Genomic DNA, 288,358 nt, shown 5'->3' with positions numbered 1-288,358 from the left:
GACATTAAACTGCAGTGCGCTCCTCTACACCACATCCCGAACCTTTTATGCTGTATGTTTGGTTTGGTCTTGACAAGTTGTATACGTTTGCTGATGTGTTGCTGTTACTGTAACTACATTAGGATTTAACACTGGTTCTGCAATGAACCACTGTCTGAAAAAGGTAACGTCCAATGATATATTTAAATAAATTTAGATTCATCAGTGTTGCGGTTCTGCTATTCTGGGAACAGTGCTCCATGAAGCTTTTTCATCTGGGTGCTCTGTAGTACAGTCTGAAAAGCTGGTCTGTGAACTGGACACCAGTGAAGGAGGATGAGATAACCGAGTCTTCACCCAGAACATCTGTGTCTTGGTGCACATATTCATACTCATACTCATAATCTCCTTCCACTGTCATGACAATGGAGTTTGTCTCCACCTACATGATTCCAGTGCAACACACATGCTGGAGATAGTGCGATGTCTCTAGCATGGTAGGCAGCTCAATCGGATCTAGGAATTTGCTTGTTGAAGCTTCCAGACATTGCTGGCATACACTCAACTGCTGGTTAAGGGGCAGGGTTGGATTGTTTGGGGTGATGCGGTTTTCTGCTTGTTTTTGAAAGCTTTAATTTCAGCCATTTCCTGTTTACATTTATTTCTGGGTGACGCAGAACCATCACAGTGGCATAAATTATCACTTTAGCCGTTAGGAAACAAACGTGGATCTGATTTTCCTGTGCCTGGGCATTGTGGGGTCGACCTGACTTGACCCTGAGTTTTATTTCTGCAGTTGCCTCCAGGATAGAGGCTAGTTTATCTGCCGTTTTGGCCTGGCCCTCTTGTTCCTTATCATTCATTCCCAGGAGTAAGTCGATATAAAATGCACTTTGTGTAAATAAAACCCTGACTTGTCAATGCCAATTTGTCACTTTGCAGCAGTGAGAGTGCTAGTTTTCTCAAACTTGTTTCTCAAACTTCCCTTCACAATTGCTGGCCACAAGTCACTTTCCAACTAGCTTCCTCAAAATGTACGTGCTCCAGAACTGCTCCATTGTGTGTGTGTAGGGGAGGGGAGGGGGCACTGTACATGCTAAGTGTAAAGTCCACTCAATGTTTTAAAGGGAGAAAGCGCAGGTGATGAAGGATGGGGGTTATGACATTGATTGACACAGATGAAATGAAGAGTCAGGTGAATGGTTTGGCGTGCAGAGCAGGTAGGAAGGCATTGCAGTAGCCTAGGAGTGAATTATATAATATAATATAATATACACTGTAAAACTTCAGTGTTAAATGGTCCCTATTGGATTCATATGTACTTTGTTAGAGCTGAATTAATACTGGACATTTATTGTGTAGTATAATGGTTTAGTATAAAGGGAACTGCTCTTTCAGCTCTAAGGTTGTGTGTTTGATTCCCAGCCGGGACACTGTTGTTCTATGTCTGAGCAAGACGTTGAACCTGAATATCTGCAGTAAACTATGCAGCTGTGTGAATAGAAAGCATTTTTAAAAAACTGTGATCTGTGTATGCTGCTCTGAATAAGAATTCCTGCTAAATGTCAAAATGTAATCATGTCAGAAAGATAAGGCATGTGCAGCTTTGTTTCTTTTTCATCATCCGTATCAGCAAATGATAAAAATGCTTTGATTTCTGGCAATAGTTTGGAAGCGAAACATTGTTCAAATTAGCTCCTAAAACAAAAAGGTGCCGAAATGATGTACATGAGTCTGAAGTAAGAAAGAAGCTACTACAAAATATTCTTCCCATGTAATAACTGAGACAATATAGATCTGCTTAGTATTTACAAAGGTATATTGATGTGTGTGGTTCAACTAGACTGAATTGTTTTTCTCAGAATTTCATTCCAATGCCTATCTGCCACATTTCAAAGAAACACCCAAAAAATAAGCCTGGAAGTGCTAAAAGATTTGTGGAACAGTGAAGGTCAAATGGATTTTTAGACACAGGAACCTATCCCAAGAACATTAAAACTCTTGGTATGGGCTGGTCTATATTATTTCATGATGGATTGTGTTGACTGCATTGTGAATAACAGCAGTAGCAACCAGTGTACACTCTTAGCCTACGTGTGTTTTGCACTTGTAAAGTATAGCCTTTACATTTTATTAGCTATAAGTTAAACCTTTTATAGTTCTGAACTATAGCGAGAAAAGGCTTATGGCATTGTTTAGCTCTCTCTTTCTTTCTCTTTTACACACACATACACACACACACACACACACACACACACTCAGAAACTACCAAAATTAACTTGACAGAATGTGAATTTTCTACAGGGCTGCCGATATCCGTTCTATAACAAAAACAATTATGATAAAAGGAGCATTTTTATTGAACAAAATTACATCATGATATTTTTTTTTGCTAGGCTCTTTCAGGCCTTTATGACCCTATAAATCCATTGTCTGGTCTGTTTACTGAAGACAGTGAGCTATCATAACACCAGGCCATGAAATAATAACATTTTAAAAGATGAAACAGAATAGAATTAAACAGATCTTATATCCGTGCAAATTCCTCTGCAGTGAAACTGTCATATGAAATGTATGTGAAAAGACGTGGATACATTTCTTGGAAATATCTCCTAATCATGGACATGTGTGATTAACAAATCAAGTTCCAACTACAATGTTAATAATAAAAACCATTTGGAATCTTTTTGAATGCACCACACATCCTAACATGATTGGACCATGGCTACATGTTTAATTTAAGGACTGAAAAACGTGTGCTGGCTCACTAATTATTAATAGCATATTTTAAGATATGATGATGTCTGTGCATGTTATCAGGTGCAATGCTTCAACTGTTATCCACTAAGGGCTGATTAAGAGGCTGTACACAATTGCTGTTATATACTGTGATGACAGAAAGAAGTACATCTCCATTCAAATATACTGAGATAAATATATCTGTGAGGCCATTATATAACATCGGTATGCCATCCTGCTAAGTTACGGCTTAGTTAAAAGTACTGATATCAAAATGAAACATTGGGTAACATTGCTTTGGAATTGAGCTTGTTTCATTTGTGTGAGCTAAGATAGGCAATATTGTTCGCTGTCATTTTTAACGTTGATATCAAAATGAGGTTACATGACAACAAAACATATTGGCTATCTTAGCTCACAAAAATTAAACAAGCTCTGTTCCAAAGCAATGTTACCCAGTGTTTCATTTTGATATCAATACTTTTAATGGCAGGCCTAGAATTTGCCAATTTTAATAGATGACTTTGTACTGTATGCATGAGTAACTTAGAACCTTTGTACGTTGAAAATGTTTTTGAGATCACATAACTATAATAATATTTGGTAGGAGCAGAATGCAAGATAAGGTAACTCCAATTTATCCATTTGTTGGTATTCTTGTATGAAAGCGACACCTGTGAGAAAATGTTCTTGACAACAGTCTAAAGAAAAACCAATAGCAGAATAGGTTTAATATTCAAAGGCACTTTAATCGAGTGTAATTGTCACTATATTCATTCAATAGTACACAGTACCTAAAAACATTCAATTTTGCATTTTTTTTTCTGCAGTGTAGTTTGCATTGGGGTTTTCATCTATATTTGAAATATAAAAAATAAAAAAGTACACATGGACAAAAACTGCCCCTTCACATGAAGAAACATGTCTGGCAGTAAAATGCATATTGTAAAGGCGAGTAATTAATGAACATGACTGAATACCTGCCCTATTACTGTTAAAGGGTGTTTTCTGCAAGTCAATAATAAGTCAATATCAATATTGATTTGTTATATCAAAACCAAAAAGCATACATACTCAAGCCTTTTATTGGATTCATTCCAACATACAATGTATAAGTATTGCGTTTTGCAAGTTCAGAAAGTTTGAGAAGTATCGTGTATCTTGATAGTGTTCTTTGGCCTCTGAATGAATGGTAGCCTCATATACAGTGCAGTCTGTAAGTATTTGGATAGTAATACAATTTTATGTTCTTTTGGCTGGATACTCCAGTACATTGGATTTGAAATAAAACGGTGAATATGAGGATAATGTGAGGACTGTCAGCTTTAATTTGAGGGTATTTACATCCATATATACAGCACCCCCCCCCATTTTAGGACAGTGTGGACAATTGGCTGTTCAGCTGTTTTTTGGCTAGTTGTGTCTTTGTGTCATCAGTTCTTTTCACAAGAAAGCAAAAAAAAAGGTCTAGAGTTTATTCTAGGTGTGGCATTTGCTTTTGGAGTATTTTGCTGTTGTGTCTCAACATGAGGACCAAATAAGTGTCAGTAAGTCAGTAAATCAGGTCATCACGAGCCTGGAAAATCAGAATAAATCCATCATAAATCAATCAGAGACATGGAATATACTGTATATATTGAGGTTATTATACATTCAGAGGCTGAAGAGGATGTAGCCCTAGCAGGTTGCTCTCTACTTTCCGATGATAACATTTCGGTAGCCCTTGACGTGACCGAGCTTGCTGCTGTTGAAGCCCACCACCAGCTTCCTGAGCCCAAAGCGGCTGGGGGTGAAGTACACTTTCACTTTGGCTTCCTGTCCAGGCCCCACAGGAGAGCCCAACCTGAGGATGTAGTAAATTGCACAGTCAGCACATATACAGTACACATATAGAATAACCACAGAATTAAAACGTTAACAAAGAAAGAACTAATCTTATATGTCGAACCATTCAGCGTTCTGTAAATCTCCCAATCATAATCAGATGTCTTTATGCGGTTCAAAGGTTTGAGTGAGCTCTTGTGTAATACATGACATATGCTTTGGAATTTAAAAAACTAAAAACATCTGTTCAGGGGAAAATGAAAACAGTGGTAAAACTGAGTGAATTTTATGTATTTTTGTTCTGTGAGACAAGAATCAAAACGGTAGTACACCACACAGAGAAGCAGCCCACAGTGCACACTCACATTCTATCATGTTTAAGTGCTATAATGCTACTGTCATGTTTTCAATCCTTTGGTTTATATCAGAAACACTGGCACCCTTTTGGCCTGAGGTTATGCTCTGCTTAAGAACATATGACAGATTCTATAAGCATCTGTAGATGGCTTGTCATTCAGAAATATAAACAGTGCATATTAACATGGTGCTAGGACTAAACTAAAACAAACTATAATAACAAAGACAAAAGTAAGTAAAACAGAGCGACAACTACTTGAGTTCCACACTCTGTAGCAGGACTGCTTTGACGACAATGATGATGTTGAACCTGCCCCTGTGATTTGTTCTCTACCGGAATTGATATAGCTTATTTCATTGTACGGAGACAGATATTTCAGTAGTCCAGTTACTGTATTACTTCTATAAATCATTTGCAATGAAAGCAAATTGTTCCAGGAAATATAGAAAAAGAACATTTACTAATCATTCAACCCATCTCAACTGGCTCAGTGGATCCTTTTTGTCATTATTATTTTGAACCATTATTTCTCTGCAAAATTAAAAGTAATTCATTGTAAATGGCCATCAAGTTTCCGAAGAATGTTACCAAATTGGTTGCTCCACTTAAAAAACAGGTGTGAGCAAGACCAGCCTCTTGCTTTATTTGAGACACGTCAACACCTGTTTCTGAGTAATAAAAACAACTGTAAACAACTTTTCTTAGCGGATGGATACCCCTCTGTGTATTGCTGATCGCACCGCAGACGTACATTTCAGTGATGGTTTTCCCGTCCGTGAGGTTGGCTCCCTCCACACTGAAGCAGCAGTTGTCCAGAGGGTCTGGGAGAGGGTTCTGCAGTGTGATCTCCGCAGCCAGCTTGCGGTTCACTTTGGGTTCGCCCAGGATCTGTAGGAGGAAATGTTTCCATGGTAACGGTGGTTCTATGGTTACAGCTTAACTAAAATCGTAAATCCCACTTCCTGTACAATCATTCCAAACATTATACCCCAGAACTGACATTATACCCTATTAAAATAGAAAGGAAAAAAGAAAGTTAAAGAACTAGTTTGCAATGGAAAAAGGGTATAAAGGAAATTTATACTCTTTCTGCATTCAATTTGAGCATATTTCCCTCAGCCTAGCCAATGACACAAGCTATTAATGCACCCTGTAAACGACCATGGCAGCGTACCCTTATTTTGATTTCTGGGTCATCCAATACAATGTTCCTCACTGCGAGGTACATATCCTTGCTGCTGTAATCAGTGAGAAGAGCAGTCACCCGGATCAGGTTATCATCCATGACGTTCCCTCCGTACTTGCAATAGTTCAGTCTGAGAGGAACTTGTTTTTCTGAAAACCACAGATCAGGTCCAGACCGTACGTCATGCACCATATACCACAGAGAGCCAACATAGTGTGACATTCATATTTTCATAAATAAATACATTCATATTTACGTAAATAAATAAATATACACGAATGAAGTAAACAAGGACTATACATGAATTATTGTAGTGTTCAAGCAGCATGCAGGAAGAAAACCTCAACATAAAGGAAGGTACCGCACAGCACTAGCCTCCTTTGTTAGGTACTCTTGCAATCGTGTGACTTACACTGATCCACATAGTTTCCAACAGATGCACATGCAAGCCCCTAATTTGATTTATAAAAAGCAGCCGATTAACTAGCACGGCGGTTTATGAAACATATGGTGTGGCTGGTCATCCGTATCCGCTGCCTGAAATCTTTACGACAAACGACACATAGCGCCTCCTCACGGAGGGTCACGGACCTTCGCCGGACGCCACCTGCAGGTTGAGCAGGTCCTTGTAGCCGCAGTCTTTTCCCAGGATGCCGCTGTAAGAGGCGGCCCTCGAGCAGAACATGAGCCGGCACAGCTTGGTGGCGGGCGTGTTGTTGGCGACCACGACGAACACGTCGAAGTCGCAGCCTTTCCTCATCTCCGCGGGGACGGTGATCTTGACGCGCAGGCCGGAGCCGGGGGTGGGGCCGGGGCCCTGCTGCAGGAGCTTGTTTTGATGGTTGGCTTTCTTGAAGGTTTCCCTTTCCTCACTGGAACCTGCGAATGCAGGGCTTCGTAGATTTAATAAGAATCGACTCGCTTATTTACCCACTCACTGGCTTATGATCCTCACGGTAATATGGGCACATGAGATTTGACAGTATTTGAGGATTCATTTATTCGGTTAGGGATCTGGGATTATAACTGCATTGGTGCACAGTACCTAAAAACAATGAAAAATCAAATATTTGAATGCCGGGTGCTGCAGTGTCATTGTACTCTTGGGGGGAATTACGTAACCTGAAATGCTTTGCTGAAATAGTTTCAGTAAAAACACAGTACGATAAATACAAGCAATGTACAATAAATGCTATCTGTGTAATTCTTCCTGGATGGAGATGTTTGCATAGCGGTTACAAAACCGTTATAACATAACTGTTAAAGGAATTATGTGCAGTATATATGGCATTCTTTGGGTGTTGCCCACCTTCCGGGTACTTATAGAGGTGCGTGATGTCCTCTCTCCTGTCACTCCCCACGCTCTTGGTGCTGATTTGCTGGCCCACGTAAGTGGAGCCAATGATCTTCTCCACCCTGCCGTCCTTGTGCCTCATGTAGGTGAGCACGTCGGCGTTGACCTCGGCGAAGACGAACGGGGCGTCGTACTTGAAGGTGAGCTCGCCCTCCTTGATGGCTTTCAGGGGGATGGGACCGCAGCAGTAAACGCCTGGGGGCGGGAGACAGACGAGGGTGAGCGAGGACGTGTCACTGAAACGCCTTCCTCGCTTTAAAGGGGAACGCTGGACAAAACGTAAGACGCGCAGAGGAGACCGAATTCATTGCCATCCTGATTCTCGTCTGCCTGTTCCTTTAACTGAATCTGATTCCTTATCTAGATTTTTATCTTCTTGTGAAATTCTTCTCATGAACAGTGCTATATAACAACTTGCTATATATGAATAATTCATGTATATGACAGTTATGTGTCATCCAGTAGTCAGTAAACAGGCTTGTAATCTAAAGGCTGGCATAAGTATACAGGGACACATGCTCTCTCTCTCACGCACACACACACAAACACACACTCACCTTCACTCTTCTCTTGTGGTGTTGGGTCACTTGCCTGCCAGCCATCGTAGCCAGGCTGCAGGTCCGGACGAGTCATCCAGCTCTCCACCCAGCAGTGATAGTTCCTGAAACAGATCAGCCAAGCAGGAAGTGCAGTGTCATGTCTCTTCGCCTATAGCCCTACTTCCCCTTGCCACCAAATGAAATGAGCTATATCTTCCATAGCTCATGCCACGCCCTCACCATATCATGTCCCTGGACTTCTGCACTGGCTGCCCCTTGTCATCAACGTAGCGCTCGATCACCAGGTTGCTGTTGGTGTCGTGAGCGGAGTTATAGTTGGTTATCACACGACAGGGGATCCCCAGAGCTCTGGAAACTGGTAAACACAGAGAAAGACGTTAAACGATCCCGGAGGTTGCTAAGAAGAAAATGTTGGGCGAAAAACACTGATGGCTCTTCGAGCTGAACATCCAATGACAGTGAGAGGGATGCACTATTCAATCAAATGCATTTAATTCATTTCTCTTACAACATGCTTTTAGTATCTTGGGTGGTCCCATGTTATTCACTGTTTGCTTGGGAAGCACTTTGGAAAGAGATTGGTCTCTTGTTTTGCTATTTTACCATGTCTATGCACTTGCCTGTAAGGCACGTTTCAGTTGCTGATATAAATAAAATGTTATGATAACGATTAGAAAGTTTTTATTGGTTCATAATTATTTTCTCACCGGTGCAGGCCACAGCGGCAAAGACCCAGCACTGGCCGTAGCGAACGGGTTGACAGGAAGTGCTGTCCCACCTCCGCAAGATCTCCACGCTGCCTCTCCAGGACAGGGGGCTGACCCCGTCCTCGTAATCCTCCGTCCACCTCCCGAACAGGACCCCTCTGTCGTCGTTGCAGTTCACCTGAGGGAGGCGGGGGAAAAAGCCACTCAGGTTCTGAAACACAGCAGGCGCCCGGCAGGGTGGCGGCAGGGTGGCGGCAGGGTGGCGGCAGGGTGGCGGCACGTCGCCGTGCAAGCGAGCCGCCGGCTTTTCATCCCCTTTCGTTTGCCTCCGTCCCCGGCTGCGCCGCTCAACCGCACGCCACAACGCCCACACCCCGGCTGCCCCGCTCAACCACACGCCACAACGCCCACACCCCGGCTGCCCCGCTCAACCACACGCCACAACGCCCACACCTCGGCTGCCCCGCTCAACCACACGCCACAACGCCCACACCTCGGCTGCGCCACTCAACCACACGCCGCAACGCCCACACCCCGGAAGCGCTGCGGGCAAAGTGTGCCCACTCCTCCAGTGCCTTGACCTGCAGACAGGGGACCATTTTACAGTCCGCACCCTTAACCATTTAAGGTGTAAGATCACAAATACGTAATTATGATGTTTTTAACTGAACATTCCGGCGAGAATGTCCCAATCGCTAATGGTAATTGAAAGCAAATGGAGTTCTAGAACACTGACCTAGAATTCTGATAAAAATATTCCAAAAAACCTACTATTCAAGCCATGGTAATGTCAATCAGAGGATTGGTGAATCTCTCAATGAGGACTACAGGTAGTCTGCGGGTACCTGGCTTGTCAAGGGAAACCAATAGAGCAGCACCCCGTGGAACTCTGGCAGATTTAAATCCACCCTTTCCAGGACAACGTCAATTTTACCCCCCCAAAACCGACTCCCAGCTGCGGGTTCCAGTCTGGCACAGGGCTTTTTGAGGCCAGGTAACGCATCACTGAAGACTGGGATTTTGCTGAGAGCAGTTTGCTGCCGTAGCGTGTCCACACAAGTTTACGCCTGCCACCCGCTTCGACCGGCGTCGCGGATGAACGGTGCTCGGCGTGTGGGCGTCACAGCACTGTTTCGCGGCTCTCACCATCGCACTCAGCACCCGGGACACGTATATGGGGTTCCGCCTCCCCGAGCAGTCCTCATCAGGGCTCCGCATGTACTTGGGGTTCACGTCCAGAATCCGCAGACACGCGTCCAGGATCCCGTATTCAAACTGCAGGAAGTGAATGCATGGGATTCACACGAAGAACGTTGACACATTATACAACTCTCAGAGTTTAAGGAATGATGTACTGTAGGAATGTGTTGACCGCATTACGGTCTATTTTTGTATCTACACTGGATTTCAATCTTGTTGCATCCACTGTTTTACTTTTATAAACGCCATATCACAATAAACATGACACTGTCAAATCAATTCGTATGAATTATTTGCAGTTATCGGTCTAAAGTGCTTGAAAAAGTATGTTCCACAGATACCACATAGTATATCAATGCTTAATTATTCAGTGACCTTTAAATAAAATCCCCAAAGAGACCAAAAAATATACAGTATTTTTTGCAGCATACTGCAGTTTTGTAACATGAATCTAATTAATCACAGCCTGTAACTAGGTTATTCATACCACCATGCATCTAACACAAAACGTGTTTATATCGGGTCACCCATAAAAAATACAACAAAGGCAATGTTAATATTGTGTCAACTTTTCCAAGAGAGCAACTGTGATTCTCTGAGGGCGGGGGAAATTTAACAAATAGTATTTCTGTTGCTTCTGGCACCTGTCCAAAGTTCCATGGTGTGCCCATAGGGTATTTATAACTCCCTCTGAAGATAATCCCATCTTGAGATAGCACATACTCCCTCAGCTTCTCCTCGCTGTCCATGTACACCACATCTCCTGTTGCCAAGAAACAAATTATTTTGACAAGTGATTAATGAGGTCAGGACCTCAGCAATATTATCTTCTACTGTAGCTGGCATTAAACTAAACCTCTGTTGAAAAAAGAGGTGGATTTACTCACTTGGACACCAGGGGTTGAAGAGGAGCACAAATTCTCCCAGGCTGACTGCGTGGCCCTGGTCCAGGGTGAGAGAGTAGCGGCCGATGGGGGCGTCCGGGGGGGAGCAGACGGACAGGGAGACGGTGCGTCCGTCGGGACAGGACGCGGCGGCGCTCCAGCGCGTCTCGTCTACGGAACCGCTCAGACCGAACGCCGCTCTGGTGCCCGTTCCCTCAGAGGAGCATGGCCCTTTAAGAGAGAGGAACACATGGGAACAAGGTTACCTTCCACTGGTGGATAAAAAGCACTGTAAAAAAACACTCTAACTCTAAACTCATTCAGAATACATAGATTTACATTTATTTTTGTTTTGTTGTATTTTTTTTTTGTTTTTTTTGTTTGTTTTGTGTGTATGTGTGTGTGTGTGTGTGTGTGCACACGTGTGCACAACAGGAGAGCAAAACCATGTAATGACCTGCCTTAAAAAAAATTCTCCACCCAAAAGTGTCAATGCACTAAGAAGCTTGTTTTCAAAATGAGAGTATTGCCACCTACTGTACACTACCACTACATTACTGTTTGTCATAACACAAACCAATCAAAAAAAAGCCATGTATATGCATGAAGGTTGGGTCTCTTGTCTTTAAACTTAGCTGTGTATACATGGACTGGAAATGTTTGCTTGTTGTTGTAAACATATTTTTAATTGTAATGAATGTCAGTCGCATAAGTGTGGATGAATGTCTGTTTATAGGATCCTCAATTAAAGATAGTTTACAAATTACCACTAACTGATTATAGCCAGCCATTTCATTTGTAATTGATGTGATTGATTGCATGTGAGTGAGTGCAAATTCAATCACTAATTGCATAATGAGTACACCTGAGGCAATATAAAAATTAAGTCCAGGTGTGTGTGTGTCTTGAAAAGGGAGGCTGTACAAGTGTTTTCCCCCCAACGCATTGAGTTTGTTGCTGGGTTTTTGGTCATTATGAGGGCTGTTCTTTTATTTTATTTAAAGTGAATAGTATTTTTGTAGAAAGGCTCCAGTGTGGATTTATGAGTGGTGACCAGCACTAATACATGCTGTATTTAGGTCAACAATCAATCCACTTGCCTTGCTTAAAATTTAATGTGGAACTTAAGCACAAACAGCACATGCAAGTAATCTTGTTGTTTAGCATATTTTTCCGTAATTTAAGTGGTTGCATATTTTTCTTTAAATGAGAACTTCGCAAGTTACAAATTTGCAAAATCTCCATTTCCCTACAGTTCAATAACTTGACTGTTTCCACTGAACAAGCTTTATCAAACCAGCCCTAAGCTGACACATCCACACCCTAATTTGCCAGTCTTTGTCTTGCTCTTCATGGAATTTATGGTCTGGTGAAGTATGGCTGCAGATGTAGATCACTGTGAGGATTCACAGACTGGGATGCCGTTACATTTGCTCTGGTGCATTCCCAAGGGATCTGCCCCTTTGAACTTGACATTCTGTGGTATGGATGAGGCAAGAGGAATATTTTCTTAAGCCTTTGAGGGGGTGTGTGTCTAACTGCTCAAAACCCAAAACTTTAACCTTTTTGTTCTGCATGACGACTTCACATATTTCTGTTCTGGGGGCGGCAGTGTAGTATAATCTGTAAGGAACTGGTCTTGTAACCTGAAGGTTACAAGGTCGATTCCCGGGTGCGACACTGCCATTGTACCATTGTGCAAGGTACTTAACTTGCATTGTTTCAATGTATGTCCAGCTGTATAAATGGATGCAATGTAAATGCTATGTAGAATGTTTTGTAAGTCGCTCTGGATAATAGTGTCTGCTGAATGCCTTTAATATAATGTAATGTCATGATGTCAAGAACATGTTTTCCTGTTCAGAAAGATGGCTGTCATGTGTTAACGTTTTTAGCATTTTCCTAATGGATCCCCTTTAGCATTTCTTGAAAGTGTGTTTCTTGACATTTTCCTGGAAATGCACTTTAAAACTAAACATTCCCACAGTATCTACCCAAATGAACTGTTATTTTTAAACACTGCTAAAAGATAACTGAGTGTTTAAAAAAGGAAAGGCAAACGATGATATAAATATTTTTAAATGCCTTCAGTAGTATATACACAGTAGTGTATGATACTCATTTTCTTTTTGCAGTGTATGGCCTCCATCTAATTCATTAATCTTCCATATCAGATTTAAGACTAAAGCCGGGCATCTTAAGAAATTCGACATGCCTGAAGTCATTATTTTCTTTCTCCATGGAAAATAATCTATAAGATTGTAAATGGTAAATGGTAATGGCTTTGTAGCACTAATCCTTTGATAACAATTTAGTAATCAGTAATTAGTCTCCAAATCTTATGCAAAAACTACCAAAAAATCTAGTCATGCAATCAAATTATATTATTGTAAATACAGCATAATGCTGTGCCCATCATTTCATAAAAAATGTAGTATTTGGTTATTTAAAAATCTGATTTAAGGCTTGAGCGGTCACAGTGAAACTCGCAGGAAGGATACCTGTCTCAGCGATGAGAGTGAAAGCGTTGGCTCGCGGCTCAAAGGTGCCAGAGCGGAGGTGTAGGCTGATGGTGAACGGCTGCCCTCTGCGGACGATCAGGCGGTCCACCCCGTTTAGTTCAGTGCGGTGGTCTGTGTTGTTAAACTCGCACTCCAGATCCCATCTGCCAATGTCCAAAGCTGACGAAAGGGTGGAATGAACATACACACTCACAAACAGACATATAATATGACATGCGTAAATAACAGTACCTGTATGACGTAACGATGACTGTTTAATTGCTTGATTATGAATTTTAAGCTTCCAAACACGGAACAAAACCTATATGCGTTAAACTGACGTTTTTACTCAGAACATTTTGAAATCTTACACAGATGGATCTGCCCTGGGGGTGTGTTTCACAAAGCAGGATTAATGAGTTCGCTGAATAACTGCACTTATTAAAACCCAGAACAGCTCATTTTTCTTCAGTCCATGTTCCACATTTGGGAGGGTTCCGGATTTGACTAAATCCAGCTAAATCCTAATCCTGCTTTGTGAAACAGGGCCCTGGTCTGGATTTTAGTCATGGTTCGAGACAGGCTGTAGTTTGCATCACTGCAAGATTCAGTTTATTTCTGGTTTGTTTTGTTAGGGGTAGCCAACCAGTTTTTGAAGGATATCTGATAATCAGATTTTTATGACTACGACATTCAGTCAACATGTGCCAATAACTTATCTCGACTTGCAATGAAGTGTGATTGTTTTTTCTTTCACAGTTATTGAGTTTGGCCATGACTAAAGTTTACTTGCCAAACTGTATAAACAAATAAAACAGAACTTGCATTATTCATGATTCAAATCACATTAATTAATTAATAATGAATTAATTTGCATTTAATCATGAGTCAACGCTCAGGGAAAATGGCAGGTGAGCCCAGGCCAAAGTCTTGTCAACTCAGCGTGTAAAACAAAGCGAAGGTATTTAGTTGGTGTTTCAGTATTCAAGTTGACCGATACAGAAGCTTCATATACACCACCACCAGTGACAAAGCCAGGACTTTTTTCTCATTTTATTTTTTTAAATCCATTTACTTCTGGGTGGGGTTGCAATTTGTTTGAACACCACCTACCCATAGATTCCCTCCCCCTCTTCACCTTTTAGACATTAATGTTTTACACATTATGCTATCTCACAAATGGACAAAACTGTGCTTCCTTCTCTTAAATCACTTCTTTCCTTATCTTCTTCTTCCCCCCCTTTTCACAGAATTTTCTCTCTTATATTCACTGCAGCATTCAAACAGGCACCCATCCACACCTCTTATGAAACGTAGTTTTTTGTGGTTCAAATCTACCCCCTTTCTCCATAAAACTTTTCAGCGCGTGGCAATTTTTTCTCTTAAAGATCACACTCCTGGACCCTAAGCCATTTGTTTCAGTACGAGACACAACATGTAACCAATGTTCTCTGGTTCTCTGGCCTTATTTTTTATTTTTTTTTTTATTTTCTTTAAACATAAAACTTAATCTCTGCAAATGCTTGCAAACTTAACTAAATTCCACAAACTTGTGTAAAGCATGGACTTGTTTGTATATTCAACCCAGTTTTGATGTATCCAACTTTATCTTAATATCAGCACAACCAGTATAGCCACCGTGGCAATCTGTCAACCCACTGAAAAGTGGAATGTAGGCTGAAATGGAATACAAATGATTTTAACACATCTACTGTCAAACAAAGCTTGAGTTTTTCCAGAATTGCATGTAGAAACCCTGCATGTGTACAGATTGAGATTTTAAAAGTGCAGAACATTTACAACAGTTTGAACACACAAGGGAACCGTGCTTGGTTTTGCAGGGTGAGCAGTAGACATACCAAAACCTTAGCTTATCATAAAATCACTACTGCTGAAAACATCTTGCCAAACCTTATTTGACATGAAGAATGATGCAAGATATGGCTCAGCACACATGAAGACACATGAAGGAAATGCTGACCACTGGAGAACAGGTCATCCCAAACCCCAAGAAGAGAACCGGCAACAAGTTGGGGATTATCAGGATAGTAGGGATCAGGATAGTAGCATTTCTGCTATATGGTCACAGCGATTATTATAGGAACAGTGGCTTTAACTTGGTTTCATTTTACAGTTTGCTATAACACTGAGGCCAGTTTCACATTGGGTTTGTGTTAATTCCTTCTGAGCAGTGATGCTGGCAATTCTGTATGCACATTCTTGGTACTTCTGCGATATTTAATAAACAGTATTAATTATTCAATTATATGACAATATAATAGGAACCCTTTATTTAGCATTAAGCAATAAGGTATATATGCATGTATGACTTGCAAAAGCCATTGACAAAATAACTTCTTGTGGTCATTTGATGGTAAAATGGAAGCGCATGCAAATGGAGTGACGATGAATATGTAGATACAATGTAATATGCAGTGACCCTCACAACAATGATTTATGAAATAATGCTTTAATACTGAGAATACAGCCAAGCACCTTGCCTGGGTTAGTTTCTGCAGAGAGCCACCCAAGGTGCCATTTGAACCCACATATTTCCTTCCATTAGCAGGACAGGGTTGAATTGGCTGCATTCTGTCACTCCCTTGTGAGGGGCGAAAATACATTTCCTCCCCAGGACCTGGCTTGAGTCACAACATCCCACCCTCTGGTTCTATGTTTTTGTTTCTTATTTTGGAAGGAGAACTTTCAATTTCCTCACGACAGGTTGGGTTGCTCCATGGGATTTCAAAAAGGGAAAACACTCCCTTCCTGACAGAAATGGAGCTTTTCCAAAGCTTTTTCATCATTAAGCATCTTGAAATCAGTTCACACCATATGTCTTTACAGAAACATGGTGGCTTCCTAAAGTGCGTAACCCTTGCTGGTAAACGCACATATATGAGGGTCATTAACAGTACAAAGCATTATGCTGAAAGTTCTGAAATGTTTATGGAGTTCAAAGTAATGGCAAGCCTGATGGAGCTTGACCTCTGGTCAGGGGAATGTAGCATGTTGGCAGTTATTTTGAGCCTGTCAATCTGCACAAACAGTTGTTAGTGTGCTGCAGGGATATTCTTCTGAAACCATAAAAAGTTAATGACAAGTAAAAAGTTCAGACAGAAAACGATTGGCATAAATCCAAATTCTCTCACAAAGAAGGCTGTTGCTTGAAGCATTCTCTTAGCCCATGCCAAAGAATAATACATCTGTCTCTCCGTCTGCCTAGCTGCCCACTAGTAAAAATAAAAATCCATTTGGAGAAAATAAGACGTGTAGTTTAATAAAGGTCAGGCAACCGGGCTTGTAACCGGACATTGACAGTTAAAATCTCAGGTGAGGAGCTGCCGTTGTATTCCTGAAATAGGTGCTTCACTTGAACAGCTTTAGTATTCAGCAGTGTAAACACACGATATGTAAAAATGTAAATGGTAGATGCTGTCCCGAGTAAGGGCCTTTGCTAAGCAAATAAACAATAAATATAATGTTGATATTATGTAAAATAATAAATAAGCTTCAGTCAGTCTCACTGTAATATGTGGTCCACACATTGGAGTGAACATTCAAATCACTGTTACTACAAAATGGGTGGGACGTGACTCCTGTTCTCCTGCCTCTATGTCACGGCCTCCGGTCTTCTCCCTACTGTGGTTTATGTTTACCGTGGCAGCGCTACACAACTGCCCCGGTGTGCGCCCACCTTGCGGGCCACGCCCTCGCCGTGCCAACCGAGCCGGCCTGTCCTTGGTGTGGCTCGGAGGCTGCGGTGCCCGCAGTCAGCCCAAAGCAGACACACGACCGTCAGTCTCTCTTTAAAATTCTGCTTAGTTTACACAGTGTGTTTTACTAAGGAAGGCCTACCCATGTTACCATTTACACGGGCACGCTGCCAAACCACCAGGACATGCTCAGTTGCTGCTGCCTGTGCTTAAACAGATAAGAAAGGCTAAAAAAATGTCAGGCAATTGTCCTCCTTCCTTCCTTTCATTTTGTTTTCTTAAACGCTACAAATATGCAATGCTGTACATTAACTTTGTATTGAGGGCAAGTGGTTCACGTACTTACGACATCCACTGTGAATTCACTGTCCATGAATACTCCCTTTTCTGTTGGTAATGTGTACATATGTCTCTACCACACCTTAAACTGACGTTATATTGCACAAAATAACACACAAGTCTCCACAAGTTTCCTAGAAGACTCAGTGAAGGCCACAGGACTTCTCACCAGCTAACTGACTCTTACTGATTGCCATTAGAACTCTTAAGAGGCCCTTTATGTAGAAATATGCTATATAAGACACAGTCAGTATACCACTGCAAAGACTGGTACTGCTCAATGTTAGTTCTACAGAGCCAAGCAAGTTGTTAGGTCTCAGTTCATATATGCCAGTGAATTAATAAAGAACCTTTCGCACATTACTATAACGTTGTATGGTGGCAATTTAAACCAAACAGCTGTTTGATATCAGATACTTGCTGTTTGAAACTGAATGCAGAATTACTCAACATTCTTAAAGGCAGACATAAACAAATTTTTTATAGAAACCAGTGAAAGTGGCAAGCAATATCTGTTTTATTGATGTTTACATTGATCTTCCCTAAATTATCTAGTGGTTATGTATTTAGTGGCATGCAAGTATTACAGATGTTTGTGGATGTATTGTAACATGGATTACAGTTCCTGTACAAAAGCTTGTAATGGAGACGTCACACTCAAAAGCCATATTATTTCCTTTGGCCATAGCCAGATCGGGAGATGTGATGGAGCTGAAGGTCTCAAATCACTGCAAAGGCGAACCGCTTTTCCAATTAAGATGCACAACAGCTGTTGATCTGTGTCCTGCGGTCGCGGTCGCTCACTGCACAGGCAGCTTTCAACAGTGTTCATCACACAGAAACGAGTTACAGCAACATTTCTTTTCGGGATTAGGATGGTCTTTGCCTTATTTAAGAAAAGTTAAGATTTTTCTGCTGTGACATTCCGACATTCGCGCACAAATTTTTCCCACGGCATTCCGCTCGCAGACATTGTCACTGACTGATTGTAGTTACAGCTGGTGGTTTTTTGCGGCTATTAAAAGCCTAGCCCTGTCTCCCCTCCTAAAACAACTTTCTGTAGGCATACACTCAAGGGCAACACTGTTTCAAAGCATGGACAGAATGCCCTGCCTTTTTGTATAAGCCTCCAATTAATTTATAATGGCGCAAATATATTTATTTTTTATTAAACTTAATCTTGGTTAGGCTAGGCCGCTAAATTGGAGAGATAATAAAGATAGACATCAAATTGCTCTCCTCATGCAAACAGGGCATAAAAACCTTGTGTCTGTGTTTTACTTGGAGCAATGCAGATCGACAGTTCTGTTGTTTTGATTGGCTGGACACAAAGTCACACAATTCTTTCCCAAATAACTTTGTTCCCCACCTCCCTCCATCTTTTATTCCCTATTTGGAATCACTGAACATTACTAGAGTTACCACTGTGTTTACCCTTAATCAGGCCTGGGGCCAGATGCTATTTTCAACACTACAGACTACACAGTGCTACAGGAATGTTGTACCATGAATGGGTGTCTCAGATTGCAGGATGGGCTTATCACACACTTATGAAAGCTGCTGGTCTGAAGCATTGCAGGGGGCAGTAAGGTAATGGCAAACCCAGGAACCCTGACCAACCGAAACCCACTGTGCCCTCTGCAAGACAAACAAATGCATCTGAGCTGTTGTACCCTAATTACAACCAATTAGGAGCTGAGTCAGTAAAGCCATTTTCATGCAGTTTTATTATTTATTAATTCATTCATTTGTTTTTATTTTTTATTTTTATATTTTAATGCTTTTTAAAAAAATATTAAACTCAGTAATCAATATTACACTGATATAATATGGGCTCCTGCACGAGCTATACTGCAACCAAGTTAATTTGTATGACGCATGTTCATTTGTATTTTCTACATTATAGACTATTAAGAATTTTAAGTAAGGCAAATACAAAAATCTAAATCGCTATGAAATTACTTTCAAGTGTTCTTTAAAAGTGCATGCATTTATTTTACATGTTAATAAACATGGTGATAAAAGTCTGCAATAAACTTCCACATAAATATCTAATTTTAACATCTGTGTTGATAATGCTACACTGCTATTTAACTTCCAAAAAAGCAGCGTCAAAATAATTTAAAAGTGCAGGCTACTCTCCAACTGGATAATCACATTAAGCTCCAAAAAAAAAAACCTTATGCCAGGTCATCTGAGACAAAGTCACTGTAGCTTCCAGCACTTTGTTGACGAACTTCTTCGGCACAAGAGTCGTTAACTTCCAGAGTATTTACATTTCGCAGATTCGAATTATGTTTGAGAATTTTTTTTTTAAAGTTTCACAACCATAACGATTGAGAGGATTACGCTGTTCAGCAAAATATTTTATAATATGTTTTTAGCGCATCGTGTATTTTCTGGGGCGGTATAAATAATACAGTTATTCTGCCGTCCTATTTATGACATCGAAATTCTTTATATCTTACCTTGAGCCATTTAGGATGAGATGTTGATGCCAGCCTTCTGTGCAACGTACGCTTCGTCTTCACTTGCTTTCAGCCTCTTTGCTGTGGATGGGGATGAGCTGAAGTGCGGCTCTTATACCAGAGTGGGCAATAAGGCGTCACCGGAATTCTTCTGGCTTTTTGGGTGGCGAGTGTGCAACCCTACTATTAATAACTGGGTGTTTATTTTTCGTAATAAGTGAGAGTCATTTCTTCAGAAATATGGAAATTCTACGAGCGTAAGCACCACTATTGCGAAAACCTTTCTGTGAAAAAACAGTAACGACTTTACAAAAATTAATTCTAATTTAATAAAACAATCAAACAATTATATATATACATAATTTCTTAAACCGACGATATCTAAATTTGTAAGGAAATTGTTGAATAGCATCCTTTCACGCAAAGAGCATACCTGCAGCACAGCATAATTTAAATAGGAAACAAAAATAATTCGACAATATTTGGCTAAACCATATGTGATGGCGTCACTACTTCTTTGCAGACACTTATATTTAGATGACACCATATCAACAGAATGTTTAATACAGAATAACGGCAACTATGCTATAAAGTTGATTAAATACGTGTGTGTGCGTGTGTGTGCATGTGCGTGTGTTCATGCGCGCGTTCGTGTGAATATTATATCCATATATTCTAATTATGTGTGGCTTTATGAATATTATCATACAGTTTGCTGCAATACATGGACCATATCCAAACTAACAATTCAAATTGTATATTAAAAAATTCTAATTATAATAAATGACAATTAAGAGGCCATGAGAGGTTGTTTTTTCTTTTTATCTGACTAGTTTTGATGACTCTTGTTCTCATGAAAGTAGAATTTTTTTTTATTAATCCTGCCTAGTAGACTCTGTGTGGGCTGAAAATTCGTCGGTGAAAAGATGTGTTTTGAGTGCACCTAGAGGTAAGGTGATTGGTCTTTTGCCAAACACTTTTCTCTCCCTGCCTGACGTCTCTGTTCCCGTGGAGTCATGCTGCTTCAGCCTTTGATTAATGATATTGCAATCTGTCACACGATGTATCAACCATTGTGGAATTTTCCAGCCCAGCTATAATCTGCCCTAATTTTAAATAATCATAATTAAAACTGTTGAAGAACCGTATATCCTGTTTTCCACATGCAAAAACTCCCCTGTTCAATTAATAAAACCTCAAATCTTTAAAACATTAACTAAATCATTAAAGCCAGGCTGTCTCTCAGGGCTGGAGCTAAGGGGATGTAACAGGGAAAGCTTTCCCCCGCATAGGGGGTCCCAGGGCCCCCCAGCGGTGGGCTGTGTATGTATGTGCGTGCGTGTGTACTTCTGGATCCATCTGTGTCTCATTATTGTTTAAACACCACTGCTCATTTCAGGCAATTGCCAGTACAGTTAGAATATAACTTGCTGCAACTGAATAAAAAGTAACCCACAATGTATCTTTGTTTAAGCAATGGGGATATCTGCATTATCAGTTCAAAAAGAGAAGAGAAAATGCAATTAAACAATTATTTAAGTTCAGTTTGTTGAAGTCTGCTCCAGATATTATTCTTGTTATTCATAAATCAATGTTGTCAGTGGAATCCCCTTTTGCTTTTCAGCAAGCATTGTTGTGTTAGAATACACGAAAACAAGCATGGGCAGTGGCGGCATTACATCATGACATCGTGTTTCACAAGCACTTAATGGGACCCAGATCCCCACATATAAAGCTTCAGAACTTGGAAGAGCCAGTACTGAGAGAGATTCAGCATCTGTAAAGATTACTCTTCAACTGGGTTGATAACTTACATTGAAAAAAAGTGTGCTGGTGTGCCAAAAAAAGTGGACGCTTGGTTTGATTATGGTATAATCTACTGTTATCCCACAGTACACACAAGAGAGAAAAAAAAACACTTTTTCCATTGTTGATAATGGGCCTGGTTAACTAGTGTGTAAAACATCTCCTCTTGAAAGGCATGTGACTGCAGGGGGGAGGAATGCACTTGGTCCCCCTCGAAGCACGGGCCATGGATGCTTGAAAGGTGATGAGCGCAAGCCGCAGTGACTTATTCATAATCTCACTGTTGCTTCAGTTCCTTGGGCTGAATTAACTTAACATACAAGCCAGCAACAGATATGAGCTGAATGTGGATTCAACATACACGTTTCAGATTAAAAGGATGTTCAGGGGACCAAAATATGTCATCTGCTACTTTACCCCTTTAGTATTTATGCTGCAACACATCCCACCTGTTTTCAATCTGTGCTTTTTTTCCAATCTGTTAAGAACTCAAACATGCTTTTATTTGCTCAGTCCTCTAACTGGTCCAGATTACTCCAAAGTTTTTGGAGTAATTGCTCCAAAATTTTTAATATAAAGCATACTCATAATCAAGAAAGTCAAATCAAGAAAACAAGTAAGTTAACCTCTGTTTGGATTTAGGTTTTTCTGTCTACAAGAAACACACGCCAAACAACAAAGGTTTTTTCAATCACCGCATTTATCGCATTACAACATCGAACCAAACACAAATAAATCAGATTTAATAAATATAATGTAATGGGAAAAACAAGCCAGGGAAATAACCCACAAACAAAAGTAAAATCAAAATGATAACGCTTCCAATTTTGAAAGGCAAGGCAAGACCAAAGAAATAGTTTCCATGAAAGAAGCCATCTCATACAGAGCAATTATCTGACACACTGATAGTATTTTATGATTTGTTAGTGGATGTTGGACTATTCTTTCAAATCACTGATATTTATTGGTAAGCCGCCCTCAATGGAGCTCAATGTCCAGTTTTGTACTTATTTTTGTACTATATTTTTAACCAGCAAATCACCACTAAGACAAGGCTTATGTGATGGTACTTTCCTGATTTAGAGACATGGTTTGAGGGTGGCTCTGGTCCATTATAGAACTGGCTGTCAAATTAGTGTATTGCATGTTCCCATTTTCATGCAACACATTTCTCATCAGGGATTCATGTTCCATAGGTGCATGTCATATTTATAAGTAGTCAATGTACATTGCACCTTCTGATGAAAATAAAAAAATGGGTCAAAACCAGAGTGCAAATATTTCCACAGTGTTTCCTATTATCTTCACAGGCACATGATTAATAGTCTGCCATATGCCAAGCTAGATAAGTGTGTGGTCTGATGGGAACCCAACTGCCAACAACTCAAGACTTAAGTGTGACAGCATGTATGCATGTCATTATAGTCAATAGTCATTGCATTACATAAATCACTCTGTTGTTGTTTTCTTATATAAAGAATATTCCACAATGTTTAAAGAACCCCCGATACACTCATTGTACCAGGCAGAGAAAATAAAAGGAAATGGTCTTGAAATCACTAGCGCCTTTTCATGTTGCCAGAAATGGAAGTGGTGTTTCAACAGAGGTGAGATATTTTCAAATAATAAATGATCTGCAGGTGTGCAGCTGCCTTTATACTTGCATTGCCAAAAAAAGTAGATTCATCACATTTTAATGAATTTGTGATTTATTTTTTCATTTTTCTTTGAGAACACCCCTGCTCCCTTTGATTTCCACTGTGCTTTCATAGCACACGTGGCACATTTCCCCCCCTAAATAACAGAGATGCAAGAGTGATGATAAGTGTCAAATAATGATATTTCATTTTGATCACAATCTTGTTTCATGCATGTCTATAAATTACTTTTTTGGCATCAGAATCCTTGTTTGTCCGAGTTTAACTAAACACAGTTTAAATGACAATGAGATAACACATTCTGTGGTTACAAAAGTTCAGAAACTGCAAAAAACAAAACAAAAACTTGTTCCCTGGTGCCTGGTATAATTTAGGACAATTATAATGTTCAAAATGTTCAGAGTGAACAACCTCATATTAGGACGTATGATAAAGGATACAGACTACAGGACCATGGTGGTAACATTATTCCATTTCCAAGACAACTGAGAAAATGATATTCGTTGCATACATACAAAACAAAACTTGTACAGTACATGAAAAATCACTTTTTTTTCTTCATTTTTCTGGAAAGAAAACAAATTTCCCGGATAGACTACCGGATGCCATGTACTGCAAGTGGAAACCCAAATTTACATTAAGCCAGTTACTGTAAGCTTTCAATGTGAAGAATACTGAGGAGGCGGTTGGTTTACGGCGATAAAAATGACTGGGCGATCAAACGATTGTCCTTCCCTTTTTAGACAATCCCATTTGCGCAAGCCGTCTACAGCTCCAGTGTGCGTCACTGATCCTTCTCCACTGGGTGAGCGCGAAGGAAGGAAGTGGCATTCACCTGTGGCAGATGGCAGAAAGACACCGATAAATCCGTCTAATATTCAGAACAATGTAGTGATTGGATGTTTGCTTTTCAGTGGACTGTTGCAGTCTCCCACCTAAGATTCCAGCCTCATCTCAATTTTTTTGTATCCATGTGGTATGCTTAAAATTACAAAATTGAAAAAAAAAACCTAACCGCCATGCAATTTTTACTGTGAGTGAAAAATTCCAAAGAACTATTGCACCACTTTCTTTTCTAAGGAAAGGTTAATGGTAGATGGTGAGACCAGGAGAGGTAGGAATGCATTAAAACCTAATTCTTAGGTCAGCTGAAGGCTTAACTTGACATGACACGCTCACATGCAGGCAGCCCACTTCCACTGAAACAGGAACTGCCTTAGTCACCCTTCTCCCGCACTGGGGGGTCTGCCTCTTCCCGTAAGTACAAACACTGAGATGTGTGTTAAGCTGAAAGAGGAAGGCTTTATCACCTCAGCACAGGTTTTCGGGGTGTGTCCAACATGATATTTGTTATCCAAGTGAGGTTCACTCCAGCTTTTATCATTTGAGCTTTAATTATTGTTCACAACTTACCATGTTAAACCTCGGTGGATTTTCCAGCGGGGCCAGTTTCTTTAGCCTGCAGAAGAAAAGAGCCATGGTTCACACATCTTGTGAACTCGGGGAGATTATTAATGTAAACGTCTTTCCAGAGAGGTAACACTTACAGCGACAGCAGAAATAAAGCTATTTCAATTTTACACTTCGTTTTAAACAAAAAGGCCATCGGGTCAAACAGTCCTTTAAATTCAGTATGGGTGTCCTGCTAACCCACCTTTCCAGAACGCTTGCGGTTCATTTGAGCCCTCTGTGTGGGTAGAGCGAAAGACCACAGTCTGGATGGAGCTGGAGAAGCATGTATACGGAAATTTGGTGGGATTTGGTGGGCGTAGTGTTTCCCGGAGGAACGAGAGGAAGACACAGAGGATGTGTCTTCTGCGTCTCCACCAATCGCAGACAGACAAATTTGATCACAGCTGCTGAATCCACTCACACTCTCCCCTGAAGATTCTGAGCTGTCCACTGGAAAAATATAAATGACATGGAATGATTACATGTGCTGTGCTGCCATATTGCAAAATCTGTGCCACTGTTGAATTTCTTGCGTATACTGTTCACAGTCACTCACAAAGTAGATGAAAGCTCTCATTCTCATTGTCCAGGTCATCATCCTCCAAAGCTGTTGTGGCTGAATAGACACCATGGCCGTTGCCTGTCTGGGATTGGTCGCATAAATAGCCAATGGCGGACAGGGACCCTCGCCCAGAGGAGAAAGAGGAGCGACTTTCAGAAGATGATGCACTGCTGCCTGATCCAATCGAATTAGGCCGTGGCAAAATGAGAGCTCCCTGAGTCCCTGAAACCCCAGAGGAGGTTGACACCTTGGATTCTGGGAGGTAAAAAAAGAATCAGAAAGCTAATGAGACATATTTACTTTCATTTACAATTTTTAACAGGTGCCTTTGTCCAAAGTGAATTATAAAGACATAATTTCCTTACCCAGGCAACTTTTTTGAAGATTGAGACTAGCTGACAAATGTAGTTGCATGTGTATAACTTAATATCATAGAATTGAACAGTGTCAAATAAGCCAGACTGATATGTTTGACTCAACAAGTGACTCAGTGATTCAGAAACTGGCTCATTAGTCACTATTTGGTTCGAATAAATTGAGTTGTATACATTATGCAACTACGTTGTGCAACTTCCAGTTTTTACTTAGCTAGTATCAGCATTCAAACTGTCACACTGTCAGTCTTGGCTGGTTTGAGCAGCACCCCCCGGCCCCCCCACTTTTAGATTATCTGGGCTAACGTTTTTCCCTCCCTGACTTGTGAAGCCATTATGATGAACAACACCCTGAAAAAAATCTATTCCCAAGTCTGTCCTTATCACACCACATCACAGCACACAAGCAGGACAAGCTCACACACCCCTCTGATGCTCGTACTGCCAGCTGTTACTTTGTTTCACACTGCAGATTGCCGTTGGCACGGTCAGAATGCGATACAAACTGTGAGGCGCATTCACGTTTTTTTTTTTTTTCCAGCATCTTAGCGTTAACAGCCACCCAGACTGACTGATATTTGGTTGCAGTGTAGGATTTTAACTTGAGCAAAATGTTCAGAAATAAACAGTCCGCCCTGTCTGATAGTACCTCCTCCGGTCAGTACGCAGTTGACTGCTCGGTCACTGATCGCCGCGTCACTCGGCTTTATGTCTATGAAGGGTTTGTTGCCAATTCCCATGAACACCCGTTCCTGCATCCGGATCTCTACAATACACACAGATGACAAATGAAGGTTACTAACACTGACCATGAGGGAAATGAGGCAACTGAGAAGTCGTACTAATTCTCAGTAACTTTGCATTAGCCCTGACTGGCTCTGCTGGCACAGGCACTCACTTTGAGTGCATGCTGGGCTCTATGGCCTATGGTAAACTGGCAGGCTGCAACTGACCTGCCTTGCCCTACTAGAGGTGGGGAGGGTTCATTCTACATTAGTTCCCCCCCACAACATCCCATGGGAAAAAATATTATAATAAGCATACTTGATATAAACTTTAATTATACTTCAAGTATGCTTGAGTATAAAATAGTATGCTTCAGCATACTTTTTTTTTTTCACTTGGGCTAGCAGGAGCATGCAGGCTAGCAGTTTATATTAGGGACAGATACATCATTCCTCTGTTCAGCGGTAGCTCCCTCCTGTAGTCAAGTGTGCACTGCAGGGAGTGAAACAGGGACTGGCTTACAGGTGAGTGTCAGTGGAAGGTATGGTGAAATGTTCAGGTGCAATGTTCCTGGTGGTTGGGTATTGCCACTATGGTGGTCAGTCAAGAGGTCAAGTACTGATGTAGCTATGGTTGGGTGTCGACTCACTGACCTCTGTTGTGTGCGGCCTGCTCCCATAGAATCCGCTCCAGGTCGTTGGTCCAGGCCTTCTTCAGCTCCTCGTTCTCAGCCTGGAGAATGTAGGTGTCCTGGGACTTTCTCCGCCGAAACCAGATCTCAAAGCACAGCCCACTGCTCCCAGAATTATGTGTCATACCGATGTCAGAGGTCTACCCAGAAACAAGAAACAGACTCAGAAAAGTCAGACTATGGTGGCCATTTTGGACCAAACAAGCAAACGTGGACTATGGCGGCCATTTTGGACTACACATAAAGTGTAAAGGTGATTATAGCCAGGACCTTCAACCAAGGTTTATTTTAAAATATTGTTTTAATGGAAAAAAATAGCTTACACTCAGAAAAAGTGAAATATTCACTGGAGATTTGCAGACGTCCTTCTTTTCAAATAGGGTTTTAATAGAATTATTGTGACAGGCAACATTTTAATCTTTATATAATAAAGATAATTTTGGGATGAAAGCACAGAGTTTGGCATACAATATTATATTGAGTATAATAGCTCAACCCATATTGACAGCTACCTTGAAAGACTGCTTGTAGATGTACACATCATTTCCTACTTCAGTCTTCTTGGTTTTGCTGAAGAGGATGAGGTCTTGGAAGAGGAAGACATGACGGAAGCATTTCTTCTTCCTGAAGGACACCAGAAATTCGTCCTGACGGATCAGCTGACCCTGCTCTTTCAGGTTCACCTGTAGAGGGTGCAGACAGTGAGTGGAGGTGCCCTGACAGACACCATAGTCCCAGCTCCATCCTCACTCCTCAGGAGACTAGCCAACTCCTCAATTTCTTTTTCTATTCTCTCTACTTTCATTCTCTAGGACAGTGCAGGTGCTATCATTACAGTAGTTACTGGTGTTGTATATTCCTGAAGAGATATGTGCAAGGAAAACACATCCATTGCCAGGTATTGTCCTTGGCCAAAGCCCTTCATGAATATCCAGAAGATGCAGGAAATTGGAATGTTTCCCATTTGACAGTACAGAAATGTAAATTTCAATATTATCAACAGAGTTAAACCAAATATTAACCTGTGTACACATTCCATTGGCATTCACAGTTACTGTAAAATAAACACTGTACTAATTACATGTCCTGGATAAATTACAGTGTGCATATATAATGTATCAGTGTTTTTGTGGGAAATGTATCACAGTAAATGTTTTTGGGACATGTATTACAGTAAATGCATTCTGGAAATGCATCACAGTAAATGCATTTGGGAAATGTACAACAGTAAATGCGTTTGGGATATGTATTAGAGTAAAGGCATTTTGGAAATGCATCATAGTAAATGGATTTGGGAAATGTGCAACAGTAAATGCATTTGGCATATGTATTAGAGTAAATGCATTTTGGAAATGCATCACAGTAAATGCATTTGGGTTTTTGTGCTTCGTGCCAGCCCTCATCACTTACGTCGCAGTCTTGAATGTCGTCCATGGCCAAGAGGTCGTTGCCGTGACGCAGCTGGAAGCGGATGACCTGCAGGGCGGCCAGGAGCTCGGCTCTCTCGCGCGCTCGCTCGGGCCCGCACTCCCTCGCCATGTCCTGCAGCAGCAGGCTGTACTTGCTGATCCTCTGGACCGGCTTCAGCAGGTAAGACCACAGGTCCATCTTATCCCCCAGCTCGGCCTGTTTCTGCTGCCCTCGGACAAAAATAAGAGAGCCTCTATCAACAGACAGATTTCAAAAGACATTTGAAGATGAGTTCTGCCTGCTGAAATGGAAAAAGTGGAAAGAGCGAGTTGTAAATGCATGGAGAACTGTAGCTTGCCTGGTTACGTATTAGAGACTGAGAACTTGAGAGTGTACCAAACTACTGTAGGTCCGACACAGTGCTGGAAATTTTAGACAGCAGCCATGACAAGCCTAGATGAACTGAATAGCCTGCTATCATCATCATGAAACATACTTTATGTTCTTATGTAATTAATCATCAATGATTTTTGAGTAATTCTGAATTAGTCTGTGGTCCTGATCCTACCAACCATTTGTTATTTGACATTTTGACCGGAAAATAAATGTTTCGGTTTTTGAGTTCAGCGCACACACAAACTTTGCAAACTGTTTCTTAAGGAAAACAAATATTTTAAAGTCAGGTGAATTGTGACAGTGCCTGTCACAATTCACCTGAAAATAGGGTGTGACTTCTGGAAAGTTTTGGAAACTACAGCACATAGTTTGACAATTGTGGGTTATCAGATTCACAGCGGTGCATTGCAATAGCCTCAAGCTTTCCTGCACCCTGTGATGTTAAAACTGTTTTGTGAAAAGGTGAGGGAGGATCATCCCATTCTCTAAGGAAACCTTTTAAATAGTCAAAATGCTCCAAGGTTTTTGAGTCACCAAGTTAAAACACACTGGCGCACACTGTCATAGAATATCAGAATGAACCATAACTGTCTGCAATTTTAATCACCTGCGTTGTGTATTGTGGAACAAACACAATTAAATTCAATTTTATCTTATTTGGTTTTATTGCTGTATACACAGAGAAGCAGTCACGAAGACACTTCACAGGATAAACAACAGTGTTGTCCTTTTCTGTTTTCTATTTGCATACAGAACATAAATCTGTACTCATGCCGCTCTGTTGGAAATCCCTTTGGGGAAATTCTAATCCAATCTAATAACGTAAACACGAAATGAAGTGATGTGTTGGCTTCTCACCTTGAAGAAGGCGTGTCCATGCTGACTCAGCAGGATGTCTGATTGTGGTTTGTTCTTGCTGTAGAGTGCGTAAAGAGCAAAGCCTTCCTTCTGGATAGGGAAACCAAAACAACTCCACTGTAACCCTCCGGGAGAAACATCAAATTGTGTCATTCTCTTTAGTCAGTCATGACAGTTTCTGATGAAATCAAGAATTGGACCAATTAAATGAAGCACAACATCATGTATGTGCGTGACACACTGATTTTGCGCCTGAGGACGGAAGGTATATTATCATTCTTGCACAATTCCTGGTTATTAACATATGAAAGGAGTGGAAAATTCCAGGCCTGGGGGTTAACAGTCCATTCCTCCATCTCAGATCTCAGTTGCTTCAATTAAGTGACCATTTTGACAGGTCACCGCACCTGGTACTTTGGCATTTAATGATTTGTGAAAAAAAAAAAAACAGATCCAAAGTTGAAATAGTAACAGAATACAGCAATCTACATTCACCCAAGAAACACATTCATGGAAAAAAAAATGTTTGAATATGGGCTCTATTTTCCAGCTACCACATGAATCTAGTTGCAACACACCCACTGATAATTTATTTAGCATAGTCCAGCCCATTTTCCACCTGCATTGCACACTTTGAGCTGTACGCTCCTTGCCTCTGGTCACAAAATTACCAACATTCACTAGCCACGCCCAATGCACTGACTGTGTTGACTGCGCCCAAGCGCCGTGAGTCATTGATTCTGGAAAACAGAGCCCATAGCCACCTGAGGCCCAGCAGAAAGTGCATTAAAAACTTTTTGACTTACAAGTGTTGCATTTTCAAAAATGTTATTTATTTTAATTTTTATTGAACGCCGCTTGTACTGTAGGTTTCAGCATTGTAGAGCGTATAGTTGTTGAGATTAAGACTGGTGACTCTGACGGGGGGACGATACTGAATTGGCGGGTCGCAGGGAACACGTTTCCGCCGGTGGTCGCGGGAACGCGAGCGGGAGGGGCGGCGGGACTCACGTGTCTGAGGAAGCAGCGGCCGACCCGGCGCGGCTCCTGGGCGCAGGCCTCCAGCTCGGGCAGGAAGGCGTGGCGGTGGAAGCTGTGGAGCTTCTCCAGGTTGCCGAAGATGCAGCCGCGCTGGCCCCGGAGGCCCTGCGGCACGTCGGGCCGCTCCAGCTCGGGGATGTAGTGCGCCGCCACGTAGCCCAGCGAGCGCACGTACTCCCGCTCCGTCGCCGTCAGCTCCTCCGCGATCCGCCGCAGCTTCCTGCACGACACACACACGGCGCCCCGCGTCACCGCGGCGATTCGGGTCCTCGCACGAACGCCACACGGACAATGAGGAGCGAGCGCACCGCGCCTCAAACGCGCGCGCTACTTTTCGCATGTTTTACACACAGAATGTGTCAGTTTAAGATTCCCTATAATTATTCTTGTTGTTTTTCCTGCAATTACACCCCTGTATTACATAACCAGAATGATTCCCAACTGTTTGAGGAAAAGTTAATTGATCTAATTTGTTGAATCATCTGACCCATAAAATAAATTTAATGTTCGTATGTTTACAAAATAGGCAAAAACCGAAAAGAAGGGGCAATACCATACAATACAGCATGTTCATTAATCAGCATAACAGTGCATAACTGTACCTGTTTGACATCACAGCCAGCTTTGTAAAGGAGAGGAAGAGAAGGCATGAACAAAGTGGATATTCTCAGCACCAAATCTTGGTTAAGAATCTTATTAAGTGATGCAGCAGGCTGAAAATTGAGAAGTCGCACTAACTTACAAAACGTTGGTGCCGTTCTGCTCTGTGTTGGCCACGCCCGCCGGGGTCACGCCCTCGTGCCCGAGCGCGGCCGTGGTGGCGGACGCGGCGGTCTGAAGGGCGCCGGTCCCCGGGTCGCAGAGGTGGCAGGGGTCGTCGGCGCAGAAGCTGCCGTGTCGGGAGATCTGGTAGTGCTGCGCGGCCTTCAGTATTCGGCAGGAGGGCAGGCCGTGAGGGCGGGCGAGGCCGGCGGCGAGGGGGCCGGACGACTCCTGAGGCCCGGCTTGGGAGGGGCTCGCGCCGAAACCCTCGCTCAGCGACCTGCCCAGGGCCTGGTGGCACGGCGACCGCTCCTGCCCGTCGGCGGGGTCGCCTTCGCCAAAGCCCGCGTCGCTGTCGCGCTCCTCGCTAGTTGGGCCCGCCTCCTCCTCTTCTTTGGGGCCCAGTTTTGGGATCCCCGACCCGGAGTCCGTCGCTGGTTTGGTTCCGTTGCCTTCGGGTCTGATACTGATGTTGAAGCACGACACCCTGGCGCCGTCGTCCTCGCTGGCGCTCTCCGCCTCCCGTCGCGCGTCCGCGGGGCGGGAGGGAGCCGCTCGAGGGGAGGGCGGTGAAAGGCTTTCATCCTCCTTCACCTGACACCTCGGCTCCGCTACCCCGACCACGGGCTTCTGGGTTCTGTCGAGCTCCTGCAGTCTCTCCTCCAGCTGCTGCCTGGCTTCCTGGCACTTGAGCCAAGCCACATTCCATACCCTCAGTCCCCTGGAGCAAGCGCTAGCCCGAGCCTTAGCGTCCTTGAAACGCTCTGCAGAAAATTCACCGAATCGTTCCTGGAATCGCTTCAGCGCACATAGTTCAGTCTTTGTTGAATAGCATCCTGGCTGCGCGTGGTCCATATATTGTCTGCACTCGTTGGCAAGCTGAGTAGCCTGAAAGGAGAGACAAAGAACATTACGATCTTTCAAGGAGTCCTTAAGGGAGAGATTTTAAAGTGATTTAACAATTGAAACTACAGACTGTTAACTAACTAATGTCTGAATTCAATGAGCATTTGTTCTTGCCTTTTACTCAATTAAATTATTTTCCGGTTGCTATTTTTGTTGGTTGAATCAAGGCCAATCCCAGTGAACATTTTTCTGATGAAAAGTCTAAACATTCGGGTGAAAACCTGGCTATATTTGGTTGATAGGTGAAAGTTTTCTAGCTGACTAGAACATTGACAAGCTATAGCCGAGTAAAACATGACCTATATTGGGGTTAAACTAGCCCGTTTATGTCAAAATGTCTGTCAACCTAGATTTCCACCCCTGTAGACGTCTGCATTCCAGTTTTTGCTCACTGGGATCTGAAGCCTGTCGTCCACCAAACTGTCTCCAGACCCACCTTTTCGCAGAAGCGGTACAGGCCAGCCATGTTCTCCAGTTCCGCGCGACAGCGCTCAGCTCTCTGAGAGAAGGCCGCGAGGCTGGCCTTGAACGTGCGCACCATTGACCGGAACGCCTCCATCTCAGGATAGGACGCCCCCTCCATCTTCCCTGCTTCAGACATCAAAGCCACAGCCTGCTGGTTTTGCTCCTGAAATGAATGCCGAAACCGGTGAGACACAAAAATGCAGAATCTGTTGTTTTTGAGTTGCTCGTCCTCAATCTGTCTGCTGTCCGCCAGCAGTTGGATTTGGAGTTGAATGCAAGTCATTGAATAATTGTGCAGGATTCTTACTTTTTTTTTCATTTAAGAAAAAGTTTCCCATTCTTTGCACATGTATTGGAACGCATCGACCAGCATGCGGGCATTGCTCCTAATCTCTCATTTTTTTCACATTATAACTAATTCTGGCCAAATGTTAAATGCTGGTGAGCCACAGAGCCCTTGACTATAAGTTTCCACACCCACCCCACCACCAACCACCCATACCACTCTTATACAATTTTCAGGTCTGATTATTGACACAATGATACTGTGCTGACCATTGACTTTTCACAACCTAAGATGCAAAATGGGAATTTGTGTCTGTGCATTTGTATTGTAATTTCCCCTGCTGATGCTGCCATCTTGGATCACGTCTCTTTTGAGGGGTAGATTTTGTCTTGCTGAGATTACTTAGGGAAAACACAGGTTAAATAAAAGACAGGAACTCACGCTGGTCCGCGCGAGGAAGGCGCTGAAACGTTGACGGGACTGCTCCACCCTCTCCAGCGTGTCCAGAGCTGCATTCGCCTCCACAAGCTGCCATTCTCCTTCCTCAGCGAACCAGCCCATCACCTACACAAAGAGACCGCCCAGTCAGAAACAGCTGGAAAACGCTTTAGCTTTATCCTGGTAGATAAGATGCACCGATCTGGCCTTTTTCCCATCTTTGGATATTTATCCATTTAGACCATCTCTGACACAGGCTGATGCAAGAAAAAGTGATATCACTCTAGGGTAAGCTTTATCCCTGTGTCTTCTAAAAAAATAATACAGAACAGCTGCAACTTGGACAGAATGCAGGTAGAAGAAGTCTTCCAAATATCAAAAGGAGAGCTTATATTTTGCGACAATATATTGGTTACTGGTCAAAGTTTTTTTTTTTTTGGGAATTTATTTATCATGTTCTCTTGTGCTTGATGTCCTTTAGCACCAAAATCCATGTCCAACCATTTCATTTACTGTTGGCTAGGCAGAACTTTTGAGAGCTGGTTGTGGGTTCCAATGGTGAATTATGTATTAATAATCCACCTTTGGAATACACAAGCATACTTTTCTGAGTGAAAAAAAATTTCAAGGAACATATCACCACAGAAAAAAAGGCTATTCTTATTGGAGACAATGACCATTTTTGGTCAACAAATGTAAAATTATTTCTGTACAAGAGTGATTTTTAATGTGTGTAGTTTTCAATGGATTAATTGTAGAGCATGCTATTGAGCCAGGGATAATGCAGGATAAATCTGATTGAACAGGAAATGCATACTTCATTGCACTGTTACAACCATTTCTAATAAGGTAGCTAGCAATTTCTGCAGTTAGCTATGCTACTTGCTTTTCTGTCCTGTCCTATTGTCCTACAGATTTGACCGACTGCACACATGTAAAGGGTGGATTCCAGATGTCTAACGTCTTCTGTAGTCCACCTAAAACTCTTTAGCGTTTCTTTGAAGAAACAGTGCAAAATTATTTACACTGTCAGCTAAAATTTGATATAAAATATGCACCTCACCTGCCTAGTTATGCAATAACCCAAAAGGGATTTAAAAAACGTATGGCTGTCAACCGATACATGTATGACCCAAAAGAACAAGGGCAATCAATCACTTGTGTTTATGAATGCACAACCTTCATCTTACACCTTCACGTTTAGAGGGAATTCTTATTCAGGAGTGTCATGGCACACAAGATGACTGTATCCTCTTATAAATATGGACAAAGTTGTGCATTTATAAAAGCAAAAGATTACTTTCCCTCTTTCAGGTAGCCTGAGCCTCTCCTTCCGAAAGTTTCTCCTTGTGTCCTTGAGTGCTTTACCCTCTTGAATCTGTCCTCCAGACCCCTGAGATGAAGCAGGAACTCCAGATGCTGTAGACTCTCATTGGACTTCATGACCAGGGTGTGAACCTGCTCCTCCACATGATTATACAGGCTGGTCACTGAGTCCATGGCATCCCTGTATTGAGAGTCAATAACTGTCAGAGCCTTCTCCTCACATTTTTATCTTAACTTCATTTCCCATAGATCAACTGAGAATTATCATCTACAGTGATAACCTGGAGAATAAGATGACGAGGAATGCAAGTGATTGGGGAGTCAGTCAGACGTAAAGAGCGATTAGATGGTTAGATGTTTGTAGGTATGTAGATCGATGTAGGTCACCCCCTCCTCTTTAGAAAGGTGTCATGGGATCTTTAATAAAAACAGTGAGGAGTTAAGTACTTGGATTAATGTCTCCTCAGTAGGATGGAAAACTCTTTTGATGAATTGTTACTGATTAAATGCGACTTAATGCTACATTTTGAGAAGCACATTTGAGTAGGCCAAGCAAATGATAAGAGTGGTGAGAGCACTGGATGTTACATCCCCAGATTATGAGAAGTCATGTTTTCTATCATGAGCGGGAATACTTTGCCTGGATTGTCTACACTGTAGATGCTAAATAAGTGGTGGTGCTCAAAATGGCCTTCAGCCATATAACATATGTCTACAACTATTTCCACACGCATTACATCAGGCTTAGTTCTCTGAAACCGGTCCAATGAACAGCCGCTGGCTTTGTAAACGAATGTCCGCCCTCTCTCTCTACACCATAGTAAAAGCCATCTGGCGTTATTTACCGATAGTCCTCAGAATGCGGGAATCTGGTCTCCTCCTTCCTCAGCCTAGCCAGGGTGGCCCCGCCCTCCCTCTGCAGGGCCACCAATCTCGTGTCTTCCAGCACCTTCTTCATCAAAGCCTTCTGCTCCCTGATGCACTGCTGGACTTCCTGCCAAGGGCAAAACAGATGCTAGGGGATCAGAGCTGCCAGAAGCTGTAGGGCGTTTGAGGTAACAAGAGTGCGCCCAAGGTTTTTTTTTTTCTTCCCTAAATGAACTGCGTACCTGCACCGTGTCCGCTCCTCTGATGTCTGCGAGCCTCTCGATGGCCTTCTGAAGCAAGCTGGATGCCTCTCTCAAATCTGACAGGAAAGGATCCAGTTTCTGGAAGAAAGAGAGGTTCCAGTTGTCTGACAAAGGTGATTTCCCTCCATGCGCGTTCTAAAATAGGACTGTGAGTCTAAGCTGGAGCCAAAGCCAAACTCTGAACTGGAAGCTCGTCAAGCACTTGGAATGCTGACAGCCAATAATTAATTGCTTCAGTCTTTTGTTCTTCAATGCCATCCCTGGAATGCTTAATTTAGATTACCGTCATGTGTAATACCCAACTTTAATTTTTATATACCAGCTGCCAAAGCCGGGATTTGAATTATCAAAATTATAATTTATTAAAATGAATGCTACTTTTGGATGTCTTCATGCCATTTAAATACACTTTTTCAATACAGCTCAAATATTTGGAGAATACTGAGCCCCTAAAAGGCCCTGACTCCCCTAGGTTAAGGCATATATACAGTCTGCTGCACAAGTGTGTCGGTCCCACCTGATAGAGCTTCAGCCAGTCGCTGTGGTTGTACGGGAAGGTGCCGTCCAGCCGCTGTGTGAGCTGCTGTCCTTCCACTGACTTATGGAGTGCCTTCATCGAGGTCACAATGTCCATCTGAGCAAGGAGCACAGGGCATGATGGGGCATGGGGCGACATAACAAGCTAACACTGACATGGCAAACCCAAATCTTTTCTGAATGCATATTTTATGTTCCATAACACCCACAGCCCCCCCCCCCCCCCCCGCCCCTCCGCCCAACCACCAATGAATTTTTCTACTGGTTTATTCTTTTGATCTATCTAAATTTTTCTCTCTTACCAAGCTTGAAATGTGTTCATTCGTATTTACGAATGTGTACTTTGAATAAATAAATCCAGGCCCATAAATTTGTTTCATTTTTCTCTACATATTTTAAAGGCAATCTGCAAACAGTTGAGAACCATGTGAAATGGACTTTCATAAGTCGCTTTGACTGAAATTATGATTAAATTATGATTTTCATATTATAGAAACACTTGCTAAGCAATAAACTTGTTCAATCAGACATGATATCAATTGTCAAAAATTCTGTCATTGTCATCCATTCTATTTTGGCAATTATACAGAGCAACTAAACTTTTTATTTTGCATACAACCGATTTATATGGCTGGTATTTTCTGAAGGAAGGTTAGCTGCCTCGAGTGTACAAAAGCATTACCCCACCTTTGAATCTTACCCGCAGTCTCTGCGTTATGTTGTTCATAAGCCCAGTTCCCTAACCATATTACACACTTCCACAATGTCAAACACCTTTGTTCAGACAACTACAACTCTCTTTGCAGTCTTTTCCAGCACATACATATAAAAGCCTTTATTTGATGATGCAGGCATCAAAGACCGTAGACCCGGCTCCCGTACACTAACCTGTAGTCCGGGGTGGCGTTCTGGACGAGGGCTGGTCTCTTTGTCCACCAGCGTCAGGACGCAGTTGACGACGTGTGGGGTCTGCACCTGGGCCCAGGGGCACAAGCCACCGCTTCAGCACACGGAATATCGTCGGCCATTTTCAGAGTTTTCAAAAATAAGTTCATGCGTCATTTTGGATTTCTGATGTGCAGGGCTTAGAAAACCTCCCTTCCTTACGGGAAGTAATATAAAATCTGGTGGATACATCTATGTTATAGTTCCTTTCATGTTGTAATACTTCCATTGATTTATTTATTTATTTATTTATTTGTTTGTTTGTTCATTCATTCATTCAGGGAAATAAAAAATTCCCTGTAAGGGAAATATTAATAGCAACAAAAAAACTACATTAATTACAAGTTACCCTGATCCTGTAGCCTATGGAAGGGAAAACGGACTAATATGGGGTATGCTAAATTGATTTTCTCTCTTTTATAAATTAAATCACATACTGGAAAACAAATATGGAAAATGCTCAACTGGCTTAGCTGTATTTTGATTGAGGAGTTGTGTAAAAATTCTCTGATACTATACTGCACCCTGGTGGATATATGTAGTAGTACCTGTAGGTACAATCATATAAAAGAAAGAAAACTGACCTGAACCATTAGCAGAGCTTTGAATAGAGTTTCTGGGGGTGATATCTTCCTTGCATCTATCACCACTGTCATTCCTAGCTTTCGAACCTCCTTCCTAAAGGTTCAAGCACAAGAGCGTGAGAATGCATCCGAATACTCGTTTTGCACAGCAAAACATCCCATTCACACTTCTCCGTCTCTTCTTTCCCCTTATAGCAGTTGACCTCTCCCTACATAAAATCCCCCCTCAAACTTAACAGAGCGTCTGTGAAAGCCCCAATTGTGAGACCAAACAAAACACACTGGCCTGGTTTTTTTACGAGCGTGCATACCAGACAGGGGGCGGCTCCCAAAACGGGTGTTTTGAAACGTGCGCTACTCTGAAATACGGAAACAGAGCGATTTGTTTAACAAGCCTGCCAACAACTTTAACCTCAAAATCATCTGTTGAAGACGCATAAAAGCATTCAAAGCAGTGTAAGCCTCAAGGCTACGGGATGCATTGCAAATGTGAGGCGAGCGTAAAGTCTAGAGGCTTCCTCCCAAGGTGGATTAACGCAAAACACCATGTTTAAGCAGCATTAGGGTTCTGTTTTACTGAATCATTTCCTCGTGTTGCCGCAACAGTAGTGGATTAGTTTAACACAACGACTTGCTGCCCTCTTGTGGTAAAAAAATATATATGTATATACTAAACTATAAAACGTGATTGACGGTAACACCTCAGATACGTAAACATCAGGACAGGACAGGCCTGGCATGAGACTTGTAATACCACACATAATTATTCCTTATCAAGGTCTTTATGATCACTGATTCAAAAACGGCAATCATATAGAGGAAATGAGTCACACTTTCCATCAGTAGAATACTTGAAAGAGATGATTGACAGAATTAATAGAAATGGAAATGATTAAAAAAGGCATGTCTTAGCACTATTGCAAATGAACACAGTGTGGGAAAATCAAAAATGAAACAGTTTGCAAAAGAGACCAAATATAGCAGGGTGTGTCATTGAGTAAAATCAATGAATACAGAGATTCTGATTTCCATTGATTCTATAACTGGCTATTAGCTTAACCTCAGATGCAGAAGTACACAATGACAGTTATGCCTATTGGGAAAACAAGGCTGCAGTAATGGTAGTTTAGTTTTGGTGGAAGAGCCAATCATTCATAAATCAGCAATTTGAATCTAGATGGAATAGGAACATTAATACTCCCTTTTTCATTTTTAAATATTTATTTGGGAAATGTTCAAATGTTTTGTTCCAATTATGCTCGCACACATTTTGAAGGTACACTCTCTCCTAATTATTTTTCAGAGAACAGCTCTTGACCCCAGTCATAATTAGTCATCACAACATTATGCATAACGGTTGGCGTTGACATTTTCTAGAAGTCATTTGCTATAAAATTTCATGTTCTCATGTTCACACTCTGCTGTTGACGTATTGATTTCTGTCTGGGGAGATAAAAAAAACAAACATCTTCACGGCTGGCTGGAGGGACTTTAAACCTTTTCGCACGTCATTCTCAGAATTTATTAACCCTGGTGAGAGAATGAAAAGGTTCTCTCTCCTTTATCTATCTGACAGAAGGAAGCACATCATTAGAACAGTAGAGAAATTAATATGGTTGTTAAAGTTATCGCTACACCACAGGGGCAGCATGTTACCTGGGAATTGAGTGCAAGTGAAGCAGCAGATTGCATAGCTCCTGCTTGGACACCAGAGGTGACCTCCAGCCATGGTGGTCACCGTACACCTCCATCACGGCTCTGCCTGTCCTGTCTCTGCTTCCTGGGAGAGGGGGCATGATGAGAAATGTAGTCTTAGCATGGGGGCAATTGCAGTCAGAAAAAGCAAAGCACACCAAAAAAATACACTGGTAGTTTTGGAATAGAGTAGCCAGGTATTATGGGAAGTGTAGTCTTGGCATAGAGGCAGTTGCAGTTAGAAAAAAACAAACACAGACCAAAAAACTACTGCAAGGTGCTGGGTCACAGGAACATATAAAATAGGAAAAGATTATACTCGCTTGATGCTCCAAAAAACAAAAAACTGTATGTAGCCATTAGAATGGTTAACGTTTTGACAACATCAATCTTCATCAGAACATGGAGCCAAGCACAGAGAGAGTGAAATTAGAGAATATGTACTGTGCCACATCTCTACCCCCATTGAAAAGGTTTCTACCAAAACATTGCCTGTCCTTTGATGTGCTCATGGAGTGCCTTCAGAGGCTGATTGTTCGCATAAGATCAAAAAGTATGATGACAGAACGTACTAATAAGTGCCCTTTTCCTGCACAGATAACGGGCATGCTATGGAAATCGCTAGCCGGCACGGTGAGTGACTCCTAAATGTTCCGTAACTGTAACTGCTGTTGTATCTTTCCGCTCATATTAACCATGTAAGTACTACACCTGGCAGGCACACAACTCCCAGGTGGAGGAGACAGCTGCCGGATTCCGGAGAAGGTATGGGCAGTGGGCCGGAAGTCCGGGGGGAAGGGGGGTGGATTTGGGGGCCCGACTGCTTCTCTGCTGGGGGGGGCTGGAGCTCTCTCTCCTGTCCGTTTACAGGAGGCAGAGGGGACAGCACTTCAGCTTTAGAAGGCAGGGTGACATCTGGCGAGACAGAGGGAAAAAAAGCAAACGTCTTATTAATGATTTATGTTGTTCACAGAGCTCTGTGAAAGTAGCCTCAGATGTTCCACTTCCTCCAATATCTAAAAAAATTAAGGAATTACATGGAGAGACAAACAAGGAAAAAAATAGCGCACCTTAAAAAGGGACATTGACAGAGGACACAGAAAATACTGTTTACAAGCCGTAACCATGCATGTGTACTGTATATCTTTGTAAGCCAGATGCTGCAGCAGTAATTAGTAATTAAGGAACCACAGCCATATTTACATAACATTTTATGCAAGTCATAAGTTTAAATTTTGTTATTTAAAACCTGAAAAATTGAAAATACAAAAATATAAAATAGATTTTGAAGTTGGGTTTAAAGAATCAGAGACAGTAGTTTTGTCAGTTGGAGCTTCTGGGTTTTTTTTTCATACAAATAGTTTCACTCTTTGATCTTGGACCCCCCAGAGATGCCCTACTTTTATGATGACAGCTGGCAGCTTGATGATTGCTGGGCCTATTCACTCCAGCTGAGCCCTTGCCTAAATATAACCCTGCCCCATCAGAGAATTGCCAGTGCTCAGGATCTCTGGGGGTGCCTGAATGACACTGATTCAAGGGGGGGGGGCGAGGGGGGCTCAGAGGAGTTGTGAACTTGTACTGTGAGAAAGTTTAGCAGCAATACAAATTACAACTATTCCATCACTCGTCCTCCTAAAGTAACCCCCTATCGCCCCCCCCCCCCCCCCAAACAATAAAATGGTTCACAAACAGGGTTCAGATTACGCTCGGGCTTTCAGGAGGGGGGATCTGTGAGACTGCGACTGGGGGGATAGGGGTCGGAGGTATTTGCGAATGCAGACTGGGGGGGTTCAGGTCTATTTCGGGGGAGCTCAGGTCTCTTTCAGTGGTCTCAGCCCCCTCCGGCTCCCCCCTAATTCAAACCCCGTGGTACATTCTCTCTTATTAGCACATTAGCACAATTAATGTGCTAATGCAATGACTGAGTCAAGCTCAATGGTTAAAAAATGGTATGACCCATTGTAGGGCTGTTTACATCAGACAGGGCTGGGGAAACACTATTCATAACTAGGCTATTAGAATTATGCAAAGATTTTAGAAAGCCCTAACAGTTTATTTAACATCCTTCGTTGGAGTTCAAGTCTCAAATAGGGCCGTTATACCCCCAAACTCCCCCCACAATTTGCACCCTGTTTACATGGAATCGCTTCATCCAGCAGTATCTACGGACTGCAATGTAGTAGCACCTGTACATGGAAGCAGGTCTAAAGCCTGATGCCATTAAAGCATGGATCCATATATAAGTTAATAAGTAAATATTTTTATTTTCACGTATAAGCCAATATTTATATTTATATGAAAGACTAAGATAAACAACTTATGAGCTATAACCTATACAGTAAAATAAAAAATATATAAAGTCCATACAACACAATTTTAATAACAATGAACAAAAATTTAATTTATGAGATAAATATATTTTTTTATTTTGCTGAGCACCCCTGGGGTACTTCTGGGCCCCATTTTGGGCCCCCCTGCTCTCCTCAGTAAAGATCACTGTAGAATCACCATAGCTTGTGGTGATTAAATTCCTAAATTAAAATTACTGGGCCACTAAAACCACACGAGAAGGTCATTTGTTCAGTCACTGGGTTCATTTAGGCATTTATTGACTACAAGCCAATCAATGAAGTTGATCCACCATTGGCATCTTATTGTATACTGTCCATGTGCGAGATATTAAACTCCTAAAACACGTTTCAAATAAATTTAGAAATTATGGATATATTTCCACCAAAAGACAAAAAATATGAAACATCAAAGATAAAAAAGGAATTACAAAGATGCCTTGAACAATGATGACAACTCAAGATCAGAGCCTTAGGGCACTGATTTCAGCTGTAGAATTAGGCTCCCCTGAGGTGATACGGAATAAGCCTACACTCTACTCACAGTGTAGCATGACACTGTTTGACTTGACGCTCATCTCAGCTTTCCCACACTGTTTTGTCTCCTGGGCCCTGTCTGAGGGGATTTCTCCTTCCTGTTAAATGTCCTCGACCTCAAGGGGGAGTGTTGGAAAGGCTCCAGCCCTGTGAAGGCATTTGGGCTTTCTCCTTAAGGGGTATTCGCGCACCACCACAGCAGTACCGACCCTGCCAGTTCTCTTTCACACTTTCTACGAGATACACGCTGCCTCAAACTCTTTGGCTTTGCTTTGATCTCTAACATCCGAAATGAAGCACCCTGGTCCAACAGGAACTTTCACACGCAGCTCCCCCCTAATCTAACACGGCCCGCGCGCATCTGAGGAATTCGCGATGCGCCTCCGAGGGCTGAACTTTCCTTCCTCCGCGGCCGATGCCTCTCTCCGCTAAAGGAATGCGGCGTTTCAGCCCGGCCAATGAGCGCGGAGAACAGAGGGCTCTCAGTGCGTGTTGTCTGAGGATTCGGGTCCCCTTGAATGCCGTCATTCTAGAAGGAGGTCGCGCGTCGAGGGGGGATCCCTCGGGAATGTCAGAGGTCGTCTTTGGTCTAACTTTGGTCCGCGCCACAGTGGGGCTCTTATTAACTTCAGCCCTCGGAGCTGCGTTCAGACGGGTCTGCCTGCTGACTCCGTGTGTGGAGAAGTGGTTTTGGGGTCTCTACAGTTTTCGTTAGACTATCAGCTGTCTGAAGATGTGGAGCAGAATAAGAGCGCTGCACAAACATTTTTGAACACTTCTAACACTTCTCATACGACCCAGGAATTAACGAAATCAAGGTCGATATGTCGAAACCTGAAAGTGTGTATGTAACAGATGACAGGAATATGACAGGCAACTTCCCTTACCTTTTTTAGAGGATTTTCGTCTCTCCAATTTTGGAGAAACTAGTCCGAATGCCGTGGTCTTTATGCACTGCACAACTTGTATCCTGGGAATCATTTCAGGGCAGATGTCACTGTTGCTCCTTTTGCTCTGTCTTTGCGTCATGGGACATTTTCGGGAAGTTTCCGATACAGTGGAAGGGGAAGGAGAGAGGGGCTTTCCCACGTTTTTATGGGCCTTCTTAAAATTTTGTACGTCCGAGCGTCCCGAAGGATTAACGTTCCCTTCCCTGGCAGGGGACGTCTGGCAGGGGTGCCCAGAGTGACAGCAGTATCCACCAAGGACCTGGCCCGGAGCCTTGCTGTCAATCTCAGAGCCCAGCCCACCGCCACCGCTCACAGGGGGGGGCTCCTCCGGGATAGCCAGCATGCTCCTGGCCTCAAAACTGACCGGGTTCTGCAGCGCTGCCATGTAGGAGTCCCGATACCGGCACCTCAGCTCCTCCGGGTCCACATCCTCCCCCAGTTTCCTCCTCAGGCACGGGGTACAGGGCTCGTCCGAAAACCCAAGTGTCCGACCGCAGGGTGACTGGTCCCCACGGGGGGCAGGTGGGGCGGGGGGAGCCGGCCGGACGGGTATTACGCTCTGGAGTTTGGGTAGTGGAGCCTCAGTCCTGGCTTCTTTCTCCTTGGTGAACTCCACCAGGTCCACGTAGTCGCCCTCCAGGTCTCGAATGTGGCGACCGTCCCAGGTGCTGGGCGACACCCAGCCCACGGGCTTCCCGGCTGGAATGGCCCCGCCCACCTTGACCGACCCGGAGCGGACGCCCTCGACGAGGCACAGCGACACGGCGATCCCGTCTTTGGCCGGCTGGATCCTGGTCTCCAGGGAGAAAGGGGAGGGGCCAACTGGCAGTGGCAGCGGAGGATTGGGGGGAGTATCTGGGATGACTGAGGAGGGGGAGGCAGTTGCCATGGCTTTGGGTTTGTCCACAAACTCCGGGTTGGCTACCTGAGCCCAGGGTACCTTCACCACGCCCTGGTCCGTGGAGAGCAGGCAGCGGCGTAGCGGGGTACCATGGCGATCGCGGTTGACGTCACTCAGCCAGTCCTCGGTGAAGATGCAGGGGTAGGAGGTCTCGGAGACGGGCGTTTCCTCCACCTCCACCTGGTGCTCCTCCAGCAGGCTCTTGAGGACGATGCGGGCGGCCTGGTCGGCGAAGGGCGCCACCTGCAGGTAGAAGTCACCCGGACGCAGGAGCAGGGGGTTGAGGGAGGCCAGCTGGATCACCACCCGCTCACGTAGGCAGAGGGGCCAGCCCTCACACCTAAACAGCACATCAGAGTACGCTGCCTGCCAGGAATAAGGAGGAAACAAGTTATTACACTATTGCTTTCCTCACTGTGTACCATCATATCACTATGTACCACACTGCATCACATCACTATATATTATATGTGTATATATTTCCTAGGAAGTACACAATTACACTCAGGCTATAACCAAGCTAAACATTTTATAACTACAAGACTACAAGTCCCTTAAATTGATAGGTAATAGAGGAGGTGTTTCTAAGTATTTCAGTATTAATTTTTTAGCATTCACCCATTTTATGCACCCTGATTATGTGCTATTCTTACCACATATACCAAGTACTTAGGGAACTTTAAAAGGAAGCCTAATCAGGAAATATATCCATATGGTCCAGAGTGTAAGGCAATCCAATGTAATGCAGACATTTAAAAAGCATTGACTGCTCTAGGGCAATGCTGGCGTTTTCCATTACACAAATAGACTGTTGCTCAGTTTTGAATGTGATGAAACACGCTCTTCACAAGTTCACAAGCTGAAACAATCACTTTGCTTATTCTACCCATTCACAGTCATTGTTTGGGAAATGGCCATGGTTTTCACAGCTGGCTCAAATATGAAGAACCCCGTTGAGACCGGAGAGTAACTGACCGTTTAATGCTTGTGGGAAAAAAACGACACAAAGAGAAACCAAACCATCAGCACCTTTGTATTTCATGATTTGATGAAACAAAAAACGTAGGCAATGAAGACATCCAATCGCAATACTATGAGATGCCCTGAGAGGCTTCACGGTCTTTCGAAGGTATTTCCTGAGGTGGTCAATGAAGGAAACATTACCATTCCGTGCCTGAGCAAGCTCATGAAAGAGCCTCAGATACAGGCAAGGACAAGACATTTCCACAACCTCCCAAATGAGGAAAATGCCTGGAATGCTGTAGTCTTTTTTTTTTTTCACCGGTCTGTTCAGAGATGAAACAGAAGAATCCCCTCGCACCTCCAGCCCATCAGCATGGTTTCATGACTGGCTCTGGACACATCTTCACTGTCTGGGTTTTAGTACCTTATGAACAAAACCCTGCTTATTTTCCTCCAAGCGCAAAAAATCTATTCTGAGATACTCTGTGCTGTCAGCTTTCAGGAGACGTACTTCTCGTGTGTATTTAAATCTCCCAGTTGTTTTTACAACATTGTCAGAATCTGCACTGAATCTGGAAAGTGATTTCAGCATTTTTTGTTAAGCCCTATAGTTAGAAATGTTTTAAAAGAACAAAAATATAGAGCTAAAAACTGTTTTTTTGAACAGTTGTGACTGCTTGTTAAAAACACAAGCGGGATGTATTGTATTGCATGATATCAAAGTACTTTAGAATATGATTATGGTTAAAATCGAATAAAGCAAATGCGTAGACAGGAGAATTCACTTTGGCTATAAAGTAACTTGGTCTAATTCATTGGCAAGCCAGTTAAAGCTATGGGACATTTCCGTGCTCTGTGAAGCCCAGCGTTCTGTTTTAGTGCTCTTTTCGTGCAGAGCATGAGAGGAAACTCACGCATGCTGCTTGCTGCACGCTCTCGAGGATGCGCTTGGCGGGGATGAGGAAGTCCAGCAGGCACTGGAGTGCGTCGCCCTGGTAACGCTCCTCTATGACCCGGAAGAGCTGGCTGAGAACAGTAGGGGCGGTGGCATCGAAGGGAGGGTATAGAGCGGACAGGGCACTCTGGATGGACGAGTCCAGCGACTCTGGGTTCTGTAAAGGGCAAGAAGAACCGCAGCATCAGAACATGTCGCAGAACCAGGTGGAGAAGGCTAGTCGGTTTACTTTGAAAGTAAGACGGAAGGTTATCAGACCTGGATTCAATCAACAGTTGTTAACATTGACTAACAAATACATGCTAGCAAGACATTTTTTTCTTTGCAAATATGGCTGGTGAGTTAATTTTGGAAATTGTTGACTCCTCAAACTACGAAGAAAAAACCTGTTACATTTCAAGTAAAGGTCATAGGTTGAATTGAATCCAGGCCAAAATCATTACTTCAAGGAACTGACAATGAACTATTTTATCTTCCAAGAAGCATGTGGGATGACAGCAGCTACCACAACCATTCAACAACAAATATTTGCTTAATTAATTTTAAAAAATATTCTGACTCAAAAAAAGTGTTTTCTTACGTTTGCAAGTCAACACTCTGGACATTTGTTAGCTCCATCTGGCCTGTGCCCAGATGGAAGAAGTTGGAGGTTTATTTTCTGTAAAATGGCTAAATCTTAATCTCAGGGCAGTATTTGGCAACAATGTGAGATTTTCCCTTCCAAAAGACATCTGTGATGACAACATCTAAAAGTTTCCCTTTTCTCATATTCTTTTTAATTTTACATTTAGCCATTGTAAAATGAACCAGTAGTCTTTTTCCTGTACATTATTAAAAAGTGAATGATGAATTGTGAATTTTGACATTTAGAAGATTCTATGATCCAGAGAAATTGACGCAGCTTACATTCTTTTTACACAATTCTTGTATGCAGCTGTATGTTCCACAGTAGCACCCCAACTAGGAATCAAACCGGCAACCTTAGAGCCACAAGCCCAGTTCCCTATCCAATATAACTACACTTCCACCCAGTGCAATGCCATTTCAGTGCAATTTGTGTTTCGATGCCAGAATTGAGCTCCCGATGTTTAATAACTTAAATAGTTGCATGTCCTGTGAATTGCTGGGGAAGGCACATGCCAAAATGCCAATCATTCTAATCATTCTTCTTTTAGAAACAAATTATGAGCTGTTTTTTTGCATTTTATATTCTATATGAAAAAAAGCTGAAAACTAGAAAGTGAGTAACAAGTCACTGTGAAATATATATGGTCAAAAAGCCGACTGGTCCTCTTCCAGGGGCTCTTATCACATCTTGGCTGCAAGGTCGAAAGTGCTTTCCAGCCTGCCATCAAAGCTTCTGAAATATGTGGTTTGACGGTAGCTGCATATTGCACAGAAACTAATATTGCAAGCTTGGTTTCATTTTTTTCATTTCCTGTTCCTGTCGATGTGTAATACAATAGCAGATAAAAATGATGGATCGGTTGTTTATTAGTGATACACTCATTTAGAGTCAGAGTGTTTTGTTTTGGTTTCCTCCATTCCCTGTTTCCGTGTCTCTCTTTGTGCCAAAAGGCCTCTAACAGGGTGTGGCATCAGTACAGATGTACTGGCTTTCTGACAAGGCTCTAACCCTTCATTATTCAGCTTCTCGCCATGGATTTTCAGTATGTGGATTGACAGAGAATCTTCAGCTGACATGTTCGCCCAAAGACACCATCGGCTTTCACATCCAAACAGGCTAATTCATGCAAAGCAATACATTTGCACATACATTTATTTTTAAAGGTCGTTAAACAGATATTTCACATCTTGGCTTCCACAATAGAACAAGTACTCTTGCCTTGTCTGGCTGTAAGTAACAGAATAGTTAATTTAACAACAGGGATAACGTTGTGCTGTTTTTCAGTTGTTACAATGTGCTTAATTACACCTTCAGCAATGAAGCAAGAACTCATAAGGAATGTGAACAACTGTAACAGGCCTACAGCATACCACGGCAACAGCAAATGCTTTCACAGAAAATTACCATCTGGGTTGTTATCAGGGATTTCTCAGCGAAACTTGATAACCCATGACTAATGGATTTTTAAGACATCCACTTTTTTTTAAATCAATGTTTTTTGGGGAGTTTTTTAAAACATTTTTCTTATAAGAATGCACATTCTCACATGTTCAGGCCCATCTCCTACAGGTCACGTTTTTCGCGAATTCTTCCTGTCAGGACGCAGGCCATTTAGCATGTGCCACTGCGAGTAGGAGAAAAGCGGACTGTAATCGGACTGAGAAAGAAGGGAATGACAGACAGGATAAAGACATGTATGCCCTGTAGCACACTGGCATCTGGTAAGGAAGCTGTGTTAAATGACACTGATGTAAGCAGGAATTAAGCATGACAGGAATATTTACCGTACATGTCTGCTTCAGATAGTCAGGCTAATAAGAGAGACACTCACGGGTCAAGATACTCAGAGTCCTTCTCCTCGCTTTAGACCAGCTGAGGCCATATTTTTTTTAAATCACACACATGGAAGCAATTGAGTTTTTTTAATGGAGCTTTCACCTCATTTTGCAAGGAAATAAATAGAATAATCTATTTAATGTGGCTTGTTTTATTATAATTTTTTTCTGTTCTTCCACCAGCAGATATAAAGGCTTGGAGTCCAGATGTAATGATTCTGTCCTTTGTGTGTAAAGACTCAGATATATCAGGGATTCACTCTGTCACTGGGAGATAGGTGTGTTTCAAAAGAAAATAAAGGCTGCACACTATGCAAATGTCCAATCCAGTCTGTGTATGCAAATTAACGTTTTGGCAGCGAAATGTGCATGCAAATGAAATAATGTATCGCAGGATCATAAAAGGAGCGCCTGCATTTTATTAGCTTCTTTTCTTCACAAGTGTATTTTTAACCTGCTGCATAGTTTTGATGCGTATTAGACTGTGTTTTGCACAGGAAGTGAGAGCATATCAATACTCTGCGATTGTTGGCGCAGCTGTCCATGGGACATCCTGTGATGCAGCATTGTCCCACTTTACTTTTGCTCTCTGACCCTGTGGATGACTCCAGTTTTAGACCCTTCCTGAATTAGCCTGGCTTCCGTGCAAAGGCCAACAGTGGATCTGGGGCTCACCGGCTCCTGTGTCTGCGATTCAGGAGATCTACAGAAACATGCTGGGAGAGGTCGTCCCACTTTTCCGCTCTGTCACAAATCCATCGTGCCAGCTGTGAGTTGGGAATATTTAGGTGTCCAATCATAAACAACTTTTTTATTTCACCATCAACCCAGTTCTCTATTTTCTATCTGGAATGCCAAAATTTGAACTGGAGGCCCATCTCACTGCTGCAACGTCCCCCGTAAATCTGGGAGAGCGTAGATCAGCGCGAGTGTCCTTTGAGCCGTGTGCAGCCAGCCTCTGCTTTTATCCTCTGCAGTAAGCCAGCTGAGCTGCGCAGTATCTGCACTGGAGGAGTGCATCAGTGGGCAGCTAGAATGGATGGACTGCAGGCGCTCAACCAGCCAGAAGAGTTGTACTCCTCTGTTGATGCCGGGGCAACCCTGCTAACTGAAATCCTCCCTCCCTGGGTGACATTGAAGCCAACTATGTGGCTGGCTTCCATGGTGGCAAATAAATACCAGAGTCTTGGGTGCACTTGGAACGAGCCACCCAGTTTTGGGACCTTTTCTCTTTTAATAGGACACCATTACAAAAGTGTTATACAGTTGTTTCACAAAAGTTACAACCTTGAGAAAAGCCAATTAATGAGTCGTCACACCCAAACAAAGCTGCAGTCTGCTAAAATACAGCTCCATACTACAGCATCTATTAGCTGAATGTTCTCAGGAGAAAGCTATGCTTCTCACAACTAACAGCGCGAGTCTGCTCTAGCGCATAATGAGTTTATTTGAAGTGCAGAAATGTGACCACCATGATCGCTCGTTTGGATTTTAATGCCTCGCAGCTGCAGATGTGGAAGGGAGGGAGAGAGGAGATCTGGTGAATCTCTTCCCATTTTCACTGACTCGCCGCCTTCAGATGAGAGGCCAGTCTGCTTCTTGTCGATTACGAAGAAATGACAGGTTAAAAGCCTGTTCTCACAGCGGATCATGGGATCTTGGATGTGCATAGATAATACATGCGTAGACCCATGGCAGGTACCGTCCAACACGGCGGGAGCCTTCGGGGAACCTTGAACCGCCACCAGGGAACTGTTCCCAGTCCAGCTCTGATTACCTACTGCATAAAAAGGAGCAAAACCTTGTGCCAGGCTTTTAGTATTTGATTACACTTGATGCCCTGCCAGCGAGTTCTTCACAGTCCAAGGAGAGAATTGAAGAGTAGGTTCTGCACAGACGACAATAAAAGATTTCTTTTGATGGCAGATGTGACGGAATGTGAATAATCTGAAGAACATTTATAAATGTCCCTCCTTACCCTGAACTAGAACATGTGAGGGCTTGCATATTTAAAAATATTCACAAAGACCCATTGAAATTCTCACAGCTGCATGTGGTGATGAGCAGTTGATTGCCCAGCACCATGAATTTTCTTCCTAAAATAAAATCCAGGCTAAACTTTTTTAATGTTTTTCCCCACCATTTCCTCCGCAATTAAAATTGCCTAATCATTTATGGCCGATGCAAGACAGCATACACAAGGACACACTCTCCTCTGAGGCACATGATGCTAAGGGTTGCATCTTTTCCCGCTGCAGCCCTCAAGTCAAGCTTGCACAGACACAAGTGGGAGGAAGGTACCTCATTTACGGCTTTAGCAAGCAGATTGTGGATTCCTGGTCAACCAGCAGGAGACACTAGAGAACAACGAGGTGTGGATCTCTTCCGAGTGAACCCTAGCTAATCCCTACTTAACCTTTTTGATTTTACTGCAAATCATAACACATTGTGCTTCTGCCCTCAGGAGTTACAGTTGGCATTGGATAAGTCGGGATTCAGTCTCAAATTGTGGCCAACCCAACCATGCAAGAACAGTAGCTTAAAAGGATGAGCCACCAAGAAGCCCCTCCAGGCTAAAATTTGACAAATAGCATGACTAGTCCAGGTTGATGATGAATGGTATCGACAATAGTCACAGAAACTGTATGTGTGCTTAGTATGACAGCATGAATTAGCATTGACAAGCCGTCACAGTCACATTCCAGAAAGCACCCTTCATTAACACGAATGCACTTATTGTACATCACTTTGGATAAAAGCGTCTGCCACATAAATGTAATGAAAAAGTAATTAACAGTTTAATGCAATTTACACAAACATTTTCAGTGAAAAAAGTAAATGGTTTTCTTTTTGAAAATGAATGCGCTTAATAAGGCATTGACTACATTTTTGGGTTGCACATGTATTGTGCATAATAATTATACTGACTTATTTTGACAGGCATACAGTATATGCAACAAAAAGAAGATGATTCAAATATACCTAAATATGGAGATGAAATCAAAGGAAATGTTCTTTCATTTAAATCTGAAGATGAAAATTGTGGTTATCCTCCAACATCCAGAGGCGTGTTTATGTTCACGCACATTTCTGTCACTCTTTGTTGGAAAGAGAGAACTGATTTATCATTTGCTGGCCCCAAGGAAAAGAGTCAGTTATCTTTACAGTGTGCATCGTGCAGTGTGTTTATCAAGCTCTTCCAGCCAAATTCCACTGTAGGCTTTGAGGTTTTATACTTAGGAGCCTCCCGTGAGAATTTGGTCTGGATTAAATCAAGTTCCCCCCCCCCCCCAGTTCACTTTCTAATATCACCAAAATTAACACAGCAAACTGTTTTTGTGAAGAATGATCTATAAAAACCAACACTGTCAAAGACAAGGACGACTGAACCCAGGGCTTCGTCTCAATCCAAACTATGAGATGTATTCCACACTTTTACATAAATGGACTTGTGGCTGCACAACTGCTGGAACATGTTGATTAAACAGTTTAGTTTTTCAGTAGAAAGTGGCATCGGTTGGTGTGATCAGACCTTTTTTCTGTCAAAACATACTGAGGCCTAAAATCATGTTGAGGTGCATGTGTCGGTTGTAATTAATGTGGCTTTCTGTTGCCTTAGGGGAGACTGAATGAACCCCCCCCCCACCCCCCACCCCCCCCCAGCTCACCCCCACCCACCCTCCTTTATTTCACATACCAGTACAAGCACGCTGATGGACAGGCCTTGTTTATGTATACATTTTCTGGCCTGTCAAACAAGCAATTACCAAAAAGGTCAAAGGCCGCAGGCTTAAGAAACCTGATGACTATTTTTGTTCGAAATTACATCATAACCTAATGATGCGTCTGCTTTTGTGTGTGTGTGTATGTCCGCATGCGAGTCTTCCTTTAGTTGCCAATACTAATGAGGATATACTGTCACATAGGGGCTGTACATGGACCTTCTGCCAAAATGAATTACAGGTAACAAGTAAGTAAAACATTATTGACTAAAGTGGCCTAATTTCTGACTGGGAGAACTTACTGACAGAGATATTTGGAGATGCTTCAATGGAAGGGACAAACTGCCGGGAAAAAAGTTTGCTTTTCTAGAGATCCTGAGAGACGACCGTTCCCATAGCGACCCATGACCCTGTTCCCACCCACTTCTCATAGTGTCATGTCATCATGACACTTCTATCAGGACTTTAGATCCTACAAAGCTCCCTTTTTACCTCTCCCCCCCTTCCCCAGGCTGAGGCGGTCAGTTAGAAGCCCTCGGGCGCTAAGCGGGGAGCCCAAGCTCACCTTCGTTAAAATGAATGTCTGAGGACTGGGCTCAGAAACTAAAAGCGACAGCGGCTCACAAACATCTGCCAGCAACACACCAGCGACTCAGACGCCAGCGTCCCCAGATGAGTCTGGGAGCAGGTAGGACCCTAGGCCCGCATGCAAAACAAACTGGAGATTGAGCTGCCTTTTCTCCACATTTGGCAGGGGGGTGGGGGGGTTGGGGGTGTGTGGCACGGATGAATCGGCACCGCCGCGGTTCCTTCCATTCATTTTCATCGTCCTGGGGGCACGTACGGAGTGTCTGCCATTTAAACGAGGACCTAGACTGGCTGTGGCTGGATCTAGACAGCGCCAGGGGGACAACAAAGACTGAACATTTAATTTTGGGGGTCCCCAACCCGGGTCCTGGACAGCCACAGGTTTGTTTTCACTTTGAAATCAGAAACTGGTTCAGAACTGAGAAAGCAGGATGAGTTGAATGTGTTACCAGCTGCTTTAATTGATCAAGGAAGTGCTGAGTAATAACAAAAATCTGAAGATCCTGTAGATGTCCAGGATCAGTGTTCAGGGACCCCTGTATTAACACCAATAACGCAAGAGGAACCTTCCCTTTTCAAATTGTTTTGAGTGATATTGGTTTTTCTTGGCTAATATGAAGATGCAAACCAAATTTCCTGAGCAAATCGCACAACCCTTCAAGATATGCAAGCAGAGCAGATTGTTTCTTCAACAAGGTCTACTTGCAGGCAATATCCCACTATGCACTCGCCAAGGAACAGATAACAAACTGTTGAAAATGTGTAAAACGTCTGTGTTCAGCATAAAAAACTTTGCTCCCCCCTCACTTCCCATCATGCATTTCTTCACCTTTCTTCCTGTCTTTTTGCCCCTCTGTCTTTGAGGGGGGGGTGGGGTGGGGGTGCTCTCTTGTCACTGGGACAGTACCGCCTTTGTCTCCTCAGCTCTAATAAGCTCAGCTTAGGGGTTTGGCGAAATGCACACAATTCAAGCGGGCCATTCCAAATCCCCTTTTTCACTGTCGCTCAATAAAAAGGGGCTCTTGAAAGCGAGAGCGCTGCATCAGTTCCTTCCTTTTAACCCTTTTATCCCCACCGCTCCGTCGTTTCCACGCATGTACACACAAGCCCGCAAACGCTTTCGCTCAAACGGGCCAAATCTGCCACTGTTATCTGAGCTCAAACGGACACTCAGCAGCGCATCATGTTTCTGGCGTTTTACAGCCTTCAAAAACAAATGGTTGTGTTCCTTGAAGTAAAATCAAATCAGGGACTTTTTCCTCCACATGATGGATATTTATTTTTATGTAGTGATTGCAGGGGTAAGGTACAGCATTGCACACAAAGCCATAGGCCATTTGGAATGGCTTTGCTACAGTTCTCACTTTCTACGTGCTACTATGAGACACTTTCTTGGCTTTCAGCTTTGTGTAAACATACTCTCCTGCATTTGGCCTTAAAGTAAATCAGAGGGCATTTTACATCGTCACAGGGCTAAGGTTGCAGCACAACACAAATAGCAGAAATGAATTATTCTCATATTATGAGCAAATTATGTTTGGGAAAAGCCTGAGATGCTATTAGACAGAATCAAATTTTTGGCAGTGTTCTGGGCAATATATATGACAAAGGGACATTGAAAGTGACAGGAGACAGGGTATCAGAAAGGTATTCAAAGGTATTCCCTTTGTGCAAGTGGGGAAGCTGTAAGATCTGTTCATACCAATAACTGAGTTTGAGCTCAAAAGAACAATACTCATTATTAAGAGCTCTCTCAAAGAGGACTGCATACAAAATATTGAAGCATCAAGCCTTAAGTATCTTGCGATAGATTCAACACTTGAATATGTCCTTTTTTGCAAGGAGCATCAAATCCAGTTTTGTGTCCTTTACCTAAAAATAAATCTATTCCATTGATTTTTCTATATTTTCAATTGCAGCAATTGAATTCCAGCAAATATATGCATGCTCCAAATGAACCTTGGGAGCAATCATACAGTCTCATGACACCTTTTCAGTGATAATATATATAGCCTGAATGACTCCCCGTCAGTGACTGTTGATTGTAAACCATAGGAGAGCAAAACTACCTGTAATATCAGTGCTAAATCCATTTTTACCGCACTATGCATGACTTCAGAAAACACCAGTTCCCTGCTCCACTAACGCTGAACAGTGAGCTGAACGATGACAGAAGGGGTCGAAGGCAAGTCGAAAACACGACTGCGTCACCCGCACTTTAGCGGAATTACAGAGATTAGCTTAGCGCGCCGGGGCGCAGTGAGTCAGCGGAGCGCGACGTGACTGGACGCCCAGGTGGGCCACGCCCGCGGTTACCTCCGGCAGTCTCGGGCGCCGCGGGAGACACACAGCGCTGGAGGGAGGATGGGATTTGCGGCAAACTACCCGCCCGCTTTGACATGCAAAAACCCGACCTTCAATCTGTCAGCCGTCTGGGTGAAAAGAGCCCGCATGGCGCAGGACTGGTTTGTCTGTTCAGGCCTTTGAAAAGACGGCTCCTTTCATCATCGCCCTGCGCTGTGTCGCTTCGCGCCAGCTGAACTAGGGTTGAACTGAACTGCTGAAGTAAACTGTTACTGAAAAAAGCACCATTGTTTTCTTGCGAGTTAACTTCTGTCCACAGGATCAAGGCGGATATGTAGCGTCATGCTACATGCACTGCAGCAGCGCAGCCAGAGAAGTTTCGGCCTGTCTGACAACATCTTTGCTGCGTGGTGCGGCTTCCCTCTTTTTTTCGACACTTTTTGACGGTGGTCCTGGTCGAATTTGCTGCTTTTTCTCACGTAAGCCATCTTTGAACTCCCTAGTGGATAGAGGTTCCATTCATGTGCACATCCGTTTAAAAACTTCATCGTAACTTTTTCAAATATTATGCGGGTTAATTTCCGCTCCACTGGGGTACTCACAATTGAAATGCATATTGGCAGGCAGACTTCCAAATGCTGTATTGTTGCTAACAAATTAGCATGACAAAACCATTTATGTCCATTTTAATTCCCTCGCAGCTTTCAAAAGAGGCTTTTTGTTTAGTGTTTTTCTGGTAATATTGCTTCACTGGTGTTACAGTATTTGAATTTTAATTAATTCATTACATTTTTAAATTTATTTTTAGTGCATTTATTTATTTATTTGGGGGGGGGGTTACTATTATTAAATACTACTGACTGAAAGCAAATCATAGACAGCCCTGAGAAAAAAGTGAATCCAGGCTTTAGGTGACTATGCACATGGCTTGGCTTATACATGCATTTGTGCGTCCAAATGTGCACGCATGTGTGTGGGTCCGTGCGTGTGAGTGGTGTGAGCAGCTACTGTTTACTTCTTTCCACGCTCGTTATCTCCAGCATCTCTGAAGCCCCAGCGCTCTGAAAGGTGCTCCTGCATGCGGCATGGGGCGGGCATGTTGTGAGACCTGAGCTCGCGAGGATCTCTGGTGGAAAAACGAAAACCAACCAGCGCTGACACAGAGTCTGTTTCTCTCCTCTTTCACTATGCGCTCGTCGTTACTGCGCAAACTACACGGCTGCACTCAATGCAGACATGCTGAACTAAGACTCTGTTGCTGGTTCTGCACTTCAAAGAGAAACCATTCCGTCACTGTGTGTTAAACGTATACACTTCCACAGGAGCGAGACGAGCGTTTTGACGTTCAAGCAGTCCAGCGTCTGAAATGCATGACGCAGTAGGACTGAAAATGGCTGAAACAGCAAAATATCTGTCTCGCCCATGTTTCAATGGAATATATAATTATGACACATTTTGTCTTGTCCTTTCCGCCTGTGTGGGTTTAAAGGGCGGTCGAATGCTGCGAAAAACTACGGAGAACCGACAGGGACAAAGTCGATCGAAGTTTCAAGGTCACGGTCGGCCAACGGCAGTGCCCTGGCTCAAACCTGCAACGTCTCTCGACTGCATTGATGCAAAATGCCTCTCACCAGCTCAGTCAAATGGGAGCCAATTTAGCTGGGCTTGATTTGTCACAGCTGCACAGCACAAACCAGTTTTACAAGTGTACCTGTAATTACAGGCACTAGTTTACATAAACTTTAAATGGTCCAATTTTTCCCATGAAGAGGTTTTCTTTTTTTCATCACAAAGCTGAACATATAACAATTGACTGAATGCAAGTACAGTGTGCGCATGCTCATGCTTCTACCATAATTAAGCAGTATGTACAATATGCAGCCAATAAATGGCCTGCAGTGGTTTCTGGGTTTGTTCAAAAAAACAACCCTCAGCAACTCTCGTGAGCTAATAAATCCAGTTGATAAGATAATGATGCTCAGACAGTGGTAGTTTTTCAGGAAAATCTCCACAAGACCAGGGCCCACACATTTTCCCCTGGAGCAGTTTACAGTTTAAGATAAGCAGTTTAAGATAAGAAATGCCACTTGCACACAAGACACAAATGAGAAGAAGTGATTTGGGGGAAATATTAAGTTTTTTTTTTTTTAAAGCTGAGCAGTTCAATATTATTTCATGCAAAAGAGCGCAGAGATGTTCTCTGACTATTTAGACAATGGAAGGGTCACTCCTTTTGTATTTAAAGTGTATTGTATTTAAAACTCATCATCATGCACACTTCAGAATCAAAATCAATTAAGTCCTAATGGAAATATGCTGAAAAAAACAGCAGTATGGTTTCATGTTTGCTAGAGAGACACAGGCGTCCAGTAAATGTCATAATATTAAAAGTTCCCAAGCAGCACTGATCAAAGTTAATTTGCTTTGCTTAAATGTAATACACAGAAAAATTGCAGAAATACTCACAGCAAATCTAAAATTCGTACAATAATAAAACCTCAATCACTAATTATGCCATCATCTTTTGTTTAAGCAGCATTCTCTGGGGGAGTACAAGGTACCATGCAGACACAGAGAGGACTGGATTGACAATAAACAATAGTTTATGTATATGACCATTTTCTCTCAGTAAGACACATACACTTATTCAAATGCATATCTAGCTTTATGAGGTACTCGCCGAAGAGCAACAACACTGACAAGAACAGAGACACAAATCAAACCATACTCATGTGGCACTATGAAAAGTTGACAGGGCACAGACATGCAGTGAAGTAATGAGGTAAGTAGGTCATATTTACACAGACAAGCAGTGAAAAGAGAAGTAAAAAAAAAAGCAATGTAAAGGCGTTTAGTTACCATCTTTCCTAAAGTATCTTGGTATTCCCATTAAGAGTTGTCATGTTTCCCTCGGTATTCCCGTCTAGTAAAGTCCCCTTAGTTAGCCACACTAGCGCTGCTTCCCTCCTCCGTTCGTGCTGGTTAAAACCGAAGAGGCTCTCTGGGACGAAGGGGTCTCCGGACGCTTGTTAGCCCGTAAACAGGGGAGGCAAAGCAGGACAGTTCCCATTCTCCCCCGTTCTCCGGAAAAAAAGTCCCAAAGGAAGCACGCAGGACTCAGAGGCACCGAGAGAAGAGCCGGCTGTGGCTCCCGTCGGCTCTGCGCTCTCAGCTCTGTGTTATTTGACCGGAGTTAGCAAGGGGGCAGAGCATGCCAGCGAGTGAGTGAGTGTGACACACAGAGGGAGAGAGAGGGAGAGAGAGAGACGGGGGGGGGAGCGGGAGAGGAAAGCCTTTTCTTTCAGAGGAAATCTCCCTCAAGGCTTTTCAGAATTCTCTCAGCAGTAGCTTGAGACCATTCTCTCATGCACACACACACACACACACACACACACACGCTCACATTCATACGAACCCTCACTCTCACTCCTCTGTGTGAGTGTCAGTGCGGTGAAAGAATACACCCAGACCCTCCCCCCTATTGCCACTCCCATCTGTTCATTTACATGCTCCTTTCCTGTGAGAGCAAGTACAACAGTACCCTTCCTCTTATTTCCAAACTAGAACCCACACCCCCCACCCCCCAAACTCAGTACAAACTCACTCCCCATTACCACTGTCCTCCTGCTGCCCCCAATGTTAAAAAAATGGGAGTGACAAATTAGCAGCCATTTCGAAAGACTGCCACACATAACACTGGGAAGCTGAACCTACATGTGCTTTCTACTGTATCATTCCCAGAAAATAAACCAGGCAAAAACTGACCCCCTGCAAAACACAAACTGTTTGCACTAAACAAAATATTTCCTTAGTGCGATGTTTTGTCGAGTCTTTGCAGTAACTTTCTGGACAGAATTGAAGTGCAGCCTTTATTTACCTTTGCAAATTCACATAAAGGTTTTCAGGGGGAGTAAATGTTTCAGAGGGAGTAAAAGAGCAGACAGGTGTATTAATGGAAAAGATGAAGTTCAAAGCAGTTTGAACAGCCTCTTCAGGATCAAGTGCCATCGAAGCTGAAAGGTCAGCCAAGCATGAAGTTAGACGGACTCACTAGTTCACTCAAACCTCTTGTCAAGCCCGTCAGGGTTCCAGAATATAAAACTTTCTTGTGCCTCAAGAAGTAATACGTACAGCAAGCGATTTTATTTTTAAGAAAAGCTATCTAAAGACTCACATGGGAGGGAGTTATACCTTTGATGACACAGAGCATTTGATTTTCCTTTTCAGTCAAGCAAACCCTCAGTCAACCACCTTCGTCCCCCCCATTCCCTGACTTCACCCTGGTCCTCATTCTGTCTAAGACTGTCATTACAGAGAGGGGACGAAACCCTATTCCTCCTGGGTAATATCCTTTCTAGCGAGTGGCGGGCCCCCATAGGGTGAGGAGGATTTGCTGTGTGACTCGAGTGTAGATATCTGGCATTCTTCAACTTTACCCCCCTACTATGTTTAAACAGACAACCCCTCATCTGTTAAGCTCCACCCCCACCTGGCCCACACAGCATCCCACCCAGAATCCCACGCCGTGTTTGGATGAAAACAGTGGCGGCTAGCCTCTTTGACAGGCAAATAAACAACCCTACAGTGACGCCATGTATCTGTGTCTGCAATGCTTCTGGGCCCAGCCACCATGTGCCCTTACTCAGTTTCAACTTTCTGTGAGCACATGACCTAGAAAAGTGATGTAACTGTACACTGCCATGATTTATTTCCTGTTTTTTTTTTCTGCTGGTTTTGGTAGAAAACATTTCACAGTAAACACTGGCGCACAGCAACATCAATGGTCCTTTGTTATCGATAAACGTATAAAAGTATAAAAGTACACATTGGTATGTAAATGTTTGGGCACCTCTGGTCAAATTACATGTTTTATTGATTCTCTAAATGACACAGAAGCAAGGTACAGGCTTAAATATGACATATTCATGCAAATTGTCATGCACAGTTGCTATTTAATTGCTGAATTTAAAAGTTTAATAAAAAAAAATAAAACAATAATTTTTTGGCATGTGCAAAAGTGTTGGCACCGTTCCAGTTGACCCATTAATACTTCATATTTAAAACTTGATTGACTGGTTAGGCAACAAATTATTAATTCAGATAAGGACAATTCCAGGGCTTAATACATATGCTGGCTCTTCTAACCTCTCAGGGTGTTGTGCTTACTTTCAACAATCTCCTCTGTGCAGCTGAGGTCATGAAAATAAAAATAATTGCCTGTAAAATCAGGGGAGGATTTTAAGAACATATCGAAATACTTCCAGCTTGGAATTTGCACTGTCAGAAACACCACTAAGAAATTATAGTAAAGGAAACTGTTAAAACCACGATAAGTTCTACTTGTAGGCTGGTTAAGTACGCAAAGCATACCCCACACATCGCTACGAAGGACCCACAGAAAGGTTTTGTGACACGGGCGCAGTGGTGCACTGGTCTTACACGAAAATGATCTACAAGGAAGAGCTGTCAAAAGAAAACCTTCCCTGCAATCTCATCACAAAGCCAAGATCTGAAGTATGCAACAGAACACTTAGATAAGCCAGAGAGTTTTTGTAATAAAGTAGTGTGGGCTGCTGTGGCTGTATAAAACATCTCTGACTGGTAAGTCTCAATGAATAGATTTTTTTTTTCCCCTAGTTGCCTGGATAATTTGCAAAAGAGCAAGTGCGGTTGCATCATTCTGTGATAACCACAAGCCACACATAATAACCCAATAAACAGCTACTCATAAACCCAAATGGCCGTGACTCAGGCGTGACTGTTGAAGAACAGGTTAGCACAGACTCCATTAAAGGACAGCCAGCAATCTAAGTACAATATATTTGTATGATGAAGCAAGGCAATGGTGAAAGACCAGGGGAAAAAAAACCCTTTTACAAAGCTTGACCCATGGTTCAGCAGGATTCTCTTTTAAACGAGGATAAACAATGAGGACCTCTGCATGTTCCGCTGGGCTAAAACCAACAGGAGCCACTTGCCGTGGCAGCAGGGACTGAACAAACAAGTCGCTCTGTATGCAGAAGGCCCATAGATCACAGCTGAGGCCAGCCTGCCGATATGGAGACAAACACATTCTGGACGAGAGAACAAAGCTGAGGCCTAAAAAAAAAGATATGCTATCAGAGCAGGGTTAAGTGCGCTGGAACCTTTTCCACCTTTTCAATCAGAAGAGAATGGAAGATAAGTCTCATTCGCCCAAAGGGCTAAAGGTCAGTTTTGTCCAATTTGGTTCTGTGAGGTTTTAATATTGGCTGTGCATGACCAGGGCAAGAACAGCAAATAAGCTCGCCAGGATTCTTTTTATTGGTAATAATCAATGAAGTGCAGTTTCCATACTTAAAATTCCTTGACAAAAAAAAAAACAGGCTGTGACTTCTCTGTCTTTATAGTGTCCTTGTCCTACATGGATGATATTTACAATTGATTGGATTGGACTGATTGGATTGTTTAGACTTCTATTTGTTTTATCTGGACCATAAATTATGGGCATATGCGCAATCGGTGAGTAGACAGGAAGTCACCCTCGACAGCCCTCCCTGTGGAGTGGGGGAGTGGAGAGAATGACTGGAGTAATGAGCTCTCTTGTATCGTTGTGTCTGACTAGGCATAGCAAAAAATAAAGTGTCTCAATCCAAACTTCTGAAACTCAGATTAGTAACCAGACAAACAGTATACAGCAATAAAAATAAATTTAATGGATGATTAATTATACATTTTTCATACAAATGATGAAATGCAAATACATTTCTACTCTCCCAACAGTCACCATGAAATGATTTTCTGGTATAAAACTGAAGAAAAAGTTTTACTCAAATATTGAATAGTGTTGACTGAAAGTTCAGCACTCTTTGACACCCACCACAACTAAAATGAATTCCTCGTATATTGCTCCCAGCAATGCACTAGCATCAAAGGCGGCAGTATAGTATAATGGGTGGGGAGGAGCTGGCCTTGTAACCTAAAGGTCACAGGTTCAATTCCCAGGTAGGACACTTGAGCTCAGTACTTAGCCTGCATTGCTTCAGCATATATCCAGCTGTATAAATAGATGAAAATGTAAAATGCTATGTAAATAAGTTCTGGATAGTTCTGGATAAGAGCGTCGGCTAAATGCCTATAATGTAACACATTATCTAAGGATCCTCTGGAGGGCTGTGTGTTTCCAACTGCCTCCATCTGCTCTGCTCCACAGCACACAACACGTAACATACAACCTGCAACATGCAACCTGGTCACAGGCCATAGCAAGCTATGCATTTCCTTCCCATGCGTTCCATTGCGGTTGACTTCATGAACATGTTTTTAAAAGGGGGGGGAGTTTTGACTTACGACTCATCTCTAGTCTCAGACACTGTTTTGACTGAAGTACCCTTCCTCTTCTCCACCCACCACCTCTCCCTCCAAGTGGCTATGCTGATCACAGTTGATGGGTGAGTGAAAAAATAAGTAACCCAAACCATTTTTATCATGCACTAGGAAGACTCCACACTGACATTTGATAGTTCAGCTTAAAGGCATACTATCCAGGATTTGTACCATAAAAATATTATAAAATAACCATGCTATAACCAAGGCATATCTATCATCCACTGGCAATCTGTGGCTGCGGAGTTACAGTAGCAAGCGAAGTCCAGATACAGCAAAGACAAAAAGACAAGCCAACAGGGCTTCTTCAAGAACTAGAGTTAACCTTAGAATTGCTTTTCCTCGGTGGCATCAGTGGAAGTTACCCAAAGGGATTAAATGGATGTGGAGTTGGCTCATTTTCTGTTGGACCTGTAAGTAACATTTACGATAGTGTGCAGCTGGTGACAATAAGGACTTTTGCATGGGTCTTAAAATTTCTAATTTAAAGTTCAAACAATAAAACAACTATTATATTCCACATAATTAATTAAGCTAGAATCGAATCAGCCTTCTTACTGCCGCTCACGGTCGCTCATTTCATGGTACTAATGTTGCTAATGTACCTCTAGCTATCCAGCTAGCTATGTTAAGTGGGGTAACCTACTCTACGAAAGTGGGTGGAGTAGGCTACGAACTCCAGCATAGTATGCTTTTAACTGAACTATACATACCATACATCCTGTTGGCTCTTGCAAAAAAAAAAAATGTCCGTGACTTTGATACCAGTTGATGTGTTTTTCTCACCATGCAAAGCTTTCTGAATCAGCGATACCTTACAAAGCTAAACTTCAACCATCACTACTAGCTTCTAAACAGCATGAAGAAGGTGCTCCCAAGCAGAAGCCATGTACAGTAAGTCATTCATCTAATGATCAACCATGGAAGTTGCGAAATTTATGGAGGAGATTTCAAAGACAGCGTACTGCAGTAAAAAATGTCAATAAAAAATAAAGCTCAGTGCCAGGTTGAAATCTTAGCATTAATATCAAATATATAAAAGCCTCTTTGATCTGACAAAACGTTAATACACTACAGTACAATAGACGTCCTGTTGAAACTAATGCATTACCGGCCCACCCATGTGGAAATGATCTTCTGAAGCCTGCGTGAAAATTTGCCTAATTGCCTGAAAGATGCTTTAATGGGGCTGTGGAAGAGATACGTCGGTGGTTTTGTGGCCGGCCTCATAAATCCAGTCTCTCCGGAGGACTCTGCCTCCAATGGGCTCAGTGCTGGTAAATTACGAGAGACAGGCCTGGTATTTCAGGAGGGACCACATGCGTCCCATTCATTCTCAAAGGATTCCTGGGATTTGGGTGGTGGGATTGGGGGGGGGGTGCGTATCTGACCAGGTGGTGGGTTGCCCTAATGCAGCTCATACGAGTTCAGTCTCACAGCAATGGCTTTCCTCTATGTGACCTATAACTGGGCTGTTTTTTTTTGTTCCCTCCATACTGACATTAGTCAAGAATACCTTGGAGTCTATGCCACCGTGGCAAACTAGGCCAGCTCCTCGAATATCAGGTCCTCGCATACTATATGAAACAGGGGCTTTGTGCTGACTGCAGCTTGGTAAAATGAATGTTTATAGAAATATCCAAAGCTCTGTAGCGCTATGGTATTCCTTAACTAGTTTCATGACCTATTAAGGTTTAGTCCAGATTTCCAGTGTCTTTAATGGTGGAGGACGGACACCCCGCTCACTTCCCATTTTTAATTCAGCCTGTTCAGTTTTGTTAAATTTGCACTTTTTACAGCTGGTGAATGTGCCAGAGGAATCCCAAGGAAAACATCCCAATTTTCCCCCGGGGGCAAAGCCGTGAAACCCGAACCGCGACACTTATCTGCACAATCCATCCCCACGCCTCGGTCAAGTGTGACTCATTATTCATGGGACTGGCACAGAAATCCGGGGAATGCGAGTCACGCATATATCGTTCACGCGGCTTCCCGCCAATTACTCCGCGAAATTGTGCCAATTACGTCAAATTAGGTTTACGGCGCGCTCCTCGCCGAGTTTGAGGCAGCGAGTTTTCTCCAGGGAGCTTGGTGGGAAGCCCTTCCTCCCCCACGGTGTGGAACTGACAGTCCACAGACTCCGGAGTGTCAGAGCCCACACCAGAAGGGGCCGCTCCCGCTGGCCGGGGATCCGACAGCCTCCCACCCCACAATCGCGGCTGCCCGCTTTCAGACCGGGGAAGCTCCCAAAGGAGCCACCGTGAGAAGCTACCAAACGGCCTTTCTTCCGCACGGCGGTCGGGGGGCGGAGCCCCGAAGCCCGCGGCTGCTCGCACCTGCGGGTCCAGGGGGCCGCGACCTCGTTCGCGGCCGGGAATAAGACACCCAGGCGGTTGAAAGAGCCCCCTCCTCGTTTCGCGGGGCTGAAAAAGCAAAGCTGGAGACGACAGGCGTTTGTGAAAACAGGGCGAGGGGGGAGTTCCGCTGCACCAGGAGAGCGGGTCCCGACGCAAGCTGCGCGTGGCGGCCCCGCCGCTTGGGCTCCACAGCAGGTGCGGGAGGCCCGGGCCCCGCCGGCGCTCTTTTTGTTTCGTTTGATGGCTGCCCTTTTGAAGTCCCCGCGATACGCGGCGCGCTAGCTGTTTGGCAGGGATGCAAGTGGCCCTTCATCTCAGCAGCTGAAATGGCTGCTGGAGAGAGCTTCCGCAGCTCATTCACGCCGTGGATTTTATCACAGAGTCCTCTGCTGAATTCCACCGCGATGAACGACTATCAGCAAACTGATATCGCGTTTCCACAGCTGACAGGCTGAGGTTTAGTTCCACAAAAACACTAAGGCCTCTATGATTTTCATTTTCTCCTTGTCTCTGTCTTTGTCAGTTTTTTTAGTGCATATGTCCAATGATTGTTATACTGTGACAAACCCAATGGAAATGGGTCTCTCTCTCTGTCCTTCCCTCCCTCTCTCTCTCTGTCCTTCCCTCCCTCTCTCTCTCTGTCCTTCCCTCCCTCTCTCTCTCTGTCCTTCCCTCCCTCTCTCTCTCTGTCCCTCCCTCCCTCTCTCTCTCTCTGTCCCTCCTTCCCTCTCTCTCTCTGTCCCTCCTTCCCTCTCGCTCCTTTTCCTTCCTGTCACGTTTTCCTTCTTTCCTTCTCCATTCAACCCGTCATCCTCTCGCTCTCCGCGTCTCTTTGGCAAAGCCGCGGTGAAAGCGCGGTCAGCTGTGCAAAGCGGGGGGATCCAGAGGACAGTTGGCGCGGGGCTCGGCGGGTAAGGGGCTAATCCCTGCCAGATTTATCGCCCTTGGCTGGCACGCGGAGGTGCTAATCCTCAGCGGAGAGGCGACGCGGGGGTGTGAAGGCCGTTAGGCAGCGCCGTGCGTGGTTCGGGGTAAACAGACACCCCGGCTGGTCGAGGTGCCAGAGACGCCGCGGTCCGTCCGCTGTCGGAGGGCGAAGAAAAGAACACTCGAGGGTGGTCACGCGACAGCCAAAACAAAGACTGTTGTTTATTTCAAGAGGGATAAAGTCTACCACAGGAACAAACCAAAACAAAACAGGTAGTGGGTAACACTAGACTACCGAGCACACAATGGATCCACACAAAATTTCTCTCTCTCTCAGTCAAATACGTGCACACAAACACACACATGCACACAGATATACACAGACATTCATGCAAGAATGTCCTACCCTTTTCCTCAGAGATTAAGAATCGGGTCGAGGACAATCAAATTTGTGCTCACTAATTTAAATTTACATCTTGTGACATACCTGAGCTGATTTCTTAACTGGCAAAATTACCTTTGATACCTGTAAATTGCATGTACTTTACCACTGTCTACTACTGATTAGCTGCATCTCTGTATAATGCATTAGACTCAGCCCACAGAAATTTATGTTCAGATTATACATGGTCCCTGTCAGATAAATCAAGTAAATAAATAAACATGCTGCTCTGTAATACTGTGGTATGCGTGCAGGCCATTTTGATCGCATGGGGATGCTGAAAAAAGTGACCTTCTACCCACAGCCACTCTATGAAGAGAAAATGGAGAATTTTCTATTCAATTTACACAGCTGAGAGGCACGCCCAAGGCTTTTTATGCAAACAATTTTCCATAATCCGTTCACATGAAAGATTATGCGCGGCTAACAAAGAATGCTGCTCTTAAATGCCATACCTTATGATTGAATCAGCTCTTACTTTCATATTATTTGTCACAAATCAGAAAATGATTTTGCTTTGATTATACGCTCAATATTTACATATATGTTCACGGGTAAACATTACAGTCCAAGTGTTCGCAGTGTCCCATCTAGGATTTAAACCTACCACCACTTGGTTACAAGTTCAGATCTATATTTGTTCCTCCACACTTCTGCCTCAGGCTGTGATTTATTATGTCACTGGTAGGCCCTTTAATTTTTGCCATTGCTTGAGAAGAAAAGTAATTGAAGGTCTAGCCACAAGGGGGCGTAATATACCACTGAGGTATTATCCTTTGTTACGTACATGTATAGTGTTACACTGTTCAGGCGCTCTCAGGTTCAACCCTTTGAAACTGCCTGTGTGAGCACTCTTCTATATTCACTGCATTATATTACATCCGTTTAACAGACCCTCTTATCCATACTTATAAAATCCAGACTGATAAAATCTGATTTACTGCGTAAAGTAAAGTGCATGAGTGCATGACAAATGCATTTGCAGAATTATCGAAAATGAACACTCTTGACCTTTAATAGCTGTGCTGAGGTTCAGTGTTTCTTTCAAGGCATGAGCACATTTGATTGGCAGTTGATCTTCCATAATGAGAGTTTGTCTTAGCTAGCCATGATGGCAGATCTGAAACTCACAAGCCTTTCAGTTTCATTCCCTTTTATGATTTCCCTGCTCTGCTTGTCCGCCCGAGGCTAGTGTTTCTACAAGGCTTTTATGTCTAGTCACTTCATTTTGTGTGGTTAATATAAAAATTGAACTTGAACCTTACATGAGCTCGTTCACCGTTCCAGGCTCTTAACCACAGAGCGACCACAAATCACCACAAAGAGAAATGCAAGTGGTAATATGTGGAGCCTTAGGACCTCCACATATTTCATTTCCTGTTGACCCTCTTGTCTATTCTGACAATATGAAAACATGATCCGCAGTTAAGAAACTGGGCCTATCCTGCAAACCAACAGTACAGTATAACACAACAGACTGTCCACTGATAGGAACAGCACAAGTGTGTGAGCTGTCTGGAAGTGTGTGAGAGGTTTAAGGTTACGTTGATTAGAAAAAATTGGACTGTTTTACTGTTTATTGTTATCTTTTTGGTTGTAATGATCAGGGATTGCGTGGTCCTCACTGAAAAACCATTACACTGTTGTCCTCATCTTTCCTTGTTGTTTGTTTATCATGTCTAGACAGTGGAAGGCGTCCTTGGAAAAGTCATTTGTCCGTCGTACTAATCACAGTCCAGCAGTTATCTCTCACACACAGTTCAAAATCCCTATGTGTGTGTGCATGTGTGTGTGTGTATGTGTGTTTAACGTGTGTCTGTGTAATCTCAAATGTGTATTCATAATATTTATATTTCATATGTCAATGAAAGCTGTGTACACCTACATAATTATGAGTGTGAGCTTTATCTGCGGTAGAACTCCCGTCGCCAGTACAGGCTACTAAGGGAAGAAGCGACAGAAGAGTATAATGGTGGAACACGCTAAAAGGACTGGAATTTGGCCCTAAAGCCTTCAGCCCTACTGCTCCAGTCCTGCCCCCTGCCCCCCGCCCCCATCCCCCAGAAGAAACTGGCTCTGAAATCCAGGCACAACGTCCTCAGGGAAGCTCTGACCCCGTTGATGTGTGATCATGGCATGCCCATCTGAGAATAGCTGGTATAGAGTTCGGTCTGCAGCTCCATTTCTCAGGCACCCAGCTCTCCAGACTCAGATTCAACAATTTTCTTCCATTTTCAGCAAAGAACTTTTGTGAACTACAATTTCTACATCACACTTGCTGTTCCTTTCACTAACACGTGACTGTGATTTGTGCCAAGCTATCGCTTATCTTTTTTCTTCTCTATATTCTCTTGGCCATCCACTTCAGGTTTCTGATAAAGTGCAGTCAAACAGATGACAATAGCAAAAACTAGTGATTCACTATCTGTGAAATTCCAAATACAGGTGGAAGTGATTTTTTTCCACAGTTCCTCAATGAGCCGACAGCTGAAGCATTAAATTTTATCCATATGGTACATGGTAGTTGGAGGTGGCATTCATCACTGTAGCAAATCACTGCCTCTCTGTAAGCTAAGAGAGACAGGGTACTCCTTGTGATTTAATGCATTGGGGTAACAAAAGAAGGTGTAGTTTAATGCATGGGTGTGAGACAGCTGGCACTGATAGAAATCAGTACGGGAATGATCGAACAGCACAAGGCATAGAGCCAACCCTCAGATCAGATGCACTTCTTTTACTTTCTGAAAGCACTTTGGGCAGCAAACCATTATATAAATTGTTCTTGATAAATAAAATTATTATTATTATTATTATTATTATTATTATTATTATTATTATTATTATTATTTATGCTCATACGTTTCACCTTGTGCTCAAGATCACTGCTGTCTGTTGGATGCGAGTATCACGTTCCCTGACACAGTGGTTCAAGTTGCACGTAATTGTTGCAGCAGACCTATTCTGAAAGTCCTGTTTCGGTCATCTACTTCCTGAAGGCAGTCCCCTGACCCAGACTTCCAGAGGGCAGTCATTGGGGGCGGGCTATCGTAAATCAGCAACCCCATTGGCCGTTTTTAGCTTCGAGGGGCGGAGTGCGTCGGCGTCCCCGTCTTTAAAGTTCCGGCGAGGGCTTCGTTTCCAGCCGTTCTCCGTTTCCGGCGCGTCCGGTGAACGAGGGGACACGGAAGCCAAGTCGGAGCCATCCTCTGGCCGCTGGCATCCCCCACCCCCCCCTGCCGTGGAGACGAGGCGAGAGCCCGCCCAGACTTGTGGCCTGTGGGACACGACACAACAGGGAGACTCCCGTCGGTCAAAAGAGCCGGCCCCTGTTTGGATTTGTCTGCGGGTGGGCTCTAGAACGGCGACGGGTGTGAGGAGGTCCGCAGACACCCCGCTGAGAGGCCTGTGGAGAGGGCGGCTTCGAGGCTTCGAGCAGCGTGGGGCGTGGCCCCCGACCCGGCCGATGACCCCCGGCTGCTGAAACAACAGAGGGGCCATGCCCTGCCCGCTGGCGCTGCCTGGCTCAGTATTAATAGCCTGCCAGAGGCAGAGCGGTCCCTACATGGCGAAGCGGCGGATGCATTCATTCCCGAGCGCTCTTCCTTGAAGCGCGTGCGCATCACGTGCTCCTCGTTTCGCGTCCGCGTGGATCCGCTTATGCCTCGGAATCCGAGCCACCTGATCGCAATCAGAGCGTCGGCTCCGATACACGAGTTCACGATTCGCGAAATGAGTGACTGCATGGAGGTGAAATTGATCGTGGTTACGGTCTAATTGGGTTCTCTGGAGGCCAGCATGGTAACATTTAGCACCATCTGCTGGCCACGTAGTAAACAACAAGCGTGTTACTGTTCCGCAGTGTGTTTTGTAAAGTGTACTGTAAAAGGCAGAGTTTGCGGTTTCATTAAAGAAAACCTTTTGGTGATTCAGGCTGAGGCATGTTGAAACATGCACTTCATAATCCTTCTAAAAGTTAGGCATATTAAATGACCTTGGCTGTGGTTCTGACACAGACAAAAAGGTACTGGAAGGCAAAAGACAAAAGATTTTGGAGTGTGAGCTTCTCAAAGAATTCACACTCGCGTTTAACGTGAGCAAACATGTCTGACAGTATTCTTCCAAAAAGAAATCTTTTGAGAATTTTTCTGAGCTTGAACAAAAGGTATATATCAGACAATTCTATATACATACTAACTGATCATTAGATCTTTTCGAAATGTAAATATTACAGTTATGCTGTTTCTTAAAAGCAATAATGCAAATAAACCAGTGAGGAGAGTTGTACAAATCACTCCTGGTACCTGAAACAGCTGAAGATCTCCCATGACTACACATCAGCCCAAGAGTGTGCTTTGACATTACTGCAGATTACAGCTTCCCCTCTTTCCTAAGGGTGAGTGAGGAATTGAACAAGGAGCCAGTTAATGATTCTGACAGCAGTGCACTGGAGGTACTAAGAGAAGGGAGGTGCTGGGTTCGTTTTCTTATGTAATTTAAATTAAATCTGGCTCAGCTCCCGCTCGCTTTCTTCTTCCTCTTAGCTAGCTGCGAGCCTTACAGTATGCTACGCCGCTCCATACTGGGTACCCAAAGCCTCGATCTGTTCATTCCGCTCTACTGCAGTTCTTCATATTTCTCATCTCAGCCGATAGCTTCAAGACACAAAAGTTTTTCTAATTAATAAGGTCATTTAATTTTTAAAATGTTTCAGCAAAATTCATTTATTTACGACAGATTGCAGGCCGAATTTTTCCCCATGGCGATTAGCAAAATGAATTCACCCGATATTTAGCTTTAGAAACAATGCCCAGCCACATGTACGTCCCGTCACTTTAAAACTTGAAAACTTCCGACTCATCGCTTAGCCTCTAGAATGACTGTGAACTTCAGCAGAATCCAGCCACCTTTAAGGAATTCGCTAAATGGAGCAACGCACTATCCAGAAATCGCCAAAGTATGCGGCAGGTAATTATTCCAGCTGTCTGGGCTCATATTATGTAAGTTCTTACGATAAGGAATTGCTTTTTGAGCACCTAGCATTCGTTTGAAGCCAAACAGCTGCCGTGGAAGTCAGGGCCGGTCCTGGTGGAAGTTCCAGTTTTGATTTGATGCGATCACATTCACAACACGAGAAAGCAAATAGCAAGCAAACAACATGAGTTTTGGCAGAATTTTTGCACGCTCCATAAAAAGCATGCTACCAACCGCGTGGAAGAAACCACAAACGGGCTCATTACTCTCGCCTTGCTTTGATGCATATTCCAAGTCAAACTGTGCACCCAATGAACACATTATACCTTGGGTTTTCAACAGGGGCTTTGTGGACCCTTGGGGACCCTTAAAAAGTACTAGGGGATCCCTGGCCAGACTTGATATGCAATGACTACATATATTAATTCATTCCTTATCTATACCTGCTTATGGGAAGTCACAGGAAGCCTACATCAGAGCTTAGAGACGAGCTCTACACAATAAAATGTCGAGCGTTAATTCAACTCTAATAGAGCACAGATGAGTCCAATTGGGCTCATGTGTACTCTGTAAGAGTTGATTTAACACTGAGCATTTTACTGAGAATATGTTTTATTTACAGAGAAAATGTAATTCTGAGAGATAGTGACAGCACAGATATGATAAACACCTAACTGAAGTTATTCCAAGAGAAGTTATTCTGCAGTTGCATTTAGGATAAAAAAATACTGAATATGCCTACATATGCCTGTGTATTTCTGGCTTACTGCTGCTACGCTACATTTGACTTAGCATCCTTAGCCGGGATCAACTGAATTATTCATTAAATCACTTCAGATTTACTGGCTGCTGCGCAGAATTTTATCTCAAAACAAATGAATCTATTTTAGTAGCAATCAGAATGGTAGAGATGTAACCTCATGAGGTCTGGCAATTCATTTTCTATTAATATTCTACTATTCTAGCATTTTCTAACATTCTACTATGGTGAAACCTGCACTACAAAGAACATTCGATAAAAATAAAATAAAGAATATTTAAAAAAAAACATTTTCATTAGAATATGTTTTTGTTATCCAAAACACTTGAATTATGTCAAAAATGTAAATATTCAAACTGTGTTTCTGTCGGAACTCAGGAGGACACTCAAGTAGCTAGCAACTTTAGTACAATTAGCTATAGCCACTGGTTGTTTATTCATTGTCCATTCTTACAGTGCTGTTCTTTCATTCTTAAGGCCATATAGCAATAAACGGTTTATTTCCTCCTTGCTGTATTTATCACAGTTGAAATTGGCCGTGAAACAAGGCGGTTTGTTTAACACACCCCATTTTGATTGAGGAAGCTCTTTGACCTGATGCATTCTTCGTAAAGTATTAGAGTAACAGCACGTTCCCTTTTTTTTCTTTTGTCTTCCAAATCAAACAGATATTGTCCTTGGTTTTTACTTACAAATAAATGCGACTGTTAGTGGTTTTTTTTCTTCACACAAATAAATGGTGACTACATTTGGAGATGTCTGAATCTGCCAAATCCTGTTTGTGAAGAAATCCAATATTTATTGTCTTTGGTAGGTCAAAACTAAGGGTGAATAGTATCCAGGCCAGAGAGTATGGCATGGCCCCAGCAGGTGCATCTCAGAGGTCGCGACCCCTCATTGTCCAGAACACTACAGGCTCCACAGACAGGAACAAGGTGCATAGCCCCACAGATCGCATTAGAAACACTGCCAGCAGATGTTAGGAAAAACCCACAGCACTCAATTTAATTGACAAAACAGCATAGCGTGCAAGCCATTTTCTAAACTGCCCACTCTTAGTTAGGGTTGCAGGCGGGGTAGAGCCTACCCAGCAGTCACTGGTTGAGAACACACCTTGGACATTTTCAGGGCCCACACACGATTTACTCACGCATTCATACACCAAGAGCAATTTAGACTCTGCAGTTAACCCAGAGTACCCAGAGGAAACCCGCACAGGCACAGAGAGAACTCCACACAGTAGGCCCTCAGCTGGATTTGAATGCGACAGCATTACTCACTTCACCACCAAGCAAACCACCAACGGGAACAATACTAAAGCAGGTTATCATAAGCAGTTTAATATCCAGTAAAGTCATTTGTCAAGGGGTCCTTTCATCAAATCACATCGAATTAACTGGTTCTTCACTGTCTAATGAGTGCTCACCGTTGATCCGCACGCTTACATGCTGTCATGTGATATACTCAGCAAAATGAGGTGAGGAGTGCACTGTAACAGAATAATGAAGGAGAGGCAGGTATGGACCCATCCACTCACAGTAAAGAAGGATTATGGTCAGGAGCCTGCGTCATATTCTATTATACTCTACCGTACTGCAGTACGCACACGATACTGTGGACTCCGTGTCACACCCAAGTTTGTATTGGCCAATGTTGCCATTGTCAAAAGAGGAAACTGTTTTGAAAGACTAAAGGATGACATTTGCTTAATTCTAATAATTCTGATAACCTATTTCTAATCGAATGATATAATTCACCCTGGGTGATGTGTGACTCAGATCTGTTCACAGACAGCCTTTATACCAAATCACCACACGGTTATGGTGCAATCTGTCATTTCCTCTTGTATCCCCTACGGAGAACTTCACACACAATTGACACAGGATATTGTAGCGCTTCCTCAAAAGCATGTGAATCTGTGAATAAAGTAATGTGCTGATAATGCTAACGGCTTTGCTGCAAAGTAGTGTTTAGGGGAGTGATACGTATATGTACGTAATCACATGTGAGGAACAGGGGAGCGCTGTCTAACACGCGTACTTAAAATTTCTAGAACCCACAAATGACAAGGATCTCCTGGGTTCGGTTTTGCCCAGCTCTGCAAGCAAGCAGCAGCGTACGCCTCATACGGCATTCAAAATGCACCCAGTGGCGTAACCGGGGCTCTTATCTCCTTTCTGAATGATAGTAATTATGTCTGGGTAACACTGACTCACTTCCTTTCCAGCCGAGCCACCGTTCGGCGTCCTCGCTGCCTGTGATTCACGGTGCAGAGGTCACGCGCCGGGATTCAGACGAAAAGCCACACCGCGGCATTGCCAATGCCCGGGAGGAGGTGTGGCAACCGTGGGCGAATGCCAGGAGTGCCTCATCATGCATCCTTTCACATTGCGAAACGGTGCTGCCGACTCAAAACAGGATTCAGGTCGAGTCATCAAATGAACAGCTGAGCCTTCTAACACCTTGCTTTTTTTGGTTAAAAGATGCAAATAATGTTGGAAAAAAAATGTCTTTTATGATTGTGCATTTCATGCTCCAACCTCTCCTTTCACATTACTGTAAGGTATTACATGATCGTTAACACGTATAATTTTTACATTAAATAAATAGACAGTTTTTCCCATTGCTGTAAAACAGCAACAAAAATGGCCCTGAAATATGTGTGCCTTTATTTTGCTGCAAGCTGAATCTGACCTTGCAGCCTTACAGCAGCTGAGACTGCAGAGAGCGGAGGGACATCACAAAGCTTCCCTGCTATTATCACTGTCACTGAGATGAAGCTTCCTTCCTTTTGTCCTCATTCATTTTGCCCGTGATTGATTTTAAGGTAAGAGAAATCACTTCAAATGTGTTTTATGTTCCAAATTTGCATGGCATTTTACATCCCTCCCTACCTCATTTTGAAAGGTTGCTGAACGCAAATGAATATATGAATAATGTACTGTAATAATAATGACCACCTTCTGTGATGTTTGGGAGAAAAAGCAGACACTTTTAATTAGTTTTTTTATCAGTGCCTTTTTTCTATTTCTTAATGCAATCTAGTCCATGTAAACGCTAAGGATTCGAGGCATAATGACTAAACAAAAGTAATATAATTAAATAAATTACATTATAGAATGTGACGTAAGTACTAACACACGGCCCCCTGTCTCAATGAATTAGCAACTAATCAGAGGAACTAATCAACTCTGAGTGACATTCCTGGCCATGTTGAGGAGCTGTGCTGTAGAATGCTGGAGTACCACTTGTTTATCAAATTTCTGAGACCAAAACTTTTAGTTTCTCATTCTGAAATAATAACAGAGCGATTACTCAAAAATAGGCCTCACCTCTCATCTAAACATAAAACCCAGTCCATAATATTACATCTCATGTCAAAGGGTACAAGTCTGATTTACAAGGTTTTAGGTTACAAAACCTCTAGTGAAAGTCCGTTTTAATTACGTATTGTATAAATAGTGCACCTCCTGACTCTTGTTTAATTATATTAAAATATCTACACAAAGTTTACAAACAGCAAGCTATAACTTATTCATAATTTCATCATGCATATTATTCGTTTTTATTGAAGTAATTATAATATTCATGGTATTCACACTATAAAATACTACGTTTTTACTGGTACTACCAATTACCATCATGCACCTGATGTGGGGTCAAGTATTTGCAATTTCATTTCATTCACATGTGTAGTGGCTGAGTCTGATAAACTATGAAGTAAATGTCTGCTGTCTTACAGCCCAGTCTGCCCTGATGTTTGTTCTTCCCCTGGTTATTTGTTCAGGGAGTTATTTATCATAATGAGAAATTCCTTGTGAATCTTGGAACAATCCCCTTGGTGTCTGTTTCCTGAAATTTCTCACAAAGAAACTTACTCATGGCATCAGCTGCCTTGCTCAAATGAAAAACTTAAAAAGTGATTCCCAGTTGCCCATTTGAATGATATCCCTAAGGAAAAACATTCTGCTGTACCAAAGTAAATTGTGTGTTTATACAATATGGTTTATAGGACAACATATCAAAATATGAGCACAATAAGAAATTGTACCTTTAAGACATTCACATCTATACATTTCAGATTTCAATAACTGCATTATAATTTAGAACATCCTATATTGATTATAACAATACCAAGTTGCTGTTGGTACAATGTACAGTAAGAAAAATTACAGGGTCTTAAAGCAAGTGCATACAAGTTAAAAATGTGCACTTTAATTGCAAGTTTCTTAAAAAGTATTTGTGACCCAAATCTCAAAAATGCATCAAATATCATTCAGTTTCTTTGTGCAAACTCAGGAAAATCTGAGGCATCAAGGACATTTGCAACAACAAAATAATCCATGAGGTAGTGCCTGAATAATACTTACTGGTCAAACCGACTGAGACAGACTGGTGAACCACAAAATACCACACAATACAATTACAGTGCAGTTAGCTCATAACCACATTCTGTCTGGAAAAATGTTTTTAGATAAGCGGTTGAGGTTTCATGACTAAACTCCTGTATACTCCACAAAGGTGCAAGCATTTCAAGATCTAATCTGGTGCGAGAGCTATGGATGTTGCGTAGTAGAACTATGATCTATTGGATTTGGTTAAGGTAGCACACCCTTATGTAGTAGCTTATAATCGAAATTAAATGGTTTTCGTCTGAATAACCTCACCTGATTTGGTCACTTTTGGGCAGACTTGGGAGTGTAGCCTTAACTCTGAAATACACAATAGTGTTTGGTTTCATTTTTTTACGTGCTTAATTAAGGATAAACTGAAAGAGAGAAACAACGGGAAACGTCTCATATACAAAAGGCTTGCAGGAGCAATTTCACAGCTTCGTTATGGTGTCTAGTTCTGAAGCTTTAAGCGTTCCATGTAAGTGGAGAAAATTGCAACACAACACAGAACGACACCCGCGCTGTCAAATATTGCCATATATATATATATATTGCTTCCCTGTGTGCTTACCCATCAGAAGTAAAGAAGGGTGTAAGCACGAGTACATCTTTCAGCGCATTCGTTTACCAGCACCTGGTGGCTGTTCAACCCCAGAAAACGAGTAACACAGCACAAATCACCTGTCTGAAAAACCAACCGCCAACATCCTTTCGCTTTGTAGGCTACTTAAAGCATCCCCTGAACAGTGATTTGGCATGGCACTTATTGGCAGCACGCTAAGATTTCCTGTCTCATGTCTTCAAAGCGCTGCGAACTAAATTCCCTTTGCCGACAGAAACTGGTTGGATACTTAACCATACATACCCCGTGGTTAATTTAAGACTCGCTTCGCTGGAAGGTATCACAGAACCTCCAGATTGTCCGTTTAGATTTACGCAAAGCGAGCACTGCCTGGCCGTGAGACGGCATGACTGCAGAAAGGTGTGAGTTTAAAGGTCGTCGTCCAAACAGCTTTTTACAGTGAGTTTCTAGATTCTTTGAAATCCATTAGCCCCATACTTCACATTGTTAAATTACCCGGAGACTACCCCAAACAATTATCACCATCCAAGCAAGGTTTAGGTTCAGGTGGGTAGTTCAGTGGTTATTTCGTAAGAATTAAAATCCCTCAAGATCATCAGTTGAAGTACTGTAGCTTTTGCTTTCAGTTTTAGGCTGCTTTAGTCACAGTCTGACTTGTCCTCAAGCAGGATCACCATATTAATACAAACATATTTTAGGAGATTTATTTCTATTCCTCTAATCTGGTGTCTATAGGCTATATAAACGTAAAACAGCAGACTGGTTGTGTTTATAAAGTGGCCTGTGCACTTAAATGTAGATTATAAATCAGACAACAAAACTGCCTACCCTATATCCTATGAAAACATAGAGAACTCAATAAATGTGCTTTGTTAATAGACTACAGTATATTGAAAATCCAAATCAGTTCAAGATCAAGCTTAGCTTGTTGCCTATTTCAGTTGCAGTTTACAATGTGGCATGTACTAAGATAACATTTTGAAATTATTTTTAGCATACACTTTAAATTAAACGTACCTTTTGAACAGTGTCTTCTCCCAAATATCTTATTTGTCCAATAGTATCCGTCAAGGACAGTGAGCCAGTCGTCAAACCACTCTGTAACTGTCAATGTTTTCGTCCGCGTTGCGAACAGGACGGAACTCCGACACGGACTGAAGGCTACTGATTCAACGAACAGGTGGTTGCCTTGCTCAACTATTCCCTTTATCAGCAGAGAGCTGTCTACGACGTAACGCTTCCAGATTGTGTTTCAAAAGATACGCGCTTGAATGACAAGACCGGTCGTCGGGTCAAGTTGAGGAAGTCGTCCTGGTGCCATCGCGTCTCGAATTTGTCGGTGTCCTTCCTGGGCTTCCCAGTTGTAAAATAAGCGGTTTAGTCCAAGTAAACTCAGATTCACACAACAATTACCACGGTGTAGCCTATTTCTGAGTATACTACACGCATCTTCTTCGGTTCTGAACCACAGCTACAACGCGACTTAATTATACATATATATATTTTTAAATGCACTGAACACTGACGAAATTTTCACAAGGAGGTAGCCTAGGGCTATAACAATAGACTACATCGTATCCATTGCCTCACGCACGTATTGTTTAAACTATAAACTACATTTAATTAAATTTATGCAACCCATTTTAGGTTACATTCTAGTATATATTCACATAATCACGTTCCATAGGCTACTCGTTATAATTTTTTCAAGTTTGGTCTGATTTTTTTTTAATTGTTTGTTTGCAATTTCGGATGTGAAATTGTAAATTATTTGTACTAATTATAAACAGAGGCCCTTACAAAGAAGCCTGAGGCTGGCTGTGGCGCCACATATAGGCTACTTCTCTAATTACAGTGAAGTAGCCTAGGCTATGTATAAGTACTATTCTGACAGCCACATAAAGTTTACAAACATTTGCGAGCCGTTCATAATGGAGTGATCATCAGTGTGATGGGTGACATCACCAGAACCTTTTGTACAACATTAAAGGCATAATCCAGTATAAGATTGCTCAATATAATTATTCAAATGTTCACCAAATATGCTACATTCCCAAAACCCACAAAATATGATCAAATATATACATGGTTTGTTCATAATTCTATAATACAATCCCAGCTAAACATCCATTTTGGGATTTTGTGGCCCAATCATGTGACTTAGCTACTTGATGTGGGCCTATGCCACAGGTGTCAGAATCCAGTTCTGGAAGGCATGCTGTCTGCTGGTTTTCAGTGTATTTCTGATGCATTTACGTTGTTGATTACTTAAATAATCCATAAACATTGTTCCTAAGGCCTTAATTGGCTGCTGATTGAAGGGGAAAAAACTACATTCTGCAGGTCCTCTGTATCTCGAGGCATAGATCAGTAAGCATTAACACCAGGGGTCAGTGGATCTGCAGATTCAATGTACATCCGACCTAGTAGCACATGGGTGGCCATTTTTGGTCCTGCTGAGAGGCAATATGCCACTGTTTATTGTCATTCGGTACTTAATTGATCAATTAAAGTGCACAGTTATCTCACATAACCTAATTTCTTGAGTAAATTGGTTGCTAATTACAAGGTGAAATAAAAAACCAATGTACACTGCGGCTCTCCAGGACCAGGGTCTACCATTTTCGTCATATACTGTGACCATAGAGTCAGGATAGGAGCCAAGAGATGCAGGGGGTCGGGATTTTGGATTTTAATGTGGACTGTAGTTGGAAAAATACTGACTTCCTGAAGATGCAGGCCCCATTTATATCACAAACAGCACTGTATTTTATTTTTAAGTATTTTGTATTTTAAATCTGTGTTATCAAGGTAACTCAAATGTGTCCACATCTTCTTTAAACAGTTAATTGTAATAATCCCGGACTTGACTTGCAGTGTCATTGGACAGATAAAAAATTTGGTTTGTGATGAGAAGGTTGGGGGTAGGGGAAGGATTTATTTATTTATTTAGTTCTGAGGGAATGGAAGGGTAGGGCAAAATTCATTGGTTAATTCTAACTTGCTTTCCTCACGTTTAAAGTTGTGGCAGTCACATGATTTATGACCTGCTTATATACTCTACATTATCCAGACTACACCATTTTCATACAATATTCAAATATCTCACAGAAGAAATGACAATATATTTTTACACATATAAATCATTACACATAAATTATCAGTTGCTACTTTATATCCAATAATCACATATCTAATTGAGTACGAGATATGTGAAATAGCCCATTCTTCTTGTCCAGCGCTTCCAATAAAATTGCACAGAATCGTGACATTCAGGTTACGTCATTCCAGTTTGAACATTGAACATGGAACAAACGGAGCAGTCAACGGTTAGTAGCAACTCCTAACATTGCGTTTATTGAACGCGGTACGCTAAAATGAATCTATTTAATGTTTGAAACCAGATGCCTATGTTGAAGTTATTTGCGGTACATTATTGTGGTGAACAGATACAGTAGCGTAGTAGTGTTTGAGTTGACAAACTGGCCAACATTAATGGTGCGCACTACATTTATGAAAGGGTCATACTCGCGCTAAACAACCGATACCATAAGCAGATACACAGTTAAGACCCGATCGTTTAAGAAAACAGTTTCCTAGCATTCCTTGTATTAATCATAATTAATATTGAAAATCGCGTGATTGTAATATGAGCGAACAAGTTCAAATTCATGGTAGTCTTAACATGGTTTCACTCAGTGAAGCCACTGAACTTCATATAGTTCTGATGGATAACTTTATAGTTTCATACCTTTCACCTTTTCTGTAACCTTTGCTGAATGTGTGTGGAAACAAAGTTAATGCACAATGCATGTATGCGTGTCCCCATGAGATCATCTTTGAAGGGTACATTTTCCCATGACACAACATGTTACAGCCACATCTGTGTCTTAAAGAATCCTGTTTCAGCCTTTATTTTCTGAATGTTGGAGGTTTATGCCAGTGTTTTTTTAAGTCTCTATGTATTAGGAGTGCACAGTATTTGTGGATTTCCATTGATTACATTTGCAAGCGATGTGTGCCTTATGTATATACAGATTAATTTAACACAAGCAATGGAAACATCTGCACAAAATTAAACACTCTGGTTTTATTGAACTTTTCCTGATGCTGAAACGTTTGTGCCATTGTAACACATAAATCGCATCTTTTTACGAATAGCCCACAGGGGAATGAGTCCTTTAACTATGCTCATCATTTAGATATTGGCTTTCATAGATAATTTTACAAATATGAATACATAAGGACACCTACAATACAATATAAACAGATAAATACAGGTACATATAAAATTCCTGAAGAAGTGACTGACAGGAGAGAAGAATCATGTGGCTTTGCGATTCTATCACCTGGAATTCAGGTGACATAGCAGCAAGGACAGGGATCCGCTATGGTGTCATGGCGGTGAATGTCACCTGCAGTTGAGCTTTATGAATAAAAGTGGTTGTCATACGATGTTTCTGTACACAATTTGGTATTTACCACTTGACAAGTGCGTCCAATATCCTTCCTATACCTTTATCTTTGTTATGGGAATGCTGACTAATGGACTAGTATTATTATGCATCTAGAGCCATAATCATAATCAAGCTCAAAATTAACATTTATTTTGTACTGAGAGAGACAATGAATGGATTATCAGACAAATTAAATAATGACTGCTACAGATTTCCCGGTTTCATTTTTTTCGAAACACTTAATGTGAGGTCTTTTCATTTTCATTACCAATTTAGTCCATTTTTAGCTATTGGTATAATGCTTTTGATAATTGATAATGGATGTTGAAGCCCATCTGTATCTGAAGAGGATTAATTAGTACCTCTTTTGTAAACAGTTGTTTCATCTGATTTGGGAGAACAATGATTAATTCAGCAAATTGGGGATTGACCTACAGTAATTGACCATAATGCTTATGAAAATTGACGTGGTTCAAGTGACACAGCTTAAAAATGAAAGGTAATTAAATGATTAATTAATTTAGGCACATGCTGTCAGTTTGTATTATCTTTGGATAAGCCTCCCACAAAAAGGTTAATTTCCTACATGCAATAGGTCTGAAATGTAAAACAATTGTGTCAGTCGATTTTTAGGAGCAAGTTCCTACAAGCAATTTTAATCTTCCTTTGCGGAAGTTCTCCAGTATCTTCATTAGGGGGCGATATGGGGTTTGTTTTAGACAGGTGCATTTGCTTTGATGCCATTGTATAAGTGCAATGCCTGTCCTTTGTGATTTGCTTTACCCGTTTTGTGCGGATGTAAGACTAAAATGCCTGATTTGCATCCACAGCTTGTGGTTCACTTTATAAAAGGAAGCAGTGAAACTTCTTTGGCTAAAAAGAGGTTAATGACACAGTTCAATTCATGGTTCCTTGGAGATTCCTCTGGCCTTCTTCTGATCAGCTGGTATGAGGAGTTGGTGGAAGTGACCTCTTTTAAATAAATATAGCTCCTAAGTGTCGCGTGTGTGGTGCAGCATTCCCATTCAGTCTGGCTCTGCTCCCTCCACCTGTCGAGCAGAAAAGCTGTGGGCAGTATTTGGGTCATCAGTCCCAAGGTGATCTTAGAACAGCTTCTCTCTAAAAGAGCAGCTTTAATTAGCACTATACACCAGTTGTTCATCGTCTCTGTTGTTTAATTATCAGCATGTGTTTTTTGTGCTAGCGGTGGTGGCAGGGGTGAATTGTAACATGAATAGTAGCAGCACATTTTACATGTTTTGTGGACTGACGGAACTAAACCTGTGTGTGATCCAATTTAACAGGACACACAAATGACACAGAATGTCAACCTGAAGTGAAGGAAGGTGTTTAGATATTTACAGAGTGAAAAATAAGTGGAAAAAATATATTCTTAGATATTATTCATGAACAAAACATTTGGCACTAAATGGAAGCACATTAGCTCAGTTGTCTTACACAACAATGTTGTTTTAGTTCACAACATCCATCACACTCAACATCTAACCTCACACAGTGAAATAGCTCAGCACATAATGTACCAAATGGTAATAATCCCACCCCCCAATACACATTGCTGCAATGGCAACATTTACAATATTAGGGTAGGCAGCATGGGTCCAGGAAACAAAATAATGTATAAGTCAAGCGTGCACATGAGCACGACTTCACCCCAGGCACAACTATGGGCATCTTACAGAACGTGCACCCGCGGGCGCGCCCCCATGCAGAACAGCTCCATGGCTCCCTGGCGATGCAGTGCGTTCAGCCATTTTCGATTCTGCCTTCGTACTATGTAGTACAACAACACGTTTAGCTTTTAAATTCAATAAAACACAAGTACATTTTGGATCGAACGGGAAATCATTGCCAATGACGATTCTGTTATCAATGTATTTGAACTAATACATTTAAGCGTACAAACCGGACGACATGAAAAGAACCGGAGAAGGTATTGACACGTCTGCTCTAAAGGAAAAAAAAATATATAAAATATGTTAGGTTGCTATGGCGGATATAGAAGAAACAAGTGCACTTGACAAAAAAGGAAGTTCCGTTTAGTCCCTGACGAGTGTTTTCACGCTGTAATTAGTTTGGCTTCAGGCCATCATCACGTTGGGATGCACAGGTGTCGTAATCAGCTGGTTGTTTGGCCACAGAAAATTAAATTCAAAATGTGGGGCGTATCACCCCCGCTGAGAAATATGTTGGTGGATCAGTTTTGTTTTTTTGGGTCTGTTTCAATTCCCAGGGTCTGGTGTCCTTCTCAGAATTGGAAGTGGAAGATGAGTTCAAATGCAGACACCCTGACTTCTCTGTGTGGATCTCTCTCCTCCTGACTGCGGCGCCTGAATTTTCTGCACCCTCATCTGCAGCCTTATCAGATCTCAGCAACAACAGCGCAACCCTGGGACATAACACCATGTGACCCGGTTTAAATCCCATCATTTAATTTCTTATTAGGAGGGAAAGCTGCAGGTCATCATGTGTAAGGTACATGTGGTGTCAGGTCCTGCCTCTGTATCTGGCTCTGGATCAGAGCCAATCTTTCTCACCATGATTAAACCCAACATCTCACAGAGCTGACTCAAGCTGCTGCAGGGACTGGAGTTGCCATAGATTACGGGAGGGGAGGCGGGGAGGTCTTTAAATCTCTCTGGCATGATTATTTTTACCCATTGACTGCAAAGGGTGGTTTTGTAGAAAGAGCCAAAGGCAGTATTGAAGTGGCTTGTGTGTGTAGCCTGCCTCCCTTATGTAGGGCAGCTGTCACCTGACATTTCTTTACCTTACTTGCAAAACTTTATTTAATGTTAAAAAAAACAACAACAAAAAACATGCTCTCTTCTAATGAAATTTAGCTGTGGGGAAGTTGCTATTTCAGTATTTCTACACATGTAAGCAGTTAAAAAAAAAAAATATGACCTACATTTTATTCTTTTCACACCCATTTTTGGGATAGCCAGTCGCAGGCCTGCTCCACGGCTGCGGTTCAGGAGGGTGCTAGTGAGCACTCCCTCTGAAGCGCGCTCCCTGCCGACGGTTCTTTTTCGCCTGGCGGTCGGGACGGTGAATCACGGCGCTGAGAGAGCGGGCGCTTCAGTTCGATCCTCCGCCAGAGAACCGGGGTGTTTTATAGTCTGCGCTTGTAGCGATTCTTGTTACTGTGTGTTACACGGCAGCGCTGTCATTTCAAATTAAGGTGCCGCGGCGCCTTGGAGGATTCTGGGATCTGATAAAGCGGAGCCGATAATCCTCGGCGGCGCTGATGAGAAACGGAGGGCTCATCACTCATCGGGCGCCAGGTATTGACGGCGGCTCTGCTTCGCGCTCCTTTTAGCGAGGCCCGGCCCTTTCCGAATCCCCCCCCCCCTCCCCGAAGCCGTATTTGATTCGCTTTGCCGTCGCCCTGGCGACTTCGACGGCCAGAACTGACCTCCCGTACCTCCCGCTGATTTTCTTTGATTACTCGCGAACCTTGCGCGTGCTACGTTAAAGGAATGTTAAATATACAAAAGCGTGTTTGTGCTGATTGAGAAATTTGATTCTGTTTCCAGAAGGAGACACACAGTATGTTGCGAAATGGCATCTTTGGGATTTGGGAACAAGGTGCAAGGAGGGCCCCTGAATTGAATAAGAAACTAGAAATAATGAAAACTATTTTTAGTGTGTGTTTACATGGAAGAAACACTATAACAAAAACTACCCATGTGGCCTGAAGAAGCAAAAACAAAACTCGACTGCTTTATTTGGTACTAACAATATTTTCACCCGTACTTTCATTATGAGAATTTCACTGTCCCGTATGCATAACGCTGCATACATGTTAGGCTGGAGGAAAAACAATAGTTGTGATGAGACCACAAAACTACGTCATTTCTGCATTGCAACTTTGTTTGAGTATTGTTGGGTAAGATGGGGAATTGCAATTTGTTCCTCCAAACATAGGGCTTTAAATTGTTCTCGATTTTTTGTTTCTTAATATGAATTCTGCTGATTGCCCACCACTGAAAATGTATCTACTTCTACTACATGACTAATTATTTCAACTTCAATGATCGATAACAAGACTGATAATGCTTCTCATCTCTTTACATTCTGCACCTTAACCAAGGCCAAAATCACTGACTCATTCACACATGGGCAAATGGCTTACATGGCTAGTTAAAATCAGGTATGGCACCAAGAAGTGGATATGTAAGTCCTTGGGCCCATTTACACCTGATATTAAAATCCACCCATGATCAAATCTGCTGCCATCACTGACGCGATCCAAAGTTTAAGGGCAGCTGAAGCTGTACAAAAGACACATTTATTTCCGATCAACAAAACCACCTGCAGGTGAACAAGGACACATCGTGTCCATGTTTCCATGTTTTTATACATTTTGTAGAAATTACAGCACTTTGTATACATAGCCCCCCACTTCAGGGTGTCATAATAATTGGGAACAAATGGCGTCACAGGTTTCTGATTAGTTAGGTGCGTTTAATTACTTTCTCAGTGCAGGTATAAGAGAGCTTTCAGTCCATAGTTTGATTCTAGCCTTTTGATTACCTTTATGAGGCTTAGACATAGGCCAAACCTTTAGGCTAACAAAAATTAACTGTTTGGAACATTATTAAAAAGAGAGCACTGATAAGCTCAGAAATTACAGGGATATCTGTAGTGAGATATTGTGTCATACTGTGATTATTGCCAGGCCTAATCGCGTTGTTTCTCACAAATTTTTCTAGCCATGCCAATATTTATGATAAAATATGGGTTCTTGTTCCTTACTGCTCACATAATGCCTGTGAAACACGCCAAGACTGCTGTTCTGTCAGCACTGTAAAGGTGAGCTTTCCTGCAGTACCACTTAATTACAGACATATTGCAACCTGAAAAATGCATGTCATTGTTTTAGATTCAACATATAGAATTACTGAAAAGCTTTTCCTTTTTTTCATTTACAGGTTGGCTATGCAGCTGTAAACATAGGTGGCATTTCGAAATGAAACGCATTCATGTATCCTTGGTAACCAAACTTAGCATATGCGCTGATTTCTAAATATTTTTCCTCCTGTAGATCTCCCACGGTTAATTAGGTATTTCAAATACAATAGTGGCATTTGGCTCTCTAACATTTTGACTGTTGCCACATTTATCGGCGAACACAGTGGCATGGTAAATGTTGTGCAGAACAGCGTGAACACACATCCCCTTTTCAGAGAAGAGCCCTCCTCGAGCGGAAATGCACTGCTTGAATTTTTCCTTTTTGCGTGAGACACAATCAAACCTAGCCGGCACAGACAAACGGAGCTTAGTATTTTACATAAAATATTAATTCAGCTATGATCACGAATGGCCCACAAAATGTCATATTTCAATGTCCTTCAAATGGCTTCTTCAAACAATTTGAAGTCCAGAGTGGCTGCTTACATAGTGGCAGAATGTGCCGTACAAACCCAGTTATGAAAACAAATTAAACCTGTAATTTTGTTCAGACATGAGTCATAAATCCAAGGCAAATATTTCATTAGATGTCTCCATCTGGAATAACCCAAAGCCCCCCCTATCCCCACCCACCCCCCCACCCCAGTCCCCAGGAGATCAATAATAAGATGTCTCTTAATAGATCTCAGGAGCTCCTAGCTGAAATGCACCTGTTAGCGACCGGGAGAGCGTGGGGCTCAGATGTCCTGTGTGCTGTAGATGAGGTGAGTCATGGTCCAGTTCTGACGAGGCTGATAACAGGGCGAGGGCAGCGTGCGAACCGGCTGTTTTATTGGCAGAACTGGGAAAAGGGGGTTGTTCGGTCGTCGTGGTCGTGAACTTCATCGCCTCCCCCCTGAAAATAGCATTAATCAAACACGAGCCATCTCTTCTATTTTGAGCCCTATTTTTTTCCTCTGTGGTTCAGTCCCAGACTCTGCTTTCATCACGTCTGTAGCTTCAAATGCAGTTTGCTGCTTTTTCTTTCAGGTTACAGTTTGTTCCCGATCCGCCAGCTGTCTGTGCTTAGCATTAATTCAACCAAAAATATCTGCTTTTGGAGAGGTTCAGAAGCAATGTGTAGATGACACAAATAATTTCACATTATTATTCATTATTTACTTAGCATTCACGCAAGCAAACCTTCAATAGCTTCATTTCTTTTTTTAGACATATAATCAATTTAACATAGCTGGATATTTCCTGAAGCAGTCCAGGTTAAGTGCATTGCACTTGCACTTAAGCTGCAATGCCCCACCTGGCATTCAAACCTGCAATCTTTACAAACTGCAAGAAGTTACAAGCCAATTTCCTTGATATCCACACTACACTGTCACTCAGTTCTGTACTTGCACAAACAGTTGGATAAATGTGCAATGTATTCCTGCAGTAATGAGTGCTATTCTGAGCATCACTTTTAATCCTCTCGCCTGAAATGCTTGTCCTAATATTATATACCTTTAAACTCCAGAAGTGTTCAGCTTTTACAGGAGCTTGAAGTGGGCGGAGGTTAAAAACCTGCCTGAATCTGCTACAATTGAATGAGGTTTTAAATGTTTTGCATGATTAGCCTACTGTATCAGGTTCAAGGGGAAGGAATAGGTTCATTAATCATGTCATTATTATTATTATTATTCATAATAATAATAAAAGATTATTTGTTTTACAGAATTTACCAACAAGATTTACCTATTTACCCTGTTTATCGTCAACCCAAATGTCTTTGTTATAAAATGCATAAAAGATACTACCGTGGTTATATCCACTATGTTGGAAACACTGATCTATATCTTAAATTAAGTGACTCCAGTAAAGCAGATCTTCATACAATATTCAGCAGATTCACTGCCTGATCCGATGGAGGCACATTTGCTCAGTACAGCCTGGATTAATCCCAAACCTGGCAGAGCAGACTGGTGCCAGGTGCATAGATGGCTTTATCATCACTGGAGTATTTACTTCCCAGTTGTTGGATGTTGAATTGGAATCCCCCCACCCCCAGTATACATGTCATCATTACAGTACTGTACTTTGCACCTTTGACTGGCTCTGTGATTCAAGGCAAACCTTCAGGATGTATGGAATCTTGGAACTCTTGTCCAGCGATCTCCCATTGATTTCCGACTACTGGACTACATCGATCAATCGGGTCCCCAGATCCCCGCTGTCTTACATCTCTTACTTCAACATGGCAACAGTAACTATGAGGAGCACACTCCTGTGGATAGGTCAGGTCTACAGTGGTTGACTAGCAATATATGAATGATCTGCAGCAGAGAATGATCACGAATAGAAAGAATATAGCATCATTCTTATATTGCATCTTATATTCCAAATGACACGCTTAATTCTGACTATTCTTTTTGTATGCAAAATGTATTTGGTGCAGATTTCACAGCTGACGCAGTGGACCTCTGTTTTATGTGTGCATGTGGCTATTTTAAAGTCTAACTGTATATATGTGTGAGTGGTGGTAGGGCTGTATCCATAACTGTACCGTTTCATATAACAGACGGACTACTTCTACAATGTTGACTGACAGATGTGAGTGTTACTTGCTATGGAATGTAGCTGATGAGTCTGGTTACGGTTTTCATTCCTTGCATCTAATGGATATACAAGTAAAATGATAACCTGTGGGATGCTGGGTGCCTCACCCAGTTAAGGCACAGTTCAGGTACTTGGATGACCCCCATGGTCCCAGATTGAATACGGACCATTCCAGTGCCAACTTTGACCTGTAGCCCCAGGGGATGACATGCAGTTGGTGATAGGGTTCATTGCTCCCTCACGACCAAAGCTACAAATTAAATATCTTCTTTTAACTCACCTCCGTGCAAGCTCGGCTATGGGCTGTAGTGCGAAAGAAGCATCCTGGTGACACCATATGTATCCGAGCAGAATGTCTACAGCACATGTCTACAGTCTCTCAAAATGGCAGTGGGGATCGCCATATGAACACAGCTGTAAATAGCTATGTGGACCTTGCAAATTAGGGTGGGAGTTGGATATGTCAAATTAAAACTAAATGATATACAGTAACTACAGTTCACTTCGTCACACATTCTCAGTACTGCTCTATCCAAAAGTTTAAAAAGTTTTGTCTTTGCGCTTGTCAGTTTAAAGGGGAGTTCCGCATTGTGAGGTTGCTATCCCTTATTCTCCCAAGGTCACTTCCTGCTTTGCCAAATTGTGTATGTCCCACTCCTATTTCATACATGTATCAGACCTGCTAAATTAAAACCACTATGGCCTCCCTGGTGGAAAAAACCTCCCCATTTAGTTGCATATGCCTAATGTCTATATCCTTCCTGTCCTGTGTACCAAATTTTATTTTTCCCCACACATACAAGTCCAGGATCCACTTACATGAAGGTACCCAGTGTTATAAAACGTAAAAGACATATATATATATATATATATAAGTGTTTTTGTATGTATTGTGAAAATAAAAAAGTGAAAGAGAAAATCTTTTTCTTTAAAAATACAGATTATTTTTATTATTTGCTTGTGGTTCAGGGCATCTTCCATCAGCTTTAAAGACAGTATGCTCTGTCATTCAGATCACACTCTGATATTTTTAGAACGCATGTCCAATGCTTGCTATTCCTAGAGGAATTTCCTCTCTCTCTCCCTCCCTCTATTCTTCTCAGTGTTGTAACTACAACCTCTTCCCTTTGACAAAGCTACCAGAGTGTTTTCTGTCTTTGAATGTATCGAGTCGGAAGAAATAACATCCGTCTGTTCTTCAACTGAAAAAATAAAATGCGTTCTTCTAGAATCATGTGAAGCAAACACTTCCACAAGCGCTGCTCCACAGTACATTTTGCGGGGTCCATATCTCGCCAACAGCTCCTGGTCGATCAATAAAGGCATAACAAACGGGTAAACGATCCGTCTCTCAGAAAGCAGAGCGAGGAAGGCTCAAAATCCAATAAGTGCATTTCGAGAGAGGCCTTTGTCATGAAATGTCGCATGGTGCCATTTTAGCACCATGTCTCTTTGGCCCCTTTGTCTGACGTTGTAGAACACGTTTACCATTCAAATCTATTACAGGGACCCTGAGAGGATGAGAGGTGGAGAGAGTGAGAGAGAAACTCATTACCTGTGCAACAACTCTGCGTTTGATTGAAAATGCGAAGAAATCCATTTCAAAATAATGGGCCTAGCTTAAGAGTAAGGTTTCATTTGTAGGTGGACTGGTTACACTGGTCACGTTTGAACTGATTTTTATTCACGTGTAAATTTGTTTGTATAGAGGAAAGATCATTTATTTGTTTATTTATTTATCTGCATTTATGGCACAGTGTGCATCTGCAGAAATTATAATAGTGATGTAGATCATTTCTAATTAATGTATTTTTATTAAAACGGTGAATAAAAAGCATCAGGGACCGAATGCAGCCCCGGTTAAAAATAAATTCATAAAAAGATAGTAAATCAATAAATAAGTCAATAAATCGTCTCCACACAATCTTCCAAATTACATGGGATAAATAAATATATCACCTGCTGTGATGTAATTCATTCAGGCCATAAGAATGATATCCACTGAGTTGGATTGAGGCCAGCCGTATACTGGGTCATCTGCATGGCCTGGCCTTGGTACATTCAGGCATATATCTGGGGGTACTTGAATTTCCCAGCAATTCCTCACTTCAAGCATTTGTCAGGCACTTTGTAGTCTACTTGTTGTCCACTTACATTGGTTTCTGCAACATGGCTGCCTCTTCACACTGCAAAGGTACCTCACTAGCTCAGCGGTTGCGTTGGTTTGTCTGCGCTTCATCAACCAACTTGACAACACACCAGCTCTGATACAACTGTTCAGAACTGAGTTGTAATGAATGAACAATGGTGGCAGTGCAGTCAATGGAATGCTTTAGCTGTGAATGTTCTCCACCTCATAGCGGTTCACCAGCACGGATGTGTTAATTTAATTAGGTCTGTTCGCTAATTAGAGCACAGACCCTTAACATTTCTGCTGTGATTCCTAGTACTGTTTCCATTTATCAAATGTCTCTAAAATATTTTCTTTATCAAAAATGAGTATGTAAATAGAATAGCCACTGAAATGGAGGGATTGATATTTTTTCTGAATATATTCCATTCTATCAGCTTTTGTTTCTTTCATTTAACCAGGAAAGATAGGGGATTACCACCTTTCCCAAAAAAGACCTTGCAAAGTGACATAAGTTCTAACATAAGACATGCAATATGAAGATCCATTGCGGTCCAAGGTTTTTTGTTTAACAGAAAAAAGATAATCATAGTAGAGATACATTTATTGAATTAAATGTAGTCTCTATCTCTCACACTCACACACTTGCTCTCTCTCTCTCTTTCTGTCTCTGACACACACACGCAAGCTAAGTGCTAATTTTGCTGTGTTATTAATCAGAAGAAATGATGTTCAGAAAAGCGGTTGCCAATGGAATGTGAAGGTTCTCTTATATCGAGAAAAACTTGCAGCGTTAGAGAACATAAGTAAATTCTCCTGTGTTGTTTGAGCAAAATGGCTAGATATGGCATTCAAGACCAGCATATTGAATATCACTAAAGCACTCAAGCTAACCCTGACTTAGAACAGTAATTCTGAATGCATATAGATTACATTCATAGCAAACCCATAAGAACACATACTGTATACTGTATCCTGAAGTAGCACAAAATATGGGAGCGCGTTCTCCTGTAGCATCCAGACGGAAGGAGGGAGAGGTCTTGTATTGGGGAGACCTTTCTGCGAATTAGTCTTAGCCAAGTTGAGTATTAGTACACTTCTAGGAAGATCACTGGGACAAGACAATCCACCATCCAGGGATACTCAAATCTGGCTCTCAGGATTTGCTGGTTTTCTCTTCTGCCTGATATTCTAGTAGTCCGATACTGTCACTCACTGATTTGAATATCCACGTCCTGAAGGACAGTCTAGAAATGTAGGAATGAGTCAACTGAAGAGCTGGGCCTGAGATCCCGAGGATGGAGAGCAGGGGCGTGTGGTCTTCAGTGTTAAAAGCGGCGGAAAGGTCCGGAAGTATCATGACCAAAGAGAGACATGATGCTCCTGCTCACTGCCGGAGAGGAGGGCAATCTCAGCTGAGTATCCAGCCCTGAAACCAGAGCTGAAGGGGTCAAGAAGGTTATTCTGTGAGAATAAGTGGGACAGACATGATTTTATTTAAAGGAGAGCAGACGGTCCATCCTCCTCATGTATTTCTCTCAGTTTATTCAGACATGACAAAGCAGAGAGAGTTACAGATAGGGAAAGGATCACAGCACAGAAAGTGTCTGTTGAGAGCCAGCCACCCGACGGATTTCACAATATGGTCTCCTGGAAGTAAGAATTTAAGCCGCATTTCCACCGCAGGAACTTTCCCCAGGAACTAGGAACCTTTTGAGGAACTCAGTGCGTTTCCACCGCAGGAACCAGGTGGTCTAAATTAAGTTCCGGGGACTTTATTTTACCCCCAAAAAAGTCCCTGCTCGGGGGGTAGTACTTTCGAAAAGTACAGGAACTTTTGATGTGGGGCGCTGAACATTTCTGATTGGTCGAGTACTCGCAGCATTTTATTTCAACTGCCATTTTTAAAAATCTGCAGCCGCAAATAACTTGAATTCAGACATGTTATGCAGCGCAGTAGCCTACTTTTGGTTATAGCCTGCCAATGTCTACAGATAAGAAATTAAGATGAGGATTATTTTGTGTGCTCTTCTGTTCTTTTCTTGCTTTAGCATTAAGTCTGTTTTATAAAATATTAAGCGTTCGTGCTGGGACAGCATATTACGTACCAAAACATTCAAACGATTTAATTCGGTTGCTGAATATTTTCATCCGGATTTTTTTTGTTAGCCCGTTATAATTGACTCAAAATGCTTGACACAGTTATGTGAGGTATGTGGTAGTTCTGCGTAATTTGCGTTGGGGATACAGTAAAAGCAAACTGTAAAAAATCACCTTCCGCACTTTGTCAGGGTAAAATAACAGGTTAATTCTAGTAATTGTCCCTTTTGCTTTTTCAAACTGCCACAATTTTACTCTGCGATTGTTCAATTCCACAAAAAGACCAGGAAGACTAGACATACGGAATCTAATCTATAGTGCATGGTTCGCATCTGGAGGGCACGCTTCAAGTATTTAGCTGCTCCGCTAGCAGTAACTTTAAAAGATGAAAGCAAACGGTATTAATTTAAATTTTCACGCAAGTCCGAGTTTTCATTCTATTTATTCTTGTCATTTTGCGATTATATGGAAATGACGATGACAGTCGAATTAATCAATTCAACAGCCAATTGTTTACGACGTGTGCATGTTTTCTGCTATGTTGTTACCAGTTATTTGTGGAATGTGAATGCATTCTGTCACCTCGGATGTCAAGACATGAAAGTGAATGTTCGCATAAAAAACAAAATGTAATGAATGTGTTTGAGAGGGTATATAAAACAGTTACAATCTGTATATTAGTCTGTTATTTCCTGTTAGTTGCATAACAACGGTCCAAGTTGAAGTACCAACGAGAGTTTTGCTTGGTAAAATAATATGCACAAACGGCCGCAGAAAAATATTTCAATTTCAGGTGATAAGTCGATAAAAATAAATAAATAGCCTACTAAAGTAACCATATATAGTCATTATTGGTAACCCGTTGTATAAGTGGAATAAACCCCTCGGGCTGTTATTGGAAAATAGTACTTCTGTGGCAGTATGGAGTTACAGAAGAAATCATAGGACAGATGGACCGACGACGACCTCGCTTTTTCATACGTCAACGGACTAATTTGCCTAATCGTCGCGGGACTTTAGACCGCTGTGGAAATGCAGACAACAGTGGGTTGAAGGAACCTTTTAGTTCCTTGAAAAGTAGTTCCGGGTACTTTTGGTGGAAACACGGCTTTAGTTTAAGGTGCTCTGTTCTAAGCTTCAGTGGTTAATGGCGTGGGTGTGATTTTCCATATTATTTTTTTCTTTGTTTTTTTTTTTTGTTTTTTTGGATTGGGAATATAAATGAAATACCTATAATGAGAATAACATCAATGCATTATTTGGCACATCTTGCGATATGTAAATCCCATAAACATGGATGTCTTTGACTTAAAAAGGAACTCCTTGATGTTTTTGTTATTTAATCAGAAGCATGTATGGCTCTGTTTATGATTTGACTGAGGCACTATTGCGGTATGTTTATACCAAGCCTAAATTATTTAAACAATTTGGCTAGGCTGTGTGATTGTGAATATTTGATGAAAGAAGGTGATAATGAGATGCAGATGCGTTATCGCTTGAGCATATTTTCTGTCATCCCAGGAAGATGAATGGACTGAAAGCAAATAGCCGACTACAATTTTCACACAATATTTGAATCTCAGAAACTTGAAGCCTCCACCGCTGTTTCGACGATATTGGCTCCTGAGAAAGATGCCAATGGGTGATCATATGTAGCATGACTATTTGCAACTTGGACCCCACACACACACTCTCTCTCAAACACACACACACACACACACACACACTCTCTCAAACACACACACACAAATGAGCTAGTAAATGGCTGAATAAGAAGTGAATGCATATCACTTCCACTTGTTACCAAATCGAGGTCTAGTATTATCGATTTGGCATAATTTGAATTCCGTTCACAAAGGCGAAGGGTGGTCAAAATGTCTGATTAACATATCGCATGTTACCCTTCCTTTAATTTATCTGGAGACATTTGAAATTGGGAGTGCAACATTTTAATGAAAAGGGTTTTCTATTTTTCCCCTGTTCTAGGGAACAGAAATAACCTGTGTAAGCTCTTTATATGTGAGAAACCTCCGCCAGTGTTTCTCCTTCACTGACCCACCCTGAGTCTTAATTCTAAGGGTGTAGCCCATTCAGCCGAGTCTGCAACAGGGTCTGTCTGTGACACTAAAAGTCCAGACTGCTCCCCTTTATCCTGGGCCGGTGAGAGGCCACGCTAATTGAGTTCCTGTGTGGGTGCAGATACAGTTCTATTTATGGATTTCTTTCTTGAAATGAGAGCTGGAAGTGCCCCGCCCCCCCCACTCAAAGACTCACAGAGCATGACAACAAAACAGCTGTCACAAAAATGTGACATCTCCAGCTGAGCCACTGTGCAGTCTGAGCACTGTAAACTCCCCGTCATGTGACCTAGCCCCCCGTCACATGACCTGTGACTCAGAGCCTGTGGCTCTGCAGTACTTCAGTTAGACTCCTTCGATTTGTCAGTTTGCAAACATTTATAAGTCCCTATCTTACCTCATTTCCTTGGCGTAATTAACAAAATCTTTGACCTCTGCTTTCAGGAATTTGCACATGTTCCTTCACAGGTCAAGAATCCTTAGGAATGACAGAGCCCTTCAATGCATGATATGAATATCTGTCCTCCCAGGTATGCCAGAGAGAATCCGGGGAAATTCTGTGCGTATCTGCAGTGGCGGAAAACATTCAGAGTCCTCCAATGAGGCTCGTGTTGATACAAGGTGACCCTTTCATCAACGCCGGCATGGTCAGAATTCGACAGCAGACCAAGGTACATGTCCAGATATTGGAACGGTAGTTAACGTTCCTCTAGGTAGGAACTTATCTTGAAATAATTTGGATAGCCAATCCCATTCACTGAGCCAATCCCCATCGAATGAAGATCGGTGGATCAGCTTGCATCCTACGTGGCCCCTGCCCTGGCCAAGCCATGCCTCTCTCCCACTGGCTCTACTCCTGGTTGCCTAGGGCTCCAGTTAACAAAGGCACAGAAAGACACTGCATGGTGAAGAATGAGGGTGAAGAAGGAGACAATGCTCAATTATGAACATAATGGTGCCTAATGCAAGACTAGCCTGGCCTTCCCTCAACAGCTGGCTCTCAACAAGCTATTTCTCTATCTAAGAAATGTGCACCTCCTACTAACCACAATGATAATGTATCACTGCTTAAGCCATTTCTACAAAATGTAGAAAATCAAATGGTCATCAGTCTTTCATAACTAATGGTTATGCTATACAGAATTCTACAGCTCTGCTTTGCTGAAAAAAATATCATTGCTCAATATTTTATCATAATCCTTCAGTGTAGCAATTGCCATTAGAATCATATATGTGGACAGTAGCGCAGGTATGTTGAAATAGGGCAATGATTTATCGGTTTAAAGGTAATTTATTCTGCTAAATAGAGAGCTGTCTGCTATTGGTGCGCTCCTTGGTGCTGCAATGAATGAGGCCCGCAATCTTATTTTAATCAAATAAAAGCACACAGAAGAAAATGAGTAAAAAACAGATGTGTGTGAGGAGAGAACCTGGATGCTGCAATATATGTGTAGACGTGTGCCAGCTACTGGTAATCTATGTTTTCCACGGGAGATGAACCAGGGAAATGCAAAAAAATTAATAAATAAAATAAACGATAGATTTGCCCAGATGGCAGGATGGAGAGCAAGCAGGGAAAGGATTGCAGGAGCTGGAAGAGAGAGAGAATGACGGGGAGTCTGTCAACAGGCCAGGGAGCTGGAGAGCAAAGGGTGGAGATTAAAGCATATGCGCTTATGTAAAAGAATGCTTGACAAGCAGAGGTTCGCGTCATAGTGAGCGCGGAGCGTGGAACCTCTGTGAAGTCTATGGGGGGGGGGGGGGGCGGGAGCGGGGGGGGCCACGACGGTGCTGCGCAATCTGGCTTTGAGCGCTTTTCCACAGGCGTGCTTTTGACCTAATTAAAGCGCCCATCCCTTTCCCCCCTAAACGGAGCACGATGTGGCGGGGGAACAGAGAAGGGCGGGTAGCAATCCAGGCAGGTGTGGCAGCATTCCAATTGAGGGTGTCATGACTTTTGCCCCCCAATTCAACATTTGCTCCACACTGCCTTTCACTGTGTCTCATTTGAGGAGGCTCGGTCTGGCCCACAACAGCCCAGCTCTTGGTTACCAGAACAGTCCCGATGTTTTAGGGTAAACATTTCCCAATACACACCTCTGTCTGGTTTCCTGGAGGTCCCATAAACTTTATTTTTAATTCTGTAGAAATTGACTTGCTGTGTACTTTGGCATGTTGTTACTATTAAAAAATACTTTAAATTGGGGATCCACTTTCATTTTTATTCAAAAATTTAGTTTCAGTGGTATATCAGTGGAATGATATGAAAATATTATTGCCGTGTTTTATTTCTTGACAAATTCTTGTAAAGTTCCCACAATCGAATGTGAATCTAACTGAAATTTTGCCCAGTATTCATGGAACGCTCCTTGGGAGTACCATGATAAGACTAAGTCACAGCATTACAGCATCACTGGCAGTTCAAACTTGGAACTCATATTGTTTGAGTCACTTGAGGGTTCAGTTACTTGAAGGTTCTTTCAACAATCATAGAAGTCCCCTTCATTCCAGAAATATTGACTCTTCAGTCCCCTGGCTCGAGTATGATAGTGCTCTTATATATCTCTTTTAACATTCAGACCGCAAAGATTCTCTCAACTGCCACACGTAGACAAGCCCTCATGTATATGAACACTACCTGAATGAAAAAAGCATTAAAAAAATACACCGAGCACGAATGAATTTTGGCAATGCAATCGTGCAGGAGGTATGTCAGCAAGCCGTTGAGCGGTCATTGTTAGGGTTGGCCTCTTTTAACGACCGCCTCGGACATCTCGTGCAGTTAACCCTTCGCTGCCTGGGTCTCTGACCCCCGTTAGAAGCATTCTGCGCATCAGCGCGTTAAGCCCGAGGCCAGCGGGGAAGAGCCACAGATGGCTCTCTAATGCAGGCGCAAATGGCAAACCAGCAGAATTAATTAGAGAGAGAGAGAGAGAGAGAGAGAAAAAAGACTGAAAGTAAGTAGGAGTAACCAGGGACAGCATATCTGTACTGAGGAGGGCAGAGGAAAGGCCGATGGGGAGGTTGAAAAAAAATAAGTGGCACACAAATTTCGGGCCCGGCGAGAACTCCCCTTGGCATCGGCTCCAACGAAACGACAGGCGGCGGAAAACTTCTAAGAGGTTTTGTCGTTTTTGGTTGTAGAGGCAGAGGGCCGCCATTCCGGTCCCCGGCAAGGCCAGCGCAGGATTAGCTGAGGCTTTACGGGAGGATTAGAGAGGGGATTTTTGTTCTAGATAAGAGCCGCTCTGCTCTCTCTCTTCGTGTCCATTAACTAATTGCAAAGCGGTACCTCGGGGTGCGCATCTGACTGACAAAAATACAGCATGGCGGGCGAGGGCGGGCTACATCGGCCCCTTGGTTTGGTATGTCCGCCCGCTGGCTTTTCTGGATGGCAGGGTGGATGAAGTGAATGAACAAAATTCATCAGGTGAGCCCATTGGGAACCTAGCAATAGAAGAGTTAAAATAATTTTTTAGAGCATGCAGTTCTTAAGTAGGATTTACTCTTTTTTTCCCACTTTTTTTTTCCCATCTCTGACAGCTTAACAAGAAGCCATGCAGTGGTTCAGTCTCCTCACTGACTGATCAGCTGAATGCGATGTGGATGGTCTTAGCCCTCTGATGGGACACAGCAGCCCTGGGCTACATCCAGCTGACGTGCTGGGACGCGTTTGACAGAGTGGTCTGTCGCGATATAGGGGGATTGGTACGCACTTGGACGCGTTTGACAGAGTGGTCTGTCGCGATATAGGGGGATTGGTACGCACTTGGACGTGTTTGACAGAGTGGTCTGTCGCGATATAGGGGCTCAGTGGCACAGCCGGTTTGCTTTACCGTGGTCTGGGAGAAGCGTGGGCTCTGCGCTGGGCTGTCATCCCCCAGCACTGCACCCCCGTTGCAGCTAGAAGAGACCATTGCAGATTTTTGGAGTTCAGCAGTTCTCTTAGAAGAAGTTCTGTTTATTTCCATATTGGGTTTTTTTTTTTTTTTTAATCATAAATGTTTCTAATTATCAGAAACATATAAGGTGTAAGTCATTGAAATTTGATTGGTACAGATGATTAAGTTCCTTGATTGATTTATTGTTTGTCAATCAAATAAATTTAAATGACATTGGGCCTCATTCACAAAACTTTTCTTAAATTATTCTTCCTTTTTTTCTTAAAAATGTTCCCACTAAAAAAGAATATGAGATTCATGACACATGTGCAGACCTTTTTTTTGTGCATATCCCAGGTGTAAATCCCGTACACATTTTGTGAATGAGCAAAGCACGATTTCAGTGTTGTATGGATGTTGTGCGAACTCATGGGACAGAAGAGTCGGTGATCCACCAACTGAATATTTAACAAGAAGGGAGAGTGTGGGATTAAACTAATGTTTTTTTAAAAGGATTTGGAAGCAATAGGCTTTCCTAAGATGAGCCTTAATTAAACTTGGGAGATTTAGGAAAGTGAGCTTCCTGCTGTTAATAATGGGTTGATGATATTTGAAAAGTTAAAAGGAGGGGTCTCTGGCTGACAAATTCTTTAAATTTGGGTTAACAGTTGAAAATGAAAATCGGTTTGGCAGCATACAGTTTCATCTGTAGCCTACAACATATAAATATTTGCAACGGGCCGGCACAGAGCAAGCTTTCTTGCTTTTGTAGGAAGGCACGAACCAACAGTGCACGTGAAAGTGCCCTACGAAAGGTAATGTAAGCCCCTGGGTGCGTTAAATTCCTTTGGTGCCAAACTTTGTCTTCTAGCTTAGCAGGCTAATTGTATCTCTTGTGACGCACAGCTGGAAAGGCCTGTAGCTTGTGATTCACAGCTGACTCACAGAACACATTTGGGTCTAGTAAACATGTTGATTTTTGTGAAGACATAAAATGGTACTGAATTCATGTGCCTGGGGAGGGGTATGCAAAGGTTTGTGCTGCATGATGCTATGCAAGTTGTTTTACAGTATATGGCAAGTAGGATGTGATTTCATTGAAGAAAAGGCATTAGCTTCAACATTAAGACTGTTTACATGACACCACCTGAATGAGAAAACTGTATTGGGTGCGTGGTTTAATGTTGCTCCTCATTTTGAGTATCAATCAGCATTTAAACATGCATGAATTTCCTCCTGGACATTTCCTTACATCTGTTTTTGTTCATACTTTTATTCATATGGTTGTGTACCACACCTTAAAGTCTCACTTCAGACATCTACATTTTATGCTTTGATTGTCTTTCAACAATACAATGCCATGAAAATGTATTTGCCTCCTTTCTGATTGCCTCTATCTTTGTATATTTGTCACACTAGATGGTTTCAGATCCTTATAGAAAATATAATATCAGATGAAGGGAAATTCTTTTTTAATTTTTTAAATTATTACATTTATTTAATTTTAAAAAGTTATCCAACACCCATATCACCCACATGAAAAAGTAATTTCCCTCTATATTATTCCACTGATTGTACACAGCCAGGCTGTGCCAGGACCTGGGAAAAAAAACAGTTCATGCTCAAAAGCCTACCAGTTTGCCTGAATTTAAGCAGTTCTGCAAAGTGCAATGTTGAAAGAAGTGTTTTGTTGCAGTTACTGCTACTAAAGGTGGAACAACCAGTAATAAGCTTAAGGGGGCAATTACTTGTTCACTTGGGTGATATGGGTGTTTCATAACTTTTTTCATTAAATGAAATAATTTAAAAATGTTTCCGGGTTCCCTTTGTCTAATACTACATTTTGTCCAAATGTCTAATACTTCTCAGTGTGACAGAGGAAATAGAGGAAATCAGGAATACTTTTTCAAGGCAATTTATGTACATTATGTAAAGTATTATGTTTTTTTATTTTAGCCTAGATCTTGTGTGAATTAGGTGTATTTTTCACAAATGACATCATTTGCAAATGTGGGTCAGGGAGAGATTTGAAAATACAGGCACAGCTGTATTTTTTAGCCCGTTCTACCAATTTGTATTATATTGCAAACACAAAGAAATTTTTGGTGTGATGGAAGTAATAACATATCACAATTATTGCAATTCAATTTTATATGAGACAGTGATCCATTAAGGCAGCAAAAAAAAAAAAACTGAATTTTATTGGGTATTATATTTGTACCTTTTCAACAGCACTTTTTGGATGCCGTGAATACAGTGCAGTATCTGACAGGAAGCAGACAAAGCCATTTAGATTGAAATGGCAAAATCAATATTTTGCTAAATAGTACAAAAGAAAGACAGTGGCCCATTTCTCTGTTATTTTTATTTTTGATTTTTTGCTGCAGGCATGACAGGGAACACTACTCAGCAATACACTATGGGAGATTGTAATCTCAGGGACAGGAAGGAAGATTACTTTTTGTTAATTGTATCATGAATATTATATGGAAATACAATGGGCCTCATTCACAAAACCTTTCTTTTGTTCCTAATGTGTTTCTGAAAATGTTCCTCTGAAAAACCAGTATGGGATTCATGACACATATGCAGACCTTTGCTTGTGCATATCCCAGGTGTCTGAGATGATGAATGCTGACAGTTTTTTTACATTTTATGAGCAATTCTGTTCATGTGATTAGCGTAAGGAATGGATGATGGTGGTGGAGAGCGCTGTTGGGTTGAGAGTTGGTGACTGTGAAGGTCATAGCAAATGATTCATTATTCACATGATTTTCATACTCATCAAACCATTCAGTGACCCCTTGTACCCTGTGTGGGCGCATTTTCATCCTGGAAGAGACCACTCCCATCATTGTTTCATCATAGGATAAAGGTGATCACTCAGAATAACTTTGTATTGATTTGTAGTGCCAGGAAAATGCCCCCCACAGCATGACAGAGCCACCTGATCCCCTCACTGTAGGGGTCAAACATTCAGGCCTGTACCATTCTGTTCTTGTATGCCACACATGCACTTGCCCACTTGTAGAGGATATGGTGAAGGGGATGACTCATCTGACCATATCACTTTTTTCCACATCTCTGTAGACTATGTTTTTTACACCACTGAACTCCGAAATGTGCATTCGTCTTTGTAATTAGGGGTTTATGCATTGCAACCGTACTATAATATTCCTCTCCATGTAGACTCTTCTTGCTCTCACAGTCTGATCACATCCTGCATTGACATGCTCAGTCACCTGAGGATGAGTTGCTATTCTGTTTTTCATTACATATCGCACTAATGCACCAGGTCATCGAATGTGTGCTTTCGACCATTTCTGACCTTTTTTGCAGATGTCTTTCCCATAGATCTGAATGCAGATGTCTCTTTACTCACTGTTCCTATTGAAACACTAGCCAGTTGAGCAGTCTCTGTGACTGAAGCTCCTGCCATCTGTGCCCCAATAATGAACCCTCTTTAAAAGTGACTTGGATCATCTCCCCTTGACATCTTGATCCAAAATCGAGGTCAACTGGGCCTGCTCAGCATTTTATATATGACACAGAGCATGATAGGATGTTAATTGTTTAATTGGGTGGTAGTGTAGTATAATGGGTAAGGAACTGGTTTTGTAACCTAAAGGTAGTACACTCTTGAGCAAGGTACTTAACCTGCATTGCTTCAGTATATATCCAGCTGTATAAACGGATGCAATGTAAATACTTTGAAAAAGTTGTGTAAGTTGCTCTGGATAGGGGCGTCCGCTAAATGCCTGTAATGTAATGTAATGCAATGTAATGTAATGTAATGTAATTGTATCATGCAGTACACCTGTATGGAAGCATCTGCATTCGTTGTTCTCCTTTAAGAGTTCCTCCACTGAACAGTCTCAGTGTCCATGTGACTTTTATTTTGACATGCCTTTCTACTAGAAAAGGTGCACTGTGACCACACCACTCTCTGATGTGTCCCTAATCAGTCACCCGACATTGGCCAAATTAAGTGAGGCTCCCTGTCTTTCTGTTTTACTTCACCTCAAAGTGAGGAATAGTGTGGGGAATGAGGGAGGGAGAGAGAGATGGAAGTGCAGCGGGATGAGGGAGAAGGGCAGAAGGAAGGGGAGAAGGATCGGATGTATTCCTGACTGTGAAGCGGTCAACACGGAGGTCATCCCGTGACATGATCTAATTTCAGAAGGGGAGAACGCAAAGCAGAATCCCAAAGCAAAGAGGCCCTTCTGTCATGGCAGCACTTCGGACTGAAGGCAATGGCGCATTTATATGCCATGAGAACCGTCATGCTTATGTTTCAGATCTTGGTACCCATGGCCTCAGATGAGCCCATTTCCATGTACAAAAAAAGATTCTATTACACATCTGCTACGAGAGCCCAACCCAGCCGAATAACGATTGAGACAAAGTAGACAAAATTAGATCATGGATGTATGATTTTTGTGCAGTGAGTTAATCTCCAACAAATTTTTTCACATTTAATAAGGCATTAAATAAAAAAACTCTTGCTCTTACTCACAGGGTAAAAATCACAAGGTATCGATTGTGATTCATCCTAATTTTTCATCTATCCAGGCTTTCCATTTCTGCACAAAACCTTCTCTGTGGTATGTGCTTAGTCATCGAGCATTCTTATAGTTTCATTTGTCCAGCAAAATTGTTAAGAAGTTGCAGAAGCCACAACTAAGTGGAAGTAGAAAGGGGGGGGAGGATGAAAGAGGAACCTCGGTTCTCGGTCTAAGCAAAATGGCGAAAGGCCTGCAATGCAACGTGGGCCTGGGCACAAAGAGCCATTCATTCCAATCAGACTGAATTGTCTTTGACTCAAAAGTCAGAGGGTGTCCTGCTCTGCAGGCTGCCGGGGCGGGGCATCGCTCAAAAAGCCGCCGACGCTTCCTCCGCCAGGACGGGAGCGCGGCAGGGCGGCGAAACGGCCAGCCGAAATGCCGGAGCGGGTCAATCGAGGGCACGGGGTGCGTCACCGAACCCTCTGTTACCCGGTTACAGGCCGGATTCTCCGTAATCATTTTTAGTGAAAGGCATTTTCTCTTTCTAGGAGACGCCACTAGCTTATCCTCCTGAGACCAGGCAGAAAAAAATGTGTAAGAGAATCTGAACGGAATGTGGTCATTCAGACTTTGTGTCGCATGAAAGTTTCAAATAACAAAAATTACCTTGTGGAAGAAGACATCATTTAAATGGATGTTTTACACAGCTGATGAAAAATTACACTCCAGAAAGGATATGTTTACACTTGGTTGTCAAGTTAATTTGACAAGATGTACAAGTTTTTGTATATTTGCAACTCAAAATAAGTATTGAAGTTTGTGTTTCTAAACAATTAATTCTTGCAAGGTCACGAAAATGAATTTAAGAATTTGCATAAGTGAAGCTAATTAGAGACGATCTACTTGCCACTTGACTCTGCTCATTGTTCATTGCAGTTTTACCTGATTTACCTGTAACCACAGAACCACACCCAGATTCATGTCTGCAAATGTCCAGGCTGCATATGACACAGGTGCATTCTTCAGACCTTCCGGTTAAAGGTCGCCAAGGGTGAATCTGCACTCATGGAAAAGGAGAAAGTGTGGTTTGGTTTGTTCTTGACCTGTCCATGTAATCTCATTCCCACAAATTTCCAGTTTGCGTGCACCTTTTTCTCAAAACTTAAGACGACTCGAAGGTTTTCCTTTTAACTTAGAAATCATGCACATTTAAACGGTACATTTAGGAAGTTTATATAAGAAGTACTCTAATAGGCACTTTAAGACTTAAGACTGGGCACTTTTTTAAACGGACTGTGGGAATTGTGTCATTGCAATATTCCGCACTGCTTTCTGTCCAAGCTGACTCAAAGGGTAAATGGTGATGCCATCTCATCTATCATTTGACCAGAATCACAGAAGCAGAAAATTCCAGTAAAAGAAGAAAGGAAACTTTTTTTTTTTTTAAAGCTCCAGGATCAGAAAATCAGGTGTACAGTTCACAGTTTGAGTGTCAGCGTGTGATAACAATGACGTTGGTGGGAAAAACCCAGATCTTTAGATCAGGAGAGCACATAGTCGATTGATCTTGATCTTTTGATGTTCTGCGGTAGATGTATTAATCTTGCTTTAATTGTGCTGGCTGTCTCCATAGGGAGCCCTGTTCTCCTGAGTAGTCTAGGACACCTGAGGGGAGAGATCTACCGGGGATAAGCCCTGTCGAGCCTAGACCAAAATCAATACCCCGGGACATGTTTGCAGAGAGAATTGCAGTGCTGTGCCGTCCCAACCTACCCCTGGACTTTATGTCACTTGAGTGCACTTAATTTGCATTCTTCATATGCAAAAATAAAATGTGTGCATTTCACATGTTGCATTCTTTATTTAAAATATCTAGAAATACTATGCACACAGTAATTTTGAGAATGATTTTGCATTTTCATTATGTGGAGGTAGGACTATGGAATATGCAGGCTTGTAACAAGTAGTCAACTGTGCTACTAGATTATTTCACTTTCTATATCCATTGAAAACAGGATAGCAATTAACAATATGTTTAGGTAATTTCTTTATGCTCTAGCATTATGCAACAAATAATGACTTTTTAAAAAATGCAAACCATCTTGGAAGACACAAATCAAAAATGTCGTTGCATGCAGGAGCATGTGGCCCCTGCTGTTGGCATGTTCATTTAATTATCGTCATTGAACTCATTTATTTAATATTCCAATCAGGAATGCACTCTCTGCCTCTTTGTGCGTTCAAGTCCCATTCTGTTTTTAAGAAGGATTTTGAGAAATGGGTGAGCGTCGGCCCGGATTTTCTTGTGCGGCCAACCCACCCCAGGAGGTCTTAAGTCAGTTGAAATCGCCTTGGCTGGGCTGGCATCATGCCAGTCCAAAACAGTCAACACCACTGTCTCTATAGAATGAAGCCATGTTTACCTCGGGAGTGAACCAAGCGATTTGGCTATGACTGAATGGGATTTAGGCATAGATGCCCTTGCCATGGATTCCCAATTCTAGAAAGTTCTTTTTTTTCCTGCTTCCCAGAATCACGGAAGTCTTCACAGTTAAATGAATTGGCAAAAAAAAAACACTTTGTTTTCCAAGGTTCGTGTTGGGGGAAATGCACAAATCAGTCAAATATTTTTCAGAGAAAAACCTAGGGTTGCAATCAATATACATTTCAGGACTGACTCGGTTTGTCTAGTTTTTTTCACATTCTGATAGAAAGGTGCAAGGTGAGTGATTAGGCTATTGGCTGCAAATTAGAGCTTTACATGTACAGTAGCTCTGGAAAGTTTAAGTGGCATTGTTTTTCATGAATTATGTCCGATCCCAGCCATGTCTTACACAAGGAATACCAGTTACTCCCCTCAGGCTGATGGCTCTGGAACCCCTTCAGTAGAATTAACAGATACAAACACTGCTATGTCCCCTTGTCCATCCAAGCCCTGAATAGTAGGCTACAACATTTTTAAAAAATGTACTCTAAAAATGCAGTTAGTTTAAGTTTTGGACGACATGGTTCCCATTATGTCTTGCATAAAGCAAATACAGAATTTCACAGAAAGAACATCATACCAATGGCCAAACATCATGGTGGTAGCAATGTCATGGTGTGGGGATGCTTTGCTGCCTCAGCACCTGGACTACTTCCCGTTATTGAAGGAACCATGAATTCTGCTCTGTACCAGAAAATTATTTAGGAGAATGTCCATGTGCTGAAGCTGAAGTGTAATTGGGTTATGCAGCAAGGCAACGATCCGTAACACAAAAGCAAGTCCACATGGCTGAAAAGAAACTAAATTAAAGTTTTGGAGTGGCCTAGACAAAGTCCTCACTTGAACCTAATAGAGATACTGTGGCATTATCTGAAGTGATCAGTTCATGAACAAAAACCGACCAATTTGTCTGAATTAAAGCAGCTCGGCAAAAAAGAGTGGGGTTGAGTTCTTTCACAGCGATTTGAAAGACTGATATCAAATTATAGGAAGCGTTTGGTTTCAGTTTTTGCAACTAAAAGTGGTGCAACCCATTATAAGGTTTCAGGGGGCAATTACTTTTCACATGGGTGTTTGATACATTTTTCCATTAAATAAATGAAATAATAATTTAAAAAATGTGTTTTGTGTTTATTCAGGTTCCCTTTGTCAAACATTATATTTTATCTAAAGATCGGAAACCATTAAGTATGACAAATATGCAATAATAGAGGAAATCAGGAAGGGAGTAAATACTTATTCACGGCTCTGCATTTCAAAGCTGTGTGGAGTCTTAGAAATCAGTTATTATGAAAATCTTCAGGTCCTAGAAGGAGCGAAGACCTTATTATTATAAAATGTCTTGCTGGTCATGAATGTCTCTGTCAGACCACTTTGAGAAAGAAAAAGACCTGGAGCCTTACTTAAGCAACGTATTATTCCAAATGGGAGACAGCTAGCTGAAGGCGGTAGATACACCATTGTTTTTTATGTCATTTATGTTTATATAGTTTTCATAAAGTGCTTTTATAGTTTTCTTCTGTCTTTGTCCCTAAAGTTAAGTTGTGAAGTCTGATTGGTTTCACTTCAGCCTCTCCTCTATAGCTCTCCAGGAAACACAAGATGTGCTGTCCTGCCATGTTCCAAATCACTTCATATGGACAGCATGGTGATGAGATCTGAAGTTGTACTGTGAGAGACTGTCCGACATCTTGGGAATTTGAAGAGGAAAGGACTCATTCTCGGGTGTTTTCCATTCCAGACTTTTCTACACATTACTTATATCCTCGAAATAGACAGTTGAGAAATGGGGAGCACTGAAAATTAAAAGGTCATGCGTGGGAAAATCATTTTATTCATTTTAACTATATTCTACCAAACAGAACGTGCAAATATAGGACCAGTTAGTTGGATCCTTTCAATTTTGTTCTACAGCTGCAGTGAAGTTGCAGTCCTTATGAATTACAATTCAATGCAAAATTAATTGGACAGTTGTGTTAAATTTGTTGTTGTTCCTCTGACTCGTTGAATGACATTGCTGCAATATACTCAAATGTCTATTTTTAAAAAACACATGAAATATATGCAGACATTGTGCATTTATTCTCATAGTCATTATTTGATGTAAAAATACAAATTTGATTAGTACAATCAATTAGATTAATCCCAATACTTTTGCAATTAACTATAACTGCAGGTAAGGATGGACTTTGATATCCGAATAAATAAAGCCATCTGGTCTATGATGAGTGCAGGCAGCAATAGGTGGATTGTTTGGCTGTGAGATTTATCAGCATAAGGATGGACAGGGACCAGTTTTAAATTCAGAAAAAGAGCCAGAGTCCTCAAAAACACTTGGAACGTGTGGCATAGCATTGTAAAGATTGGCCAAATATAGATGAATGCTAGAAGTGTGAAGGGAGAGATGATTTGCGCTTCCTTTTACAATAATTGGTCTAAGGAGGCGGCTCTGTCTGACAGCTTGGGCCAGAGGCTTCAAAGAGAGAGCAAACAGACCGAGAGAAAGGGGGTATCTCGGTCTTCTGCCTCTTTGTAGTGTGAAATTGGGGATACAGAATGACCTGCCTGAACCCGGGCCGTTGAGCCACTGTAGAGGGTGTGAATCATATTGATAAAAGCCTGTCATTTATCAAAACACCGTCATTTTTTCTGTAGCACTGTCCACAGATAGCTTCAATCATATATCAGCCCTGCATCATCAACATCATCTACATTTCATACTGTACCGTAAATTCAATTGAATAAGAATCTCCTTTAGATAAATGTATCGTACAGAAAGATTCCCCTCTCATTTCCAGCCATATTAATCACAGCTCATAAATCAGTCAAACGTGACGCTGCCCTGGCAGATATCGATAGTTCAATTAGTCTAATTATATCAAGTTCGCAGGGGAAGCACTGCACTGGTAATCTCAGTCTGTCCGGACAGTGTCAGCTATGCTTGACTCATCCAATCAGTTTTAAGGAAGAGGCCTGCAATACAGGGGAAGCTTCATTCATTATCTGTAGAATGTAGAAATAAAGTAAAAATTTAGACATGTTCTCATTACCATGCCCAGTTTATGATGAATTGTTCCTTGAACATTTTTAAGGGATAGCTCTGGTTTTTTTGCCTGGAGAGTGTCAGTTATCTCGTTTTTAGATTGTCACCATTGAGAAACAGACAATATAATTTGATTGGGCAAACTTGCTGTGTGTGATCATAGGAATATATCTGTTTTCTCTCTATCTGTCTCCCTTCTCTCCTTCGTCTTTAGATTAGACATTGTATATTGTTGTAACTTCATAAATTTATTCATTTCATTCCGGTTGTGAGTTGTACATTTTGATGAAGCAGTTTTAACTGTTAATGTTCAGTTAATGTTCAGTATTCACAGTGCTGAACGTCAAACAAGGGTGTTAGCCATTAAAACCACTGGATTCAGACCATTAACACATTTTGCACAATCCTCACTGTCCGCCAAGAACAAGAAGCCTGAGCTCTATTTATTCAGTAGACCTATTTCCCTTATTTATTTATATCCTATCTGCCAAAAAATCAATGCATTCAACATTGGGCAATAAAATTAATTTCCTGATGATTGTCAAGGTCAAACAATAAATAAAATCTTTGAAAGGTTGGCTCTTCTCATTATTTATAATCTATAATTTCTAAAATTTCTCAAAATGTGTAGTAACTCCAAGCTTTCCACCTAACCTCATCACCAAGGATGAATCACGAGGCAAAAAGAACTGTGCAGAATTCCCTGGGGTTAGTGGGCCTTTTATGTCTCCACTTAGAATTGGCAAACAGGCTGCTGGATGTCCTGTGTAGATCAAACCTGACAGGTGGCATTTTGCCAAGAAGAGGATGGTGCTGTGTTCACTTGAAGACGTTGCTCAGTCCTTTCTCCTCACTGTATAAACTGAACAACTCACCTCTGGCACTCTTCAGCAATGCTAAATTAGCACAACAAACAAAGCACGTGGTACAGTATACGTCCTGCTCCTTTAACTATAAACATAAAGGCAAAAATATTGTTTTGTGATTCTTTTAGTCTTTGAAATATGTGGTGCAAAAAGTAGTGCCATTTGCTTGCTATGCAATTTTCACTTCTGTTGCTTTGGAGGTTCAGGCTTGGTTTCTGCCCAGTTTTCCATTTCTCTGAAAGCATCTTTGTGACAGCTCTCTGTTAAAAGTGCTATACATAATAAATTGAATTGAATTAAAAGCATCTGCTAAATGATTCAATTGTAAGATTGTAAATTGCACTAACAGTGGTCATAGGCTAGGGGAGAGCGGGGCAAAATCTAACACGCAGTTAAATGTAACTGTGACTTTTTAGGTAAATACATCAAGCTTGAATGGTGTATTTCAGGTTAAACACGCAGAATTACCACCTCTTTGCCTCTAAGAAACAGCGGGAGAGTTCAATAGTATCTTTTAGCTATGTGCAAGTGAATTGTTTTGCCTAAAGTGTTTTTCGGCTACGGTAATGTGTGTGTGTATGTCAAGGAATCCAAATGCATGTAATCCTAAGCAGTCTTTTAGTGACTAACAGATCACATAGTTTTGATACAGCATGTTAGCTTGCTGGATTGCTAGTCAGGAAAAAGTGCAGACACCGCCCCTGTGGGGTTAAACCGAACAGGGTTGTTAACCTCTTGTCAGTAGACTATTAATTAACCAATTGATTGGATTTGTTCAACTCAGACAGGATCTTGTAAATATATTTAACTCAACTTTAACTTTATGCTTTATGCTTTGTGTTATCTTTTAAAGCTAGTTATACTGTTAGGTGGTGCGGTAGTTTTTACCCCAACCTCTGGGTTAAATGTAACAGTTCTCTCATTGTACTTTCAATCAGATTTCTAGTGAATGGTATGGCCCAGAAATGTAATTCTGGTGTGCAATCATAGCTACGGGATGGAGGTTGTTTGCATTCAAAAATGATTAATCTATCTCTAGTAATATTTTCAGAATTGAGCCAAATACAAAAACCGTTAGTTATTTCCTTGTTTTCCCCTACTTATTGCACAGAGGTACTATGAGGAATGTGTTTGTATTAATCTTAAGACATACTTGCCGGCTTTAAAGGGGTTTTAATTAAGTGCAGAAGGCTCTGGCTTATATTATTCAACAGGAATTTGTGGATAAAAGGCTCATGGTCTACTTTGGTGCACATCTCACCAGGGACATTCTGTGGCCCATGGGGTCCCGTTTCAAAATGATATCATGCGGCCCCCGCCTCTCCTTTCATGGCCACCTACAGAGTTGTGGTGTAGCAGCTAGTTATTCTACTACCCAATAAAATTGGGGTTGGGGTGGGGGAGGGTATGTATTGGTCTCCATAAGTTCATTCCTTCGTTCAGCTATTGCAACAGAATTAATATAATTGTGTTAATAAAAAGCACATATATATTTAAAAAAGCCATTCTTTTCTCGGTTATTGGTCATCCTGTGCCATAGCGTCCTTTCAATCTAGGCAATCTTGCCGGTATTGTAATAATTTGGGCATAATAATCTGGGCATTAAGTTTGCAAGGTTTGTTATGAAGTAGCTAGCTAGCTTTCTGCTAACATTAGTGCAAGCTAGCTAGAAAGCTGCACAGCAAAGTTTTCAGAGGCCTGCCAGTGCAATGTTTGTATCAGAGACCAGCCTAAACATGCCATGAGGCACTCCCTATAGTAGTACAACAGAATATGTCTATGTTTAACATTAGTTATTTTTATTTACTTTCTAGACTAGGCTACTAACTTACAAATGGATGGAAACAGAACTTAACAAAGTTGAAACTGCATCTACCGTTGCCATGGTAATGTCAGAGTTCAGGAAAGTACCCCGATGTACCGTAGCCGAACATGACAAATGCGTGTTTTTTACAAAACATTTTTTGGGCGTTTTGGGGCAACTCTGATCCTTGGGGCCCTTTTCTTCTGAAACCGTTGAAACTGCCATGGCACGCCCCTGCATCTGAGATGCATATTTTGGTATGAAGGCAGAAAACTTAATATGCATTTCTGGCTCATTATTTCACTATTTTTCTATCTACAGATGGAATATTCACCTAATGTGTCCAACCCCCAAACCCACATCCATTTTATAAGAAAGGCCTGTAGTCTGATATGTTAGTCTCATTTATAATATTATAGTATTCTTTTTTTTATTATTCCTACCTCAAGATTTTTCATGTCTGCTCTGAAGTACTGTCACAAGCATGGTTGGAACGTCATTCTTCCATGATCTACTGTCACTAAAGGCTTGATTGACATTGTACTATTCTTTATCTTCTGTGGGTATTTTAATCCACAAATGATGACAGTCACAGTTATCATTATAATTCAACTATGGCCTTTTTGTTATTTTCTGATAATGAAAATACTGTTGATACACAAACCAAATAGGTTTAAAGGGCGTTTCGCATTTATGTCCGCTGTACTGCCATTGAAAACATAGAAAAACAGGAAGTACGGTCATCTTTCGCTGTCCAAGGTGCTGATATACCTAAGAAGGGGTGTTTTGTTCATTTTGCTCTCTCTCTCTCTCTCTCTCCCCCCCTCCCTCCCCAGGGTGCGTTGAGCGCCGCAGCATCACCGCTTGCCTCACAGAACCCTGTCTCCTTCATGCAAACGTGAATGAACTGCTCAGTAACAAGGATCACTATGGACCGGGGCGCTCGCGTTTCCCCCGTAGCCTTTGACAGTGAAAGAAAAAACGAATAAACCCCTTATAAAACGTTCTACGTGAAGTAAAATATATATTTTAGCAGTCAGAGCATCGCACGGCTCAAGTCAAGGCAATTCGTGTTAACGAGCTTGTTTTCATTTTTTACAATTAGACAAGCAGCGCCGGTCTTTAAAAATCCCGTCATATTCGGAACGCATCCACCAACGAGTCCAGGATAATTGCGCGTCTGGTTAGATTTCCGCCAATCTACGAGTATTCCAGACAAAGGTATGTTTTGAAGTCGTTTCTTGATTTGGTTTTTGTGTTTTTGCCGGCATATCATGATAAATTTAGGTGAGAAATACATTTGTGTTCAGGGCTTTAACTGACTGATTGAAATGACCGCTTTTTTGTTACACTTGATTCAGCAGTTTCGTATGCGTTTGTGCATCAGTTGACTAACCTGTCAGCAGTTACTGTTGGTTAAAGAAATCTAGCGTTTAAATATTCTAAACCATTCATTTTGTACAGAAGCATTTAGGCAGTATGACTAAATGTGCCAAGAAAGTACAATACTGTTTTGGTATGACAAACCTTTGTAGCTATGTGCTGACTGTTACATTTGTGCGCAATACTATTTATATATTTTTAAATATTCCGTAATGTCTACGGGCTACTTGCAATGTACTCGGTACAACTCGTCCGTTTTCACTTGTGAGAGTGGGGGTTGGGCGATGAATGGCTAATTAAACGGAGTAGAAAGTGACATCAGGAAATCGATCTCGGTTCCTGAAATCTAGTTGTGTAGGCTACACTTTGATTCATGTGGTTCGTGTGGTACTGGACAGTGACTTTGTTTTTTTTTGTTTTTTTGTTTTTTTCAAATGCGATTTATCAAGGTATAGACTAGTCTTGAGCACTCCGTGACTCGTCTAAAATTAATCGACAATCATATGATGCTTGGGTTAGCACTTGCCCTGCTCTGATGTAATGTGGATATCTGCACCTGCAAAAGTGCGAAACATGTAAAACTGCTATGCAGGCACTGCTGTAACCTCCGATTCTTCTCTTAAATTCATTAGTCCTTGGATCATCCTAGAGGTTGTTTTCTTCCGTCTTGCCTTAAACGTCTTCCTGTCGCGAGGCAATAGTGTGGAATATTGTAGCGGCTAGTCTTCGAAATTATTACGGGACACACTGAGATACAGTCGGCCCGACATACTGTATGCGACTGTACCAGCGATCTACTGAAATGACAAAGCGAAAGGCATGAGTAGAGAAAGACACCTAAAGTATGTTTGTCTTTGAAGTTTCTTCTCTCTCTCTCTCTCTCTCTCTCTCTCTCTCTCTCTATAAGCAGACAAAAAACAAATCATTTTTAATATGGATACAATAAAACATAATAGAACAATGCTTCAGAGTACAAAAGAGGCAGCCTACATTCAGTTTAGGCATTGTTATTGTTAGTTTAATTATTGTTAGTACAGTATGTGTGTATAGGGACGGAACCCCCCCTCCCCCCCCCCCCATTTCTAGTTATTTTCTGCAAACTGTTTAGCCACAAAAGTAACTCCTGCACAATTCGAAATCAGCAAGCTGTTGTCAGTAATTCAGTAGGGAATTATACTGTTATTTACACAGTGCTATATTCTTTATGTGCTTCTGACACATGCGGTAGGGCATAGCACGTGCATCACAAGGGAGGCATATATGTGAATTCAGGTGCCCTGAGACCTCTGCCAGACAAAGGGAGTTGGGATCTTGGCTTTACATGCAAGACAGAATTTTAAACAGGATGGTGCTTTCATTTCTGCTATGGTGTATTGTTCTGGTTCTTGAGACTACCCCGTCGTTTTATTGGCACCACTTCCGGCAGTGACCAGGGTTCCCCAAGGTGTCCCACCCAAATAATAACGAGGTATGGTGTCAGAGTTTTTATTTATTTTTATTTATTCTTTATTTAACCAGAAGGGTCCCATTGAGATACAATATCTCTTCTGCCAGGGAGACCTGGTCAAGATGGCAGCAGACAAATAAATGTTTCATATAAAAAACATACCAAAAACAGAACAGAACATACAAGGAACAGGAGCTAAAATAGTTCCTGCTAAAAAGGCTACGGGATAGTATAGCTACAGACTGGAGAATGTGCAAAGTCTTTAGAAGACCCCCCCCCCCCCGCATTGTGGTCTTCCTCTTATGACAGTAGCTAGCTCGATTCGGTCGTCCGGACGTACGGCGTTCCGAATCCCCGCCCAGTCCTGCTGTCATCGGCCAGGGAGCCTAACAATGAAGGGTGCCGACGGGGTGTTTAATGATTCATCCTGGGCCTGCCACGGATCCGCCGATCGCTAAAGTGGCGTGGAGAGGCTGGCCCGACGCTCGCTCTGCTGCTCCCTGGAAGGACCGGTGGAGAGAGAGAGAGAGAGGGGGAGAGAGAGAGAGAGAGACTCAGCCTTTGCTCTAGCAAGGGACTGCTGATCAAAGGGAAATCAATAGCAGTCTGCAAAGACGTTTATACATATTTATCACCACCCCATGCCTTTCACAACCATTTGCTCGGGGATGAGGCCTTGTTCCTGTATTCTGAACTCTTTTTTTTACCATTATTCCAATAAGCACTAGGTCGCTCAAAGCTTGACCTAGAATTTGGCGTAGGCTTGCCATTTTGATGCTCAGATTTTATTTTACAGGATTCCTATCAAAAGAATAGTTCATATTTTAAAAGGATTGGATTCAATTGTGCTTTCATGCAGCCACACCGAAGAGAGGAAACTTACCTTTCGCTGCATACGCAAAAATATATGTGTGCACATGGATACTGTACATCCTCATCCTCCTGCCTTATATTTTTAACAAAAAGGTTCAGGCAACTCCGGGACCTCGCTCAAGGGTTCAACAGAAGTGCGTCGCTTGAGAGCAAGACCTGTGACCGCACCTTTTTTTTCGGCTGTCACTCATCTGTACAGATGACCAGTATTCCTCTGTAGATGTACTGTTAAAAAAAAAAAAAAACACATTGGACGTATGGAGGGGAGGCTGGAGTCGGGGGAAGGTAACAGCGGGCATGCATTATGCATGCCGCGCGCTGGGTTATGTATCTGCGGCTGGGGATCTGTGCTCGGCTCAGCCCTGCTTGATTTCACCTGCTCGCCTCCATCAGAGCGCGGCGCACACAGGCCTGGATCCCATAAACAGTTGCCTTTGACTTTCAGATAATGAAGTCGTAACGTAGCCGATAAGCGTTCGGTCAAACGCGCTGCGCTTGTTTCGGCACAGCCGAAAAATTGCAATGGGTGCCGAACTGGGTTTTTGCGAAGGATGGCAACGGTCAGCGCTTTGGTCTCATTTCGAGCCGAAGCGAAGGGCAGATGTTCAGGCCTTCGGGATTCTCTGCGTTTGGGCGTGCGCTTTAATGTTCTTGAGTCTGCCTGGCTCAAATACAATGCGTCCCTTGTAATGCTGCGGTTACAAAAACAGGATGTTCCAAATGCTATTGCTGCTGGTATCAACAACCTGCTCAGTGGAACTGCATGTGAAAGCATGACATTTCAAAGGATACACTGTCTGTGAAGGTGCTTTCAAATTCATTCAAGTTACTGAGGCATGTTTCTATTTTTAAATGACCACACTAAAAAAAAAAATGTCATAATCTCGTGTGCTTCCGGCAAACCTCGGAGCGGTCGCGTATGCTATTAATCCACTTAGCAGACATCCGTATCCAGGCCAGCCTAACACAGCACCTCGCACTCCGTGAACTGTCCGTTTGAGAGCGCGATCATTTCTCAAGGAGCTTACGCGTCTTTCTCAAGGAGACTGCCGCAGTGCCCCACTTGCCGTTTAAACCCAGAACATCCTGGTTAAAAGCCCTACCTCCTAAAGATGAGCCGGTTAGGTTTCACAAACTCCGTAATGGGAGGAGCCGCAATTAACTGTCAATCACTCGCTCATTTGAACCAACAAATTAAATATTTTCTCCGGAACAACACAATGTCTTTCTTTAATAATCTGGGGGTGGGGGTAGGGGAACCAAAATCTCACATACAGCTGATTCGGTTAAAATATTGTGGTTGTGCTTACTCTGGAATTCAGTTTGGATAATTTATTACAGGTTTAGCTGTGTAAAAATAGGTTATCTGTGTAGTGGTACCATCTTTACACTTGTATTACACAAATTACACTAACTGCTTATGAATGGACCATAATGATGCCTGAGAGTAACACTGATGTTCTCCACTCCTGAATGTCACTAAGGATAAGAGCATCTGCCAAGTGGCTGTAATGTAATGCATTTGCCTGTTAAAGAAGAGAACAATGTCCTTCAAGCAATGTAACAATATGGTCTCAAAATGGTATTTCCCTGAGGACAAATGTTTGTTTTTTTTACCTCCTCCAAGGCTTCTATCACTTCAGGGATTTGCGGGGAGCTTTTCAGAGTGATTTTTTTCCCCTGTGTAGCCTGTGTCTGTCTTAACCTTTTCCCAAGTTCTGACTGCACTAACCAAATTTTTAATCAAAGAAATGACGGCCTAACAGGTCAGGACACAAGCACGTTCACGGGGCTGTTGTGGGCTGTTGTGTTTTAGTGGGACAGCTTTAATTACGGAAGTTTTTCAGTCCCGGTGCGATGGGGCCCCCCTCCTACTGTTTAAACAACTTGTCTCCCTTCTGAGCAGATTGGTCAAGTGCAATCTGTAGTTTGGTCAATGAAATATTGGGATTTTTCTGACACAGTATTGTTGAAATTGTTATTTATGGAATCTTGGTTCAGTTATTATAAATTGATTATCAATTTCACTCTCGAAAACAATACCCCAAAGACATGAAGTAAAATGGCCAACATTAATGGAGGATTCTACCAACAAAAAAACATAGCTTGCATGAAGACGTTCTTCCATGCTGCTTTTTTATTGGAGTGTAACATTTTTTTTCTCCAAAAAATGTTTAACGCCACAGTAGTGACTGAAAAAGCACTGTTTTTGGTAGATGTTTTAAGTACAAAAATTACATGGGACGCATGTAGTCACATTATAATCACATTCGAGAACAAGGGGTTCTGTGCAATTGAGGTGCATGCATGTATTGTATTTGACAGTTAAATACATTTTTATATGAGCTGTTTCATGCATGTAAAAGTCAGTTGGCCACATGTTATTCAAACAAAGCTTAAAGACATAAAGGCTTAAAGAAGGTCACGGCTTCGCACACACAGACATCCGAGCACAAACCATAAGCATGCCCTCACTCTTGAATCGACGTCTGAAAACACACTCGGACACAAAGCACCCGCTGATTCTCCTCCAGCCGAGGCTGCTCTGCTGTCGCCCCGGAGAGCGTCTTTTGTGCGTAGCTCTGAATCGCTCGGGAGCGTGAGGCCCGTTCGTCCAGTCACACGCGGTTTCCCGTTTCATCGCGAACGCGACTGCCCGCGTCCTCCTCTGGAAACGTTCCTCCTCTTCCCTCGGGCCTCGGTCGCCTTGTCCGATCTCGGCAGAGAGCCGGCGGCGGCGGCGTGGACGTCGTAAAAGAGTCGCCCATCCGTCAGGGAAGGCGGCGACGCTCTAATGAAAACGTCCCAAGGTGCTCCGGCTCAGTCGCCGCGGCGACGGGCGTAAATCACGGCCGGTGTTCTGCGGAGAAGGATGCGGGCGCAGCCCCCCCGCTAGCCGCGGGGACCCTCCGCCTCCGCTCCACCCCCGAGGCGGGCGGCCGTGCAGCAAGCCGCTGTAATTAAAACAAGAAATCGGCAAAGTTGTTTGGCTGGAGACGCAGGCGCTTGTTGGTCAGCTCCGCGTGGGCCGTGCGCTTGGCACACGCTTGGAACGTCCAACAGAAAACCTTCCCCGGGGTTTAAAATGCGTGCGCTCATCGTTACATTTACATTACATTTCATTTGACGGATGCTTTTATTCAAAGCGACGTACGATACGTACATTGTTTTTTGCACAGTGAGTTCCTGTTACATACCTGTACACACTGAATAGCTGTAGAATTGAATCAAGTGCTGCATAAACTGTGCCTGCCCAAGGCTTTGCACTCCAGAAACTCCAGGGAGATCTACCATCTTGACAAAGTGCCTTCGCTCTTGACTCTCCCTTCTCTCTTCTTTCAGTAAAACACCTTCAGTGTGCTATTGTTAAAGCAGAGAATGTTTCTGCAACGCGTACGACGACCATTGCGAGAGGGGATCCCCCCTGCTCCACTGCCGACAGTTGGTGCAGGACTGCATCCCCTCCCCGCCGTTCTCCCACGGCTGCTGCCAAACTAATGGTATTGATGGAGAGATCAGCTCACCTCAGCATGATTAACAGAAGCAATTAACCAGATGAGGAAGAAGCAGAGGCCAAGCGGTGCATGAAATACCCGTATAATGATCTGTGCTGAGTCGGTACGGCGCTTGGAGAACTACCCGTTTCCTAGAGAAGTGGTCTCTAAACTTCACTTGTCCACGACTGGCTTAATGAGGGAATGTGTTTTGTGTGACCCACCTCTGGTAAACACGCTGACTTTGATATGTTCGACTTTCTAAGTGCTTTTCATTATTATTCTCGAAACAAGTTCATCATTTGCAGCGTCTTGAGTGTGTGCTGTGCATTTAAGTGATGGGGTGCTTAATTAATTGGTGTGACTGTGGAATCTGCATGAAATTATGTATTACAGTTATCTTCTCACTTGCATCTCACAACCTGATGGTGAGTTAGACAGTGGCTATTGACAACTGTTTGGGGGAAGGGTTGGTGGTACAGAGGGTAGTTAGAGGGTGGCTGTGTATTGATGACTGTTTGCGGGAGGGTTGGTGGTGCAGAGGGTAGTTAGCCAGGGGCTATTGACAGCTGTTTTGGGGGAGGGATGGGGGAAGGGAATACGGAGGTTAGAGAGTGCATGTTATCGACTGCTGTTTTGGGTTGGGAGGGGTTAGGAGGTTGGTAGGGGGATAGTGCCAGCGTCCCGGCTGCTGTTTGAGGGGAGGGGGGGCGGTGGCATTGGGAGCGCACAGGGTCCTGAGAGGGTGCTGGAATTCCAGCTGCCAGCATGGCACAGCTTCTCGTTAAGCGTTTCTCTGGATGGGCTCCAGCGCACCAGGGCAGGGGCCGCAGGCGATCGCTGATGCCCGTCAGCGCAGCTGTGCGGGTCGTGACCCGCTGACGCACGCTCCCCCGCCTCCCGTCTTTCACCGCTTCTCCTCAAACAGCCTCGCTCTGGACGCCGCCGCCACTCCAGAGCGTCAGGGCGTCACGCCGGAGTTGGTCCTCAGGTGACCGACGCGTCTGGATGAGAAACGTACGCCAAGTCCAGCGTTCCACGCTCATAACGCAAATGTAAACGCTCATAGCTGTTGCTCAAACTCAGTGACAAAACCCAGTGTGCATCGGTTCCAAATGCACGCCCAAGAAGCGTTTAATCGCGTCTCTCAACCTGATATGGATCCCTGACCCTCTCTCGCATTCACCTGACATTTGAGCTGGGCTTTGTGAAGGACCCAGTGACCTTCCGTCATCCGATATATCTCCCGTTGTGTCCCCAAACCTTGGCCTTTCCCCATCTATTTTCAGTTTTCACCAGAAAAGAATACCCCTGCATTAAATCACCACCAAATGAATCTCTTGAAAAATTGCTTCAGAAAAGGAGACGAATGCACTTTTGACTTATTATGTAAGACGTGTGCTTTGATGTTTTTCTTAGCGCTGCCCCTTCAGAGCGGTGGTTAAATCCACGGTTTTTGGAAACGCCTTGAAAACTACTCGCGCGGCAGTGATTATATCTTATGAGTCCACCCGTACGTGTTACAGTTATAGCCTCCCTGTCTGTAAACACGTTATTGTTTCCGGGATAATGAATGTGTATCCTGGGCCCTGTCAGGAGATTAACTCCAGCCCTCGCCGAGGTTTACAGCATGCGTTTGTCAGCATATGGTCCTCCATCCAATCTGTTGCGCTGCTTCAACGCTGAAGAGGCAGATTCGCAAGGAAACGAGAAGAGCGGGGTGAGCCGTAAAGTGTCGGCCGCTGAAACAAACGATCCTATTTACCAGAGTAACAGCGACGGGCTCGCGGCAGTTCTGTAACATAATGCAGTTCGATGAGATCCACTGAGGCCGGTGTGCATAGGTGTGCCTTTTCTGAATTCTACGGGCGCCGGTCAGGGGAACCGGGGGGGTCACGGGTTCAATTCCCAAGCGAGGCACTGCCGTTGTACCCTTGAGGGAGGTACTTAACCTGGGGTTGCTCCAGTAAATACCTACTGTAGCTGTGTGACTGGACTGGATGTAAAAGAGCAGCTGTGAAATGCTTGAAATGCTGCATTCTGCTGGATTCCACTGATATTGGAGCTGAAGGTTATATTTTTGTTGATTACAGAGAGTTTACCTGGTTGCATGGGAAGTACAAACAATATAAGCAATATAAATTATGAGTGTGTGGTATCTGGTTTAAGGATGTGGCTTTGTACTTCTGTACAGTTGAGCGAGGTTTTTTTTAGCTGGTTGCTACTGTAAATATCCAACTGTATAAATGAATAATGCTTGAATATTTGCCTTGAATAATGCCTTTTTATCACTTTGCCTTGTCTTCCCCAGTCTGGAATATTCTGTGGACGTATTGTGCAAGTACTGCTTTGAGGTTTATTATTCATGCATTGTTTTACATCTTACTGTGTATCATATTATATTTGAGTATAGTGTATTAACACACTAACAACATTACATTACATTTAGCAGATGCACTTATCCAGAGCGACTTACACAACATTTTACATAGCATAGCATCCATTTATACAGCTGGATATATACTGAAGCAATGCAGGTTAAGTACCTTGCTCAAGGGTACAACGGGAGTGTCCTACCCAGGAATCGAACCCATGACCTTTCGGTTACAAGCCCAGTTCCTTACCCACTATGCTACACTGCCGCCTCACAACACACACACGTGTATATGGGTACACATGTATTTGTACGCACACACACAGATGAAGCGTTTACCAAAAATCAATTCAATTTCAACCAAGTCAGGAACAGATTGACAATTTTGTACACAGTTTTGTACACAGTATAAATGCATTTCCGGAATGCTAATGTGTCTCTGACACCTCCCGCTTTAGCCGTAATGAAGTGAATAGACGCAATTAACTGTGCTCACCAGTGACAGGAATGATGCGTTTCAGAGGCGGATGAAGAGGTTATGAAACTTCCTCAGAAGCCGATTCTCTTTCCTCCAGAATGAATGGCGATATTTTTCCTATGTGAAATGCCAAAAAAAGCCTGTGTGTGTGTGTGTGAGAGAGAGAGAGAGAGAGAGAGAGAGAGGTGGACAGTTGCATAATTTGTCTGAACAATCTTATTAGTGGTGTATTTAATGTGAGTCTTTACCGATCACAACATAAGGCGTGCACTGATCTTGGAACTGCAACCGAGACAGTATTAATTGTTGAAATGTCGGCCAGAGACCTAGCTACATGCATCTGCCGCATTGGTTATAATTAATTGTAACAAAGTGCTTTGCTTTTCAATTTGCTTTGTTTAATTGGCTAACGCCATGTTTGGACAGTTTTCCCCCTCGTGTAATGTATTGAGTGCTATTTTCTGTTGAATAACTGGGCGAGGCAGAGAGGGGCAGGGAATAGAAGCGATCTAGCTAGAAAACAGGTAGTGCGGAAGGAGAAATATAGATGGACTCTTTTCTTCCTCAACATCGTTTCCCCCCTGTAATTCTTTCCACACAAACCTGGAGCAAATTCCTGGAGCTCTGCAGCTGAAGCATTAGCACACCACTGCTACATTTACCTTGTCTCCTCACGCAGAACACAGTGCATCATGCCTGAAAGCATATCAGATGTTTGAATAACCTCAATCTTAAAATCCTGAGGATCGTGGAATCTTTCCTATTCACACGCTGTTGAAAATGCTACTCGGCGCGTACTACTCAATTTTTAAAGAGTGGTTTTTTGTCTCAGTCAAAATGTTGTGCATTCATTATGTGACATCTGTTCATGTGATATAATGGTTCCTTTTTCCTTTTCTTTTCAGCATAATGCATACACTCTTAAAAGGCATTTTAGTTTGAAATCTTCTTGGCCTCTTGTATAGCCTAGGTAAACAAAATTGCACAAAATCAGAGTCTGTTCTTCAACATGGCAGCTAAAAACATTCAGCCCACAAAAGAAGTTTCTGGCTTGAAACATATGAATCTTAAAGTGAATCTAAGCAGAGGCGATGAAGCTCCAAACATCCCCCCAGAAGTCTGCACACTCAGAAGTTTGGATATGGGGAAGAAAGCATTCTAAATTAGGTTGACGGAATACGATTATGATCTAGGATAGCTGGCCGGTTTTCATCAAATAACGTGAAGGAATTACAAGGGACTGTCCCTAACATGAGACGGGTTTATCAAAGAATATCATTCCCGTGTGATTTTTACGAAGTCATTGACGTAACCAAGGCTAGACTTACCTCTCACTTACGAAAATTGGTAGCCTGTAAACTTAGGCTTGCGGTCTATTGATTTTGTGACAAAGGACAAGATTTGAATGTGTAATTACCGGGCCAGTCTTTTACTGCTTGAGGAACACAACATAGCCAGTGTCCATGGCAAAAGCCTATACTGACCGAGGTTCTGTACAGGGCTCAAGCCACAACTGTTTAAATAATCCTTTGGCTTTATTTTTCTTTTTTCTTTTTTTCTTTTAGTTTCCATTGTTTCATTTTTTTTATTTTAATCAAAATGTTTATTTTATTAAATGAATCTGAAGAGCCCCCACGACCCTGCCCAGGATAAGCGGGCACAGATAATGGATGGACCCTGCTCAGGATAAGCGGGTATAGATAATGGATGGACCCTGCTCAGGATAAGCGGGCACAGATAATGGATGGACCCTGCTCAGGATAAGCGGGTATAGATAATGGATGGACCCTGCTCAGGATAAGCGGGTATAGATAATGGACGGACCCTGCTCAGGATAAGCGGGCACAGATAATGGATGGACCCTGCTCAGGATAAGCGGGCACGGATAATGGATGGATGGATGTGTTGGACGAGCTCTGCTTTTTTGTTTTGGTGATCGTTTCTGCCGTGCCTCACTGAGTGACTCTATAGGCCTGCTCAGAGTGGCTCATTCTGCTGATCGCCGGCCGCCGGGGCCCACCGCTGGCTGTGTTTCACTCAGACAGGACAGATCCATCAGCACAAATCACACACCGAGTCAGACCGCACGCGCCGGGGGGGCAATTAATCGGCCCGCCGAAATTAATGAGTCTGTTTCCCAGGTAGCCGGCTTTTATTTTTCATCCGTTCCGAGTCTGGAGGAAAGGCTCCTTTTCATTTCGCTTAATTGAGATGAATTTTTATTACTTTATTCCCGGAAAGAAAAAGCACGGCCTGGACGTTAGGAGAGACGGTTCGATTTCCGTAAGGGATCAGATGCTCCTGCTTTAAACTGTATTGCGTAAGGCTGATAAATCTGCGTGTGCCTGGTGCCGAGCTAATTTCAGTGGTGACTTATGCCTGAAAATGTCATTTATTTCATTCGATGACGTCCACACTCGGTCATCAGCGTGCTGGAAACATGCTTCAGGGGACTGAATTGTGCACTGTCCAGAAGTGGCACAGAACAGTTCAGATGAAGTTCCACACTTTTATGTACAGCAGGTGAGGTGGGGGGAAATGGTAGGAAATATAAAGCTCTTAAAAAAGGGAGTCGAATAGCCAATGTGAAAACATAGCATGCAGAGCAGCATACATACGTTCAGTTATTTGCGTAAGCACATTCTTACTAAATTTAAATGGACAAGATTGGGCCTTTCTGTGTGCAGTTGGCATGTTCCTCTTGTGTCCTCGTGTGTTTCCTCCATGTACTCCGATATCTTCAAGTCCAAAGACATGCAGGCAGACTAATTGGAGACTCTAAATTGCCCATAGCTATGAGTTGATATGAATGAAAATTGAGTGAAAAGAAAAGACAAGGAAAATGGTTGAAAGTAAAAAAATAAAAATCTGTATCTGCTAATCTTTTACACTCAGGGTCTATCAATCTTATCCAGAAGGGGCCAGTGTGTGTGTGCAGGCTTTTGTTTCAACAAGCAGCTACACACTTCTACAAATCAGCCACTAGTCTTTGCTAAGTACCTTGATTAGTAGAATCAGGTGTGTAACTGCTTGGTTGAAACAAAAGCCTGCACACACACCAGCCTGTTTTTAAACCTTGTCACTGGCTACATGCCTATGCAATTGCTTTGGAACAAATGAGCACCTGCTACATTAACACACCTGAAGACTAATGTCTCAGCTTGCCAGCTTTCCACATATTAGTGATTTTTATCTATAGTTATTCTTAGATTGCCATCACAAAAACAAGTCCGGACAAACAATAATAATTGGAAAATGTCTAACGACAGAGCAAAGCTTAATCTTATGCCTAGAAATTTTAATAAAAAGACTGATTGTTCACTTGATTGTTAGAAAAGACCATTAAGCACTCAATCATTTTTCAGCATTGAAGTGTGTGACCAGTTTAATCATGCAAGCCTGATCGCTCTGTCCTTTGTTACATTAAATCCAATCTTGTCCATTCAGCTGAAAGCAAAGATACACAACAACTCTTTTTTCCCAACAAAATACACAGCAAGATCTTCAGTGTAAAAACAAATCTCATAGAGCACTTTTAACTCTAATAGAGTTTGTACAGCCTCCACTGCACTCTGATAGTGTTGACTTAACACTGTTGGAGTTTAATGGCAATAACTGTGCATTGTGGATGAGTGTCATAGGCATCCTTGTGCACAGTAAGCATGGCTTCGCTCCAAAAAGATATTATTAGCAAGAGGTCAACATTTCTTGAACAATTCAAAAGTTGTATCTTTTCTGATACCTGCTTGATGTACCATTACCATTTTTTCCAGCACAGTTTGCTGAATTTATTGATCACTAAAATTAACTTGGCAAATGTTGTGGCGAACAGCCTTACACATTTATTTATCAGTCAAATCTTTTTGCATCCATCTGTTTTTGTTAATAGTTCAATACATACTTCCCTATGTATTCACAAAGTATTGGTAGATCAGGGAGTTTTTTTTAAACCAAAATGCTCAGTCATTAGTTCAAGTTACATAAATTGATGCTTCATACCTCAGCACTTAATATATCTGGATATATGAACCCTTAGAGAAAGCAAACTAACGCTATGCCAAATCTAACCATGACCTGCTTTGTAAATTACATTTCAGCAACAATGTAATTACATGGTAATGAACTAATACTTCATGTAATTACACCATTAATACACCATGTAATTACATCAGTAATTCACAGGTATCATATGAAGTGTGAAAGGATGATTCAGTTATTTTTTTCCCCCTGATTTTGCTGACGTTGTGAACGCACGTACTCTCCCTCATCCGAGACTCATTGCCGACATCAAAGATGCAGATGAAGACTATTTTCGATCTGCCTGTCTTGAAGCCCGAGTGTGGGCGAGCTCCTCCTTGTCAGACCCTTTAGTGACGTGCGATTCATTAATGGTGCAATTTGCCACAATGCTAACCGTATAAACAATGGATCTGAAGCTTCACAACAAAGACCGATAAATGGGGTTTACAGACACACACACACACACACACACACTCAAACACTAAATATACATTAAAATGGCAGGCAGGCTTTGATCAGTCAGTACAAAGGGATGCGCTTCCCCTGTGACTTCGGTCTCGGACACGGCCCGCTGTTTGTTTCTGTGGGTGCTTAATGGGCTTTGTTTATGCACTGGAGGCTTGTGCTTGCCGTGTCCCAGGGGTCTGTGGCAGAATCGTCACCTACAGCATGCATGCTGAGTGACAGGCCTCATGCTGCTCTGTCGTCTTCAGTAGCTTCTTAATGCTGCCAACTTTTGATGATTTTTGATTGTGTTTTTTTATTATTATTATTATTTGCACATTGCCAGCTTTTGTTCATTAGATTTGGCCGACAGAACATCAGCTTTGTGTAGCGGTTAGGTAATTGGGCTTGTAACTTTAAGGTTGTGGGTTTGATTCCTAGCCGTCGCACCCGTCAGTATGTACTCGACATGAATTGCTGCAGTTAATGCCCAGGTGTGTTAATGCACAGTATGTACAAGCTGGTATCAATCGATCTGGATAACAGGATTTAGCATCTGCTAAATGCTGCAGTGTAGTGTAACATAATGCATTGTTCATTTGGGGAATACCCACTGACCACAAAGGAACTGTCAAATCGAATCAGGACCACGTCAGTGCCGACTGTGGCCGGTAGCTCCATGGGACAATGCACAATCGGAACAAGGTCGGCCAGGAAATGGGAGGGTTTAGCCTGAAAGCGCTCTGTTGGACGATCGGTCGCCCGTATATGAAAGGTGTTCCTCCGCTCTGTGTGAGCTTAGCTATAGTCTGCGGTGTATGGAGAAGCAGTTGGCAACACCGCATGGATGCGTGGGTGCCTGCACTCTCCCAGTTCGGCACTGGGGTTCGCAGGATGAACACGGCTGTGGTTGCAGATGATTGGACATTCCAAATTTTGGCAGGAAATGGATATACTCAGCCCCAGATTGGATGCCAAAATGTTTTTTTATTTATTTTAATTGTCTCCTGCACAAAGTGTACTCGCATGCATAGGTACACAATTCACACATGTATGTACACAGACACATGGACACTCACGCATACATAGCCATGCACAGCATCTTTCAGGGTTGCTAAAAGTTGAAAAAAATAAGATTCTTTGAAAAAATAATTTCTCAGGCACTGTTGACTTGGATGTTAACGGGAACTGAACGCGTAGCTTATTCCAAGCTGTAACTGGACTTACAGAAAATACTCATCCATGTTGTGTGCTGTGCTGTGTATTATTTACTACCTTTGGCTTCATTTTTTGTCTGTTTTCACAAAATATTGCCTTATATTATAAAATATATCCGGTTTTCCGGATGATATTCTTCTGAGATACTTTCTCAGTCTCAGGCCAACTATGCAACCTGTGTCTGCAGACAGTATCCAGACTACATATTTCAAACAGAAATGGTATTGTGTTTTGCTATAATATAACATTGTGATTTAACATCTTAAATTGTTTTTTTCAATGTTGTTTTCAAAGTACAATGCTATATTATTCAGAATATTATGTGAGCAGGCTCAAGAATGCCTAGGCTGTGTAAAGTAATTTCAGTACTATTTCACTCAGTCAAATCTGATATTTTTCTTTCTGAAAAATGACATTACCTGGATAGAGATTCTATGAACACTGAAGAGACATTTGATCTGAAGAGACATTGTCTGGCCAGAGAACAATGTCTTTGGACTTCTTTCTCTGTTGGAAGAAATATGAACGTGTTTTTTTTTTCTCTCATAAACTGGAAGGCAGGCACCTTTTCTTTGAGTTTGCTATATTGTGTGAAGGATGAGGTATTTTACAGGATAAACAGGAGTCTTTGGCTGCACTGTGCAACAGGGAATCAGAAAAACTGGCCTCACATTCTTATTTTAGTCCACTGTGCAAACACTATTCGCTGTACCTAAACATCTCCAGCCGCTGTGCTTTTCTGTCTCTAATAATTCTTATTCTGCAATTTTCTTCTTTTTTTTTAAGTCTTGTTGTTCATATACTGTACCTGCTCCTGCATGAGGTCTCATCTGTGCACGTTTGAGCCACTGGGTGATTTGGTATAATAAAAGCAAAGGCTTACTGAATTTTAGTCAACGGCGTGCCATTGTAAAATCATGTGTAAATATTAGCAGTGCTTCTGGGATTGAAACGTGCGTGCTAGCCCGTGCTGTGCATTAAAATGTGCTGTGCTGGCATAGTCATTCTAAGCCACCCTATCCGGCTGTGGATCTCATACCTAATGGGTCTGTCTCAGTTACAGTATGGTGTATACTGCTGACAAGCGCCGGGCGGCTTCCTGTAAATTTTATCCAGTGCTGTGTTCATATTTTCGCAGCATGCGCCGAGAACATCCGTGTTCCATTAAACGTGGCGCACGGTATCCCTGAACATGGTGCCGCATTTGTGGATAAGATGGTAACCGAGGTTAACTTGACCCCATGTTGCTATGGATAAATGACGCATGCATGGACAGTCTCCTAAATCCCCAGTAAAAAGTGGCACGATATTACACAACCTCTATATGCAGCGTTTTACGGTCTAAGTACGGTTGAGATTTCTCATGGTGTAGATGTTTTTTTTCATATTGAGGGCACTTCAGTGTAATTAACACATGCTATATCCATGTATTTTACTTATAAAAATAATGTTCTATTTCGATGGTACAAAACACGTTTTACAGTAATTTGTTGCATGTATTTAAAAAAAAAAAGAATTAATAAAACATTTACTCGGACCAAATAGCAGAGCATGGAAGACGCAGCACACTCGGGTGCCATTGGAGGGAACAGATGTGGCCATGCATCAGACTACATCAAGCATTCAGACAAGCGTTACCTGATATAGTTTCTAGGGAATCAATGCTTTTGAAAGCCCAGTTGTCGTACAATATGGCTACGTCGTCACACCGATTCCCTGTAGGTAGAGAATGCTGTGCAATGGCTGCTGCCATCCTGCTAGCGTTGCCCAGGATCTGGCTCATATACGGTGGAGAAAGCTGAGCGCGGCATTCAGGAGATAGCAGAAGATCCCATTACGGTTTGATTTGATTTAGGTTTGATTTATTCGAGAAGCGGACAATTGGATGTTTGCGCGACATGTACGCGCAATAATTTATGGTCTTGATGAAGATTATTTACTGTCCCGCTTTTCACCACATAAATGCGAGATTACCTCCACTGCTTCAGACAGAGAATGCGTGACATTTTAGTTCCGTTGATTCTCCTAACGTCGTTAGCGGCTCGCGGGCACGCGAGCGCACGCCACAGTAAGATTTCATGGCGGTGCTCTCCACGGCAACCCGTAACCGTCTGCCTGCATATTAAGTCTGCTCGAATTTCTGCAGAGAAAAAAAAACGGCCTTCGGCCAAAGAACCCACCGCCGTACAAAATCAATTAATTAAGATCAATCATCGGAGTTGCATATGCGCACCATACTAATTACTTTAGGTAACAATGGAAATTTTCACATGAGCTCTTTTCGCATTCTGTACAGCACGGCATGGAAAGTCCCTGTTTTCCGTTATATTTCTGTTAAATTGGGCTCCATAAGAGCTAGCTGTGAAATCCTCTCATTTCTTACGCCTGGATACTCGACATGGTGCTAAGAAAGGTTCCCCTCACATCTCTGTGTCTCATTAGTAGTGTATACGCCACTGTGCCGGGGAAAAATGGACCACTATTAAAGCAAAGCGAGTGCTTAACTTGAGTTGAGTGACTCAACTGTTTTTGTGTGGGGGTGAAAAAAGTAAAAAAATAGAATCCTTAATTTTTTTAAAGGGTCCATGTCGTTTGAATCCAGGCCCGGATCATTCCGTGAGTTCTGAATCTCTGTGTAGCCCTCCAGAGGATCGACGGTACGATGACGCAAGGCGCTAAGAGGTAGCAGAAAAACGCAAGGGAAGAAGATGTCACGCGCGCAAAAAGAGAGGCTTTGATGTCCCGCCCTCTAACACTCGGACTGCTGGAATACCATCAGTCACAGAGATTTACACAGTAATTAAAAAAGACTCAGATTTACATACTGTGGGTTTTTAGAGGCGGATGGGCGGGGAGTGGAGAGTAGCATCTCCAAGATTGACGTCTGTGAGGACTGTGAATGCCCTGCTGTCTGAGGCAAAGAATCTCACTTTGAAAGATTTTGAAGAGGTTTTTAAAGTTAAAATATATGAAAGAGACTGTCACTGCAATTGTATCCTTCATCTGGAGTTTGGTTTTCATTTATTACAAAGCATGAAATTCAAATGCTTGCTAGTAATATATAAATTATTATATACATTTTCATTTAATTAATACTATTCAATAAACCTTGTTGTGACAGAACGCTTCCGTAAAAAATCCCATGAAATAAATTTAAAAAACGATTTTGTTTCGTACAAATACTGAATATTGTCTAGTCGTTTTCATCCTGCTGGTTTGGCTTTACTGATACGGTAGGGAAAGTATCGCTAATGATGCTAATGTCATCTCCTGATCCTTCTACATTAGCATCAAAAGGAGCTATTGTAATTCATCATGTTAAAACAGCCACTTAAGAAAATCTACAGTAACTGCACTCCATTTAATTGAAGTAAAAATAGCTGCGACAGACACAGAATATTAATATCAATCATGTATTATACTGCTGGCAGATTCACCTAGCCTTCACCTTCCTTTCAACAATTTCAAATCCATTGGAAATCAGCGAATATCAAGGGGGAGTTGTATTCAGCATGAATTTAATACGTTGAAATGTATACACAATGCATCAAAAAAGAAAATCCTATGTGTTTTACCCAGGTCAGATTGCTGTACATTTGTTTAGATTTTTTTTTTAATCTATTTGAATGCATAATCCATGTTCTGCGGACATGTGCTCCACACACTGATGACATGAACATATCGTACTGCGCTTCATCCAGCTCTGGGGTTACTTGGAAATGTGAGCCGCGTCAGTGCGGTGTTCCTGGTTGGCTGATCCCCTGCCCTGAGTGGTTCTGCTTCACAGTGCTCTGGCAACAAGAACAGAGCTTAGGTAATGCCTACAGAGCACTCACATAGCATGGCTTTGATGCTGCTGCACTGCATTAGCGCTGAAGCGACGCTGAGATGGCTTTGCCTGTTCCGAGGCACGGTTGCTTCCGGAAACACTCCAATGAAGTCTGCACGGAGTAGGAGGGGCCTATTTTCATTGTGTTCTCTTGACGCTGACTGAAAGGCTTTGGGGAATGCAGTGGGGACTGACTAAGAGGACTTGTGCAACGTGACCTTTCAAACAGAACAGTGCAATTTGTGATGAATTCCACAATGTGTCAGGATATCAAAAAAGGTTATGTTAATTAAGCTTGTATTAAAACCACAAAAAAATATTCGGCAGTGTTTGTAAATAAATTATATACGTAGAATGTCATGGCACCGAGTTAAAATTAGCGCAAATGCAAGGCCGAAAACAGATGCTTAACAACTGCCACAGCATTCACGCTGGGGAATAAGTACAACGCTGTGATTCATTCACATTTTTTTCCAACAACAATAACATGCCAAAGGGTCAACTGAGGAGTGTCTGATAAGTGGGCCACTCATAATGTGGCTACATGCAAATACAAGAGAAGTCGAGATTGATACTTGCCATGCCAACCTTACCTTATCCACATTACATAATAGCATTGAGTGGTATGAGTACTATCTGTTCTACAGAAAAAGGATGGATACTTCCTAAGCACATGCCAAATGAATGAATTTTAGTAACCACTGTATCATTTAAGAAACGGGACAAATTTGTTAACACAGTTTGTATATTTTTTTCTCTACTTGAAATGTGTATACATGGCAAAAAAACACTATATGGCCAAAAGTATGTGGACACCTGACATGGAAGATTTCATCCAAAATGAGGTCCACCCTTTGCTTCTATGACAAGCTCCACTCTTCTGACAAGGCTTTATACTAGATGTTGGAGCATTGCTGCAGGGATTTGCCTCCATTCATCCTGAAGAGCAATAGTGAGGTCAGGCACTGATTGGGCGATTAGGCCTGTCTCGCAGTTGGCTTTCCAATTGATCCCAAAGGTGCTGGATGGGATTGAGTCGGGGCTCTGTACAAGCAAGTCGAGTTCTTTCACACTGTTCTTCCACTCAACAAAACCATTTCTATATGGACCATGCTGTGTGCCCAGGGGCACTGTCATGCTGAAACAGGCAAAGGCCTTCCCCAAACTGTTGGGGAAGCACAGAATCATCTAGAATGTGACCGTATACCATAGCATTAAGATCTGCCTTCACTGGAACTAAGGGGCCTAGCCCAAACCATGAAAAACAGCCCCAGACCAAGGGTTGTCCAGATAATTTTTGTCATATAGTGTAAGCATAGTCTAGACTATCAATTTCATTTTTTCCAAATGTATAATTTTACATAAAATGCAGAAAGCAGTTGGATTGATGTGATTTCTGATGTGCATTTCTGTAAAACCACCATCATTTTCAAAAGGCAGAAATGAGACCTTTCAGTACGCCTGTGACTGTGAATTTGCAGCAGCACCCTTTTCGCTGATCTGCAACAACCCCCCCGCCCCCCCACCAATAAAAGAGTAGTACATCAAATCACAGCCATACAAATGTGCAGCTTTGGAGCACAGTTAGTGGTACAGTTGTTTTCATAGCTTCTGTTGATGTTGGTATAAGTCATTGCAGTGACGCTGATGGTGTAGTTATGAACCCTTCAATGCCGCAAGCCTTCCACGGAAATATTTAAGCAATCTGAACGCCAATGGGTTTGGTATTGTTACCCACTGTGCAGCAAATGTGCGACACCGTAATAAAGTCTATTAATAATACGGATGAGCCAATAAAACAGAACTTAGAAGTTAATGTGTAGTTTGTGTGAAAAGCTGAGCGCATTTTAATTGTACAAGGGCTACAATTAGCCCTAAACCATTTCTCCACAGCATGAGTTTGTTATGGATCCATTAAAACAACCCTTATTTAGCATCCTGATTTCAGTATCTAAATATCGGCCATCTAAAAAAGGCAACCTTGGAGCTTAGCAAATGTGTTAATCCCAATGGGTTTCCCTTCAATAATCTCTCAAATAGGTGGAATTAAAACTTACTTTGAAGCCATTATTAAATGAAGCTCATGGTGACATTAGGAGTTTAAAGATTTTTTTCCCCTTCACCTGTCGTGTGCATAGCCGCGTAACTTTCCTGTCCCAGCTGCTTGCATAACGGGATTGCTATTGCAGCCTTACATCTCTTTTGTGAGTATTTAAATGCGTGTCCCATTTACATTTTACAGCCGGTTACAGCCCCGGTCCCGTTTTGATATGCCGCGCGTGGGCAATCGGGGCACGTGATTCGGCAAGCTTGTACAATGTCACCCGAAAGTATTTTAAAGAAAAACGTCTGCACTGAAGCACTTGGGGAGGTTTCCGATGATTCTGAAGGAAGGGTAATAGATTTGTTTTATGTTCGATCTTCCAGCTCAACAGCAGGTGTATTGGAGGTGAAAAAAGTCAATTAGTTGGAACGGAGATTTGAGATCACAAACATCAATCCCCTCTAAGGTGTCGCAGGCTGCGTTCTGAGGACACGTAAAAAAAAAAAGGTTATCCGGAATGTTCCGCAGAAGGCGCGTTCGCGAGGTCGGGGCCCATTAGAAGACGGCGACGCCTCTCGCTGCCATTTTCGTTGCGGCGCAGGAAAAATAAAATGTTCTCCTCTTCAAGGAGGATTCTTAAAATAGGCCGCTGCTCGACCTAATTGTGAGTGCGGCAGCTGTCACTCGATGCGATGCCGTGCTCTGAGGAGGAGCGGGTGGGTGACAGAGGAAGGCTGTCTGCGCTATCATTCCTCCTAACCGCACGTCTGAAGAAAAAAACACACCCCTCGCCTCCTCGCGCGCGGGCGGCCCTGACCAAAATAGCCCCCGCCATATTTTACCCCGGCCACCTTCGGCTGAACCGGGAGAAGCAGGGAGGCGGGGGTTTGTTTGCCCACGCCATTGTTGTGAGCTGACATTTGTGGTGAGTGGGTGTGTGTCTGTTTGTAAATTAAAATTTTCCTTCCCTGAAAAACCAGGGTCTGTTTTCATCCCTGATTTTAATATAAGGTCTTTTTTGATTTCCAGATTTTTCAGTTTATTGAGCAGTATATTTTCACTTTTATACTATTACCCAACAGTTGTATTAGCCAATTCCATTATACATGAATGTGGCAACAACACATGTGTTTTGTATTATATGGTATGTATTCACAGCAGCAGTAAAAAAAAAAAAAAAAAGAATCTTATCTTAAGAATCCAAAGTATCTTAGTTCCAATGCACTTTCTGTCTCATGCATGAAATTCCAGAAACCACACTCGCTCAATAGATAGATACTTTATTTTCCTCCAGAGAAGATATTCTTATCATGACTGGTGCAGACCACATACAGTATCAAGGGCTGATTCACTTCCTGTAACTTCCAACAAATTACGGTCGTCTTTGATTTACAACTAATAGCCTATCGGCATATACCAAGTCAGGACCTTTGATATCATTTTCGTTCGCATTTCCTGTGTAAAAGTTTCATGGCTAAAAGGTGCATCTTTTTTACCACACACACGCACTGTACTGTATATCTAGAAGGCAGCTTGACAAGGCAGTAATGTACCGAATGCTTCTGATAACACAAAATGTCAAAGGTTTTCTGTGTGTGTGTACTGTATTGTGGATATGAAGTGGTAACAGCTCTGCAGGAAATAGAAGACAGGAGAAATAAGAGAAAAGGAAAGAGCTCGACTTTTAGTGTCCACTGTATCCATTGCTACAGCAATTTGAAATGTTTTCCAACCTGCTCTCAAAACAATGTTCAGCGCTGAACATTTTGTGCAGCACTGTTTCAATGGTGTTCTGTTGGAATACAGACTGTCACTAGGTCAGAATAACATGTCACATTGATTCATACTGCTCATCTTTTGAACGCACGGTTGAATTCCACTGCATTTTCTCAATGTTGCCGTAGATTTGTGAGTCGTTTTGTATGCCAGTGCTGATTCTTGGAGGCCTGGTACCAAGCAAGCGAGTCTCCGCAGACACGTTAACTGGGATACAAGCAGTCTTGTTGACATCCCAGGAAGGGGGTAGACTGGAACCATGAGGAAACTGCATCTGGAGCTGATTATTGAATCCATGGACTACAGTGCCTCCCAAGCACGCACTGAACTGACAGGCAAGCTGCTTCCAATCGGGCACTGGCATCGACCAAATGAGCTTGACTTACAAGTGTGACGCAGCGGGTAGCTTCGACGATCGTTTCGGCTAGTTTAGTGCCGTTTCAGACGATGCTGCAGTACTATATCTATGCTCTTCTGTAACATGTCGCATTTGTTACAGTTTTCTTTTCAAAATGAAATAAAATAACGGCTGTATTGTGAGGGCAAAAATTATTCTTGCCTTCAGTAGTGGCCCGAGTATAGGAAAACTGCGATTGCGGTTGGTTTCCTTTTGTATTTCTCCCAGACCAAAATTAAATTATCAGGCCACTACTGACAATACATTATTACTATTTTTTACTTCTATTTTTTTCATTTGCAGATGGTTAATGCATAGCCATGTTTGTAGTTTATTTCCCTGATACATTCTGTAGTCGGTCTTGGATTTTACCATTTATAAGCCTGAAATTACTGATTGATTCCATTTCTGTTTTTAATATTACCTCAATATTAATGCCTTAATATTACCACTATTACCTTAGTCATATGAGAGGCTGTGTATAAATGTTTATTGATTGCATCTATAGTATTGTGCATAAGTCATGTAGAACCTGATTGGATGCAAGAGTTGTTCCAAGAGGAAATTAAACCCAGTAACAGCCTGTAACAGGCATACATCAACTGGCATTACAATGAGGCTGATTTTAAAATGGCCTCATTACAGCCTCATTGTAATGCCAGTTTCTGTATGCTTTGTCCAAAACTGACTCTAGTGAAGTAAAGACAACCCAAATTGCAATGGGTTTAGACCCCACTCACCCCGAGTGCACTCTCTGCAACTTACGGGCCTCTTTGTGATCTGACTGCGTGAGGCTGACTGTATCGTGACTAAATTAAAGTTATTATGGAAAAGCATATTGTTACTTCAGATATGCTCTTTCTCTGTTGTTGACACACATTGGCTACATTCTTTTTTACATTAAATTTTATGCCAAATAAATTGTAAAAGTATACCTATTTTTTTCATCATAAAAATAAAAAGAAATCTTATCAGGGCACTGTGATTGCCCATACTTAAATTTTAAATCTTAACCGCAATTGCTTCTTTCAAAATCGATCAACTTTTTAAATCCCAGTTTTCACCGATCAGTGTCAACTTATCGTTTTCCAGAAAATGACTGCTTTTTCCCAGAAAACTGAATTGAAAACATTTTCATTGAATTTCATCTCAGAACCAGCTTCGATTCCTTTTAAAATGTTAATCAGGCATCGGTGTGGCTTTCAGCCAAGGCCTTTGGGATTGTCACTTGAGAATTCTGCCCAGTGCATCCTCGAGTAGTGGATATGACAGGTATACCTGTGTCACGCGTGTTGCAGTCAACAGACGTTTTGATTTGAGCTTTGAAAATCCATGATTAAAGGAGACACACATCCATTTTCCAAGCCTCTTGCCTGGTTCTTCCCCTCGTGTCTCAACACTTCTCCTCCAGGTGTAATTACTGGAAGGAACACCCCTAGTGCCCATGATTACTCTGGCTAAGTAACGACACTGTGTATGCTGTCACTTCCTGTGATCGGACTACAAAATGCAATGCGCGTTACAGGTAATTCGGTCAAGACTGACACTTGTACAGGAGACTGCAGGATGAGCTTAGGCTAGGTAATCCATCTCAGACAGAAGCAGCAGAGGACACAAGGCTGAATAGCCGAACACAGAAAATAAAGCGAAAGAGCGTCTAATTCTACTGCAGTATACGGTAATAACATGGCATCCGCCCATGTGGATGTCGGGTTCCCTTTTTATTTGTTTTACAGGCGTGGTGTGCATTCGCCCACTGAGATTTCCCATGATTTCATTGTTTTATTCCACTGAAAGGAATTGGTTTTTGCTTCCCCACAAACCCTATAGGAAAGCGAGGGGATAAGATCTTTTCCACAGAAACATAAAGAGGACTTGTGATGTACCTGTATGCCTCTATTTGATAAGCTTTCCTGTAGCAAAATGTTTATTTATTTATTTATTCATTCATTTCTGCAAGCCACGTGGAAATCAAACTGAGATCCATAAAGCTGATTGTTATACTGCCATACATTAAATGCGCTGAGTGGAATGGTCGAATTGGTGGCCTACAGTATGTCTATAATATATATTAATTTGTCTGTCTTCTGCATCTGTCTATCTTTCTATCTATCTATCTATAGTATCAGTCTGTCTGTCTGTCTATAATCTATCCTTTGTTTAACAAAATGAGCTAAAAAAAATATTTTTCAAAAAATGCTTTTTGAGAGTGACTGACAGTTGTTCCGAAAAATCAGTCAACCACACTCCTTTAATATACTGTACTTGAACAAAACTTATTTCTCTGACTGAAAAACCTCATTGAAGTTATCTATTTATACTCTGAATCAAATAGAGAAACGAATAGTTTCACTTGAGCTTCCTGAAAGTCGGCCATGCATTTAGCTCCAGCCAGCTGAAAGCCATGCCGCTTACAGTGGGTTCTTAACCAAATTTTGGAAAACTCCCCGCAAATGAGAGAGGACGCCCGTCGCTCGGCCCGGGTGCACATCGTGACTCAACCTTTCACGAATCGACGGGGCCGCCGCTGCTGCCGGCCGCCGCAGGCTCAGCGGTGTCGGCCCTACAAAAAAGAAAAAAAAACTGCAAACTGCTTTTTAAACCCGACTCAAATTAACAGCGCACACTGGTCCCGGCAGGATGCCCTGGCTGCAGTGGAGGGCTTGTGTGAAACCTCACGTGGTATTGGCCAGGGTACGCTGGGTTTAATGACCTGCGACTGATGTGGAAACAGAAGTGTTCTATTTGTAGACGGAGGGGAAAGACCGTGTAGACGGCACTTGTTCTGTAGATGCGCAGAATTCGAACGAAGGTGAATGAAACGCATTCGCTGGGTGTTTGCAGATGTCACAGGCGATGTGCGATATACTGTAACTCCCACGCGCTCTGTGAACGCAGGCCCGTTGGTTGAGCATGATGCACTGCAGACAAAGCGCTCTTGCTTGTGTAACAGCGGCCGCGGCTCTTGTAACGCAAGGTGACCGTGACATGCGGTAACCTGCCACTTGTCACGGTTGATTACGAGCTCTTGTGGCTCTTGTTGTTCTAAATGGCAGTGAGAAAACACCTATTTCTCAGTTCTTAACTGTACTTTTCTGGCGAGATGTTTGCAGTGATGTGCAGGATCCCATTTCATCTCTGGATATGCGTTCTGCCCAGTCCCACAAATCTGAGTGTGACCGAGGGCACTTGTGTCGATCTTCACGGTGACCAGAGTGGCACACCCTGTCACATGACATTCCTCTGCTCACGTCATTGGTCCAGGCACCCGCTTGCTGTTTATTGCTACGATGCAAAGAGAGTCATAAGCAGATGGCTCAAACTAATGTCATCTCCAATTGCAACCAAAAAATGCCAAATAAAAGCCTTGTGTAGAAATGCTGCTGTTGCCTTTTTGGCAATGATTTGAACGCAGAATCAAAAGGAAGTTTTTCCACCATCTCTTACGTATTACCTGCTAAAGACCAGTGTGGTCAAACTGAAAACTTCCTTCTGATTGGACCATGAAATTTCTGCTTCCAGGAGCAACAGCAGTTCATTGATACTCTGTCTCCTCACTACCTATATTGGTATTTACCTCTCAACTCTAATCCCTGGAAGCAAATGTGCACTTTTGTTAAAAAAAATAAAACCCTTGCCACAACTGATAGAGAGAAACAGGAGCTCTATTACTTCTTGGGCTTTCTTCTGGTTTGGTGAGTCTTTTATCCCGCTTTGACAAGGAAATGTTCCGTCCAATTTGGAAGTAGGTTCTCCCTCCCCCAATCCCCCCCCCAAATAAGGCAGAGTGAGCACGGCCCATGGGGCTGGGTCTGAGCGCACGAGCACTCGTAAGTGTCGCTCATCAGAGCCTCGGGCTACGCGCGAAGCCGTCAACGCTAACAGGCCTCTCCACCAAAGAGCCGATCCTAATCAGGGCTCCTCTCCGGAACACCTGCGCTTCCCACAGCCTCGCCAATGGCGAGAGTAGGCCCGGCCTCAGAGACCTTTTACTGAGGCTAGAGACGGACTGAACATCAGTGCTTTCTAACGCTGGCTGTGGTGTTCGGGATCAAATAGGTGTGAATGTGTATGAGTGTGAAGCAGGCCGTTGCTGCAAAAAGAGCATCCGTGCTCAGCGAACCTACCCTGGGTAAATAAAGGTTAAAAAAAATAAATAAATAAAAATAGTGGACACGCACCCAGTGTGATATGGATTGTGAAATACAGCCATTTTCACTAAGATGTTATGTGGGCAGCTCGAAGCTACACAGTGTGCTTTTTTTAAAAAACAGGCATTTGCAAAACAAGCAGAGCCCTGACATTTTCAGCAAGAGCTTGTAAGTAGCAAGTTTCTCTTTGCATTATGAGGAAACTGTGCCCCAATCACAACAATCTCAGACCGAATATATATTTATGTGTAATAATCAAAAGAACAACAAATTAATATTCAATGCAAGCTGGTTAATGTTCCTGGCTTATAAACCCTACACAGTTTGGGATATGCCAACAGTACAGAAACAGGTTATTTTAAAAACTAATTACAGTGCCCTCTTTTGGGGAAACAATTACACCGGCTGGTCTGCGGTAATTATCCTGGGCGGCCAATAAGAGGACAGTATGGGAAAGGAAGCGTCTCTGCGGCGGTTAGCAGACGCTCTCCCTTCCTGCGCGGGCGTCCGTGTGACAGAGAGGGGGAACCCGCCGCGCTGAACTCCGGCCGAAACTCGCGGTCCTCGTTGACATGCCAGACGGACGCTGATTCACTTCAGCAACGTCGCAGGAGCGCAAAAACAGCCGCGCGCGTAACAGCTGTAATCTTCAAAAGCAAATACTGTTACCTCTCTTGAGATGTACTCTTTCAGAAGCTAGGACTGACTGCTCCCTCAAATGTGATGTTTGAGCTTCTGGATCATGTGCGGTTGGGTCAGGAGCGAACGGCAGGCAGTTTCAACGATGCTCAACAGCAGGGCGTGTGACATCTTGCACTGAATGTTTCTTTCGCTCTGTAAAATTAATCACGGAATAAAGGAGGCGTGACCCTTCTCTTTTATCCTCATGTCCTGAAAGACCTGGTATCCTTTAAGTGGGGGTGAACCTTTTATTCACTGTAATATAAATGACAACATTAGTTATGATGTACAAGTGCTTTAACATTAGTCTGACAGCGAGCAGACAGCGGGAATAATTGTTCCCCGACTTCAACCTGGATGTTCCAGTACCTGTGGAGGTGAGGCCTGAGCGTCGGGTTGCTTCTGAAGATGTCTCAGAAGGACAGAGTCAAAGCCCCCCAGATCAGGTTCACCATCTCATACCCCTCCCCACCCACTTTTAAATTGACCCCAAGAAATGAGGACTCCAGTCTTTTGCCTGTGAACATTCTGCGGTGTGCTCTTTTTCCTGAATATAGCCTCCCTGTCTGCTTTCAGGGACAGGTTAGCTGTAATGCTGATACCTGCCACTGATTATGTGGCTTCGTATGGTGGCTAAGAGTATCAATGGTGAAGCTATGAGAATTTGTCAAAGCTATGCATGCAAAACAATTAGCCTGCTGTATTTTTTTGTACAGGAAAAACAGCTCCACTCTCACACACACACACACACACATTCACATACATAAAATATGGATAATTTAATAGATGGAATCACTGGAGCAAATTGAATTTGAAAATCTGGGTAAAGATCTTTAATTTGCATCATCTGAAAAGACCTGGGTTTATTTATTTATCTCTCTGTCTCTCTAATGTACACGCACTAGATGAGATATTAAAGCACTATGTATGGTATAATGCATTGGACTGGTTTTTGTATTAATTTCATTTGTCTCGTTTCATTCAGGCTAATTGTTTTTTTAACAGCTGTAATTCTGGATCTTTCCCAAAAGAAAAACAGCCAGAAAATAAAATCAGGTGTGATTTATATTATATACTACATACTTTACACTGTACTGCTTTCCCAAAAGTACAAGGAGTGAAAGCTCAGCTCAGAGGATGCAGCTAGTAAATCTGGAATGGAGCGGCGGTGCGGAGATTTGTGAACAGTGCTCCGCCCTCTGTTTATCTGTCACACCAGTCCCCAACAGCGGCCTCGCTTAAGCCAGCCGCTGTCGCCATGACGATGGCTGGAGGCTGGGCTGCTCTGCCAAGGTGACCTCTGTGAAGCCCGACGCCGCCCTCCTTGGCTAGCTGCGCCTCGCACGCGCGCGGTCGTTTAATGAGGACATGCGGTATAAACGCGCGAGAACAAGGACGCAGTCTGAACGCAGGGCCTGCACGCGACCTGCAGAAGGGTTCACATATGTCAGGCTGATCATGGAACTTGAGCTTTCTGTCTGTTTTTTGTTTTTTAATTTTCGGGCAGAAACATTAGAAATAGGGGCGACTTAATTGTACTTTGAACAACTGATTAAAAGATAGTCTGTGTTGTTCATGTCCCAAATTGACAGTTCCGCTTGCATTGTAACCACACTGAGCCAGTACTGTAGGTTTTCCCCACCCAATCGGGTCAGTGCATCATACTTCTGCTATCAGCTTTCGTCGGCCTTTGTTTGGGGCTGTTGGCTTTAATTCGACACGTTCAATTTAACACGTGGTTTAGTGTTGTTTAAAGTTAGGCGGACTGCCTTGTGCTCCAAAAACATTTTGGCAGACAAATTATTTTCAGTTTTGGAATTATTGCTTGTTCTTTTGCGCTCGAGCTTAGCACTGAAATACCAATTCTGAGCATTGAGCCTGAACTACTGAATTATACATAGCAGAAAAAGCAGATTTTCTGATTATGTCACCTGGGTACCATGAAAAGAATTCTTGACAGAGCAAGTAAAATTTGATTCAGTATTTTTTATATATGCAATGACATACTGTATGTGGCACTAAAGATGTGCTTAGTATGTAATTGTTTGGATTGAAAGTCATTTTTTCTTTGGTCACCGTGCTATGTATTAAATTGCCTTTCTAGCTATTTCTAACACCTGCTACACCACAAACATCCCCAATGCTAGTTGGTCATTTTGTTAATGTGGAGGTTATTTTATATTTAATCAGCCCTTATGTGTGCATTCTTTGTTCCTAAATATGGCATAATTTTTTTCTATCTAATTTAAAAGGCAGACTTTTAAAAGGTGCTTGTGGACAAATTAATATAGAGTCTGTCTTGGATTCAATTAGCATTTCAAAACAAAGTTCACGAAAGAATAATCAAATGCAATTCTTTTCAAAGAAGAAAAATAACTCACTTTTAATAGCTTATTTGTGTACTTAGTTTTAATGAGTTCATTTCTACTCTTTGACTCTTTGTTGTTCACCCAAATCTGTTGGAATTTTCTACCATACGGGATAATTATGTATTATGTGCCTGTGTCGATGTGAGGGGATGTTTATGCCGTCATTTGAGGTTCATTATTGGAGCAATGGTGCTTTTGATAATTACACCATGGATCGCACCTGTGACCAGTCTACCGTTTGAAACTTACCTCAGAAACCACCCCTCAACACAGCTGCCCCCCTTCTCTCTCTCTCTCACATACACACTTTCTCTCTCTCTCTCTCTCACACACACACACACACACACACTCTCTCTCTCTCTCTTTCTCTTTCTCTCTCTCACACACACACACACACACACACTCTCTCTCTCTCTCTCTCTCTCTCTCTCTCTCTCTCACCTCCCTTCCAGTCTTTCTCTCACAGGCACACCTCATTCATCCCACATATTGTGTGTTTATTTCCCTCCTCTTCCCTTTTCACCTCACCATCACCCCATCAGAGCCTTTCCAGAGGCACTGGAGGCATTGATCATTAATATTTCATCCCCCTCTCATGGGGGGAGCCAAACATTCAGTTCAAGGAGGGGGATCAGGTGCCAGGCAGACGGAGAGAGAGAGGAGATTAGTCAGCTATCACCTGCGGTTGTGTACCGCAACCGGTAAAGTCATTGTAGGTGAGTGGAGTTCTATAAGTGTACAGTACACCACAGGAAGTACTTTAAGTAAAGCCATGGTCATACTAGGAATGATAAAGGTAGATACAGTTGCTTTTTGCGTAATAAGATAATTGGCTATGATAAAATAGTCATTACTTTGATTAAGTAGTACCGATTACAATGAGTTTGGTGCAATTCAAAAACTTCCTTCTTTAACTGAATGCACTAGGCCAGATAATTCTATTGAACCTATCAGGGAAAGAGCTTGGGTTCCAGTATCCACCGACTGCAGTTGTGCTTAATTGTTATTAACTGAATAGCTGGGTAAGATTTTTTTTCAATGATGTTTCTATGGGAGTTGGGTTTTGTGGATGTATCAGCATCTTGGACGCTGGGGGACTGAATCACAGGCTAAAATAATCCAGTAAATGGATTTATTTTGATATGAGGTAAAGGACAAGAGAGCTGAAGGACTCCTCTTCTGACAGAGATGTCATTGCTGTCACTGTAATTAAATGAAGGGCTTCTTTCACTGCTACTGATGCAGTTTTCTGGTAGTTACACTGACACAGGGGGCAGAGGATTCATCCCTAATAGAGTCAATTCCGAGATTATAAATTAACGTGTAAATTTAGCATTTTAAAGGGGATTAACAAATTGGCTTATAGGAGACATTTAAAATGACGTTTTATCAGCAGAACAATTGGGCATAGATGGAAAATTACTGAGGTAATTTATCCAGCTAAGTATTTTTTTAATGGAGAACTGTTAATAAAAGCAATAGCTTTCCATGTTTAATATAGCACTATAAACTCTCTAGACAGTAGGCTAAGCTACTTTAGCCTAGATGGGCTGAATGGCCCATTCTCATCAACAAATATTCTTATACTCTTGTGGAAAGTGCTTAGAACTTGGTATTTGCTGAGATTGGTGGCCTGTGGTGCCTGTGCAAGAAATATTATGTCAGTCTGATATTGTAAACACTGTGCCAATGAACTTATCAGATTTGGACATGGCTCCTGGTAGTTAATTAGAATGTGTGAAATTTGAAATATAAGAAAATATGATGAGGCGAACAGGTCATTTAGCTTGTCATTTTGCCTACTGTGAGGAGAGCATCCATTCGTGACGGGGGTGGGTGAGTTTGTCATTCCAATCGAAGCATTAAATGGCTGCAATGAAGAATTCCTCCTAAGTGTTCTGAAAACAATCAGCATATCTAGCCTCATTTTGAAAATTAAATTGCGGTTGTGTGTTGAATATTAAAAGAAGTTTGGGTGATACCATGGCATGTGCAGGCGATGGTGGCAGTGTAGTATAGTGGGTAAGGAACTGGGCTTACCTTCAGGTCGCAGGTTTGATTGACAGGTCACTGCTGTTGTACCCTTGACCAGGGTGCCTGGTAAATGGCAGCAGTGCAATGTTATACCGATTCCCTATCAAAGACTACTTTCAGCTGCCTGAATTGTGTTCGATTTTGCGCTTTAAATGTGGGTCTGTCATACTCATCCCATATGTTTTATTCATGGGTCGTGTGTTTTGATCGTACCCACAGCAAGTCTTTTTATACAACCAAGGCTGGGGACTCAAGGGTAGTCAGAATCTGCATAGCCTTCCCTCTTAAAGCTTCGGTGCTGTGTCCTGACAGACCGTGGAAAATGCTAATCTGTTTTTCTCGGGCTTATTAATAAAATATCACCTTTCTGCATGGACTCGAAAGGACCTTGACCTTGTGTCATTTAAATGCTCACCGCCTGGGAAGGAAATTTTAAATGCCAATAAAAAACATGGATGTGTACAGCAGGCATTTCGAGTAAACAAATCCCGTTTTTATGGTAATTAAGGGTCACGCTAAAACAATTGGTAATGACATGGAAAATTTACATTTCATAAGAGCTGGTTGACAGATAAATGCTTCTATTTGTTATTACAGTTCTTCAGCTTATCAAAAGCTCCCATGACTTGCCCATTTGAAATAACTGAAATGCATTATTACAATTGTGGTGATTTTATCTGCTTCCATGGATTGCTTTGGTGCAATTCCTATGTGAGTGTATACTGTTGCAGACAACATGGGTGGCTTACATAATCATGTAATTATATAAATATAGAAAGTGCAACTGCTATGCGCTGACATTTAAGTGTTTATTGTTACCTGATTACTTAAAATAACAATTGGAATGATTATTCATGTTAAACTGGACACAGTTTGGTTAAGAGTTTGTATTGGTGATGGCTGAGCTCTGCAAATTATTCAGGAATATAAAAACCGCTATTTGCATTGTCACAATAAAGAATAAATGTTGATCCAGGGCAGAGCAGCTAGTGGTAGCTGTCCCTCTGAAGCTCTACAGCATTGTTGTCACTTTTTTTCCCCCTTGCTCATCAAGTTTTGCCCAAATTTGCCTTTAACCATCTCTCTCATCCTTTTACTGCAGGGAGCAAGGTAAAAATATAAACAAATAAATAACAGAGGGACAATTGCTTAGGCGGTCACAATCAATTAATCAATCAAATTTTATTTACATAGCATATTTTGCAAAGGATTTGTCACAATGCGCTTCACAGTTTCCCCTTGGCCCAAACCCCCACAGAGGCACCAGAGGCAAAACAAAAACTTCAGCGAAAACTTCCTGAAAGACATGAATTAAGAAAGAAGGAAGGAACTTTGGAAGGAGCCAGACTCGATGGGGAACCTATCCTCCTCTGGTCGGCTCAGGGTGTGGGTGGACAAATACAAATTGCCTTGACTGCATCTTTAGGGGGTGAGATAATAAGCTCATCTTCTAATGCAAAGCAATTGGAGACAGCTAGCATTTCATACTAGTGATACCTAGAGGCTGAAAATGGACTGGAATCTTTTGAGATGTTCGAGATGGGATCAGTCAATTCTGAAAACTGAAATGAATGGAGTATTTCTTTTTTCTTTGTCATTTCATGAATTCAGCCAGATCTGTCAAAGTCATTCATTCTGTACGTATTTTCACACACACAGTCGTGGCACAGCTTTGTACATAAAAGCTAACAGGAAGCTGTTCGGGAGCTGACAATTACTGTAAAAACGGAACTGGCTTCATATAGTGCGCTTTCCTTTGATATTCACTACAGTCAAAGTAAACACTGTATCTGTTGACTGTAGTGCGCTGTTGAAGTTACAGTACGTATGCAGTTGCATAAACCTGAAAACCTGTACTAATAAGACTGAATTTTAATTAACAAGTTGTGGGTCGGACTAAACACATTCGCTCAAAGTGGGCTGTGGGCTCAGAAAAAAGTTTTGGGGTCTTCGTAAATATTTTCACAGTCTTATTTGTTTTCTGAGCAGACACTCAAATCCAGCAAAGCTTACATTTTATCCAGGTAAATAGTGTGCCTAGAGGCTGACTGGAGCGATGTGAGTGTTACATTCCTAAGGAAGGGAGGGTTTCAGTCCACAGACGAATGGTCTTTTTTAAACGAATAGCTTTTAAACAGCTATTCCAGGCAGATGAAGTATGATTTAATATTTATGCTTTAATATTTATGATAATTGTACAAGGAAGTGACCTCAGTGGAAATTGGAGGCGGTCGGCGGGGGGGGGGGGGCAGCGATGGTTGGGGGGGGGGGGCTCGTCTGAAATCACTGAGATTGGACAGTAAAAAATCATTTGCACTGCTCAGTAATACATTAATGCAACGAAACATCGGAAGAGCAGCACATCCGTGAAATAACCAGATTTAGTTATTTTTTTATATTTGAAGTTGTGTGATGTTGGTAACTGATCTGTGAAAAAAAAAACGTCTTGAAAGGTTGTATAGACTGAATCCTAATACCCTGCATCTTGCAATTGTTATGCTGGTACAGAACTCAGGGTAGTCTTGCAAGCCACATGGGATGAAATTCGGAGCAAGGAACATTTTGCAGCTTATTTGGTCCATAGTCATATTTTATATGTATCTTCTGCAGCGCTGTTTGGGCCAGTGCGTCAGAGGGCTGTTCATACGTCACCGCCGTGCTCCTAGTGCGCAGGTGAGGGTGGGATGAAAGCGAATGGAGATGTAGCTGTCAGTTTTTCATCGGAAGGGAAAAGGCGTTTTAAAAAATTCTTGCTTCAAGTTGTATTTTTAGGATCGCGTGCTATTTTGCACCGACATTTAATCAGATCTTTTCCAGTCAGAAATACATGGGATTGTCATCAGACTTTTTGAAAAAGGCAATGGAATTGAAGTCCAAAAAAAATGGGACTTGTTTGTTTCTATGACATCAGACTGGCAGTCACAACAGAAAACAAACTTCAAGGAAACATCAGGCAAATGTTTTTATAACTTCCTGTTTAGTGCATGGTATGTTTTGGAAATTTTCAGTGGCTGCAGTTATGTACCCATGAATGCAGTTAATGTACCCATGAATCTGTAGATAAAAGTGGAACTAAAGGTCAAGATATTTACACATATTTATTTCTGAAATCAGCTCTGTGCAGTCCTCTGTGGTATGAGTCAATAATTTTAAAATCTTCGAGCACTGAGCGGACGCTGTCAATCTCCCTGGTTTTCTCACTTTCGTGAGAAATGCTGTCTTCTATATTCAGACATTAGGGGCGGTTGCTTTTGTGATATGAAGCGCAATTTTCTTTTTGATGTGAATCTGAGCGGCTCTCCCTCCAAACCATCCTCCAGGGCACTCTAGAGCAATTTCCAGAATGTCACAGTGATGGCGTTTTGAAGAGCGAGTAATCGTCTCATTCTTACCAGTGTCAAGAGTTCATTCACAAGTGATAAGCACTGCTACTGTTTTTTTGTTGTTGTCGTTGCTGTTGCTGTTGTTGTTGTGGTAACATACAGATCTATGATATATGCTCCTTTTGCTGCGTACTGCTCAATTCCAGATATCAATCTTTTGTAGATTGGCTCACTTGTATAGTATCCTGTCTGACAAAAAAATGCATCACGGGTTAAAAAAAAAAAAAAAACCCATTTTTGTTTTGGAAAGACCAAGTGAAATGCTGATTGTGCCTCGGTGGTGGTGAGCGGCTGTTTATTGTATCAGTTCAACTCCCTTTTGTGTCCTCCAGCCCTTTCAGTTCGTTTTTTAGTTTCTTTGTTTCCCTTTCTTTTGAGACCTGTTCATAGGTAAGGAGCCAGGTAAGAGAATTAATTGCTGCAACACTTGTTGGCTGTAGCATCGGACATCTTCATTCATCTCTCTCGTGAGCAAAAGGGCGCAAGCAGCAGTTCTGCCAGTCAGCGGGTGACACCCCGAGACGCATTGATGTGTGGGGGCCTTGGGTCTCGGCTTGCCTGGCACTGAAACCAGGGAGGTTCAAAAGCAGTAATGGGGGCCTGCCGCCCACAGCATAGCATGACCGGACATCCATTATGTCTCCTAGGCCAGGGATACTCAAATCTGACCCTTGAGGTCAGTGGTACTACTCATGTTCCCATCTGCCTGATAGTCCATGGTCTAGTGATGTCACTGATTGGCCAGAGAGAGAGTACACTCACCTGACCAGTCCCCGATAGAGAGGACGAATGAAAACCAGTAGCATTGAAAATGAGTAGTATTGAAAATGAGTAGTATTGAAAATGAGTAGTATTGAAAATGAGTAGTATTGAAAATGAGTAGTATTGAAAATGAGTAGTATTGAATGAAAACCCTGAGGGCCAGATTTGAGTATCCCTAATCTAGCAATGCCTTCCAAGATATAAATCAACTGAGTGGGTCCAAAAAAAATGTGCCAAGAGAGTCATTTCCATCTCCGGTCATTTCTGTCTATTGAAAACAGAGGCTCACAGAGCTTTGGTATTGGTGACGTTAAGACAGGCTTCTGAATTTATTTGTCGAGGTCATGTAAAGAATTCTTTTTTTGTTTTTGTTTTTGTCATTTTTGGTGTGTTACATGCATCAAAAGTTCTCATCCAGCTCTATGTCAGTGTTTCATTATGCAACGACAAATAAAGTTGGATCAAAACCCTATGTGTGCATACAAGGTATAATTCAATGTAATTCTATATGGAAAGAAACAGCATCCTGCAAATTCCGTGGAGAAATTTGGAGAAAGAAACTTTTTGCATGTCACTGAGGATAAATATTAATTTGATGACGATGAACCTTTGTAGGGGGAAGTCAACATGGCCGGCCCTGTCAACTGTGATGATTGTGCTTTCCTCTGTAAAGTGGCAGGGAACTTTTTATTGCTATGGGCCCAAGAAATTCTTTCAGGTACAGACAAATTAAATTAAATTCTACTGTCCTCATTGGAAGTTTCCCCTCCATCTCAGCAACTCTGTGAGGTACTGTCAAATCCATCTGCATCTGAGCTGTTTTCGGCTCAATATAAATTTGGTGCAACTGTGCCAGGTGTTAGCAAGGCTAGAGTAAATGGCAGTGTGTGGACTTTTAATCTAAAAGAAACATTCTAGAACAGTGCCAGAATAACCAGAAAAACAAAAAAATCTGCACAATAAAATATCCAGTGCTAATTCAGATCAGAGTACACATGAGTCCAGTTGGGACCATATGTATTCTGTGAGAGTTGATTTAACACTGCACATTTTACTGTGTTCACTGCAAAAATATGCTGTGGGTTTAAAGTTATGTTGCCCACGTAATTCCCCCTCCTTATTTATATTTACAATAGTGTAATTATGGTAATATGTATAAATACCATAACATAGAAATATAGCCATCATCTAAGGTAAAATAGTGATAATTTGATCTATACTGAATAATAAAATACATGTTAAACGAAGATTGAAATTGCTTTTATATTGCTGCGTTTACTCATGGAAAGAATTTCTCATTTAAAAAGTACCTGAAGCAAAACAATTTGGAACATTGAGGGGAACATTATGTACCAGGTAGCACCGCCTAGCCATTGTCATGTTGGTTAATCATTTAACCGTAACCTTTTTTAATTATTGTTTTTTTTAATGTTTCGTAATGAATAATTCACTTTTGCAGCGTTTGAAAGACAGCTTTGCCTTGCACTTGAACATGTTCTGTATAGCGCATTATGATCGCTGTTGATGGTACGGGGTGGAAAATGGCAGGCGTTGGGTTGAGCCCCAATGACTCAGCATGTGTGCTGCATGTGATACTGGGCTGGAAGGCGCTCTGTGGGCTGACAGCAGAGGCCTTTGTAATTCCCGCATTTTAAGGATCCCCGACATTGCAATCGTGGGAGGCTTAAAGATCTCACATCAAGAAACACTGAATACTTGCAAAAATAAAACTATAACATTACTGTATATATTATTATATGCGCCACTAATGCAAATCTCCAGGCCTCTAACAGATTACCGACTGATTATTGCTAGAAATAAATGCCCCCCTGTTGCTACAGCAAGAAACCAGCTACAGTGTACACATCGCATCACACACACACACACACACACACACACACTTTACTGTGTTTACTTCATTTTGTGAACATGCAAAGCATGCCATCGGATGCAGATAGAAAATACATAACTGCCACGTAAAAAAAAAAAAAAGTGCTGCTAATTATTAAACAAATATAGTGTAGTGACTAGGCCTAAGGCTTTTTTGTGTTGTCTTTTGGTATATATGGGCAATGTGCGGGTGTAGTGTTGAAAAGTGCAAGAGTTTGGATCTAATAGTAGTTTTCCTTGTAAATGACATGTTGTGTTACATGGCTTAATGGAAAAAGGTGTTTTAGTATGTGCGGTGCTGTGTTTGTGAGTTGATAGACATAGTAACCAGTAGAAAAACAGTTACATAATGCAGTTTCTTGAGATAGAAAATAAATTATCAACATCCCTGTGCCAACAGAGAAAATGCACTGATAATTCAGTTAGTTTTAGTTATTCATTGACCATTTAACAAACTGATACAAATGTAAATAAAAGCATATTCACAGGTTGTATTTCTAGATTACTATGCAGTATGAATGATTGAAAACCTGCATAGGTTTATACTTAATCTGGTAATACCTTGTTTACAAAGCAAGAAGGAAATTACCTCTGTGTTTGCACTCTTCCACAGCACTGCATTTCCTCGATCTTGTTCCGGTGTTGTAGCTAGGAATTCATTGGGGGGGGGGGGGGGTTAGGGCAGGAGCTTTGATGAAATCATTTTCCGGTGATCATCTCCATATACCTTTGTGCCATTGTATTTTGCGGGGAGGTGTAAGGCTTCTTTGCAATCAAAGAACCCATTGACTGTGTCTCGGCCTGCTTCTATGAACCATGCTGCCCTGTATCCATTTATCAATGAAGCTAATGTCAGCCAATTTGCTTTCTGAGTCACAAGTGAACTGCTGTGTCCATGTAAAATGTATAGTATAGATTTCTCCCTTTCACACAGTGTTTGTATTATGTAGTCACATGCTCTCACTGTATCTCTAAGTACTTACCATATGTATGTCTAAATCTGAGGTAAGGGTGGAGAAATGGTTCACTGTATATTGAAATACTACACTGTATATATACTGATTCCAGGCACTACCTCGTTGGCCACATACAGGGGTAGATATGAGGACTGTGACGGTGAACACATTGTTGATCTGCAGACAAAGCATTATATATTATTCTAAAAAGTGAAGATTGTCAAGACAAGAAATGATTGATGTATCACTTCCACACCTCCAATATTACCCTTCACAAACATTCCGGTGGCCATCATTTACAGAAGAACCCGCCGGTCCCCCCCCCCCCCCCCCCCCCCCCCCATGAGAGAATTGTGTATTTTGGTGATTTACAGGAAATGAATACCTAGGGAGTGTGGAAAGATGCAGAACATTAGGACATTGTGTGATTAATGCTTTATGAAATAGGGAAGAAACTGACAGTCCTGGCACAGTAGTGTCCAGTGAATCAGCAATCTATTTTTACCAGTGTGTTATGGTGACTTTCAATCAAATTTTATTTTTTTATTTTTTTTTTGCAATTAAAGCGTATAGACATCACTGGAAAACGGAAAATGGGTGTGCAGTTTTCTACACTGTTAACAAAAAAAAGAAGAAAAAAATATACTGTATATACAGTATATAGATTGTATACATATCTGTATATATATATATATTTGATAATATATGACCACGAGATGATATTTACTATACGGTATAAAAGACATATAACTTATTTTATTTATGTCACAATAAAATTTTGAACAAACCTGTCAAATGTCAGGTTGGAAATGATATATTGGCTAACAAAAATGACCTTTTCTATATGCACAGCATGAAAATAAAATACAACCCTCTTGGATGCTGAGTATCTTAGTTTCCTGCATTTACTGGGAAGTGGGGGCAATTGCTTTTATATCTCTGTATATGCCTAAAATATTGTTATATTTGTATGCTATTGCTTATGTGAATTCATGCATTTTAAATATGAACTGGAGACCCAATAGTTTCCTGCAGAAAGAAATGACTCATAATTTCAGAGGACAGCTTACTTTTATGTCTTACTGTGTTGGTACATTTTAATCAAACAAAACAACTATGGGAAAAAATTATATGTAGGCAAATTAAATAAATGTTCAAAACTGTGTCCCCTCAATAACAGAATGGAAACCTGGATATCAGCATTTCTGATGAGAAGCATATAAGCAGAAGTCAAATATGAAATTCTTGGAGATTTTATTCATTAAAAATGTTTTGGTTGAGTCTGATATGCAAGATGGTCATGCATCACTAAGGGCTCTTATGGAACCTCACATGAATAATTACTCTTTTTATGCTAAATCCAAATGAAAACTCCAGGCAAATAGCCACTATTGCTGATATAAAGACACAATGTGCCTACACACCAGACTACCTACACAAATGTGTTTAACCTTAATAACGAAGCTGTGTGGACAAAGGCCAAAACCATCACTTTTCAGACAAACCTCCCCCCACCCCCCCCACCCCTCCCCAGACACAGGCATTAGGTATCTGTACTGCTTGAAGGCATGTTTGCCATAAACATTTTAAACATCAAATGCACTTGAAATAAACCTTATTTTTTGCAACTCCCTTGTAAGTCAAAAAATAGCTTCTTGTAATTTAACATATTTTCAATTATGTGCATTTATTGTCAATTTGCTGAAATTACACAAGCCTGTTTTTGTCAAGTCATCTCTACCAGCTGTGAAAAGAATATCCTGTTAAGAGGACAATTAAGCATCTGTGTGTCTGTTTTATGTCCAACAGCTGTGAAATATGAGTCCACGTATAAATCTTTGTGTGGGTCTCTGGTCCGTCTGAATAATCTGAAGGTGTTTAATCCCCACATTTCTCATTTGCAGGGCTATTTCTGGGATTATTTTCTCGCCTCCTCGAACGGAAACGGATTATCCCGTCGCCGAAGTCGGCAGCAAGGTGCGTGCGGCTGGTTTATTCTTCTTCCCGCGGCGAAGTGCATGCTGGTCCGTCTAAGTGCCATTCTGACCTTGAGGTTTGTCCCCTCCCTGCTTCCTGGGGGGCCGAGAATCCCGCCAGCTCTTTCCCTGTTTAGACCAGCGATGAAAAAGACACTGCCCCCCCCCCCCCACCCCCCTGGTACGTGGGACTTGGCAGCTTGCTGTTTGCCGTGGCTCTGTATGTGGTACAGACTGTCTCACCATGTGGGGGGGGGGGGGGGGGGGCAGTGTTTTTGTCTACACTTAAACAAACATGAGGACCTTTGATGCAGCTCTACCTTCACCCTGAGACATGCACTTGGCTTTGAAAAGGTGTCTCAGCTGGAGTGCCAAAAACAGTTGAACAGGGGCAGGGTCAGGAGGTTTAAAATCCTGTCTGAGTCCTGATCATCAAGAACATTGGTAGATCCACTGCTTAAATGTTGAGCTGCCCATGGAGAGTTTGGCTTTTTTGGTCTGCAGGGGTGTAATGGGGGTGTCTCTTCGCTGACAGTCATCAAGTCTGCCCAGAGAACACGCTCTGGCGCGGGCTGCCCTGGGTCCATCGAGAGACCGCTAACAGCCAGAGCCACACCGCTCTGTCACACCACTGAGCTCATGCTCCTCAGCAGTATTCAGAGGAGGGGCTGCATACATTGTCTTTGCCGTCGAGTTGCGTTGGCACCTCTTGAATGATGAATTTCATCACGCAGTTCATCTTCTAAAGCTTCTTATGTAATATCTTGAGTTCATTCCAATGACTGACAAAGTCACGGGGGATGGGGGAGGACCCGAAATAAAATGCAGTACCAGCAGCGCGATGAATTCAGTGCTGAAAGTATAATGGGCTGCATATATGTATGCATTTGGGCTGCGCGGTTGGGCTGCTCCTATTGTTCCGGTCACGTATGACCTGTTACCACAGATGTAATGTCAGTGGTGATTGCTGTGTGCTAGCATGCACGCTCCCGTCTGTTTGTTTTCTTAACAGTGAATCTGCTGGTCGACTGGGTTTTCCTCTGTAGTTCCACATTATAGTGTCCCAATGCAAAAGAACAAACAGCAGAAGAAAAAGGTATTTGTCAGTGAAATAACTGAATGGAAAATGTGCAATGTATGCCATATATGCAGTGAGCTCGATAATGTTTGGGGAAAAAGCCATAATTTTTTTTCCTGATTTGGCTCTGTACTTCATAATTTTAGATTTGTAATCAAACAATTCACATGTGGTTAAAGTGCAGATTCTTAGCTTTTATTTAAGGGTATTTTTACACGCTTTGATAATCACCATTATTTTGAGTGTTCTCAAAATCTAGCTATCTCTTGCTTGTGTCTGCAAACTTACATATTGCACCTTTAACTGAGAACAGGTATGCAGTCTATAATTATACAGGGACAAGTGAGCTACAACTTCCACCATTATTGTAACAAGAGTGGATTAACTGGACATCAGCACAATATCAAGAGGCTCTTGTGGGGCACGTGAAGCCAAATGTGTTTTGCCAATGTAGTGATGAACACCACTGTTCACAATCCTAATAGTTCTGATGCCCAGTGTACCTGGGAGTCCGATGGGAGGACCCTCAGTTGGAGGTAGCGTGGCCCAGGGAGGGCAGGCTTCTGTGGGCAGGGCGTTCCCAGGAGTGATGAGCAATCCCAAATATCCTGGAGTCAGGTAGCAAGCCAGCAGACCTAATAGGATTTAATATTTTAGAGATAGCCAGCTCCATTTATTTGCGTGGTCATTTCCGCTGAGATTGAAAATGAATCCGTGAACAAGATTCCTGATAGGAGATGGACGAATGCCCTGCAGTGTAGCGATGGGGAGTAGCGATAGAGTGTTGAGGCAAGAGAAATGTGTACTGTGAGTTAATGAGTGCTATCTTCAACAACTTCAGAGTTAGTCAGGCGAGTTCACAGATCACCTAAATTAACAGTGTTTTTGAAGAGAAATGTACTTGCACTTACTATGTGTTGGTGAAAGCTATGCATAAATGTCATGGATTTGGAAAGGAGTGAAACTTACTATTTTTCTTTCTCATGAATGTATCATATCAGAGTATTATGCATGGGAAACCAAACATATGTACAAAGCACCAGAGCATCTGAATGCCCATTTAAAAATCAAGCTTTAGGACCCAAGGTGTATGTTACCATATACTGTATGTATGTTAACTGAACATCTTGTACTTGAGGAATAGTGGGTACCACTCCACTTTAAGGCTGTTGGCAAGCCAGCTCCGAACACTGTTAGGAATCGAACCTTTGCTCATTCTGTCCACCACTCCAGTTGGAGGAGCACAGCACAAATCATATCAGATTAAAAGAGACAAGGCTTCTAAATCTTCCCTACAGGATTAGAGTAAATCCTTCTGCGTGATACACTCTGGAAACAAACAGGGCAATTCAGATCTTATAATGTAGCATGCAAATCCTTTAGGCTTTTATTGTCAAAAGGCACAGGCTCATTTGCTCAACCAAAGTCTTTCAAACGTTATCTGAAAAGGTTGGTTTAGATTTAGAACGGAGAGGGGGAGGGGAAAAAAAAACAAACACAAGCTTAAATGGCTGTTTTATAACTGTCAGGATTATATGCCTGCGATCCTTACCAGATCAGTTTACACAACCAAAATGAGTGCCGTAGTTTTGGTCGCTGTCTAACTGCAAGCAGTGAGACATGGCTTTTAATCCACAGAGCTCTTTAACATGGAAACAAACAACCTGCTCAGCAGCAACGATGTGTTTGCTGGTTTGCTTGGCAGTTTCCTAACCAGAAAAGTAATAATTAAAAAAAACATTATTATTCGGCTAACTGGAAGACAGCCAAGCACCAGTGATTCATTTTTTTCTATTTTAGAGGAACAGCGTGCAGTCAGGCCGCAGTTTGCAGCGTCTCCGGCGGTCGGGCCTGACGCGTTCCCCCCCCCCTCCCATCGCACTTCTCCGCAGCACGCCGCTGGACCGCGAACAGCGCGGCCTTGTCGGGCGATCTCTGCGCTGCGAAGGGTCAGATCCTCCCGCTGCTTCCTCTAATTGCGCCGCGGAAGAACCGACAAGGGGACGCGCGTGGCCCGTGGCAACAGCGTGGTAAACACAAAGATTAGGGTTCAAGGGCAACCCAGAAATATTATCTGATGAACGCACAAAAATAGAACAAGATAGCATTTGGCTGGATGACAGGAACGCTGACGGTCGGCCTGCGATTTGTGTAAATCCTCATCGCGTCAAACCAACGGTGCCCTGGGCATTCAACTTTAAATTAATTTCCCTAGTTCTGATTCAAAATTCTAAATAATATCAAGTCTATCATAAAACTAGAAGGTTTCAGTACATTTCGTTTATATAGAGCAATTCTGGCTCTCTGAAGGTGAAAAATCAGGAAGGAAATAGGAAGATTTTATCATGACACTGGTCGTGGTTTCCTCCAGCTGATGTCATTCATCAAAGGAAAAAGAAAATGATGGTATTGCCTGCTAGGACCCCAGTTGTACCCTGCGCAAGCTGGCCTCACTAGCCTTCCTTTGGTGTAGATGTGTCCATTTGCAATCAAGGGGATCCTTCAGCAGCTGTGCTATAAATCACCATCTCCCGGTCAGTGCTGTGCTCCCACTGGTCCTCTGGGAGGACAGAGTGACCTTAATGCAGCTCAAAACCGCACTGGGCTATCACTGACCTCATTTTGTATGAGGCATATTTTTTATATCTCTTTCTCTCTCTCTCTCTCTCTCTATCTATCTATCTAACTATCTTTCTTTTTCTTTCGCTGTCTTTGTCTCTATCCCCCCCACCCCTCATTATTTTATGTAAAGATTAAGGTCTATGTGTGTTTCGTAAGGGAAGTTTCTCACTCACTCTTTCTCTCTTGCTTGCTTGCTTGCTCTCTCTCTCTCTCTCTAACTTGCTCGCTCACTCTCCATTTCCCTTTCTCAGGGCAACCAGACCACAGTCTCTCAGTAAGCCACAGTATCAAGGCTTACACGATTCTAGAAAAAAACATGTACAGTGCAACAAGTGGGACATGTGGAAGGTCAACTAAAGGTCAGATAGGATGGGCTACTTTATTAATGCACTTTTTTCCCTTTGCTGCAAGGTTTCTTCTCTCGTGACATTTCCAGCAATGAAAGTTTGCTTTGCGGAAAAGCAATTGCCTCTGCATTGTTACATCACTGGTTTGGTGTCACGTTCTATACAAATAATGTTGCTTTTCATTCCCGGAATGTGTGTTGCATGCTATGCTTTATAAATGGAAATGTGTCTGTGCAATGCTGCACTTAAGATATTAAAATTATGAACAGTCACATTGAATCTCTTGTTCTTTGGCCAGTCTTGCATGGCATATACATAATTAACTGGCATTTTTTAAAAAGCACAAACTGTGCTTCCATCAAGTTTGGTATAACAGTAAACTTCTCTGCAATGTTCCTCTTTTGTGTCTTGTCTTGAATTTTTCTGTCTTAAAATGTTGCCTCCTCTAAAATTGCCCCTGGTACCCATTAAATTTCATCTTACAAAAATTAAAATGGGTACAATTCCACAGTATTTTTACATATAATTGATTTATCCTTACAGTGAGCTTCAAAATGTTTAGGACAAAGTATGTTTTTTTTTCTTTTCTTGATTTTGCTCTCTACTCCACAGTTATAGGTTTGTAATCAAACAATTAACATGTGGTTCAAGTGCAAATTCTCTGCTGTTTTCAAATGGTTTTAATACATTTTGGTTTCACCATATAGAAATTACAGAACTTTTAGGTACATCAGCCAAGTTAGTTGAAACAATGTAGGGAACATTAGGTAGCATTGCTTTGGAATACAGCTTGTTTAATATTGGTAAGATTGCCAATATTGTTCCTTGTAACTTGGTATAATTTTTATATCAATACTTTTAAAGGCGGGCTTAGATTTTTTTGAGTTTGAACGAATGACCTATAGACAGTACTTTGTATGTATGGACACTTGGCATTTTTGTATGTTGAAAAGGTGTTTTTCATCAGATCACATAGAGTTATAGTTCTGACAGTCCACTCTGCAGATGCAAAATTGGAATCCTTACATTATTTCATAATGGAAAGATGGCTATTCGCCATGTTTCTGTATTCAGTACTGCCTGTGGATTTCAGATGTCTTTTACCAGGAAAATCCCTCTCAAAATCAGTGATGTTATGCCATGTTTTTTTAAATGTATATTTTTAGCAAAAGGTAGTAGGTGGGGATTTTCGTCTTTTGCTCTGTCTCTTGTTCTTTGCTCTGAGCTCATTTCATTGGCTCAAGTCCTTCAAAGTCCTTTTCCTCTTTCTGATTTTATTTATGATTTTCAGTGACATAATATAGTTTCTCGCTAGTATTTTAGCATACCATTAAAATACTGCACTTTGTGTTTCTTGTGTGTTCATAGAGTTTCCATTCATTTGTTCTTTTATTTGTTGATTTATTGTGTCAGGCTGAAAGTAAAATCATTTATAGGACACGCTGTTCTTCTTTCAGCCTTGCAGAAATTACATTTTGACATGGAGAGCTTCTATTTGCCCTTCACTGGGAACATACAGCTAGCGTACAAATAAGTGGAACAACAATGTAAAGTCACTTCATTAGTACGATATGGGGCTGCCGTATGTGGACAGTGTGACCTGTATGTACCAGACCTGGGTCAAATACGTATTTGCTTTGGATTCAAATACTTTTCTGTGCTCTGTTGATCTTGCCTGGCATAATTGAGCCTGCCAATTTGACCAGAAGGCGGGGTTTGCACTTTTTGAGAGTATTTCATTGGTTCCAATACACCAGACAAGATCAGTAAAGCATAGAAAAATATTTGAATCAAATAAGTATTTCACCCAGGTCTGGTATGCACAATGGCATAGAGTCTACCAATGTCTGGAATTCTATAGGAGGAATACAACACCACTCCATAAGAGAATTTGATCACACTAAAATGCATGACTGGGCTCAGGATGCTGGTAACTGAGAAGACTTTGAGCATTTGGATGATGGCTGATGTCATAGTCCTCAAACCATTGGGCGGGTGACTTGTGCTGTGACTCAAGGACAGGAACATTGTCATCTCGACCGACACCCTTCTCTGTGGGGGAGAAGTCATTTACATGGGGCAAAGATGATCTTTCAGAACCAGTTATTAATGACTGACGTGGGCTTTGGCTTTGCCTTATAAGGGTTCGATTTGTTGAGTGCTCTACCAAGCGGATAGGTAAAGTCTGCCCGCACCATTACAGAATCACTAGAATCCTTTGCTGTTGAGATAGTGTTGCATTTCCTTTTTTTCATGTTCACCACCTGCATTAAGTGATTTTGATAAAAAACTGTTTCACCTTTTGTCTCTACATGTCCTTAGAGTAAATAAAAAACATTTTTTATTCAAATAAAACAGCATGTATTGACAATGTGGGAGACTATATATGCAGCATTAAGCATGTAATAGAGCAAAAGAGTCCACACCTGGAAATGCAATCAAAGTCTCCCTGGGTGTCAATAGTATGCCCTAAATAAAGCAGTTACTTGTGGGGGAAAGAAATAGATGCTACCCACTTTCCATAATTTCAGTATAACTCACGCCTTGAGGACACATTTAGCAGGGACACACCCACTCCATTACACTTCCTGTGGTGTGCTTAAAATTTGCCTTTGGCAAACATGCTTTTTTATGCAGTGAATCACAACCCAAATTAAGGAATTTCCCTCAGCAGTTCAAAAGAATTCAGAATTTCGAAAAAGAACTACACCAGCACCGTGCCCCAGTCGTTCTGAATCTGAAAATTTTGGATGCATTCCAGACGGACACTTAAAAATGCACTCTCGAAAATAATTTTTTTGGTAAGACCACAAGTCAGCATGTCAGGTTCCACTGTTGATACGCTGTTGCTTGTTTGTTCCTATTCACGAACCTACAGGATGTAAAAGGGTAGCATGAAGAAAAATCCTAAGAGAGTATTTACATGGGGTGCATCTATTCTTCAACTATCATAATGAATCGAAATAAAAAGCTGATATCGTGATATTTCACTAAAACTGGAAATGTTTTTGTAGTTTAAAACAGTACCACAGTAGCCAGGTTGAAGGACTGTCAGGGAAGGCTGTTATCGCCCCTCATTTCTGAATGCCAGTATTGATCCGTGAGAGCTTGAAATATCTTGTCTTGCTGCTGCTGGTTCATGCTCAGCCAGCAGGTCTGAACTTGGATTATATCTGGGTTGTTGGCTTTGAACTGAGGGAACATGTATTTTTTCTGTTAAAGATAGTGATCTCTCTCTCTCTCTCTGTCTGTTGCTCTCTCTCTCTCTCTCTCTCTCTGTCTCTCTCATTCTCCCTCTCTCTTTTGGATTTGGTAAAATGATTCAGAGAATAAAATCCAGTTTGCCAAATCAGGAAGATAATGACAATTTCCAGTTACTTTAGCATTGCATACAAAGAAATCTCTTCTGAAGCGCATTTCTTGGACACATGCACGTCGCCCAGGTTTGGTGGCAGAGGTTGGCACCGTGCCTCCCACCACACAGGTTAGCGTGGTGCATGTTGGCACAGTGTTCCTCATTTTACCCTCTATGCTACGACTGACCCTAGATCAGGCTCAGTCATAGACCCTGGTCATTGGTTCATTGGTTTTTGTTGTGACAGCACATTTTTGGATTAGTTGATCAGCTGAAGCAGTTGATTGAGCAGCTAAGTCACTTCACATGGGTTCTCTGGTCTGAATTGGCTACTGATTTTAAAGTGAAAGGAAAAACCATCAGACCTTGTGCGTTTTTTTCCAAAGTACAGAGGGATATGGCAAGGGAAGCCACAGCCAATGATGGATATTTGTCACCCAGTGATTGACACCATTGTTTGCATTTCATTTGGTATGCAGTGCTAAGCATGTCAGCAATTCTGAATTTATATGAGTTCTTTTCCTTGGGAGGGGACTAGCAAAATCCTAGCATTATCCCACAAGCATTGTTTTTATTCTGTGACCAAGCTGTTTTGCTGCTGTCCTCTTATTCATTATTTTGTGAAAAAGTATATGGATCTACATAAATCAGGCATGATTGCATTTCTCAACAAATTCATTTATTTTTCTGGTGAAAATATGAGATTGTATTAATTGTGAGGTTATTACATTACAGGCATTTAGCAGACGCTCTTATCCAGAGCGACTTACACAACATAGCATTTTACATTGTATCCATTTATACAGCTGCATATATACTGAAGCAATTACGGTTTAGTACCTTGCTCAAGGGTACAACGGCAGTGTCCTTACCCGGGAATCGAACCTGCAACCTTTCGGTTACAAGCCCAGTTCCTTACCCACTATGCTACACTCCATCATGGCCGCTGTGCCTCCTTATAGAGGTGATATTTGTTGTGTTATTCCACTGTAGCATTCATGCTGCCGGAGAAGTGAATTGGTCTCGGCTGCGCCGGCTGGTGGAGAGAGCACACGCACCTGGGTTGCGTTAGCTAATCAGCCCGGGTGCTTAAAGGTGTGCTGCTATCCACAGTTCGGGTCCGGGACCAGGAGCACACACCGAGAGCGTGTTTATGATTTTAGTTTCATTTTATTTTGGAGTTTGGTTTGAGCCAAAAAAGAAAATGAAGAAATCCTCAGCTGGGACGCTGGAGGAGCTGGAGCCGGCTGGGACGGCTGGCCAGCTACGGGCGGCACACGGGAAAGTGGTCGCGCCATTTTACTTTCTTTTATCTTTGTTATTTTAGTTTGTTTTAGTTTATTGTTTTCACCCAGAACCTCTAAGGAGTCATTTATTTCATTTCATGTTTGTGTGGGTGCGCTCTCTCTCTCTCCATGAGGCAACCAACGGTGTTCCCCGGCACTGCCGCATCTCCCTCCCAGGGGTGTTACGATAGCTTGTGACATCCACTTATTTGGTCAGTTTGTGAGCATGGGAGGTTTTATATCTTTCCACAGTCATCCATAAGTCAAAGAAAAGGGAGTGAATTCAATTAACAATTCTTCTCTTGTCCACAAACTTGAATTTAGTTCCCAAACTTAAATTTAATTGTCAATCTGAAAAGCAAATGTTGACTGAATCCCAGCCAAAAGCCTCTGTTGTTAACATTAAACAGCAAGCAATCAAAAAAAATAAAAATCAAAGTGCTAAAATTCTGGAATAAAAACCATGGGTTATTAAACAGACACAAAGAGTTTAGTCATTTGAAAACATTAAACGCTGTTTGAACATTTGAAATATTACAGCAAGGGGAAAGAGAGAATGTTGCAAAAGGGCCAATTTTCAGGAGACGATGGTGAGCAGTTAGAAATTTGGCTGTTTGCATTTGTGGGCAGTTCATTCCGCCACTGAGAAACCAGGGGAAATGAACAGTCGGAGGGATCTCCCCACTGAGATGCACTGTTTGCAATGCAGCCCCGTGGTCTGGTGTCTAATACTTACCGAACGTGGCCAGCAGGGCGGCGCATAGCTGGCCGTAGTTGCCTGAGGAGCGTTAGGGTTTCAGTGGGAGGGAACATGCTCATTTCCTCACGCGTCAGCAGTTCTTCCGGCCAATCGGGTACCTGCAGGTTGCTTGCGCTGTCTGCCTGTGAAGCATTCAGAGGAGAGTGTGCACGTGAACGCGCCCCGTCCTTAATTCGGCGCAAAGAAACAACATGCGCAAAAAAATTGGTCGACGTTCAGAGACTGGGGCTGAGAGAGATGATGTCAGTAGACCAGAGTGGAAAAACAACAAACCACCGCTGTAGTGATAACCTGTGAAAGCGATGAGCGTACAGGCCATTAATAGAACATCCAGCACAAAATTAATTGCAGACATCGAGGCAATAAATGGCCGAACCTTGCATGTGGAGTTATTAGGAACAGATGGATTCGGTTCAGTGAATGTTATTTTGAAACACCGGGCCAGAGATGTTCAGAGAAGGACCTAGATTAATAACAGTGGGAGGACTGGGAGACTGATGGAAGAAAATAATAAGTGCTGTTCATCTCAGAATGAAAGAGAGGTCCAAAGAGGGCAATAAATAACTGTAAGTAGGTTAAGTGGTAAAGTGACCTCAATAGGGTGATTCTCAAGGTAGATGAAGATTGAGGATGGAAAGCTGGGAGAGAGACCAGGTCTGGTGTGTGGAGGAGAGTAGAAGGATGTGCGTGCCATTTGTAAACTGTTACCTTCAATGTGGACACCAGTGGCAATTTTACAGTCTTTGTTCATTTTCCCAAATATATCAACTTTGTGTTTCCAAAATGGACACAGATGCAGCACTTTAAAGTCTTATCTTCTCTGCAGGTATCCCTCCTACAGGACTAGAAGTGAATGTCTCTTTCTCTGACTTATTCTGACTCTTCTGCCTCAGTTCCTCTCATAATAACTTAGCCTGGTGAAAGTAAAAAAAAAAAAAACAATCCCAGCTTGTCTGTGGTCTACATTACTTCCAGTTACATTCAATGGCATAAACAAAAATGAAAGCCAAAAGCCTGCTGTTGGCTTATATTGCTTATTATGTTAGCCTTATCTCCAAAATGGACCCTGCAATTGATGTAACTGCTCCACCATTTTTCAGTAGGGCACGCAGGACAGAAACGTGGGCGTATATCTCTGGTGTTTCCCCCATTTCATTTTGAGGCTGATTCATGGCTTGTAAGGGGTGGGACAGGGTGGGGGTGTGGAGGGGGGGAAGCAATCAAGGGGTAGAAAAACAGAAATAGAAAAAATCCGCTTTGGAATGAATCCATTTCCGTCCAGGAAGCGCGCGTCCGGAGCGAGCGGCCGGGCATCAATCCGGGATAAGCTTGACCGACTTCCTGATGTAAGGGGAGGATTGATTGGATCCCTATGGTCAGCGGTCGCACCGAGGCCGTCGCAGTGATCAGCGGTGAATCTGGTCGGCGGGGGAAAATGGGGAAACCGCGAAGGCCCGGTGCCGCCCCGGCTCGCATTGGCCCCGCTCTCTGCCAAAGCCGTGGCCCCGGTCCGTGTAAGCATCACATTAACATGCTCTAATCTGCCCGGGGGCTTTACGGGAAACAAATCCCCTGGGCCAGCCTTTAAAGCCTGCGCCCTTTTAATTTCAGCCCGCCTTCTGCGTCTGGCTGCCGGGCCAGGTTACTTGGGCGAATTGGAGTTCTGTGTAATCTTCGGGGCGAGGTTGGGGGGATTGCCTCTGTGCTGGTTATTCCTCAATCCGAACCTGAAGCATTTCAGATGGGAGTAGGGTAAGGTGTGTGCGTGGGGGGGGGGGGGGGGGTAGAACTATAGCCAAGCCCTTGGTAAGAAGTGGGTTTTAAACCCTTCAAATAGACATCAATTTGAACCCTTTTGAAAACGTCTTTTATAACAGGTCTTATCTGAGCAGGAAGAAATTTAAACTTCTTTCTTAAAGCTCAAAAAAAGAATAAAACGTTTTGAAATCTATTTAAATTTTCTTAAACTAGGTCACATAAATGACTATGTGTGTTTAACCATTCCTATTTTAGAAAAAAATATATAGTTTTCAAAAATAAGATCTTAAACCATTTTTCTTTTTGCTGATTCAGCAGTACCTCCTGTTCCTGTACCTGCAGTACGTTGCGGATAGAGAAATATCGAGCTGTGATATTTTGTGGAAAGTTCAAACGGGCACAGTAAATGGCCTGGGCTGAGCCCGTTCCTTGAAAAGATAAGGGTTTGGGCTCATTTGCCTTTAACTTCAGCCAGCAAATTAATGATAACTTTTTTCTTCCTCTCGTTTCTCTATACTTAGGTGAAATAATTTTAGGGTTTGCTGAACTTGGCAAACGACATTTGTAAAATCATTCTCATCTATAGCTCAGAAGTTTGCTTTGTGCAGATACAAACTAGAATTCTGAGCTTTTTTATTCATTTTTAAAATTTCAAGACTTCGTTATTACCTTATGTACCTGTTATTTGGGGGTTCAGGCCTGGTGTTTGCTCTGTTTGCTCTTTTTGCTCTGTTTCTTGCCTTGCTACTCAGCAAAGTGTCTTTGTAGTTCTCTGTAAAAAGCGCTATACAAATAAAATTGAATTGAATATTAGACAATAGCTAACAAATGCTGTGGATGCATAGTGCATAATGATTCTGGTTCTGTGTAATCTGTTTCACAAAATGATTATAATTCTCACCCTCAATGAATGGGGGTCATAAAATGACATTAAAAATTGATGTGTCCTCTCAGCGCTGGGATATTCTTTGAAGTTGATAATGAATTTTATATTTTGTCTTCTATTAAAGCATGTTTGTGCCTTCTTTAATAGACTAGTGGCTCAAGAGGGTAATGATATTACTTTGTGGTTTATTTATTTATTTTATAAAATGTATTTATTACATTTCTTTATTGTTCCAAAGGTCTTTCAACCCTTCAGACATAATTGAAAATAATTTAAAAATAATTCTATCATAATGTTATGGTAGAATGTATTCTTACATATGGAATTTTAAGTGAGACTTAATATGATGTTTCCATTCAATGGTAGCACAAAATTGCCACAATGATTATGAGCATGTGAAGGCATTATATTGATCATACAAAGGCACCCCTACATTACAGATCAAATTCATATAATAGCAATGCAGTGAGAGCACTGTCATTAAAGTGGCTTAGTGCAGCACTGGAACAACTAAGTCAGTTTTTTTCATGTCCAAGTATCTTGCTTTTTTATTCTTACTACCTATGTCTTGGATTTCTCATATTTAGATTCTTTTCAGCTATATTACAAATATGGTTATAAATAAAGAAAAATGAAAATAAAAACTATGATATTAAGTACATAGTATTCTGCTTGTTATTTTGAATTGGTTCTCGTTGTAATAAAAACAAAATATTCTTGTACAAGCCACTGCTGGAGGATTTTGTATTTATCTTTAAAGACCTTTTTTATGATGTCACTGTTTTACATAAATTGTTTCTTTCACAAATCAGCGGCATTACACAACCTGCTTATTATACAGATATGTTAATGTGCTTGCTTGTCACTTTATCAGTACTGACTGCACCACGGGGACTGTACTGGTTTCGAGGCTTGTATAACTAAATTTAAGAGTAATGACAGTGGTCACATTAATGCAGGATTCTGCATTTTCTATGCAGCAAAAACAGCCAAAATGCAGGAAAAAAAATACACTGTGTTCTATAAACGCAGATATTTTGAGAACTTTTTTTAAGATTACAATACACGGTGACCCAGACTTGAACCACAACAAAATAATTACTCATGCTTCTTTGAGCCAATCGTCTTTTGGTGTCTGACATTTGTGTTGTTTATTGATCATAATATTTACACAGCCACAGCGTTGCAAGATTCAAGGAGAAAGCTTTGAATTTGAATGAAAATTTGAAAATGAAAAACGTTTTACTGTGAGGTGGTGTATTATGCCGAAATAGTTATTTTTATCAGTCAGAACGCAAGTGAACCAGCATGAAACGCAGAATTTAAAATGTCCTGTGTTCCAAAGACACAGCACTCCATGGACTAGCATGACCACTGACTGAAAAAGTAAAACATATCTGTGCTGGGAGAAATACATCATCAGTCAAATGAAATAACAAGCTAAGTTACTGTACCTGGCTAAGACTATGCTGTTTCAATGCATGGATATTGCGCCATGACTTCAGAGGAAATAAAAATAAATAATATAAAACATTAAATAATCAGCTACAGCACCAAGCTAACTAGCTTGGTTTTGACCTTGGAAATATGGTAGACTATTTCACAAGAAGTTGAGTTGCCAGATATCAATAGTTTGCTAACCTGGATAGCTGGCTACCCAGAGGAATATTCACCATTCTGACACATATTCATCTCCCAATTTACAGCTTCAGATCCTACTGTGGAGGCAGTGGCAGTGACGCGTCTATTACTAGGATTGATTGATGTCCTACATGTACGTATACGGCATAATCACTCCTGCTCTAGCACTGATTCAATCAGTTTTGATGTCATCAATGTTATAGCTGTGTGTGTCATTTTCCATTGCTAGTTAGCTAACTAGATGCTAGTTTGGGTCTGTTTTGTGGGCTGTCTATCATAAGCAAACTTTCATCTCACAGCATAACACAAATCAAAATACAGCTGCAGCTGGCATGACTCAAAATTTATTTTGTATATTCATGGAAATAATTAAACGCAGCCGCTTTTAGAGAGAACTGGGGATAAAATTGTCATTGCTATTAAAATATTGAAATCATTGGGCTCTATTTTGGTGAGAAAGTTAACACAGACACACCTGGGATTTAGTGGAAATGCTCATTTTTTAATGTCATACATAGAATATTTCTTGCCATTGCCCATTTTGGTGGTTTAGTGATCTGCAATAAGGGCATTTGCATCAACATGTGCTGGGTGGTGCAATAGTGGATGTTACGACAGAAGTCACAGAAATGTGTGCATTTGGTGTTAAATCATTTCTGTTGGCATTATATCAATGCATGCATATAAATATGGACCATATGTGGCAGACAAACAAGTAATTCCCCATCGCACAAGATGCCTATGTGGATGTTGAGGCTGAGACAGACATAAAATATACAGTATGTACAGTATATGCAGCAGAACCTCTTACACACTTATGAAGGATGAAATAAATAACTTTATTACTAAACTGCTGTAACTTTAAAAAAGTTTTTACATAATTTTCCGTCACCTAATTTTTAAATGGGCCATGTTTTGGGACTATAAACTTAATCATTATTAAAACCAGCTGTAAATCAAATTTGAATGGGATCTCGTTTAAAACTCCAGATTTCTTTCATCTGCTTTCAGAATGATGTGGCAATACACCTTTTCATTGACCTCCTATCTTTGGCTTCCTTGGCAAACTGTTTGAATTGTTCTGGTGCAACTTCATGTCAAAAAATTGATGTGGAGTTCACTAGTAGCACAAAGTCTTTTAAGGTAGCTAACAGGGTTACATGGTGGACACATTCACATATTTACACAAAACCGTACATGTGTTTTGACTGTTGCGGGTCCTGAGGCAAACTGACCAAGGCTTGACCTGCAATGGATAAAATGTTTTGCCTCTATTCTAAATTGTGTTCATACTCCTCAGGGTAATTACATATTTGTGTTTTTTTCTGTTGCATATTTGTGTCTACTGGTTACTCCTGCTAATTGTGTTTTAAAATGCAAGACTAATCTTAATCTTAAACCTTAAATCATAAAATATTTAACAATGAAGACATCTGAAACTCCCGTTATCTGAAATTCTTATATTGTGGGTATTTTTTTCTTTTTCTGTCTTTTTATTTATTTACCTTGGTAGAACTTTTGGATGACAGAATGTGTTTGCAGAATGTGATTCATTTCTCAGTGATATTTTTACCTTTGGAAAAAATGAAGGATGGCACTCTCTTAAAATGGAAAGGTGTTCATGATTAAACTGATTTATTTGTGCCCAGCATGTGGATGTAGCATGGACAATATCTGTGTCTATGGGAAGCAGTAAGTCAGAAGAACTCGACTTTAGATCAATACCCTACATACAGGAACATGCAATTAAATGACAGAAGAGATGCTCAGAGACATTTCTGTTGCTCTTTGAGATGTACCTCCTTCAAAGGTACTGCTCTGATTTTTCTTCTGTTACATGCAGTAAATGACTGACTACAGTAAACGAACAGCCTTGGTATGGTGACTCAAGTTGTCACCTTTCGGTAGGCTGTATACTGTTGCATGTATCATTGTATAATAAGGCCTTAACAGTCACCACTTTTTGTCCCAGGGAGTGGCTGAATGCAAACCTTCTTAATAAAGGTTTATGGATACAGAGCGAATGCTTTGCAAAACCATCCACAGCCCTCTGAAGTATTGCATCGTACTAAAGGGATAATTCACACAAAAAATCACAATTTGTTATGGTTTGCTTGCCCTCTATGTAGGAATGCTTGGTTTGACCTCTGTCATGTAGAAACCAAAATGTTCATAAATATCTGCAAAAGACCATTTGAAGTGACGTTGTTATTGAGACATAACTCCTCCTTTTCTTATTAAAGTGATAGAAGGTGTCTTTTGCATCAGAGAACACTGTGCATTGGTAATAATCACTATCACAACCTTCAAGACATAATTGAGGGTTTGCCATTATGATTTAGTTTCGCCAGAACTATAGATTCCCAGGTGACATAATTATCTGACAAATAACTCATTTTAATTGGTTATGAAATAAAGTGTCTGTTAGCCACAATTGCATGTTGTATTTGATTCCAGTTCAGTTCATACTCTCTGGATGTGACCCGCGTGTGCACGTGCCGGTTGGATTTCTTTGCGTTTACATGCGGTACATCATACATCACCCTCTCTGTGTATGTGTCTGTGTATTTTTTTTTTACAAATGCATGATGCTTGAGTGAGCAGTGTGTCTTAACACACAGGGCCACGTAAAAGTCACTTATGAGATAGACCGCTAGATGTGTGGACAGTCAGAAGAAAATTGGAATTATGCCAGATATGTGACAGCCTAAACAGCTCAGTACGTTTTATGAATGAATTCCCTAAAATGGGAAAAAGAAAGATTTTATCCACGTAACATCATTGTTTTGGGTGGTCCATTTTATTTGTTGTGGGCAAAGTATTACATACAGTATGGCACATTAGAGATGTGGTGAACTGCTCTTAAGGCGGAACCAGCGTAATTAGCAATACTGATGTTCCAACATCAAACCTGTGCAGAATGTGCAGCAGCCCATCAGTAAAATAGTGGATACTAAAAAAAACTACCAAGCTAAGGTTGTAAAATAACAACCCTGAGAATACCACCCTCAGCTCAATATTGACCTTTTCATTAATTCACCAACTTCGTTTCTGAGCCAGATTATGATGGACAGTCAGGTTGCATGAATGTCATCATACAGTTCATTTTGAAGGCAATTCTGTATTTTTCTTTCTCCCCAAAAGAGACAGGCTTCCAGTGAAACTTCAGAATTATATAAAGTTATAAATGATGATATTTGATGGTGATATATGTAAATGGTGATATTTTTAGGTGATATTTTTAGGTAAGATGATTTGCAGTTTAGTTACTATATAAGCACATCTCCAATATGTCATTTTTGCCACACTCCTGCCAGGTTCAACTTAATGAGCCACATTTAAATAGTCACTGTCTTCACCTGCCAATTTCATGTAATATCAGCCTTCAGATCTTCCAACATGAATTACAGAACATTGGCTTGAAATGTATTTTGTCAATACATTGTAGCTGTGACTATATTATACAGTCCTGCATTTACTGCATGATTGTGCTGCATGAATCCTGCTTGCACGGGCTATTGTGTTAGATGAATTCTGCATGCACAGGTGACTTCGCTGCAGGAATCCTCCATACACAGATGATTATGCTACAGGAATCCTGCATGCACAGGTAATTTTGCTGCAGGAATCCTCCATACACAGATGATTATGCTACAGGAATCCTGCATGCACAGGTAATTTTGCTGCAGGAATTCTCCTTACACAGATGATTATGCTACAGGAATCCTGCATGCACAGGTAATTTTGCTGCAGGAATCCTCCATACACAGATGATTATGCTACAGGAATCCTGCATGCACAGGTAATTTTGCTGCAGGAATCCTCCATACACAGATGATTATGCTACAGGAATCCTGCATGCACAGGTAATTTTGCTGCAGGAATCCTCCATACACAGATGATTATGCTACAGGAATCCTGCATGCACAGGTAATTTTGCTGCAGGAATTTTGCATGCACAGATGATTATGTTACAGGACGCCTGTGTGCAGATGGTGATTGTGCCTTTTCAGCCATGCAGGGACTCACAGTCTGATGTTCAGCGGGGCTTCTGAATGAGGTGCCAGCCAGGTCACAGTGTTCCCTCTCTGTCCAATCTGCCATTTGTTAGACTGCAGTCTGTCAAGCAGAGTGTAAGGCCATCACAGAATTAGTGTATTGTTGTACTGTAGTGTTCAATGTTCTGTCCATCTCTTTCTGTCCTTGACCATATATATATATATATATATATATATATATGCAGACGTGTGACAAATTAAAGTTAAACCTGAATAAATGAGCGGAGAAACATAATTAATGCAGATGCTTCCATGCAGGTGTATTGCATGAGATACAATTACGCTATTAACATCCTATCATGCTCCGTAGCATATATAATAATGCTGAGCAGGTTAGTTGACCTCGATATTGGATCAAGATTAACATATCTATAAGAGTGATTACACAACTAATTTATTTGATTGTTGGAAAGATTTCATGACAAGTGATTACATTTGGGCCAGGACCATATTTTTAGTTTTATGTTTATATAACCTACATTATATAAGTTTACGACAGTATGGTAACAATATTTACAATGACATATTGAAGAGAAGGAGAAAGGCTGCTTTTTCTTTGAACATTTGTAATTTATTTTGTGCTACAAGTATTTCTGGTAATTGTGAGCCCTGTTATTTTGCTTGTAATGTAGAAACCTTGCAATTATTTTGTAGCTTCGTGTGTTATTTGGAAAAGGTCATTCAAAGCTCCTAATGTAGCTCAGGCTAAATCAAGCCGTGCCTGAAACAGAGTGAAATTGTCCTGTCTACATCAGAATAGTCTCGCTTTTTCTCTGAAAAAGAGTAAAGTAACATGTTAAATGTAAGACGAGAGTGACGGGAGAACAGACTTTCCTTTGTGCTATTCCCGCTTCGACAATGTCATCCGTGCCCTCACTGGAGTGCGAGTGCCGCTCCTGTTCGTTTGACCGTTCCGCCTCGAGGGCGTTTGAATCTCTGATCAGAGTCTTCTGCTTGCCAGTCCCAGCGGCGGAGGTTTGATGAGATTACAAGGCCGCATACGCGACAGAAATAAGCTGCTCGTTTTGCTCAAAGATCCATCGCGTAGCCCGATGCAGCGATGTCTCCTTGCGTCGATGGGTTTTAGCTGTCGACATCTGAGCTACTTCGGGTGAACATCTTGTAGGTCGTGACCCGACGGCAGGGTTGCCACCTGTTCAGCTGCTAGCGTCTACAGATGGGTGAAACCCCAGAACGTCGAATCCAATGTATCAAGTGTATGTATATAAAGTTACATTCAAATGAATTGTTTTATACTGATCCATGTTTCATGCTAATACTAATCTGTTAATATTGTGTAAGGGATTAGGCTGATTTGGTTTGAAGCTGGGTGACCGCACTGTACTTGGCAGGGATGTGCGGTTGAGGTGCAGAGCTCTGAACGTTTGCCAGTGCGCTGTGGGGTACGACGGCTGTCGAGGCGGGTGCCCCAGGCCAGAGAGGAGCCGCAGGGGGCTGGCACCACCCGTCTCTGAGCGGCACACTGACAGGGGGAAACGGGGCGCCGGCACCCGGACCAGGGAACGTCAATCTGCTGAATCAATAGGGCTGTTTACTCTAGAGAGAGGACTGTTGTGAGGTATTCTGGGTAAAAAAAAGGGAATAAAAAGCTTGCCGTCGTTTTGTGAGAGGTGATTATGCTGCGGCTTACATTCCCTTGAACTGCAACAAGCCGAATGTTCTTTTCTTTAAATAATGAAATTAAATGACCGTTACTAGTCTGAATTTTAAACGTACCAAGACTGTTGCTGTCTGTAAGGAGATTACATATGGTCCTCCTTAAGGTTATGGCTATCACCTCGTTCAGCTAAAATTGCTTGAGTAACTGTGACACATCCAAGTTCAGTGACTTGTTAGCAGTTTGAGTAAAAATATTTTATATTTTGATTTTTCAGATATAAAAAAAAGAATTTCTCCATTTGCCACCACTAAGGCAATGTTAGATTCCCATATTGCAACAGGAACAGAATACAGTAGTAACTACCAAGCAGTTATTGTTGAAACATGTTAGTGTGCATGCAATGCTCTCAACTGCAAAAGAACGTATAAAACAGGCCTTTATAAAATGGAAGTGGGAAGCTTTAGCGTTTATGTTCATATTTGCATTTCAATGGAAGAAAATTATGTCACCCATTTGAGATCTACAGTACTGTATGGTACAACCCCAGCTCCCTCTCATTAACACCCATGCTTTAGCTGTCTCAAGTTAATAGCTTTTCAAGTAAATAATCTTCTGAAGAAAATTAGCTTTTTTCTTGGTTCAGATACTGTGTTAAAAAAAAATGTGCATTTCTTAAATGAATAAAGCAGCCATTCAGAAATTGCTTGATTGCATTGGTTTACTTTGAGTGAATGAAGTTGCTCACTTCCCCCGTTTCAAATTAGCCGCGAATGAAGAAGTTCTGTGCTAGTGCTAGATGTCTCAGATACAGGTGTATTGGGTTTGTAGTAATAGGAATTAAAACATTTCTGTATGGCTATTTCAGTAATATCTTGTATGCATTTCTGTGGAATTAAATGAAGTCACATTAATGTATGCAATCATTGAATTATCTAGAGCACGGCAAAGTTTAAATGTATTAACCTTTGCAGTTATCTCTCAGCCTCATTAGAATGGTTAGCTAAATATCCCCATGGAAAATAAGATAAAGGAAAGCCACAAAGAAACGTTAGTGGAAAGGTTTTCTGAACTGATTGCAAACCAATCTGTCTCAGTCAGTATATTATATTATATTATATCGGGGATCTAGTCATTGTTTGGAAAAAATTGGTTAGACATTGCAGAAAAAGGGTCATAAAGAGGAAGTGAAGGTCAAAAAATCTCTAGACTCCACCCCCTTTTAAAAAGTGACTGCTTTGATGCCAAGCCTTACTCTGACCCAGTAAGCTGCAATGCCATTGCCATTTCAGAGGTCACACCTGGAGATCACACCAATGAAAACATAATACTGAAATACTCTCCCTTTTTTTGCTGTCATTGCACCGAGCTCAAGTAATTTGAATCTATGTGCAGACAATTTCTCAGTTGATGATATTTCAAATCTAACTGCTGAGCTTATTTTCCATCCTGAATAGCTGTAATTATTTGCAAATGTTCTATCACCTTTCAGCTGACAGCATGTCATTGTGTGATATCATTATCCTTTCTCTTTTTTTGAGAACTACACATCTAGCATGCTGGACTTACTGCATTCATCTAGCAAAGGCATATTTTGCTATTAGATTATGCTTCGCATTTAGCACCAAAGGTAGTTAATCACAGCAGTGTGTACCTTAGAGTTTTTGTCAGTGTCTTAGCATGGCCTTGATATGGCCTTCTATTCTTTTTCTTTGAGATTCATGACTGGTCTTTCCCTTTAAATGTTAAATAAGTAGATTTGGGGTAAAGCATTGCTAAATAAGGACGCTTATGTCTCAAATGAGAAAATGGAAAGAGATTAACCGGCGTTTCAGTATGGTTCCACACTGAAGTCATTGAATGATTTTGCATTTCGGGTTTAGCTTTTTTAATGATGTGTGACAGGTACACTTGCAATATTTCTTTTTCTAAATTAAGCAGACATCAAAAAACAATACGTTTATTATAATTTTATTTCATGTATTTATATCTGCAGCCGTTCTGATACATGAGACATCAGACAGATATACAAACACTCAGACAGCGCTGTTTGTGAGCTGACCTATAATCCACCGACAGGCTTTAGACTCCTGGATAATCGATCTGCGCTGTCTTCTTCTCTTGCTTCCTTGCCGTGAGTGAAAATGACAAGTGAAATGTTTCATGCTGTCAGGAAGTCCATGCTGCTAATTCAGACCTGGTACAGCCTGACACTCCCATCCCACTCAGTCCGCGATTGGCTGACCATCCATGCCAGAGTTTCGACCTCCCAAGTGAAGATCCACTAATCTTTGAATCGGGACACGCAGTAATGGGTTACTCCCTAAACTCTGTCTCCGTCTGTTTGTTCTTCCGGAACAATCCGTCTTTCTATTACCCGGTGTGCCGTATTCCACTAGGTCTTGGGTGTAATCAAACCCAGATGATTTAAATGCTGTGTTCAGCTGTAATGTATGGTGCATGTTTATTTCACAGAGAAGGCAGAAGTGAAGCCATATTTGTTAGGACAAAGCAGATCTAAAATGCAATTCTAATTATGAAAATATTGTATGATGACAAAAGGATAAGTTCATGTCTGTTCAAGCCTGTTTTTATGGACTATGGTGTTGAGTCCAGTTTCTCCTTTTACCCAAGTGACTCAAACAATTTGTACTTTCCATTTTTCCCACTGTTATTTACATTCAGTTTGTCAATAAAATATGATTAGCAATTCTCTTGGAAGAAACGGGAGCGTTATCAGTTCCCAGATGACAGATGGGAATATTGGAAGTTATTTTGTACCACAGTGGATGGAACTTTCCACAAGAATAATTTCTACATTTTTGTTAAATGTTTATGTTCTTCAATAAGGCAGTGCAATCTTATCCCACTGTGATTTTGCATGTGCTTTGTTCATATAATCAAATCCTATGAGACAAAATCTCGTGGTAAATGCCTGAAAGAGACACAATCGCAATACTGCAGTCAGTGTTTGTTATAAAAACATTCTCATGAGCACAGTCATGGTGCAGGTTCATTTCTGATTCCTTCATAAAATATTGCTGGAGTAAATATGAATTATGATGTCTAAAATGGTCTGATACCGGTATTTGGGGAGACCACTATACTCAGACTTAACTCCTGCTTGACAGTAAAAAAATTCCTGTTCCATTTCCAGACCATTAAAAACCTTCTACCTTTCCTGCACCTGTCAACTGCTCATTTTCAAAAACCTGTTACAATTACCTTTCAGAAATGAATCGCAAGACTGACTTTTGATATAAATCTGTGAACTGATTTTGATACTCGGTAGCAGTGGACCTGTCCATCACAGGAAGCGTTGCTGTATTTATGTTTTTATTACGGACATTTTTTTATTCCATTTATTATTTTTTTTATTTTATTATGTGGAAAAGACCAGCCTCCACCACCGTGTCTCTCTGGGGCATATGAAACCAATACATTACATTATACATGAAAGTGACCTTTCCCTGGTTATTGTGAAGATATAAACACTGCATGGCATCGCCTTTCATAGGACCCAGGTTTTTCATCAGGCTAAATTCATAAAGTGTTCTATATCACCCGTCTGTGCCCAAACACACGCACACACAAACACCACGATATGCACAGACACCGCGCCGCTCGTTTCTACACTATTCACGTGCATGAAGATAATTCTAATGGGCTTCTCTTCCCTTGTAACTCAGTCTCATATTTAGGATAAAACCATGTCGCTTTGCCCATTGTGCGCCAGTGGTGCTGTAGGCAAGTAAGCCCGCAATGCGTTCCTGTGTCGTCTAACACCCCAGAGGATTAAGGATCTGAGGTGCATTATTTAAGCTGCAGTATGAAATCGTGAAAGGAAAAAGATTTTAAAGACTATTTATATGACCTTTTCATTAACAAAAGCTGCTTTTGTGGAAGTTGTGTATCAGGCTTTGCAAGGACATTTTTCTGAGGTTATTTATCTGTGATAAACTGCTTGACCTTGAAAAAATTGAGGATTTGAGAGAAAAAAATATGTATCTAACCGCTACATTCGGCAACTAACTCTGGTGCGAACAAGTTCAACGTTTTCTGCTGCTGCAAGGTAAAATGGCCAATACGATCATTTATTAATGGGATGAATATTTTGGCAGCAGCATTTGCAAGGCATATGATGGGAATAATGTACAAACCTTAAATGGCCAATAATGGTGATAATACGATGATGGAACATATGGTAATAGAGGTACATGTTAGGCGCGCATAGGTCATGGCATATTGCAGCAGCAATTCTAGCAAAAAACTACTTGCCACAAGCTAACATCAGCCAGTTTGAACTTGACACTTTGATTATGTGGAATCAAATCTTTGAATCAGTATTTGTCTCATTTTAAACATGTTGAAGCTTGCTAGCTAGCTAGCAATATAATGAATAATAGAAGGCTTACCCCACTTCAGTCTAGCTTTACACCATCTTAGCAAGCTACATAGTTAACTGCGTTTTCATTAATTTGAGCGTAATGTCCTGGTCTTCGTTTTTGTTTAGGCCTACTTTTTTGTTTGGCTCCAACGTCTTACTACAAACGAGGAAAATAGACCATCCCCCATATCACATGCATGCCCATTACTTACCAGCTGAAGATTTCGGAAAGGTAGCAAATGTTTAGTGTGCAGAACAATACACATTTTGGAAAAACTTTTACAATGCTTTTTAACGGTGACTTAATTGGGATTAACAAACTTTGATGTTATGATCTAGAATTACTGCTGACAACACAGACAGCACGTGCTAAATTAAACTGATATGAATAGGAGCTAAATTGAACTGAATCACACCCCTACAATTCCGACATGCGTCCACGTTCTGGTGCTGTAAATAGTCTCTCTGCTGTACCGTCAGTCTGACAGTACAGCACATGTCAGTTGCGAGCGTGAGATAAAGGTGTCAAATCGTTCAGCCATTTTACTGAGGTGAGGGTTCTCAACCAAAGGGTGGTCATTTTAGAGATGAGACAGTTGGGGAACTTTGCAGGAAGGTGTTCAGTCGATAAACTTAATCGTCACTCACAGTTCATAAGTATGTCCTCAGTCTTTGAAGTACCTCAGTACCTACAATTCTCATTCTCCGACACAATAAACTGGCATCACCTGATACTTGAACCACTTACCACTGAAGTGTGTCTATTATGGGCTCTGAAGCGCTCAAAATTGCTCACTGCCGTGTTGTCAGATTTTCGACCATGGGATTTCCTCAACGAGTGATGTAAAGATAGTGCTTGTAAATATTAGTACATTAGTTCATGGTCAACGATTTGTATAAAAGGTTTTGGAATAATATACATAATGAACTGTTAGATAAAAAAGATAAACAGTATCTTTTTTCATAATATGTTTTTGTATATTTTCATAATTATAATAATATGTTGGGAAACTTTCGTTATGTTACGTTACATGACATTACGTTATGTTACATCAGACTAAGAAAGCCTCATCATTTCTTCCATGATCGCTGGCCATGGAAAGGCCTAGCTTAGTGCCACCTCACTTTAAATTATAAATGAAAAATTTTAGTTTTTAATTATTGAGCCGATGAGTCACTGGAGGGTAGCAGCATTTCCAGGGGAAACAGCATAGGTTTTAGTAGTGATTCAGCATTTCAGCATCCATTATACAAAAGCTAAAGGAAGCAACTGCAGCTACTTTGACAGCTGAATCAACCAGAAGTATTGCAAGTATGTGGTGTGTGTGCACATGTGTGCACACGTGTGTGTGTGTCTGTGTGTGTGTATGTGAGTGTGCATGTATGCCTGCGTGCGTGTGTGTGTGCATGCGTGTGTGTGCGTGCATTCTCATGTTCCTCACTTCCATACTGTTCTATCATTTTCTATCAGTATCAGAAATCAACAGCCAATAAAAGATACTTTAATTAAAGCAGCAGTCTAAGCCATACTGAAAACTGGTCAGAAAGTGGTCTTCAGTTTTCAGGAGTAGAAGAATATTGAGCCATTTCCATCCTTGAATGTTGTGAAATTAGACAGAGGCCTGGAATCAATGAACATTTGCCCGTACCTCTAAAACATTTATCCTCCCCCTCCCATTTCAAAACCGCAATTTGCTGATCTCAGCAATTACTAAAATTAATTGGGTGAATTCATGTTTGTGAAAAAAGAAACACACACTTGCTTTCCTTTTTTCAAATCTAAGAGCAAATGTTCGCTGGATCCAAGTCGCGGGTCCGCAAAGAGCTGAACTCAAGTCTGAACTTCAGGTGTAACATTTGGCTGTTCCTGGCATGCAGCACCCCTCAAATCAGTGGGAACACACTGTTTTTCTGCTGTCTCACGCGTCCTCTCCTAGCTAAGAGCTTCCAGTCACGTCGGCCCGCTCCATTACTGTCATCATTCACCTGGCTGTTTAGCCACAGGTGGGCTCAGGAAGGTGGGTGCTTCTCGCAGGTACGTCTCAGCTAGATCTCTCAAAGCCTGCGGAAACCGTGCACCCGCAGAGACTTATAATGGACTGGGACCGGGGCCCCTCGCCACGCATCCACCGCTGCTAGGCTCGCGGTATTATTGTGACCATATCTGTACGTTTTAAACATCTTTAAAACCTTCAACCAAAAAAGAACCTTGAAGCCGTGGACCCCAGATGACAGCTGGCTTAAATCAACCGGCAGGAAGCCCCCGAGAAGCGATCACTTAATCATACCAGCCAATCAGACCCGAACCCCAGCCAATCAGACCCGAACCCCAGCCAATCAGACCCGAACCCCAGTGATGAGACCCAAACCCCAGTGATGAAGTATAGGGTCCATTTTTCAGCACCGTGAAAGTTCAGACTTGACAGGGCCAATAGCAGTGATATAAGTACTGTACATGTACCGTACTTGAACCACAGACACCACAGAAAGGATATAGAGAGTACAGGTAGGAAGGGTTTAACAGGAACATATGTTGTTTTTTTTCCCTCCAGTGGGCAACATCATCCTTCAACAGGTTTCACACACCTCCAATGATCATGCATCAGGAGGCACCGTGCCACCGTAACACTTCCCCCCACCCCCCCACCCCCCACATTCGCACTAAAAAGCCTGTGCAGTGGCGAGCAGACACGGCCTCATTTAAGCATGTGGAATTAAGGCAGTTTCTCAACACAATTCTGAGGCTGTTTAGGCTTATTTTTTTTCTTTTTCTTTTTTTTGCAAAGTCACATGTTTCCTCTCCCACCCCCCACCCAAAGCGCTTGGGGAAAACAGAGCCTCCTGCATTATTAACGTCGGGACGGGACGTCGGAATCTCGGCGGGGGGGGGTGGGGCAGCTGGGACACCGGCCCGCGTTGCCTTCCCCCCCGTTAGCCGCCATTCAGCGCTAGCCGTTTTGCATCTCGTTCAGCCCGAGGGCAGCGATCCGCGGCTCCATCTGCATATCAAAGCGTCCGCAGCTCAGATAGAGGTAAAGGAACGAGCCGCCTGCGAAATGTCACCCGCTACGCTGTTCTCCCGGCGTGTCCAGGGCTGTGGAGACACACGAGGGACGCGCGTCGGCGGGAAGTGTTGCTTCTTACCTGCCGGAAGGAGCAGGGGTAATTACGGGCTTTCTGTGTCACTCAAATTTTGTGACAAGTGCGGCAAAGTGGAAATGACCTATATAGCACAAGCTGTGACGCAAATGAGAATTTTCACATGACATGCTTGGTTTATTAATAATAATAATAATAATAATTAATGATATTAATCATAATTCATTGCTTGTGTTGCATAATCTGGATACATGCAAGCCTGCTCCACCCTCAATGCCTCTCCAAGGACCGTTTCCTTACAGACATTAGAGTGTTCTCCCATGGGCGTCGGCCCAACTTAACGTCCAGATGTGACAAGAACGTCTGTAAAAAGAAGGATTCCGCTCCATAATCTTGCACGCTGCAAGAGCGCATAAACCCGACTGCATTGACTTTGGACATGTTGTGTCAGACAGCAGTCAGATGAGGATCCTTCTTTATCCTGTTCGCGGTATTAGCAGAGCGCTAATCCTTCCTCGAGCCTCAAACGCACTTCTGCCGAGGGCCGTAAGGGCTGTCACGGCAGACCGGGTTGCTGTCTTTGACGCTTTTTTTTTTTGTTTGTTTTTTTTTTGTTTACCAACTGAAACAGGGTTTGTTAAAGTTTGAATGTCATTTAGCCTCTGTTGGTTTTCCCTTTTGGCTGCTGTGCATAATGAGTTTTATTATACGACAAATCCAACAAGCAAACAAGCAGCGTGACAGCACAGCAGCCGATTTGAGTTAAGGCCAATGGCTGACAAGCTGCCGCCAACAGGAAAACCTCGCATCGGTTTGTTCAGTCTGGACAAGGTGGTGTTGACTCCTGTTGGAGGCCTACACTTTGGCTGTATGCTAGCAATGGGTTTTTTTGACTATGACATGAGCCTGGGAGCTAAACCAGGGTGTCTGCTCCCGTGTACACGATAGATTAGATTAAGACTGGCCAGCCAGGCTGGATAATTGTTGCCGGTCTGTGCTCACGCGTCACTGCGGGATGCATTTACGTCATCCGGCCTCTGTGCAAAGCCCTATTAAGACTAGCTGGCTATATCCCCCCACCCCCATGTAACCCTCCCACCTCTATGCCCAAGGGTCACTAGGCAGGTACAATGTTCCATTAGTGTCCAGCCCTGAAGCCTCATGCTACTGCATCTCCCTCTCTATTCCGCTCCCTCCCCTTCTCTCTCCCTGCCTTCCCCTCTGTCCTTTTTTCAACCCACCCCCACCCCCACCCCCACCCCCGCCCCCGCTCCCGCTCCCAACGGCATTGAAAATCACAAAAAACGTTTTGACCCAAAAAAGATAGATGTCCTGTAACTGAGCTTGAATAAGTGAGTCAGCGATGCTGCTGCTGCTAGTCACGAGGTCTCACCAGGTGTCCGCCCGAGGTGTCACTAGTGCTACATGAGAGAAGGGAGCTGCAGGTGCGCAGGCACAGTCATTTTCTTCATCATTATGGTCAGTCTGTGTGCCCCTCAGAAAGGGAGGCGAGCACAATTCTCCTGTCAAATTACATAACTCCCTGTAAATGACCCTGTGTTACCACCAGCACTTTCCCGACCCATTTCCCTCTGGCTCAGGTCAAATGTAAGTGGAGAAGCCAGAAACATCATCTGTTTTTGCTTTGCAATGTCACAAATTCTATGGACTAAGCAGATGGTCAGCTCCATATTCTTAACATTGAAAGTTGTTGTGTCATTTGAATATTCATAAAGGGTATGATCTAGGGCAGTACCATTGGCAGTGGGTGCTTTGTTCTTGGGCATACTTCCTCATAAATATTAATAAGATTTAATGGCATAATATGCAGGATTTTTACCTTGAAAATATTATAAAATTTAAGACATATCTACGATGCACTGGAAATCTCTGTGTTATGCACGTTTGCAGAATTCATGCACCTTTACCTGTATTCGTTATTCTAAAATGTGTTGGGGCATTTCTGGGTGTGAAGCTCTTTTCTGTGTAGGGAGGGGTAGGTTTGGCTACAGAGCCCATGGTTTAGCATCAGATTTCAGCAGGGTGTATGTTGCTAGCTAGCTAATGAAAAAGGCCAGATACAGCAAAGCAAAAAAGGCAAGCTGACAGAGCTCGTTCAAGCTTGTGTCCAGCTAGCTATGTTAGGTGGGGTACTCAGGGTGAGTGGGCAGGGTTGAAGATGGACGAGGAGACTTCTTTGATTGTAACACAACAAACAAGGCTATAAAATCCTGCATAGCATGCCTTTCAAAATATACCCAGGAATCAACTCTTTTCAAAAGTCACACTTAACTGCAGTTAGGAAGTAGGAGGGATGCAGAAGCCGATGTTCTGGTTATTCTGTACTCCTATGGGAGTACAGTCCAGCTGATGGTGTGAAGGTGGGACCAAGCAGATTTATTAACAAGGAGGCAGGACTAGTTTAGGCAGGGTTGGTGTTAAATAAATGGCAATGAAACACTGTAGCGTGTACTATATATCAGTCCTCAGTCAGATATATTGTGCACCCTCCAAATCGGCTATCTATCAGGTAAACTGGGGTCGCCGTGCAATTTTGTGTAAATGATAGACCTTGGCTCCTGTGGGAAGGCACACTTCCTGGCAGACCTTGGATGTAAGTGAAGAGTCTCACCGTTAATAGATTGGAGGAGAGGAGGAATGAGGCAGTTTGAACAGGAGCAGTCCCTCACCTTCACCTGATCTTGAACGTTACTTGGCAGGAAGTGCACATCAGGGAAGCGGATCATTTATTCACGTAGAGTCAGCGTTTTTTTTTTTTTTTTCAGTATTTATTTTTTATGAGCATTATGCTCAGCTGATTTAATTTAAAAGTTTTCCTAAGATGACATGGCTAATTGTATTGAATCAAGTAAACCCAATCAAGGAAAGATACTTTCTGTCAAAAACGTCAGTCTTGGTTTGTCGCGTCTGTGAAGGTAGAGGAACCGACAGATGTGAAAGAATAAATTATGTAGTGCTTGTGATGTTTCCAAATGAAACTCAGGGATGTAAAAAAATATTTAGTTTAATTCTGTCCAGAACTACACTTGCAAACCATGCTTTCTCCTGCAATTACCAAGTAGGCTTTACTATTTTCACCACTCTGATATTTCAATCTGACTTTGCGCAGTTCGCTAGGAATGTTTTGCATTATATTGGGCATGGCATTTATGATTTCTGCAGCACTTTCGTGCACCAACAGGCTTGCCTAATAACCCGTCTGCAATAACAGTCTTAGAACTCCTCTTGTAGCTTACAATAGCCTGTCTTTATGTGTGAATGCCTCAGGACATCTTTTATCATCGAGGATTGCACAAATGGATCCATGTGAATGAGAGATTCATTCGGTACACATAAAAAAGTATATTTACATCATAAGTCAATTGAGACAGAAGGTCAAACTACTTAGGAGTCATAATCCTCTGTAATTATTTCTCGCGACTAGGCAGATTGACGGCCGCGTGTGATTTATTTCTCCTTTCTCTGTCACACGCTGTTGCTTCGCCTTAATCGGAATTAATCAGAAACACTGGGCCCCTGTACCTAGATGTATCCAACAGCAAGTTAATGTGCTTTAAATGAACAATACGGCATTACACTGTTTCCGTGCTTCCGGATTGTTCCAGTGTTGTGCATCACTGAATTTGAAAGAGAAAATTACACGTGGAGATCTTTGGCCTCGGTTTGCGCGCCTCGCTCCAAATTCGGACGGCGTTGACGGCTACTGTACTGTAGAGCTGCTTCGGGATAGCAGCCAGTGACACTGAAGGAATCAGGGAAAAGCTACGTAATCTGTCTCCAGTTGAAAGTCTATGAGAATCTTTGGTTCTGGCTCATGTCACTTTTAAAAGTGTGAGATTGCATCTTGATAAACAATTAATGATTTTTCTGTCACTTAGGAGACAAGTATAATCGAAATGCTTACAGGGCCAAAACTGACTGTCTCTACTGTACAGAGTGGATGACCCAGCATCACACATTTGCAGGTTGTAGAAATACAGTTTACAATAGAAACTTAGTGATAAGTGGTTCTTTTTCTCCTTGAAAACCCACTGTTTACTGTACCACAATATCAGCAACGACGTCAACCAGAGGGTGGTCATTGAATACCAACTTCCTGTTTCCCATGGTAATGTTCCTGGTGTAGAAGCAAAGAGCAGGATGCGGCATGCTTCCTTCCTGGGCCCCACGGACAAGGCTCTTGAAGACAGGCTGTCATTTTACAAATGAATCTAGCTCCGATTCCCTCGCTGCTCAACTGCTGCAAGCTCACGCATGCTTCACATGAGGAAGAGAGGGCTCAGGAGTGGCATGGGGTCACTGATGAGCAGGCTGTCGCAATTACTGTTAATTAGGCAGCTGGCTTGAGAATTCTGGGAAGAAGGAGCACATTTAGCCCGCGATATCACTTCACAATCTGCATGTGATGTCGAATGGTAGAGTGTATAATCACTTTGTCAGTCTTCTCTAACCATTCTGACCATTATCCCCATACCACCGCAGTTATATTCCCTTTAGATCTTCTCCATTTGACACTTAATACTTTACAGTTATATGTCTGGATGTTGGAAACATGGCATTATCACAAAAGCTGGTGAAGATACCATCTTTTTTGGACAGTGTGTTTTTTTAGTACTTGGAATGTGGATATAGGCCCATTTTATTTTACAGCTTTTTTATAAAACATTCAGCTGAGAAGTTGGTAGGGCAAAGAGGTGGCCTACATTAGAGGAATCATTTGGCAGTCTGTAATCTTAGCAACCCCACACACTCATGTGGAAATGGGCCCATTATCCAAAATGCTTTAATGCACTTCTCTCAGAATAAAACATATTGCGGGATGTGTATGATACGATATTATTAAGAAATAATAATGGGCTGCATTGAAATAGAGCCTCTCGGGACTTCAGTGTGCTGTGCTGTGCTACTCAGCTCAACCACCTTTTTACTTTTTGCACCAGAACATCCACCACACACATCAGCTGAGATGTAGACAGTGGGACGATCTGGCAATAAATTACATTACTGGCATCTTGTCCAGAGCTACTTACACGACGTTTTACATAGCATTCATTTATACAGCTACATATATACTGAAGTGGGTTAAGTGCCTTGTTCAAGGGTACAATGCGTGTCCTATCCGGGAATTGAACCTGCACCGTTTGGGTTACAAGACTCCTTACCCGTTATACTACGCTACGACAAGGCACAACACTTGCGCTGGCCAAGGATTACATACGGCTGTTATTATGGGCTGCGGAGGACATGGTGAGTGTTTCCTGTGGCAGATCAGAAAATGGCGTGACAGAACATTTGGCACTTGGCGATCCAGGTTCTCTGGCCTACTTCTGCTAACCCCCCTCCCCACCTGGCCGGTGCCAAGCCGGCTACGCCGCATGGGACCCGGGTGATGGAGTCTGACCGTTTTTCAGCGTGTAAAGCAAGCTCGCTCCCCTCCTGCCTCCCTGTGCCTCTATATCAGGAGGAACCTACCCCTGATGGAGTCCTATGTGACTGGCCATATCGTTCACATGAAAAAGTAGGGTATTGCCTTTTTTTAATTTAATCCAGAATATTGCATTGACCTTTTCAACTAATGGAACGTAGTAGTAGCAGTAGCAGCAGCAATTGTGATATTATTTACTTGGATATCCTTATACAAGACTACTTTAAAATGGTTGTAAGATGCAGAATACAAAAAAAAAATAACAAATTTGTGTCAATGCAATAAGTCTTTTAACTAAGAAACCTATTTCTATTGCATTTTTCAGGTAATAAACAATTCCAACTAGCATTTTGGTTTTTTATGTACCATTCCTTTTATGTAAATTCCTGCCTGGTCGGAGTTCTGTTTGACGTGGTTTTAACAGAACAATAATGCAACAACAAAGGGCCTTCAAACAAATCACCACAACAGTGGTTACCAGGATGAAAGGAGTTCCTGTATCCCAAAGTAAATTTTCCCCAAACAATCTCTGCTTGGCAGGGGAAGTCCTGATATGAGGATATTTGTTGCAACTGCTGTGTTTTTGACTTTGGGAGAAAGGAGAACAAGTTTTTGTAGGGGTTTTGTGAAGCGCCTTCTTGCCGATGTTAATTCGAAAACATGTCTCCACATGGTGAGTCAAGCTTATGCACAGTCCGCCAAGTTAGACTCGTGGAAATAGAGTTGTCAGTGCTTAATGAAACTGCTTGCCTAATGTTACTAAATTAATTTGAAGGTTCACAACATGAGAATTAAAGGATGGTATCTTCAGACATAATTACTCTAAAACTATAGCTTTCTGTTAGCCTGTAACTAAGTTCCACATCGTTACATTTTATATGTGATACCGCTGTATTTGTATCATTTGAACAGATCGCTAAAAGCTTTCCTGAGGAAGTTTGTCTTCATTTCATTTAGAATTTCCGGCTTTCCTTTGTCATTTTATCGACTCACTCAATACAAACAAAGCTATCTCTCTCCCTTTTATTCCCTGTTTTTTTTCCTCCCTTCCACATAACTGTCTTATCCAACTTTATGATGAATGCCTTTTGTGTGCGAGCAGGAAATCTCAGTGGAGTGAGATTCATTAGGGATTTGAAGGGAAAGAAAGCCACCCTTATAGGTCAGCCTGAAATTCCCTCCTTTAGAATTTTGCAGAACCAGGACAGGGATAATGTTTGGCTAGCTTTCTGTCTAGGTAAGATTCACTCATGGTTTTAAATTGCTGTCAGCTACCCAGAGGCAGTGTAGTGTCAATAAACCGCCCACCTCCACCATCACCACTACCACTACCACTACCATTACTGTTCTGAGCAGCTTTTTAATCAATGGTCATCAGATGAATTTTGGAAAGGAAGCTTTTTCAAATAATATTTGAATGGTGCTTTTCTGTGCTGTGCAGTCGGTAACTTTGACTTAAAATGAACATTGTAAATTACGTTCCTCCTTTCACAATCATAGTTTAGTTTTTCCCAATATCAGGAAGGAAATGGTCAAGAAACAGTTTCCGTACTGAGTCATTGTTATGGCTGGATCATAGCTTGTTTTTGTGTATCTGGCTGTTACTGGTCTACGAAGCTTCCAGTGGTCATTGTGAGAGTGGAGTGGGCTGCGTTTACGTAGCGCTTTTCTTTATCTCAAAATAGTTTACAGTTAAAGAAGGAAGCTCACCTTACACAAAACCAATTCCTGTACGTAGCACCCACCTGGGAGTGTTACATACATTTGAAATCCTAAAGTTTTTAGTGATTAATGTGCTTATTACACAGCAATTGTACGGCACCTGTACATCTTGTAACATTTCATCCCCAGTTTTTTCTCTTTTTTTGCTGTGAACTTATATGCAATTCATAAAGATGTAACGGTATATGGTATGCACGTTTGTGACAGCATTAGGATATCCACTTTGCTTTTTAAAGCTTGGCGTATCATCTTAATCCATCATAATGTGATGCCTGTGACTATGCATGCCAGTGTATGGCAGAATGTTTTGACTTCTGACAGGTTTATTCTATTCTTATGATGCTGTTATGTATTTGTTTCACAGAACTGTTCAAAGAGCTTATTAAGCTACTTTAACCTTTCACCATTACACCAAATTACGGCTCGTAATGTTCCAGCGCTGGATTACGGGAATTCACTTTTGAAGTTTTTCCTTTTCCTTTTCATAATTGACCTGTGACGGATCCTCTGCCACGGATCACCACGGAGGACGAGCTGGAAACGTTTGCTTGCGTCCATCATTCGCAATTGCTGAAAAGATAATGACCTAGTGGTCTCCAACCCTGGCCCTGGAGAGCTACAGGGTCTGCTGGTTTTCATAGTGACTCTGCACTTCATGAATCAATTAGAGCAGTTGATTACACAGTTAACTCAACTCACCTGGTGTCTTGGGTCTCAATTGGGTGCTGATTTTAAGGTGAAAACAAAAACCAGAAGACCCTGTAGCTCTCCGGGACCAGGGTTGGATACCACTGACCTAAACCATATCCATTTCCTAATGTTATACCTGTGCATGCGCTGAATTGCGCACAGTGGAGATTTTCGGATGCTCCGAGTGCAGTGCCATGATTTATTTCGCCGTCTTAAGCTGCAGCTGTGCCCAGCAGATGTTGTTTCAGGTGAGGCAGATTCATCAGGACCTCCGATGTCCTTCTGAGACATCACGTTGTGGAGAGACCAGCTTGGAACGCTCTCGTACAACGAACGCCACATATTGATCGCCTCGGTGACTGGAGAAACCTCATCACATTTAAGAGTCTGGCAGCTTGAAGAAGCACCAGATGGAAATGAAATATCTAGTTTGCTCTGAGGTTTTATGGATCCCGGTAGAGTTCAGTAGGTTATACCGAATCCCACACTTGGCTCTAATTTCCTTTGACTAACTGATAATATGATTACAAAGTGATGCAGCTTCTCTAATTATACATTGTACTACTCTTCACAGTTATATTACTAATGCTGTTTATGAAATGATAAGATTCATATTTCATGGCCATTTTTTTCTCACTCAGTGTCAATGTACAGAATGTGTGAAATGTACACATAATGTATACAACGCCCATATTCATATCCATTTATTTACTAAATATTTCAAAATCAGAATCTTTATTTATTCAATGAGAGCTATGGCTGATAAGACCCCATATACCATAGACTATAGCTTTCACTTTCCTGGAAGAGTCAGTTATGTGTTAAAGAAGCTAATAATTTTTTTTATTTTGTCCCATTTTGTAATGCACAGTTGTATTAGCAGGCCGAATCCCGGCATTATGCTTAGTGGAATGCAGAGAGCACAGACTAGCATGTTCCCTCTCTGGCCTGTGCTATAGCCAATTGTCCTGCTGGGCTTCCAGTCACAGTTGGCACTGGAGCTGTCAACATTTGATTCTGGATTGTGGGGCATGTAACTGGACCCAGGACAAATTCATTAGCTGCCTGCAACACTAATGAAGCCCTTAAGTAGCTGACGCATTATTACTAATGCCCTAAGCAATTATTTCGTGATAATACATGTAATATCTAATCTAATATTTTAAAATGAATTTAAAATGATGAAGATTTTTTCCATTTAACTGTATATACTGTATATACATATATATTGATATGAGGTTAGGGTGCAGACTGCCAGCTTTAATTTGTGGGTATTTACTTCAATATTGGGTTTACAGCCCAAACGTAATGTATAGCTTGAAAGTTCTGCAGTTATATGAATGGCTATAATGAAATGGCTGCGATGTTATAAGCAATGAGGCTGAGAGACAATGAGATTACTTAATGGAATTCAAAGTTTCAGCACCCGCTGGCTTTTTTTCCTCCTCGGTTTGTGTGTGAAATCATTTTAAGATTGAGAATCTTTACAGCAGGTTTGTTCATCCGCCGCTCGGCTCGTTGATTTGTGATTTAATTTCCCCCTTTTCTGAAATACGAGTGTTTGATTATGCCGGTCTTTGTTTTTGTTCCGTTTTAATCATTTCACTTCGCTCTTCCAAAACATCACACTCCATCCCTTTGAGAGAATGGCGGATCCAATCAGTCGCCTCTGGAGAGCCCGCTTCCTTCTGCGTGGCTGTACGTGTTTGCATTTTCCAGCAGGCTGAACAATGTCCTTCCAACTCAACGGCTTCACCAGTCTTCCCAGAAAATGAAACAATCTCCCAAACCTGAAATATTCTCCGTACTGCATAGTTTGAACGTGAAAACATGCCCGTGAGATAATTGAATAGGTGTGTGTTTTTTTTTGTTTCACCACTGCTGCTCCCTTCAGCACAGTCTGGCTGAAGCAATTTAAATAAAGGATCCGGAACAACATGCATCGTTCACTGCATTAAGGTTTGCACGTCTTCGACATACTGTACTTCTGCGCAGTGTAATCAGCCAGTACACAAGGAAGTCAAACCTGTATTTCAGTGTGGAGGGTACCAAACTATATTACATCATTCATTACTGCATCTCATGTAATAATTCAAAGTGCTGTCAGCCCCTTCTAGTGGATGAACATGCCTCCTTGAGAATGGCTACAGTGTATGTTCAGTTCTCTGGAAGTACAGAGTACTAAAGGCCAACCCCTGCAGCTTGTGCATAAACAACATGGCACAGCACGTGGACATTAACTCCAGGGCCCTTGCTTGGTGCTTAAGACCTAATTCAGTAGGGGTAAAAAAATGCACGTTGATTAATGTTGGCATGGAGTGCGTTGCTTTTGGCCTTGTCTCAGGCCATATGAGCTGCATGTGAAATGTTCATCTCTGGACAGCCTTTGATGGAATGTTCTGGAGTTATCGTTTTTTTCTGCTGGGGAGAAGCGAGTGAGACGTCTCTGAGAGCCTTCGTCCGCGTTTAGGAGACGTCTGGGAGTACGAGCGAGCCCAGATTAGCCCTGCCGCGGAGCAGAGAGCCGGACAGGCTTCGGCTTCGCGTCACCGCCCCCGCCGAGGCCCCTCTGCGAGGAGACGGGCGGCCGCGGCTCGGCTGCGCAGGCCCGCCGTGCGAGCAGATCGTCGCGTGAGTTCGCTCTAACGAGGCGCGCGTGCCGCTGCGAGCGATGTCGTTCAGCTCAGCGGTCATTTCCATTTCCCGGGAGGGTCAGGAGATGGATACAGCGGATCGCATGTTTCTCATTTTACTCCCACATCCACATGAGTGATGTACTTCATAGTAGGGATGGCGAAATGGAGCCTTGGAACATAGACGGCAGCGTGTGCACATGAGCTAGACGGTACATATCACATACAAATTAGTGTATTTTTTAACTTTTTTTCTGCAAAGGTCAGGGTCACAATGACTGAACCCTTCTAATGACTGACTGTCTGTACCAATAGCCGTGTTGTGAGTCACTATGGCTAAAAAATAGATCTGGCTAGCAGAGCCAAACATTTCTGTCACACCATCGAATAACTGTAAAAATTCCCACTATAGAATATAGTTATATCTTTAAAAGTAGTATATTTTCTGAGTCAACAACAATGTTAATAATAATCACTTGACTGCTGTCCATCATTCTAGCCCAGTGTTTAAAAAAAAATGTGAAATAAATATGACTGTGGAGACAGTTTTCATATTTGACCATCTTTCCCTCCTCATCTTTCATCGCCAGGCCATTACAGTTCCCATCTCAGTTTTCCGGTTCCGGTGGAGATCGATCTTGTGTTATTTCATTTATTTATTTTTTACTTTTTTTTTTTTTTTTCTTCTTTTTCTAAAAAGCTACTGCAACAAAGGCATAAGCCGATCAGTGGCTCTGGACAAATATTAAAAAAGCCACAGTCTAATCATTTCAAAGTGGTTAAGCCTGAGGGCGTATTTAAATCCCTCTGAAAGCCAGAGAGACTGGCCTGCGGGGCGAAGGGAACCGGGCGGCCATTTGAAAGCGACTAAGCTGCGTGTCTGAGGGTGCCCCCCTCCCCCTCCCCCTCCCCCTCCCCCTCCCCGCCCTGCTACGTACCGGGGCTATTGAAATCTCAGGCAATATGTCACCATCCCGCAAATGGAGATTTAGCCTTGCACGTCATTTGAATTCAGGGAGAAATGAAATCACCTGAAGATTACACAGCTGCGAGGAAACGAGAGCGGGCCGCCCCCTCCGCTCCGTCCCAGGGGACGCGCACATCCTCTCTGGAGCATGGAAATGAAATGGCCGGGCAGAGCAGCACGGCTCCTCGCTCTGGAGGATGGAAGCAATATCATTGCAAATTTTACGTCTCGTTTTTTCCCAGTTTTCTATTTTCTATTTTTTGATGTTTTGTTTCAATCTGTCCCTTGATTTCCCTTTTTTCCCCCTAAAACGTGCAATAACAAAACAAATGTATTTGAAACCATGGACTGTTAGGACTGTTGTGTGCAAGCATCACAAACAAGTGGGAACCCCACTGTCAGAATGGCAAGGGTGTCCGTAGAGACAGGCAGAGTGGTGGATGGTATCGGATTGCAGAGAAACGGCTGAGCCTGTATTGTTTAACCTTTGCTTTTTCATTCATCTTGAAAAGTCAAGTGATTGTCAGAAATACCGTTTTTTTTTTTAGCAGTCTCACTGACAAAGCTTTTGTCTTGTGGCAGTGAGAGCTGCCACAGTTAATGGTGTCACTCAACATTAGTTTCATATATGCAGTTTTTTTTTTTTGGTTAATAGCGCCATGTCATTTGTGAATACGTTTTGTAAATTAGGTGGAAAACCTCATTTTTGCAATCTTCATCTTGTTATTGCATCTCAAGCTTCCCTGTGTAAACAGAAATATACTTATTACTTTTTTAATTTAGTCTTCATTCGAGAGAGAGCCCCACTGTGACTGTCATCTTTTTTTCAACGGGGACCTGGCCTGGAATCCAGCATAAAATGTGTATCGTGTATTCGTGGTAAAGTTGCGGCGTGTTGCTGTTGGCGGCACTGCGTCGCTGTTGGCTGAGAACAGTCGGTAAGGCTTTGACCTCCTGAAAGCGTTCTGTGCGACCCTTTTTGTAAATCATTTGCCTGTAACCTTTAGCCTGGGAAAATGAGTTTTCTGCCCTGAGGGTTACATGATGTCGCAGAGCTGTTGAAACGGAATTCGTTTCTCGCTGGTGTTGTCCGGACGATTCCGTTAAACTGTCGGCACTTTGTAACACCACATAAAACCCTTGTGCTTAAAACCAGGCGGACGCTGACAGCTGCAATAAAACCATTGATTAGGGAGCAGCGGTATTAATGGCGCCGTTGCTGCAAGTGTGCCAGTGTGGTTTGCCAGTTTAATCAAGCTAGTTTTCTATAAAAATGAAGCTAATTTGCGTGTGTGTGTGGGGGGGGGGGGTGAGCTTTGGGGAGACGAGCCATATTGTTTGATTGCGTGTCCTCTCCACAGCTCCAGCTGCGGTGTCTCATTTCGTCCAAAGCCCATTCCGTGCCAGAACTGGCCCGGTCTCCCGCGCTACGCGGAACCTGCGGTGTCCGCGGCGCGCCTCCCAGAATGCACCGCTCGCCCCTCCGTCAGCCTCCGCCGCGTGCCTCATGGTTATCTACAGCTGCACGTCCCTTCCCCTCCGTCCCTCATTAGCTCCAAGACGGCTCCCGCGCACGCAGCTGCCGGCCGCCTTCGTCTGGCATCTCGCGGTGACAGGGTAGCACTTAGCCAACCGCCGCGGCTCTGGCGCGAGGCGCTGCCCCTCCGAGCCAGATGACTCCTTTCCGCTCGCTCCGACCCCTCCTCTCGAAAGGTCAAGGGCAGCGGAGAGCTCTGACAAGCTCCAGTTCACACTCACTTCCAGGCAGATTGTTTTTTCGTTTTTTTTTTTTTTTGGTTTTTTTTAGCTCCCAACTTCCCTTTTGGAAAAAAAATATATATATATCATAATGCCTCAGATCTGTCACTGGCAGCACATGCTGCACAAAAAGCCCCAGGTGGCAGCTTGTCATGAATAAGTCATTGGACATGCACTCTGCTCTCTCTGTACATGCGAGTGCTCCAGGGAGCGAGCGTTCTCTGAGGAGGCGGGCTTTAATTAAATGGACTGCGACCAGCCTGATTTCCACAACCGATGGCGCACGTCGGATGCCGTTTTGGTAGCCAGATAGTTCCGTAACCAAACCGAATAAAGAAAGAAAAAAAACGAACCTTTACTTCCATATGCATGGAGACATGCACCTTGACCACACTGTGTTATAGGGATAGTTCACATTGTTTTAAAAAAAATATATATTATTTCAGTTTCCGTGTATGCTGACCCAGACAGCTGGCCTAGTAACTGGCCCAGATAGTGTTTGTGCCCAATGAAGGATGTGATATGCTTACAGAAGAAGAACCTGCCTATGTGTAAGAGCATCAACAGGATTGTGGTTCAAAGTAAGACAATACTCTCCAAAGCAGCTTGTACAGTGATGTTAGGCCTCTAAAGGTTGTGTGTGTTTATATTACCAGTATATGTTAAAAAAAAAAACCATGCAATCAAAAATGGCTTTCATCTTCAGTTGGAACTATTTCCTATGATGCAGATAGCTTGAGACTGATGCACTCTGAAAAAGAAGTGGCGTGTCTCCCCGCATCAACAGTAGTACATGTGAGAGATGCACATCAAAGCAGTATCAAAAAAACAATTGGCAAGATGGAAAATTAATTAAATTCAAACTTGTGGGGGGAAAAAAACATTTTCATGTCACTTTCACCAGCTACCTTTAGACTTGGTACAGGTATAATTGAGGACATGGCTAGCTTTCCTCAAGCAGGATGTCAGCACGTCATTTCGCCTTCCCTTTGTGACCTCTCTGCCTCCATCTGTTGCGATTTTTCATCCGTGAATTCAGGCTTGAATAAATAAGGTTTGGCAATGTAGCTGAAACCCTCTTCTGTTTCAAAGTCGGTCATAATTGTTGCTTCAATTTCAATTTGTGAGTATCTTTGCTAGCATTAGGCATGGGAGGACAGGCAGTGCAGCAGCAGCAGCTAACTCTTGGCCAGGCGTCCAAATCATGCCTCTCTGGTCCTGGGAGTATTTAAGTGGTCAGAAGGAAAGAAGTGCTATCATACATTTATTTATTTATTTTTGGTGGCAATTAAATAGCCATAGACATAGCAGTTGAACAGTTGGCACCGTATCTCTGTCCATTTTTGTGTGTGTGCGTGTGTGTGTGTGCGTGTGCGAGCTTGCGTGCGTGCGTGCGTGCATGTGTGTGTGTGTGTGCCTACAGCAGACCTGCCCCTAAGCCCCCCCTACTACCTCAGCGATAAACCCATCGGGGGTTTATAAAAATAGGGATTGTTCAGTACTCTTAAATGTTCATAACTTTGAAAGTCAAATTACACAAACAGGACTTTGAATCATTTATCGGAATGGTTATCAGCATTACTCGAGCCCTGTTTTATAGATCAGCCTGTAGTTCTTAGCTATAAATAATTTTATATGTTGTTAATTAGTAACTAAAACATTCATATGCCCTGTGTCTGACTGTTCCTGCTGCTTTCTCACTGCACCACTCTGAGCCAAAGAGGGCTGTTACAGTCTAACTGCTATCCTGTTTGCCCTGAAGTTTTGAATGCCACAATTTAAGCAGCTGTGGTAGGCTTCCCCTTTGTGAGTTTAGTAACCCACAGAGCTCATTATGTTGTATAAAAAAACCAAGAGAGCTTCAAGGATGAGAGCTCTCCAAGCGTGGATCTGTGGAAGATATTTATTCTGCATTCTGGAGGCTCGGGAAGGCCGGTTGGGTGCAAACCCTGAGTCATTTGATGGCCTCGTTCGTATAATAAGGCCATTTTAAAATCTGTTTTGTGTGCCTTTGGATGATCAAAATCAACTCGGGGTGACCTTTATCCTTTCTTTTTGGGCGCAAATCATCTTTTCTCAATTGTACATATTATTACATTCAATTCCATTACAGTCATTTTTGCCGATGCTCGTACCCAGAGTGACTTACTTAACAGAACATTAGTGTATTGATCGGATTTCTATATTTGCAGGCTGGGTTGAACCGGTAGTCTCTTGCAGTGGATGCAGCTTTAATCCAGTGCTATGCCTGTAGCCCACTCTCTTCCTAGTGAACTCTAACGTATCCTCGTCGGAGCAGGACTCTCGGCGTGCAGCCGGTGCCTCGACCCTCTGGCAGAGGAGCTGGGCCCACAAACACCCTCCCTCCGCATGACAAATTACAATCCGAGCGACCGAGAGTGCCGTCAAGGAAGGGGGGAAGCTCTGTCGTTCTCAGCTGCAGCAGAGGGACGGTCCTTATCGTCGTACGGGGACTCGTTCGCTAATGCGTCCCCATTACTCACTCGCTCGCTCCGTCATCCATCTACCCGTTCGTTTATTCACTCGCTCGTCTGGACAGGCGGCGAAGGGGTTCGGTTTCAGAAAGCAGTTTCGTCCCCTCTCGAAACTACGACTTCGCCCGCCTCTAAGAAACCCATCCGGAAGAGCCAAACGGAACCTGCGGTTAATCTGAAATTGCTTCGGTTATCTCGGTTCCTTTGTGTTTCATTTTCGAGATCGACGGGGGCGGTTTTCTGCCTCCTTCATTCATTGGCCTGATGCTAAACACTTTTTTCTTGACCTTGACTACTGCGTGCGGTTAAAAATGTGCTCTCATTAAAACAAAAGAAAGGGGGGGAGGAAATTTAGCTTGCGTCAAAACCTCTTTTTGACGCGTCACGCTGAAATGGGAAATGGCCCTGAGCGCCTTCACCCCGGATGCCCTGCGGATTCGGCTCTGACGGGCCCGATCTGAGCATCCGTCCCGCTCTGCGGAGCACGCCTGAGCCGAGGCCGTCCTTATTGGATTATTCCAGCAGGGTTTTAATGAGCCCCTCGTACCCCCACTGTCCCTGATAATGCTAACGGATAACGGCTCCAGTCCGCACCATTCGCGAGAAGTTATGTCTTTTGTAATAATGAGGGACCGTCGCTGCTTTGTCCTTATCTGACTGAATGTGCTGATGGGGGGAGAGAGGGGGGTGGGGGGAACTTAAAATTGAAATCTGCTTTTAATTAATATTCAGGCTTTTATCAGCATTTACAGAAGATCGTATCTGTACTGTAATTACAGAAAAATGGACTTGCAGACTTTCAAATGTCACACTTCAGTTTTTCTTTTTTTAAATTTGGGGACTAATGGATTATATATTGGGGTGCCACATTAAATGTGAATTGGAGCCGTGTCCTAAAAGACTGAACGTAATTTGGAAATCTAGAATGGAACTGAGATCATTAAGTAGAATTATTATATATCAGTTCTTATTAGTATATATCGGAATCCATTTGTTTGCAATATTTATGTTCCTTGAGTCATAACGTTATCACTGGCACAGTTCCAGTAATGATATTATGAAAGTTTTGAGGATTATGATAAACATTTATACCAGCTTATTATACTAATTATAAAGTATTATACTAGTTAGAAAGAGGTTTCATTTACTGTCCTTTGTTGTCATAAATGGAAACACATTATTTTATTTATGTCCTTCAATGGATATTCAATGTAAAGATCATAAACTAGGCTTTAGTTTTTGTGTGGGTGTGTGTGTGTGTGCATAAACAGGCATTCTGGATGGTTTGCCATTATTCCATCGTTAAGGTATTGTAAGTGACTCTCACTCTCTCCAGATAAATCAGTCTTCATTTGGAATATGGGGAAGGTCAACAAGGCAAGTCCTTATATTTCCACTAAATATGTTTGTATCACCAGAAATGATATATTTAGCAGAAAAAAAAGCTCCAATTCAGAAAAATTAATCCTGTTTTGTATGCAAAGAATCAACTGCAGCGGGTAAAAGAGTTACCGCTCTCTCTCTCTCTCTCTCTCTCTCTCTCTCTCTCTCTCTCTCTCTCTCTCTCTCTCTCTCTCTCTCTCTCTCTCTCTCTCTCTCTCTCTCTCTCTCTCTCTGTCTCTCTCTCTCTCTTTATCCTCGTTTCACAGGAAAGGATGAGGTTCTTTATTCTGATGCAGCAAATAAAGCTGCTCTCAGACTTTAGCGGAGGACGCAGGGTGAAACCACCAGTTTCATATTTCTCTCTCTCGCCCTTTCTGGTGGATGTCGATGCGACGGGCCGCGCTAACGTGGGTTGGCTGCGCGCGCTAGCTAGGCAGCGAATGAGACGAGGCGCCTGGGAACTCTGATCGAAACGCACAGTGCGCTCACGTCACGCGAATCAGACGCCGCGAGAGAACGTGTTCTGCTCAGGTTGACCTCTCAGACCATGCGTGCTGAAGTACTGGGTGTGAAGTGTATATCTTTTATCAGGCTTATTCGCATATAATAATAACAGTATTAGTAGTAGTAGTAGTAGTAGTAGTAGTAGTACTAAGAAGAAGAGGAAGAATGAAAGCACATTAATATACATCCGTAAATGTGCATTTGAATGATGCAGGTGTCTCTGCAGATGCCTGAAGGAGCAGAGCTTGTAATCACTGAGAGGGAGACAGAACCTGAATTAGCCACAGGATATGAATGAGATTTCTCCACGTCATCCCATTCACCCAGGTGTCACCACACATGTGCGTTCTGCAGGGGTCAGGACAGTTCTCCTTCTCTCGCGCTCTCCCTTTCACACTCACCCACATCCTTTCACACTGGTATCACACAGCTAGAAGCCCAGTCACACTCTCCCACATGAGCATGCGGTTGAAACAGAGGCTTTAGACATGGTTATTTATGTGGTAATTTTTGCACTGTGATGGGATTTTTGCAGTACGGGGGAGTGGGGTGGTTCAAATGTGTTAAAGACAGGGTGTCCAGACTGATTCACTTCCAAAATGTACCCTGTCCAAACAACAGTGATATCTGACTAATAACTCATTTTAACCATTGCTGCGGGAATGATGTTTCACATACCGTACAGAGGGAACACCAGAGAGTTGCACAAGAAAATAAAAAATATTTAGTTCTTTTTTTTCTTGTAGATGCTAAGATTCGAAAATGTGAGTTAACAAAATAACAATATTTGATTTCAAAATATGATATACTGGCTACAATGTGAACATGGCTTCTAATTCTGCAGCATAGTTTTGTAGTAAGGTAAAACAAACACACACACACACACATATATTTATGATTCTAGAACCCATTTAAATTAACTACTGTCCATCTTGCAAATCTACTGTATTCATTTGCTGTTGATAAAGCTAAATGTAGTTGGAGGAACAGGATCAATAGGATTATGATTTTTAGACAGAATGTCTGGAATGCCTAACGTCTAGGGGACATTATTATTGACTCGGTGGCTTTGAAGACATCATGCAGCAGCAAAACACACAGAGCTCCCCATATTCTCAACTGACTCTCCCTAATAACTATTTTATCACAAAGTAAATTCACATTGATTGAAGAACCAACAGGCTTACTGATGCCCACATTATTTGATATACCCTCATGCAGACTATGGATTTTGGTAAATCAAAATCTGTTGCTCTGCATAATAAACTGTTAGCCTGCCTCTGCTTTTTATCTATCAATGTCATACTTTCCCCTGGCTGATTAGCCTGTTTCTATATAGCTGTCGATTGCTGTCTTTACCATAATACAATGCAAATTGCATGGTTTGGTACTGGAAATAGATTGCAAGCACGATTTTATGCATATTAGCAAAACATTTTTCATAAAAAAGAAGGAATCTATTATTTTCTAGTGTATCTAATGGCTATACATGCAATCAATATAATCCTATACTTTAGGTAGTTTGTCTGTTGCGCACGTATGGCCTTGTGACCTGTCTCTCACAAAGTGTCCTCTTGGTTGGCTCTTTCACCCTTGTATTCCATTTTCCATCATCATTATCATCATCAAAAAGAAAGCACCTAAACATGCACTAAAAACATGCACTCCCACACAAAGCCAAAATGGTTTCACCTCACACATCATTAAAGAGTGACCGCCCCTTTACCCCCCCCCCCCATTATTTTTAGCCCCTCCCCCCAAAAACGTGTACACAAAGGGTCAAGTGGACAACCCTAACACTCATCTTTCTGTGCCTTGCAAATTTCCCTCCTTTATGCATATCTTCGGGACCATAGATGAGACTAGCAAGCAAACATGGTGGTTTGAAGGATGAAGAAGAAGCTGGCAAAATGGCGCTAGCGACTCAGAGAGCGCTGCCTTTCGGTTTCAGAAGTGCAGAACCTTCTCAGCAATGATCAGTGGCTCATTCGTGTGTAAACGACCGCGTGCTTCCATCCGGTGACTGGGCGGGGCGGTCCGAGCGTTCCCCTCAGGCCCCGGGGTCTCACGGCCTGGATTCCGCCCGGTTTGGGCTCCGCGGCGGCGTTAGCCACGTGCTCCCGCTCCGCACGGACCCCGAAATTACTCCCACGGAGGAGCGATTACCGGCTGTAATTGAGACGAATATCCAGGACGCTGCGCTGCGGACCGGGCCCTCTGCCGGAGTGTGGGCGGGGTTTATCGCCATGGCAGTTCACGCGGTCAGGACCGTGGCTCCTGCAGAGTCTTTATCTATGTGCTACTGAGATCTAAATGATTCAGGCACCTGTTGTGTTCTCAGGCACTGAGGGTGAGTTAGTGAGTGACTGAGTGAGACAGTGTTAGAGTGTGAGAGAGGCAGAGAGAGAGAGATCCTCCTTTACCAGAGTCCACTGCACTCAATAACTTTACATAATCAACACTGAATCCATCTGATACTGACTTCTCTGTCAGCAGCATCTGTCTTCATTGCTGGTGAAGCAGAGGATGGTAAACACACCCCCCATTCAAGATACAACCAACCAAGGTCGACTATGCTTTGGATGGAGAAAACAAAGGGCTTTTTCTTTCTACAAAATTCAAACAACCAACACCACACCTGCCACATGGTACTTAAAGAACATTTTTATGCACAGACCTGAAGTGCATTTATTGTGCACCAGGTCTACTGCCAAATGCCTTAAGATTTATTTTATCATGTTGAGTCTATATCAGGGGCTACCCATTTCAATCCCAGCAGATGTCCAGCTCTTTGGTGGGGGTGTTGGGGGGGGGGGGGGGGTTGCTGAATAAAAAACAGCCTGTCTGAAAAGTGTGCAGGTATTACAACGTTCCATAAATGCAGGAAGATTTGTGCCAATAAAGCTTCTCATAAGGTTTTTCGAGAAGGGGATTCTTCCTCGCCGCCAGCAGACTGGTTGTATTCATTATTATGTCAGGGAAATGCACAAAAGCCCCCGCGAGGCAATTGGACTGGCTGTCATGCCAAGTACCAGTATAATACACAGGTACCCTGCCTGCATTGGGTGCGGATCAGCCTCAAAGCAAGCTCTGAGTCCTATGAGTCACGCAGACTGCCATATTATGACATCACATAGCTGGAAGGCGCGAACATTCCGTCTCCGCCTCACAAGGGTCACGGCGCAGAGCAGGGTGCTTCTTCTGAATGGAATCTTCAGAGAAGAAGATTCTAACACGCTGGATAAGACACTGCAGAGGCGGCCAGAGATTAGAGCTTTCAGTCCTCTTAAACCTGGGAAGAATGGAATTATTTTTTAAGCCATTGAAGGCAGCTCTTTGGTTTATCAACGTAAAGGCTTAGTGGTGGTACGAGCCACCCCACACGGGCTGTGGACCCAGAATTTTGTTTCTGGCCGCAGCTCTGTAGAGAGAGACACATTTTTAAATTCCCTCCCCTGGTAAACACTCCTGGTTGCCGATTGACTGCGCTTGTGTGCACTTACATGCACCGTCGGTCATTCGACAGTGCTGCCTATGCCACGTTGAAGACAGCCAGCTTTCAGTCTCTGGCTTCCAGCTGTGTGCTGTTGTGCTATCAAGTAAATGTTGGAAGGCTAAGAATGATTTTCATATGCAGGGAACAAAATGCGGTAGTAGTGTAGTAACATATTGTACCAAAATGCAGCACTCTCTGCAACTCCCACAAAAGAATGTCTTGGGAGAAAATTCTGATTAGTATATCCTTATCCTCGTCTTCCATTGCAGTGGTAGGCTGCAGATATTGGCAGTATGCCCGAATAAAAAGAGGTCATTTGATTGGCTATGAATGAATCCAGCTGCCACACGCCCACTTATAATGTATTCGGCAGAATCCAGCCCATTTTCCACCTGCGCCGCACGCTTTGAGCTGTGAGGTAGAATCCTCGCCTCTGGTCATGAAAATACCAACATTCAATAGCCACACCCAGTGCACCTACACACTGCGTCATTGGCTGCACCCATGTGCCGTATAATGTCAATTCCAGGAAACAGTGCCGTAATGACAAGAACAGCTATTCAGATTATCAGTATCTAGATCTCTTGTCATTTCCCATCAGACTAGAGGGTATCCGGCTCTGTGTCAAGCCTGTGCCAAGTCTCCTTCTGCTGCTTGACTTGGCAAATTGTTACACATTGATAACACTGCTTAAAAATATGGTTCTCTATATCTATATAGTTTATCATCTGGCTGATTTACAATCCTTTGTTTTTCTCACAGAGCTCAACCTGAAAAAAGCTTTTGCAATTCACTTTGTTTTGATCCCTTTTATGAATTTTAAAAACCTATCTTGCATTCAATCAACATTAGTCAAAAAGTTAAGGGAAAATGTCAGCTAACGCAGACCTTAAGGCAGAGTGATGTAGGACTCCATGTCCCAGAGGACATTCACTAGGCCCTCCATCAACAGTATGGGGACAAGCATTTTCTCATTGGCCAGTGTGCAGTGGCACCTTCAACTCTCTCTCAACAATTTGATGTTTATGTTGCTCACAGGCCCCAGAAGAGATTGTACTTTCCATGGTCATGCAAGCTCAGCTGATTTATTGCTGAAAGATAGCATCTAAGCATTTAATTGGATTGATCCAACCATTGATCTCTGATCTCTTATTAGTACAGCTTCTCCATTTAACTCATGAGCAGCTCTGAAGATTCCAAGAGTACTGCTGAGCTAGAGATTGTTTGGCATTACAAAACTATTCAGGCTGTATTTTATCCTGTTTTTATATAATGACAAAGATTGTCTGCGAAGAAATATTTAAACCTTAAAAAGATATTGTTCTGGCATAGTCAGCCTCTACAGAAAGGGTGAAATGGTTCACCAGTTGCTTTTGAAACTTGGAATCTGACCACCTGTGGATCAAACACAAGCTAAGCTCAGGGGTTCACAATGGGCTTCGTTTTGTAGCGTAATTTTTGTCTTTCCGCTGCATTCCACTTTTCACCCATCTCAACAGCCCTGGAATTCCCACGTTCCCTGAACACGTGTATCTCTGAACTTACGTGGGCATAAATGGGGAAATGAATGACAAGAAAACAGAATGATAGGATTTAAAGAACAATTTGCATTCATTCGCCGCGCTATTTAGTCGATTCGATGTAACCGTTACGTACACCTTCGTGCACGTTATAATCAAGGAAAGTGCTTCCTCGGTCTGTTCAATTTTTTGAGAAGAGGAAATCCCGATACCAGTGAGTGACTGATCCTTTGTGTGTTCCTTGTGTTTATTCACATCGCGCCCCTCAGTGTTTTGATCCTTTGATTTTTTCCCCCCGCTGCTGACGTCTGTTTAGCGGATGCAGCCATTGAGGCTCGATGCTTGCAGCTGGAGTGTAGTGGTGAAAATAACAAATGACCCTCTTGCTCTTCCCCTTCTGTAATTATTTTGCTTTCTACCTCTGATGAAAGACCTTCTCGCCGCATGGCATCAGAAGCCAGATTCAGAAGTCGTCCTCTATTCTCTCGCAATTCTCTGTAACTGATTTTTTGTTTTTATTATTTTTTTTAAACCCAACCAGTGGATCTTCTGCAACTGCAACAGACTGCGGAGGCAAATGGAACTCGCACGGACTCAGTCGCTGGATTGAAAAAGAAAAAGCCCGTGATAAGCGATTCAGCTTCTCAAAACAAGCTTGATTATGTTTAAACATCGCAGACGAGGCACGCCGCCGCGGAACGTGGAGTCGGGCGAAATTGAGCGCGTTCGCTGAGCGCCGCGGGGTGCGGTAATTGCGGGCTCGGCTCGCGACACCTGCGCCTCTGACGCGGCGGTCCTCTCCTCCCCTGAAAAACGCCTTTCGGCGGCGCGAGCTAAAAAGCAGCTGTTTGGAGAGGCGCTGGATGAGAGTCCAGATGCGGGCCGGTGCGTTGGTTAGTTTCTTATCACCGATGAGCCGGAGCAGAACCCCTCTGCCCGCTCAGGGTGGCACTCTGCGTCTGAGGGTTCGAGAGGCATGCATTGAGTTACGTTTTGTGTCCCCCTGGCCCCCCGGGTGCCATAGGTTCAGAGTTGAGCGTCGTTGGCTAGCGACGGCTAAAATAGGACAGTTTCTCTGCAGTGAGCCTGGTCACTGCCCGGGACTCGAGTACAGTCTGCTGTAGCTCTCTACAGAAGTGCGGCCAGGCAGAGCCAGACAGATAAGACTCGGCTCCCTGCACACAGGGTGGTTGCCGGTTCACTGTATTCCTTGGGAAGGAGGTGAAGCCGGCTTTGTCCCACTCTTCGGCCCGAAGCCGTTTCTCCGAGGCTTCTCGTCTCTGCCTCTCACCGTTGGAGAAGCTGTCATGCACATCGTGAAGCTATGTAGCCCATTATTCCTCCATCTTTTAGCACTACTTTTGCTTTTTATCAACTTATTGTTTCCACAATTAAAATTTTTTTTTATTTTATTTCAAGAACCATTTAGAAATATATCCAGTTTTCTCGCACAGACAAGTTCTAGTGGAATTTTAGTTTAGTTAAAGGTACCTCATGGGATTTTGTTGATTCTGGAAATGTATTGTTGTGCTGAAGTACAGCAAACCTGGCAGTTTAGATCATGCTGTTCGAGATCCTGTTTAGCAACAGATGAGCGAAAATGATCGCAGCCATCACATTTCATCAGACAAATATTCTTCGTAATGGCTTTAGCCTTCCAGTTGCCGCAGTTAAAATGGCTGCTACTGCGAGCGAGCGAGCTATTAATTTATAGATGTTGGATTCTCCCCTGGGTTTTGTTTTCATAACGCCGGCCTCAGCGCTGTCAGTAAGACGTAGAGGCCGGGCTAATCGTTACTCCCGCAGTTTTTCCTCGGATGACAGAGGCAGGCTCCGTGACGATAATTGAAAATTAAAGGTGACGGCGACGAGAACACGTCGGAACGAGAGAGCTCACGCGGCTAACCTTGTCCGACGGAGCGGGTCCCTCCAAGCCGGCTCAGCCCAATTAACTAATTATTTTAAATATATATTTATTAATTATAATGCTGCGTTGGGGTGGGGCCCATATGAAATCTTTCTTGGGGCCCCTCAGAGGCGTGGGCCGGTACCGGGGCTGCTCGTGGGTCAGGCACGTGGCTGCCGGCCCTGCAGCGCGCCTCCCCGCTGCCTTGGGATCCGCTCTGTATCTGCGTAGGATGCCACGCCCCCGCGTACGATACCATCTTACCTTGAGCTGCCAGGCAGAGGTAAGCGATGAGTGCTTTTATTCCTGCTGTGTCCACGGGCCGTTTTCAGCTCGTCTCTCGCTGCCTGTGACTGAAAGCTTTAAGCCATTGCTTATACTTACTCCCAGCATAGGCCCTTGTTTAACCAAACAATTTAAAAGGTCATTATTCAGGCCAAAATGAGATACCCACTGGTCATTGAATGATCTCTTAAAACAGTCTTTACCTTTTCAGATCCAGGGACCCCCACCCTGGCATCCAGTTAAAAAGGGTTATATTTAAAAAAAAGGCTTCATGTTTAAGATATATCCCAAATGTATGTATATTTGTTATCAATCAAGTCTAGCAGGAGGACCCCCTACAGTACCTTCATGGACCCCCTGTTGAAAATCCAGGTGTTAAAAAAAATTCATTAAAATTGAATTCTTGTATACACGTAGTTCAAGCCTGCAACCTACTTGAGTGACTACGTTTTCTGTGGGCAGATACAAGACATATAAAAAGGATAGCGCTGAGTTTTACGAATTCCACTTCTAGATCAGATATGAAGGGACTGCACTGTGCAATGTAGTATAAGAGCAGGTCTGAATCCCATGCTGATAACTTTTAGCAAGGTGCAAACTGGAAGCAATGTGAGTCGCCGTGCTTAAGGATGACAGCTGAGCAAAGAAGAAGGTGTAATGTAAGAAAGAGCGAGACTTACACTGCCCAGACACCAGCAGGATGTGCACAAATATCCTGGAACGTCTTGACATTTTACAGTGCTGGAGCTTGCTTCATTTGTCAGCACGGGCTAACAATCGCCCGGGTCATATTCAGGACATTTAAACATGCTGAACCTTTGCAGGTAATTCATCAGCATCAGACAGTCTATGGACTCTAAAGACCGGGGAACCTGACAGAATGATCAAAGAAATGATGAACTACCTCCATTCTCAAGCGGTGCTTGTATTCTCGTTGTGTTAGAGGGGCTGGCAGTGACATGTGTGATGAATGAAAATTTGAAATAGAATTATAATAAGATTAATCTGAATACACATGATGACCTCTGACGTGTGCACAACCAACAATGATACCTGACTTGAACCTGTCCATTTTTTTGTTGACATATTTTTGCTGTGGTTGTCATGACACTCAGGACGTCTGCGGGGGACCGCCGTTCGGGGAAGGGTCTGCCTTTTGTTTTGTGAGTCTCCAGATGTTCTGGCCCGTCCGCCCAGATGCTGGTGAGAGAGACGCAGCTGCTTCTTCCGACCATGAGGAAAGACTGCAATAAACACAGTCTAATCCCTTTACTTAGGGGGAAAAAATGTCTTTATTCATTTCATCTTGTTTCCTCCATCTGGGCCTGTCGGGCCTCTGGGGGCAGATGCTGCGCGTCTGTCCCCAATCTGGGGCTCTCTGCCGCTTGGGGATTTGTCCAGCTTTGCTTTTCTGCACCGTGAGCCAATCACACGGCCCGTTAGAGGACCGGGGCCACGCCCTGAAGCCTACTGGTTCAGTGCGCTCTATAATAACATAAAACTCCATCATTGATTAAGTTTCAGTTGACGTAGTTTGCCTATTATACATTGCATTATAAAGGTGCGTGTGCGTAGACTGGGTGAGAGTATTAGTTTGGTTACTAGTTATGGAACAAGGTCAGTGTGATTTTACTGTGTGCACAGCATTTATGTATACAATTGTGTAAAATAAACCCCATTATAGTACAATTTTCTCTAATAGAATGGCTGCTTGGCCCTCTGTGAATATAGGTTAATACAGAGGTGCCCAAAGTGGGGCGTGCAAAGGATAATAGGGGGGCACAGCACAGGAAGGGGGGCCTGTGTGGGGGCCTGACCAAAAAGGGTAACCACTGGATTAATATATCCTGGACTAAAACTACAAAGAAGTCGAGAAAGAGCTTCTCTGTATCGCTATGTATTTTTGTTTTTATTTCATATTCTTCTCACTTCCTTGGCTTAGACAACCCCTTTGGACAGGCCCTTCTTCCTGTCAGAAGAGGCTGGCCAAGTTATTGTTTTGACATTTTTTCATATGACAGATTGCTGGCAAAATGCCAGAGTGTTTAGAAATAAACAGAAGAAGACATTTGGCTCTGACCCGGCTTTAATGATGTAGCAGTTTTTATTTTATTTTTTCATTTAAATTGCCCTTTTCATTCATGACATACAGGCAAAAAGAAATCTGCATAATTGGGAACAGAAGAGTCGAGCAAAAGTTAATCTGCATCTGGGCCTTGGTTATTCAGCCAATCAGAATCTGAGCATCAATAGACCAGAGCCTCAGAAGCTGAGCCGGGGCATTTATTCTGGGCACGTATTGGCCAAAATGGAAAAGTAGCTCAAGTAGTGCAGTTCAGGGACGCGAGCGAGCTCATGAAAGTCCATTACAGAAGGTGACATCACCTCCTGGAGAATCAATAAAAGTTAAATATATTCCTTTGGCTGGGAAGTGTTTGTCTTTAGCTAAGCAAGGTAATCGTATCTCTTGTTGTGCAGAGAGACCAGTCAGCAGGGGCCTTGGATTTGAAATATAATATAGACCAACTCCCATTGCGCTTGGAGGATGGAACCGAAATCAAACAGACCAGTTTAATTAATCTGGAGGGTGAAAAAACCCTAGCTATCCTAGATAACGTATTTAACATGTTTTGAAAATAAGGTGTACATGCAGAAGTGTAGCTGGGGATTCTGATCACACCATTTTTTGCCAGCATTACATTTATTTGGCAGACGCTTTTATCCAAAGCAACATACAATAAGTGCCAAGAGGTGGTTAGCAATTTCGTTTTGACAGAATTCTCATCTGGCTCAGGGGGTTCTAGGGATGTCTCTTTTGAGCTTCCAACCCAATGAGAATGTCCTCTATTCCTTTATCTCTCATGCTCTGAAGAGATGGTACCCTATACTAGCTACATAAGGAGGGAATGAACCCTACTTGCTACAAAGGAATCACGCCCAATTGTTCTCTAGTCCACTTATGATGCAGTAGATGTTTGGCCACTTGCTAGGGCTGTCCCTAAGCTTTTGGGGGCTCTGTCATGTTCTTTCCATGAGATTGCATTCATAGATCCTGGGGGGGTTGGATTAGATAGACTGTCGGATTTGATGACAGACCATTTCTTTAAGGTCTTTAAACCATGTTAGCTCATGCATGTCCTCTGCAGTCTCGTTATGAAGACAGTTTGGCCAGTGACAGTACGTTGTGTCTCTCAAAGCCAATTCTTTGCCGTCATTTTCACCGCAGCCCATTTTTGTTAGGATCATTCTTTTCATTTTAAGCAGGAATCTATTCTGGGAGGAGCAGAACACATTGTCCTAAAAAAAACAGGAGGCATGCGAGAGAGCTAGTTCAGGATTTACTGTATTCTTCGTTTGTTTTCATATCTACCATCTGGGGAGGCCTGGGCCAGAATGTCTGTGCCAAAAGTCAAAATCAAAAACTACACTTTTTGTCAAGATAGAGAGAATCCTTTTGCCACCCAGACCTTTCAGTCTAAAGCAGTCCCTCACCTTAATTATTTAAATTGAGTCTGTGCTCAGTCAAGATTACTAATGTTCTAGATGAGTAAATATTTGAATGATTGTAGCAAAAATTGATATTAAACTGTGTCTATTAATGTTATTGTATTGCAATTACATAACAACATGTGCAAGGGCAGAAGTGACTGACAGGAAATCAGGATTGTGTACCTGTCCATGAGGAAAAAAATAAAGCAATAGTTATAGCCGACTTTCCGTTTGAAATAACATCATATGCTACTCATACTTACATGTGATGTATGCAGTCAGTAGTTTGTGCTCAGTCAGTTGTATTGTTTGCAAGTCTATCACCTTAATGTGAACAATGACATTACGGTGACTCACTTTGCTTAAACAATAATCACAGTATGTAAACATCCCTCTAACCATATTCTGTTCTGCCATTACTTAGCATCATCTTCCAATTCTGTAGAAAAACGTATTATCGTTATATTATTATATGCCTGAAGCTAAGCATTATGGTTAACGTTTGAGGATTATAAAATAATAAATTTACACAAATCTAAATTGCTGGAAATAGATGATTGTATTGACATTGACCTTAGGGAGACACCTACCTTTCTTGTACTTATATCGAGTACAATCTCTGGGATGTTAGCACTTGGTGGAATAGTACCAGTGGGATTGATGTTATCAGAGTTACAGTTAGAGTAGGAAGTCACCATTTGGGCACCCTCCTTCCTCAGTGTCTCGTTGATTTCCAGAGGAATCAACATTGCAATCTGGCATCCAGGATTCACCCCCCTTTCCATATCTTCCTCTTCCTAGTTGGTTATTTTTGGGCTCCAATGGGGTCCTTCCTCTTATGCCGGAGCCAATAGCTGCTCGTTTTGGCTGCTTCAGTGAGAGCCTTGATGAGTTTCCTCTGGGCCTGGCCTCTGACCTCCACCTCCTTCAGGAGCCTGTTTGTGGAGTTTGCACTACAGCCCACCTACACTGGGCACACCCTCACACTCCAGCCAGGCTCTTCTGCCTCCGCTAAGTTAGCGTAGCGTAGCTACTTCCGCACATACGTCTCACCTGCCGCACCTTCCCAGGGCACCGTTTGTTCAGTAATGAAGATGTATGGTAATGAATCGGACCATATCACCAGATCTGGCCTCTGGTTGGTTATGGCCACCTCTGTTGGAAAAGTAAATCTCTGGACTAGGTCTGCTAGCATCTTCCAGCCGTGTGTAGCGGGCTTGGCTGTAATGGTGGGGGAATGCTTGCCTGGTATGAGTGGTGAATTGGATTAGAAAAATTGCTGTTGAAGACATATAGGCATCTTGTTTCTTGGCAGAACCTTGATTCAGGGTGTACAAATTAATTGATTGGTGGCTTATCCTGTTAGGGCGCTGTTCTAGGGCTCAGATGGGCCCGGCGGTCTGGGAATCCAGACTGAGCCAGCCAACAAGCACACGCTCTCCTCCACCAAAGTGGGCTCCACCAGCCGCCACTTCCTGTCGCTCCTCTGTCCGCCAGCGGAAACGCTCAGTCATGGCGTCCAAGGAGTACGCATCACACTCAGCTGCCGCGGACGTTTGATGGGCTAGGACAGGTCACAGGAGGGTGATGAGATGGCTGAATCCCTCAGTGGCTAACACAGTGACTGTGGTTGCCAGATCATGGCTGCATGGGAAGCCACGTGTGTCTCCAACCAGCAGGGTCTACGGTAAAGACTGCCGGAGAAAAGAGAACAGAAGGATCAGTCAAAATCACAGAACGCATTAACAGGCTGCGCTACAATTCAGCGCATGGATAATTGACCGGCTTTGCTTTAAATTATGCAGCAATCCTCCATCCTCAATTTATGGTTGCATCACACAGTGAAATGAAATTCAACCTCACTTTATATACAGTATTTTCTGGTCCATATAGTTTCATGCGATTCTTTTGAATGGCAAGTGTACATACCGAGACATTTTCCCTGTTTTCGTATATAATATACAGACATGCAATCACACACTCCATACACACTTTCTTTCCAAATACGCATCATTTCTGCATTCAGACTCATTTACCCAGGTACCTTTGGGTGGAGCATGTCATGATGATGATATGCTGGGCGAAAACAAACAATTGTTTGCATTCATTGTGTTTTTGTGTCACAGTCGCAAACTGCTGACTATGAAAAAAGTATTCTGTCATCTACCTACATCCCATAATGATCACTAATGGAATTACTGACATGATGGCCTAGTGTGGTGTCCTGAAATGAAATATTTCCTGCTTACGATTATGTGGTCACTGAACAGTGAATGGCTTGGTGGAGCAAAGATTGGCGGCAACATTCTACAAAACTGCTTTGTCAGGACCAGTTTGCAAAATATACGTACATCCAGCATAATTTCACTTAATACAATGCCTCTGCGTTCAATAAAACCTCAAGAGCACTTTACAAGCAATGAATATTAAAATTGCCATGCCTAGTGGATACAAATGAGGTGATGTAACCCTGGAATTCATTTTGATTCAAACCGTCCCTGCACCTGGTTGCAGTTTCCAGCTGGGGGGCATCGCTAAATGGAAAATCGTTCCATTGTTTATTTATTTTTAAACAGCTTAAGTCAATATCATCAGAATTCCGTGATGAACAGGCAGGACTCTTAAATGATTTTTTTGGTAATTTTTTTTTCATTTTACAATGAACAAACCATGTCATTCTCTTCTGTGAGCCTCAACTCACTATAGAATTCTTTTAATTATTTAGAAAAAAAAATATTCAAAGTAAAACATGGTAGGTGTGTGACAGATCAGTAAGAGGAGGATGTTGGTATACAATGAATGGCAGAAATATTCTTAAACTCTCCCTTCCTGGGCAACACTAATGCTAGCCAGAGTAGGGCACCAGACTGGGGTGCCCATCCACACCCTGGAACAGTGCCTTAGCAGGGTTAACCACCCAGCAGCCTCCACAGGGGAGAAGCCCAGTGAGCATCTAGACTAGAGGGTTGGAAATCTAGGTTGAGAGATGTTTTGACATGTACGGACTAGGTTAACCCCAACACAGCTCAGGCTTAACCTGGATGTAGCCTGGCTACATCGTAGACAGATTGAAAATGTTCACTTTTCAACCAAATGTTGACGGGTTTTCACCCAAACGCCTAAATGGCGTTTCATCAATTTTTCACCGCAAAAATGTTCACTGAGCGAGCTTGATGCATCTGGCCCTGTATTCATTTACTCTGCTGTTCCACTTCCTGTAAGGCTGCATGGAGCATAATCATTAGATGAATCATCTCTCAGAAAAGGACCCAACACCTGTCACACGCAGGGGAGACGCACACGATTGGGAAATGTCTGGCAAGGATTAAAACTACCAGCCCAGTGAACATCTCTCATGACCTTTGCCGGAGGCGCCCAATCGTTTATCTCACACTTGCATTATACCTATCCCAGCATGCATTGGGCAATAGGCAGGAATGCACCCTGAACAGGCAGCCAATCTATCACAGGCCAGCCCCTGTTAATTAAAGTTATTATGTTTTTTCATCTTTATCTTATACATAAAGAATGGAAAAAATAATAATAATATGATATAATAGTGAATTCAATTAAGATTTTATTTAATTAGTTTAATTTAATTTAAGTCTTTAATTTTAATTTAATTTAAATGTTCTTCTTTCTTTTATTTTTGTTATCCTGAAAGCAACAAATTTCTAATTCTGCCCATTCCTTGAGGGTTTTGTGTTGAACATTTGGAGGCCATGTTTGCTGTGTAGGCTAACTTATCTGATAATCAGTGTAAATGTTTAGTGGGCTGCCAATCAGAAGTGAATATCAATGCAGTTAGCACCTGTAGGATAAGAGCGGTTAGACTCAGCTGGGCTGTTGGCATGGTCGGCTCTCATAATCATCCAGCAATATTTTCATAATCTAAATATTAAACATACTATTTCAATAGGTTGAGCTATTCACACAGTTTAGCACATTCAATAACGCATAGTTCAGAGAAGTTTACGATAGAACACAAATGTAAATGTAATGTGAAGAGGGAGTTATGTCACTCCTCAGAAGTGTAAGAAAGGACGGGCGGGGACAGGGGGTGGGAGGAGAGGTTAATGTGGGGAGCCCCTACAGCCGGTGCGCGGTTGTAGTGCATTCGCATGTCACCCTGGGAGACATTTTTAAATCGATACCTTTCTGCCGCCGCCCTTTGCAGCCAACCAGGGCAAACATGTGCAACGGCTAAATTGACGGTAATTAAGAGCCCGTTTAGGGACGTAATAGGATTTGTCTGGCCGGCCCCTGGTCCTCTGGGCTGCTTCTACGTGCGGCTCAGCACTGTTGGGAATATGGTCTGCCACACAGTGGACTGCAGCCTTCCACTGCTGTATCCTGAAGGATCATTGACTTTGCAGAACTACCTCAGGTGAAGTTTTGGCACTGGTGTTTAAAAATAATTTATGTAGCCGAAAAACAGATGGTGCTCTGTTGTCCAGTGCAAAGATGTTCTGTATAGTTAACGCCAGACAAACGGCCAGATTGGATCTGTAGTAGAGTCTTGGGACAAACGGTCAAAACGGGGATTAAAGAGCGTTCCACTCTAGTGCCTAGAACACACTTCATAATTCTTGAAAGCTGCTTTTGCTGCCAGTAGATCTGACCCATGAGGAGTGGAGCAAAATGTAACAAGGGAAGTCTTTTGGAACCTTACGCAGATTTTTGAAATCTGGGGTCACCAGATCATTTCAGAGACATATGAGTTCCGATACGGTTATAAAACCCTGACCATAACTCCGTCTATTTATGATGAGCCATCTTGCTATTTAATTATACTTATGTTGCTTCCATTGTTTCTAGTGGGTGGGTGTTTGCAAACGGATTAAACGCCATAACTCAATAAAATCCGTATCTTCATCTTCTGTTTGGCATGTCATTTTGGCTTGGCACTTGCTGCTTCGGCAGATGCCAAAAAAGAAAAAAAAATGCACAAAATGTCTGCTCATATGAATGGAGGACTTCAAAGCATTTCAGCTTTCAAATTAAAATGTGAGTAGTAAATTCTCAGTAATTATAAGTGTGGTGTGAATTTTATGCGAGGTCTAATGTGCATCACCACGTGGGTGTTGCAGATGTGGTTGAGGTGAACTTCCCCTCTTAACTGTAAATTGCTTTGAGATTTTGGAATGCGCAGTATAAATGCAGTCTATTATTTATTTATTTTTATTCTAATTATAATTATAGTGATAATCATTATTCTCGTAATCTATACTGGAATTTTCCATTTAAGCTGCTGCAGCTACTGCTCTAGAAAATTGAGCAGCTGACACAGGTGGATTGCAGGTGTCAAATCGCCTGTGGGGGACGCTAAGCTAATTGAAGCCCACAAGAGCAATCTTCATAGTCAGGCTTGTCATTCTGTAATGTTTTAGGGTGTTACATCTTGGCAGTTTGAGTAGCAAGTATCAAGGCATCATAACTCCTAGCAGGTAGAATAGCTAAATTAGGACTAAATTAGGCATCGGTGCACAGTTTTCTCTCATTTATATATGAGGACCCTGTAGGGAGGCCAGCAAGATGGAGGCTAATTAGAGCTCAGTTATCCTAGTGTTGGAGGACTCCTCCGTTTACCTTCCGCTCTTTGTTAGCTCTCCAGGAGTTTGTGTGCTTAGAAGCTCTGAGGGGAAAGGATAGCAGAAAGCATTCTGCCTTTTTTGTGTTTTTACTGTCCCAGTTTTTCTTTATGTCTCCTTCTTGGAAGTGCCGGTTTGCGCCTCTCAAATTACTGTGAAGCTTCCCTCGCCCGAACACCAGGAGCTCTGCAGCTGAAGCATGTGCACTCCTCCAGTGCACTCACCTGTCAGGCACTGACAGGCCAGACTCTGGTGCAGGAGAGAGCTGGCAGTGATTGGTGGAGAGGAGGTGATCACACTGATGTCGTTCACTGCCAGGCGTGTCATTGGGCGGAACTAATGCAGCGGTAACCGAAGGTAGCCATGACAAATTAAGTCTCCCCTACCCCTGGCAGGGCGAAGATGAGGTCTGCTGAGGTTGTAACCCAAATTGAGGCTTTAAAGACCGGGTTAATGAAAATAATCATGTTTTTTTCATCTTTGTCTTATGCATAACGCATGAAGGAAAACAAATAATATGATATTAAGGTGAATTCAATTAAGATTTGATTTAATTAGTTTATTTTAATTTGAGTGTTTTCTTTCTTTTCTTTTTTATTATCCTGAAAGCAACTAATTTCTTCTTATCCTGCCCATTACTTGAGGGTTAGGTGTCGGACATTTGGAGGCCATGTTTATTGAGCAGGCTAATTTACATGATAATCAGTGCAAATATTTAGTGGGCTGCAAATCAGAAGTGACCATCAATACAGAACAGATGCCAAATGGCATGTTTCACCTCTAGATCTCCTATTTAGAGATTAAGCACTTAACAACCAAAGGCAATATTTTTTCATTTTCCTTTAAAGTAAATTTCATGATGGTTAATGGTCTCATTAAATGCAAGTTGCAAGGCCTTTAAATTGTGACTATAGGGCCCAAGCTAATGCTCACGGTAAGCATCTTAAATGGCTTAGCCGAATGGGAGTCTTCTTTGGGATGTTTTTATTACGAAGCGTGTGAAACCTGCCAGCATGTTATATACTAGTTTGTGTTTCTCATCTCATTACAGTTATTGTCACCAAATAAATGATATATGGTAAACAAGGGATGTTATAAGGAAAAATTGATTGAAGGTATGGTTTGTTCTTTATTCGTCAGTAAAATGTAGGTGGGACCATTCATGTGTGTCTAATTAGACTGAGCAGATTTCAACTACTTCATTTATTTATTTTGTTTGGCAAGTAAAAATTATATGTGTTTTCTAAGTAGATATTCAGATTCAACTTGCACACATACTTATCTTTGATGTTAGGAGGCGATTCCTTGTAAATTTGCTCAGGAAAAGCATACACTAACAAGTTGGCAGTTTTTTTTTTTTTACCTGAAAAATCTTTGAAAAGAATGATCATGTTTATAATAAAACAATGGTAAGTAAAACATTGTGTGTTAGGTAGCACATATTTCAGATTGTTTTCAGTAGGCCTCTTTGTAACAGTACCCTGTTGAATAAGAGGTGGCTCCCCACTGAGTTAAAAACACACTGCTAATGTATTGATTAGCAACACATATTTCTATCTTACCAATGTAATGAGAGCACATTCATCTTGCTCTTCCCATAGAAGGTTTGCTGGTATAAACGAGGGACAAATCGATCGATCGGTTTACAACGAAGCTGAAAATCATCTCAGAAAAGACTTTCATTCCCCCTACTTTACATTCTGAATGCATAAATGGCTGATACGGACATCAAATTAGTGTGAGATGAGCTTTAATTATGTAAAATCAATGACATCTGAATCCAGTGACTTGACAGGTGATAATAATGGTCAACAGTTGTCCTTTGCTTTGGTAGCTGCATCAGCAGCAGGTGCCGGTTCAAAGACACAAGAGACAGAGGTGGCGGAGGCTGGGCGTGTGTGTGTGTGTGCAGTAAGTGGCTCTGCTCCACACCATTGAGAAGAGTTTTGGCCACACGTGTACTGAACTATGTCCGCTAAAATGTGACGGGGGTCAAGGTTGCAGAAGCGATGGGATGGGAGGGGCCATTCAAGTTGGGGGGGGACGGCTTGACACATAATTGGAGGGACACGCAGACCTCTGTTAAAAATAAGTTAGTCCGCTGTAACATATTAGTGAGCAGAAAGGGTGGAGGAGCCATAGATGCATCTGTTATGTTGCAGTTATGTTAAGTATTCCCTTCACTAACCTTCAAACTGGGTCCTAGTTTTGGATATATTTTTTCTTGTGGTAATTCATCAATTGAAAGCACACTATTTAGGCCCTGGTTAAACAGATGAGGTCGAATTTACAGAAAAACGTTATTTGTTAACTTCAAAGTCATTAATAGCTGATATATTTAGCTGAAATATTGTTGGAGTTGAACAACGACAATATGATGTAAATTTACATAATTAGAAATATAAATATACCTCATTTACTATTCTACATGAAATAGACAATGCAACATTTCCTCATGGGCTACACTAGATATTCCATCTTTTTTGTAAGTATGCTTAAAGTATGCTTAAATCAAAGGCACTGAGTGCACTTACCTTACTATTCAGCAGTGCACCCTTAGTTACTCTTCTCTGAATTTGCTTGAATGTGGTGTGTTCTCTTGACTTAAACTGATTTTGTGGGTACCTCAAGTTTGAATAGACCCTGTGGAGGAATTGGCACGGCATTGTTACAGTTTTATGTTGTGCTGCATTGGGCCACGTTTATCCTCTTTGTAAAGTATTTTGTTTTTTATTTACCTGCAGAAGTGCTTCCATGGCCTTGTGAGTAAGCACACCTATACTGGGGAAATGTAGGGGTCCAGTCCAGCCTCGCACCAAAGACATTAAAAGTGTGAGCACCCCTTGGGTCTTTTCCCGGTGCTCAGCATAAAAAGAGGTGTGCTGGCTGCGATTGCCCTGTAATAAGCTGGTGCCTTGCCTAGGGTATTGTAAACAGGCCACTTTATTTCAGTTTGTTAGCGAGGGATGAGCTCTGATCCTATGGGCCGCCCCGCCCGCGGTGCACGTGTTTCACCCATATGAAACAGGCCTGAGGGGCCTGGTGGTCTTCTAGTGACCCCTCTGCTCAGATCTGGTTCCGCTGTAGGGCCTGGTCTGGCGGGATTCAGCCTGACCCTCGCTAGCTAGCGGAACTAATCCCGTCCGGGGGGGGCTTCTCCTTGGCTCCACGTGGGGCTCCGGGTCCCTGCAAAGAGCTTGTGTTTTCAGGCGCAAAAGTGCTGGCCTGCGAGCGGCGGGAGGAGCAACGAAATGGGCCGCTAAAGAAAACCTGGCGGAATTCTAGTAAATTCTATTGTAATTCTATTCTCGTCCCTCTGTCAGAGCGGTCGTTCCGTGGATGACGCGTGCGTGCTTTTTTGCGATGGGCGCATGACAGACCGGGCCACTTCAGGCAATCGCAGCTCGGTCAGCCGCAGGTCAGCGAGCAGGAAACGTTCAAAGGGCTCTTTGATGCTGGCAGCAATGGAGGAGGAGCAAAGAGACCTGCTATGCCTCTTTAGCCACTGTCAGCTTCCTGCTTTCTGCTAAAGCAAGAGAAACGGTCAGGAGCACAAGCCGCAGCTTAAACTATAGGCATGCACAGCTGAGGTCAACTTGTCAATCAGCCCAGGTGTTGCTAGTTGCCTTTGTGGAGCCTTTTTACAGGCCCTGCCTACCATGCCCTGGGAGGAAGAGGCTTTCGTGAATAGAGTTGTTGGGTCTGGGATGAGTCTGGAGGTCTTTGGTTCAGTTTTGATCCAGTTCTAGTTTTTCTTTGTTTCTTTTCCTTATGCGAACTGTTCATTCTGAGGAGAAAAAAGGGGGGAAATTAAACCTCCATTGGCCAATTCAGCCATTTCCCTGCTTTCTCCCCTCTCTGAATGTCAGCCACACCTGTTACTGGGTCACAGGCTGTTCCCAGAAAGCTGTCGCGCGGTGGTTTGCTTTACTCACTGCACCCTGGCTGAGCCTGTCCAGGTGAGGAAGACCTCAATGGTGATATGAGTAGCCTTCGGCGATGCGCACGTGCCTGGGAGCGGATTACATGGCTGAGCAATGTCAGAGAACAAATACCCTCTTCACTCAGACCTGATGTGGAGGCTATGTAGCAGTTTGCTACAAAGGCGCGATGGAGAAATGCAGGTTATGTGGGACAAGGTAATCAACTCTTCGAGCCTCTTGAAATAACCGCTCTGCTCTTTTCCAGTCAGGCAGACGGACTCAGAAGTAGGCCAGGGTACTGAGGGACACTGGCTTTCCTTCAGTCTCAAACACCGGGATCTCAGGGTCTGTTTTGTTTGTGAGGAAGCAGGAAGGCCTCCTTTGAATGCTTTTTTGCAAAACATCAGTGTTCAAAGAATGTAGGGGGTGGTGGGGGGCATGAAAGAATTTATTATTCACTGTAATTTTCATGTAATCCGGCACTATCTGTCAGAACCATGTTTATGCTCGGAAAACCGGGGGTAGGATTTTCACTTCTTTAAATATTTGCTTTATGCATTCTCTTAATATGCATTACAATACAAATTTGCAATCAACTAAAGTGTTTTACTACAGCATTAACATAGAGAACATTTTCTCAGAAGGCTACAGAATTACATTTTATTCGATTTGACTTTCCCTAGATGTTCCTTTTACTCAAAGGCAAACTAACATTGCTATGTTGAATTGTCGGAGTTGATTGCTTTGGGGTTGTTTATAAGCTCCAGAGAGAATTGCTTTGACAGTACTCAAAGGGACACAGAATGCAAAACTTCTTTCAGCCAAAGTTTCTGAATCTGTTTCTCTTTCTCCCTTTGACAGGAAGGAAAACTAGCGAGCGTTCTCCTGACCCGAGCCCCAGTAGAATGCGCAGCCGATGTAAGTACGAGCTGTCTCTCCTTTCGTAATGGCTGGCTGGGAGAAATGTGAAGGAGCCGGTGGGGATACTAGAGCACTGCACAAATAAGTGACTGGTCCGAGATGACCTTGTTTTAAATGTAGGGCACTCTCAGGCGCTCTCCATTAACGGGAAAGGCCCGGGGCTGAGAGGGAGGAACTCCTTTGTATCTTTCGCTTTTTGTGTGATGCTGCTATCGGACAGGAACTGCAGATTTCGAATGCTCATGCTAACGTGCTACGGGAGAGCGAGCCTGAGTTCAATCCCCCAGACGGTTGTCACGTGCTGACTCGAGTCGTGTTTTTGTGTGATAAGAAGTGAAAAATGAAAAATTTTGACACTTCACCAAACCCCCAGCCACGCTTGAAAGGAATTATGGCGGCCATGTTTTAGGTAAATTTGACAAGAAAGGTTGGGTTTGATGCAAACTGCCGGTTTTATGGTTAATTGCATCACAGTGCACTGTAATGGTCTGTTTCAAAACTTTTATTCACTTCATAAAAGCCTCAGAGACACAAATCTAGATTAAGCTCATTTGTGTGATTGGCATGCAGAGGGTACAGGGTAGGGATATTTGTTAGCTACTGTTTGGCTTTCATTATCCTGTCTGAACGGGTCTAAAAAATAAATATGATGGTCAAAATGGAGGATCTGTTTCCTTTCCATGGCAATAATTTATCCTTTCCTGCTAACATGAAGAAAACTGGAAATACGCTCCTGAAAGGCATTATAATAAACAGGAATTGCCATGACCTCAAAAAATGAATATATATTGTATATAATCCAGTTCATTGGATGAGTGCTCATCAACATTCCTATGGGATGTATAGGATTTAGGCTAGCTGGGCCCAGACAGGCGATATGATGGACCTCTGTCACTGTGCTGCGCTGGTTCTACTCTCCAGAACGAAATGTATCGAAACATCTCAATTACGTGACATCCTGGGCTTTAGCCTTTAATCATTCTGACACCCTTTTCCCCTTGGTGACACTCGGAATTAACTACCTCTGTGTGTAATTACGCACTCTTTATTCACATTGCACAGTGGCTTTGTTTGATATGGTGCGCTCTCCAAACATATCAGTGCCTGTTCCACAGCCCAAGCCTGGACCCCTAACCCGTGATTAATTGCATTATGGGAAGACAGTTGCTTCCACCTTAGCCACACTGTGCATGCACTTCTGCTTCCTTTCTGCAAGAACTGCTGCATATGTCTGACAGAATTCATTATGAAGTTTATAATGCGCGTGTCAGCTGCGGGGATGATTGAGCCTCTGTAGCTGTGCCTCAGCTGTAGGAAAATATGTGGCAGACTAACATTAGTCATCCTATTCTACGTCCATGTCATGCTACCCTTTCAAATGATACCTTCTCAGGAGTTCCACAGCAGTGTCCATCAGCGGATTTGACATTCTCACACTGGATAAGTGTGGTCTCTAATTGCAATTTTGGAGAATTATACAGCATTCTTCCAGAAGCATATTTCTGTCTCTTTTTTAAGAGCTCTCACCAAAAGCCACCATCTTCGCTACTGCGGGGATTTCTACTGTATTGTTCCAAGATGAGGATAAGAGACAGACATGTATGAGCCAACATCCCATGATTACTCAAAACAATATATTTTATTTTTGAAAGTATATTTCCTACATTTTATAATCTTCTGCTGCTCTTCCGCTGTGTCTTTGTTTCACTCTTGCTGAACCATTAAAAACAGTGGGGGGCAGGGGGGGGGGGCGGGGTGGCAAATCAAGAATAATGTAAGTCCTTTCATGGTACATATTTTATCGTCTTGCATTCAAAGAGCATAAATTGACAGAAAGCACTTGTTTTGAGGAGCTGAGATAAATCCTTGTACACGTCTGGCCTTTCCGCTGCTTTTCTCTGTCATAAAATGAAAGGACCAGACCAGTGTTAAAGAGGAGCATTAATCACCAGAACGTTACAGTGTAGAGGTTTATGCAGCTCACAAAAGGAGGACACTGTGCTTATGAGATTGAATTTCACTTTCACTTTCACTCAAGTCTTTCAATACAGCATGTTTGACTGACTCAGGGTAATGCTAGCAGATATTAAGTTCACCCTGACTAAAAATGATTCCTGTGCCTCGGCTTTAACGAGACTCAGTTATGTTAGAATTATGCAGCTGAGTAGATGATGAAAGGCTTCTTTGATTAAAATTCAATCTATTCCCTTCAACAGAGTGATGAGACACAACATACTGTAGGCTAGGACCGCTGTATATCGACATTTCTTAGCAAAGACCTTTCAAAGGTGCATTCTGTTTGCTGGTTTCGTTGTGTGCCTGTGTGGCAGGAAGGATGGAACTGCAGTGTTCTGTGATCCACTGTTGAAGTTTCTGCTTTCACCAATTAGGTTTTTAGGTCTGTTAGGAGGTAGTCAGGAAGGGCTTTTTGCAGGTTGTCTTTGTTGATTCATCTGGGAACATTAAATCAGAAGTGCTGCGTTCCTTCAAGATCCTTGAAAGTCCTAAAATTTAGAAAACAAACTATAAATAAATCTCTGTCAAGGGCTTAACTGAAGAGTTTCTTTTCTTTTAAATTGGGTCTTCAGAAACTAATACTGGAACATTCTACTCTGTTCTAAATCATTGGTGTTTGCATGAAGGTTGAAAGAGCTGATAACACAGCGAGGCCATTTTTGTTTTCCCCATCATATAGAATGCAAAATATTACAACTGCCCAGATAATGGGGCCTTAGACCGAGATAGCAAGCGACTTCGGACCAGATCAGTGCTGGCTGTGCTGACTTCGGGCCAGAATCAGCCCAGGTCCGGCCCGGAGTCGCTTGCTATCTGGGGAAGCACTTGAGAAGTCATTGAATTTATGACAGGTTAGTACCGAAAAAACCGCTCATTTATCTACTGTGGTGGTGGGGGGTGGAGGAAAGGCGGTGAGGAATTGGATGCAACCCCCCGGACTCAGCAAAACAGCAGTTAAATTAAGCCACCCGCGGGCTGGCTGAGGAAACAGGAAGCGCGAGCTTGGCCAGCACCGATCAGGATGTGTCACACACTGCGGTCCCCTCCCGGCCCTTTATGACATCAGCAAAGCTGCTGACACAGATCAGTGTGCCGTTCATTCGAGTTCAAGACACACACACACACACACACTGCTGCACTGACCTTATTCTTATCATTAAGAAGCTCTTTCTCTCCTTCTCTCTCTCTCTCTCGCTCTCTCTCGCTCTCTCTTTCTCTTTCTCATATCTCAGTTGGCACCACTCCCCCTTACCCCACACCCGTACACACGCACATACACACACACACACACCAGTCACAGGCAGTGCCCAACAGCCAGTGGCTAGCCTCATCTACCTTTGCCTGAAAGGGCCCCCCCCCCCACTGATCCACCCACACACCCTGCCTCCCCAGTACATCTCCAACAACTGCAACCAAAATAAATAAAAGAGAATTCATCCCTTAACGCCCGACACTCAGCAGATCATATTTCCTACAAAGATGAATTGAGAAAAATGAATTTCTACTTTTTTCTGGAGTGCCCGTCCTGTGTTGTTACGTCAGGTAGGGACAGGGAGGCTGAAAGAGACATTCCCTCAGCGTTTGAATATTACTTCACCCTCATAGGCAACCTGCATACCTACTGTACTGTGCTGATGTCACTAGACAACTATGACCAGCTACGGTTTTGTCACTAGATGAGTATGACCAGCCTCAGCTGTGTCACTAGACAACTATGACCAGCTTCGGCTGTGTCATTAGACAACTATGACCAGCCTTGTCTGTGTCAGTAGACAACTATGACCAGCCTCAGCTGTGTCGCTAGACAACTATGACCAGCCTCGGCTGTGCCGCTAGTCAACTATGACCAGCCTCGGCTCTGTCACTAGACATCTATGACTAGCCTCGGCTGTGCCGCTAGACAACTATGACCAGCCTCGGCTGTGTCCCTAGACGACTATGACCATCATCGGCTGTGTCACTAGATGACTATGACCAGCCTCGGCTGTGCCATTAGACAACTATGATCAGACTCGGCTGTGTCACTAGACAACTATGACCAGCCTCGGCTGTGCCGCTAGACGACTGTGATCAGCCATGACTGTGCCGCTAAACAACTAAGACCAGCCTTGACTGTGCCCCTAGATGTCTATGATCAGCCTTGGTTGTGCCACTAAATGAATATGACTTGGCCTCTCTTCTGTGGTTTTGCGTGGCCTTTATTGCATAAAATCAGCACAGACCTACAGGCGGGTTTACCAGAAGTGTGCATGCGCTTCAGCTGTGGTGGCCCTGGTGTGTGGGTGTCACAGCATTAATCTGAGCAGGACAATAAGTGACTCCAAATTGGCCAGGCTAAAAGCGGAAGGGGGGTGTTATAAAACTCATAAAGGCCGCAGAATAAAAGCTTTGAAAGTAATTTAGAGCTGTTATGATCTTACTCCGGTTTTTTGGAGAACAAGAAACAAGCTTGCAAATCCCTGGAGATTCAGCAGCAATGTTTAAGCACAGTGTACTGCCCTCTCTCTGTTTCGCTGCGGTCACATGTTATGCCCATGTCTATGTAGGGCAATGCAGAGGCAGTAAATATGCGACAGGAAGCCATTAATTATTTATTTACCTGTGCAGGTACTTTTTCTGCAAGGCCACTTGTACATCTTTACATTGGTTCAGCAGGATCTTTGAAAGAAGAAGTTGCAGTTGTGAGCCTTTAAAATGGCAGCCTGCCATCGAGCCTGCAGGGCTGATTTTTCCGGTTGCTTCTCCCCGCGGTGCCACTGCGCATCTGTATGCGCATGCTTGAGGTCATAGCTGCAGGGCCGCTCGGACAACTCTGTCACGTGACTAGCTTGGGGGGAGGAGTCGGGTGCGGGACATCTGGTGTGTACACGTTTCTGCATTCTCTCCCTGATAAAGGGACAATTAGTTAGCGATTAGCAATTCTTGCCATTTATAGCGGGGACAAGGGGCTACGGTGAACGGAAAGGCTATCGACTGCTTTTGCTACTGCCTGCTTTGGGGGTCAAGCATCTGTCTGACCTTTATGTGGAGTCCGGATAATGACATTGTAGGTAGCAGGTCTTCCGTGGAGTGCCACGCGGCACAGAGACACCATGGGCATCTACCGAAATGCAAACAGCCTTTCGACCCCGCCCTGGCCCTCATTGGATTGGCCCTTTGGTTTCAAGTATGGTTGTATGGCTCAGAAGTAAACTTGGAGGTGCTTTCTTTAAATTCTAAAGCAGAGGATGCCTCCAGAGTATCTGATTTGGCCCTCAGTGGACTGCTGGATCGCCCCCATAGGAGTCCTTTCGCTTGGAGAGAAAACTGGGATAATGCTCTGCATTATAGCCCCTTGAATACTTGCAGAGAAAAGTTTGCACTAAAACAACGACCATTACCAGAGATTTGATTTGAGCGTGACTTGAAATGAACAATGAAAAAAAAAGATATGCTCTTTACGCATTTAGTCTTAACAGGCTCAAAGGACCTACTTCTCGCAATATTGTGTGATTAAGACATAATTGTGAGTCGTAAGTTCTCCGGTTCCCGTGTCTGTGCATTCATTACAGCAAAAACGTCAGTTGCATCGAGGCTCTTCAGCTGCTATGGTGATACGACGTAATCCCACTTCACAGTGAGTGGACATTGCACATGTGCAGTAATATTATCAGCGAAGTCAAAATGGCGCAAGGATAGGGGGCTCAACAAACGATGCAAAGATGGCGTATAGGTTGTCTCTTTTTATGAAGTGATATTGTCAATAGTAATATTTCAATGACATTTTCTTGTATGTACATACTGTTTCGTTGTCACATATTTGGAACAGTGCATTTAAGGCAGGGGTAGGACTTGGAAGTAGAACAAGATAGAATAAGAATTAGGCTTAAGTAAAGAGAGTTAGTTAGGTTGGTGCTTATGCAGGCAAATTGCAGTGTAACTACAGATCTATTTGGGGCTTTGGTAAAGTGGGACAGGGAGAAGATGCTTGGGCTTGTGGGTAGCCCGAGGGATACACCAGAGCAGCGGCCCTTGAGGTACATTTACGGCCCGTCTGTTGTGTTTGCTCGATCCGATACCATCAGCGACAAAGTGGAAGTGCCGGCATGCCGGGGATATGTCCGTTCCTCTCGTCAACTCAAGCAGGAGACGCAGTGGAAAAAAAAGAGGCTCAGTCTAGACGGGCTCCCCGTTGCCATGGAAAAGCGCCTTCCCCATTGACAGAGGAGCCGCCAGGGGCTTTATTCCCGTCGCCAGAGATCGAGCGACTGACCCACTTTTCGGGGATGGCTTCGGTCGAAGTACGTCACGGCGCTTCTGCCCCCACCTCGCCGCATTTCGCGCCCCCCTCGCCCCCCCCCGGGCGAAAGACGAGAAGGGCAGAAGATCGCTCTTTTACCCCCGGCTGGTCAGACGGCGACCCTTCCGTCCTCCTGATTGCCATTTCACGGCCGCGGTCCGAGAAAGAGCAAAAAACGTAAGGGGTCCACTGCGGCACGTCCTGAAAAAGCTTCTCAGACACAGCATCCATCCCGAGAATCTTCCCGCGGACTAAGAAAAGCCTGGTGTCGGTTTCGCTCCCGTTGGAGTCTGAGCGCGCCCTTAGTTATTTATTCATTGTGCAGGCTGGCTTTTCCTGGCCCGCAGTCTCTGTGTACCTTCAGTGCAGCTTCCTACATGGTTTTTAGCGGTGCCGATGCAATATTTATTGGAGGTTTATGACCTGAATCAGGTCTGAAGCCTACTCCTGCTGCCGGCAGCCGGTGGAGCGGCTTTGGTGTTCAGAGCTGAGAGGCTGCTGTGTTCAGTCGTGTGGCTTTAGTGTTCAATGGAGGCATTTGGCTGAGGTGGCCCGAACGGCACGCTAAGAGCGAAGAGAAGTGACGAGCGGGGATCACAGAGCCGGTCGCACCCGCCCGAAAGAGGGGCGAGCCCGCTCAGCCGCGGACTGAGAGAGAGAGAGAGAGAGAGAGAGAGTCCGCTCAGCATTCTGGGATAGGAACCCGGGTCCTGTAGCTCTGTTAAATACCCGGTACCCACAGGCCAGGCCCCCCAGCCCAGCCGAGAGAGCCCCGAAACGGCGCAAGACCCCTCGACGGGAGACCGGCAGGCGCTAGCGCAGCCCACGGCCCTGGGGTAAAGGTCACTGAAGGATGCACTCCCCCTGAAGGCCACTTTTCTGCCGCACTTTCCAGCAGATCAATTAAACCTATCTTTGCTACTCTGTTACTGCAGCAATGGTGGTAAACTGCGCAGCAATGGTTCTGGGATCACCAGCGTGATAACCGCAGCACGTCAATTTAAGGGGCACGTTCTGGAACGGGGGTTGTTTTATATTGTACACCGTGTGTATTGTAACATGTGCTCCCCTCTTCTGTGTGTTGCTTATCCCTGCTTGTTATTACATTATTATGACACAATGTATTTGCCTACCTGATGCCCATTTTCAGTGAGACCGGTGCAGTTTGCCCCTTTTTTTACGTGTTGTGGCCACTGAACCACACCCAGGTCTCCCACTCTGCAGCACAGTGACATCATCTCGTCACCACAAGACTGGGCCTTGTGGCAAGGTTAAATAGAGAGGTCCTGCTGCAGCAATCTGCCGGGCCATCCTGCCTGACCACCCTGCCTGACCGCATGACCTCTCTCTCTCTCTGTTATTGGTTTAACAGCTGGATACTGTTACATTACATTACAGGCATTTAGCAGACACACTTATCCAGAGCAACTTACACAACTTTTTACATAGCATTTACATTGCATCCATGTATACTGCTGGATATATACTGATATATACTGAAATGCAGGTTAATTACCTTTCTCAAGGGTACAGCGGCAGCGATCCACCCGCGAATCAAACCTGTGATGTTTATGTTACTAGATTAGCTCCTTACCCATCATACTACACGTTACTGAAGCTCAGCACTACAGCTGTGATTCAACTGGTTTGAACTAGGATTCAAACTGATCACTGAAGACAACTCTATGTGTTTGAATTTACGGCAATGAATATGGGAGCTAGTTAAGGAGCCCCTCTACAGACACTGTCCTGAACTCAATTTAGGGACACAAAGTAAACAGAAAAGGGCCCGTCCCTGCACAGCCGTCACAGAGCTTTATAACAGCTTTCAGGAGGCAGGTGCAGATTGTTTATGGCAACCAGATGGTCGGGTTCTGTCCTCTCTGCTTTCTCGCTCCAAGAGGTCCCCGATTTGTGTCAGCAGTTTCTGATGCAGTTTCCGTTTTATGAATATTCATCGAGTGGTGTGACCAACGACATGACACCCATTGCCAGAAGTATTTTCCTTGGTCCTGCCTCTTGATTATTATTTATAAGATTTATGAGATGCTTATAAATGCAGCTCAGTTTGAGGCCTATTCTGAGCTGAAGTGCTGACTGTGTTCAGAGGATTCTGAACCGGGCAACTGGATCTGTACAGTTCGGGTCTTGAAAAGTGGCCTTTCAGGATACTCACTGACTTGACAGTTAACCTTTATAATGCTGTCCTGACCTTTCTCCGTGTGTGAAACCAACTTAGGTGCCGTTCTGGAGAAAAGCTGTTGTTATTTTTGACAGAACATTTTCTTTCGCGGTGTAATATTCCGATACCTGCTCGGCCCAATGAGTTGTTACGGGGTAACGTATAAATGTCGGGGCTGACAGTCTCCTTCCCGTTCCAAAAACATGAAGATGAAAGCCCTCGCTGAAAGTATAAGCCATCGCAGTACAGCAGCTTGTCACAGCCGTGAAACAGGAACGCTGTTTGTTAGTCGCTATACAGCTCTAGCTGTGACATGATGTGCGAGTAGCGGTCCAGACCGGCAGACAATGAACAGCCAATCAATCACTGTCTGAGCGAGTGCTGCTACACACAATGCTAAGTGCAAGTTGATTGATTGGTTTGTTCAGTGTGCGTCTGTTTGCAGCGATATCCACATATTCTGTGTCATACCACATAGCTCCATATAGCTGACAATCAAAACGAATTGCGTTTCTCTATCAGCGCGTGGAGGATGCCCATCTGTGTGGCTTTTTTTTGAGTCAATTGTCGAGCAAATCGTGTCCTCCTCCATTTTGATTGTGCACACCGGTCCTTATAACACTATTATATTAACATTATATATTTAATATTGTTGTTGGCAGGTCTGTTTTGAACACAAGCCCATGCCTGTAATTGAACAGAAGAGCGAACGGAGGGTGATTACTGGGGGAGCAGTGACGAGTGATCTGCACGCGCGTTAGTTACAGACCCGGCGGCCCAAATGTCACGCTCATTACGGTGGTGTTCGCTTTACGGCCTCGGTCCAGACGCCGAACGTCATCTCCCCTCCTTCCTGTCGCAGTCAGTGCGGCTGCTGCAGGCTCGCTCTGAAAGGCAGCAGCGTTGAAACAACGCCCAAACAACATCCAGCGCTATCCTGCCAAAATCCCCCCCCCCCCCCCCCCCCCCCGAAAAACCAGTGCTCTGTGTTGGCTTTGTGTCTTTTCCAGAAGTGACAATTGCACTCAGTCATTCTGTTTTTTCTGTGTCCATAAATTCCATATTGGTCAGACAAATCTGAAATAAATGCCCTGCAGGTTTTCAGTGTAAATTGCAGGCATTGTTCTTAGACATACTGTATCAAATCATTAAATCAAGCTCAGCTGTTGAGGTTGTCCTTGTTCCATTCCGTTTAAAGCAATTCTTTGAGGGTAAAGGGATCAAGGATCGATTGGTCCTTCTGACGGGCTATCTGTGCTGACCACAATGAAAAGCTCTCTGGCGGGCTTTTGGGCACATCTATCACGTGGATATTGAGAGCGTTCTCAAATGCAGATTATAATGATTGATGTGGCTCTCCCTGATTGGAGATTTTAATGATGCTATTAGCATCAGTCTGGCTTCTCTACAATGGGTTTATTTAAGTACTTTTTTGCTGAACATGGAATAAATCTCTTTTTCCATTCTGGAAATATTGAATTATAGGTGCACAAAAAGTGCTAGCTTTCGATTCAAGACTATTCGTAATCCTCTTTGAATCGCAAAGAATTAGACAGCAACTTTTTGAAGCAAAGATGGAAAGTGTGTCACACATTTTTTTTAAAAGCTAGTTTTTTAGGGCAGGGAAAGTTCTCTCCCCCCCCCCCCCCCCCCCCCCCCCCCCCCGTCTCCAGTACTGAGGTTCCTCTCTTTCAGTGGTTTTTCTCTCTTTTTTTGCTAGTCTTCAGAGATTGGCTAATACAGGGAGCCCATCCATCACAGAGGGAAGGGAAGTTGTAAATTTATCGCGGAGAAAATAGGGCAGCGCGTAGCCGTGGCGGCGGCGTGGACTGTAATTAGGACAAGGTTAGCGTGAGCCGCGCGGCCTCGACGCTCGCCGTGAGGCTCTCAGTCCCACGATCCTCTGCTCCGACACCCCCGCTTCCTCTCGCTCACACTCGCTGTCATGTTTAATGTTCAGACGGTCGCCATTAATTTCCCTTGTTATCCGGGCCCTGCCCAGACATGTTTGCGGATAATAAGAAATAAGAACGCATTAAAAATAAACTGTAGAGGCAGGGACTAGGCACACCAGGAGCCGGTGCTTCCCCTGGGAGAATGAAGAGCAAGTCTCGTTGTTTTCACACCTGACCATCTTTGTCATGCTGCTTTGTTATAATGCAGTCACTATAGCAATCCACGGAACATAGTAGGTTTTGCAATATGAAAAATGTAAATATGTATTCAGGGCTTGTCAGAGGCAGTGTTATTATTTATTTCTTTGTTTTGTTTTTCTTTCTCCTCTTGATGGCATACAGAAATTCAGACATAAAGAGGGTAACAAGAAAACCTTGCGAAAGCAGCCTTTTTCTGATTACCTCTCTTGTAGGTGTGAAAGGTCTGTGAGCGATGCTGACTTGCTTTCAGCTCGGTTTGATTCCCAGAATCCTCTCTTTCTACATCGCATGCTTTTCACAATGCAGTTGCCATTTCTGTAATGACCTACATTCTTATTCCCAACACTGATCTCCCTTTATCATTGCATTATGTTTATCTAGTGGACGCTCTTATCCAGAGCGGCTTACAACATAGTGCAGACCCTAAGGATGAAGACCAGCTAAGATACAAAATGGACTCAATCACAATCAAACAAAGTGTTGTTTTCTAAAATACAATATTGCAATAAACATATTGATGCACTTAAACACAACACTGAAGGAGGAATGTTAATAGTAATAGTAATAGTAATAGTAAAAGAGATGTAAGATTAATTCCAAAGAGCTCTTGCAGTAAAGAAGTGCAGAAGATTAGAGAGTAATTAATAGCAAGTGCTTGGAGAGAGGTGGGATGGGCAGGTGCAGTCTGAAGAGGTGGGGTTTCAGTCTGTGGCAGAAGATGGCTGACGACTCGGACATCCTGACTGCAGTCGGCGACATGCTGCAAAAGGAAAACGCGTCCCTCCCTTCCACTCGCACTCTCAGAATCCAGCTGTGCTCCAGCGGTGTCTGGCGCGAGCGCGCCCTCCTTTCACACCGTCCCGTTTCCAGCCCTCCGAGCGGGTGCCTCGCTGTCCTGTCAGGGCACGCCACGGCAAAAGCAACGTACTGACACTCATACACACTTGCCGTATGGACCATGGTCATCCTAGAGCACGACTTTCTAAAGAATGGCGGTGTAGTACTGGAATGGCCTATATCTATGGTGTTGCGTGGTTATTCTGTTAATCACATTAGCTGAAAGTTAAGCAGTTCTAACTTCCGGTAGGTAGCAATGTTGTTGATGATATGAAATAAAATCAAAATTTATTTATATAGCGTAAACAATTGGCACGATACGCTTCACGGACAACCCTGGCCTAAACCACCGCAGGAGCAAGCTTGGAGCAACAGTGGTAAGGAAATCAGTAGGTGAAAAGCCAAGAAGCCCAAATGTTTTACGCAAGAAGAATCAATGCTTTTCTCCTATGCCGTGTACCACCGCCATCTGTTTGCAATCAGCATCATTTGCTCCCATTTCTGTCTTGTGGTTTGGATCGGGATTGCTTCCTCCATTTTAAGCTGGTGATAGGATGTGCACATTTTATAAGCTATTTTGCTTATTTTGTAACAAATAAATGTAATATAGTAAGTGGTATAACATCTCTAAATATTTCCAGGGTTCATCTGTATTAGAGCAGTAGGTGAGACCACTAAATGCTGAAAAGCAAACCAGTACACTAGAATTGCACTAACACACACATGCAAGCACCTGCACACACTCTCACACACATGAATGCACACACACACGCACACACACACAACCTAAGATGGGCTCACTGGAATTAACTAATACGGAGTATACTTTTTGTCGCAACAATCTTCACACCTCTCCTTGTCAATTTGGCACAGACTTGTGCAGGGTAGGAGATCATGGCATCTTTAGAGCCTCTTGACTTGTGAGCATGAGCACCACGTTACTCCTCTGCATTTTCCTGCATATGTGCAGTTGTGACCTGAGAGCTGAGATCTTGGCATTGGGCAGGAGACCGATGGCGGCAGGCCCCTTCCTGTAGCCCAGCCAATCACTGACTGTTGCTGCACATAGTTGCGGCTTCCCAATGCCAACCAGATGCTCAGCTCCCGGTGCTTGACTTTGAGAGGTCTGTTTCTCTGACACCGAGGCTGTCACTTTCCCGCTTGAACCATTTTATGAACCTGTTGTTGTCATAGGAAATATGTGATGGAGCCCAATAAAACCAATTTCTGCCAAATCTCCAGAACACCCCCCATGACCACCACCTCCATATTCTCCTGCATTTAATATATGCATAGGCTAGTTAACTGCCCTTATCCTCTGGCCATCCTCACTTTTTTCCCAGCATGCAAACTGTGCAGAGCATCATTACAGCCCTTGTTACGGAAGAGTTGAGCTGGATGTTATGTGTTAGCCTTGTGAGCCTGTCAAATATCTGTGACATTGTGGTGCAGTTCTCCCTGAAATAAATGGCAGTTGCTTGCTCTTGCCTCAAGACCAGACTGAAATAATCAATCGGAAAGACATAATCCACTACTCAGTCTCCTCTTTAATCTGTTGCCCTGTCATAGAGCCAGAGGCAGTAATTCTTAAAGAAACCGAATGGTTAGTGGGAATGAACGCTTTGTTCTGGATAACTGCTAAACCAGGCAGCCATCTTTCCACTTCAAGGAGATAAGTGGATCGGCCTTCACATAATAAGCAAGTGGCTGTTTTTTTTTTCTTCTTGTAATATGACTTTTATAATCATCATGGTTATATGACAGCTTTAGCGAGAGGAATTAGCGAGGCGCTCATGCAATGCTTTAATAAGCAATAAAAGTCCCATTAGAGTATTTTAAAAAAAGCTGTGTAGAGACGGTCGTTCTCAGTGCATCTTGATGAGCATATTAAATGAACGTTTTATGAGTTTGTCATGTTGCCTGTAGCATGATTGGTTTGGACTGTTGTAGATAACACAGCCTGTAGTAAATGGCATATTTACTTTGATTTATATTGCCACCCTGTGGTGGCCTTTGGAACTGCAGGCTTCCCCTGTGCTTGGCTTGTGCTGCAGCATGTCAGGTCAGGGACTGCTGGGTGCGCCAACCACTCATTCACTGTGCTGACAGATGGTCACATCCCCTGAACACAGAGCTACAAATTCTGCTTCAGGAACCCAATCTGAGGCGCATAATCACTGATGCTTGTTCTGTCTCACAGATCTTTACCTGACATGCAGTTAGCTGTACATTGCAAATGTATCTCTCTCTCTCTCTAAATATATATCTATATCCCTCTCTCTCTCTCAGTTTCTCCGAGAATTATATCACATTGCATCCTGCATGTAACATTGGCCATCAGTCAACCTTGATCTTTTTATTTACCTCAGTGTGTGCTGTTACTGATTTTTCTAGCTGTACACACAATCCATTGAACAACAGTGTTCATAAATGAATTTATTTAAATTAATCTATTTAGTCACAGACTCAGGGGAATGATTTGGGGTACAAATTTTGTATCTCTGCACAAACACCCAGTAACAAAACAATTTATCCAGCAAAAGATTAGCTGCACAGCAAAAAACCCATCAGAGCAGAAATAGTCGCATTAAACCGAGATCAGTGTTAAATGAACAGCTCAGCTATAAATCATGGATCAGGAGGTGAGGATTGAATGAATACTCTGCAACCATACATGCACATTATTATGTCCCCTGGATAACAGTTAGGACATGCTTGGCTGGGGTACCTTAAGTGTGAGTGAAACACTGAAAATTTGCAATGTGCGCTGCTTGACACGTGGTGTAACGTGATGAATTACCGTGTCTTGCGGAGTCCTGTTCACCTCTGAAACGTGGAACGTTGCAAAAAATCTCCAAGTGTGTTTCAACAGCCCTGTGTTTCCTGTGTGTCCTCATTCAGAAACTTCACACACGCAAAGTGTGTGCATGCATCTTACAGGTGACACGGCCAGACACAACTTCAACAACTTACAATAATTTGATTTTGAATTACACTTATAAGTGACACATTGACAGACCTAGGGCTTAGGAAAATAGTGTTTGGCTTAGTTTCATCTGCTGTTTTCATAAAATGTCAGGACACTTTTGGTATTTTGAGGTCCCTATATTTGTGTCCAAACAACAGTTTGGCTATATTTGACAAAGACAATTATTTATTTTATTTGACAGTTGTTAAAGCAATTGTTTGGATATTTCATAAAGTTTCTTTAGTATTAAGGCAGAATTTTAAATGTGTACTGTTCATGAATGTGAGTTTATTTCCTGTCTTCTTTGTATGCTTTTGTCAGTTCACGTGAAAAGTTGAGCCATTTCTGAAGCAATTAGGTTTAAATCCAGAAATTAGTACAAAGTACAAAATTCCATTAACTCGATGAGCTCATTGAAGCACTTTGACTCTTGCCTGCCAGCCTCATTTTCATTTAGAATCAAATCCAAACAGTGAGCACTTTCATGACTTTTCAATGAATGTGAAGGAGAGGGTAATAATTTGGCAAGCAGGTACAACGAAACGGTGTCTGTGACCTTAACCACGGTAATTGCGGGATGCTTTTCCTTTGCAGCGGCCTGATGTTGTTTTATATTCGAGAGCAGGCGATCACATGGCGGAGTTTCATAATGGGCTAATGGGCTGGGACAGTGAGAAGCTGACCTCTTTGCTATTGGCAAAGACCTTATTGAAAACATAGCAGTTAATAACAGCAAATGAGCTCGAAATTATTCATAATGGGGACGCCGTCGTCATCCAGATGCTCACATGGTCAATTTGTCTTGTGCGATGCGGGGATTAATCAGTGGTCACGCTAGCAAGTCTGGGTCATCGCCCATTGTAATCTCTCAAAGGAACAGTGGTCACGTTAATTCAGGATTCAGTGTTTTTTTACGCAGAAAAAAGAGCCAAACGCAAAAAGAATATATACTGCGTTCTATAAATGACTTTTGATCAGAACACCATAACATTAGGCCTATGTGTGTCTTATTTCATCTCATTTCTGTTACAAGTGTCATAGTAAAATTATAAAAGACATACATGAATTGTGTTATTATTGTGAGTTGACGTATTATGGGAAAGTCATATTTTATCAGAATGCTAGTGAATTGGTTGAAAATGCAGATTATTAAATGTCCTGCATTCTAAAGATGCAGCATTATGGGCTAGCACGACCACTGAAAAAAATCCCTTGGAATAGCTACGTTTATAGAATGCAGTGGGGTTTTTTTCCCCTGCATTTTGGCTGTTTTGTCTGTGTGAATGCGACCACAGTTTACAACATTTATTTTGAATGATTCTCTGTGAATAACATTTAAGAGCTTGAGAGCTGGTACTGTTTGTATCTACCGGATAATATATTTTAATGGTGCTATTCCGGATAGATCTGAATTTATTTGAAAGGGTTTAGCATCTAGTGTAGCTATTATTATGTGTAACCATATTTACTCTGTGAATGTTATTATTATGAAATAGTTGCATGTATATACAGGTGGCACCTTTCTCAATTTAAAAAGTGCTTTTAAGAGTAATGTAGCACCTACCTAAGTGAGCTGCTAATTTGTGCTATAACATGCATCACACATGAGAAAGGGACCAGAGGTCAGGGTTATTTAGGCAATCGTATTGGGGGCCGATTAGATGGGCAAATTGAGTCCGGTTGGGAATTTATTCGCTGGGCAACCTTCTGTTCTTTGTGATAAAGCATGATTTACTCTGTTCCTGTGGAGCAGAGCACCCCAAAGACTCAACATGTCATACTCAGGGAAGTCATATACTCGGGGACATTTGCCGGTTTGCTGTATTAAAGATTTAGTGACGCTCCCCTACAATCGACTGACTGATTTTCTGTATCAAACATTTAATGACGCTCCCCTAAAATCGGCGGGTTTGCTATATCAAACGTTTAGTGACGCTTCCCTACAAATGATTCACTTCTACTTCCCTGAGTCACCTCAGACTCTTGCTTGGCCAGCATTGATAGATTACATAATGATGCTTTAATATGTTTATACAGGATTAGATGTGAAATGAATAGCATTCCCATTCCAGGTCCTGCCAGCGGCTTTTCGTGTCGCACCGAGGCGTTATCTTCCCTCAGCACATCGGCGCTTCCTGCGAGGGATCCGGCGAGCTCCATTTTGTGCCCTGAGTCATGCACAGGTCGGGTGGCTTAGCGCAATGAGACCCGCGGCTTGAGCTGCCGGTTACATCACCGCCGCGACGCTCCCCAAACCGGCCCCCGTCGGGGGAGGCGCGAGTAGCGTCGCTAACGGGGAAAAGTCATCCCGCGGGATGGGGCTGCTGCTAATCTCCTCTCGGATTAGCCTCTGCGCGCCGCGACGTTCGGCCTTCGGACGCTGCCCCCTCTCCCGCCGACCTGTCAGGCTGACCGGATCAGTGTTTCCGCTGCAGCACTGGCTGTCCTTTCAGATGCAGACGTGTCATGAGTAGGTTGCCAGTGTGCTGCAATGATTAGCCAATTGGCCTTTGACGCCCAGGTAAGACACTGTTGTTGTATCCTTCACTAAGGAGCCTGACCTTGTTCAAGTCAGTGTGTATAAGAGCATCTGTCCACAGTGTCACAAGCCTGCAGCTGTTACTATGAGTGTTTAGTAACTGTAGTGGCAGCAGCTGTGAATATATTCAACACGCTAAGATGAAGGTGTAAGCCAGTCAATGAAGAAAGAAATGAATCATTGTGCACAGCTGAGGATTGTCTATTTGAGTGCGGGGGCTGGAAAAGCAGCTGTTTGCATTTTCAGGCCTGGAGGTGCAGTTGGATACATTGGCTCTGCTAGCCAGGCCTGGCTGTGCTGCTGATGGGCTGTGCCTCAGCCACTGTTTTCTGTGCGGCCTGCTGGTGAGTGTGCTGTCTGTGCATACAAGAAAGAGGCTTCTCCCTGAGTTACACAATGTGCTGCTCACTCTTACTGGTTCACTCAGTCACTGGGCTGCTCACTGTTACTGGTTCACTCAGTCACTGGGCTGCTCATGCTTACTGGTTCACTCAGTCACTGGACTGCTCACGCTTACTGGTTCACTCAGTCACTGGGCTGCTCACCCTTACTGGTTCACTCAGTCACTGGACTGCTCACTCTTACTGGTTCACTCAGTCACTGGGCTGCTCACCCTTACTGGTTCACTCAGTCACTGGGCTGCTCACTCTTACTGGTTCACTCAGTCACTGGACTGCTCACCCTTACTGGTTCACTCAGTCACTGGGCTGCTCACCCTTACTGGTTCACTCAGTCACTGGGTGGGCCCAGCTTGGTTTTCCCTGGTTATAGGGCTTTCTCTACCAGCTCCAGGATGCCAGTGCATGTGGTGAATGAGTAAAAAAGGATATGACTATTGGGAAGCAAGCCGGCAGGGATGGTGAGATTATTCATCCTATGAAATATGGGCAAACCTCATTTTGCATGCAGTTTGAAGCAGCGTGACAGAGATCAGAGATGCTCTCGAATGCCTGATAGCGCTCCTCTCCAAAAAAAGGCAATTGTGCTGCCTGATACAAAGGCCCGAACACGGTATTGTTTGTGCCATTGTGCGGTACTCTCTGTTCCTCTGATCTCTTTTCTGTGGGGTTGATGTTCACAGGAGGAGGCTGGGTAATTACCATCGATACGTCTGACGCCGAGTCCTCTGATGTTTGCATCCTCGCTGTCTGCCAGTTTTGCAGCTGCTCGGTGAAAGCAGATGCTAAAACATTGAGGATTTTCTATCAATACACAAGACGTGAAGCACGAAACCTCCTAAATCAGGGGAAACAGGAATTTAGGAAAGTCAATCATCTGTGTAGATATACACATGTTGTATTTTCTGTGTGCGCATGTGCTTTTTTATAAGTGTGTGTGTGCACCTGTGTACATACATACATGCATGTGATTATGTGTGCGTGCGTGTGTGTGTGTGTGCTTGTCTGTGGGTCAGTGAGTACAGTATCTCACCCTCCTCTCCTCTTGTCTTGCAGGAATAGCCCTTAAGGGCTGCAGTCTCTCCTTGGCCAGGACTCCCTGGCCACCATGAAAGGGCTGGGAGCCAACCGCGGCCGCCACCTGTCCGAGTCCTGCGACCCCCTGTCAGTGCCTCCGGAGGCCCTGTACCCTCAACCCCCCATCCCTCCCCGCAGCCCCTACCTCCTCAGCCCCACCATGGAGCACTACGGCACCATGGACCCCAACCACTTCCCGCCCTCCGCCGCCGACTGCATGCTGCCCCTCAACAACCAGCTGTCCAACAGCAGCACCTTCCCCCGCATCCACTACAACTCCCACTACGACCAGGGCGACTTCTCGCACGGCCCGGCGCCCGGGACGGACAGCATCGGCGGGATCAGCACGGGCACGCTGGGCACCTCCGCGTCCATGGGCATGGGCATGGGCATGGGGATGGGCACGGGCCCGGGCCGGGGCCCCGTCATCACCAGCGGCTCGGCGACCATCTCGGGCGGGAGCCGGATGCAGCGGCTGCCCGCCAACCTCCTGGACCAGTTTGAGAAGCAGCTGCCGGCGCACCGCGACGGCTTCAGCACGCTGCAGTTCCACCGGAGCTCCGCCTCCAAGCAGCGCGCCGACAGCCCCGGGAGGATCCGCTTCCTGGTGCACTCCGTCCAGAAGCTCTTCGCCAAGTCCCAGTCGCTGGAGACCTCCGGAAAGGGCAACGTCAACGGCCGCTTCGCCGGCGGCGCCGGGGGGTCCGGTGTGGGCGGGGGTGGGGGTGGGGGCGGGGCCGAGGACGGCAAGCAAGCCCGCCGCAGCAAGAGCAAGGACCGGGCCAAGACGGAGGGCGGCAAGCGCCGGCCGCGCTCCAACATGTCGGGCTACTGGAGCTCGGACGACCTCGATGGCGACATCAGCAACTACCGCAACCCGGCGGCCATGATGGCTCTCCAGGGGCCTGATGGCCAGGACCCCAGCAAGTACTACCCCCAGGGCTACAACACCATCGGCGGGCACACCCTCAAGGCCTCCAAGAGCAACAGCAGCATGGAGTTCCAGGCCTGCCAGCTGCTGGCTGGGCAGGGAGGGGGCGGGGGGGATCCCACTCACTTCCTTAAGGGGGGCACCTGGTCGACCCTGACGCTCAGCCAGGCCAGGCAGTTGAGCCAGAGAGGCTCTGCGACTATCGACCGGTCGCTGCTCAAATCCAAGTCGTGCCACCAGGACCTGGCCTGCCACTACCTGCAGGTACGGGGTCGAGTGAGTATTCGCACAGGATGGTCACCTCCTTTGCCTTTGGCTCATTCAGGCATGCTCGCAAACTAAAAGGCCTTGGGTTGCTCCCTTAAAGGGACAGTTTGCCCAGTTTTTAAATACCGGAAATGTTTGCTTACCTTAAAAGTTGCCTGCAGTCAAAAAGAAACTGGGATCCTTGATTTGTTTGCCAGTCTCTCCTCTGCTGTAGGAAACTTTAAAGGTAAGGAAACTTTAAAGTAAAATGTTTTGTAATTGGGTTACACGTCCCTTTAAAGCCTTTTAGTTTGGTACTTTTCCTAAGCCACATCAGTGGCCTATTTTCTCTTTAATAAAATCTCAATAAAATGTCTTATTGTTCTAGCTCTATAGGCTCTACTAACAGTATTATTGAATTTGTTCTTGAATTTGAATTATAATCTGTTTTACTCTGTGCTTTATAACATAATGTACTGAGATAAAATTACTTGAGCATGGCAACTGGTTTCACTCTGAGCAATTAGATAGAAGTACCAGCTGATTGGTTGATGTATGGTCACGTGACCGACGGGGCGTGGTCTCGGGGCTCTGCAGGTGCCTCCGGGGGACTGGAACAGCACGCTGGGCCGGGGAGGCGGCTCCAGCGAGATCCCGTGCAGACGCATGCGCAGCGGGAGCTACGTGAAGGCCATGGGGGACCTGGAGGACAGCGAGGACTCGGAGGGGAGCCCCAAGCCCTCGCCCAAAAGCGCCGCCCGCCGCCAGAGCTACCTGAAGGCCACGCAGCAGTCCTTGAGCGAGCAGCTGCCCCCACGCAAGTAAGACCCCAGTGACGCCACGTTACACCAGCTCAAAACCCCCACCACACCAGCAAAGACCTGACACAACCCAAACACACTGCTGTCGGCAAGCAAGATGTTAGTACCCCATTACAACACTGCATCTGGAAAAGATGGTTCCTGTGCAAGATCCTCAACTTCACGACCACAAAAATCCCAAAACACCCCACAAACCTGACATAACCTCAAATATCCTGATGCCATCACAAAATCTGATGCCCCACAAATCTGTCCATCTGCACACAGCTGTGTCCCACAGGTCACCATCCATATACAGCCCACCCTCCCCTCGCAAGATAGACCCACAAAACACTTACTATACATCCCAAACCGCTCTGTCAGTACACAACAATCCAAAGTGAATGAAGGCAATGACAAAGTGTATACCAAAGCAGCAATTTGAAGAGGTAAAACCTCACTGCCGATCCCCTGAGAACCAACAAAGGGCAGACACACCTTGACGGTGACTGTGCGATATCACTTACATATCTACACATTGCCACCGCAGAGCCACGGCTGAAAGCCTGACTCACTCGCAGCCGAGTGCCAGGAAGTGAGTCCACGCATGCGGGCACGCCGACGCAGGGTAGCAACGGGTGGCGTGCGGCCAAGTGTTCTGAGACAGGTCGGGTGTTAGACACACTGGGCGCTTGCCACTGTTCCTGCTCACATGCGATTGGACGGGCGAGACACCGCGATGAGTCACCTTGTCTCGGTTTCCGATCCGCTGAGTGCAGACTGAATGCTTCCTCTGTCTTGGTCACAACGCACCCAGGAGCAGTTTGTGCACCATTTTGGGCTTGTAGTATGGCTTGCTAAAGACTCTTACTGTGGAAAATGTAAACTTCTGGGAGTGACTTTTACACTTCCTCTTACCGAACACCAGACAGCTCCAGCGTTTCTCTCAACCGAGGTTATAGGTTTCACCATTAACTACTTTACTAAGACAAAGGAGACTGAAGACTATAAGACAATTTTGTAAATATTGGGGTTTATTTGTTTACAAAGTTAATTTCAGTTAATGCAGCTCCCTGCTGACTGTGCGTCTTTTAATAACATCCTTTCTCAAAAAAGTACTGTTTCAGTGCCTGCCTATGTGTACGTGACGTTCTGCAGCATGTAGTTCAGTGTATAACTGTATGGGGTGTCCCTGTTCATTCTGGGTGTTCCTTTTAATCAGTGGTTCTCAGGTTCAGTCCAGGGGATCGCCCGTGTATGAAATTGTGTAGCTATTTATGGAACAATGTTGCTTAAGAGAGCAAATAATCCCTTTAAGCATGAAAAGCACCTAATTAAGAAAATTAACGGCTTGGTAAAATTCTGGGATTGCAATTGTGGTTGGTATGAAAACCAGTAAACACTGGGGATCCCCTCGACCAAACTTTTTTATGAGTAGGTAAAAGCTGCTGCGTTGTCAGTTCACGCAAGACACACTAGATGGTGCCGTTCTGATAAGCCTCTGATAAAGGGAGCTGGCCATTGCTTTTCCACACACTTCCCTCCTCAAATTCAATGCTGGTCTCAAATAACACCCACGTGTGGTGTTATGATATGCTTTTCACGGGGTAGATTTTAAATGTTGCCACTGCAGAAGACAACATCACTGTGGAAGGTTACAAGCAGACAGGGGAAATATGGGGACTCTTCAGCATTTGGTCTGCAAATTGAGGAAAGCCTGATGTCTGGTTGTATTTTTCTGATCTCCTCGGCCTGCCGCACCTCCTTTGTGCCTCCACGGGATTTGTTGGGCGGTCTGGACTTCCACCATTTCGACTATAGTAAAAGTCCCCCTGCACATTCTCCAACCTTCTTCCTCACCCTCCTCCTGTTCCTCCTTCCTCTGTTTCCTCCTTCTTTTGGCCCCCCTCCCACGCGGCCTGCAGGTCCCTGGGCTATGCCGCCCTGCAGGGGGACCTGGAGGCGCTGTGGTCCCCCCTGCAGAGCGTGTCCTCTCTGCACCGGCTGGGCAGGTCAGTGTCCGTGTCAGTACTGGGGGGCGGGGGGTGCTACAGCTGGGGCACTTCAGCTTGTCTGGGGAGGGGGGACTGGTGTCCAATCACCCAGGGCTGCCTCTGCCCCATGCTACCAAGCACGCTGAGTCCCCCCAATCCCCCACCCCTCCCCCCACCCCCGTCCCTTCACGCAGCAGACACTGTGTCTTAGTCCCGCAGAGCACGCCTGCCACAAGGGGGCGCCGACAGCCAGGACGGGAAACGTCCAGTCTTCGTTTCTATGACGTCCACGAGCAAGGGATTAACCCCGTTGCTTCTTTCCGTCTCTTTCGCTCTCGACCCATCGCGCTCGCTTTCCACGTCTTCATTCGCTTCGCTTGCAGGCAGAGGGATGCTGGGAAGAACGATCCCAATGAGGTGAAACGCTCCGTGGAGGCCATTGGCCACCCACGGGGCGGGGCGTTTCAGGGAGTGATTTTGGACCCTCTTTTCTCTGCCCCCCACACAGCTGTCTCCCCTCTCTGCGAGAACTCTCCAACAACCGCAGCCTGGACAACCTGGACTGCATCGGCGGGCCGGTCGGCTTGGACTACCCGCGATGGGATGACGAGGACTTCGCCCAGGGCTGTAACACACTGGGAAAGAGCAGCTGTACAACACAGGTGAGTGTGTGTAGTACCTTATTACTGAACCCAGGTGAGTGTGTGTGCAGTACCTCATTACTGAACCCAGATGTGTGTGTGTGCAGTACCTCATTACTGAACCCAGGTGTGTGTGTGTGCAGTACCTCATTACTGAACCCAGGTGAGTGTGTGTATTGCACCTCTTTACCTTTACCATTAATACCAGCCAGGCCTAGCTTGGCTCTGTTTTGCCGGTGGAAAAGGGCAGAAAAAGGCTTACCAGCTGACCACTGCTGGCCTCCAGCTTACAGCTGCTGTGACATCATAGCAAATGAAAAACATAATATTTGACCTTCTTTGGCATATCAGGTCTGTCTGCCTCTTTTTTCAAAAAGTACAACACTATTTTAAAAGCCCACCCTTGATAGAATGATGAATCGCACCACTATCCACAAAAAGGCTCAAACGCAATTGCATTCAAGTTCTTACTACTCCCCCCTTTCATTGTAACTCACTGAACAGTGAAGGTCAGCATTACTGAGGAGTCTAATTAGCACCCTGAAAACACCCCATTCCTCTTCTCTGACAGTGTAACTGCAGTAATTACAGGGAAATTACTTTCTGACCATAGTGTGGCCTTCTCTTCAATAACAACAGTAAAAATGATCCTGTGTGGTATTTTTCATGCAGACTGCAAGAAGGAGGAAAATGGCAGCTGTTTTAATATTCTGTCAGCATTAATACGACCCAGGTGTGTCCAGTCTTCTCCAAAAAGGCCTGGAATGGGTGCAAGTTAGCCCAGCACTACAAGACCTGATTCAGCTGATTAACAAATCATGGTCATCAATCAAGGCATCGATAATTGGAATCAGGTGTCTTAGTGTTTGGCTAAAACTAAACCCTGCACCACATCTGTTCGGATTGACTGTACACCCCTGATATAACCTAAACCTCTTATCTCCACACTTCAATTCAGCCAATTTTGAACCCACTCGGATATAACTCCTGTAATGCCTGCTGATTTCTCTTTGGCAGTGAATCCCATGATGCTTTTAGGAGTCTAAGTATACAATAACATACACCAGGTTTGGGTCAAAATGAAATTGAGTGGAGTTGTGAGATGGCTACATGTGGTTTGTGTTGTACCTCAGGGTAATATTATGACCATTGAAAATGATGAGTTCACAGGATTATGAGCTCAGAAAATGCTGGCTGGCTAATAACTAAGCCATATGATATGGGTGCAGGGAATTATTTTCACAGGAATTCATTTAAAAATATATATTGGAGATTCAGCTTTACCTAATCCAGGGTTTGCTGCGTCTTGATGGCTCAACATTATTTGTAAACATGATGTCAGCCCTGAAAGAGACTCTTGGATATTTGCTGTATTGGCATTATTTGGAATCCACTTGTTTTGATGTCCAATCTTGCATCAGCATGTCACCTGTTTGACAGAAGGGGATTGTGGGAATTGAAGTCATTTCAAATACTGTATTCCCTAAGGCTGGTTTTCTTCAGTCTTCTTCATAGCCCTGCCAGCAGCAGCAGGAGGTCTCCATTATACAGCGTCTCCCCTTCACAATTTCTCTCTCTCTCAGGGTCCGTAACTGTGCATCTTTCCTCTGCATCTCTATAGAATCTTTACAGTCCATTTGTCATTCAGACATTTGCCTTTTAAATCTTGTCTGCCTGCTTTGTAAACACCAGGTCTTCCAAAACACACAATGGCCACAGGTCACCCAAGGATCCGGGGAGTGTCTTTATTTCCCACCCTCAGCGATATGTGATCACACTGTAGAGCAGGGGTCGCCAACTTAGGGAAGGGGGAAGGGGGAGGGGGGTCTCAAAATTCATCCTGTGTGAAGTTTCTCAACTTCAGTTTTTGCTGTCATAGAATATTGACATTGTTGCTTCCTTATGACTTCACAGCCTAGGCACCTCAACACACCCTTTGGAGAAGTCTACCTACCAACACCCCCTCCCCCTCATCAGCTATCAAACACATTTATTCTTTGAAAAAAATTAGTCATGAAGTCATGAAGATAATCTCTGTCTGGCTATGTATGTGTTTTTTCAACACACAGGGAGTGTAAGGGGGAGTCAGTGGGGGACAGAGGGAGACAAGTTGGCCTAGGATATGTTTGTGTGTGTGTGTGTGTGTGTGTGTGTCTTCAAAGGATTCCAAACCAGTGCTGTTTTTTTACAGCACACCTGTGGTCACAGCGCTGTTGACCCACAAACAGAGGCTAAGTGTTGTTTTCTGGTTCTGCTTTTATGTGGCACACAAGGTGTTTGAACAGTGAGGTCACCCCCATTAGTTAGGGGCTGGTGGGGGAGCGTTGTTGATTCAGCTGAGCTGTGCTCTCCGGGACTCCCGTGGGTGTTATCAACCTCTGTTTTCTCATTTGCAGCCTCTCTCCGCTGCAATTTGCTGGCATTGACTGCTCCAGAGCCGCAAAAACGGCGAAACAATGCACTCAGGCTATGATTTACCCGATTACCATGTCTCTGTCTCACTCGCACACCGCTTTTGTCCAGGAGGATACAATTTGCGCTGAAAAGAATGGTCTGTGCGAGTGATACTGTGAGCTTGGACGGGTGTGCGCGCACACAGGCACACACTCTCTCTCTCTCACACACACACACACACACACACACACACACACACACACATACACACGCACACACGCACACGCACACGCACACACACACGCACACACACACACACACACACACACACCAGTCTCTCAATTATACAGCAACCCTGTAATTACACGAGCCAGAGTGCCAGTTTTTGTTTATGTTGGGCTTCACTAAGGAGCTATAAAGTGAAAATAGATCCATTTATTTTGAATGCAGAGTTTATTCTCCCATTAATATAAACTAAATACACCTCAGTTATGGATTCCAAGAAAGACTGTCTCTGCCTGGTCTTCCTCACAAGGCCATAATGTGAAATATGGTGTTGTAAATGTGATTATATTGGTCTTAAATTTATATGTAATTAAAAGGGTGCAAAATAATTGTATACTACAATGCTAAACTGAGCCTGGTGGCAGTTATTATCTGTTATATGATTCTGCATAAAATTCTTGGTAACATAAATAGGATTTTATAGTGTAACACGTGTACCAGTTTTACACAATACAGTGCCTTAACAGAATGACCCAGTCATAAAGGCAGTGCAGTTGTTTCATTAGAAAACAAATTGAGTAATGTCTGCGTATTCCCAATGTAAACTGCTCAGGGATTCAATCTTTTTGTTTAGACATCAGTGCATCTCTGCCCAGATGTTTCAGACAGATGTACGCAACATTGGAGCAGACAGGATGAGCTATGCAGTGTTCGGGAGGCGTAGCCTAATTCTATTCTATGAGCTTTGTCGGATGTCATACACATATAGTAGTATAAATTGCATTCCCTCCACTTGCGCATGAATAGAAAATTGGACAGTCAGACCCATCCTTTATGGGAGAAGGGAACTGTTTGTAAAGAAATTTACCTGTTGATAAAACATGACCCGACAATGACAGCAGTATCATTCATTTCCAGACACAAATTGAAGGCCCACCTTTTCCAATTGCATTTCTCTCTACACTTATACCATTTGCACTAGGTCAGGTTACAGTATTTTTTTGTGGTTTCAGTTTTTTATTCTTAGGGCTTGCAATCCGTGGAGTCAGGACTTGTATGTGTGGTTCTTGCTTAGCATATTTAATTTGCATTAGTGTTCCAGTGATGTCACACACATACACACATGTGCAGTGAGCTCCATAATGTTTCAGACAAAGGCATTTTTTTCTTGATTTGGCTCTGTACACCGCAATTTTAGGTTTACGATCAAACAATTCGCTTGTGCTTAAAGTGCAGATTCTCAGCTTTTTAATACATTTTGGCTTCACCTTTATGCATAACTCCTTAATTTCAGGGCACTATAATGTTTGGGGCAAATGTGTTTCATATCCTGAAGAGAAAAAGGTATGTCAACTAGCCCCCGCAACAGACAGGAACTGAAGACGGCTATAGTACAGGCCAGGCAGAGCATCACTAGGGAAGATACTCAGCTCATGTGTATGTGCGTGTGTGTGTGTGTGTGTACTAGCTGGTCTGGGAATGTTGGTAGCCAGGTCAGGCATTACTGTTCTACTATTAATTTAAATCAGGTGAGTGTACTTATGTTCTCCTACACTACAAGTTCACCTGGATAAGAGTGTCCGCTAAACGAATGTAATGTAATGTAATGACAGTCACTGTCAACTTTAAAGACTCCCATTTGCTTCTGTGTCAGAAGTGGGGAATCAACCAAATGGCATTGTGAAAGATGTGTTATATCCCTAGGTTATATCCCTATACGTTAAGGGCAGGGCTTCTGTAGCTGTGTAAATGAGCCCATCCATTCCCCGATTCGAGAGCCGACTCCGCTCCACTCCTTCCTCGTTCCTCAGCCAGCGAATGTCCTTCCAGGTGCGGGAGATGGCGGTGAGCCGGCGGTACGAGGAGACGTGCTCCGAGTCGGCGTTCTGCGAGAGCGACGCCCACGGGGCGGAGCCTCCGGACCTGCCCACGCCCACCTGCTTCCGCTCGCGCAGCCACAGCTACCTGCGCGCCATCCAGGCTGGCTGCTCCCAGGACGACGACACCGCCTCCGTGGACTCCGATTCGCCCCCGCCCACCGCCACCACCGTCCGCACCTACAGCACCAGCACCAGTGAGTAGCTGGGATGCTTCTACCTGCGCTTTTGTGCGTATGTATGTATGTGTGTGTGTGTGTGTGTGTACAGAAATCCAAGGTTTCTGTACTGTTTAATGATGGAGTGAGAAACCAATCTGGGAAATGTTTCTCTGGATCAACACCCACCAAAACTATTTACCAGTGAGTTTTAAGTTGTGCCTCATTGTTCATGGTCACACCCAGTCATGTGCCATATTGGTGAACACTAATGCCCCTAGATGTGCATTATTTCGTTTTCTCAATCAAGATTTGTGCTTGAATGTTATTAGCGTCATCCTATTCAAGTGATATTCCCTCATAACTACAAAAGTGTCACCAGCCAGAGTCATTGGTTTGTCTTCCTTGAGGTGTCATTGTTAACTTATGAATAGTAGCAGATGTGGGCAGCTTGGCTTATAGTCCCCACTGGATCCATTTATTCTGCTGGATATTTACAGTACCCATTACAGTTTAAGTACCTTCCTCGAGGGTACAATAGCAGAGCCTCGTTACCACAACTTTTAGTTCATGCATTTATCCACTACATTAAACTGCTGCCCGATCTTATGTAAAAAAGTTTAACAAGACAGTCGCCATTAGCATATTCTTCGTTCATCCTTGCTTACTGAAGAATTGTGAAAGAAAACATAATCTAAATGTATGGGTGTCACTCTGACTTGACAAAGGACTTCCGGACGCTCACAATGCTGGAGACTGAAACACACAAATGAAACTGTGCTTGAATGAAGGACTCCCAACAATGGTGTCCTTGAGCTTTTGAGATGCCGGTAAATTGATACATACGAGTCTTTAGCGTGCCATGAAAGAGCTGTATACATGCCTTTTATGAGGAAAGACAGCCTCGTTTCGGTCAAGACAGATGTGTGTAAAGGGAGACGTGCCCTGCTCCAGCTGTTATCCCCGCCGCCTGACTCTAGTGACCACAGGCTGCCCGTGCGGAGCAGCAGGTGGGGCGCGAATCCTCTCCGTCTGGCAGCGGACGCCGAAAAGGCTTCCGCCATGTGCGCGGAGGAAGGAGAGTGCGGTCGCCGGGGCCGACAGCCTCTTCCTGAACACGCTAGCTCCTCCGGAGGACATCCTGCCTCTCGCGCAGGACCAGGCCTCGATGCCGTGAACTGCCGGTTCTGGTGAGGGGCAACACGGTGAAAGGGCCGAGACACTGGCTAAAATAGCCAGGGGCAATGTCCTCGGCCTTTTGCCGTGACGGCTTCCCACTGACACAGCCATTTCCGTTTCTCTCTCTCTCTCTCTCACACACACACACACACACACACACTGAACTACCTACTGCCAGCAATGACTGTAGTAGAAGATAAGTGTCAAAAACTGAGCCAAAAACCTCTCTGCCAAAGTAATTAACGCAACAAATAAGACAAGGGTTCACCACAAGTTTATAATGTAATTAAATCAGTAATGTAAATCAATGAGTGATTTGGCAGCAGATTAAACAGTATATTTTTCATGAAAAACTAGGATGCCGTGCAGTTACATTTTGAGGGGGGGCGGGGGTGGGGTTCTACCATAGTGCTTTTACAGCACTTGTAGGAAACCGATTTTAAAGGTTAACTAAAAGAAAATTTAATAGACCTCCATGTTTAATCAGTGTGATATCATTTTTTCAGTTTACACAGTTTGTCCCTCTCAGTCTTTCACCAGTCAGCTGTTTGCCAAGTATTAATGTTCTGACTGTTTCCTGCAGGGGTACTTTAAAGAAGGCCATTCAATCAATCTGATACGCTGTAACGTGACCCATGCATTATTTAAACTGCTGCTGTGTCATCAGTCAGGGCTTCTTTACTGCCACTTCAAAAAGCGGCACTGTAACCAGCTGGTTCGGGACCTGGGTTTATAATGCTTATAGGTTATAGGTTTCATTCCCAGGTGGGGAATTTCCGTTGTACCTGTGAGCAAGATGTTTAACCTGAATTGCTTCAGTAAATACCCACTTGTATAAATGGATTGTATGTAAAAAGTAATGTAAGCTGTGTAAGTCCTCTGGTAAATTTTTACAAGCTGTAAAAGCTGAACGTTAAAGTAATTGAAGAAAGCAACTGGCATTTTGTTTGAATGTTTGTATGGGTTTAAAACATGTATAGCTGTTACCCTTCAATGGTATTTAGTTTTTCTTAGAATTGTGCCATAATATTACATTTTTTAGCAGACGCTCGTATCCAAAGCGACTTACACAACATTCACATAGCATTTGCATTGCATTTATTTAGCTGGATATATACTGAAGCAATGCATGTTAAGTATCGTGCTCAAGGGCACAACAGCAGTGTCCTACCCAGGAATTGAACCTGTGACCTTCAAGTTACAAGACCAGTTCCTTATCCATTATACTACAATGCCACCCTGTAATATTGGTGTGGTTAAGTCTCTATGACATGTGCGTAGGCCTACAGTTTCATAACAAATCACACAGTCTTTTATTAAGTGGGTGGAAAGCTTATAAAGACAGACAGAAATGGACTGGGTTGCTGTGCCTCGATGCATTGAGTATTTACAGCTCAATGCAATCGATGGCCAGTTGGATGCAGCCTGAGGCTTGTTTCTACTGAGAGCAGGGCTGGTGAAGCTGGTGTAAATTATGCTCGTTTAGATCAGCCGCAAGGAAACTCACTCTCACACCTCAGCTGTGATGTCCGACAGATGGAAGCGCGCCATCATTTCAGAATTTAGAGGGGATAGAATTCATTTTGGTCTCCTCTGTGAACTGCACCCTCTGGCGAGGCTCTTCACAGAAATGCAAGGGATCCGAACAGCACAGAGACTTGAGAGAGTCATTTAAGGCCACTTGATTTGTTCAGCCTAGAAAATATCCTTTACGCACAAAGAAAATATTTGTCATCGCCGTCTTAAAATTGAAATCGTCAACAGCCGTAGCAAATTGTGGTCACTGTCTGGAGAGAAGCCGTTCACTGCGAGAGGGGCAACCGTGCCGTGCTTGGCTGGCTCACATTCAAATAACCAACTGCCGACCAACCTCGGCATAACCAGAGTTCATACCAGTCCAGCACCATTCATGGCACCAGATTCTCTCAGACCGTGCCTAGGTGTATTGCCTCCGTTTATTGTGGCTGTAACTTTGAGAAACATTACAATACCGAGGAGAAGCACAAATTCCTTTTTTTTTTTTCTTTTTTTTTAATAAAGTATACCACGGTGACATCGTAATTAATGAGATTTTAGCAACTGTTTGAGAATCACAGTGCTGCTTAGCAACTAGCTGAATGCAGATCAAATATGCTATTTAACATAATGTGCTGCAGCAGGTTCTGTAGAATCAGAACTGGGCTACAGGTGCAGAGTTGCAGAATTAACTTGAATTGGATTTCAGCAGCAGTAATCTATAAAGGCAAGTCTTCTGTTATCAAAGGGAGCAAACATTTATAGCTTTAGAGACAAATGTAGCTAACACTTCAAGGGCAATGAAAAAATGCAACGCATTTGTGATGATGCACCCACACACCTACTCTTCGAATAATCAGCATAAAAACGAATATATATATATATATATATAGAGAGAGAGAGAGAGAGAGACTCTTATTTATTTTCTAATTAAATAAACAACCACTGAACTCAAAATTCTGCAATAACAAGCAACACGAATATACATGCAAGACTGAAGCACAAACATATATAAAAACACAAATACAAAATGAAAGTAATTTCTCTTACTGACAGCAACAATGGCCAAACAGATTGGATATCAGTAGGCGACCAAATTATATAGTTACATAAAAAGATACGTGATCAGGGTTAATGTGTTGCTGTAACAGTCCATTAGCTGGAAACTGTAAATTATATGGAAAATATACGCAACGCTATAGCTACATTACAGGTTTATATTGGAAACTAAAGGCAATAGACTTTTTGTTGGCAACAGGCTCTGTCCCGATAATAAATAATAAATGTCCTTGTGCTGATGATGCTGCATTGACACATCTTTCTTTTACCTTGTGATTATGGGCAACGTTAATCGCACGTGCGATGATATCCACCTCTAAAGAATGTTTAAATTAACGTTACATATATCATACAGCATCATACATTCTGGTAAGGTCGATGTCCACATTGCGTTCCTGTCCTGCTGCTTAGGTATTCATTCAAGAACAATAGTAGGTATGGCTACGAGGCCGAAGACAATCAAGGGGCGCGCTAAAAATCCAGTGAATTTTGGGCGGTGATTATTCGTACGCTTTGAGTTATCTCAGCGGAAAGACGAGTCGCGATCTCAGAAGCATCCAATGAACGCGGGTAGACAGCTCTGATATGACATGTAGGGCGGGGTCGGGCTGGACCAGTTCTGACTCATTCAGTGAGGCGGGCTGAACAGAGAATGTAGTCCAATAAGACTCGTGAATTCCTGAGATTGAACGCACCCGTCAACCAGTAGTAGTGCGGTGTAGGTGGGATTTTTTATTGTCTGTTCCAATCCTTTTAATCGTAGGTGGTACCGAATGGCTCCTTTCTTTCAGCGACGTGGACCATTAGGTTGGATATTGAGCAGGTTCAGCACCAGTTAGCTAACTAACGTTACAGCTGTATACAAAGGAACAGATGATACAATACGGATTATTGACGACATAACCAAACAGTGGTAGAAGGAATTTATACAGCCTGGCATAGGTGAAGATGAAGTTGCGGACACCTCGATCGACCATCAATGAGGAGGAGGGAAATATTGTAGTTGTGAGGTAAATTAAAATGTGATTCACTCGCTGAAGCTTGACAATAACGTTCTATCTGGATGTCTGGCTGGCTATCTGGCACTGTCTGCTGTGTAATAAATATATTCAAGTAGTACCGATGTTACCTTGATCGTTTTCACATGCTACTCAGTTGGATTAAATAGTGTCGTGTCCAGCTAGTTCGCCTACAAACGGTCTCTTGCGTCCCCGAACGTGGCGCTAGCTACTGTAGCTAGCAGTGGGAATTAGAACGTGAATGTTAGCTAGTTAGCTTTAACGCTCGCAGGCTAGCTACATGCCGTCAGTGCCATTTTTGCATCTATGCATGTTGATGCTAAGTTAGAGCACTAGCCAACTAGCTAACATAAGTTAGTACAGTTTGCTAAAATTACCGAGCCCGGATATGCGACTGCTTGTCATTTGATTTTGCTAGGTAACTTGTAACTAGCTAGCATATTGAAAACGATAGCATATATAAGTGAACTACGTTAAATCAGGTCGGATATGTACCAGTTAGCTAGGCGCTGAGCATTTTTCTGCTCGATATCAGTGTGGCATAAGGTACTGTCTGTGTGTCATTTCGTGAACATTTACTTAAGACGTTGGTTTGGTAGTCTAACCTCTAAGACACGTTTAAATCTCCCACATTGTTAAACGCATAACGTTACCATTGTGCGACCTAACCATAGCATTTTAGTGTATTTCAACTGTCAGTCGCTGGTTAACGTTATCTAACCATTTAAGCTAACATTGACAGCTAGTGGTTGCTGCTTAATGGTGTTTTCTTAAAAATTTCTAACGTTGTAGTATGCTTGCCCTTACAACTGATTTGCTACCTGGCTTACTGAGCATTCAACCAAATAAAGCTGGCAGCTAATGGAGGCGAGAAGCACTTTTTTGCAGTTTATCTCGAAAAGCACAGTACTAGCTAAATTATGCTTTCAGCACTTAATAATATATATTTCGATGGACGTAACGTTAGCAGATTGTATGCTGATAGCTAATGGCTGAAGCAGCGATTGTGATGCAGAAGACACTCCAGTTGGCGTTTCGCCGGTGAGACAATTTGTTACGTTGACAACGTTAGGTAAATTTCGAGTTACCACAGGGTGGCGCCCTGCTGTAATCTTTCCCTGTCGCCACGCCTCTTCTCCGAGTCTTTAAACCCGGTTTAAAGGGACTGTTTCCTGGACACAACGAAAGGCACAACGAAACTCGACTATCACATCTAACATTTGGCGTTTAGTTTCGGATTTTGTAGGGTTTGTGTTGGCCAAGCGAAGCCGACTCCGAGTCGAAGAGAGTTCGTAACTTAGGCTACTGTAAATTAATTTGGCTAGCTGACGTTTGCTAGTTTTGGATTTTGGAAAAAAAAATCCCTACCGGATTTGAGGATGACAGAATCTGTATGCTGACTCTACATGGTGAGAACTTAAATTGTAGTAATGTAATGTTAAGTTTATAGACATGTTCTGTCCGTGTCTGTTGCCAGCTGTTGCATAGGCCATAGCTAACTTTGCTAGACATGTAATTAGCAAGTTAACTAGTGTTGGAAAAATGTCTGTAGAGCTGTCAGGAGTCTTCTCTGTTGTATTAATCCTAATTGATTCGAGTTTAAGTTAGATGTACTTGCTAATTTTCGTCGCTATGCAGCGTCTAGTTAAATAGCATACGTTTCATTTTCAATACCGGCAGCTAACGTATACCTAGCTGTAACGTTAGCTTGTTTTCTGTTCGTTTGCAGCTTTCAGTTTTGTTAAATATGGAGTGGATGTACATAATTGGATTGGTGTCGACCCCTGATAAATGTAACGATTTACCCTGTTCATAATACGAAGTCTTCCTTTAAGAAATCAAAGCACACAATCCACTTTAGCGACGAAGGAACCTATCGAATCTTTTTGTTTAATGTAGCTAACGTTACTTGTTACTAACGCTAAATTTCGGTTATCCGCAATCTAGATGTCGTTGACACCAATACAAACTTTTGTGTTGCTGAGGGTAAAGGTTGCTAACCGTTTCGCTTTCAGACGACGACGCGCATGTATAACGTTCTACAAATACCACAAAGTAATATAGAAGTCACGACGTTCCATTCATTAGTTACGTACGAGTCTCCACACTATTCAGATTTGGTTTGTTAAGAACTCAGAGATTCAGAGATCTTTCTAAAGGTAAATATCATTGTTCTGAACTTATTCTGACTGAAAAGCGCAATCCCTTTGACAGCTGTCTTGTATACACTCATAAAATTGAATGCTATACTTTTTTTGCTATACTTTTTTAAAGTATTCCCATACACATCGTCTAGATACCCCTCTCTTTTGCCTTATGTCCTTCTTCCACAACTGAGTGACTTGGAAAACTTGGATGGAAGATGCTTGTGTGTTGTGTACGTTTATTTTTTACACACAGGAAGAACAGTCTCGTGGTTAAGGGTAGGAAAGGATACCTGTCTAATTTCCATATGGGGTATTGATTCTGTAGCCTGATACTTAACCTGGCTGGACTCCTGTACTTTTGCCTGAATTCCATCCTCAGAATCACTAAATATCTGTATGATTAATGGACAACATTGTTCTGAATGTAAGATAGTCAAATTACTTCCTTAGCACGTGTTTAATAATGAGTAATCCTGTTTCTACACTACAGGTCACAATCATTGTCCACACAGAGATATCACTCATTCACTTACTGTCAAAGGTTGTAACCGGGTTTACGGAGCAGCGTCTTGCTGTTGGTTCTGCTCGTCTAATGATGTGTGAATTGTGTGAAGGTGTGCAGTATCACTGGCATGTTGAAACAAGACCATATAACCGCAACAGCTGTGCCACACAGAAGAAAAACCATTAGTATTGCACACACCAGGAAATTAAAATGAGCAATTCTTGTATGGGGAATAAATCAAGTCACAGTTTTAACACTTGTAGTGCAGTTGAGGGATAACCGTTTTGGAACGGAAACCTTTGCTGGATATTGAAAAGCTGAAATGAACCCAGAAAATTTCTGTACCGTCAATTTTACGTGGTCATAATACAATCTTCATGGTTTACCATCCCCCAGTGTTTGCATGCAGTCACATTTTAAACTGATGTCTGTGTGGGCAGTTGAGACTAGGGAAGCGTTGTTGCTCCATTAGCCTGCTTGATGTTATTGACAAGAAGCAGCTCTTGAGTGCTTCCCCAGAGAGCTTAAGGAATTAGCAGGCCTACCACATGCCCTGTGCTTATGCTGTTTCTCTCTGCATACTGCACCTAGGCACTAACATATCCTGCTCTCTGAAGACCACATTATTATAGTATATTTTCAGTTTAAGTGGATTTGCTATCATTTCATTTCATTATATTTTCCGGAATATTGCATTATATAGGCTAGAGTAGCCTAGTCTAAATAATGATATATAAAGAGCCGGAATAGTGTGCACGTAATAACGAACATTATAGAACACACTTAGCGGGACTGTAACGGGTTTGCTGTGAACCCCCCCTCTCTTTTTTGCACCTTTAAAAATGAATAACCTTAAGTGTTACTGCTTTCTGAATGACTTCAGAAGTATTCTTTTGAGCAGCGCGTGCTATACGGACAACAAAATGATCTGTGAATGAAGAAAAGCGAATCTGAAAGCTTGAATTCATTTCAGTATTAAACGCTTTATTGTCGAGCCGGGGGTTTGAGTCTGGTGGAAGATTTCTCATTTCTGGCAGACTGCCATATCTGGGGAAGGCTCGTGGAAAAACCGCTTTCAGCGCTGGATTTCCACACGGTTCGAATATTGTATTTTCGCGCTCGCACTCGCCATGAAAGATTCTCAATGAACGGTTCCTGTCGGTTTCTTTTGCCGCTGATCATTTGGCATGCGTGGTGTCAAATAATTTTTTGCGTGGGGCAGTGAAAACTGGCGGAGGCAGGATCGGACGAGGACAGATGATTAGATTTGCTCTCGGCTGATATTAACGGTGCCAGAACAGCTTCGCCGCGTGTGGAATAGCAGATGTTGCGCCGTAGCGATAAATACAGATTTGCCGAGCGCATCCCTTCCATCTTGAGTCATGGGAATTAAGCCTGGTGGCTATTTCTGTCTGTTATTTTTCTTCCAGGTGCATTATTTCCACTTAGATAGGACAGCGGCCTCGCTCTCGCGGGTTTGTTTAATGCTCCGAGTGCCAGATCAATAATTAAGCGGGTTCCACCGCGAGCCTGCTGGAGCGTCTTGCTGAGGACATTGTTTAAAAGCCTCTTCGCGAGAGTTTTTCCTCACGGTGACAGCAGGCCAGCGAGATTGAGCTCTCCCGAAGCATCATGGGATAGCCATTAGTCGTCGTGGTTACCCAGAGCGTACCGGTCTGCCAACGACGTCTTAACATGTCGACTGCTAGCCATTAAAAGTGACGTTCATTTGACAGATGCATTCTGCGTTTGTCACACTGTCATTACGTTCAGATGAGGATGCTTCTGGATCATTCTTACCTCTTTCCAGGACTTAGAGGGAGAAATACACCACAGTAATTTTTACCTTTGTGCAGTTTCACTAAGAGTGCCAACACTTTATTTCTGACTCAGTGGGCTGACCCAGAGGTGCTATATTAAACCTGAGAGTGATGTGGGCTTGTGTGCAGTTTGCATCTGTGCAGAGTGAATGATTTACCCACTGTGTGACCTTATACCCCCTACAGTCTCACATTTATCAAACAAAATTAAGCACCATTTTTATTGTGCAAAGGAGATGCCACTCTATGCTTGCATAGCTCCTTACACCAACCAATTAGAATTTTAGCAGCAACAGTTTCTTGCCATTTTGGCCCTCTAGAATGCACTTCAGAGCAAATGGGGGGGGGCGATCAGCCGTCCCACATCGCTAACAGGACGCCGGCGCTGAAGAGACGGACGCCCGTATTGAGTCGCCATTCGCAAACCGCGGGTCCTTACCCACAAACCCTCGCTTTGCCCCGCCCCATCCGCTTCACCCCGCAGAGGCGGTAGCGAAAAGGGGATCCGCGACGAGATCGCCGACTCCTCTGAGGGCGTGTCCGCTAGGCGGGGCCAGCGCCGAGCATTCCGTAGCGGAGCGTCACGCCACGCCCGGAGGAGAGGCGGGCGGAACAGGAGGAAGGAAGCCACACCCTTTCAGAGCGTGCTTCTCGGGCGAGAAACAGGATCCCAAAGCAGCTTCTGACTCAGCGGCTGCAGGCTTCCCGTTCGTACCTGAGGACAGCGAGCAGGAATGTGCGCCTTGGGGTCGAGCGTGACTGAAGCCCGCCCGCAGGTGGCCCCGCCCACGGCCGTGTGCCTGCAGTGCCTCTCTGCTGTCAGTCATCCACTCATTCAGCTGGTTTCGCCGCCATGACAACAAGTCAAACCCGAATTTGCTTGAAGTTTGTCTGGGGACTGGTGGGAGGGTGGGCGGGGGGCGTCTCAGTGAGATCATGTCCCGGGCCCGCCGGTCTGCTCCAGACGGCGAGCTGTTGCGCCGTTGTTGCGTCAGGCGTCACCGAGTCGCGCGGCAGAAGACTGAGACGCGTAGCGGAGGCGCGGCGGCGCTGGCAGCCAGCAGAGCGGCGGAAACGTTCTGGGGCGCGTGGGCGTGCGAACGGGCCGGACGGGGTTTAGCTCTGAGCTCAGCGTGCCGCCCGCTTAGCGAGGAAATGCGCTTAGCCTCCCCCGGTACCCTAGCCTGTGGTCGAGTGTGCTGAGTCCTGTCTGTCAGAGCAGCCACACATCTGTATGCACACACAGCACTGCATCTCATTTGGCCTGTGCGAACGCCAGCGGAAGTGGTGTTCCTCTGTTTTGTTTTTCCGTTTGTCATCTCACGGCCTGCCTGAGCCGCTGCCTCCGCCCGCGGTTTGGCACCCCCTGGTTGGGACGGCTCCGCCCGTGGCTCCCAGGAGCACTCGGAGGTCCGGAACTTCTTCGGGAAGCCGCGCGTAACGTCCACGGCGACCGATTAGTCATTGGGCGCGTAAAACCCGGCTCCCTCCCATCGGACGCTCGAGATCTCATTTGGAGGATGTAATCGCGGGCGAGGAGGAAACGCCTCGCCTCCCTTCTGACGGCGCGCGTGCTGACTGGCCTGTTTGTCTCGCTTGTTCTGCCAGCCGGCGGCCGGGGGCGAAGGGTTGACTCCCAGGCCGATGTGGTGCGTGGAACCGGATCTCCATAGCCAACGATGCTCTCTCTAAAAGCTTCTCGGTCGACGGCCTGTTCCGATGTTCTCTGGCTCCTAGTATGACTGGGGGATGTAGCCGCGTTGTTCCTAGCCCTAAAGCAATCCCTGCACTTTAACTGTGGTTATAAATCTCACTGTTGAACTGTTGAACTGCTGCTCCTGTAGCCTCCGTTTTTTCCCCAGGAGTCGTAAGACCAGGAGCGAATAGCGGTATGGCGGTATAATCGCTCGGCGTGGGAGGCCGGAGGCGAAGATCAGCCGCCCTTACAGCGAACGGCTCATTACTGTAATTATCTGCTCAGAGGACTGAAGATCTTTCTGCCGGGTACTGTAGGGGAGACTGAAGCTTAGGAGTTTTTGGCTGTTTGCTTTGTGGTAATGCGCAGCAGCCATTTTGAGGAGTTTTTAAACACGGTTTCTCGGTAATTTAACAGCCCAGCTGGCTGCACAGGTGGTTGCATCGCTCTAAAACCCCACGCCCGATTCACTCTAACTACTGTGGTGCTTTGTTTCGAGTAGCACGCCCCACGTTTGCATTGCTTTATTTACCCAGTCGTTTCCTCTTGGCGTCAGCCACCGCATGTCTCAAAGTTGACAATGGGGTCCTAGGAGTTAGGCTTAGCCTTGGGTCCAGGCTGAGTTTTTACCTCGCGTCCTGAGTTCCCCCCCCCCCACCACACTTCCTCTTCATTCTGTTTTGGATGCAGAGAAGCAGCTCTTTGGTTTCCCAATGAAGGGAGGCGGCCGAACTGAGCATGAGGAAGTCCCGACGTCCTGGCGTCAAACACGGAACTGCGGTGAAACCAAACTCGTCTGTTTCGTGGGAGTCCTGAAAGGGCGCTTAGAGGATCTCGCCCGACGACCGTTTCCATGGAGTTTTAATGTGGCCCTTTCTGATTGGCAGGCGCAGCGCGATCACTGTAATTTACGCCATGCGAGACCCTTCGGTACGGCGGCGTTGACTCTTCAGACTGGTCATTAGCGCAGCGTTACAAAAGCTGTGCAGCGGGTTAAGCAGGCCGCTGCAGAATGAAGCCTCGCGGTTTCCCACATAACAAAGTGACGCTGTACAGAATTCCTCACTGGGCATCGACCCTTTTTAACCCTGTAGGAAGAGGCTCAGGCACTGTTTTCTGAGTGTCAGTATTCATGAGGAGGGGCGGTGGTTTCCAGGTTACGGTGTGGAGGGGAGGGACCGGCTCTTAGCGGCAGTCCCAGGTCGCCGTTCCCGTTCCCTCTGAAAGCGGCCGGTGCAGTCCCGGTGTTTCCCCAGCCCGTTTCGGTGTGAGGCCTTCCCCGTTCCCAGCGTGGCGCTCACCCCCGGTGCCCTCCTCCCCGGGCGCTGAAGGCTCCCGCGCAGGGCCGTCCCAGCAGGCCTCGCGGCCCTCCGTTACCCGCTCTCTGTCACGGGGGGGGAGCTGGCGTCATCCGGCTTCCAGGCTGAGGCACCTGGGCGTCCGCCCAATCCGGCGTGTTCCACGGGATTCGTCTGGCGGCTCTCGGCTGACTTCCCCGGATACAGGCAGGCGGGGTTCGGACTCGGCGTGCCGCCCAGCTCCGCCCCCTCGGCCTTCCGGCTTTTAAGAGCTCAGCGCAGACCAGCGAAAGTGGCACCTTGGGTAAGAAATGGGCTCAGCCCTTTAAAGGCTTGGCGGGTGCTTGTTGAAGTTCTGTTGACTGCAGTGGAAATGCGGCTCAAGTTTTTTTTTTTTTTTTTTTTGTGTGCTTGGGTAATCACTGTCAGTCTGTAGTCGTATCTTGCTCTAGCACCCAGAGCAAGATACCCCCGAATTGGTTGTCCTGTGGTCATACTCCGCTGACACTCTGACATACTGTGCAACTATAGCGCCAAGAATTTGTTACGCTGCAGTCACACCCCAGTCTAGCACCCTGCCCCCCCCCTCTGCGGTCATGTGGCGGTCATACCCACCCCCCCAGCGGTCATGCTTCGCTCAGGCGAGGCCCTGACAGCTGTGAGGGCTGTGCTCATGTCCCACGTGACCGGTGCCCCTCGCAGCACTAAACATCCTGCTGAGCCCTGCTGAGCCCCGCACCACCGCCAAAAGCGCTTCCTTTCCCGCCCTGAGGAATGGAGGGGGGGAGGCCCGGGCCTGTCAGCGTGGGGGGGGTGTAGTACACCTCAATACACCCGCGGGAGAGGCCCGGGCGGAGCCCAACGCGTCACGCTCTGAGTCAGCGCGAGGATCCTTCCTCCAGTCGCTCCACGCCTGACCCCGAGCGTCGCCAGACTCGTCCCGGTTGTTTTTTGGGGTTTTTTCCGACCCGCCCAAGGTTTCGCATTCGGCGCGTCTGCGAAAAGACAGAAAGACGAACGGAGCCCCGTGTGGCCGGTGTGACTCGCCACGCGAGCTGCCCGCGAGGAGGCTGAGTGAACAGGAGGAAGCCTTTCCCGAGCCCTTAAACCTGGAACACCAATGTGTGCCCTGCATACACTCTCAGCCCTTTCATCTCCCCATCCCCTCGCACCCCAGTAAATATCTGCTTTAGTCCTCCTGTTTACGTTCCTTTCATTATTTGTTAAGCCCCAAGCTCCTCAGTGCAAGTTTATACACTCAGTTTATTTCCTGAAGCAATTGAGGTTGAGTACCCTTTTGTACCTTCGAGCCTTGTGGGACAACAGTGCCCCATGTTGGATTTGAACCTGCGACCTCTGAGTTACGTACAGTATCTTAGTCTCTACTGCATGTTTATTCATGTATTAGAGACTCTGGGGATTTTCAAGACTAGGCTTGTTACAGTGTTAGATACTGTCTAGTCATAAGGTAATCAGAGCAGGTAAATTTAGACAGAAAAGTGACAAGTATTGCTGGGCTGAATGGCCTGTTCTCATCATTATGTTGTGTTATCTTAAGTTATGTCAGTGTTTTCTAGACAATAGATGCGTTTTTTCTGTGGATGTGTTTTTTCTGTTTTTAACGGGAGTCGGAGTTTCACACCGGTCCCTAAGCCCAGCCGTGACTGTCCCTTAAATACACGGTTGGCATGGAGTCGGGGCTTCTGTCTGTGCCCACGCGTAAAAGCGGTGAAATGGCTGTGGGTCTCTGCCCGGCCGGGTCGGCGTGCGGCGGCGAAGCGGGTGGCGCTGCTCGGGTGCGAGATGGTAGCATAATGACGGTCGTAAAAAAATTAAACCATAAAATTACCGTTTCTCAGAAAGTGACATAATTCAGCGTTTTCCCACCGCTTTCCTGGCTCTCGACAGAGCGAGCAGAAGGAAATATTTTTTTTCCGTGCGCAAAAGGAGAACGGGAGAGAAATCACATCTTTCTCAACGCGGCGCCTCCTGCTCTGAAGACATACGGCAGCCCGTTCCAGCACCCCCCCCACCACCCCCCACCCCCCTTCCCCTCCGTGAAGACGCTGCCTTTCATCTGTGCTGGCGAGCGCTCCGTGTTAGGTAGGCACTAAAGCGCACTCAGACTGCTCAGGCTTGAAGTGACGCGTTGACACCATCTTGGAGCATGGTTTATTATGCCATAAAAGGCACGGAATGGCCGCTGTAAACAGCCTCGCCGAGCGTACGGCTCTGCGCGGGACAGGGAGCCCCTGCCTCTGGTCACGAGGTGGCTCGAAAGGGAAACCCCTGGACCTCCGAAAATTAATTTCAGGTGCTTTATTGATCGTGAAAAGAACATTTTGATGCAGGTGGTCTAAAGGGATGGAATTTTAATTGAGAGATTGTGGAGGTTATCTGGAAAAGCTTTGTGTCCTTTTTTTATTTTTTTAAATGGTGCCGTTAGAAACCTGATTCCATTGGACTAAAGAGAGTTCTGGGTTTGACTCTGGATTGAAATTGCTAACCATGGGATTTTTGGGGATTTTGATGCCGTTTTAGGACTGTTTCTTCAGCAAACTAGAAATGTGGTGACACGGCCTACTACACAGTTTTTATTGGGGGAGGACTCTGTGGCCCCTGTCACGTCGGCCCCCCTTGGCCGGTATTTCTGTTTGAGTGACAGTCTGCAGTCTGTGAGATGGCGCCTGTCTGACCCCATCCCATCCCCTGTCTGTCTGTGTGTTCACCTGCACCCCCCCCCACACCCCCGTACTACAGACAGTGTGTAAGCCTCCCCCTCCCGCCCCCATACAGCAGACAGTGTGTGAGCCTCCCCCTCCCGCCCCCATACAGCAGACAGTGTGTGAGCTGCTCCTCCCCCAGCCCCGCTCCCATACAGCAGACAGTGTGTGAGCTGCTCCTCCCCCAGCCCCGCTCCCATACAGCAGACAGTGTGTGAGCTGCTCCTCCCCCAGCCCCGCTCCCATACAGCATACAGTGTGTGAGCTGCTCCTCCCCCAGCCCCGCTCCCATACAGCAGACAGTGTGTGAGCCTCCCCCTCCCGCCCCCATACAGCAGACAGTGTGTGAGCTGCTCCTCCCCCAGCCCCGCTCCCATACAGCATACAGTGTGTGAGCTGCTCCTCCCCCAGCCCCGCTCCCATACAGCAGACAGTGTGTGAGCCTCCCCCTCCCGCCCCCATACAGCAGACAGTGTGTGAGCTGCTCCTCCCCCAGCCCCGCCCCCCGGGTCACGAGCAGGTGTGAAATGGGTGCTTGTCGGCGGGAGCAGCAGCTGAGCGGCGGAATGCGAGCGTGAGCGGCGGGGCTGGCATTCCGACGCCGCCGGCTGGCCGTGCCGCCGTGTCACCATCATTAGCCTGTCAGCGGCTCTGTAATCGCTTCTCACCGCCGCGGATTCAGCCCGGGGCCCCCGGGAGAGGGAGGCGAGTCTGAGCGACAGGGAGGGCGAGCGAGAGAGAGAGAGGGAGAGGGAGAGGGAGAGGGAGAGGGAGAGGGAGAGGGAGAGGGAGAGAGGGCCGCTTCAGCGCCGTAACGTTTGCCAGCGTCTCAGAGGGGGCTCGGTTAGCATGTCGTTCCATTTCCTTGCGCGCCCCCGTGTCGTCTCTCGTGCGCCTAAGCCCTACGGCAGCACGGTTAACCTCCCAGCCGCGATGCTAGGCTGAATTCAGACACGGTCACCTCGCCCCGCCGCATTCCTGGCATCCGAACGGCCGGATGGGCCGGCGCTCTCGGGCCCTTCTGGTCCCGGCGAGGTCTGCGCACGGTGCGCTGCTTTTGTTTGTTCCGTTTTGCCACCGTGAGAAAGAGAAAGCCGCTCGCTGGGGTCTAATCTGATTTTGGGTGGCTAATCCGGTCAGGGGTACGTGCGCGGCGAGCCCCATCGAGCGCAGACGGCCTTTGAGCCGTCGCCGCTTACCCGACCTGCCTGGAGCGCCTGCCGGGCGGGCGCGAGCTCGCCCCCCCGTGCGCGTTCGGGCGCTGGGCCCGTCTTACCCCAATCAGCCCCCGAGCGCAGATTAGCTCGCTGCGCTTTCTAAGAACACGCGCGGCTAAATGAGTTGGCCCGATTAGGCTTTTTATAAAAGGCCCGTAAAAGCAGAAGCCGTGGGAAGCGTACGGTTCTGCGCGCTGAACGTGCGCTAGGCAGCAGACCGACTGGGGAACGTTTACAGAGTCCCCTCAGAATCATTTTGCTTGTTTCTTCCCCCATGAAATACTGGCCCGTCTTCATCCATCAGCCACTTGACCTTTGTAGTCTCCATGCAGCAATGTAGCTGCGCCCAAAAAAGGTCTCTTCTTTCAACCTGAGGTGCGGTGCAGGCACTCCGCAGACCTGCTGATCTGAGATCATGTGCCAGAGGAGATCAGGGCAGATAGTCTGCAAGTCTGCTGATCTCAGATCAGGGCAGATAGTCTGCAAGTCTGCTGATCTCAGATCAGCATCAGAAGAGACCAGACAAATTTTTTGTCTCATCTCATGAGCAAACCGATGAGTGCAGCGCACATGCTGATATCTGTCAGATTCACCCAGAGTGCCGAGCGGGAGATTTATTAACGAGCGTGGGGGACTCTTCCTCAGGCTCTGCTAACTCTAACTGCAAGTGGGCCAGTGAAGGTGGGGGGAGGGTGGGAGCTGTGATTTAGGAACAGAGCACTGCTGTATTTAATGCAGCGTGAAACTCTCCTGACCGTAATGTTCGAACCCTTGACCGAACACTGTAGCCCCTTTCCTGGCTAGCTCAGTAGCTGGGCTGTGTCAGTGTGTTGACCGTGAATGCGCAAAGGATTATGACTGTTTTTGCCCAGACAGACTGTGTCCCTGATGGGGTGTAGCGATTGGCTAATTCGGTATCCAGGGAGCCAGAGGGGGTAGGGTCAGGAATCTGTACGTACACAAAATTTGTTTGGAATTTGCGTTTGTGATTATAGGGTTCTATTTGCAGATGGTATAGTTGTCAGATATCAAGTGTTAAAACCTTGTATGTCCGATAGGTTGGTGCAGTTTTATAGCGCTGGGACTCGGCAGGGAGAGCCGCGTTAGCTTCGCGTCAGTCTCAGGCATGCCTGGAATCCGTATCGCTGCCGGTGAGTAATGCCTCCGCCTGGCAGCCGGCCCGGGGAAGGAGCGGGTCGAAACTCGCGCGATACGCCCACCCAAGCCGCGGTGTCGTAGCAGTCTGGCCCCGCCCCCCCCCCCCCCCCCGGTCGCCACGGACGCACAGCGATGAGGGTTACTGAGTGACACCTCTACAGGCTTCTTCTGTTACTGCTCCGGCTTCGACATTTAAACCAGGAGCGCTGCGTGGCGGGAGGGAAGCCGCCGTCTCTCGCGTCTGGATCGGCTCAGAAAGCGAGGAGCCGCTCTGCCCGCGAAACGGACCCGCCGCGGCCTGGTTCTTAAAGCCGCCCGAATTGACCCCGAACCTGGGCTGGCATCGGTATTCCGTGCAGTCGCACCGCGGACAGTTGTTTTATCATTTTGGAAGACGGCAGAGATTTGTTGAGGAAGATTTATTTGTTTGTAAGTAACGTATTTATGTCAGGCGAAATTGCGCTGTCCTTCTGTTTGTCATCCTGTCAAAAAAAGGAGAGGGAGGCGGAGTCTTGGCAGAAAGGTGCTAATTTTGTTTCTGTCTTGGAATAGGCTAGTTCAGGCTGCAGGCCACAACTATGAGAGCAGTTAAACCCATTTAAAACATTAGCTGTTGTAGAAACGTTTCGTTTCAGCAGGTCTCAGGTTTGTCAGGTTGAAGCCGTGGTCAGCCAAAATCGGACATGCGTTTGCCTTTGCTTGCCGTTATTTTAGCTGGTTAAGGCTGAGCGTAATGATACTGGATCGCAAACGACCAGAACGTTGCCGGGTCCATTAGTGAAACCGCTTGTCTGGTTGGACAGGATGTTTTGAAAGGGCTCTTTAGTTGGAGAGCTGTGATGTGGGTCCATTTAAAATGATGCTGCGCTGCCTGTTGCGAAGAAAGTATTTTTCTACATACGCACGGCGATGCGCTCACACACTCACTCTTTCTGTGTGTGTCTCTTTTTTACATGCATACGTGCTATGCATGTATGCATAAAAACCTTATATCAAGCACAGTAATCACGATTCATGTATTATAATATATGTGTGTGTGTGTTTGTCTGTGTGTGTGTGTGTCTGTGTCTGTCTGTGTGTGTGCGTGTGTGTGTGTGTGCGCGTGCGTGTGTGTGTCTGTGTCTGCCTGTGTGTGTGTGCGTGTGTGTGTGTGTCTGTCTGTGTGCGTGTGCGTGTGCGTGTGTGTGCGTGTGTGTGTGTGTGAGCGTGAGAAACGCGTGAATAGTGTGGGCTTTATTGGTGGGCTCTCAGGTACAAACGCGCTCTGTTTGCTAAGCGGTGAAGGCTTCTGATGATGTCAGAGGTTAGGGATTTTGTGAACTGCGGCGGAGTGGAGAGGACAATGGCTCTGATTCTTTCTCTGCGTGCTGCTGCGGTCACAAGCGTCCCTTTGAGTTTCTGTGCTGCTGGCTGCGCGAGTACATCGGGGGTCAATGAACCAGGCCGCAGCCTGCGGACCCCATTGTCTGCCTGTTACCCGCTCAAACCGCCCAAACCTACCGCCCTACCACTGCTGGAGAGAGCGGGACCGGGCGGCGGGAACTTCAGAGTGAGCTTTATCCCTGACAGCTTGTGTATGGCAGTTATCCCTGACAGTGTGTATATGGCAGTTATCCCTGACAGTGTATATATGGCAGTTATCCCTGACAGCTTGTGTTTGGCAGTTATCCCTGACAGTGTGTGAATAGTCGCCCAGTCAGCTGTTGTTCTCACTGAGATCGGGGGGGGAGTGGCCGCTCCGGTCTGTGGGCCTGTTCGGCCGCTGGCGTTCTTCCCGTCAGTAATGCGGGTGGCGCCCTCGCGTTACCACTATTCCCTGAGTCAGCAGAACCCCCCCCCCCCCCCCCCCAGGCTGGGGCTCGGAGCCGGAGACGCAGGAGCCTGGGAATGAAAAGCCGGCGGACTTTGCGTCTCGCGGCGGATTTTCATGCCACTGGAGTGACGTCGCTCCTGCCAGTTCAGATCAACAGCCTCTGTGTCAGCGGAAGAGCCTGATAGCGCAGCTCTGTCAAACATGCAGCTTCAGGTGGCTCGTTTTCCTATATTTTCATATCAGTGTTATCAGGTGTGCAAGGCTGAATATTCAAACCACCTTTTAGAGCACTGCATGCCCTTTTTTTTTTACCCTCCCCACCACACCAATACGCCATTGATTACAGGCACAGCTTAGTGACAGAACAGAGTCGACTGTAATATTATAGATTTTCAGCTGCAGTGCAGTGCATCAGACTCAGTTACTGCACTCCTAAGTGAAATGAGATACTATGAACAGCAGAACACCCAAACTAAACATGATGCTCTTTGTACTTATCAACACCACACAAAGGACTTTGCACACAACTTTATACCTTCAGTATAACCGTAGATAAAACCAAAGCGTAAATCGCATAGTCAGACAAAGAAAGTTCTGGAGAATAACCGTGTGTAATCGAGCCCTGGCTCTATCTTCCGTGCATTAGGAGCGATATTTTAAGCCGCTATGCATTTCCGAGCACTGGCATGAGGCTCACCTGGCCTGAATATAATGCATTGCTACCAAACGTGACTCTGCGCAGTACGTAGGTCTGTGGACACTGGGAGTCACACAGGTGCCTCTGTGTTAAAGGAAGCGTGTGATTTACATCTCTGGCACACTGTGTTTCCTCCAAAAGGTCTTTCGGTTCAGAGGGGGAGGAGCTGTGCCTGCTGGAGGGGGAGGAGCCGGGGCTCTGCTCAGGCACGGGAGAGCCGGTGGAAGCCCCGCCCCCCTCCCTCCCACAGCTGCCCTCCCCTAATGAGGCCGCGGGGAGGAAATTAAAGTCAGCAGCTAATTGTCTCCGCTTCCTGTCTGGGCCTGTTTGCCCGTTCTCGGCCCCCCTCCTCCCCCCTTTCCCCCCTCCCCCTCCCCACGGAACAGCAGACTCAAAGGCTTGTATTGAGAGAGAGGTTATACCCCCCACCCCCACCCCCTCCCCCACGCGCTGTCCCACACACATCGCTTCAGCAGCAGACCCAACAGGCCACTGCTTCTGTTGGAGAGCCAGCCAGGCTAACGTGGCCAGCAGGGCCGCTCCGTCCGCCGTTCCCGCCGTTCCCGCCGGCCCGGGTTCGCGGCCTGTGCTAATCCGTAAGCCTTCCCTCGTGGTGTTTCCTGCTAATGGGGCCGCCGGCAGCCAGACGCGCGCGCCGTGTTTACGGTCGCCGTGTCACGCGAGCGGTTAGCGCCCGGGCTACCGTTTAGCGCAGCCTTCCGCTGTGACGGGCTCCGTTAAAGCTGCCGGGGAGCCACAGGGTCTTCTTGCTTTCATTGCTGCTCAGGATTGAATTGAATTAAAGCACAGTTTGAGCCGCGTAGCTTCTTAACTCTGAATTTGCGGCTAATTTAAAAGGTAAAGACAAACCAGCTGACCCTGAAGCTCTTCAGGAACAGGGTTGTAGAGCGCCGAACTGCAGCCCAGTTCTGTCGACTGACCGTCTCCCCTCCCCCCCTCTCTCCCCCCGCAGTCTCCACCTGTATAACCACCTGTAAGAAGACGGCCCCGCCCCCCGTGCCCCCCCGCACCACCTCCAAGCCCTACATCTCGGTGACGGTGCAGAGCAGCACAGAGTCGGCGCAGGACACCTACCTGGACGGCCAGGACCGCAAGAGCGAGGCCAACAGCCAGTCGGGCCGCAGCAACTCGTCCGACAGCCTCGACAGCGCCAGCGCCCGCGGCCCGGCCAAGGGCCACCGGGCCCCGCCCCCCGCCGCCGCCACCGCCGCCCCCCGCGACCCCCCGCCCGCCTCCACCCCAGCCAGCCCACCCGCCGCAGACCCCCAGCATGACGCCCTGAGGAGCACCAGGGGCACCCTGACCGCCGAGGAGCCCAGAGCAGACCCCGCGCCCAGGAGGAAGCTGTCGTCCATCGGCATACAGGTGAGCGCGCCCGGAAACGCACTGTTTTCCCCAACCTGGCAACCCGGCTAGGCCTCACACTGATGACATCACCGTAAACCCGCTTGCCTGTTAAGTCTTGCTGGGTTTTGAGTTATGTTTTATCTTTTTTTGTCGTGGTGGGAGAGTGTGGTTCCATAAGCATTGTAATGGGCGGAGCTATCATTTGCTTTGAGCGACTCACTGCTTTGAACAAATCAAACTGCTTTGCTGTAGCTTGCAAAGTCTTTTAATTAGTTCAGACGAGTAAGTGACAGTGCAGCGTAACATGACCTATTGTACGGGTTGTGGCACCTCACCCTCTCACCACTTCCGTGTAGCGCTAGCTGGCTAGCAGCGCTCCAGATATTGGGGGGAAGAACAGTGATTCGTGCAGCGCAGCAGCCCGGCACCGTAGCGCACAGGCAGATGGTTTAATTAACGGAAATGACTGATTTCTTCAGTTTTCTGTTTTTCCCTTTTCTTCCGTCAGGTTTGATACTGAACATGACGAATAGCCTCGCCCCTCTGTGCCTCGTGACAAATGAGGGGGGCCTAGTGCTTAGACTGCAAATCATGCAAACACAACTCTACAAACAACCGCTCACGCAAATCTTGTTCCAAAGGCGGCGGAGTCGGTGTTGTGTGTCTGCAAACATGATCATTTCTGAAAGTGGTAATGGGTGAACGAGGCGGTGCTTCAGTTCTGTTGTTCCATGGGAAATTGCTCGTGTAGAGCTTTTGCAGAAAAGGTTTAATGTAATCACGGAGTTTGAAACGGCTTGCGGTTTGAGGTTTGCCTTGGGCGAACCCGTGGCTTCTGTCCAATTTTTAATTTCACGGCGCATTCCGCTTTTCTGGCTTCCGGCGTTTTCCGGCGTAGCGGTCGCCGTGGAAATGGTTTTTACCCGCAGAAAAAAAAAAGGTGTTTCTGGCGTGAAAAGCGACGTGCTCTCTCATCGGTCGACAGGTGGACTGCATTCAGCCGGCCCCGAGAGAGGAGACTCCGCCTCCGGCCCCGCCCCTGACCAGGTTCCAGTCCATCGGAGTGCAGGTGGAAGACGGCTGGCAGTGAGTAGCGCCCCCTCCTGGCCGTTCCCCGATCGCCTCCTTTCCCGCGAGGGGCTTATCTGAAACCAGACTGCTCTTGTGCAACTTTAGCCGTTCTGAGATGTAGCGCACGTAACTGGAATCGTTTCCTCACGCCTCATTTGGCCCGACGAGTCTGCGCCTGTCCCGCACGGAGCCGACAAAACCTTTAGTCTTTCAGCCCCGCTGACGCTAATCGTTTTAGTCTCACTCCAGCAGCCCTAACCCCGCTGACGCTAATCGTTTTAGTCTCACTCCAGCAGCCCTAACCCCGCTGACGCTAATCGTTTTAGTCTCACTCCAGCAGCCCTAACCCCGCTAACGCTAATCGCTTTAGTCTCACTCCAGCAGCCCTAACCCCGCTGACGCTAATCGTTTTAGTCTCACTCCAGCAGCCCTAACCCCGCTAACGCTAATCGTTTTAGGCTCACTCCAGCAGCCCTAACCCCGCTGACGCTAATCGTTTTAGTCTCACTCCAGCAGCCCTAACCCCGCTGACGCTAATCGTTTTAGTCTCACTCCAGCAGCCCTAACCCCGCTGACGCTAATCGTTTTAGTCTCACTCCAGCAGCCCTAACCCCGCTGACGCTAATCGTTTTAGTCTCACTCCAGCAGCCCTAACCCCACTAACGCTAATCGTTTTAGGCTCACTCCAGCAGCCCTAACCCCGCTAACGCTAATCGTTTTAGTCTCACTCCAGCAGCCCTAACCCCGCTAACGCTAATCGTTTTAGGCTCACTCCAGCAGCCCTAACCCCGCTAACGCTAATCGTTTTAGTCTCACTCCAGCAGCCCTAACCCCGCTAACGCTAATCGTTTTAGTCTCACTCCAGCAGCCCTAACCCCGCTGACGCTAATCGTTTCAGTCTCACTCCAGCAGCCCTAACCCCGCTGACGCTAATCGTTTTAGTCTCACTCCAGCAGCCCTAACCCCGCTAACGCTAATCGCTTTAGTCTCACTCCAGCAGCCCTAACCCCGCTAACGCTAATCGCTTTAGTCTCACTCCAGCAGCCCTAACCCCGCTAACGCTAATCGTTTTAGTCTCTCTCCAGCAGCCCTAACCCCGCACGCCCACGCCGCTGTCTGCAGCGTCGTGTTCCATCCTGGACGCCCGTCTCTTCTGGCCTCACCTCCTCAGATTCCTTTTCCAAGCATGACGCCATTTTCCGTTGTTCGCCGCTTCCCACACGGGCCCTGTTCTGGCCTCCCAAACGGCCACGCTACAACGCAGCGCCACGCCATGATCGATTATTTAAAAATAAAATAAAACAAATTTTTAAAAACTGCATCTTGTGCAGACTTACGTGGGCAGCTGATAAGCACTAAATGGAGCCTTTGATAAAGTTGCTCATAGACAGCCAGAGATTGCTCTGGCAGGATCGTGTCCTCTTCTATTTGCGTAGTGGATTTGCATTTGCCCTGCAGAACCCTCTCACTGCTTCAGACCACTGAAACGGCTCCGTCTGTGTTCCCTGTAATATTCCACATTCAGCAGTCAGGAGTACAGTAGGTAGAATGTTGATATATGGTTAGTAGCTGGTATGTGTGTGTGTGTGTGTGTGTGTGTGTGTGTGTGTGAGCTGCTCTGTGACCCTCTCTTCCTGTGCCTTCAGGCTCAGTCGCTCCAGCAGCATGGCGTCCAAACAGGAGACGGACTCCGACGCCCAGGACCTCACCAACTCCACGCCCATGCCCATGCCCACGCCCACGCCCTCTGAGAAGACCATGGTCAACAGCGCCTGCCAGTCCACGGACTCGCCCGGGCCGCATCGCCAGGGCAACGGGGAGGGCGGGGCCCCGCGCCAGCCGCCCGGCCGCACGGCCACGCGCAGCAGCTCCTCCTCCTTCTCGGAGAGCCTGGACCCCGCCCTGGACCCCTCGTCCCTGCCCCCGCCCGACCCCTGGCTGGAGAGCGGCAACGGCAGCGCCCCCTGCGGGACGGCCCAGCCCGGCGCTCCCGGCGCCCCCGCCTGCCGCCGCGACGGACACTGGTTCCTCAAGCTGCTGCAGGCCGAGGCGGGCCGCATGGAGGGCTGGTGTCAGCAGATGGACCAGGAGACCAAAGACAACCAGCTGACCGAGGAGGGTAAGGCCGCTCGGACTGACCCGGGGTCAGTTAGCTCCGACAGCTTCGACTCTCCTCGCCACCGGTAAAACTGATCTGGGAACAGCTGCTCCCGGCCTAAACTCGGCACTGCCGCCGAAACTTATCTGAGAGCAGTTGAGGGTTCAGTGCCTACACTCCACCTCGCTTCATTGCAGCTACTGAAACTGACCCGGGAACAGTTTCATCAGGCCTCACAGCATTGTGATACAGCAGAAAATCGCAGGGGTGTAACGGGAGAGAAAGGGAGTCGCCCAATGTTAACTCAAACACCTGCTGTTGACACCTGCACTACTCACTTGCGTCATCAGCCTTTTTATTATGAGTCACTCTTGTTTTGGCCCCTATGCTTTTGAGCTGCGTGATGATTGGTCGATTTCCTGCTCTTTCTTCGTTTCTTCAGTCCAGCTCCGTTATACAAGACTCAGGCCCACCTGGTCCCTGCTGAAAGCTCATTGCTGTAGCTTCATAATGCAGTTATAGGATCTACTTTTTTTATTTGTTTATTTCTCATTGCAATAAGGGTTTAGGCTGAGTTTTGCCCTCCCAGTCCAGAGCTATAATGTATTGTCAAGCACTGTAGAAGTGCCGTTTAAGGGATAAAAGCCTCTGCTTTTTCTTTTTCTTTATGTGGTGTAAAGTGACCGTGGCTTGCAGTGCCTTCAGAAGGCCAGTGTCTGCGCTGTAGTCCAGAGGAGCCCATGTGCCTGGCTGGTTTGCTTAGAATTATAAATGAGAGCCTTTGCTTTGTTGTGCCCTCAGCAAATCCTTAAATTCCTCATGGTTTCCCACTTTGGGTCACGGAGACCCCTTAAACGCAGCCGAAAGAACCGGGACCTTTGGCCGGGAGAATCCAGCCGATCCGTTTAGCCCCCCGATTCTGCCAAAGGTGCGGCCGCAAATCTGCGGCTAAGCGGCAGGCTAGCTTCCGCTGCCCCATCCAATTAGGCAGGGACGCCCTGGCCTGGGATTAGCTGGAAGCCGCTAACGCCGGCTCTCGTACCTGCGGACGCCCTGCGGGGTTGCGTTGGATTATGGGGAACCCCGCGCCACGGTGAATCTCAGCTGCCCGTCCTGCACCACAGCCCTGGTTGACGCTCGTTTTGGCGGGAACTGGAAAAACATTAGCACTGTCTCTTGGGCCCCCTTGGGTCTGTTAGGCCCCATTTGAGGCCCCGTCTTGGGCCTCAAAATGACTTTTTGTTGTTGGTGTTTAAAAAAGGCTGGGGCCGTTGTTTATGACAATGGAGCAGTGTGCTTTGGCATCTCCGGCTGTCTTTCTGACAGGCCAGTTTAACCTTTTTGGTTAAAGCAGGGCAGCCCGTCCGCTCTCTCTTAAAGAAATAGTAAGAAAGAATAGTAAGAAAAGTAAGAAATACAGGCTGCCTGACAGCAGGCAGATGGGAGTGCATGTATGTCTGTCTGTGCGTGCGTGCATGCGTTCGCTCAGGTTTCTTCTCTGTTCCCACCTGGCGACATGCGACGTAGCAGTTCAGCTGAGCAGACTGAACACTGAGCAGACTGAACACTGAGCAGTCTGAACACTGAGCAGGAGACGGTCGGGCAGATGAGAGAGAGAGGGAGAAAGTGCATGTGTGTGCGAGCCGGGGCGTGAGAGAGTTCCGGAGGGCAAATGTAGATCTTGTGTGTAAATGGCGGCTCAGAACAGACGACTGCCAGGCTGATCCTCTGTAACTGTCAGCAGCTTTGTCAAAGGTTCCATTTATCGCTTATCAGCTCTTTGTGTAGTTGGGGAGGGTTGGATCTGTGTGCTTTCGGTTTATCGTGCCTAGGGCCATATTCATAACCAGCATTTTGAATAGCATGCAGTTTTTTCAAGTTCATATAATCTCTTAGATTACTTTACAATAGTTTTACCACGGGCCCTTGGCCACAGCTTACTTCTTTCAAAATTCTAGAGCAGATATCCTCAACCGTCCTGATTGGCCCAACCTGACTGTGTGTCTCTTGGTTTCTTCCTGATTAGCAGAGCATGCTCTGTATGTCTCTCTGCGCTCCTGATTGGCTGAGCTGGCTTTGTGCATCTCTCTCAGCACACTTGATTGGCTGAGTCTGCTTTGTGTGTCTCTCTCAGCCCGCCTGTTTGGCTGAGCCTCTTCTGTGTCACTGTCAGCCCACCTGATTGGCTGACCTCGGTGCGTGAGTCTCTCTCCACACACTTGATTGCTGAGTCTGCTTTGTGTGTTTCTCAGCCCACCTGATTGGCTGAGTCTGCTGTGTATGTCTCTCTCATCCCTCCTGATTGGCTCAGCCTGCTGTGTGTGTGTCCCGGCTCTCCTGATTGGCTGAGTCTGCTGTGTATGTCTCTCTCAGCCCTCTTGATTGGCTGAACCCGCTGTGTGTGTGTCTCTGCAGTGCTGGGGAAGGTCCGTAGCGCAGTGGGCTGTGCGCAGCTCCTCATGTCCCAGAAGTTCCAGCAGTTCAGAGGACTCTGTGAGCAGAACCTGGTGAGTGAACTGTCCCACCAAACCCCTGCAGGGTCACATGATCACCTCACACGCCATCTGTCTGTATTTCCTCTTCCTGTCATAACCAGGGTTGTTTACATTGTATTTATCCAAAGACCCAGCCAATTATTGAATGGGACTGTGTTGCTATTTCTGCTCCATCCATATAAATAATTGTGTTCAGGAGCACCGTGGGATGGGACGTTCTTTATAGGACATGGCACTCTGCCATGTAAGCTGGTAAAACGGGCAACTTTTTCCCTCTTAAATCTGGCAGATGCTGTAAACTGCACTCTGCGGGGTCCTTACAAGTTGTTAACTAAGAGCTAATGTAGGTTTCGATCTCAAAAGGCAGTTTTTATTCAATTACTTCAGCGGGAGCGGGTCCGTAATGAAAAATACGAACAAATGTTTTCACATCTGCTATAGCGGTATTCAGGTTTAGCGTCTGTGGTTTTTGCACCGATTCTCCTTCTGAGCGGGGTCCACTGCGGGTTTCAAACCCAATTTGGACCGGGCCATCCCAGCCGCAGGTTGGGACCCTCTTTGTCCCGGTGCCTTTTCAGTACGAGGGTTTGTGAGCGGTTCGGCTGAGGTCAGTACTGGAGCAGGAAGTCCCAGGTTTCCCCTCAGGCGCTTGAGAACCCGTGCAAGTGCTTCACTTCTAACAAAAAGCTGAAGGCCGCATTTTCCTCTGAAGCCCTGTATTGTTGAGTTGGTTTGTTTGTTTTGTTTTGTCCTTGTCCAGGGAAGCACAATTACAAAAAATGATACTCTGTTCAGGGATCTTGCAAACGTCCTTAAATGTTCATGGGGGAAAAACAGGACTCTGCGTTTCAGTGGAAAGCTGTGGAGGGCGTTGTGTGGGCGCGGAGAGCTGTTTGGGACCCCTGCTCTCTCCGAGCGCTCTTAATCCGCGCTCAGTGCGGGGGTTTTGGGGAGGGGGGGGGGGGGCGCGCCGGTCGGCTGTGTGCAGATGGTCGTCAGATGGGAGGTACAGCAGTGGACTGCGCTCGGGGGGGGGGGTTTATCTGAAGGGAGGGAATGGATCGAGAGAAGGATTAGCAAAGCCACTCCCCCTCCCCTACCCCCGCTTGTCCTAGCCTGTGTACTCCTCTAACCCTAACCACCACCCCCCCTCACCCCCCCACACCCCCCCTCAGATTTTCTATGAGCCGCTTTAATGGTCCCAGGCTCTGTAATGAGCTGTATCATTTACTCTGTTACTCAGTCAATTCCAGCGAGGCAGACTGACCTCTCTCCATGTTCCTGTGGCCGCTCCTTGTTCTCCAGCCTATTTCCTGTTTCCCATTTGATTACCTGTCACCCCCATTTTTTTTTAACCACTCCCTTACCGGTAAATTTGGGTTTGCACTGGAGATATCTCATTTATATAAATCCCCCCCCTGTACACACACGTGCACGCAAGCACTAAAACACACACACACGTGCCACACACGCATACATGCACACAAACATGAACACGCACACACACAAGCACGCGCACACATACGCACACAAGCACGCATACACACACACACACACACACACAAGCAGGCAAGCACCCACACATACACCCACACACACAAGCAAACGAGCACCCACGCACACACTCGCAAGCACGAGCACAAAAGGCCAAAAACCCCCTGGCTGTCTTCTGTGCTTCCCGGCAGCGCTTCCTTGTGGCAGCATTGTGGGCCAGTGAGTCATCACATTCTCCACATGCGCTGGAAGTTCCTGTGCTTTCAGACGCGCTCATTCATAAATGAGTAACGCTGAGTCCTCACTGACACGCCGGGTTAAGAATTCTCTCAGCGGCAGGAGCCAGACTGTGTTAGTGAGTCTCGCCACAGCAGGGCATTATGGGATGTTCGGGGTCCACGGTAAATGGCTCTTAAATGTATGTGGTCTGTGGAGGCGGTTGACAGAGGGGACTCACAAGTTGAAGCCAATTTCAAATCCGATTCAAATCTGATGTATAACTTAGTTAATGGCTATAGGACCTACCATTTGTTAATATTACCTAGATTTAGCGCCCTGAGGTCGGCTGCATTTCTGTAGCCTGGAAGTATTTTTATAATTTTTTTTTTTTAACTGTTTTCTGGTTCTGCTGATGTTGATTTTCTGGTAGATTTTTTTTTCCTTCATGTATTAATCCTGCCTTGTTCCCATTTTAAGACTGACGTTTCAGAGTCATTGCTGCCTGGTGTGGTTTCATGAAACTTCTTAAGGTTTACTCCACCCATTGAAATCCACTCGGTCACTCGGCCTTGTCCCAAGTTAAGCCGTGTCAGAGCTCCCTCTAGTGGTGAAAAGAGGGCAGAACATGGGAGAACACAGAGTAGGTTCAGACCTCTTTAAACCTGAACCTATTCACATCGGTCTAAGCTGTTCTGTATTCCTGGTTCGCACGCGCATACACCCGCCCCCCCCAGTCTAACCCTGCTTCCTGCCCCAATCCCCCCCACCCTCCGCAGAATGTCAACGCCAACCCGCGGCCCACCGCCCAGGACCTGGCGGGCTTCTGGGACCTGCTGCAGCTCTCCATCGAGGACATCAGCATGAAGTTCGACGAGCTGTACCACCTCAAGTCCAACGACTGGCAGCTGAGCGAGGCCCCGGACAGGAAGGTACTGCCACCCCCCGCTGCCCTGTGGGGGGGCTGGGGTAGGGAACCCTCCGTTTCTGACCCCCCTCTGCCCCGGCTTCACAGGGCGTCCCCTCCCCCGTCCGCGCTGCCGTCAAAGGAGGGGCGGGGTGTGGGGGGGCGGAGCTCCCGTTACACATGCATGGCCCCTCCCCCAAAGAGCCCACCCACCGCCGGGCCTTTGAGCATGCATGGTGCTGTGGCTAGGGACCCATCTGCCTGGCTTTCACGCTGGAGTATCTGTGGTGGAGCTGTGTGTGCACATGCGTGTGTGTGTGTGTGTGTGTGTGTGTGCGCAAGTGTGTGAGTGTGAGAGAGGGAAAGCAAGTGTGCTTTCATTCAAGTATGTGTGTGTGTGTGTTCATGTTTATGCATTGCACGTCATATTTCATAAAGGACTTCTAAAATTGATATTTTTCTGTACAAATGGTATAACCAAGTAATTGTTTAAGCCTATATGGCCGCCATAGTCTGGTGCATTTTTCTTTTCCCTTAATTATTCAAAGCGTCAGTCCAACCTGTATTTTCTCCAGTGGAGCTGACTGTTCCTGTGACTGGCGAGTTGTCTGACTGTTCCTGTGACTGACTACTCGTCTGACTGTTCCTGATTGGCAACTCGCCTGACTGTCTCTGTGACTGGCGACTTGCCTGGCTGTTCCTGTGACTGGCGATTGTCTGGCTGTTCCTGTGACTGGTGACTTGTCTGACTGTTCCTGTGACTGGCGACTTGTCTGGCTGTTCCTGTGACTGGTGACTTGTCTGGCTGTTCCTGTGACTGATGACTTGTCTGACTGTTCCTGTGACTTGTCTGACTGTTCCTGTGACTGGCAACTTGTCTGGCTGTTCCTGTGACTGGTGACTTGTCTGGCTGTTCCTGTGACTGGTGACCTGTCAATGACCAGTGATTTTTGAGTTTTAACCCTGATTACATTCTCCAAGGTTCCAATGCTTTTTAGAAATCCTTGAATGTGCACTAACTTAAGGTCTAAAAGTGATGTTGTATTTTTACCTTTTTTGAGAGAGAGAGAGAAAGAGAGAGAGATTTGACTCGTGGCTAATAGAAGTTATCCCTTTAGAAACTGATCGCAGATCAAAATCTGCATTCTTCAAAAAAATGTTTGTGATTTTTAAAGAGCTCATCTTGGAACAGCGTTCATTTTTTCTTGGGACACCGATTCTGTTTTTGTTTCGCTGTACTGTAATAATAATTTTTGTTTTGACTGAAGCGAGTGTGGGTCTCTCATTTTGACAGAATGTTTTCCTTGCGTCCTCCCCTTCCCTCCCCTTGTGTTTCAACCCCAGGAGGACAAGAAGCCGGCCCCCCCAGTGCCAAAGAAGCCCTCTAAGGCCAAGCCGGCGGGGGGCCGAGAGAAGTCCGCCGGCGACTCGGACAAGCAGCGGCAGGAGGCGCGCAAGCGGCTGATGGCGGCCAAGCGGGCGGCTTCGGTGCGGCAGAACTCGGCCACGGAGAGCGCGGACAGCATTGAGATCTACGTCCCCGAGGCCCAGACCCGCCTCTGAGAGAGAGAGAAAGCGAGGGAGCGGCCGCGGAGGGTGGGGGCGGGCTTTGGGGTTTTCACCCCCCCGCCCCCCTCCCCATTTTTTTTAAAGGTGAAGGAACCCAGGTGCACACCGGTCCTTGAGGCAGCACACAGGAAGAATCCAAAACGACTTTGGGACGGGGGAGACACAAATAAAGCACTCCTTTTACATGGGGGAAAAAAAAAAACCTCAACCACAGACTTTATTGCTATTATTGTTATTAATAATAATATTATTATTATCTCCGTAACTATATCAGACTGTCTTAAACTTTTATTATATCTTGGATAAGAGATCTTCTGCCGATGCGGACTGAAGCAATGACACACTTTGACACTCCTTCCCCCCCTTTCCCCCCTCCAATCGCGCCCACTTCCTGTTGGTCTCCTGGCTCCGCCCCCAGCCCCGCCCACTCCTGCCAGCTCTTCCTCCCCTGGGTTTGCAGACAGACGCAGGAGGACGCCTGTGTGCTTTTACCCATCATCCTCTGTCTTCCTTTTTACATTTTACTTTTGTTTTTCCGTGACACCCAGCCTTCTAAGACCAGGTCGTTTCCTTATCGTCTTCAGGAGAGGGTGGGGGTTGTGTGGGCGGGGTTCAGGACTCATCCAAAAAATGAAACCGTAAGCTGATCAGGGGCGAGGGAGCTGTGGCATGTGGGGTCCACTTTATATGGGGAGGTCGGGGGCAGCCACAGACTATCCAATTCATCGCTCCTCTTTTTCCAAGGCCTATCCACCCTCGAGAAAGCATTTCCATATATATTTCAGTTTGTGTTCCATTTTTTTTCATCGAGGGACTAGTGTTCGCAGAAAGGATGTGAGGTACTGTAGTGAAAACTGACACACGAACGCTCTCAAGTTCCGGTCATCCCCCGCGCGCTAGTTCAAAGCCCATTCCAGTGTTGTGTTTGAATGTAGCCATCATTATTTCCAAATTATTTGGGTGCTGCAGGGCCTTAAAGCTAGAGCATCCTCCATCAGACCCAGCTGTCTCTCTAAACGAGCCGGACAGTCCCAGGGCGGTACCATGTCTCTGTTTTATCTCCTGTTCTTGACTGCTTTAAAAGGCCGTTTGGTGCATTTTGTTAATCCGCGCTTTCAGAATGACTTTGGTTCTTATCAGATCGTCAGTATTGTCTTGAGCAGCCACTGCACCCGAAGGCCCTGAGAATCGCGGCTGACACACAGGGCGTGCGGCGTCGTAGCAGCGGTACAGTGTGATGTCACTAACCGCCCATGACCACGACAGCGGCGTGACAGCACGGGGCGGGTCAGACAGCCAGTGGCAAAGGGTGGGGGGGGGGGGGGGGGGGTTGGGGGTGGTCTGCATGGATGCATCTTCTCTCAACCATGAAAATCGTACTGTCTCCATCGTGTTACTTGACCATGCTGCTTGCTTAAGAGATCACTTCTAATTATCCGGAGAAAGAGTACACAGTCCAGCGAGGACCAGTTCGTGGACCACCAAATTTTTGTTTGCTTTTGTTCTTACCAAAAGTAATTTCCTGTTCTAGAATTTTCCGTCATCCGCTCCATGTGCTGTGTTGCTCAGGGTGGGGAGCGTCTGCGTGTGACTGTCGTGCGTCGGAGCGAAAACGTTCTCCCTCGGTTTGCGCCCTGAAGCCGCCGTCGTCACGCAGCGTCGGAGGTTCCCTCGGTCTCTTTAACCAAACGTTTTTTTGATTTGATTTGACATTCCACCGAACCGATAAAAATAAGCCGAGGAATGCAGTGCGTGAAGCCTCGTAAAAATCTCTCCCCCAGTTTTAGGCGTTAGCGGACCCCGTGGTTGCTCCTCTGGGTCTTGTGGCGGTTCAGCGGTTCGGTGCAGCGAGAAGCTGTTCCCGGTCGCGGGATTCGCAGGGTTATCCATGTCTGGCTGGTGCGCCACGGAAGCCTGGGGCCAGACCGGCTTCTTCCGGAATCTTCTCTATGCTAAGTCCAGATTGCAGCCGGGTCCCGCAAACTACCAAATCGGTACAAAGCACAGTGCGCGGACGTGGCATTACGGTGTAGAGAGAAATCAGGACCGACTCATTAGAAACTGCAAACCTTAATTTTATTCTTTTTTTAATTTTTTAACCCATCTGATGGGTTCGTGCGACCTGGTTTAACAGGCAGCTATAGCTTTTTGAACAGAGTGTAGCTCTGTGTGGTGCATTCTCAGTTCTGTTTTGTTTTTGGATCCGAGTTCTCTAGGTGTGTAGATACATTACACGACTGAAGCCAGCGCTCTCGAAGGCAAGGCATTGAAGGCAACTGAAGTCAAAGTACACAACTTGTGTAACATGCAGCAGTTTATCCTAAAAGACAGAAAATCATGATCAGCCATGTTTATTTAACATGAGGAAAAGTTTGAAGGAGGCACATATTCCTGCGTATGTATATCTATGCCACTTCCAAAATATTTAGCGTTAATCCATTGCCAGCCACCAATAGCCCTGTCCCATGATGTATACCTAAATTCACATTTGTGGGAGGTAGCCACGTATTCATTGCCATGCTGTTGTTGATACGTACTTAATGTTGTGAATGGTTATTCTGACCACTGGGCTGGATGTAGGCGAGGGCGCCCCCTGCTGGCCAGTCTCCACATCACACCTCCATTGTCTCTTAAGACTCAGTTGGCAGGACCTATTGAGCGATATTGTGTACTATGTGGTGGAGCAACAAAGATCATGTTTGAAATTTGTGGGTTGGGGGGGGAAGGGGGGGTGGCTGTCTGTAGTGCCAGTCTGTCATGTAGCTAATAAATTTTTTTTGCCCCCTAGTTGTACATCAGACTATCACCATTCTACTACCTTTCATTGTTTGACGACGTCATTAAACCGTTATCCTACATGCTTTTTTTGTCATCGTTATTATTATTATTTTAAATTCTAATTGTTTGTCATTCTCCATAGAGTATGTGTTGCTAAAGATGCACACTTTATCTGAACATGTTAGAACAGTTTGTGGTGCCATAGCGCTGTTACTAAATGGTTAACACTGTTAAAGTGAAAGTTTAAAACCGCTCTGCTCAGCCTTTTCAGATCGGGTACTTTTTCCTGATGCCAAAGCCTTCTGTTTTGGGGCACGCAGTAGTAATATTGTGGAGGGGAAAGCAGTCAGGTTTAGGTACAAAGACATTCACTCGTGTCCCAGGAATGGCACTGTGGAATGCTGGATTAAGTACTGGGTTTGACTGGCCTCAGTGATTCTCAGTGGTGGGAGAGTGTCTGGGGCTCTTTGGAGGGGGGGGTCCATAATGGGTGTCCCACTCATCTTAAAACTTCAGTTCTCAGTCACATGACTGCGTTAGGTTTTGGAGGAATAGGTCTGGGTTTTGTACACAGGGTATTAAAAGTTTTAAAAATTGTGATTTCAAAGTTGCGGCTAATTCTGTTTTTAAATCGCTATCTACTGCCCCAGGCCATATGGCCTGGGAATTTGCACATTGAAATACTGCCTTGGGGACTTTACATCCAAAGGACGTACATTAAACTGGCACAGCAAGGCCATAGAACTATGACAGACTGATCGATGAACATGAGTCAAAGCTATGGAAGTCTGGGAAATGGCCGACGTACACTTTCGCTCTAATTGATTTTTTATAGATCGGGAGTGTTAGCGAAATCTCACTGAAAACAGAAAACATCTACCCACGCTAAAGATGCCATGTTATTCATATTAAAAGACATAAATTTGCATGTAAGTGATGGCGCTTCGTACGAGCTACAGAATTGGCCATTCGTGGATTTAGGACATTTATCGATGTCCTGTAGACCTATATTAGCTAATGTATACGAAGGAAGTGGACATGTTTCTGATTTGTGTAAAATCCACGAAAAAACAATTTGGATAATTTAAGCTGTAGGTTCTGTTGATCGAATGCAACGGAGGCAGCACAGTCTTCAGCACCATATATGTTATGCTGAGTCTCAGGAGAGGCTACTACGATGTATTTACGATACTTCTGTATACAAACGTCAGGGAGATTTAAAGCAGTTTAAATACACGGGCTCAGCAGGTTTAAAACATCAAACAGTATTTGCGTAACCAGCTTTAAAATGGCGAAGAACACAGCATGTGAAAATCCCAGCTCCTCAAACGTATTTCTCAAACCTATTTTGGCTGCCTTTTCAAAATTGGAATATATAATTTAACATGTAGTTTATTTTCTCTTAATATTATGTATATGTAAAGGAAAAACCAAACCCTACATAGATAAAATAAGAATATTGTATCGTCACATTTTCAGTTTAGAAATGTGTATTCTTAAAATACATATTTGTATTGTTAAAATATGAGCGATTTTGCTTTATTAAAAAATTAAATATTTCAAGTTGAAGACATAGTTATGGTTTTATACACCTTTTTATATTGGTCACTTCTAAAATTACTGTGTGCATGTTAATGTAGAATTTTTTATGCTAAACGGTAAAAATTTACAATACAAGCTACAAATGATATCAAAACCGATTATGTGTGATAATTTCAGTAAGGCTTAGAATATACTTTCATTACTACGTTATTGCTAAAAAAAAATGTGTGCCAGCAGGAAGAGTTACAAAACTACTTTGACATGATAGGTAGTAATTTAGAGCACTGAATTTTAGGAAACTGTTAAATGCTGAATATCTATTACAACTCGGCACTGTCAAACCCATGCTCATGTTGTAAAGGCATGCCGAAGTCTGAGTGCAGAGCGCATTGGGCAATGGTGACCCTCAAAAGAAATGTAACCACTAGAGGGCACCCAAGTATTTGTATTACATAAGGATGTGACAAATGTAACCGCATGGTGCTATTTCTGAAAAGGAAAAAAAAGGCGATGGATGTTCCACGATGCTGCACTGCGCTCTATTGTCAGCATTAAACATAGTTCTGTGGCATCAAGACGGTGCATGTGTTGGCATAATTTCATAGACCGTAGCTTTGAAATGAGCAGGGTGTCTATGCCAGAAAGACGCGTGTGAAATGTCAAACCGAAAAGGCACAGAGTCTATACTGGAACGGAGTTGCGTTTTATTCTCCTAATCAAGGAATTACCATTTATAGAACTGAGCAGCAGCCGACTGTGTTGGCAGTCATTTTCCCTCTGGATTAGAACTGGGTTGAAAAGCGGCCCTGTGTATGTAGACGCATTTGATTAGCACGTGCCGGTTTCAGACATAAACAGTGGCTTTTTCACTTTCTACGTAGCCTACAAGTCCATTACCCCAGCAAACAACCCCATCCTTCCTGCATTTTATTGTTTTACGGTTCCTCGTCTTATCAGGATTCACACCCCTGTCTGTCCTTTTGTGAACGCCCATTGCTTCATTCATTTCCTGCCGAAACCCGACGGCTGATATGCGCTGAAGAGATGCATCCGTTTGCTTTGGCACCGTCTCCGCCGTCCTCCGAACAAGACCCCCGCGTGGGCGTTTGCCGCGGCCTGTCGGGCGCGAGGAGATTAATCTGCCGATTGGTCGGCAGGCTCATAAATCATGAGCTCTCCTCTCCTGCTCAATCCTCCGATCTTCTTCGTCCTCAAGGTCTGCTAATAATAGCCCCCTCGTATCGATTGAGTATTGAGCAGATGTGAGTGCCGTTCAGTCGCTCCTGCTTCTTTTCCTTCCTCCTTTTCTACCCTTTGGCAGGATGTCGGAGTGAAGAAGCCTCGCATTTGGCCACCGGTCTTGCCTCCCCGCAGACTGTAGGTCTGTAGGCCTACATTCGGGAACAAATGCGCCACCAATGCTGCACTTCACCACTGAGACATCAGGTTTTGCTCAATGACTGCTTATCGATTACATTACACTTCTCAGGTGTGGGTTGTCATTTCCTGCCCTCATCTTAGCTGGTCAATCAAAATGTATTGGGTTAGCTCAACTAATATTCATAGCTTTAAATCTCAGGTGGAGCACTGCACAGTATTTCTTCAGCAGCCCCTATTGTAGAATTCGGTGGATTATTCGTTTTAAGCTACAAATTGACCTCTGACCTTTGAGTGCTGTTATTGTTGCTCTGTGAAAACAAAAGGGGCCATATTAGGGAATGCCAGAGGTATAAAAATGACAGAGTGAGGTTTGTTTCCCTCATAACTTACCCCCAGAGATTGTAGTTGAGTAAATTATTGTAAAGCTGTCCATGGTTGGTCATGAAAATGCTAAGCCACTGAATATCATTATGTGACACACGATTCTGTTGTAATTTATTTATATACTGAGAATAATTCTCTTTTCAGGGAGAAGGGAACAGATGGCCCCATTAATACTCAATATCACAAGTAAAGTGCAGAGAAAGCAGCATATTAAATCAAGTTTTGACTGAAATGAAGGGGTTTTACTTATGTAGCCTTTGAATGAGTGATTTTGGTTAAATGTCATCTTGAAATAGATTCAGACAGATGGATGTGTCAACACTGCCAACTGTACATGCACGTGACTGGAATTTGAATCATTTAATATGCTCTGAGGGAGAGCAAGGGAGAAGGGTTATTTTGTCCTTGGAACGCAAATCAAAGGATGATAGACACACGTTCTCGTATCCGTGTGAGGTGGAGAATATCCAAATATGATTATTAGGAGTGGAGGATGGCCTCACCTTGTACAGACAAAGAAAGATCAGTTGAAATTACTGAAGCACAATCGCCCAAAGACATTTCTCTGATTTGGAGACAGGGTCGGAGGTTTGCCTCTCCTTTGTGATGCCTATGAACTCTTTTTACCATCCATAGTTGTCCCTCACCCAGAGTTTTTATCATGTAAGCAGATATTTATTGTCTCCGACTTCTAATTTGGTCCAGAGCCACCCTGAAAGGTCTGCAGGACATTAGCCTTTTGTACAGCATAATAAAATGGGGCCCCAACAATAAATCCTGAGTTGCCCAGGAGAAGCTAAGATGGGCAAATGAGGCTCTGTGATACCAAAAATATTGGGCAGAGCTACCATGCACTATCGATGACTCACTGATTTGAACCAATGACTGCAGGTTTTATTTTATTTTATTTTTTTTTTTTAAGCTTTGAAAAAGCTAGCAAAATCATTTGATTAGTTTGAGGACTCGATGACTGACAGCTAATCGTAGCTCCACCCATTACGGGGTTCATGAAACCTCAGGCACCCTTCACAACAGGGCATAAGGAGACTTGAGGTTTCTGGCATTTCCTTCCATGAGTATCATGTGGTTGCAATACAAGGGCCAAGTTCTCTTTCATTTTTTTTATGTGTTTGGTAGAGAAAAAGGGGTGCTGTAGAACTGTACAGCACCAGGACTAGACTGATTTTTTAAATATTGTGTCAAACTTTATGTACCCTCAATCATTCACAGCCGTTACATGTCTGTGTAGACTCAAGGAAAAGTTTTCACTTTTTTTTAAATCACTTTTTTTTGTACCATTGTGTAAAAAAGTCCATACTTTAGGACTGACTAATCTGAGTGTGATTTGCTTTTGAGATTTAGTCTGTGTTCATAGAATGACCACAAATGACCAAATAAATTTGTAAGCATAAAGTATTTACTTTTTGTTGTTATTGTTTTTGAACTGAAGACCCCAGATATTATCACAATTTAAGAATGCGACTGTTTGAAATGTATAGATGTGGAAAGTGCTTCCTAAGGAATTAGGGCAGATATTATTCTATCAGGTCTGATGGTCTGATGCTTCAGCTTGAATTGAGGCTTTCCTTTTTTGAGGGGTGGGGGAGGGGGGGGGCGTGATAGTTCATGTTCAGGCCTTGCCTGTAACTTTGGGGGTGACGTTGTAATGCATAAATGCAGGCTCGTCACCTCCCTCAGACCTTCACTCCTCAGTCAAACACAAGTGATGGCTACAGGACTACAAATATCCCCACAGAAATACCCCCCCCCCCAACTCCATTACCAATGAATTTGTGGTTTGATCTGCCATGTCTGAGAGCTTTCAACCTTACCTTTGACTTACCTTCAGTACAAAAGGGCTATAGTTTGGGTGGAAGCCTGAAAGAGGCTGAATGGAACACATAACCAGCTCTTCCTTTTTTTTCTTCTGTTTTTCTGAGGTGTTGAGGACAGTTTTTGAAAATGTACCACAAGAACTTCTCTGTCTCACGGATGGCTTTTGACATCTTTCTCATTCAAGAGTACAGGACACAAAGAGGGAATCCCTGGCTCAAGTTAATCTCTTCAGGGCTGATATTGGCAACAGGCCACATCACTGGATTATAAAGAACCTTTTTTAGACCTGACGCTCATTTGACTGACAAACATTTTGCTGACCAAGGATACGGTCACTGTGTTATTTCTGACACAAGAGAAACATTTTCTTAATTCCCTTTCCAGAGCAATCTGTTGCAATGGAAGGATATACTGTATGCCCCCCTACAGTCTTGGTCTAATGGACGCTGAACAAGAGAAAATTATCCCATGATTCTCTCTGTTTCTGCCATTGCTGTCCTTCGCTGTAGGGTTTTGTTTTTTTTTTGGGGGGGGGGGGGGGGGGTCAGTGAGGCACATTGAAGAAGCAAACGTCTTACCACAAGAATTAGTAGCAAAATTATTAATATTATCAATAATAAATATTTTATGAAACAAGCACATATTTTACTGACTAAAATTTGTCCTATATCAATAATGCTATACTATTTAGATTGTGTATGTTTGGGTTTTGCTGTTTAGTATGAAAATAAAAAAATCTGAGTAAGAAATACGAGTGGATGTTTTCTGAGAAGTAATGGTGATGATATTAATGTTAAATGATGATCATTCAATATTGTATCAGTTTTTTATTCTAATAATTTTTCAGCTTTTTTTCTGTGACTCTGTGAGGCACTTTGTGGACATATCACAGCAAAAAGCACAAATAAAATAATAATGAAGCTTCGTAATATTAATATTAATATGACAGTATCAATAATGATATGACAGACAAAATTCAAGTGCAAAATTATATAATTAAATAAAATCTGTCCAAATAGCAACTTGTTTTGCCTTAACCATGTTCATGTAGCTTCTTATGCATGATTTGGATCAATAATAATTCATTATCATGAATATCCTTTTACAAATAAATCTTAGCAAGGATATACAAACTTTATTCCTAAAATAATTTGGTATACATGTAGATCTGTTTTACTCTTGTTCTAAAACAAAATTCATGTATTTTTTTTTTTTAATAGTTCATGTCACTTCACAGAGGTGACAGTGTTTTCTCAGTATGGGCTTTTCCAGTACCAAATAAGTGAGCCCACAGAACCAACCATTAAGGTGCAGCGTAAAAAATATGCAATATTCGTCTGTACTGTGGCCAAAGAGATTATCACACTAAGACAATTGAATTGTGCCTTCCAAGTGGTACGTGGCAGAAAGGGCTACCCCAGAAGAGCCCTCCCTCTCTCTCTGGTGGATGGAGGCCAAAGGTAGAAGTAGAATTAGGCTATGTGAGCATAGAAGGCTGTAGATACTCAGCCATCTGACTTTTTAAAATATAAAGTGCAGGCATTTCTTAAAATATTTCTGCCATTATAAGAACATTTTTTCAGATGAGATACTTTTGGTTTCATTGTTCTGAATGGATCAGCCAACAAAATCACCACACTGAAATACCTGACTTGTGAGAGTCTGTTCCTTAACAGCAAAATTAGAATAAAAGCCCTTTAATAAATAATAATGATGATGATAATAATAAGAATAATATTAATAATAATAACTTCCAAAGAGAGAATTTAATTGCTTTGTCTCC

General features: G+C 43.7%; 3 protein-coding genes across 9 annotated transcripts; 1 reads left to right on the top strand and 2 right to left on the bottom strand.

Annotated features, from left to right (window-relative positions):
- Nucleotides 1–3,442: 3,442 nt before the first annotated feature.
- Nucleotides 3,443–19,962, bottom strand: tgm2b (transglutaminase 2b). The gene is made up of 13 exons (XM_035389207.1): nucleotides 19,816–19,962; nucleotides 13,293–13,472; nucleotides 10,795–11,022; nucleotides 10,552–10,670; nucleotides 9,854–9,982; nucleotides 8,708–8,885; nucleotides 8,220–8,355; nucleotides 7,998–8,101; nucleotides 7,396–7,635; nucleotides 6,678–6,965; nucleotides 6,075–6,235; nucleotides 5,652–5,788; nucleotides 3,443–4,561 (listed from the first exon to the last, which is right to left on the bottom strand). The coding sequence occupies exons 1-13, from the start codon at nucleotides 19,823–19,825 to the stop codon at nucleotides 4,411–4,413; spliced, it is 2,061 nt and encodes a 686-aa protein (XP_035245098.1). The 5' UTR covers nucleotides 19,826–19,962; the 3' UTR covers nucleotides 3,443–4,410.
- A 2,340-nt stretch (nucleotides 19,963–22,302) lies between these two features.
- LOC118210566 (pleckstrin homology domain-containing family G member 4B-like) lies at nucleotides 22,303–59,003 on the bottom strand. Of its 3 annotated transcripts, none has more exons than XM_035386839.1 (24): nucleotides 58,457–59,003; nucleotides 46,480–46,677; nucleotides 43,639–44,968; nucleotides 40,575–40,778; nucleotides 39,825–39,948; nucleotides 38,169–38,262; nucleotides 37,528–37,614; nucleotides 36,620–36,736; nucleotides 36,082–36,180; nucleotides 35,818–35,966; nucleotides 35,015–35,153; nucleotides 33,650–33,772; nucleotides 32,894–33,085; nucleotides 31,532–32,439; nucleotides 30,760–31,009; nucleotides 29,749–29,838; nucleotides 28,495–28,719; nucleotides 27,597–27,767; nucleotides 27,047–27,224; nucleotides 26,317–26,433; nucleotides 25,288–25,548; nucleotides 24,934–25,181; nucleotides 24,693–24,738; nucleotides 22,303–24,114 (listed from the first exon to the last, which is right to left on the bottom strand). In XM_035386839.1, exons 1-23 carry the CDS (start codon nucleotides 58,457–58,459, stop codon nucleotides 24,697–24,699), a joined length of 5,349 nt encoding a protein of 1,782 aa, XP_035242730.1. In that variant the 5' UTR covers nucleotides 58,460–59,003; the 3' UTR covers nucleotides 22,303–24,114; nucleotides 24,693–24,696. The 3 variants fall into 3 exon arrangements, with proteins under 3 accessions (XP_035242730.1, XP_035242731.1, XP_035242732.1); XM_035386840.1 differs by having other exon boundaries at nucleotides 28,495–28,716; XM_035386841.1 differs by lacking the exon at nucleotides 26,317–26,433.
- Nucleotides 59,004–113,162: 54,159 nt separating this feature from the next.
- Nucleotides 113,163–279,971, top strand: dlgap4b (discs, large (Drosophila) homolog-associated protein 4b). Of its 5 annotated transcripts, none has more exons than XM_035388401.1 (14): nucleotides 113,163–113,491; nucleotides 154,178–154,250; nucleotides 219,814–219,870; nucleotides 238,305–239,520; nucleotides 240,100–240,323; nucleotides 242,228–242,314; nucleotides 242,805–242,958; nucleotides 247,387–247,630; nucleotides 268,411–268,823; nucleotides 269,791–269,891; nucleotides 271,523–271,995; nucleotides 274,390–274,481; nucleotides 276,959–277,111; nucleotides 278,431–279,971. In XM_035388401.1, the coding sequence occupies exons 4-14, from the start codon at nucleotides 238,357–238,359 to the stop codon at nucleotides 278,647–278,649; spliced, it is 3,324 nt and encodes a 1,107-aa protein (XP_035244292.1). In that variant the 5' UTR covers nucleotides 113,163–113,491; nucleotides 154,178–154,250; nucleotides 219,814–219,870; nucleotides 238,305–238,356; the 3' UTR covers nucleotides 278,650–279,971. The 5 variants fall into 5 exon arrangements, with proteins under 5 accessions (XP_035244292.1, XP_035244291.1, XP_035244294.1 ...); XM_035388400.1 differs by having other exon boundaries at nucleotides 238,305–239,532; XM_035388403.1 differs by having other exon boundaries at nucleotides 238,305–239,532; nucleotides 276,959–277,148; nucleotides 278,431–278,616.
- The last annotated feature ends 8,387 nt before the right edge of the window (nucleotides 279,972–288,358 follow it).

Source organism: Anguilla anguilla, chromosome 13 (genome assembly GCF_013347855.1).
Source record: "Anguilla anguilla isolate fAngAng1 chromosome 13, fAngAng1.pri, whole genome shotgun sequence".
Taxonomy (NCBI): Eukaryota; Metazoa; Chordata; class Actinopteri; order Anguilliformes; family Anguillidae; genus Anguilla; species Anguilla anguilla.
Note: the sequence above shows the minus strand (reverse complement) of the source record. Positions and strands in the feature narration are given on the sequence as shown.

Bases quoted from the DNA above. Each gene is read 5' to 3' on its own strand.
- tgm2b (XM_035389207.1), bottom strand. The intron at 5,789-6,074 runs GTACGCTGCCAT...TTCCTCCTACAG, and splicing joins ACCCAGAAATCAAAATAAGG to ATCCTGGGCGAACCCAAAGT. The intron at 4,562-5,651 runs GTACGTCTGCGG...CTACATCCTCAG, and splicing joins GGGAAAACCATCACTGAAAT to GTTGGGCTCTCCTGTGGGGC.
- LOC118210566 (XM_035386839.1), bottom strand. The intron at 37,615-38,168 runs GTCAGTTTTCTT...CCCTGGGCCCAG, and splicing joins AAGCTCTGCTAATGGTTCAG to GTGCAGACCCCACACGTCGT. The intron at 33,086-33,649 runs GTGAGTTCCTGT...CATTCATTTCAG, and splicing joins CCTTCCTCGCGCGGACCAGC to GAGCAAAACCAGCAGGCTGT.
- dlgap4b (XM_035388400.1), top strand. From the start codon at position 238,357: ATGAAAGGGCTGGGAGCCAACCGCGGCCGCCACCTGTCCGAGTCCTGC. The intron at 271,996-274,389 runs GTAAGGCCGCTC...GTGTCTCTGCAG, and splicing joins CAACCAGCTGACCGAGGAGG to TGCTGGGGAAGGTCCGTAGC. The intron at 274,482-276,958 runs GTGAGTGAACTG...CACCCTCCGCAG, and splicing joins GACTCTGTGAGCAGAACCTG to AATGTCAACGCCAACCCGCG.